This window comes from Macaca fascicularis, chromosome 15, assembly GCF_037993035.2.
Source record: "Macaca fascicularis isolate 582-1 chromosome 15, T2T-MFA8v1.1".
NCBI lineage: Eukaryota > Metazoa > Chordata > Mammalia > Primates > Cercopithecidae > Macaca > Macaca fascicularis.
The window spans coordinates 47028650-47316679 of record NC_088389.1 but is presented as its reverse complement, the minus strand read 5'-3'; the positions used below and the strand labels follow the sequence as shown (position 1 = coordinate 47316679).

Sequence of the window (288030 nt, the reverse complement as noted above, 5' to 3'; positions counted from 1 at the left end):
AAAATCCTCCTGCTGACATCCTCTTCCCTTCAACCCAAGAGCCGACGACTGAACCTCCACCGTTGTCCATCTGTCTATTATCTGGCCTTCCTCTCATTTCAGGCCTGAACAGATTCTACAGGATACAATGACAGTACGGCAGTCCTTAGTCACAGTTCTGGTTCACAAATAGCGAGGTCAGCGTTGAGGACTGAGACTTAGAGAAGTGCTTCAGATAAAAATCATGATTCTAAGTCCAAAATTGATACTGTCATCCAAAGGACTGAATGAAGAATAAAGCTGCAGTGTGCGTCCAAAACAGAAAGTCAGATGCCAAGAAAGCAGAAAAGTTGGAGAGGGCCACCAGCAAGTCTAGAACTTTAGCATAGATATCCATGGCTTATTTTAGATGGTTCATGTATGCTCTGCAAAATTCAAAGACAGCTTCGGGCTTTCTCCACTGATAAAGTTTTGTTGTAAAAGACAGACATAGAAATCAGGCTGACAGGAAATAGAGTAACAGTAATCATAAAAATTGTAATATCAGCTAGCATGTATTGAAATCTTACCATGCGGATTCTGAGGCCTTTAAATATATGAACTTAAACCTCACAACATCCCTGTAATGTTGGTACTATCATTATATACATTTTAGTTTTGCTTTATGTTGTTTTGTTTTGTTTTTGAGACGGAGTCTCGCTTTGTCTCCCAGGCTGGAGTGCAGTGGCGTGACCTCGGCTCACTGCAGGCTCCGCCTCCAACAGTCACAGAGAGATTGTGCAACTGGCCCAAGCACACACAGTAACAGAGCTTACTTTTTGACCAAAAAAGGCCAAATTCTCAACCACCACACTGTGGAGCCTCTGTACATTATAGAAGCAATAACTGAACCTCAGTAACTCTGTGGACGTGCTTTGCAATTTGCATGTAGTTTCAAGCACACATTATACCTTTTATTCTGTTAACTTCCTAAGTCTTTTTAATGAGTAGCAAAAAAGCATACTTTAGCATTATCAAGTTAATCAAAACATCTAATAGGTGACGTGCTTATTTTTTCATGAGTTCTAATTGCATTTTCAAGTTAAGATCACTAACTTATTTGCAAGGGCTCGGTCTAATGTTCTGAATCACAGGAATATAGATGCATTATTCACCAATATTGTTTTCTTTTTTAAATAAGGTATTTTTTCATGGTAGAATCATCATATAAATTCAAAAAGGTAGACAAAAGAGAGACACTCACAGTGTCACTGTTACCAAGCGCCAGGACAGACATCAGTAAGGCACCAGCAGTCATTTTTAGTGGTCAAATGCCAAACATGGTAAGATACCAGAGTATTTTTCACATGACATCCAAAAACATATTCTCTGGTGTTGTGGGGGAGCAGAAAAAGAACACTTTCTTTTCATTTTACAGTATATTACAAACCTGTTCCACGTCATTATTCTTCTAAAAACCCAATTTAATTTTGGAGTAATATTCTATTTTATTCATATGCTGTAATTTAGTTAATCAATCTTGTATTTTTGAACATTTAGGTTTTTTCCCAATTTTCATCATTATAAAAAATGCTGTAATTAACATCCTTATTTGTGCATGTCCACATTTCTTTTTATGAAAATTCAGAGAAAGGAAATGTCTGGACTAAATGGCACGTACAATATTAACACTTTTGTTATGTGGTTTCATATTCTGCAGAAATATGACTCCCACTTCCGCATTGGACAAGAGATCTCATAGCCCTAAACATTTGCTTTCGTAGAGAATTAATTTTCTGTTTTTTAGAAATCTTTTGTCTCTTTGGTTATAGAAAAAGAGAATCTCTTTTTAATTTTATTTTTTAAATTACTAGTCAGGTTGAATTTTTCTTGTTCCTAGGTCATTAACAGTTTTTATTTTGGCAATTGTCTACAGCCCATTTTTCTACTGTGTTCATTTTCTATTGAATTGTGGGATTTATCTCGTAAAAAGCATATTAAGCCTTTTTCATACTTTACACAAGAGATCACATATACTTACTTTACCTTAAAATAACATTTGCTTATTTTCATGTAAAAGCAGTATGTTTGAAAAGAAAAATAATATGTAATAATATACAATATATAATGTATAATCATAGTAAACAATAATAAAAATGAAAAAACACCAACCAGTGGTAATTAACGTTAACATCATAATAAATATTCTTCCAGCCTTTTTCAGATAGATAGGTAGGTAGGTAGGTTGGTAGGTAAATAGATAGATAGATGCTAGATAGATAGATAATTTAAACAAAAACAAGATCATATTGTTACATTACTTCAAGCCTTGCTTTTATCACTTAATATATCTTAAATATCTTCTACATGAACAAGTATGCATATGCAACATTAATTTTGAAGGTTGAATAGTATTATACAGATTTATCATAATTCACATAACTATTATTCTACTGTTAGACATTTGGTTTATTTCTATTTTCCATTATAAAATATAATGTTTTGATCATCCTGTTGCTAAATTTTGAAAGCATTTAAGTGATTTCTTTATCTATAAATCCTAGAAGTGAAATTTCTAAATCAAAGGATAAATGCACTTTCAATACTTTTTAATGTATTAAAAAATTGCCTTCCTGAATTATTTTATTAATATGTACCTCTCCTAGTCAGATCAGAGAGCCCATTTATTTCAACCTCACCAATACTCAGTATAACATTTTAATCATTGCCAATATAATAGCTAATAGCTTTAAGTTATTTCATAGCTTACGCTTACATTTCTTTAAATACTAATGAAATTGAACATTTTGTAATGTTTTGAGGATACTTGATTGGTGATTTCCCTCCTACTATTATTTTCCTATTGGGTATATATTTTTCTTGTTGCTTTGTAAGAGCACTTTACATATTAAGGAGTTAAATTTTGTGATACAATGTTTCAACTACTTTTATCATGTTAAAAATATAGACTTCTATTTATCTTTTATTATAGGTTTTATCAATCAGAAAAGAACATTGACTTTTCTGTCCATTCGGATAATTGTGGCTTTTTTCCCTAATTGATTTGTTAATATGTACAATTGTATGCATTTATTTCCTCATATAGAGATATCCTTGTCTTCTAGGAATAAACTTTTTGGGTGAATCACATCAATCTTTTACTTAACTACCAAATTTATTAACATATATTTGCATCAGTGTTAATAAGTTCATAAAATTAAAAGTTTATCATTTTCTTCTCTGTTAGAGTTTTGTATTGGCATTAGCATTTGTATTAACATTGTATTAGGAAAAACTCAGGAGTTTTTCTCTATAATCTTGGTTAGTTTATTTTTAAATAATTGTTATTTATGAAAGTAATATGTAAAAATGTTGTTTAAAAAAACTCACAAGAGGGTACAAATAAAAAAAATAAATAAAAGTTCCTTTCTTCCTTTTTATCTCTAGTCCCAGCCTAAGTGCTAACCACTTCACCCATTTGCAGTGTTAGTTCTTCTGGTGATTACCAGTGCAATTCTAACAAATAGATTTGCATTTCTCCTTCTGAATTGATCAATTTTTAAAAAATATGCAGCACTCTTACTCAAACTCCCTTTTCTTTTCCTGAGATATGTTAACTTCTAATATTATATTGTTTATCATAACTTTCACAAATATTTCTAAATAGAGGTTACCTACTGATTCTGGATTATGCTAGATAAAATTAGAGCTTCAAATTTCCCTCCGTCACTTCTCCCTGCCCTCTACTCTCACCATCAGTCAACTATACACCTATTTCTATGCTGTCAACTATATGTTCATTTCTATGAATCTGTAATATTTGCATTTTGTTCTGCAACAAATGAAGATTTAGGTGCTTTGACTAGGTTGATTCTAAACATCAAAAAACAAAAATAAAATATCTGCAATTATGTGGTCATGTATGCATTGCCAAATAATGGTATTTCATTATTTTGATAAATTTGATATACATTAATTCTTATTTTCTCTATTTTATGGAGAGAATATTTTAAAAATCACAAAAGTTTTACATTCACTTCTCTTCCTGACATTGTTTTATGGTTCCTGTTTCTGCTGCCTCTCTTCTTTCATGCCTTTTTTTCTGAAAATTATTTTGATGTTTTTTTTATTTACCACACATAATTACAAATGAAGAGTTGCTCTGGTTAGTACTGGTAGCAGGAGTGGGGTCCCTTTGCTGTTTTTTGGTATATTCACCCAGCGTGACCTCTTTTCCATAGGATGGCTATCTCTGGGCTCTGATTATGTGGCTCATGGGGAAGTATAGGCAGCCAGAGTCAGAACCCCCACAGTTCCAAAGTGATGAAAGACTGTGCTCTGAGATACAATATTTTGATGTATTTCACTCCCAGGGAGAGCTACTTGCTATTCTTTCACTGTTTCCCTTACCCGAAAGAGTATGATGTTCTCCCCATTTTCTGTATTGCCTCCCACCCAGGATCCTTCAAACTCACACCAAGGACCTTTCTCAGGCAAATTGATCTATTCAGATAGCAGTTCACAGGAATAGACATGAGGCCTCTTGGTCCACCTGCTCTATACACAATCTTCTGGTCGACCATCCTGATTGACAACCCACAGCCCATCCCTGTCTCAGTATTTGCTGACTCAGAGCATGGAGACTTCATACATGTGAAATCACATCTCCCCTCCCCTGACGCTTGGCTTGTGTGTATTGCAAAAGCTGCAATTTACTTTTTCCTGCACCTTGTCTTATCCATGGATAAGAACACTAAGATACTTTCCACTTTTCGAATATTTGTCAAAGTGATGGCACTTGGATTGGTTTCAGCATGTACATGATGATTCTTATTCATATACATTTACTGTCATATTGGTGAAATCTTGAGGGGAAAAGAAAAGGTTCTGACTACCATGTTCATCAAGAGACCTCTCTGGAATAGTTGAAATAGTTTAGGAGTTACCGGTTCACTCCTTCTTTGTCTTGTTTGTTTCCAGACTTATTTTTTCCCTCTTTCTGTTTCTTAATGTTGGAACAACCCACACCTCGATCCTTGGATGACATCTCCCTTTTCTCTGTATTCATCCCTAGTGATCTCTTCTGGTTGCAAGGCTATAAATGCCACCTGTATGCTGAGATTTTTTTTTATTTTTAGCTCAAACCTCTCTCCTCAACTTTACACTCACATTTCTAACTGTATGTTATGGATGATAACTTTAGATTCTCCTCCCCGGGACTAGGCTTTCTGTTTGATCTAGGAGCAAAGCTGAAAACTGTGGAGGTTGGTGTTGCCTTCATACCAAGGAGGAGTCTCAGAGCCTCTCCAATGCAAATGCACACTTGCAGTGTCCTAGTGCTGCTGACTTACGTACTTATTCTAAAGAGGGTAGATTGTGTCCATTTTAATAGCTTTCAATACCCTCGCCCATTCCCATTACAGCTGTAGAAATTCCCCAGCTGCAAATGGGTTGCATTTATCTGTTACCCATTCCTGATTTGCAGCATGATTGGCTGTTTCCTTTTCTGCATGGTCTATGTGTCACTCCATGAGAATTCGGGAGAGGAAAACTCGATATGGTGCTCATTCCATCATTTTAACCAAAGTGTTCTTTATTATGAAGAGGCCGTATCTCTGTTACAGTGGAGTCAAAGCTTTATAGCAAGCGTATTTCTGGTAACTATTCTTTTACTTGTTTCAGATCTATTTAAGTAGCACAGCCAGCAAGACAGAAAACTTACAAGCCTTTATTTTGGTATAGATCACCAGAGAAACCACTCACCACTCGCACATGGCCTTCGGTACTGGGTCATCACATATTGGAAGGTCAGAAACTACATCAACAGGAAAGACCCATAGGTGTGGGGGCCTGATGTATTTGCCAGTACATTTCTTATCATTATAAACAAAGATTTATGTGTCTAGATGTTTACCTTGCCTTCTAAGAGGTCATATCATCTGAATGAAGCAAAATCAAGGTAAGCCTTTATGTGTAAGCTGTTACATGTCTTCTTTATAGAATCCCTCTTAATTAAAAACTTCTAAGAGATTCAACAGGGTTAGTTTTTCTTACAACCTTCATCATCAGACCTGTAATTATGCAACTGGCCAGCACTGCTCTTTCAAACCACAGTCTCTGGAAAGTACACACCGTATATAGAATTTTGCCCATAAGAAGAGAAACCACCTGTAGTATCTAAGGTTATGTCAGAGAGATGTTAACCACAAAAAAATCCAGACTTAGATACACACTATCATTTTCTGGGTGTGTTCTTTACCCTTTAGAGCTGTGATTAAAATTAGAAGTGTTGGCATGACACTGCTTTCTGACTTTCATTTTTAGCCATGTTAGTGTTGCTCCTTCTTATTTTCAATTGATGTTTTACTCAAGTATGGACGAAACATAATTTAAAGTCACCTCCACTTCTGCTATCTTGATTTTTAAAATTATTGGGATGCATTATATTTAAGAATCTTAAGAAAGTCCATTAGTATTATGTATTTATCTTCTCTTCACTTAAGTCACTTTCTGACTCAGATCACCTTCTCAGGAGACTCTCAGCATCATTATGTCTGACATCACTCAGTTGCCTTGTTTATGGCAACCTAAAAAAGCAGCCGCCCTAATTTCAGCCCATTCCCAGAGTACCCTCACAAGTGACAGGCAATAAGGAATAAACTGATCGAAGATGAGAGAAAGGCTTACAGAGGAGTGACACTGAGAGAGCAAAAAAACCACAAATAAATTTCATTTCTAAGAACAAAGCAAAGATGACCAGGAAATGCCTCAGGAAATACTTTTTTTTCTTTTTTGGAGGAAGAGGGTATGATATTCCTTTTTTTTTTTTTTTCCCAACTTTCATTCTAGATTTAGGGAGTACATGGGCGAGTATGTTATGTGGACATATTGTGTAATGCTGATGTTTGCAGTACAACTAAACCTGTCACCCAGGTTGTGAGCATAGTACCCAATAGATAGCTTTTCAACCCTTGCCTCCCTTCTTCAAAGACCTGCCCCTTCTATTCCCCAGTGTCTTCTGTTCCCATCTATATGTCCATGTGTACTCAATGTTTAACTCTCACTTATACTTGAGGACATTTAGTATTTACTTTTCTGTTTCTGTGTCCATTTTGCTGCAAATGACATGATTTTGTTCTTTTATGACTGCACAGTATTCCATGGTGTATATGTATCACATTTACTTTATCCAATCAACCATTGATAGGCAACTGTGTTGATTCCATGTCATTGCTATTGTGGATAGTGCTGCAATGAACATATGGGTACAATGTGTCTTTTGGTAGAATGATTGATTTTTCCTTTAAGTATACCAAAGGAAATGGGATTGCTGTATCAAATGGTAGATCAACTCTCATTCATTTCTCATCGATTTCTCAAATAATTTCTCAAATCTCGCACTGTTGCCTGGGCTGGAGCACAGTACAGTGATCTCGGCTCACCACAACTCCACCTCCCAGGTTCAAGCAATTAGGAGACACAATTTTTAAGACATTTTAAAATAATAAACCCCAAATATTTTAGGGAAAACATCTTTATCTCTGTTTCTATAACTGTCAAACTGTTTCTAATAAGCTTTACAAAGCTATATGAAACTAGTTTTTAATTTTTGTATACTAGAGACAATTTTGGAAGAAAGTAGGTATCTACTCATCCAATTTCAGAGAACTCTGAGAAAGTTTAGTTATTCTAATGAAAGATCTATTTTCTTATTGCAGTAACTGTGAATTTAGCTGGCACTTGCCCAAACTTAGCGTTAACAGGTAATTCATTATATTTAAAACATAACCAACAAGACGATTCCAGAAAAACACAGCCCTAAAGGAAAAACCATTAATTATTTGAGATAAATATTCTACAATTAGATTCTACACTTCAAAAATCTACACTTAGATTTTTTTTTCTAAGATTGTTGTTTGTTATTTACTAACCTAACAACTTTCCATTAACAATAAATTTAGAACTTTTTTATATTTAAATATCAACATGTGCATTATTTTGGTGATGACATAATAAATCATTAGATGTTGCATACTTGTTATCAAGTGTATATAGATGCTGCATAAGTGTTATCAAGACAGGCAGCAGATGGAGTGTTGAAATATATGGACTCAGGGCTGAATCCATGTATTTCAACACTCCATCTGCTGCCTGTCAAATCCTAGCAATTTACTTAATCCCTTTGTGCTCAATTTTCCTCATTTATGAAATGAGAATAAGAATAGCACAAGCTCATAGGTTATTGGAAAGATTAAATGATTTAATATGTAGAAAAGGCTTAGAAAGGTACCTAATACACAGTAAATACTACCAAGGATTTTGCTAATATAATTGTGTCTAATTTTTTTCAATTATATAGAAAACTGGCATACTATAGCTAAATCACTACACAGATCTTTTTACTATTTCCTACAGATACAGTAATAGAACTAACATAATTAGGTCAGATGCAATAAACCTTTTTAGGAATTTTAATATATGTTACAAAATTACCCTCCAGAAATCTTGCAACAATTTACACAACCAATAGCCGTGTTTGAAAGTGCCTACTTCTGATACTTCAGCTAATTTAGCATATCATCAAATTTAATTCTTAGCCAGTTTGATAACTGAGAAGCTTTAGCTCCCTGCTTACATTTGATTTTTCTTTTAAATTCTTGCAAATATTGTTTGTTTTTCAGAATTTTTACTAGCATTTTTGGGGCATTTTGTGAATTATCAGGTATGTTCTACTGTTTGTCTTCTACTGATTGTCCTCCACATGGAACAGTCTAGTTTTTCTTGGGAATCCTGTTAGAATGTATGTTCTAGATCTGCCCTTCACATTTATTTATCTTTAGTTTCATTGTGTAAATTTTGTATCAATTTCTTCTGAGATAGGTAAATGTCTTAATCTGATTTTGTAATTCATTACATCTCCTATCTGCTTTTTACTGTTTTCATTGCATTATTTTTTATTTAATTATTTTAAATAATAATACATTCACTTGGGTCAGCATTCGAAGACATAAAAATCTACACAGTAGACTTCTACTTATAGGAAGAGGGGGTGGATGTGCTTTTTCCTCTTCCTTCCACTAAATACAACTGAAAACTCAAACATCATATAGAAAACCAATATAAGACTATGAAAGGTGGAGAGAAGTAGACAGTCCATCTAGGAAGAAGACAGAGTCAAGGAATGATACTCTGGTGAGCTCTCTAGGTTTTGTTTGGGCCTCAGTTATCTCAGACTTGAAGCTTAAGAAGCCAGCAACACAGAAACACCAGTGGGCATATACCAGAAACAAAAACAAAAACAAAACAAACAAAAAAATGCCCCAACTAAAGCCTGCTATCTTTAGACAAAACACCAGGAAAAGGGCACCTAGCAAGACAGAAACCTTTTATAAGATAATTGCTCTCTTCTAGCCAAATACTACACACACACACACACACAACAAACAAAAAAAACCAGCCTCACCTTCACCCACGCCAGCAAAGACCGAGTGGGGATCCTAGACTTCTCCCTCACCAGGTGTAATAAGGGGCTCAAACTTCCCACAGGTGTGAGTCAGAAAAGTCCTCTTCCACAACTCAGACTTTCATGCCTGAGCTCTAAATACGTGTAGAGGAAATATTTAAGGCAATGTATTATAAACATAGGAAGCTAAAGCGATATAAAAGGAGGTCCTTTCTACGCTTTGTTTGAACTGGTAAAATGTCGACACTAGTAACTGTGATAAGTTACATACATACTGTATAATGCCATATAATGGAATCCCTAGAGCTACCATAACAAAAAGATAAGATATACTTCAAGATATACAAAAAGATATACTTCAAAACACTATTGGCTGGGCGTGGTGGCTCACACCTGTAATTTCAGCACTTTGGGAGGCCGAGGCAGGTGGATCACCTGAGGTTAGGAGTTCAATACCAACCTGGCCAACATGGCAAAACTCTGTCTCTACTAAAAATACAAAAATCAGCTGGGTGTGGTGGTGCATGCCTCCCAGACACCTGGGAGGCTGAGGCAGGAGAAAAGCTTGAACTCAGGAGGCAGAAGTTGCAATGAGCCAAGATCATACCAGTGCACTCTAGCCTGGGTGACAGAGCAAGACCGCATCTCAAAAACAAACAAACAAAACCCACTATAGAAATATCAAGACTGAATTCTAAGAAATGTTCAAATAACCCACAGGAAGTCAAGAACAAGAAAACAGGAAGAAAAAAAAACACACACACACACACACAGAGCAAATAAAAAGCAACAAATAAAATGGCAGACATAAGCCTCGACATAGTAATAATTACATTAAGTATAATTATCATAGAATTTTCAATGTTTAGGTGGGCTTCCAGTCCAAGATGCAGAGAGCGCATGTGTTTGTCTCACCACCTGGGGTCTCAATGGACTACAGATTTGGATAAATTTCTGCAAGATGGAAAACACATGGTATCATGCTAACAGACAAAACGCACAGTAAACAAAAGAGTGATACAATAGAGAAAGAAACCATCTGTTTGGTTCTACCCTTGAGAGGCTAATTAGAGACTATTTCACTAGCTCTACTAACTAAAATACTATCACCTGGCAGGAAGCAGTGGGGGTTGCGGGGAGGGGCGGTGGTGAACTCCAAATAGATGATTACCTTTCCGGTGTCAGTGCCTGGGCCATACCCCTCACTCCTAACAACAATTCTTTTTCTCAGTTTCCTTCCTTAAAATCCTCCATTAATTTTGTATTCATTCATTTGACCAATATTTAGTGATTAGCTACTAAATGCTAGGCACTGTCACAGATGCTGGGGAAATACTAGTGAACAAGATAGACAAGGCTGATTTGGGGGAGTTTTAATTCTACTAACAAACAAATAATAAATATGAAAACAAAAATATAAACAGATCATTTTAAATAGTAGTGAGTTCTATGAAGGCAGAGACATTACAGGAATTGGTGCATATCCTTCCACCTGCTCATCACAAATAAATTTATTAGTAATTGCACTGCTACAACATTCCAAAGGCTGTTGAAATTCCACCTCTCCAAGGGCTGGAGTTCTCATTGCTATCAGCAAATGATCTTACTCCAGAATCCCAACCTTAGGGTATGCTTCCTAGGACTACTCTTAGAATACAGGGTTAGGTCATGTATTAGTCCATTCTCATGCTGCTAATAAAGACATACCCAAGGCTGGGTAATTTATAAAGGAAAGAGATTTAATTGACTCACCGTTCCGCACTGCTGGGGAGGCTTGAGGAAACTTACAAACATGGCAGAGGGGAAGCAAGCATGTCCTTCTTCACATGGTGGCAACAAGAAGTACTGAGCAAAAGGGGAAAAGACCACACCATCAGATCTCATGAGGACTCATTCACTACCAGGAGAACAGTGTGGAAGTAACTGCCCCCATGATTCAATTACCTCCCACCAGGTCTCTCCTACAACACATGGAGATTATGGGAACTACAATTCAAGATGAGATTTGGATAGCGACAGAGCCAAACCATATCAGATCAGGTTCTCAAAAAGCCAAGCCTAAGGTAAGGATTCCTGTGCAAGTGGTTTATGGAGAGAGTGCTCTCAGAGGAAATGCCTCTGGGAGTGATAGAAGTAGGTTTGTTTAGTGAAGGAGCTGGGCAAAGGTGTGTTATCAGCTGAAGTGTGACCTCAGCTTGCACTCACAGAGAGCTCTGGAGTATGACTTGTACCACAAAGATTGTCCTACCCAGAGGCAAAGGAGATTGAACTGTTATACTTCTGCTTTGGCCTTTGGATATGAGCCACCCCAGGGCAAGGGCCAGAGGTGGGTAACCTCTCAGGCATCTTCACATGAGACAGCTCCTGTCATTCAAAGGCAATCCTCTCAAGAAGGATTTCTTAACTTCCCAACTTTCAATCTGGGCTGAGACAGCTCCTGTCATTCAAAGGCAATCCTCTCAAGAAGGGTTTCTTAACTTCCCAACTTTCAATCTGGGAAGATTTATTATTGTCTAGCTTATTTTTATAGAAACCGTCATTTTATTAAATAATAGTGACACACTAGCCTTCTATGTTGAAGACCTCCCTTAAAACTGCTGACAGATGTGGCATAAATCATTGTAACAAAATCAATTCTTTTTGGTTGGTCCAAGATTCCATTTTCCTTCTTGTTGAAGAAGCAAGTGAACTTTAAAGGAAAGAGCTAACTTTCCAAATTCAACCTGAGCTAGATACAAAATAAATAAAATAGAAGCTGCCCATTCTACCTTTTTTATGCAATAATAACAATAGTCCACTAATTAAGTCTTCCCTTCAAAAAAGATACTACTGATTACCAGTAATAAAATATGTGTGCCAGGTGCAGTGGCTCATGCCTATAATCCCAGCACTTTGGGATACCAAGGCAGAAGGATCACTTGAACCCAGGAGTTCGATACTGGCCTGGGCAACATAGTAGGACCCCATCACTACAAAAACTTTTTTTTCATTAAAAATTAGCTGGGCATGGTGGTGTGCACCTGGAGTCCCAGCTACTCTGGAGGCTGAAGCAGAGAGATACCTTGAGCCCAGGAGGTCAAGTCTGCAGTAAGCCATGATCATGCCACTGCACTCCAGTTTGGGTTACAGTGAGACCCTGTCTCAAAAAAGAAAAAAGATTTTTTCCAGGGTTTTAGAGTTCTCAGAGTGTCACAAATGCTGAGAACAGACAAGGAAAGAGGAAGAAAAAGTACAGAGAAACAATTTTCTATCCCCTTTAGTATTTACAAACTATAGTGTGTCCCTTATTTCTTTCATTGTTATAATCTGGTTTCTTGGCATTTAAGAAGGAACTGAGATTTTTCTGTAACTTTGATGAAGAACATTCCCGGAGGCCAATGTCTCTATGTGCTGGAAACCAGAAAGGGGAAATGTCCCAGCTAGAGTCTGGTAAACCATAATTCTTCCTATTGTCAAAGGATTTCACATCTTTGCTCACACATGGGAAAGTTCTCAAAGTAGATTTGACAATATTTCACAAATGCCACAAAAGGACCATGCTCAGCAAAGACAATTCCAGGCTTGGCACTAAACAATGTAATCTATCAACTGGCACCAGTGAGTCTCACTTGGTCTGAATGATCCACAGCACAGACCAGTACCACTCTTAGACTTGGGCAAGAGGAGACTAACTTGGGCACTGTTATTAAGAGGATTTCACTCTGGTCTTTCTCCAGGCACCATCCTTCTCATGGGGTGAGGGTCCCAGGGGTCAAAAGGCTATGCCTACCTAGAACCTGACTCCCTTCTTTTAAACCATATTTCAGATATGAGGGACCCCAGAATTTCAGCTCTGGCACTGGCCCTTTTCTGAGTCCCTCTACCGTAGAGTGGACAGTGCCTCTGGCAGTCATATCTTTAGGCTGGGGGTTGTCCAAGGAGCAGCCATTGTAAGAATAATGAACACAGATGTGTGTGCAAGACCCTTCATGTACTGGGCAAACTCAGGGGTGGGAAAAGAGAGTAGAAGGGCTGTGATCCAGGGCCTAGCTTTTCCCACACGACCGTACTTCAGCAAGACCTCTGAAAGTCCTAAAACTCTCCATATAAATAGTATTCAGTTTAGGTAATAATTGAGTTATTATGTGGCACGCACAGTCAGGACTGGCAGGCACTATTCTCAGTATCATATATGTATATACAAATATATATATTATATGAATTACAATATATTATATATAAATATATTCACTTAATTTTCACAATAACCTTATGGGAAATATGCTTACAGTGAGATTAAATAACCTGCACCAGGCCACACAGTGAGTGGTGGGCCCAAGATTTGATCCCATGCAGCCTGGTTCCAAAATGTGTACTCCTATTTCACCATTAAAATTCAATTTTGCATCCCTTTGTGAATTTCTAGATTAGATAAATTTGACGTGTATCACAATCTTCCTTGGAATTTGCTTTGTAAAAGCAAACAAACAAACAAAAAAACAACATGATTTTCTTGGAGAAGGCGACTTGCTTAGTTACAACAACAGGGTGGATCCGGTGCTATATAGAGCAGCTTGCTGCAAGAACACGCGGCGAAGGAAACTTAACCCAGACCATGGAGTCAAGGGGTACTTCCAGAGGAAGACAGTTTCTGAAATAAGTCTTAAAAGATAGGTCCAAGGTAGGCAAGCAAATAAGATGAGAGCAGGACAATCTATTCCAGCCTCTAGTAGGAGAACAAAAACAAATAGGAAGGAGGGCTCTTTATTTTATTTTTTCATGGATGGGATTTTATTAAAATTGTACATAGATCTCAAATTTAAAGTTAAAAATGAGCATTTTTTTTTCTACTACCAAAATAGTTATTTTAAAAATAACTTGGAAGCCAGGCGCAGTGGCTCACACCTGTAATCCCAGCACTTTGGGAGGCTGAGGTGGGCTAATCATGAGGTCAGGAGTTTGAGACACTCTGGCCAACATGGTGAAACCCCGTCTCTACTTTAAAAAAGAAACAAAAATTAGTCAGCATAGTGGCGGGTGCCTGTAATCCCAGCTACTCTGGGGGCGGAGGCAGGAGAATCGCTTGAACCTGGGAGGCGGAGTTTGCAGTGAGCCGAGATCACGTCACTGTACTCTAGCCTGGGCAACAGAGCAAGACTCTGTCTCAAAAAACAAAACAAAACAAAACAAAACCTCAGAAAACTTTAATACAACTTGGTTATATATTAAACATTCACCTAAAATCTCAATCATTTCTCTCCCATCTCTCTCTGCTAGAATCTTGGAGGGCCCTTTAATTATAAGTAACTCACTGCAAAACGCTTTCAAGACAAGAGTGAGGGGAAGGTGAAGAGGGCAGAGCTGAAGTGTTTATTATATCTCTAAGTCCATTGCCTTCAACCTAAAAGCTGCCTCTGAAAATTTATCCAGAGGAAATGAAAAAACTGTGTCACTTCTCTGAAAATTCATATTTTTTTAATATTCAGGGAAAAATTTACAGAAACTTAATTGTGTATAACCTTACCTTGTGAGCAAGAAAAATGACTCTCAAAGATGATAAAAATCAGTAGTTGTCGAGAGTATGATCTTTTGATTCAAAGTAGAAATTCACTTTTATTATTAATCTTTATTGGGCCTACTCACTCCTGCCAGAGTGGGTCATGCAAAGACTCTGGGGTCTTAAGCAGAGTACAGTATTTGGTAAGAATGTTCTAGGGTTTGGTTTACACTGACCACCACTGAGATGCCCATTGCAAGTATATGTAGTCATTTGAAGTTTGGGACTTCTGCCATGTCTATGCCACACTTGGACATTCAAATCATTACAGAGTCAGTCTAGGAACTCCTGTGCCTACAGTTTGGTCTCCTTAGGTGCTCTAAGCAACCATTTGCCCTGGGAGTCATGCCATTTCACCAGGACACCTAGAGAGTGGGTTTCCATCACCACTGGAACCCAAAGACCTGTCTCCTCAGCCTTAGAGAAGCTTCTCCATTCTCTTGCTACTTTTTTATCCTGCTTGTTTAAAAAAGGCATTTTTTCTCTCCCTCCTTTCCCTTTTGAGACATTTAACATTTTCTCTCCAATTGCTTTTGGCTTTTCCAAATGCCAAAAAGAAAGCTTGTATTCAAGCAACTCAGGCTTTAGGCACTGAAAAAACATCCATAGCAAAGGAACAAAGGCCTTACAACTGGGAACAGGCCAGGCATGGTGGCTCATGCCTGTAATCCCAGCACTTTGGAAGGCCGAGGGGGGTAGATCATGAGGTCAGGAGATCAAGACCATCCTGGCCAACATGGTGAAACCCCGTCTTTATTAAAAATACAAAAATTAGCTGGGCGTGGTGGTGCACACCTGTAGTAACAGCTACTTGGGAGGCTGAGGCAGGAGATTCGCTTGAACCCAGGAGGCACAGGTTGCAATGGGCAGAGATTGCACCACTGCGCTCCAGCCTGGTGACAGAGCAAGACTCCATTTAGGGGGAAAAATAAAAAATAAAAATAAATAAATAAATAAATAAACAAAGCTGGGAACAAATTCCAGAAGGACAAGCATCTCAAATATCTGTTTTCCAGCAGCAAAAAAATTAATAACAATTCAACAAATGATTATATAGGATATTTGAATTGTTATACATTTTGCATCAATATAAATAACACTATAAAAAATTCTTCTTTGGTATTTGTATTCTTGGGATACATTCAAATAGTAGAAGCACAATATATCATTTGAGGTGCCTGCTTACTTAAGCAAATGTAAGGTGAGGTCATTAATGTCATGACTGAAAGACAAAAGAGAAGCTTTTTGTCAATTGCTGGAGTCCACTTTTCCCATGAACACCTTGTTATACTCTGAAGGTGAGACAGAGTAATTTTCAGGAAGCCATTGGTTTCCTGGAGGAAACTCAACTCCTCATGCCTAAGATTCAAAGTTAGAAGGACTCATCAGAATGGATTGAGATGGTCTCGTGCAAGTTCCTCTAGCAAGAAAGCAAGCAAAGCCCCCCAGAAACACTCACCAGAAGGGAAAGAAAGTTTGGGATGGTACTGGAACTCAACACAAGGTATGAAAATTGGGAAGGGAGGTTGGTTCTGTAGCAGCGTGAAGCTAAAGTAGGAAGCCCCTCTGGACCAGTGACTTACAGAAAGTCTTGCTAGCCTAAGCCCTTGCCAAAGCACGGGCATGAGATTGGATTAGATAAGAGATCACTGCACAGTGGATAAGCATCCAAGCATCCGCCAGTCTGCATAGACCAGGTCTCCAGCAGCAACAGTGTTGTGGGCAGTAACTACAGCAGTAGAGCTGATGGACTGATTCCTCCTTCCAGTTCCTTGTCTCCTCTGGGATGTTGAAGCACAGCTAGTCTTTTTTGCCTAGGGTCCTTGGGTAATTGAGGATATAGAATGAGAGAACACAAGAGGAGGAATTGGTGGGTGTCTGAAGTAGTAATTGAAAAAATTAGACATGTGAACATGCTTGTGTCCCAAGCTGGAAAAACAGGTCAATACATACATATACTATCAGAGTCACAGATTTATTTACAACCAGAGAAAAGACAGAAAATCATAGCTTCTTTGTTGCTTCTTCAAGTAATCTTACCTGCTGTGTAGAAAGGATATCTATCTTTGAGTTTACTACAGTAAATTTGGTCCACCAACTTTATTTAAGCAGCCCTTGTAGAAACTCAGTCATCTCATACAAAATTCTGTGGCTCTCAGATTTTTAGATGGAGTGACCCATCCTCTTTCTTCAGGATGGGATATGGGCAGTGGCAAAATGATTACCTGACCTTATGAAAGCAACAAAGAGGACCCAACATTACATGCAGTGCCTCTGGATCCTTGCTGGTCTTACAGCAGAAATCTTGTCTGTGTGTCTCCTTGACTGACCACTGAGGCATAGGCTACTAGTCACAAACTAGTATGTATGACCAGAGACCATGGTCAAAGCCATTTGGCCCTGTCCCAAAGTCTCTACCTCCTACCTAAAGTGTACACAAAATAAATATAGTTCAGTTGAAAATAGCTGAAATATTGAGGGATATTTAGGGTATAAGAGTACTCACAGCAGTATTGCAATTACAATGTGTATATGAAGGCCTTATTGACTTGATTTACATATTTTTCTTCTTTCAATATGTTCTAGTTAGTTGAAGTTAACAGATTCCCAAACAACCCAAAATATTTTTTTAAAGTACTAGGAATTATAATTATATACCTTTCATGAATGAATGGTCAAACAAAATTCCTGCCAGAGATAAGTTTTCCAGTGTTCTGACAAAAGGGCCTGCTATCAAGTATGTGTTGAGAGCCATTACAATGATATTGTGTATATCAACATTTTTTTTTTCAATTCTCCAAAGTCAGAAAAATGGAGAAGCCTCCCACCAAAACTTCAGGAGAAAGGGATGAAAGAGTTGCTCACCCTCCCTAAACTTTAAATTCAAAGAAGGGGGCAACTAAATTGGGGCTTTGTGTTGTTGGACAACCCCTGGCTGTGGACCAGCAGTGCAGGATGGGCAATTTGCCTAAGCAGTTGTGAGCCTGGAATCTCTTGGGCAGAATCATTGCTTGAGAATAGTTTATCTCCAGGAAATTTCTTTGCTGGGGGCAACTGGGAGGGAGAAGGGTGGGGGGCAGAAAGGTCTACTTTACTTGAGATGTTTCTCAGCAGATAAGTTTCCAAAAAATCGTCATTCATATCTAAATATGTCTTCTAGAGAGATTAAACAAGGTTCTAAGAGCTGTAGAACAGGTTTAGAAGAAAGTGTTCAGTTAAAGTTAGGCTAAACCTGTAATTCCTACAGGCAATTTGCTCCTGGAATAGTCAGCACCAAAATCCCATAGGGGGATTTTATGGATGTGTACCTTTTGAACAGAAATCTTTAAAATTAATTCCTTTTTGTGTTAAAAAGGAAAACATGAATAGTAAGATGCTATGATATAAAATGGATGATGTTAAATATAAATTGATTTACCTATATTCCTTAACTTGAAGATTTAGTGCTTGGTAATCTTAATTTGGGAGGGGTTTATTGTGAGGTTTTACATTTTAGATAAGCTTCCAATTCAAGATGGAAGAGGAAACACATGTGTTTGCCTCAATACCTGTGGCCTCAGTAGACTACAGATTGAAAACATATGTGGAATATGGAAAGCAGATGGGGTCAGGCTGACAGATAACAGAGCATAGGAAACAAGAGAACGAGGCAGTAGAAGCCATTCTTCATGGCTGAACCGTTGAGAGGCTTCTGGCTACGCAGAGGCAGGCGTAGAGAGTAGAAAGGGAAACAGAAAGAGAAGTCACCTTCAGCCACTAGAATGGCTGCTCCGCTCAGCCAGCATCTCTGTTCTAGGCCCCTGACCATATAGAGTAATGGGTGGCACCAACATTTAACCAAAGTAGAAGCTATTCTCTAAAATAGTAAATCATTTATCTGGGTAGGATTATAGTTACCCTTGACGATCCAGGTACTTCAGAGAACTTTGCAGGCTTTAGTTTGGAGAGCAAAAGTGATGAGCAAATAGCCAAATGCCAAAATGAGGATTCAGGGGAGAGGCCTATTGAAGGAAAAATCTATAGAAAAAGCTCACAGCTGTGCCTGAGTTTCACCAACCCATTCCTTCACGAAAGGAAGAGAGACTCAAGCATTAGCAGAAAGCCAAGACAAATCACAACACCAATGAGAGGAACCAAATGAGCACATTATAAAAATAATAATGACCCCTGAGGAAAAAGCAATTTTTCATAGAACTGACAAGATCTAAGGAAAAAATTCTAATTTGTATTCTCAGGGAAGGTTGAGAGGATATTGAGATATTGCATCCAAAACTATAAAAGCAGATTGCTATAGAAAAGGAGAAAAAATTAAGATTTTTTTTAAAGTGTAACTATTTTAGCTAAAAGAGAAAAGTCAATATAAGAATATATGGTTGTCAGCTGGGGTGGCCATGGGAATGCTTGAGTCACCACTTCCCCAACCACAGGCAGTGCAGCTTACAGCTCCCTGTGCTTAAAGAGAGGAGAGAATAGAGTCAAGAAAAGTTTGTCTTGCAACTTGGATATCAACTCAGCCACAGCAGGATAGGGCACTGGTCAGAGTCCTTGAGGCCCCCATTTCAGGCCCTAACTCCTGACAACATTTCTGGACACACCGTGGGCCAGAAGGGAAAACGTTTCCTTGAAGGGAAGCACCCATCCTTGGCAGGATTCATCACCTGCTGACTAAAGAGCCCTTGGTCCCTGAATAATCAGCAGTGGCAGCCCGGCAGTACTTGCTATGAGCCTTGGATGAGTCTCAGAGCCCTGCTGGCTTCAGGTGTGACCAAGCACATTCTCAGCTGAGATGGCTATGGGGAGACCCCTCCTACTTGAGGAAAGAGTAAAGGTGACTTTGTCTTGCAGCTTGGGTACCAGCTGGACCACAGTGGGGTACAGTACCTTGTGGGCTCCTGGGGTCTCTGATTCCAGACCTTGGCTCTTGGATGGCATTTCGGGACCTGCCCTGGGCCAAAGGGGAATCTAATGCCCTGCAAGGAGAGACTCAGGCCTGACAGCAATCATGCAAGCTGACTGACTAGCCTTTGGGCCTTGAGTGAATATTGACAGTAGCCAGGCAGCATTCAGCACAGGCCTCAGGCAGTGGCAGCCACGGGAGAGACTTCTCTGCTTGAGGGAAGGGGAGGGAAGAGTGGAAAAAACTGTCCTGTAGTTTGGGTGCCAGCTAATCTTCAGTATAATAGAGTAGCAGGTAGATTTCTAAGGTTCTCGACTCCAGGCCCTGGCTCCCAGATGGCGTCTCTGGACCACCCAGGGCTAGGGGAACTTGCCAGCCTGAAGGGAAAGACACATGCTCAGCTGAATTTGCTACCTACTGATTGTAGAGCACTTGAGCCTTGAGGGAAAGTAGGCAGTAGCCTGGCAGTGGTCACTAGAGGCCTTGGGCGAGACCCAGTGCTGTGCTGACTTTGGGCCTGACCCCATGCCGTCCTAGTGGTTGTGGCCACAGGGGTGCCTGTATCATCCCTCTCCCAGCTCCAGGCAGCTTGGCACAGAGAAAGAGACTCTGTTTGGAGAAAAGTAAGGAAAGAGAACAGGAGTCTCCTTGTAATCTAGGGAATTCTCTCTGATCTTATCCAAGACCACCAATGTGATACCTCTACAAGTCTGCAAGAGCCACACCATTACTCGGCTTGGGGTGTCCCTTGAAGCAGATATGGTTGCAGTAACCAAAGACTTAGATCACAACACCCAAGTTCCTTTGAATACTTTGAAAGCCTTCCCCAAAACGGACAGGTTCAAACAAGCCCAAACTGTGAAGACTACAACAAATACCTAATTCTTCAATGCCCAGACACTGACAAACATCCACAAGCATCAAGACCATCCAGGAAAATATGACATCACCAAATGAACTAAATAAGGCACTAGGGATCAATCCTGGGGAAACAGAAATACTTGACCTTTCAGACACAGAATTCAAAATAGCTGTTTCGAGGAAGCTAAACAAAATCCAAGATAACATGGAGAAGGAATTCAGAATCCTACTAGATAAATTTAACGAAGAGACTGAAATAATTAAAAACAAGCAGAAATTCTGGAGCTGAAAAATGCAATGCAATTGACATGTTGAAGAATGAATTCATCAGAGAATCTCATCGGCAGAACTGATCAAGCAAGAGAAATAATTAGTGAGCTTAAAGACAGGCTATTTGAAAATACAGTCAGAGGAGATAAATGGAAAAAGAACAAAATACAATGAAGCATACCTACGAATCTAGAAAATAGCTTCAAAATGGGAAATCTAAAAGTTATTGGCCTTAAATAGGAGGTAGAGAAAGAGGCATAAAAAGTTTATTCAAAGAGATAATAACAGACAACTTCCCAAACCTAGAGAAAGATATCAATATTCAAGTACATGAAGGTTATAAGCACCAAGCAAATTTAACACAAGGAAGACTACTTCAAGACATTTAATAATCAAACTCCCAAAGATCAAGGATAAAGAAAGGACCCTAAAAGCAGCAAGATAAAAAATAATAATAATAACATACAAAGGAGCTCCAGTACATTTGGCAGCAAACTTCTCAGTGGAATCCTTACAGGCCTGGAGAGAGTGGCATGACATATTTAAAGTGCTAAAAGAAAAAACTTTTATCCTGGAATAGTATATTCAGTGAAAATATCCTTCAAACATAAAGGGTAAATAGCCTTTTCCAGACAAAAGCTGAGGTATTTCATCAATAGCAGACTTGTTCTACAAGAAATGCTAAAGGGAGTTCTTCAATCTGAAAGAAAAGGATGTTAACGAGCAAAAATAAATCATGTGAAGGTATGACACTCACTGGTAAAGTAAGTACACAGAATGTCATAACACTGTAATTGTGGTATATCTTGAGTAGAAAGACTAAAAGATGAACCTATCAAAAATAATAACTACAACAACTTTTCAAGATGTAAATAGTATAGTAAGATATAAATAGATATGACAAAAAGTTAAAAAGCTGGGAGATAAAGTTTAAGTATAATTTTTATTAGTTTTCTCTTTGCTTCTTTATGTAATCAGTGTTAAATTGGCATCAGTTTAAAATAATAGGTTATAAGATAGTATTTGCAAGCCTCATGGTAACCTCAAATCAAAAAACATACAACAGATACACACACAAAAATACAAGAAATTAAAACATATCACCTGAGAAAGTCACCTTCACTAAAAGAAGAACAGAAAGGAAGGAAAGGAGTAAAAGAAAACAACAAAACACCCAGAAAACATAATACAAATGTTAGTGGCATGGCATATGTAAATATCGGTATATCAAAGAGCTATCAGCACTCCCATGTTTATTGCAGCACTATTCACAATAGCCAAGATGTGGAAGCAATTTATATCCACCAACAGACAAATGGATAAAGAAAATGTGGTACATATACACAACGGAGTATTATTCAGCCATAAAAAGAATAAGATCTTGTCATTTGCAACAACATGGATGGAACAAAAGGACATTATGTTAAGTGAAATAAGCCAGGCACAGAAAGATAAACTTCACATATTCTTGCTTATTTGTGGGAGTTAAAAAATAAAATAAAATGATTGAACTCATGGAGATAGAGAGTAGAATGATGGTTACCAGAGGCTGGGAAGGGTAGTGAAGATGGGGGTGGGGGAAGAGGGGATGATTCATGGGTACAAAAGTATAGTTAGACAGAATGAATAAGAGCTAGTATTTGATAGCACAATGGGGTGACTACATTCAACAATAATTTATTATACATTTTAAATAACTGAAAGAGTATAATTTGATTGTAACACAGAGAAAGGATAAATGCTTGAGGTGATAAATACCCCATTTACCCTAATGTGATTATTGTTCATTGTATGCCTGTATCAAAACATCTTATGTACCCCACAAATATATATACCTACTATGTACTCACAAAACGTAAAAAGAAACAAAAAGAATATATGGTTGATTGACTGTATTAATTATCCCATTTCTTCACCCCTCACTTTATCCAAGTCCTTCATTATTTAACTTCATGGCACCTTCCCTCTTTGCCTCTGAGCTCATCCATGTGAATTCCTTTAACCAATGATGATGCTAGCAAATGTGACACAGGCAGAATCTAGAAAAATGTGTTCCTTCTCTTTTACCTTAGTCATTATTTTCTTGACATATGTAAGAAACACATGGAGTAGAGCTCGAGGGGCAGCCTGTAGACTCTCAAAGATACTCTCTACTGAAAATACAAAAAAATTAGCCGGGTGCGGTGGCGGGTGCCTGTAGTCTCAGCTTCTAGGGAGGCTGAGGCAGGAGAATGGCGTTAACCCAGGAGGCAGCGGAGCTTGCAGTGAGTGGAGATTGTGCCACTGCACTCCAGCCTGGGCAACACAGCGAGACTCCGTCTCAAAAAAAAAAAAAGATACTCTCAAGCCTGACAGAGATCAGAACCACCTGTTTAAGTCTCAGCTGAATGCTCCTCTCCTGGGAGGCTTCCTTGGCCCCTCCACCTAATGAACCCTGCCTTGGGCAATAATCTCGCTAATTTTATACTGCCTTCATAGCACCCATTATATGAGTCCATTTTCACACTGCTGAGAAAGAAATACCTGAGACTGGGCACTTTACAGAAGAAAGAGGTTTAATGGACTTACAGTTCCACATGGTTGGGGAGTCCTCACAATCATGGCAGAAGGTGAGGAGGAGCAAGTCATGTCTTGCATAGATGGCAGCAGGCAAAAAGAGAGAGCTTATGCAGGGGAACTCCTCTTTATAAAACCATAGGATTTCATGAGACTTACTCACTGTCACGAGAACCGTATGGAGGAAACCGCCCCCTGATTCAACTGTCTCCCACCAAGTCCCTCCCACAACACGTGGGAATTATGGGAGTATAATTCAAGATGAGATTTGGGTGGGGACACACGGCAAAACCGTATCACCCATCATTAATGAAATTATCTTGTTTATATCATTGTGCTCATGTTTATTGTTTGTTTCCTCTACTAGAATGAAAGCACCACTGGATCAGGGACCTTGTCCATATTATTCACTAGTGTTTGTTTCTCTAGCATCTACAACAATGCCTAGCCATTAGCAGGTAATTAGGAAGTATTTGTTGAATAAATTAAATTTGAATGAATTAAAAATGAATAAATACGTTGGTGGAAGGAATAACTGGAATGAAGATTGGTATTAGGATAGATGATCAAAGAATTTACTAACTGATATGCCCCAGGCATGGACAGATTAGAAAGACTGACATCCATAGAAGGCCTGGAGGCCCCCTCTTGCCAGATGACATTTTAGTGGACCCAAGGAAGACCCAGAGGATCCCTGAAGTAGTTCAACATTTTAACAATGGGTCTGTCCCCCAGTGCATACCATTTGAACACCACTCTGCTGGCTAGGACAACCATGTAATGTGCTATGGTAACAAAGTTTCATGGACTGGACAAATACATGCAGTGGCTCATTTTTGAGTGCTCAGTAACGTCATCTTAGTGCCTGCAAATCATGTATCTGAGGCTATGTAAAAACAAGATTGATCAGCTCGAATGTCAAGCTCTCAGGCATCTTTCTTTGCTTTGTGGGATTGAAATCATTTAAGGAAAGGAATGAGATCACTTACACTTTTTAAAGACAGAGGGACGCCCTGAGCTTCCCACTTCTCCCACCCACATTTCTCTGAAGTCAGTGAGGCACTACTTCTGCTTGGCAACAAAGAAGCTGCCTTCTCTTATTTCCCAAAGTCCCCCTTTTTTTTTGCCAAGATAATCTTTCCCAGACAGAGGCATTCAGGAGAAATAGAAGTCTCCAGTCCCCAGAAGTGGGAAGGGAGGCAGGAAATCACACAGAAAAGGCCCTGGCAGTACTTAGTCAAATGAGTTCAGCATTTGGATAGGGACCAGCAGCTGACACACATATGAGAAGATTAGGAGAGTATGTGTACTGAATAGTTCACCAAAACCAAAAAAATTAAAATTGTAAGGCTGTGGGAAAAAATACTAGTTATGACAATAAAGCAATTAATTTTCCTTACAAAGTATCTGTTAACCACAACTGGCAAATTAATCACCAAAATCATCACCAAAATAATCCACTATAAAACTTCACTTGGTTGTTTGAGAAAGGAGAAAGCCTGTTAATCAGAGCCAATTTTTAATGGCTGATTTTTCTAAAGCCCTTTTAGTGCTCAAATAAGGGTAACTACTAACAGTCTTTTGGACAACTAGTATCAAGAACGAATGAGAATCATTCTTAAGGACTTTAGGTTGTTATATTCATTAGTTGCTAGCGTACTTACAAGTAGATTATTAGTATTATTGTATTAAGTATCCTGTCTTGTTTCTCAGAAATATTTTCTCCACACATGTTAATATTTTAAAAATCAGTCCATGCAATGATATGATGATTAGAACCATAAATAGTTTGGACACTAATTAATGAAGCTTTTCATTTTTAGGAAAACAGCAGAATTATCTCAGAAAGGCTATAGGTGACAGCTTTTAACTCTACCTCCTGCTGCTAAGGGATGTTAAATATTGGTAAACAGAAAGTGAACACAGAAGAAAGAATTTCTGATTGATGAGGGCAAGTCTTTCAAAAACCATCCAATTTAAAAGATACCCTTTTCCTGGCCGAAAACCAGAGAAGTCTCTAACCCTCTCCAACCACAATTTCAGTAATTTTTTAGATGGCATTTTTCCTCAGAACCATTAACATTATAGAACAGGCAGAATTCTATCATCCCTACAATTGACAGATAGCAAAAAATAACCCTCCAAAAGCCAGAATAATGGAAAACATGGATGAAATCATAAAGTCACAGTAAGAAGTTCCATAAAGAGTAAACTGATTATGTTACAAGTCAGGGAGTTCTGTGAAATTGTGTTGTCTAAAATCGAGAAGTAACTAAGATAGGCTATTCCATGCAACGTGCTGTCGAGGGTAGAACACACTAGTAGTGATCACTCCAGGCTCAAGATTTAACCAATAACCTAGTAATAAGGATGGGTACCTAACAATAGAAACACACCACAGAGGTGGCGGGCGCCTGTAATCCCAGCTACTCCGGAGGCTGAGGCAGAGAATTGCTTGAACCCGGGAGGCGGAGCTTGTAGTGAGCCGAGATTGCGCCACTGCACTGCAGCCTGGGTGACAGAACGAGACTCCGTCCCAGACAAAAAAAAAAAAAAAAAAAAAAAGGAACATACCACAGATATGCACATGAAAAGGGGTAGGGGTAGGTTGTGATGACAAAGGTTACTAAACACAAGTGCTTTACTTTATTCCTTAGTTTGGGTTGACTCATTGGCCCCCACAGGGCATGCGATGGGGGTGTGGCTCGCTTCCTGAGTGCCCTGCTGCTCAAACCTCTAGGGGAGCACACAGGCGGGCAGGCTGTGGGGCTCCGACCCCACCGCAGTGTCTAGGGGTGAATGTTTAGGCTCCCCAGCCCCAAAAGGCGTGTGTTAAAGGGTGCTCTATTAGTTTGCCGTTTATAGGTGGCTTGTGTTAACCAGCTCAATTAGACCCTCTACCCTGTCACAAGGACAGAGGGCTTTCTGTATCCTGGGTTCTTGCCTGGTGCACCCGAAGAATCAGATGACACGTGGGCTTGGAGAATGAGTGCAAAGTTTTAGTGAGTGGAAGTAGCTCTCGGCGGATGGGGGAGCCAGAAGGGAGATGGTTTTCTCCTGGAGTTGGGCAGCTCGGGGGCGGCTGTCCTCCGACTGCCCCACCGAACTCCACCTGGTCCCACCTGTGGATGGCCTGCCGGCTTGCCTGTGCCTGTGCCTGTTCTATATGCTCTTCCGCCGTCATGCTACTCTCGACGTCCTCTCAATGACCAGCCGCTTGCGTCTTCTTCCTCCAATGCGCTCCGCAGGACGTCCTGCCGCTTGTGTCTCTGCCTTGCTAGGGTCTCATGTCTTTATAGTCCCAGGATGGGGGCGTGACTGGCCAGCGTGGTCTTGGAAAATGCAACATTAGGGTAAGAAGGCAGAAGTGCCAGTACTCACCTAGGTCTGTGAGGACGGAGCCCTAACCAGGGACCACCCCCGTCTCTAACCAGCACTTCTGTTCTCCCATTCCTTATCATTTAAAGGGACCACACTCTACCCTTCCCAGCACTCCCGTATCATCATTGTTTTATAAAATCCCAAGCTGAATAATTTGTTATTATAAGCCAAGAAACCTGAAATTAGACCCAGCCGGTTTACATCCTTAGTATCCTAGGGAAGAGACTGGCAACCCCAAACCAGAACGATGCTTGAATAAATCCTATTTCTCTTGCAAGTACTCCACACCAAAACCAGTACAAAAGCTCTGTTCTAACACTTATCCTAATTATAGGGCGGGGGGGGGGGGCAGAGATCAGTAATTTATTCTGAGAATCAATGGAATTGATCAATGGAATTTATTTTGGAATCAATGGCATCAAAGAAAAAAAGGTTTTAAAAGTCACTAATCTCTATATTGAAGCAGTAGTTTTAGACGCTTTAGTGATAAAATGCTAGACACAGCTTATTGCTAAGCAAGCATGAACAAAGCCCAAAACTAAGATCAAACACCTGGGAGAAAACAGACAGAATGGCAAAGTGTAAATGTTGACCAAACTGAGTACAGGCTGAAGCTGAAAATTAAGAGCTCAGAACACCAAATGACTACATAGGGAGCCTGAACACCAGGGTCAAAGAGGAACATAGGTAGTCAAGGACATAGAATTTAGAAGAGTGTATGATGGGTATCCATGGCAAAAACAAATATGAACAGACAAGTACAGATAAACAGATCCACAGGGGACAAAGACATGAAGCTCAAGGACTAAGCTCTTGACACTTACAGTATCCTGGTTCTAATCCTGTTTCAAAGCCCAACTGTAACTCTGCTATTGGATTGTCTATGATACTTCTGCATTCTTGTAGTAAATTCTCCAACCCTTCTTCTTTGTTGTTTCCTGTTACTTGTAACCAAAGAATTTTTATTAACATAGCATATGTACGTTATAAAGATCTGGAAGCATATTGCCAAGTAGTTCTTCAGAGAGTGCATGGGATTCATTTACCCAGTGACAGGTGCCTGCTTCCCTCCATTCTTACTAACTGGATATTTTCATTCTTTCAATTCTTTACAAATTCTTTTTTATATTCTAATGACCAGTTTACTCAGAAATAGCACACTGTCTTTGCCACAGAAATATAGGAGGGATGGATACTGCTAAGAGATTTAGACTCAGAGAACAGGGACTCCTATTGATATAAATTTGGATTCTCTTCCATTGGAAAAAAATGATGAGATCATTTATGGCTAAATATGGAATAGTAAGATCATGCTAAGCAAGGGGATCTTTGAATGAATGGACAGAAGGATGGATAAGTGTGTGCTGCATCACAATGGAAAAGGAACTGAACATGGTGGATACCTTTTAGGTCTGAAGGAAATTGCCCAACCCATAAAGATTTCCTCATGATCCCACTGGTGTCCAAAGCTGATCCATCAAAAGGATACCTACTCTGCCACAATGTATTAATCATAACTTTACATAATAAGATGAGATATAAGAATTATAATGGAGGAAATTATTTTGTAGAACTGACTACACTGCTAGCCAATGAGTAACTGAAGATTATGAAACTTATCAAAGAGTTCAGGTGAGTAGGTAGTTAAATATGTACCAATCAATATATTCTAAATAAAGCTGGTTAAAATATGTATTATGTTACTCTCAAAGACACAAAAAATCTGGGAATGATCCCACTGGTGAGCATGAAAATAAATGTGTAAGAAGTATATAAATAGCAATAGCAACCCCAAAAAGCCCCCTAAATTTTAATTTTAAAAGTAAAAGTGGTTTAAATAGAGATATATGTCTTGAGATGGGATAATTGGTATTATTAGATGTAAGTTATTTCCTGAATATAATTAAAATTCAACAAAGATACATCTAGAATTTGACAAAATATTCATCTGAAAGAAAAACCTATGGGGCTTATAAAATGTTGGATTAATGGGGGCACTTATCCAAACATATTTTAAAGATTACCATAAAGCTACAGTAATCAAAAAAGTGTAGAACCGGCAGTAGAATAAACAAGAAAAAGTCAGTTTTAAAAAACAGATTAATATGATAAATCTGAAAGGAATGAAACATGATAAAGGTTGCATTTCAAATCAGTGAGAACAAGATGGATTAGTGAATTATACTTGGGAAAAAATAAGTTAGAACCATTATGTATCTGTCAAGGTCAACTGCAAAAATCCAGCGTATTTATTAGCTAGTTTAAGCAGAAGGAAATTTATTACATGGTACTAAAGGGCTTACGGAATCATTAAGAGAAATGGCAAACAAACAAACAAACAAACAAACAAACAAAAACCCATAGTCTGTACTTCCAGGAACAGCTCCTAAAGCCACAGGGTAGGTCTGGGCTCGGAAAGTTGGTGCCAATTTGCTAAATTTCTTCTACAGTGGCTAGGTCTGAAGGCATACTGCCTTTGCTAGTTTCTGCACAACTCACTTGCCAAATTAAATCTCACACAAGTACATTTGATCCACAAAAGCTAAGTCACGTCAGCAACACTCGTTACATAGATGTGTGGAAACTGCAGGTTTTAGTTTTCCAGCCTGTGCAATGCAAGGAAGGGCATTAGAAGGAGGAGGACTAGATGGTGAGCTGAGCAATTTACACAAACCAAAATAATCCTCAGATACCTTAAATGTAAAGAACCAAATAATAAAATATAACAAAATATAGATACGTTTAGGCATTTAAACTGATATTTTTTAGTATTTGAAGTATTACGCTATATGTTAGTATGGTGTATAATAACATGCATTGGAAACATCTTGAAGTTATCAGTATGTAATTGCTTGTTAATTATGGTGCCTCACACAGACTGTCAGGCATTCTTTAAAAGAATTAGAGGATATTTAATTACATGGAAAGATTTCACAATAGATCACTGAGTTTTAAAATTAGGTAATACAAGTTATAGGGTACAAACTCATTTTGCGAATTATTCCTGTAAATTGTGTTATATTCAGTACACATTAATAGATATATTACATGTAATGTACATTTTAATTTATAACATGTAACAAAACACATAACACACACATATATTTCTGGGGAGAAAGAGAATGAGAGTGAGAAGGAAAAAGATTATAAAAATGGTAACAATGAGTATTTCAGAACAATGTGGTTGTGGGTTTATTTTATTTCTTTTTTTGCTTATAATTTCTTAAGTAGATATGCAATAATAGAGTATCCCCTCTGTTACAAGAGGAGGTTATTGTAAAAACACACACACACAAAAAAAAAACCAAAAGAACAATGAACCAATATAATTTAGAAAAAAAGATTTTTTAAAGATTTTAGAAATAGAAATAAATGTTACCTAACTTTTTTTTTTTTTTTTTTTTTTTTTTTTTTTGAGACGGAGTCTCGCTCTGTCGCCCAGTCTGGAGTGCAGTGGCGCTATCTCCGCTCACTGGAAGCTCTGCCGCCTCCCAGGTTCACGCCATTCTCCTGCCTCAGCCTCCCTAGAAGCAGGGACTACAGGTGCCCACCACCATGCCCAGCTAATTTTTTTGTATTTTTAGTAGAGACGGGGTTTCACCGTGTTCGCCAGGATGGTCTGGATCTCCTGACCTCGTGATCCGCCCACCTCGGCCTCCCAAAGTGCTGGGATTACAAGCGTTACCTAACATTTTTAATGAAAGTTAACGTTTACTGAGAACTTGCTATTTGACAGCCACTGTTCTTAGTGTTTTAAATGTATTAATATATTTATTCTTCATAACAACCCAAAAGGTAGACACTATTACTATTTTCATTTTACAATGAGGGAACACATAAAAGGTTGTGTAAATTGCCTGACATCATACAACTAGCAAGTGGTTGAGCTTACTATACAACACTGTTATAAAACCCAAGCTCTCAATCACAACATTAAATATTATCAATATTAATATTCTTAGCTAATATTTATTGGACATCAACATAAAATATAATGCAACCATTTTTAATGGTACAATTCAATGGCTTTTAGCATATTCACAGAGTTGTACATTAATCACCACAATCAATTCTGGAATATTTTCATCACCCCAAAAAGAAATCCCACTTCTGTGAGCCCATCACCACCCCATCACCCCAGGCATCACACCAATACTTAACTTCTGTAATCTATTGTATCCTTGCAACAATGCTGGATGGTAGAAGTGAATAGCCCCACTATACAGATGTGAAAACTGAGGTAGCGAGAGGTTGAGAAACTTGCCTAAGTTATACAACTAGTAAACAGTAGAATTGGGACTTAAATTCAGGCAATCTGTCTTCAGAATACATTCTCCTAACTACTCTGCAATGCCCTACCACATTATATTACAAAAATGAAAGCTCATGAATAAGTAGAAATTACTCCAGGAATATAAAGATTGTTCAATTTGAATAAATCTCGCAAAGTGACATATCACACCAATAATAATAGCGAAAAAAATACCAACCCCAAAAGCACTCAGTATCTATCTCTAGCAGAAAAAAATAGATGGATGACCCCCACAAGTAAACAAGAATAGAAGCATGCTTACACGTCTATCTGAAATAACTGTAATTAATACCTAACATTGACACAAGAAAGTCATATGTAAGTAATAAAAAATAAAACATATCTGTTATCATTACCCTAACTTAAATTTATTCTACATGTTTTAACTAATGCAGTCAGTAAAAGGAAAATATGAGGTTTCTCTTGAAAAAGAAAATGTAAAATAATTATGTCTGTATAAATAGAAAAATAAAAGAAAACCAACTTCAAAATCATCTTTAGTAATGCAACATTTCAGTAATCCAAGAAACTGAAAGTCTGTGAAAATAAAAAGATATACGTGTGTGGGAGTGGCAATGGGAGTGGAGGGTTAGAGCTCAAATTCATCTTTCAGGCTGAACAGTCCCCATAAACTGGAAATCATTAAGTCCTGTTTCACCTCCCAAGAATGCATACCAGTTAAAATTCTTTACATTCTTTTTCCTTGCCTATTTTGCCTGGAAAAATGCTTGAAACCACAATGTTGGACAGATAGTTTATTTTTGTGTGTCAGTATTTTAACTGGAAGGAAGAGGAGAAAATTTTTCGTGGATCTTTAGGTTATAATGATTTGACCTTTTACTAGTTATAGGATTTATTGCCCACATGAAAAAAAAAGGAAGAACTTTTGCAAAGGAAGAGTGGAAAAGCTAAGGGCCAATATTGTGTATTCCCGTCTTCCCTGACCTACTATCCAAAACCTCCAGTAATGTAGAGAAAAAAGAAAGGCCCCAGAGTCCTTTGAAGTCTGTGTGACTTCAAGGAAATTACAGAGTAACAATGTCATGGAGCATCTTGCCGGCTGCTGGAGACCCCAGGGCTCTAGGCTGAAGGGAGTCTTCAGCTTTGCAGGTCCAAGAGCCCAAATAAATCTGCTCAACTAAGGTTATTCTGGGATGTCCAAGAGCTTTGACTAAATGAACTTACCAGATTTTTAAAAAATATATAAACCAGTCATTTATGCGTCTTTACCTGCCTCCTTCCCACAGAGGTTTTGGTGGCTAAGATGTCAGTCCATTAATTTATCTTTAGAAATACATCAGTAGCTGGGGTACACCAGATGAAAACTGACTTGGAGTCAGAATCCCTGGTCCAAGTCCCAAATTAGTCATTTAAATACTATGTGTGATCCTGGCTGAGCCACTTAGACCCGTCATTCCACCAGAATTAGCTTTACCAATGTCACCAATAACCTGCTGGTTCCCAAGTACAATACACTCTTTTATTAAACTCTCACTTAACCTCTCCATGGCCTTGTACCCTGCTGATCACCCTTCCTCCTTAAGTTTTCATGACACCACCTTTCTGGTTTTCCACTTACCTGTCAGCTGATCCTTCTCCTTATTCTTTATCTTATCCTTTGCATCTAGGATCTGTCTTTAATACTCAACTATTAGGGTTCAAATTCCTTTCCCTGGGTAGCCTCATCCAGATCCATAGATTCAAGTCCCAGACCTTTATCCTAAGACCCAGAACTATAGATTAGACATTTCCGCCTGAACAAACCTTGGAGACCTAAACTCAACAGACCCCAAACTGAACTAAGTGTCTACCCTTATGCCTTCCCCACACTGTCCAATTCAGAAAATTAACTCCTCAGGTGAAGTTGATGCTGCTAATCTATGAATGACACTTTGAGTAGCAAGTTTGAGAAGCGAGAACTTTTTTCATGGCTCCAACACTGGATTAGCAAGTCTTGCAGACTCTTCCGTGTTTATAGCCCCTCGCTCCTCATCATCCCCACCTCCATTGCCTTAATTCAAGAGTGAATGACACCTCCTTCAACAGCCTCTCTGCTCTCTCTACTGATCTCCCTGACTCCTTGCTGGGCCATGCCAATTTTTCTTACGTAGTCCTCCCATAATCACCTTTATCAAAGGCCTGTTTGAGACTCTTAAATGGCTTTTCCATAGCTCTAGAGTTATTTAAGCTTCTTTGCTTTGTACACAGGCCCTTCATGGTCAGGCTTTATTCTACCTCTAGACTCACATCTACAATCCCACATCCCTTGCATCTCAATCGTTATCTCGATTTTCCCAAACACATCATGCTGTTTAATGTATCACTGCCTTCCTACACTCATTTCTTCTACTGCAATGCCATTCCAAACCTCAAAACTTATTCTTTTCTCATCTTCCTAGGATCAATTCATTTATTCCTTTCAAAAGAGGTCTGCCCTTTCCCCAGTGTGATAGGTTGCATTTGCTCACCACTCTCTGCCTATACATTTTTGCCATGGCTTCATCATGACCAAAGTAGACTTTCCCACCCTTGTGCCTTGCTGTGGCCAATAGCACAGAAGCAGAGGTAATAATGTGCCAGTTCCAAACCCTTTTAAACAAACTTATGACATCCCTATGAGAAGAAGCTGTCTGAGCCTGTCTCAAAATGATCATGAGAAACACATGGAGAACTTCTCCAATCAGCTGACCGTCAGAGGACCAAAAGACATATCAGATAAATCCTTACTGGTATGTGCAGTTTAGAGGTGTGGTTGCTTCTTTTTTGGTATGTTGTAGATTAACAAAAACATTTAGTGTAGTTTATTTGTCCTCTGTCCTCCCATACCCACTCTGCATGTGTTAGTCCAGCTCTTCTCCAAGACAAATGAGAAAGTAAAACTGGCACCTTGACCTGCTGCCATTCAAACTTTAGTCAAAGGGGAAAAAACATCCTCTCTGCTTTCTAATAGTTTTCCAAAAGATAATAACACCCTGCCTTGTACTATTCCTCCAAATAAATGAAGACTTCAGCCCTTTCCCTTAAGTTGTTAATTCTTTAACCAAAATAATTTTATCCTTAACTTTTATAATATATTCTACATATATATGGGAACCTTTATTTACTTATATGACAATCAAGTGAAGAAGTACCTGATTTTCTGCCATGAACAAACCAACTTTCACCTTGTTTAATTCAGGGAGCCCAGCTCTCTTGAAATCTGGAGTAACTTGAAAAACTATGCAAGTAGAAATATTTTTATTTTTCAATGCTTTTGTTTGAGGTTTTTGTTTGTTTGTGTGTTTGTTTGTTTTTGCCAGGAGCAAAAACTTGGGGCATTAGGCACCATCCAGGGCTCAGCATTCTAGAAGCCTATGTCTTGCAAGAGTGATGGTAGCTCAGGAATTTGTCTGTGAGAGAAGAAACCAGAAAGGCACTGTCTTGGGATGACGCTAAAATAAAAAGGCTGGCTCACAATCCAAACTTATCGCCAAATCCAGAGAAACAGGCAGGCAGTGAATCCCACTATGAGTACCAATAAAAGCAATTTGGGTATCCAATTCTAACACTCATGAGAAGGTATTACTGCCGTTGTTTAGAGGACCATTCAGCCTCTGGCATAGGTGAGAGGGAGACAGGCTGACATGGAAAACCTCTATTGCAAAACTTTTCACATGGTGACACAGAAAGTTTGTGTATAATTCTTTTATGTTGTTTATACAAAATAAGCTTTTTCTTTCCAGCTTTTTTTTTATTATTCTTATTATACTTTAAGTACTAGGGTACCTGTGCATAACGTGCAGGTTTGTTACATATGTATACTTGTGCCATGTTGGTGTGCTGCACCCATCAACTTGTCAGCACCCATCAACTCGTCATTTACCTCAGGAATAACTCCCAATGCAATCCCTCCCCCCTCCCCCCTCCCCGTGATAGGCCCCAGGGTGTGAGGTTCCCCTTCCTGAGTCCAAGTGATCTCATTGTTCAGTTCCCACCTATGAGTGAGAACATGTGGTGTTTGGTTTTCTGTTCTTGTGATAATTTGCTGAGAATGATGGTTTCCAGCTGTATCCATGTCCCTACAAAGGACACAAACTCATCCTTTTTATGGCTGCATAGTATTCCATGGTGTATATGTGCCACATTTTCTTAATCCACTCTGTCACTGATGGACATTTGGGTTGATTCCAAGTCTTTGCTATTGTGAATAGTGCTGCAATAAACATACATGTGCATGTGTCTTTATAGCAGCATGATTTATAATCCTTTGGGTATATACCCAGTAATGGGATGGCTGGGTCATATGGTACTTCTAGATCTAGATCCTTGAGGAATCGCCATACTGTTTTCCATAATGGTTGAACTAGTTTACAATCCCACCAATAGTGTAAAAGTGTTCCTATTTCTCCACATACTCTCCAGCACCTGTTATTTCCTGACTTTTTAATGATTGCCATTCTAACTGGTGTGAGATGGTATCTCATTGTGGTTTTGATTGGCATTTCTCTGATGACCAGTGATGACGAGCATTTTATCATGTGCCTGTTGGCTGTATGCATGTCTTCTTTTGAGAAATGTCTGTTCATATCCCTTGCCCACTTTTTGATGGGGTTGTTTGTTTTTTTTTTTTTCTTTTTGTAAATTTGTTTGAGTTCTTTGTAGGTTCTGGATATTAGCCCTTTGTCAGATGAGTAGATTGCAAAAATTTTCTCCCATTCTGTAGGTTGCCTGTTCACTCTGATGGTAGTTTCTTTTGCTGTGCAGAAGCTCTTTAGTTTAATTAGATCCCATTGGTCAATTTTGGCTTTTGTTGCCATTGCTTTTGGTGTTTTAGACATGAAGTCCTTGCCCATGCCTATGTCCTGAATGGTATTACCTAGGTTTTCTTCTAGGGTTTTTATGGTATTAGGTCTAACATTTACGTCTCTAATCCATCTTGAATTAATTTTCATATAAGGAGTAAGGAAACGATCCAGTTTCAGCTTTCTACTTATGGCTAACCAATTTTCCCAGCACCATTTATTAAATAGGGAATCCTTTCTCCCATTTCTTGTTTTTGCCAGGTTTTTCAAAGATCAGATGGCTGTAGATGTGTGGTATTATTTCTGAGGATTCTGTTCTGTTCCATTGGTCTATATCTCTGTTCTGGTACCAGTATCATGCTGTTTTGGTTACTGTAGCCTTGTAGTATAGTTTGAAGTCAGGTAGCATGAGGCCTCCATTTGTTCTTTTGACTTAGGATTGTCTTGGCAATGCGGGCTCTTTTTTGGTTCCATATGAACTTTAAAGCAGTTTTTTCCAATTCTGTGAAGAAACTCATTGGTAGCTTGATGGGGATGGCATTGAATCTATAAATTACCTTGGGCAGTATGGCCATTTTCACAATATTGATTCTTCCTATCCATGAGCATGGTATGTTCTTCAATTTGTTTGTGTCCTCTTTTATTTCACTGAGCAGTGGTTTGTAGTTCTCCTTGAAGAGGTCCTTTACATCTCTAGTAAATTGGATTCCTAGGTATTTTATTCTCTTTGAAGCAATTGTGAATGGGAGTTCATTCATGATTTGGCTCTCTGTTTGTCTGTTACTGGTGTATAAGAATGCTTGTGATTTTTGCTCATTAATTTTGTATCCTGAGACTTTGCTGAAGTTGCTTATCAGCTTAAGGAGATTTTGGGCTGAGACAATGGGGTTTTCTAAATATACAATCATGTCATCTGCAAACAGGGACAATTTGACTTCTTCTTTTCCTAACTGAATACCCTTGATTTCTTTCTCTTGCCTGATTGCCCTAGCCAGAACTTCCAACACTATGTTGAATAGGAGTGGTGAGAGAGGGCATCCCTGTCTTGTGCCAGTTTTCAAAGGGAATTTTTCCAGTTTTTGCCCATTCAGTATGATATTGGCTGTGGGTTTGTCATACATAGCTCTTATTATTTTGAGATACATTCCATCAATACCCAATTTATTGAGCATTTTTAGCATGAAGGGCTGTTGAATTTTGTCAAAGGCCTTTTCTGCATCTATTAAAATAATCATGTGGTTTTTGTCTTTGGTTCTGTTTATATGCTGGATTACGTTTATTGATTTGCGAATGTTGAACCAGCCTTGCATCCCAGGGATGAAGCCCACTTGATCATGGTGGATAAGCTTTTTGATGTGCTGCTGGATCCGGTTTGCCAGTATTTTATTGAGGATTTTTGCATCGATGTTCATCAGGGATATTGGTCTAAAATTCTCTTTTTTTGTTGTGTCTCTGCCAGGCTTTGGTATCAGGATGATGTTGGCCTCATAAAATGAGTTAGGGAGGATTCCCTCTTTTTCTATTGATTGGAATAGTTTCAGAAGGAATGGTACCAGCTCCTCCTTGTACCTCTGGTAGAATTCAGCTATGAATCCATCTGGTCCTGGACTTTTTTTGGTTGGTAGGCTATTAATTATTGCCTCAATTTCAGAGCCTGCTATTGGTCTATTCAGGGAATCAGGTCTTCCTGGTTTAGTCTTGGGAGAGTGTAAGTGTCCAGGAAATTATCCATTTCTTCTAGATTTTCCAGTTTATTTGTGTAGAGGTGTTTATAGTATTCTCCGATGGTAGTTTGTATTTCTGTGGGGTCAGTGGGGTTATCCCCTTTATCACTTTTTATTGCATCTATTTGATTCTTCTCTCTTTTCTTCTTTATTTGTCTTGCTAGCGATCTATCAATTTTGTTGATCTTTTCAAAAAACCAACTCCTGGATTCACCGATTTTTTGGAGGGTTTTTTGTGTCTCTATCTCCTTCAGTTCTGCTCTGATCTTAGTTATTTCTTGCCTTCTGCTAGCTTTTGAATGTGTTTGCTCTTGCTTCTCTAGTTCTTTTAATTGTGATGTTAGGGTGTCAATTTTAGATCTTTCCAGCTTTCTCTTGTGGGCATTTAGTGCTATAAATTTCCCTCTACACACTGCTTTAAATGTGTCACAGAGATTCTGGTATGTTGTATCTTTGTTCACATTGATTTCAAGGAACATCTTTATTTCTGCCTTCATTTCATTATGTACCCAGTAGTCATTCAGGAGCAGGTTATTCAGTTTCCACGTAGTTGAGCGGTTTTGAGTGAGTTTCTTAGTCCTGAGTTCTAGTTTGATTGCACTGTTGTCTGAGAGACAGTTTGTTATAATTTCTGTTCTTGTACATTTGCTGAGGAGTGCTTTACTTCCAATTATGTGGTCAATTTTGGAATAAGTGTGATGTGGTGCTGAGAAGAATGTATATTCTGTTGATTTGGGGTGGAGAGTTCTGTAGATGTCTATTAGGTCTGCTTGCTGCAGAGATAAGTTCAATTCCTGGATATCCTTGTTAACTTTCTGTCTCGTTGATCTGTCTAATGTTGACAGTGCAGTGTTGAAGTCTCCCATTATTATTGTATGGGAGTCTAAGTCTCTTTGTAAGTCTCTAAGGACTTGCTTTATGAATCTGGGTGCTCCTGTATTGGGTGCATATATATTTAGGATAGTTAGCTCTTCCTGTTGAATTGATCCCTTTACCATTATGTAATGGCCTTGACTCTTTTGATCTTTGATGGTTTAAAGTCTGTTTTATCAGAGACTAGTATTGCAACCCCTGTTTTTTTTTTGTTCTCCATTTGCTTGGTAGACCTTCCTCCATCCCTTTATTTTGAGTCTATGTATGTCTCTGCATGTGAGATGCGTCTCCTGAATACAGCAAACTGATGGGTCTTGACTCTTTATCCAGTTTGCCAGTCTGTGTCTTTTAATTGGAGCATTTAGTCCATTTACATTTAAGGTTAATATTGTTATATGTGAACTTGATCCTGCCATTATGATATTAACTGCTTATTTTGCTCGTTAGTTGATGCAGTTTCTTCCTAGCCTCGATGGTCTTTATGTTTTGGCATGTTTTTGCAATGGCTGGTACCAGTTGTTCGTTTCCATGTTTAGTGCTTCCTTCAGGGTCTCTTGTAAGGCAGGCCTGGTGGTGACAAAATCTCTAAGCATTTGCTTATCTGTAAAGGATTTTATTTCTCCTTCACTTATGAAACTTAGTTTGGCTGGATATGAAATTCTGGGTTGAAAATTCTTTTCTTTAAGAATGTTGAATATTGGCCCCACTCTCTTCTGGCTTGTAGAGTTTCTGCCAATAGATCTGCTGTTAGTCTGATGGGCTTCCCTTTGTGGGTAACCCGACCTTTCTCTCTGGCTGCCCTTAAGATTTTTTCCTTCATTTCAACTTTGGTGAATCTGGCAATTTTGTGTCTTGGAGTTGCTCTTCTCGAGGAGTATCTTTGTGGCATTCTCTGTATTTCCTGGATTTGAATGTTGGCCTGCCCTACTAGGTTGGGGAAGTTCTCCTGGATGATATCCTGAAGAGTGTTTTCCAACTTGGTTCCATTTTCCCCCTCACTTTCAGGCACCCCAATCAGATGTAGATTTGGTCTTTTTACATAATCCTATACTTCTTGCAGGCTTTGTTCATTTCTTTTTCTTCTTTTTTCTTTAGATTTCTCTTCTCGCTTCATTTCATTCATTTGATCTTCAATCGCTGATACTCTTTCTTCCAGTTGATCGAGTCAGTTACTGAAGCTTGTGCATTTGTCACGTATTTCTTGTGTCATGGTTTTCATCTCTGTCAGTTCGTTTATGGCCTTCTCTGCATTAATTATTCTAGTTATAAATTCTTCCACTCTTTTTTCAAGATTTTTAGTTTCTTTGCGCTGGGTATGTAATTCCTCCTTTAGCTCTGAGAAGTTTGAAGGACTCAAGCCTTCTCTCATCTCGTCAAAGTCATTCTCCGTCCAGCTTTGATCTGTTGCTGGTTATGAGCTGCATTCCTTTGGAGGGGGAGATGCACTCTTATTTTTTGAATTTCCAGCTTTTCTGCCCTGCTTTTTCCCCATATTTGTGGTTTTATCTGCCTCTGGTCTTTGATGATGGTGATGTACTGATGGGGTTTTGGTGTGGGTGTCCTTCCTGTTTGTTAGTTTTCCTTCTAACAGTCAGGACCCTCAGCTGCAGGTCTGTTGGAGATTGCTTGAGGTCCACTTCAGACCCTGTTTGCCTGGGTATCAGCAGCGGAGGCTGCAGAAGATAGAATATTGCTGAACAGCGAGTGTACCTGTCTGATTCTTGCTTTGGAAGCTTCCTCTCAGGAGTGTACTCCACCGTGTGAGGTGTGGGGTGTCGGTCTGCCACTAGTGGGGGATGTCTCCCAGTTAGGCTACTCAGGGGTCAGGGACCCACTTGAGCAGGGAGTCTGTCCCTTCTCAGATCTCAACCTCCGTGTTGGGAGATCCACTGCTCTCTTCAAATCTGTCAGACAGAGTCGTTTGCATCTGCAGAGGTTTCTGCTGCTTTTGTTGTTGTTGTTGTTGTTGTTTAGCTGTGCCCTGTCCCCAGAGGTGGAGTCTCAGTTGAAAATGCAGAAATCACCTGTCTTCTGTGTCGCTCGTGCTGGGAGCTGGAGACTGGATTGTTCCTGTTTGGCCATCTTGCTCTGCCCCCGCAAAATAAGCTTTTTGATGCTTGTGTGGAGACATTACAAACAATGATTACGAGCCTGACTGGGCTGTATGGGACATGCTAATGATATAATGTTAAGTGAAAAAACAGAAAGCAAAATTGTTTTGTACACTATCATTTAATAACATATTCCTAGAAAACTGACTGATAGAAAATACATGCCTGACCAGGCATGGTGGCTCATACCTGCAATCTTAAACTTTGGGAGCCTGGAGTAAGTGGATAGCTTAAGCCCAGGGGTTTGAGGCTGCAGTGAGCCCACTGCACTCCAGCCTGGGCAGCAGAACAAGACACTGTCTCAGGAAAAAAAAAAAAAGATAAGAAAATACATGTCCAAAGGGATTTAATTGAGTGAAGGTAAGAAAATTTTTAAAATATATCTGTTTTACAAAATACGTAGGAATATAACTTTATGATGAAAAATAATAAATGTATCACATAAAATAATATCTACAAACAAAAGCTGAAAATTTAAAAAGAAAGGTTTTTCAGTGAGCATTGAATGAGATCAAAACAGTGGGGAAACGTTGCCCAAGTATTCCTATGGGGATATTCTACCAAGGGGTCCACTATTCATTCCAGTCCATCACAGTTTCCTCTCCAAACTGAGTTAGAGACACATGACTCACTCTTTGGCTTTAGATTTCTAGACTCCACACAGACTACAGCCCTTCTGATACATGACAATTGAGAAGATTACTGTTTACTTCAATTATATGCCAGTTATATACTCCTGACTGGTTTTCTTGACTGAACATAAACCTTGGTCATTTGCTGAAGAGTTAGAAATATTTTATCAGCAAATACACTTCATTTTATTATTGAGTGCTCGTATGCATAGAAGAGAAGGCTCATTTTTATTTCATTTTCAGAGGTAAATTTTCATACCTCATCTCCAAATTCAAGTTTCTATCCGATTTGGTAGCCTCATGCACCATATACAGCCTGTTCTAACGTTTAACAAATATGAGTGAAAACAGCTTGTCCCTATCTCTTTCCTATCTTGTTCATAATAACCCTTCAGGCACTTGATGTTAAAACTATCCATCAGCTCTAATTATTCAAATTAACCCACCTTCTCTGATTGACTTTGGCTTTACCCCCTATGTTTTCTTTTCCAGGAAAAAGAAAAAAGAGGGGAGATTTTTTCTGGATACCTGTGTATATCTCCTCATTGGTATTTAATTGAAGACATCTAAAAGGAACACTCTGCATTGGTACCAATATCACCAGCATTGCCTGTACTGTAAAGCTGAATGTAAGGTGGGTGGGGAGGGGAGAGGAGGTAAGCAAAGACATCGTCCTGTACCAAAATCAATTTATCTAATAGGAAATCACAAATAGGCATGATGTTTTGCAATACATACAATCTGTGTGCTGATTGGGGGAAAGGCCTAGAGTTAGAAATAATATGTTTATGGAATGACTAGCTTCTAATAACCAAGAAATCAGTATGGGATTTCTATAGGAATAACCAAATGGCAGGAGTGCTATTTAGAACATATTCTGTTTGGGTGCTAATGAAGGGGAATATACAGCTATACAGCTTTATAAAACCATAAGACAGGAACATGCCCCTTGCTCTGCAGGGCTAACAGAATGATTTAAACAGGAACACTGGGAGTAGACTATTGAAAGACAGCATCAGGGACAGGATTGGTCAGGAAGAGTTTGGAGATGGGTTACGATACTAAAATGGGGAGTTAAGGGTCAAGTCCGTTCTATCATAGAAATGAGGAGGTCACAGTCAGAGGTTCATGTGCTGAGGCTTGGAGAGCCCATTCAAAAAGAGGCAGAATTCTGGACTCGGGTTAGGGATCAGCAGCAAGGGGGATGCGGCAGGTAAGGCTGACCGTGTGACTATTAAGAATCACGGGTACAGTGGACCTGGCCCTTGGATGATGTCACATTCGAGGAAGCACTGGCAGAAATGGCCAAAAAAAATTTTTTTCAATCTTCAACATGCAACCTTTAAAAACAACAAAAACAGTAAATGTACATTCAAAACTCTTGCTTGTATTCTCTCTGAGTTACTGTATAGACTAACTTCTTTTTTTAAATTTAATTTAATTTAATTTGAAGTTCCAGAGTATATGTGCAGAATGTGCAGGTTTGTTATGTAGGTAAACATGTGCCATGGTGGTTTGCTGCACCTATCAACCCATTACCTAGGAATTAAGCCTCACATGCATTAGCTATCTATCCTGATGCTCTCTCTCTCCCCCTACCCCCTCAACAAGCTTCATTGTGTATTGTTCCCCTCTATGTGTCCAAATGTTCTCATTGTTCAGTTCCCACTTATAAGTGAGAACATGCAGAATTTGGTTTTCTGCTCCTGAGTTGGTTTGCTGAGGATAATGGTTTCCAATTTCATCCATGTCTCTGCAAAGGACATAATCTTATTTCTTTTTATGACTGCATAGTATTCCATGGTGTATATGTGCCACATTTTTTTTTGTCCAGTCTGGCACTGGTAGGCATTTGGGTTGATTTCATGTCTTTGCTATTGTGAATAGTGCTACAATTAACATGTGTGTCTGTATCCTAATAATGGAATGATTTATATTCCTTTGGGTATATACCCAGTAATGGGAATGCTGGACCAAATGGTATTTCTGGTTCTAGGTCTTTAAGGAATCGCCACACTGTCTTCCACAATGGTTGAACTGATTTACATTCCCACCAACAGTGTAAAAGCATTCCTATCTTTCTGTGGAGACTAACTTCTTATCTCTCTCCCCAGCCACCATGGTCCCTTCCCCATCAGCTATTTCTGTGCCTTTTTCTGCATCCAGGAGCTGGTGGGGCAGAGAGAAATGTTCCTTAGAGAGCAGTGGGTGGAGATTACCCTAGGTAGGAAAACAGCTTTCTCTTGGGGTAACTGGGATGCTTAAGTGACTTATACAGTTTAATTTTTATTTTGTCTCTCTGCCCCTCTGGTCAAAATTACCACGCCCCCAACTTCGCAACATACACATACACACACATATATATACACACACAGAAAAATTCTTATTTTAAGTGGGGATCCCAGAAACTCTTTTTATTTACAGTCTAACTTCCCCACTCTTTTTCTTCTACAGGGGATACCTGTCACGGCCCTTGTGATTGTGCCTCTGGGCATCTTCCAGCTGGAAGATGTGTGTGTGTTGGGGGTGAGGGTTGGGGGTGAAAGATGAATCTAACTCCCTCTGGTAAAGGCAGACTGAGCCTTGAACTACTCAAGGTCAGACTCTCTCTGAATTCCTCTCACAGTAGCTCATTGAAAAACATTTCCTAGATGAAGTCTTTATGACCCAAAGGGAGAGTATTCCAAGACTTTCCAAGAATATTCCAAGAATATCAGACTACTATCACAACTACCAAATTTAAAACATAATGAAGGTAGTAAACAATAGAAGAGAATCTTAAAGTCAAATTAGAATCTCAAGCCATACTTAAAAATGTTGGCATGCTTCCCAAAATTTCCTCAAGCATGATTTTCACTGTTTCTCCCAAGTTTAACTGGACACAGTTTTGGGGGAAACAGGGAGGCACATGGAGAGTTGACATGGATCTCCTGGAATGTAGATGGTCCATAGAGTAAAACTTTTCTCTTGTCTGGGGCCACCTGTGATAGCAAAACAAAGATATAGGGCTTATGGGAGAGTAGCCTATTAATATGGTTTGGCTTTGTGTCCCCACCCAAATCTCATGTTGAGTTGTAATTCCAAATGTTGAAGGTGTGTCCTAGTGGGAAGTGATTGGATCATGTGGGTGGTCTCTAGTGATTTATCACCATCTCCCTAGTGCTGTCTCATGATTGGGTTCTCATGATATCTGGTTGTTTAAAAGTGTGTAGCACCACCGCCTTCACTCTCTCTCCCTCCTCCTCCAGCTGTGTTGAGCATGCCTGCTTCCCCTTCGTCTTCCACCATGATTGTAAGTTTCGTGAGGCCTCCCCCGGCCATGCTTCCAGTACAGCTTGTAGAACAATGAGCCAACTCAACCTCTTTTCTTATAAATTACCCAGTATCGGGTAATTCTTTATAGCAATGTGAGAACGGACTGATATACCTATCCATAGAGAATTTGGGCTGAGATTTTCCTAATGGGTTGTATGAGAGTTTCAGACCTTCTCAGAGTAGCAGTGAAGTTCAGTGAAGCCTAGTTTGAGTCATCTTGCAAGGTCTCTACCTGAGAAATTGGCCAGGGCAAGGGGACCTCAGTGATAAGAGCTCTGTAGTCAACCTGAGAAGCAAAAGCTGACGATAAGAAGATATCAGAGGTGGCAGATGCAGACTGAATTACTAATACTAGGGAGTAGTGCCAGATTAAAAATCCCCAGATAATTTGCAAAGAATACATAAAAGTGACCCATAAAAGAAAAACAGGAATTGAGAATCTGACATGCAGGAGGTTCCAGTGTCAGGTTATGACACAAAAGCCATATAAGCCATTGCCCTTTTCTTTTAATACCTCTTGCACTTCCACGATGCCCCAAAATCATGAAATAGCAGTCAGTGAACAAAAAGAGCACAAAGGGAAAGGCTCTTCAAAACTTTCAGGGACATCAAAAAGAAGCAAAGCCTGAGACACTGTCACAGCAAAGAGAAGGCTAAGGAGATATGATAACGGAATAAAATATGGTATCTTAAATAAAATTCTGAAACAGAAAAAGGAAATTAGGAAAAACTAATGAGATCTGAATAAACTGTGAACTTTAGTTAATAATAATGTATCAATATTGATTCATTCATTATAACAAACATACTTTAGAAATGTAGAGTGTTAATAATAGTGGAAACCCGGTATAGGGGATGTGGGAACTCTATTATCTTCCTAAGTTTTCTGTAAATCTGAAACTGTTTTAAAACATCAATTTTTTTTTCAAAGGTAGATGAGGGATACCAGTTAAGAGGCTGTTAAATTAATTTAGAGGCTGATGATAGGAAGTGGGACCAGAGAGGTAGCAACTGAAATGAAAAGCAGGTATTTGAATTTGAGTTACATTCTAGAAATAAAGCAGACCACACTTGCTAGAGGATTGTGTTGTGAATGAAGAAAAGGAGGTACTGAAGGTGCCTCTGAATATGGGGCTCAAGTGACTGGATGGCTAGTAGGGTGTGTTTGTTGAGATAGGTATTGGGATAGGAAAAGATGATGGTTATTTTGGGGCAGGGGAAGAGAATGGATGTGAAGTGATTTGTTTTAGATATTTTAGGTTTGAAAGGTCTATTAAACAGTAAGACGAAGTTGTCAGGTAGTTTGGGATTCAAGGGAGGGCACAGGGCTAGGCACATATATTTAAAAGACACGTTGGTATATTTAAAGTCCTGTTATAATTGACAGAAATCAGTGTGACGGTATTTAGAAGAAGGCCCAGGACCAAGCCCTGGGGCACTACAATATTTAGAGATTATGAAGAGGAAACAGAACCAGAAAGGCTGACATGGAAGGTGCAGCCATAGAAGTAGGAGGAAAACCATGGAAGCGTTTAATTATGGAAGCCTAGTGAGGGAGATGTTTGTCAAACCCATCAAATGCTGCTGAGTAAGTAAGAGAAGATAAGAGAAATGACCACCAAATTTAGAAAGACAAGAGTGCTTTTAAGAGAGAGGTAGAAATTAAAGCCCAATTAGGGTGGATTAAAAAAAAAATTTTTAATCTCTTTTTAAAAATTTGAAAAGGTGGTGGCTCATGCCTGTAATCCTAGCACTTTGGGAAGCCAAGGCAGGCAGATCACTTGAGGCCAGGAGTTCAAGACGAGCCTCGCCAACATGGTGAAACCCCCTCTCTACTAAAAACACAAAAAAATTAGCCAGGTATGGTGGTATAGATCTGTAATCCCAGCTACTTGGGAGGCTAAGGCATGAGAATCGCTTGAACCCAGGAGGCAGAGGTTGCAGTGAGCTGAGATCGTGCCGCTGCACTCGAGGCTAGGCAACAGAGCAAGACTCTGCCTCAAAGAAAAGAAAAGTAAAGAACAATGAAACGAAAATGTGTTGTAAGGAAGTGGAAATAGTGACTCTCAACAAAATTTGAGAAGTTCTGTAGCAAAGCGGAGAAACAAAATGAGAACCATAAGAGATAAGGTCAAATCTTTTATTTTTTAGTAGGCCAGAAACTCTGAAGGAAGTCAAAGAAAACAGAAGGCATAATACCAGAAAAGAAATAAAAATTCAAATCACTAAAATCTTTAAAACACTCTTAAATACCATTTAAAAAAAAGAAAAGAAAAAACCCACAGAGTTTTGGCATCCATCTACGGACCCATGCAATTTTCTGCTTCCCTCAACATTGGGCTCGATCTAAGCTTTAGTGCTGAGCACCTAAGGGAATCTCCATCCATTTACTATACCCAGAGAAAAGCTTGGTCTCAGACTCCTGCAGTCAGTAGCTAGTCAGGTTGTGCCATCCTGGGGACACTAAAAACCGACATATGTAATTGCTGAAAGGGCTCACATCAGTTCCAGTATAAATCAAGCTTACCCTTCACTGATTAAAAAAGGAAAAAAAAAAAAAGGTAGATTCATCAAAACACCTTGCTATAGAAAGGATCACAAGTTTAATGTCAAAGCCCCTTCTCTCAGAGAAAAAGAGATAATAGAAAAAATAGGAAAAAAACTTTTCTAAAAGATCACAATGCATATTTTCAGTGCAGTTTGACAGGCTTTAGGGATGCATGAAACTAACTTATGTGACTATGGGAAAGTAAGCAATCAGAAAATAGAATGGGTTCTTAAGGGAAAAATGATTTATAAAATTAAAAAATGAATAAAAGAGGCCAGAAATAGCAGAATGAACACTATACTGCTGAAAAACAAGTTAGAACAGCAACCTAGAAATTCACTCACCTATTCAGCAAATATTCTTTAAGTACCTCCTCTGTTCTCTATTCTGGCTCACACGTAAGCCTTGAATATATAATATCAAGAAAATAAACTGCAGTCCCATGGAGCTTTCATCCTTGTAAGAAATCTTACAGAATTTGGTGAAGAAAAATATATTGATATAAATGATAAGAGAAATTGTCAGTAATATGGACAATAGATAAGGGTGACACTGTATTTATATAATTAGGTATTCCAGAAGAACACTAGAGAGCAAATGAAAGAAAGAGTAGAAGAAAATTTCTCTGAGCTGCTTGAGATTTACAGCAAAAAGACTCACTGAGTTCTCTGGAGACATGATAAAGTGCATTCAATTATATTAATATCAAATTTTAAGAGCATATAAATTAAAAAGCATTACTAGATATAGGAAGCATCACCATATAATGATATAAAATTTAATTCACTAGGAAGGTAATTTTAAACATGAATACTCCTCAAAATATATGAGGCAGAAATTCATAGACCCACCCCCAGAGAAAAAATGACAAATGCACCATCAAAGTAGGAGATATCAATATATCTTTCTCAATTGCAGATAGAAAAAGCAGAAAACAACAAAATAGCTAAGATTTTCAAACATAATCAGCATGACTGATCTAATGAAAACATAGAATTTTGCATCCAACCATTGGAGAATATTAGTTTTTCTCAAGCCTGCAAGAGACTTTTAGAATATGGATACCAAGATTAAAAACTCTTGGCTTCTGAATTCCAAAATAAATATTACATCCTAAAAGATTATATACTAGACTGGCATCATTTATCACTGCTGAAACACGTAATGCTAGAAATAATTAAGCAATGTTTTAATATTTCTTAAGAAAAATATTATTACACAAGAACTGTAAACTCAGCCAAAAAATATTCACATAAGAGGAAAAATGAAATATGTTTTCATACATATAAGCAATCACAAAGTATGCTTTCTGGGGGAAAAAAGTCATTATGGAAGCCAAAAGAAAAATGATTCAGCATAAAGAGATAAAGAAAGAGGAAGATGGGGGGAAAAAAAGAAAAAAAAAAAAACCTAACAAGCAACATAACCGGCAGGCTAGAGTTATCTAAGGACTTCTTGGCAGATGTTAGCAAAAATCCTTCAAAGAGAAACATCATTAGGAAAAAAAAGGATCTGAAAATAAATATGGAGTTGTTTTAATAGATGAGGAATTTTAGAGAAAAGAATAGGAAGGACCTACAACTCTGGTAAATTTCTGAATCTGAAAAAGGGAAACACACACACATATAATCTCATGATTAATAGAGCTTAAAATGTTTTTGGAAAATACTTTTTAAACAGACAACTTCAAAGTAACTGGAAAAAATAATTTCAAGATGGCAAATTAGAACAAAGAAAAACAAGGATGTACGAAAGCATAATAAAGAGAAATTTAAAAAACTAAATAACCCTATTATGAAAAGCCTCATGGAATGAATAATAGAGCAAAAACAAGATTTCTGCTGTTTATAAGACGTATGCCTAAAACAAAATAATGTAGAGTTGGAAAATTAATTTAAAAAGAGCAGTCTTGGAGATACTAATATTTAGAGTAATCTAAAACCAAATAAACAAAAAATTTGATTGCATAATAAAATGTTCAACCAATGTCAATCTAAGTCAAAAGCATTTAGACTGGCCAAATCACAATCATAATGACAGATCATATAAAAACTATATTAACTTCATAATTGAAGTAGAAGAGAATAAATTAAGATATATTAAACATACCAGTTCCAAACTTTATGAAAAATAAAATATAGACCCGTATACCCAGCAAAGAACTTACAAACTTTTCAAGTTTTAGGGATTTGACATGTTAATTCTAAATTGTAAATGAAACAAATGTGTAAGAATACGTACAAAAATATTGGCACAGAGGAATAGTATGAGTTTCCATGTCACATATTAAAAAATTTAACATTATGATGACTTAAATATTATATTATTAAAATGAATGTAAAATTATAATATGTAAATTTTTAAACTGAAAGAGTTGAGATCAACAAGCTACTTTTTCTTTCTTATTCTTTTTCTTTCTCCATATGCACATAATCTGTAACACTCATTTACAAATATTTTAAAATTCCATAACTGCTGTTAAAAGATTGGCTTTTTAGGGGAAAAAAGGTACATTTTCTTACAATATACTTAAATAAACTGCACTGAAATTGAATACTTAGTAATTAAAAATAATAGATGCACAAAATAAAAGAAAAGATAGTCAAATAAGTTTAAAAATCAGAGGGAAAAGCATGTCTAATCTTGTCTCAAAATTCAGAAACCATCAATGAAAATTATATAGGATTAAGAAAAAAATGAAAAATTTTTATATAGCCAAAGACATTATATTCAAAGCTGAAAAAATATATAAGAAAGATGAAGCGCTAGTTTGTTAACAAATAAATAGCTTCCAAATTAACAAAAACATCAACTCATAAAAATAAAAGATATGCACAGAAAAGAATAAACTTATGAAAAAATCCTCAATTTCACCAATAAACAAAGAACTGAAAACTAAAATAAAAGTGAGAAATAATCACATACCAGTGTGCCTAAAAATCAAAAGATTGCTCATAACCAGTATTGATGAAGACATGAGAAAATGGTCTCTAATAACTAAAAATCTCGAAGAATATCCCATCAGTAGTAACAAAAATTGAATGTTCATACAGGTAGCAGCAGTTTCACTTTCAGAAATTTATCTTAGGGAAGTAATAATTGCACAAAGATATAGATTCTTATCTCAGCATTTTTTTATAAGAAGAAAAAATTGGCCAGGTGTGGTGGTGTATACCTGTAATCTCAGCACTTTGGGAGGCCGAAGTGGGAGGTTCACTTAAGTTCAGAAGTTCAAGACCAGCATGGGCAATACGGCAAAACCCTGTCTCTACAAAAAATACAAAAATTAGCTGGGCTTGGTGGCACATGTCTGTAGGACCAGCTATCTGGGAGGCTGAAGCAGGAGGATTGCGTGAGCCTGGGAGGTTGAGGCTTCAGTGAGCCATGACCGTGCCTCTGCACTCCAGCCTAGGTGACAGAGCGAGACCCTCTCTCAAAGATAAAATAAAATAAGGTAAGATAAGATAAGATAAAATAAAATAAAATAAAATATTATAAAAACTTAAATTGCCACCAAGGAAGCATTATTTTAATTACAGTACATGAACACAATGGAATTTCACGTAGCAACTGAAAAGCTGAGATGCATATATATGTGTAGGTATGCAGAGTTGCCCAAAATTTGTAGAAAACAAAACCAGAAACAAAACCAAAAGCATATTACAAAGCAATTTGTATGCCAAGATCCAATTTTTGAATGATGTTGATTAAAATTCATAGTTACATCTTTAAGATACAATATTCTAACTTTATTGCTTTAACTAAATTTAGCCTTCTTATAAAACCCTACTTCCATTCAGTGGTAGAAAGAAAAATCAATCTCACTCATGCAGGGTAACTTCAAAAATGATTTTAAAACTTGGTTTCTTGAAGGTTAACTATATACCTCATACCTTCTAAAAATATAAATTCCAAATGATTTCACATTGTTATTGTATTAAAAAAGTCATTAGACTACTAGCAGGAAACATAGGTATCTATTGACATAACCTAAGTATAGGAAGCAAAATTGTAAACAAGCTATGGAAGCTAAGAAGTTCAAGTAAAAGATTGGTATAATAAACCCCATACTGTTTAAAATTATGTAAAGTGAAACAGATTTATAAATGAATAAATAAACAAGAAAGTTTCCTTTATTAAAAGGGAAAATGATAACCTTCATAGCACATATGGAAAAGTGTTAATATATGTACTACATGAAAACTTTCCTAAATATTAGTTAAGAAAAAATAAAAATATCCCTTCCCTAAAACTTAATTTTTCTTCTAATATATATTTCAAAATAACTGCCCCTCCATTTTCTCATCAAAATAATTTTCTGTTCCTCCTTGCCCAATGTGCCAATTCTCTTGCTTCTCCCGAACATTTTTATTGTATTTTCTAGAGTAGAGCTTCTCAAACTTTAATGTACACACACATAGCCTGGAGATCCTGTTAAAATACATATTCTGATTCAGCAGGCCTAGGTCAGCTCTGAGAGTCTGCATTTCTTACAAGCTCCCAGATGAAACAAATGCTGCTGGACTCAACTACATGTTTTAAAGATGAACACATTCGGCCATATCCTTCTTCATTACTTCATTTAACTTCTCACTTTTGTAAAACTTAAGTACATTAGGAATGGGAGTGGGGAGCTAATCATTCTTCCTCATTCCCTAGGGCTGCTTCTAGACATGCAACGCTGCCTCCTTCTACCAAAAACTTCCAATACTTCCTGGTTGCTGTCATCTACTGGCCCCCAGGATGTGTCTCCTGATCCCCCTGATTCATTGAAGACTCTGGCTCCTGATTCACAGGCTTCCATTCCACCTTAAATCCAGCTGGCATCCTAACATGACCTTCCACCTTAAGTCCAGCCAGCATCCTAAGTGAACCATTCATCGTTCACATGGACTTGCCGGTCATCACTCTAGACATTCAGTCTCTCGATATTTTCCTCTCCATGAACCTTGTTTTCCTGTCTACCTGAACCACCAATTCTCCTTACACCTTAGAATCTGAAATGGTTCCACCCTCCAAATCTCTTTATGCAGATATTCTACTCTCTGAGCCAGCCATAAGCTCCTATCATTCTAACTTGGTGGCTGAATTTCCCCCTAAGGGCTGGTTTCACGGACATAAGATCAGTGTAGTCAGTTGCACAGGGTTCCACACTTATGAGAGACTGCATGTGGTTTAGTGCTCTGCTATGGGTGTCCTGATATTCTTAATTTTTGAAGAATAGGCTCCACATTTTTATTTTGCACTGGGTCCCACAAATTATGAAGTTGGTCTTGCTTCTCCTATGATATGAATTCTTAAAAATCTGTATTCATTTTATTATTTATTTATTTATTTTGAGATAGGGCTTTCACTTTTGTTGCCCAGGCTGGAGTGCAGGCGCAATCTCAGCTCACTGCAACCTCTGCCTCCTGAGTTCAAGCGATTCTCCCGCCTCAGCCTCCCGAGTAGCTGGGACTACAGGTGCACCAAGCCAGGCTTTTTTTTTTTTTTTTTTTTTTTTTTTTTTTTTAAGTAGAGACAGGATTTCACCATTTTGGCCAGGCTTGCCTTGAACTCCTGACCTCAGGTGATCCACCTGCCTCAGCCTCCCAAAGTGCTGGGAGGCGTGAGCCACCACACCGGCCTGTCTTCATTTTAAATACAGGAATAATATATACTCATTTTAACAAATTTTAACAATATAGAAATACAACATTTAAAGTCAAACATTCCCCCACCAATTACATTCCATAAAAGTAAGTACCATTAATAATGTTCTGTATCTTTACCTTGTCTGTCAGTCAGGATAGGGTGCATATGTGTGCAGGCGTATATTTTTAGTATACTTCATTATTAAATAATTCATATCAAATATATTTTCTGTAATGGGTATCCTAGACATCTTAACATATCTGTTCCTCTATGTCTACATTATACTTTTTAACTATTAAGTGGTATATTTCATTGCATGACTGCACCATAATTTATTGTAGCACCTGGGATGTGTTAGAGCCAAACAGAGAAGTACATTCAGATAACTTAGGACCTCCATCATGAACTAGGAAAGTAAAACAAGAAAAAAAAAAACAACTCCACTCAGTCACAAAATAGAATATATTTTCATTTCCAGTGAAATGCCTCTATTGTTATGATGAGTGTAGAACCTGCCAAACTGCTCTGTACAGAACTCTTTACAGAGTCCACACCAAGCCCTGTACTTCAGACCTGCACACCTGCAGAAGAAATCCATGTCAGGTAATAATACCAATCTACCTGGACCCTTACTCTTAAATATGAATGAAGAACTCAAGGTCATCAGGTATTAAAGAAAAGCAAATGATGTGGAAAAGGAATAAGATAAACCCACAGAACTGACTGTGGAGAAAACAGAAATAATGTAAAAAACAGACTACTGCTACCTATATTTGCTTTTGTTTTAATTCTTTATCTTATTGACACTTTCATTGTATTGGCCCTTTTAGTTCCTCCTTATTCATTAGCACTTTTCTGCCTTCACTTCAACCCCTGTGAATTTTTCCGGTTGACTATTGCTGTGTAATAAACTATCTCAAAATTGGTGGCATAAAACATCAATCATTGTATTATGTTCATGATTCTATGTGTCAGCATTTTGGAAAAGGCATAGCAGGGGTAGCTTGATTCAGCTCTACTCTCTCTGGGGACCTAGTTGAGTGACTAGAAATGGAGGGCCTATTTAACTGGGCACATGTGTCTGAGGCTTCATCTGATAATGTTCTATATTACACTTCTGACACCAAATATGGGAGAGGACTTCTCATATCAACTAAGTCTCCAACTCTCTCTACACAAACTTGGTGTCCTAGGATTCAGTTCATTTCCGACACTAACTGTGAAGAGTTAGCACAGACTCCACTAGGGCTTAGTCCCACAAGGGCTGTGTCAGTTTAGACGTCAATCATGTGTCTGAGCCACCTATACTTGTGACCAATAGGCTATAAGTCAGGGAGCTCTGTCAACCCCTTCCTAAGGTTTGATAATTTGCTATGATAGCCCATAGAACTCTGGAAAACAGTTCACAAATTACTACTGGGTTATTATAAAGGACACAACTCAGAAACGATAGATGTATGGGGCAAGGTATGGTGGCAGGAGCTTCCATACCCAGTCTGGGCACACCACCCTCCAAGCACTTCATCAATAGACTCACCAACTAGAACTCTCTGAATTCCACCATTTGTGGGCTTTTATGGACATTCTGTTATGTGGGCATGATTGATTAAACCATTCACTATTGGTGATTGAGCTCAATATCCAGCCCCTCTCCTCTCCCTGGAGGTCTGGGGGTGGGGGCTAAAAGTACCAACCCTCTTATCACATGGTTAGTTTCTCTGGCAACCAATCCCTATCCTGAGTCTATCTAGGTGCCCACCAAGAGTCACCACATTAGCATAAACTCAGGTACAGTTTAAACAGGCTTTTTAAGAATAACACACATCACTTCTCTCACTATCTCAAAGGAAATTTCTAGGGCTTTAGAAGCCCTTAGGCTAGGAACTGAGGATGAAAATCAGACAGAAAATTCTTATATCACAGTATCACACCTTGGTTGTGGCTATCAGCTGGGTTGGCTTGGTTTTCTTCCTTATGGTGTCTACTGGAGCTAGAAAGTCTAAGATGACTTCTTCACTTACTTGCCTGACTGTTACTCCTTCACAGGGCTTCTATGTCCTATAGAGTAACCTGAATATCTTCCAGTGTGGCTCAGAGCTAAACCCATAACAGAGAAAGCATCATTTCGACCACAGAATCCAAACTAAGCCTGTCAACAACACTCCTGTCCCTTTCATTAACATATGCTCTTGATTCACATTTCTGTCTTTTTGTGTCACTTGTTGGTATCAATTAAATTATCTGCCTTCTTTGGCCTACTCTGAGATGCTGCATATTTTGAAGGAAAAAGAAACCACAACCAGAAAGCTGGTATATTGTTACTTTGAGAACTAATCATGATAATGAAACTAAACAAAATATTTCAAATCTTTCTGACAATCCTACAAAGTTTTTATAGTCAGATCGCTTACAACTGTCTTCCATTGTCTTTATTGACCTCAAACCTTATTCTCCACAAAACGTTTCACCTACTAATTGACAGGAAGTCATCAGTAGTGAGCTATTTGACTTTACATCACAAACTCTACAAGCCTACTTACAGCATACCTAAATAAGGTCATTTATTCTACCTGTGCTCAAAGCTGTTTTCTCCTCCTAATCAACAATTTTGTATTGTGTAATCCCCAATTGTATCATCAATTGTTTCTTCCTACCAGCATTTAACTATATTCAAATCATAGATAGATAGATAATCCGTCAACCACCTGTTTCTTTCATTGCAACCATTTTCTTTTCTTCCTTTAGATGCCAATCTTTTTAAAGTTGGCTATATTTGCTGTTTTCAATTTTTCACCTTTGATTTACATCACTACTTAATTCAATCTAGATTCTTTCTCCATAATTTCTCTGAAACTTTTCTCGCCAATGACAACTTTGTAGGTAAATCCAGAAGCTATATTTTTTATCTTGTATAATATCTTGGGAACATTTGACATGATGGGATTCCTCTTACTCTCTTCCCCCTTTTTTGCCACTGAGATAACTTTCTTCAGTCTTTTTGATGAATTCCTTTCTAATCATAAATGTTAGCAATTCTCCAGGGTTGCTCTTGGCTTTTTCTTTTCTTCTCATTCTGCATGCTTTCCTTGAGAAATCTCAAACACGCTCATGTTTCCACTGCCATCCATATGCCAGTTATAGATTTTTATCTCAAACTTACTCCTTTCTTCTAAAGCAAGTCCTATATGTGCAATTAGTACAACTCAACTTCCTACACAACCTTCCTTCTTGGATGTTCCAGAGATACCTACTACCATACACATCTGCAACTAAACTTGTATTCTTCCCCCGACCCTCACCCCAAATCTGTTCCTTCTCTAAAATTTCCCATCTTCATAAATGGCAACACTACCCATGCAATTGCTTACGCCAGAAGCAAGAGGGTTTTCCTTATTTTTTCATTTTCCCTTATAAACCTCATCCCATCAATCACTAAATCTTCATTGGTTTTACCTTCTAAATATATCTAAAATACACCCACTTCCATGCACACCACCAGCACCTCGCTCAAGCTAATGTCATTTTTCACTTCAGATATATTAGTAGCATTCAATTGCTCTCCTTCCATCCACTCATGCCCCATCTAAACAGTTATCTAATTAGCAGGTTTTGAAATTGCCTATCTCATCATTTTTCTCCCTACCTTGAAACTTTTGAGTGGCTCATTGCCTTCAAGAATAAAGAAAAAACTCCTGAGCATAATTTTATAGGGTCAGCCTAATATAGTTACTGATAACTATCCCAACTCCAGCCCCCGTTTCACATGCTCCACATATGTAACCATTCAAGTCCTTAAATACATGCTTTAAAAACTTTACACATGACATTCCATTCTCATTCCCATGTGTCCCTTCCACCTAAATAACTTCTACACAGTCCTTAGCTGTAAACTTTAAAATCGTTTTCTCAGGCAAGCCTTATTTGCAACTCCAACCCCATTCTTAGACAAGGTTACCTCACCCTCACTTGTAATAATTACTCACCCGACTGATCTAATTTTGCAGAGGTCAACCCACTCTCTCCTTTCCAAGAGAGTAAAAAATAATAATAATAACATAATTACTCTCCCAATGGATGTCCTTTCTAGACTGTAAGCTCTGTAAGGATAGGTACCATATCTTTCTCATTTTACCACTTTCTCAAACATGCAGCATATGTTTAGTACAGCTAAATAAATGCTTCATTAGGAACCACAGAAACATTTAAAAGAAGTTTGGAAAAGAGAAGGTAAAGTATGATTCTATTTTTGAAAAACACAAGTAGAGATCTATTATAGGCTATGACGAATGTATAAACAGAAATGCACTCAGCTGTGATCAACGGAAATGTGAAAAACACATTAGTGATTTCACTTTTCTTATATCATGAAGAACATTAATGTAGGGAGTCCAGAGCCTGCACAGCTGTCACAAGATAATTTGATCCATCACATCTACATTCCAGAAAGAAGGGGAAGGGCAAAGAGCAAAACAGTATACATCATCTAAGTTAGCCCCCTTTAAAGAACTTTCTTAAAAACTCTACCTAGCACATTCTCCTTACATCTCAAAGATCTGAACTATGACACATGACCAACCTTATCTGTGAGGGAGGATGAGGAATTTCTTAGCAAAGGAGATAAATAAATGGATACTGGGTGGACCACTAGCGGTCTCTACCTCAACTATAGTGGTAGAGATTATACGATTATATCTCAAATGTAGCCCAAAATTTTATATAAAGAGTAGTTCTACCATAGCTGGAAAACCACGAGTGATTTTTATGTTTTGTTTTATTTTGAAAACATTTTATTATTTTGCTTTCTTCCCACTTTTACATTTTCCTATATTGAACAACTGTTATACTTGTAACAGATGAAATGTTATATATGAGTAGCCAGAACTATTATACTAGAGATATAAACTAATTAGGAGGGATTAGTCCTACCAGATATCAAATAATGTTTTAGGCCAGGTGCAGTGGCTCATGCCTATAATCCCAGCACTCTGGGAGGCTGAGGCAGGTGGATCACTTGAGGTCAGGAGTTTGAGACCAGCCTGGCTAACATGGGAAAACCCCATCTCTACTAAAAATACAAAAATTAGTGGAGCATGGTGGTGTACACTTGTAGTCCCAGCTACTCAGGAGGCTGAGGCAGGAGAATTGCTCTAACTCAGAAGGTGGAGGTTGCGGTGAGCCAAGATTGTGCCGCTGCACTCCAGCCTGGGTGACAGAGCAAGACTCCATTTCAAAATAATAATAATAATAATAATAATAATAATAATAATGATGTTTTAAAGTTATCATAAACAAAATGAACAATAGTAGAAAATTGATCATTAGTACCAATAAAAGTTCCCCAAAACAAATATATATGTATGTGTATACATACATGTTTGTATACACACACACACACACATAAATATACTATAAAGCAAAATTTTAAGAATAGGTTATTCAAGATTGATAAGTATCTAAAGTATAACAATCAGAGTCACAAAATTTTAGAAAAATGAAAGATTTGTTAAATTATCATGTAGGTGAAAAGACTTCTTTAAACAAGACAAAAAAAAAACCCAAAAAACAAAAAACACCAAAACGACAGAAGCCATAAAGAAAAGATTGATAAGTGTATCTAAACAAAAACTAAAAACACAATTAAAAGATGTGAAATTTGAGAAAATATTTGCAATATTTTAATAGACAGAGTTATTTCCCCTTATATAAAAATAGCTTCTATATAAAAATGAGGAAAATTTTGAAAATACAATAGGAAACATAAACTTGGAGCCCAAGAGACTACACAGGATTAGAGATAAAAATTTAAGAGTTGTCAGTGTACAGGTGTTTTTAAAATCATGGAACTAGATAGAAGCACATAGTAAAAATGATAGAAAAAGAAGAGTATAGGCACGGGAATGAACTTTGGAGGACTCCAGCAGAGGAAACTATTCAAGATATTAGACTGATATGGTTTGGTTGTGTCTCCACCCAAATCTCATCTTGAATTGTAGTTCCCTTAAAGAACTCCCACTGAGATGGACCCAGTGTGAGGTACTTTAATCATGGGGGCAGTTACCTCTATGAGTTCTCGTGGTAGTGTGTACGTTTTCATAAGATCTGATGGTTTTATAAGGGGCTTTCCCCTTCAGTTGGTCCTCATTCTTCTCTTTCCTGCCATCATGTGAAGAAGAACATATTTACTTTCCCTTCTTCCATGATTGTAAATTTCCTGAGGCCTCCCAGTCCAGCATAACTGTGAGTCAAATAAACCTCTTTCCTTTATAAATTACCCAGTCTCAAGCAGTTTTTTATAGTAGCGTGAGAACAGACTAATATAGTAAATTGGTACAAGGTAGTGGGGTGCTACTGTAATGATACAAAAATTCAGAAGTGACTTTGGAACTGGGTAACAGGCAGAAGTTTGGAGGGCTCAGAAGAAGACAGGAAGATGTGGGAAAGTTTGGAATTTCCTAGAGATTTGTTGAATAGCTTTGACCAAAATGCTCAGTCCAGGCTGAGGTGGTCTCAGCTGTAGATGAGGAACTTGTTGGAAACTAGAGTAAAGGTCACTCTTACTATGCAAAGAGACTGGCAGCATTTTGCCCCTGCCCTAGAGATCTGTGGAACTTTGAACTTCAAAAGAAATGATTTAGGGTATCTGGCAGAAGAAACTTCTTTTTTTTTTGAGATGGGGTCTTGCTCTGTCGCCAGGCTAGAGTGCAGTGTTGTGATCTTGGCTCACTGCAACCTCCACCTCCAGGGTTCGACCAAGTCTCCTGCCTCAGCCTCCAGAGTAGCTTGGATTAGAGGCATGTACCACCACACCCAGCTAATTTTTGTATTTTTAGTAGAGACAGGGTTTCACCATATTGGCCAGGATGGTCTTGATCTCCTGACGTCATGATCTGCCCACCTTGGTCTCCCAAAGTGCTGGGATTACAGGCATGAGCCACCCTGCCCGAATTCTGGCAGAAGAAATTTCTAAGCAGCAAAGTGTTCAAGAGGACGCAGAGCATAAAAGATTGAAAAATTTGCAGCTTGACAATGTAATAGAAAAGAAAACCCCATTTTCTGGGGAGAAATTCTAGCCTACTGCAGCAACTTGCAAAAGTAAGAGGAGTCAAATGTTAATCACCAAAACAATGGTGAAAATATCTCCAGGGCATGTCAAGGACCTTCCCAGAAGGTCCCAGAGGCCTAGGAGCGAAAAAATGGTTCTGTGGGCCGGGCCCAGGGCCTCCCAGCTGTGTGAAGCCTAGGGACTTGGTGCCCTGCATCCCAGCTGCTCCAGCAGTGGCTAAAAGGGGCCAAGGTACAGCTTGGGCCATTGCTTTAGAGGGTGCAAGCCCCAAGCCTTGGCAGCTTCCACATAGTATTAGTCCTGTGAATGCACAGAAGTCAAGAATTGAGATTTGGGAACCTCTGTCTATGTTTCAGAGGATGCATGGAAATGCCTGGATGTCCAGGCAGAAGTTGGCTGCAGGGGTGGAGCCCTCATGGAAAAGCTCTGCTAGGGCAGTAAGAAAGGAAAATGTGGTGTTGAAGCCCTCACACAGAGTCCCCACTGGGGCACTGCCCAGTGGAGCTGTAAGAAGAGGGCCACCATTCTCCAGATAACAAAATGGTAGATCCACTGACAGCTTGCATCGTGCACCTGGAAAAGCCACGGACATTCAACATCAGCCTGTGAAAGAAGCCAGGAGGGGAGCTGTACCCTGCAAAACCACAGGGTAGAACTGCCCAAGGCCATGGGAGCCCACTTCTTGCATCAGTGTGACATGGAGTCAAAGGGTATCATTTTGGAACTTTAAGGTTTAATGACTGCCCTAGTAGATTTTTAACTTGCATGCAGTCTGTAGCCTCTTTGTTTTGGTCAATTTCTCCCATTTGGAATGGGTGTATTTACCCCACACCTGTACCCTCCTTGTATCTAGGAGGTAACTAACTTGCTTCTGATTTTACAGACTCATAGGTAGAAGGGATTTGCCTTGTCTCAGATGAGACTTTGGACTTGGACTTTTGAGTTAATGCTAGAACAAGTTAAGACTTTGGTGGACTGTTGGAAGGGCATGATTTTGTTTTGAAATGTGAAGATATGAGATTTGGGAGGGCTCAGGGATGGAATGTCATGGTTTGGCTGTGTTTCCACACAAATCTCATTTTGAAGTTCCTATAATCCCCAGGTGTTGTGGGAGGGATCCAATGGGAGGTAGTTTAATCACAGGGGTGGTCACCCTTGTGTTATTCTCATGATAGTAAGTTCTCATGAAATCTGATGGTTTTATAAGGGGCTTCCCCCTTTGCTTGGTTCTCATTCTTCTCCTTCCTGCCATCATGTGAAGAGGACCTGTTTGCTTACCCTTCTACCATTATTGTAAGTTTCCTGAGGCCTCCCTAGCACCTGTGGAACTGTGAGTCAATTAAACCTCTTTCCTTTATAAATTACCCAGCCTTGGGCAGTTCTTTATAACAGTGAGAGAATGGACTAACACAAACACCAAAGAAGTGATCATGTGAAATTTCTAAGCCAGAGTTGTAAATGATGGACTTCAAGGCCACTACTGGTGAAGAATTAAGGAAATGCAAGAAAAATGATACTGGAAACTAGAAGGAAGGGAAATCCTTCTCAGGTTGGGGCAGAAAGTTTAGCAGTGCTGACACCTACAGTAACATGGAAAGTAAAAGAGGTACCTATAAACTCAGTGCTTTTGCTAAGGAAATTTCCAAATGGGGTATTGGAGGTTTTTTCTACCTCCTTTTTGCCATTTATAGTAAAATGCAAGAGAAGATAGAAGAGCTAAAGAAAGTGCTGTTAAATATAAAAGATCCAGGAATTGTTTGGTTTGAAAACTGTCCACTTCCAACAATGGAAAATGATGCTAAGTAAAAAATAGCTTCAGGCAAAGAACAAATTGAGGGCGATTTCAAGAAAACATGATCTAAAAATGAAGCTAAGTTAGTGACTAAAACATTTTGTTCAGATTTGGAAAAGGTCTAAGTTGATGCCTCCAAGAATAATTCAAACAATAGGGCTTCTAAGAAACTAAAAGATTCTGTTTCTTAGCAGCTTCAGCAAAAGCCAAAGATAAAAATGTCTTATTTCAAAGGGATCTGTTATTTAGTGGTTGATACTTTTGTCTAATGGAGTAAACCTCAATAAAACTCATAGAAAACCCACAATGTTTTAAGGTAAATATATTATCAGAATCATTGTCAGGTTGAACTGAAGTAGACACAGCACAAATGCAAAGAAACGTTTGAATGCCCAGACTTCTACAGTCTGAAAGCAGGCTAAGAAAACAACTTAGTGGCAAACACAAGCTAACTTTCATAGAGAAGATAGGAAAACTCAAATGACAAACCAAGAACTCAGAATGTGGCACTAATAACCATGGAAAATCATTCTCAAGTTTTAAGTTATAATCAAGGAACTGCCAACAGCTCTCTTGTTGGATAGCATAATGTATTCCCTACATGTGTCTTCCATGTCTCTCCTTTATTGAATGTCTATAGTGGTTATTTTTATGCCTGTCCCATCAGTTATTTGATTTGTTGGGGATGGGGTTGGGGATGTGGGCACAGATAACTATTTCTCCTTAGTTCACAGGTCTTCATATTGAAAGAAACCCTATTGAGGGGTTGTCCTTAAGGAACCACAGTCAAAGAGCCTCATCCACGTGTAGAAACACAAATGGTTAGATCTTGTACTTTGATGATGCTGTAAAAGGAGAGACTATTGGGCACTCTGGGAAGGGGGAATAAATATGTTTTGCATGTGGAGAAACAATAAATAATTGGAGAGTGGAGTGAAAACTGTTGTAACCAGACTTCTAGATGGCACCCAGTGATCTTTGCCTCCTGGTATTTCTGCCTTAGGGTGATTCCCTGCACACTGAATTAGAGCTGACCATGTGACCAATAGACTATTATGGAAGTGATAGAGTGTGATTTCCCAACTAACTTGTTAAATACACAGCCACTTCAGCCTTGGTTTCTTGGATTACTAGCCTTGGAAGATGTGACAAAGGCTCTTTCCTTGACTAAGCTCTGCTCTAGTCAGGCTCCTCTGAACCTCTTCTTAATTAGGCCTCACCCTATAGACACGACAGACTCTTAACACAAATGATTTCATCCACCATCACCATCATCCCTACAAACACTAAGAGACCTGGAGAACAATGTAACCTTTTCAGTTTGGCTTCTTTTATTTAGTAATCTACATTTAAATTTTCCCATATTTTTATATGGCTTGATAGCTCATTTATTTTGAGTGCTAAATAACATTCCATGGTCTGGATGTGCCATAGTTTATCCATTCACCTACTGAAGGACATGTTGGTTGCTTCCAAGTTTCAGTAACTATGAATAAAGTTGCCTTAAGTATTCCGTGCAGGTTTTTGTGTGGACATAAATTTTCAACACATTCAGATAGATACCAAAGAGTATTATTGCTAGGTCATATGGTAAGAATATGTTTTGTAAGGAACTGCCAACTATCTTCCAAAGTGGCTATACCATTTTGCATTCCCATCAACAATGAATGAGAGTTCCAATTGTTCCACAACTTCACCAGCATTTGTTGTTGCCAGTATTTTGGGCTTTTTAATTCCCTGTTAGTTATAGTTAAGTTAGCTTATTAGTTCTAGGAGTTTGTCATTTTCTTCATATTTCTTAGGCAATCATTAAAGTCAGTTTTATTTTTCCTTTCTGAAACTTGTTATTTCCTTTTCTTAACATATTTTACTAGATAAGACTTCCAGTATGATGTTGAAAAGGAATGGTGAGAGGGGATAGCCTTGCCTTGTTCCTTATCTTAGTGGGAAAGCTTCTAGTTTCTCACCATTAAGTATGATATAAGCTGTAAGTTTTCTGAAGATGTTCTTTATCAAGTTGAGGAAGTTCACTCTCCATCCCTAGTTAGAAAGTTTTTTTTATCATGAATGAATATTAAATTTTTTAAATGGTTTTCTTCATTTATTGATATAGTCACGTGATTTTCCTACTTTAGCCCATAGATGTGATGGATTACATTGAATTTTTTAATGTTAAATCTGCCTTGCATGCCCAAATTAAAATCCTCTTGGTCATAGCGTATTTTTTATACATTGTTGGACTCAGTTTGCTAATATTCTGTTGAGAATTTTTGTATCAATGTTCATGAAAGATATTGTTTTCATCTTAATAATATATTTGATTTTGGTATAGGGTAATGCTAGTTTCATAGAATTGAGTTAGGAAGTATTTTCTCTGTTTTTATCTTTTGGAAAAGATTATAGAGAACTGGTATAATTTCTTCTTTAAATGTTTGGCAGAATTCCTAGTTAATAAACCCACATGGGTCCAGTGCTTTCTGTTTTAAAATGTTATTAATTACTGATTTAATGTATTTAATAGGTATAGGTTGACTCGGATTGTCTTTCTTCTTTTGTGAGTTTTGGAAGATGTCTTTCAAAGATTTGGTCCATTTAATCTAGGTTATCAAATTTGTGGACATAGAATTGTTGTTCATAGTATTTCTTTATTATCCTTATAATATTCATGGGATCTGTAGTAATGTCCACTCTTCCTTTTCTGATCTTAGTAATTTGGAGACTTTCTCTTTTTTTCTTGGTTTGGCTAGAGGTTTATTAATTTTCTGTCTTTTCAAAGAACCAGTTTTTGCTCCCATTGATTTCTCTCTATTGACTTCCTATTTTTAATTTCATTGATTTCTGTCTAATTTTTATTATTTTTCTTTGGCTTACTTTGGATTTAATTTACTCTTTTAAAAAAGTTCCCTAAGGAGGAATGTTATTGATTTTAGATCTTTCTTCCTCTCTAGTATATGAATACACCGCTAAAAATTTCCCTCGAAGCGCTGCATTCACTGCATCCCACAAATTTTGATTTTTTTTAATTTAGTTCAAATTTTAAATTTATTGAGATTTCTTCTTCGACCCATGTGTTATTTAGAAGTGTGTTGTTTAACATGTAAGTCTTTTGGGGTCTTTTGACCAAACTCTTTTTTAATTAAAGAAACTTAAAAGACTGATAGTATCCAATATTGACAAAGAGATGGGTTAAAAGATAATCTCATACACTATGGTACTATAAACTGGTACAATATTTTTGGAGTACACTTTGGTATGCTTTACAAAAAAATGAAAATTTAAATGTCCATTTCCTATAATCAGGAAAAGGCAAAAGTCAATCTTAATGCTCATCAAGACTGAATACTATTTATCAGTTGGGATAACCTATGTTGCAGTAACAAATGAATGCCAAAATCTCACTGAAAACAGAGCACGTGCTTATTTCTTGTATAAATCAGAAATTATCGGAGACAATGCTCAATCAATTTAGAAGTTTATTTTGTCGACATTATGGACATCCCCTGAAGAAAGGAACACGGAAATCACAGAAACAGTCTGTCCTGTGTGCCTTTCTCCAAAGGGAAAAAGGCTTCAGTATTTAAATGGGAAGCACAGTTTGGAGGCGAAAGAGAGAAGGTATGGTCATATTACTGAATCCACATGTTGCACGAGAAAAGGAGCAGGTAGGGGAAAAGTCAGTTACATATTTGTCTGGTGCTCAGTAAATCAGCACTTTATATATGATAAGGTGAACATAGATAGATGTGAAGATATCTGGCCTTTTATCTGCAACCATGTGCTTAGGGAAAAAAGGAAAAGCAGTTTCTTGCATGACTTAGATTTCAGCTGAATTTTTCCCTTTTGGCATAGTGATTTTCATAGTGAGATTTTATTTTCCTTTCAGACTTGATAAAGCTGTCCATTCAATATGAGACATCAGGGAGTTTGCTCTACATAGTCACTCAAGCTGATGGGGGTTTCACTCTCTTATTCTGCCGCCTCTATTTTTGGCTTTTGGAAGGTGGAGGGGGAAAAAAAAGATCTGAAAAGTAGCATGGGGTATTTTAGTTCATCAAGTCTAGAAATGACAGATGTCACATCCACTCACAGGCCATTGGCCATAACAAGTGGCACAGACCTGCCTAACAGAGTTGTAGCTTTCCAAGATTCCAGGAAGCAGGGGTAAACAAAACATTGATGACCTGTAATAATCTCTACTTCAACTGCAGAGTAAGGCAGACACATACTTAAAACTTGGATAGATAACTATAGTGTATTATCAAGTTAAAAATCAAGTACATTGTAAATAGATAAACTTATTTTGTTGAAAAGAAACAGTTTCACATGTTTCTGGATAATATATTCAGATAGTAAGTTCTGCTTTTTTATTTCTCCTTGTTTTAGCTCATTCCCTTCTTCTTATTCAAGCAGATCAGAGGCTATGTGCTTCTCATCTTGGGGAAGAATATAGCAAGATGGCAGCTGAAAAAAATCAGACTCCAAAATCTAAGTCTTCAGTCCAGGGATATATCCTGAGCTTCAAGTTTCACACAGCCACTTTCCTACCACAAAATTCTCATTTGAAGGCTCTACTCATTATATTTTCTCTGTAAAATTGCTCTTATGTTCCTTATCTCAACATATCACATTCCCATTCATCCAGTGTTCGAGGTCACAACTCAGGAAAACATCCGTATCCAAACAATCACCGTGTCCCAAACACCCCTGGAATCCATTCATCTCTGCACCACCATTGTCACCTTCACCTTTTGTCTCAGTTAATGTGACAGCCTCTGATCCTATCTTTTGCCTTCAGTCTTTCTTCTCCAATTTATTCTGAAGTATAAACCAGATTGTGGGTTTTTTTTTAACTTAAATCCTTTAGCTTATTTCCTACAATTCTCAAGGATAAAATCACTTCCAAAATCACTCAAGTCATCATGCCAGCCTGCCTTTCAAGCCTCATCCTCACAGTCTATACCTGCCCTTCTTTCCCAAATGGCATGCTTTCTCTCACTAAGCATTTACACATCTTGTCTGAAATTCCTATCCGCGTATGATAGATGCATGCCAATTTTTCTAAAGGGTTGTTTTGATGTAAACTGATTACCAGAGTGAGTGCAAGTTCAAGAGCTGAACAGGGGTACACCTCTGTACAACTCAGGTTCAAGGTGAATGGCTTTGACAGGACCGTTCTCATTCTAAGACAGAGTATTCTAAATTATCCTTTCAAAGATAGTTCCTCTCCCTACCTTCCACCATCCATTTCATTTTCCTTTAATTTCTGTGTCATGCCATCGTGTCCTTCATAACTCTTAACACAATTTGTACTTTTATTTTTAACTTATTTTCTTCTCCTTCACTGCAACTAAATTTTAAGTTCTATTAAAGATCTTGCTTATCACATTCCCAGCAATAACGTAAGAGTCCGGTACACAGAAGACTCTGAAAAAATATTTGTAGATGAGTAAGTCAAAGAATGAGTGGCAGATAGTGATAACAACTACCACATCTAATTATGGTCATAAAATTTTCACTTAAGAACTGTTGAGTGACACCACATTTCTAGTTTTGTTCTAGTCATTGGTATAATACAAAGGTCATGGAAAGCACAAGATTATCTTACTCTCAAATATTAATACTTGTTTTCTAGCTTAGAATACAAGCACGCCTGCAATAATATGAACACCGCACAGCACAGTTCATGCACCTGTTAATGACATTATGTTTTCTTCTCTTACTTTTACAGTGTTAAATTCTTTGAGGGATTAAAAAATATATAAACAGGTACTCATAATTTGTTTGGGGGAGCCACAATAGATAAATATATATAAGGAATTATGGATTACAATATAAAGAATATGTAATTAGGCATCAAATAATGCTATAAACAACAAATATTAGAACTCCAATTTTTTCCTTGAGACCGTTTCTTCATGTGTCAGAGTTATCACAAAGATCAAAATACAAATTATATGAATGTTTTCTGTGAGCAATAAATCCATTACCCATGCAACACAGTAGTGCTATTAAAAATTTTCCCAAAGCATAGCAAAGTAAGTTCACTACTCAGAAAACACAAACACATTGGTAGGTCATATCATTCAAAGGATTTAAGTTTTTTCTTTTTTGTTTTTTAACATTATTCTGACTTAATTTTAACTGTAATATTCTTAAACATGAAGGAAACTCTTTATCAGGATTATGGAATTAAAGAGCATTTCTTGATTAAGCATGCCTTTACTTGTAGTTCACACATTTCATTTACATAAACAAGTGTTAAGTACTACTTAGCACTATATGTTCTTCATAATAGAAAATACAAAGATTCCTTTCATGAAAGATGAAAGCTAAATGATGCAAATTATAAACAATGCCACACATGAAACAAAATGAAGTCTGGCTTTCCTGATGCCAAAGAGATGTTGAGAGTTCCACAAACCAAACAAAAATATAAAAATCACGGCTGGGCGTGGTTGCTTGTGCCTGTAATCCCAGCACTTTGGGAGGCCGAGGTGGGTGGATCATGAGGTCAGGAGATCGAGACCATCCTGGCTAACATGGTGAAACCTCGTCTCTATTAAAAATACAAAAAAATTAGCCAGGTGTGGTGGTGGGCGCCTGTAGTCCCAGCTACTCGGGAAGCTGAGGCAGGAGAATGGCGTGAACCTGGGAGGTGGAGCTTGCATTGAGCAGAGATCGCATCATTGCACTCCAGTCTGGGCAACAGAGCAAGATTCCATCTCAAAACAAAAAAAAAGTAAAATCACTTTGTGAATGTCTGTGTTGATCAGGTAATGTGTGCAACAGATTATCTGTCGTCTGACTTCCAAACTGTAGGGGAGACTTCCACTTTCTACTTTACTCATTTCTGTATTCTTTGAAATATTTGTTTGCATGACTTCTCTCTGGACTATATATAGTCTATAGTTCATGTATACAGGGACTCTCTCTCCCTTTCTATTAACTCTAGGGAAGTATCAGCACCATACCCATTGTTACAGAGAAGTCTTATGAGTTTTAGCATGAGAAAATTATTAAATGTAATTGAAGAAATGAGGACTAGATTAGTGAATGCTAGGAGTCAGAATGGGGGTAAGGGAGTTGGATGAAGCTATAAATTGCAACATGAGGAATCTCTGTGGTGATGGAACTGTTCTGTACCTTGATTATATCAATGTCAACATCCTGGTTGTAATGTTATGCTATGGTTTTGTGAGATACTGGCCACTGGGAGAAACCAGGTAAAAGATATACGGAATCAGTCTATACTATTTCTTAGAACTGCATGTGAATCTACAATTATCTCAAAAGGAAAGATTTAACTGGAAAGCGACAGTAACAGTATAAGCAATTAAACAAAACAGGAACCCATGAGTTCATACTGGTATAAATGAGTGAATAAATGAGAAAAAAAGTTTCCCACAGAAGAATGCCAGTATGTTTTGAAAAGAGAATTAGAAATTCATCATTTGGCAACTATCAGAATAATAATTAATTCATCCAAGAAATATCAATGGATGCTAAAACTAGACATTAAAATTTGATGAGGAACAGGATACTCACATAGTCCCAATTTCCTCTCTACAGGGTGCTTATTACAAAGGAAAAAATGATTGAGGGTGTGTGTGCAACAGGTATCTGTTTTCTTCATAGTGGACAAACCTAGTAGACACCACCTTAACTGCATAATCAAAGTATCTAATAGGACAAATCAACATGACGTGCTGTTGGATGGGATGTGGTCAGAAGAACCACAGCAGCATTTCTGTCTTGTTTTGTCAAAGATAAATGACCTAAATACAATTTAAAATGTCAGACAAGCCAAGTTGAGAGACACTCTAAAAAATGACCTGTGATCTTTAAGTGACAAGGTCATGAAAGTCAAGAAAAAACTTAGAGACCGTTGAAGATTTAAGAAGACTCAAAGAGAGATAATACAGCCAGCCAGCTTGGACTAGGTTATTTTGCTATAATGGACATTATTGGACAAATTGATGAAGATTGAGTGGGATCTGTGAATGAAATGGTTGTTTCTGTATCAATGTTAATTTCACTTTAATAATTGCATTGAGGTTACGAAAGAGAATGTCCTTATCTGTAGGAATTACATAAGAAAGTATTCAGGGGTGATGGGGCATCATGTTGGCAATTTATTCACAAATATCTGTAAATTTGGTTAGCTTCTCCGTAAGTTCCAAAATACAAGTTATCTTTAGCATAAAAAATTGGGTTGAGAATTCTCTCTGCAGGCTAGATTAAGGAATCTTGTGCCCAATTTCTCCTTCTTCCTCTTCTAATGAACATCCATAGTCAAATGAGGATAGCATGATTGAAAATGGAATCTCCTAAATCAAGGATTGGCAAACTTTTTCAATAAAGGGCCAGAGAGTGAATATCTTAGACTTTGAGGGCCATTATAGTCTCTGTTGCAACTACTCCACTCTGTGCTAGTATTTAATGGTACAAAAGCAGTCATAGGGAATTAATAAACTAATAAGGATGGCCGTATTCCAATAAAACTTTATTTATGGACATTGACATTTGAATTTCTTAAAATTTTCATGTGTCACAAAATATTTTCCCAACTATTTAAAAATTTAAAACCTGTTCTCAGCTCATAGGTCATACAAAAATAAGTAGATTCGACTGATGTGCCTTAGTTTGCAACTCCAGCATATTTTCAAATGATCATTACATGTCACATCATTGAAGTTCATATTCAGAGTTATAAAGCTCATATTCATAGACTATTTGCTAATAATTTATGATTTAAGTTTATAATTTAATAATATGCTAATAGTCTGTGAATATGAGCTTTATAAGATTAAGGGAAGAATTAGAGAATTTGCTGTCAGACTATACAAGATGCAGGTGAATGCTAGAACATGAACAGACCCTGTTTAGGAAGATTAACAATACATCCTGGCTCCTAGTTACATACACCTCTTTTATCATGTAGTGTCCAACCTCGTTCACAAACCACCCATTCTAAACCCACAAATAATCCCTAATTCTTATGGGGTTTGGAATGAGGTGAAGCTCAGTTGGTATGAAACAATTAGCACTTTGTTTCAAAAGCTCTTTTCATTAAAATGTTCTATTTACTTTGCTATAGTGAAGGCATGTGATAAAAGAGGTGTTTCTACAGTTTTTAACCTAGCATGAGTGCATACTCTCGGTTTTAAGGGAAGGAGCTAGAAGCAGTATATAATTTTTCAGAAGCTGAGAGAATTCCGGAGTAAATTAGAAGGAAGATGAACAGTGGAACCTAAAACAATAGCTAACTGGGAAGGAGAAAAGGAAGGCTGATAAGATTCATTAATTGTATGTTAGCTGTGGTTTTAGGTCTTGAAAATTATGGTTTCACTAATTTCAAAAGAGGAATATGTGAGAGGTGGCTAATTTGTAAAGAACAATTCAAAGACATTTGATTTCTAACAATCTTATATCCACCTAAAATTAAAGGTTCAGAATTCTCTTCCAAATCCTGAGACATTCACTTGAATAAATATTTTATCTTTTTCCAACACCTTAGTGATATACTGAAAATGTTATAATGGTTATATCATTGGAAGATATATGTAACTTTCATCTTATTGGTTATTAAATCTATAAATAGAAATACTACTGTGATTTTATAAACTAGTGAGAGTGTTTCATGAAAGCTGTCAACATTTTTTGTAAAATCAGAGTTTTTCAAAAAGAAACTCACTCTAACAGTTATCCTGTTGAGGTAAAGTACCATCTTAATAAATTGTCTCCTCTCATGGAACATAAACTACTATCTTACAGACACTGGCAAGATTTATTACTCAGATTGAAAAAAAACAGTTGGGGGTTGGGGGAGCACATGGTTGCTCCACCTCAGGGTTAAGCAGCCCTTGTAACAGAGAAATAAAGGAGGTCACAGCAGGAAAAACACCCATGCAAGGCAAGCTGGAAGACTCTCGAACAAGAGAAATAGCACTGACCAGAACCACACATTACCAAGCGCTGATTGAAAATGATTTATTAAAGTCCAATTAGTATGCTTTTCATTTCAAATAATCCATACAGCCTCCAGAAAAATATGCACATGCGTAAAAGTCCAAGTTCATTTCTTTCACTTCCAATATAAAGTATTCTGTATTTTGTAAAAAGTATGTGCAAACACCTTTCTGCTAATTGAGTCCCCACATTCTTTTCACTACGGGTACTTTACAAGTCTGCCCTCTGCTCAAACAGTAACCGTGCACTGATGTCCTCCTTCCTAGACAGTCATTCATCTCCCAGACTTCTTTCTCTCAGACATCCTCCTGACCTCCCCTGACCTGCTTCACCACTGTGTTACTTCACTGGTCACTTGTTACAGCAAACTGATGCAACTACTACTCTACCTGGACAATGTATTAAACAGGTATCACCTAATAGGGCAGCAGCCTATTGGGGTGATTCCTGGAGAATACACAGTAACCAATCACCTACTGACACACTCAACCCATTTGCTACAGATAGACCCAAACTAATTGATATGACAATCCTTTATTCACTCAGCACATTTGGTTTCTTTGAATTTTCTTCAATTTTACATTGCAGGTGTGGCTACCAAGAGCTGGATAATGAGTCACTCAAACAAAGTTTGGAATTGCGAGATATATTGGGATACCTTGACTCTTGAGACAGTTGAATGCTTCTAGTTGATCTTGTTATATTAAAAAGTCACTCTCAACTAAACTGACCACTGCATTTCTTTTGTAAAAAGGTCATTTGACTGGCTTTTCCTCACAACTGCCACCCATGCAGTGCAAACGCAGGAAATCCCTTTTTATGAAAGGTATAAGTAAAAGATGACATTTCACATTTTTTGAAAAAAAGAATCCTTCATGGGAATATGTCCTAATAATCAATTATATGGACAAAGTTTATGCACACAAAATTTCTGCAAAATGAAAATTAGAAATAACCTAAACAGCTAACAACATGGGAATGGTTAAATAAACTGAGTTGCATCCATTCAATGGAATATAATATAGCCATTAAAATTGTTTTTGTAAAATTTTTAATACCATAAGAAAATGTGGCAATTTTGCAATGAAAAAGATCTACTTATAAAACTGTTTACAGTATGATTCCAATTATGTAAAAAAGGTATACAATACATACATAGGCATATATGGGGGTTGCTTTTGAAAGGTGGTTCCTTCTGGGTTGTGATATTATCAGTAACAATTTTTGCTTTTTTATACATTTCTGCATTTTTCAAGTTTTCTATGATGAGTATATTATTTTACAAAGACTACGAAAACTTTCCTCTGATACACTGGTAATTAGAATGTACTTGGGTATTTTAAATATGTGGGAACAATATTACAGTGCTTCATCTTCTATGACTTTTTTGGAATACATATCACTTTGGCAAAAATTTACATTCCCTGTTTTAAACTTGTTACAACATTTTAATTAAACAGTTAATATTGTCATTAGAGCATTGTTTGCTTCATAACCTAAACAAATACTGGCTTTGAAGTCTAGGTTCTATTTCCTAGAAGATTTAAAATTAGTATCCTTTTAATCTTTTTAAGTAAGGCATACTGCATACATACATTACATGCATGCTTTCTAAACAAAAGATAATTCCAGCTTACAGTTTTCCTATGTAAGGGAAAAAATGGAATTATGGTAGTTTAAAAACAGTCCATAGTCTCATCCATCACAAACATGCTGATAGGCATAAACATGTTTATTAAGTGAAACGTATCCTTTAAAAATAAAAAAGGGAAGGCTGTATATAAATGAAGCTGTGGATTCAACTAGTCAGAATTTATCCTGACTTGCACCAAACCACACAAAATCTTTTTAAAGTCTAGTTAGTGTAGTCTAAATGGACACTCCAGAGTCTGTTCTTGAATTCCATTGCAAGAGCTCCACTTCCTACTTTCAGAAGGGATGGGGATCAAGGTGAGGGTTGTCACATAAGCTAATTTTCAATATATATCAAGTCTTGTGGGGCCTAGGAACAAATACTGTCATTGGTTAGTGTTTAAGTACATGAGTTGACATTTCTCCTCTCTCACACCCCACCTTGCCCTGGCAATTGGGTAGGGGGAGACTGTTTATCCTCCAAGAGAGGACGGCTGGTTCCTCATCTCAGTTTCCGTTCTAAACCACAGAGTGGTCATTGCTGTGAACTCCAGCCAAGATGGTGTGGTTGAGGGAGGAAGCCGAGCGGTCTGAGCCTTCTGTGGGGCCGCTGGGGTTCTCACTGCGTTGGCAGCAGAGGATCTGCCTAAAGGTGGCGCTCATTTCTTTGTCGCGGTAGGAGTAAATGATGGGGTTCATGGCAGAGTTGAATTCAGCAAGGAGAAGGAAGAATTTCTCATAGGCCAGCACGTCGCACTGCGGACAACACACGTCTAGAAGTAACAAAACCAATCCAGGAGTCCAGCAGATGATAAAGGCCCCTACAAGGACAAGGATAGGGATCAGGAGGATTTTTAAAAAGAGAATGAAAAAACATTATAAAACATGCAACCATAAAGTGAAATGATTTCAGTTCAATATAAAAATACTGAAGTTGGAAGCCACAAATCATTGTTGCAAATGAAATACTCATTTCCTGAGATAATCAGAAAAAATTTAACGATAGTCAACTTAAAATTTTATTTCGGACGTTACTAAAATCAAGTAATTATGAGACATTGATGATTATTATTTTGAGCAAAACACAAAGAGTTTGATAAGCAATTGAGATATGAAAAACTGCATAAGCACTAATGCAAAAGATAAGCACTAATGATTAAATGTCCTTTAATGTTTAATTAAGGCATAGTTTCTGGATTCAGGTTGTCTGGGCCCAAATCCTTGGTGGACATGTAATGAACAGGGTGAACTTAGGCAAACTACTTTCTTTCCTTAATCTTCCCATCTGAAAAATGCAGATGATTATATTTACACCTCATGAGGTTTGTTGTATGGATTAAAAGAGTGTTAAGGAAATAATCACTCAACCTGTACCTACAATAACAATAATATTACCTGCTGAGTAGCATGGACCTGTTTGGAAATTGTGATTTTCAATGATAAGATCTATGTTTTATTTTTATTCAACAACTACCTACATAGTGCTGTCCTATATGCTGTACCAGTAATAACTCATTGAATGTTCACAGTAGCCATATGACATAGAAACTAATATCCCCATTGTACAGGTGAAGGAACTGAGACCCAGAAAGTTTACATAACTGGCTCAAGGCCACAGTACTGGAAAGTAGAAAAATCCCAGAGTTTCTGCTCTTAGAGGCTGCCTCCAGAGTTCAAGCTCTAGAAAATATTACATTTCTACTTCTTGAAAATGATAACATTAAATATTTTAAACCACATTTAATGTTTTAGATATTTTATTAATTTAGATCAATTTTGTTCTCTTTCTTCCCCCAATTATTCTGAATCATTACAATTTTACTATAAGAGGAATTAAAATATAGATGATATGCTTAATTCTATTTCATTTACTTTCTGAAATCACTCATCATTTGGATCCCAGGAAAATGGAGGCATAAAATAGCATTAAAACCTACCACTGTGTTACTCCAGACTCTGTTGGGGATCTTCTACTGAAAGAACATGAGCCAATAGCGGTGGGCACCACTGTGTCCCATTACACCTCACCTAATGGGCCCCATATGTGTAATCAGGCAGGCTACATATGTGTAATCAGGCAGAGCGGAAGTAGGGGCAATCCCAGAAGGGCATTTGCATCTTCAGATTTAAATGGCACTGGCTTTGGTGGATGCAGGCTTGGACTGGGGTCATGGATTTGGTCCAGCCTCAAGGAATTAGTTTCACAAAATGTAAACAAATGAGATTTAGTCTCCAAACAGCCCACTTTTGAATCTGAGCTTTCTTTTGTGAAACTTTTCAGCAGGGAAATGAAAATAAAGGAGAAAAGTACCCCCATAAAGCTCTTTGTTCTACAACACAAATGTGTATTGGTTTTAAACTGCTGTTCACTTTGAAGATTGGCCAAGGTACTTCATTTTCTAATAAATACAATACCTTAGACTTTCCTTGGAGAGAAAAAAAATATTTCAAATATCAGGAGATAATAGCCAAGGAGCGATTTGAACTTCAATAAAAATGTTAATAAAGCATTCATTCCAAGTCCTTGAATTTCCTTGCTTGAAAATCACTCAGAAAGCTAAACATAAAGGAAAATCAAAGGAATGCCTCTTGGGTTTCAAAAATAATGCATTATTCATTGAGAAGCCAGGAAGGGAATTATTCTCAGGATGGAAAATGCTTGGATGGAAAATACATGGTCCCATTATGCCATTTACTTGGAAACTAAAAACACACAGGCCCTTCATGAATGGAACAGCATTCTTTCAAGTTTCCTTTCCCCTTTCTTTTATCAAAGCTCTAATTGAGTTCAAATTCAGAACTTGATTAGACACAAGGAACATGCATGTCAATAGCTAGATTTTAAATAAAATGATCTTTTTCTCCTGGGCAGCAGAAGGGAATATCTTTATTCTGACATACTTAAGCTGCTTAACTTTGTTCAAAAGTGAGATAATTCAAATACTGTCATTTGTTTATAATTTCTCCCAATGTTAAAATTTAAATGGTGTAAGATCTTTCCAGAAAGAGCCCATGAGCCTTACTTTTAGACCAAGAAATGCAAGGAACCCTGCTAGACTGAAGGCAGGAAGTGGGAAATGCCACAGCCTGACACAGGAGCTACTATGTATGGATGCTTCATTGAGGAACCTACAGTCCTATCCCTTTTTCTCTTCACTGAAAGGAACTGGTTTTTGTACTAGGATTAGGCCCCACCACACAGTCCCAACACTCTGTGTTTGGATCTTCAAGACTCAATCCAATCATTTCAGTGACTCACAGTACAGGCCTCAGAAATCAACATCTAAAACCAATCATATGGAAATTCCATGTCCCCCTCCCCCTCCTTTCTATTTCACAGAGGCCTCAAGGATCAAACTGACCAAAAGATGAGGATGCAATACAGAAGAGGAAAATGGGGGCTGGAAAATTTCAAGGGATGAGGCTCCTAACCCATAATGAATGGATATTCTGAAATAAAGTTTGCTCAAATTAGGGATTTCCCCTTGAGCTTCTGAAAACAATAATAAACCACACCTAAAGTCCTTTAATAATAGGGAGCTAACCATAATTCAGTCAGGTTACAGTACTTGAGATGTGCATTGTGGACCCTTCAACATGTAATCTATAGAGTCCAGTGTACACCTGAAAGACAGGTTGATACGAGTTAAAACACCTCCATCTCAGCACCTGTAAAGTGGAGAAATAATAGCTCCCTGCCTACTCCATATGGCACAGTGAGGATCAAACTTAGATATAACTTGTAAAAGTCCTCTATAAACTGCATATCTACCTGACCACCATGACTTATGTGAGTGGCACAGACTTGTGGCAGCTGCTGTTACAGAGCCCTAGGACAGATTCTCCAAGGGCAGAATGTGAAAATGTGTTTTGGACAAGGAAGAGCTGGCATGTCAAAAGGCTCTAAGACAATACTATCCTGATTATAAAGAAATTCCTAGGACTTGCAGTTGGGTATGAAGAAGATAACAAGAGGGAATAGAGAGAGAACACAGGGAAGCATGTAAGCCTCAAATCTTTCTGGAGGTTCTCATGGGTCAATGCCAACACTTACCAAGATGGGGAATGAAATACAGTACTCAGTAGTCATAGTGTTTTATTAGTTTGTATATTTCCAGCACATTTCTGATAGAAGAATCCCACAAACCCAGGCACAACACTGATGAACAGTATGCAACAGTATGAAAGAGGAAGGGCCCGGTGTGGGAGCTCACGCCTGTAATCCCAGCACTTTGGGAGGCCGAGGCAGGTGGATCACCTGAGGTCAGGAGTTCGAGACCAGCCTGGCCAACAATGGTGAAACCCCATCTCTACTAAAAATACAAAAATTAGCCAGGCATGGTAGCGCACACCTGTGGTCCCAGCTGCTTGGGAAGCTGACGCAGGAGAATCACTTTAACCCACTAGGCAGAGGTTTCAGTGAGCCGAGCTCACGCCACTATACTCCAGCCTGGGTGACACAGCAAGACTCCATATCAAAAAAAAAAAAAGTTAGAGGAAGTACAAGTAGTTATGGTTATTTATTGTAAAGTCAGAAACAGAAGAAAAATCAGAAGATGCGATGCCCAAGGTCACAAACGTCTTGTATATCTGGCTGAGATATTTGAAATTTGTCCAGTCCAGCATACATTCTCAACCATAGCCACATATTACAATAGCCTGCAGAGCTTCTTTAAAAAATAAAGACCTTCATCCACCCCTCCCACTGTGGGATTGTAATCTCATTGGCCTTACTGGTCAGATTTTCATTTAAGACACAACATTGGTGACAGAGTGGAAGAAGAAAATAAAGTAAAGGCAAAACTATTTCCAAATTCCAAAAGAGAAATAATGAAAGCCAGAATCAGGGCAGCAGCACTGGGAAGAGATATAGAAGACTGGAGAAGTATTTAGGAGAAGGACTCCATGAGATGGATGAGACAGAGAAGTCTAGAATGACTTCTAAATTTTTCCTTTGGTTGAAGGAGGAAACACAGGAGAAAATCTTGATTGGTGTTTTGTTAGGGGAGGTAAGGAGAAGAGAGCTAATGAGCTGGGTTCAGTATGTGTTTAGTTTGAGGTACCTGCAGGACATCAAATGGAAATGCCTTAATTACATCTAAATAGGCTCATGGCAATTTGTGTCATGGGAAACTGTCTCTCAGAGTGCTGAACAAAAGTGGTTATATTCCCCCGGATTTGCCAATATTACAAGTAACATGGGGCAGAGGATATTCAAAACAGATTTGTGGGTTGTCCTTCCTTGAACAAGCTTTATTCCTCCCTGATGCATCTGTCAAAGCAATCCGTGAGAACTCCAATGCCCACAAAGATGGAGGGAGAGGTGCTGGAATGCAGACGCAAAAGGCAGGAAGGAATGAGGCTGTTTTGGAACAACAGGTCACAGCTGCAGATCGAGATCATATTACCACACCTTCCCTCAAATCTACACAACCTCATCAGCTGAATAATGCTTACCATCTGGTCTCACAATTACAATCTTTTTTTCTAGAATGACTTTTTCCTAACTAGTTGAACTTTGCTTACATATGGAATGCAAGAACCAAAGTTAAAGAGGAAAACAGTCCTTGCCAGAGAAGACCTCTAGAGAGAGTGTCCAAGATTTTTGATGAAAAACACAGAAAGCATTTCCAGTCTGGCTGGCAAAGTTGTGTTTTTACAAAAGAACCAGACATCCCACAGATCCAAAACAAGTCAAGGTAAATCAATTCTACATCAGCACTGTGCCCAAGGTGGCCTCACTCTTCTTGATTTTCAAATGAGGATCCCAGAAACAGTCCTATCTCAGAGACCTGGGGTGGGAATCAAGGGAGAAAATAGGTGAGTGCCTAAGTTTCTTTTTCTGTTTTCCCTAAATTGTTTATTCCCTCAGGTCAGTCAGCTTGTATCCCAGAATCTAATCAAATTTTAGTTCATCTCTGTAGTTACATTGTGATTTCTGCTATTAAGATACACACATAATATATAGTTAGCTAGGAAATCCTTCGATGCTATGTATCTTAACAGAGCCTATGTCAGAAAAATAGGCCACAGATACAAAGCTTATTCTTCCTCAATCTCGCAGCTAAGGGTTCATTATAATGGGGGTATAGGTGGATGGCTTTTTGAGATTAACGCTTTTTCTAAAAGAGTAACTCAGATTAATTATAAAATCTTTTTTCCTGACTATTGAAACTTTGTAATTTAACTGAGATATCTCCAAAGTATTATTGTTCTATGTTATTTCCACCCTGATACCAATTTTACTCCATATAGTTTGGTGTTCAACACTGCCATTCCTTCCTGGTCACAGCACATGTTGCATATGTTTAAAGTTTCACAATTTCATTTACTGTGTGATGTGCTCTAGTATTTTCATTACTCTTGAGAGCAACATTTATCTTTTAGAGAAGGATAATAACACCATACAGAGCTCTAAAGCAAGCAGAATACTCATTATGTTCTCTTTTTAACATTCCTGGGTGACAGTTTTAGCTTCATTAGACTCTATCACCACATGCTACCTTTCCTGTACCCAAGAGAATGCCAAAGCTGCCTTTCCTCTGGCATACTCTCAAGTAGTGTGTATCGCACACGTACAAGCTCCATACCCTCCAACAGACTCTAACTCTCATCCTGCAACTGTACATTGGAAAGTCCACATTGAAATAACTTGTATGCTAGTGCCATTCTTACAGACCATTCAGGTGCTGAAAAGCCAGGAGAAACCACTTCTCCACTGCTACCTCCCCTAGACAAGTGAGCAATACCTTTTATCTGCCAATTGCAACAGGCTCTTGACCAATTCCTCTTCCTCCACACTGCTTCCCTAAAGTCCAGCTTGTACACAACAAGTATAAATCAATTTGCATTAAGTCACTCTCCTGCTTAAAACCCTCCAAAATCTTCCTACTTGAAATCCTTACTGCTATCCATAATGCCCTACACATGACTGGCCCCTGCCACTTTCTTGGATCTCATCTCTTTCCACTCACTCCCCATTTACGAGGTTCCAGTCACACAGACCAAGCCCATTTCTGTCTCAGGATCTTTGCATTTATAGATCCATCTGCTCGGATTACTCTCTCTGCAGCTCTTTATGTCCATTTACTTATTAAATGTCACTTTCTTAAAAAGGCTATCCTTGGTTATCCTAGCCAAAGCAGCAGCCCACCACCATCACCATATTCTCCCATTTTATTATCACCACATCATGATATACCCAAATGACATATCCTTTATTTATACCCAAAATTATCGTATTTATTGGTTTACATGTTTATTGTTTTATCTTCCCTCAACAAGAATATTAACTTCATGAAGGAAAGAATGCTACCTCTTTCATATCTGTATCTCTGGAATCTAGAATATCACTTGGCGACAGTAGACACTCAGTGTCTTCCATTGGATGAATTAGCAAGTCATAGCTAAGCGCCTAGTACATATATCCCAAACAAGAAAAATTAATGAGTAGAAATGTCATTAAATTATGGGTGGAAAATAAACATTAACATCTACCGTGTGTAAGGTCTTTAAATGGATGCTATAGGACATTCAAAGGAGCATAAGGAAGACCCTAGAAGACCAAATTCTAGAATGGTGGAACAATTCCTACACACTTTTGAAGGTTCAGAATTTGTATCCTATAATTTTAGCCTGTATTACCTGGCCGAATTCTTTTTAAGTGTGAGGGTTTTTTAAATAAGTGCACAGATAGATAATAAAAGTGCAAGCACATGAATGAGAACAAGAAGCAGCAATTTCCGGACAACTTCTGAGACAACGGGCAGGAGGAAGGAGTGGGGGACGGTGCTTTGGTTATATCTACAATTCTTTTCAGAGACCTGAAGCAAATTACACAAAATGTTAGCATGTTTGATTTTAATGTTTGGCAATTAGATGATTGTCACATTACTTTTTGTGTTTTTTATATATTTGACTCTCTCATTCAGATATTTATAAATTTAGAAATGTTAACGAGAAGAAACTAGGAGTCTTGATTTTTCTTTTCTTATGTAAGAGGTAAGAAGAGCAGGTAGAACAGTAGAAAGTTTGCTGATAGTTTTGTCTTGTTTGGGGGCTACTGTAGATACTGAACTATATCTTGATTTTATTTTATTTTATTTTATTTTTTATTTTGAGACTGAGTATCACTCTGTCGTCCAGGCTGGAGTGCAGTGGCTTGATCTTGGCTCACTGCAACCTCTGCCTCCCAGATTCAAGCAATTCTCTTGCCTCAGTCTCCTGAGTAGCTGGGATTACAGGTGCATACCACCATGCCTAATTTTTGTACTTTTAGTAGAGATGGGGTTTCACCATGTTGGCCAGGCTGGTCTTGAACTACTGACCTCAGGTGTTCTGTCCGCCTTGGCCTCCCAAAGTGCTAGGAATATAGGCATGAGCCACCATGCCTGGCCTGTATCTTGAATTTTTTAAAGTATGTTTTTAAAATTTAAAGTTAGCCACTACTAAAAATAGATATTGGATGTACCACTCAAACCACAAAAGAAAGAAATATTTTTTAAAAATGAAGGAAGAACAAAACAGTTTGAAAAGAAAACTCAATTTATCAAAAGGTAGGAAAAGAAAAGATAGAAGCAAAAGCAAGGAAATGCACACACATAAATAGAATGTCAAGAATAAGCCCAAACATGGGACTAGACATCAAAATGTGATGCCCTTAATTCTCTTATTAAAAACAGATTCAACACCATGACTTTTGAACAAATTTTTGTTTTCCCTTGAACTTCTAACTGCTTTCTCTTTTTATTCTCTCTTTTGTTACAGATAAGAAACACGTGGTTTATTACAGCAGAAGCATACCACAGATGTATTTCCAACTTTTTAATTATACAATTTATCCCCAAAGACATTTCCTGCAGCCCTATGACTTACTAACCCAATCGAACCCATTGATTTCTAGGCCTGCTTTTCAACTTCCATTGGGGGTTGCTTATTTTACATACCCAGGTGGTACATTGCTTCTTCAAACGTACATCTTTTTTTTTGGAACCTCTTTTCTTCTCCCTCCTCCACCCCCATTTTCTAGAGTGTACCATGAGCATTCTTTCTAGAAAGTTTGCATAAGCTTAAAATCATTTTCTCTCAGAACACTGTCTTCTAGTATTTAGTCTTGCAGATGAGAAGTCTGATGTATGATTCCCATTCTTTTCGTGTAAAACACCTGCATAGTACAGGTCCTTACTTACTCACCAAGCTTTGTCTTGCACTGCATGTCTGCTTTCTGGACTTACTAGTTTTTCCATTCCTTTCAATCTATCGCAATCCCCCTAACCATGGGCCTTTGTGCATGTTACTCTTTCTTCCTGGGATGTTACCTGCTCTCCTCACAATCTAATTCCTACTCACACGTTACTTACCGCTACTTCTGGGATGCCTTCCCTGATTAAGTCAAAAATCCCTTTGTAACATGCTCTTGGCACAATAAAACCCTCCATGGTAGAAGTTATCACAGGTGTAATTTATTTTTATTTATAGTGTGATTATTGATTACTTCTGTCCCTCATCCGACTATTTTTACTCCACTGTGTCTATATTACCTAACAAAATTTTTGGCATATAGTAAGTGCTCTATAAACATTTGTTGAATGAATAAAAAAAGTAAGTGAAAGAAAGAACAAGGATCTAGTAAGCTAGCTACCTAGGCCATTAACCAAACATTTTTCTCATCCTCTCCTACCTGAAACTGTCACAATGTCTTTCATTAACTTTGGGAGATCACAAATATCACTAGAATATGATGTCTCGGCTTTGCTCATAATTCTTGCTTTGCCCTTGATCGGCAATTTTATCTACAGTCTCACATTTGTCTTTAGATTAAGGAAATATCCTATTACTTTGACTACTTTTCTCTCCATTTTTTCTGTTCATTTGAGACTTCTTTTACAATGAATGTTGGATATTTGGGAATCTACATTTAAAAACTGATTGACCCTTGACATCTCTTAATTTTCCATTTATATTTTTAACACTTTACTTTTGATTTGGTATCCCGGGTGATATCCTGGATTTATTTTCAAGGTCAAATATTTGATTTTTAGCTATATCCATGTCACTACCTGGTAGTGACTTTCAGTTTGTCTGTTTGTTAGTAATGGGTAAAGGAGGGCAAGTGATCAGATTTTTTTATTTTCAGGAACACTGTTCTCTGAATGATCATTTTACATAGTAATGTGTACTAATTTAGTCAACACGGTATCTTCTTGAATCTGTGAAGCTATTAATTAGAGTTTATTTGATGTTATTTTGTGCTTCCTATACTATCACTGTTTTCATGTAAAATGTTGCTCTACATTCAAATGCAGTGGGTGGGGGTCATCATGCTTCAAGGAATGTCTATTCATTATGCAGGAAACATTCCTGAATAGAGGACCCTCTTAATTTGAGAAGACAGCATAAAGAGTTGCCACCAAGTCAGCTTTTCCCTATACCTAAAACATTCAGCCATGCCATCTGAGTAGGCAAAATGCTATATGAGATAATTACATGGGCAGAGAGTGTTTCTCTGAATGTTCTTATCTACAAATAGAACAAATAAAGTCAGAATAATGTTCCAAAAATATGGAAGCAGCACAGGCCACCTAATTAGATCCAGGATGCATGCACACATACCTCACTGCCAATGGTAGCTACTATTCTCAGGAATAGAATGCAACCCCTGAGGTCTATAAGCATACAAAAAAGGAAAGGCTTTAATTTACCTGCAATAAAACCAATACAGTCTAACCCTTGTTAAGATGGATCACTGCCTCTTCCTTTTTTCCTAATTCTTGTCTTCTGATTTCTACCCAGCTCTGTCTTAGGGTGAAGTAATTGAGGTTAAGACCGACTTGCCAGGCCAGGCATGGTGGCTCATGCCTATAATACCAACACTTTGGGAGGTCAAGGCGGGTGGATCACCTGAGGTGAGGAGTTCAAGACCAGCCTGACCAATATGATGAAACCCCGTCTCTACTAAAAAAATACAAAATTAGACTGAGCATGGTGGCTCATGCCTGTAATCCCAACACTTTGAGCAGATGAGGCGGGTGGACTGCCTGAGGTCAGGAGTTCAAGGCCAACCTGACCAACATGTTGTTACCCTGTCTCTACTAAAACTACAAAAATTAGTTGCGTGTGATGGCAGGCGCCTGTAATCCCAGCCACTCCGGAGTCTGAGGTAAGAGAATTGCTTGGACTTGGGAAGCGTGAGCCAAGATCACGTCATTGCACTCCAGCCTGGGCAACAAGAGCAAAACTCCATCTCAAAAGAAAAAAAAAAAAAAATTAGCTGGGCGGTGACACATGTCTGTAACCCCAGCCACTCAGGAGGCTGAGGCAGGAGAATCACTTGAACCTGGGAGACAGAGGATGCAGTGAGCAAAGGCTGCACCATTGCACTCCAGCCTGGGCAACAAGAGCGAAATTCCATCTCAAAAAAAAAAAAAAAGAAAAAAAAGAAAAAGACTGACTTACCAGAGCACGGTTACCCATCAATAACCAAAAAAAAAAAAAAAAGCTACTCCAAGGCCTACAAAGAGATTACCTGGTAAGCCCTTACTATTTTCAAGTCACTGATATTATTTTAAATTTGTAGAAAAAATAGATATACACACACATATGTATGCATACACATATAACACATACATAACATATATGCACCATGCACACTCAGGACAGTCTTCACTTTACTGTATCATAAAAAAGACAATAAGATTTGTTTTCTTTTACATAATGTGCACTATGAGACTCAATCAAAAACGATGGTGCCACATATATTCTTCACATAGAAAATAATTCACAATTCTCAAAATGATTAAATCTATTTTGCCTTGTAAACCTAGTGATAGACTGCAAATGTTTTAAAAAGCAAAATTTCCCCCTTATTTAAAAAATACTAAATAATAAACTTCACAGAAAATCAGTGTTGTCAACTCCAGACCAACACCATCTAACTGAGAAAGTGATACTAAACTAATTGCATGACTGTGGTCCAACTGTTACTAAGGTGATTTAAATAATATTTATCCCTTTAAAAGGATAAAGGAAATTCCCCTCAGAATCTTTCCCTAGCAAAAGTTCAACATTAACAGGAAGTTTATAATTGGTTTTGCAACATATTTAATTTTTTAACTACAAATTAAGATTCTCCCAAAATAATGTAAATCTAAACAAGTACAGAAATCTGGCTGAAAATGCTCATAGAATGTAGCTGATGACAAAATCCTGTGGATTTTTTTCTTTGCATTTCATGAATCACAAGATATGTATTACCCAAGAGACAAACTTCAAAGATAGAGAAACGTAATGGAAATTTTATTTACAATTCGTTTCCTTACTATCAAAATGGGGAAAATACTAAAAATTTAATCTAAAAGCCAATTCAGAAAACTTTGTGAATTATTTACATAACCTAAAAATGTTTATATTTGTATAATTTTTAATAGCCAAAAGACATGAAAAGAAGAACAGTATAAACTGTAAATGTGGTCATTGTCATTCTTTTTGAGATTAGTTACATCTCCTATAGCTGCCAAACGTCCTGGATTGATCTTTAGGAAGCACAGATTCTAGGCAGAGCAGAAAGGAGGTATGGTCTGTTCTAAGATGATAGCTGTGTATCTAAGATATCTCTCATTATCAAAAACTTTTTATAAATTAAAAAATTTCCTTAAAGTAAGGTTATAAAAACAATGATTCAATTGGGAAGTGGGTGTTTAGGCTATAGAATTCCAGATTCACAATCATAAACATAGTTTTTCTACATAAATTTCAATTATTTACCTACAAGCGTAGAGTACAAAAGCTGGCTGATACAATTGACAACACCAAGTCTAAATATCACAAAGCAAATTCTGACTAGCCCATAAATCCTAAGCAAAAGTCAATCAGTTCTAAAGCTGTCAAAATAAACTGCAACAATATCACTGATAGAAACTTATCCTATAGATATATTTACACACAATACAATTATGCATGTGCAAAGATTTGCAGCATTCTTTGTTTTAAAAACTGTAAATAACTTAGATAACCATCAATAGAGAAGTAAAATAAGGTACACTTGCACCCATAAAGTAAAATCCTATTCAACTTCTACCAGTTTATTCTGCCTTTACTGATACCAAATCATCAGATGCCCTACAGTAAGCCTTAACTGAGGATAATAGTCAATGCATCTAATAGTGTTTAGAACAACAAATCATAAAAATGATACTTTAAACATCTTATTTAAAAAAATAAATTTGTATTCATTTACCAATCTTTTGACAGAGTCAAGGCTTTTTATTTGAACACAGGTCCATTGACTGGAGTTCTGTGTCATATTCCAAGCAAAAGCCACCCCAATTAAGCATCCCATACTACTTCCAATTTGGCTCCTCCAGAATAGTCAGAACTTAAAATTCTTGCAAAGCGATTTCAGTGAAAAACCTTGTGGAGTGTTTTTATGGTTTCTTCAAACCTCAACAGTTGTTTTCATCAGTTCTTTTTTTTTCCCCCAATTTACCTTAATTGAATGTTAACAAAGCATTCACCTAATTTTCATAGAAACAATGCCTTCTTTTTGCACTTGTTTTATTAGACAGTATAATTATTTAATTAGTTATGTAACTAGGGATACAGCAATGAACCCAGCAGAAAAAAAAATTCTCTGCTTTCATTAAGTTTAGGTTCTAAAAGGAATGAGAAAGACAATCAACAAAATACAAAATAAGTAAGATACATTTTAGAGGGGAATAATATTTGGAGACTATGGAAGAGCAAGTGTGGATAAAGAAGAGCAGGTAGAAGCTCACACAATAAATCAGACAAGAGATAATGGTGGCTTTGAATACGGGAAAGTGGAGATCATAGACACATTTTGACCACACAGCTGATATGTATGGCTAACAGACTGGACATTAGAGAGAAGGAGAAAAGTCAAAAATACCTGAAAACTGAAAAAATGAATTTAGTGGCAAGGAGGTCACTGATGACAGTTCAGTGGAGTCATGAGAACAGAAGCCTGATTGGAATAAGATCAAGAGAGAACAGGAAAGAAACTGAATACTGCAAGGATATACAAGTCTTTGAAGCAGTTTTACTGGAAGAGAATAGAAAAGTGGCTATGGGCATGAATTAGTATGTTTCACAAAACTATTGTTAACACATTAAGTTGGTGAAAAGTCATGTAAGAATAGGTGCATATACTCAGTGTGTATATGCAGATACACAAGTGCCCTCCTACACTCGCTTATGCTTATATATGTAGATAATTTTTTAAAATTCTACATCAGAAATTAGTATTGCCATGGCTAAAGATTGGGGTGAGAAAGTAGACTCATTGTGTATTTTTAACTACTAGAATTTTTATCACAAATCATTACTTTAAAATTAATTGTAAAATTGTAATTGAGTTTACAACTGTCAATAACAACAGGATACCAACTGAGCTGCTGGAAATTCAAAGCGGCTTTAGGTTTGTTTGCTGTGCAAATAGCATAATCACTATCGGTTCTAGTAATACAAATCACATACCCTAATTAAGTGATTGCATTATATCCAAATGGAATGACTGTAACAGACTAGAAATCCATTAACGGCACAGTTTTGCATTCAGAGGCCAAAATATTTTTACAAATGAATACAAATAATGAGAAAGAAATGAACCATGCATTAAACTCAAGAAGTTGAGCAAAAATATATAACGTCCCTAAAAGGAAAAAAGAAATTAAAACACGTGACTGAAATAGAAAATAAAAAATAATAAACTTGATTAAGACAACAAACCTGGTATTTAAAGAAACAACCTAAGAGACAAGTGTCTTATATATGACCAACAAAATAAAACAGATTAGAAAGAAGAGATAACCATAGATGATGAAGTTCACACACTAGAAGAAGTTACATGAAATTATTTGCCAATAAGTTTGAAAGTATGGCTAAAATTGATGTTTTTCTAAGGAAACAAACTATAACAATTGATGCAATAGTTTGAAAATCTGAATATACCCAAAACAAAAAACATAGAGTATATAATTACTAAAAAAGTTCCTTCACCCCCTCAAAAGGCAACAGATTCTGATTGATTTGTAGATGAAATTTATCAAACCTAAGGGACGTATTACTTCCTATGGAATTTATATTGTTCCCCAAGCACTAAAATGTTTTAACAAATTCCAACTCATTCTAAGAGACCAAAATAAACTATAAAAAACTGACAAAACAAATCTCTCCACCACAAAACTGTAGATGAGTTTTTCTCAATGGGATCGGAGTTGGCTTTGGGGATGAAAAACTTATTTGTTGCAGGTAACTGTTCCATGAATTATAGGGTCCTTAGCACCCTGCCCATTGTGGCCAGCAAAAACTACTCCCTCACATTCCCAAATGTCCCTGGAGAATACTCAGCAGGAAGTACCACCTTTCCTTGAGAATAACTGTATAGACTGTCAACTTCATGAGTATAATTGAATCCGTCAGCAGAATGCTATGATACAACTAAAAAGGGTTAACACTAGGAAATCGCTTAATGCAATTCACCACACTATTAAGAAAAAATATTAGCACCAATGACTAGCATGGTAAAATCTAACATTTGCTTTTTTAAAAGGAAGATAAAACACCACCAACAAAAAATCAAAATATAATTACAAGTACAACACTTAGTAATCTGGGAATAGGGGGAAATTACAGAAAACTTATTAGAAACCAACAGAAATCTTATTTAACAATGATATACTAGAAGTATTCCATTAATATAAGGGATACGAAAAGGATATCTGTTTGTACTGACATTCTAGTCAATGAATTAAGCTGGAAAAGAAAAAAACTGATAAACAATTGAAAATAAGTTGTCTTCAGATTGCCTACTTGTTAATAGAGAAACTAAAATACCCGATAACTATTCAATCAACTATTGGAAAAAAATTTGTACCTCAGAAAAGTGGGCATATATAAATTAAAGTGCAAAACTAAATGGATTTCTTACAATAAATATGTAGGTGTCATTTGCAAGATAATCATCATTTAGCAAAATTATGTTATTCTTCAATAAAGAACATTATATAACTTTTAAGAAAAAATACCTACATAAATGGAGCTAGTACCATATTCTTGAAGGGGAAGATTCAATACTTTTAAAATAGGAATTCTTTCAAAATTAGTTAGTGTATTAAACGCATTTGCAGGGGCAAGTTAATGAAGGGCTTATCTCATTAAAACATGATATAAAGCCACAGGTTTAAGCTAGTTTGGTACTAGCAGGAGGATTAGTGGCACACATTAGAATCCAAAAATGAATCTCTGCATAACAAAATCTAATACATATTTTAAAACATGAAGAAAAGATCAAATGCTCAATAAATAGTCTTGGAATAATTTGACATTAGGTTGAGGGAGGGATATCAAAGTTAGATTCCCATTATATATCAATACAATAATAAAATGAATAATCCAATTAAAATGCAAAATATTTTAATAGATGCTTCTCAAAAGAAAACGTATAAATGGCCCATTAAGCATATGAAAAGGTGATCAGCTTCACTAGTTATCAGGGAAATGCAAATTAAATCCACAATGAGATATGACTGCACACCCACTGAATGTCCAAATTTTAAAAGAGTGACCCTAGCAAATGCTGACTTGGATATAGTGGAACTGAAACTTTCATCACGGCTGGTGAAAATGTAATATGGTATTAATTATTTGGAAAACAGTTTGGCAGCTTCTTCAAAAGTTAAACATTCACATATCATATGACTCAGCCATTCTACTCCTTAATATTTATCCAAGAGAAAGGAAAGAATATGTCCACACAAAGATGTGTATGAAATGCTCAGAGCAAAATATTTGTAATAGTCAATAACTAGAAACAACGTAAAAGTCCATCCACAGATCAACAGATGAATATACAGTAGTATTTGTGATCAATGGAATACTAGTCAGTAATAAATAGAAAGAAACAAACTATCAATATATGCAACAACATGTTATATGTCAATTATAGTTGAATAAAGTAGGAAAGAGAGAATGACAGAGAGAGAGAGTGAGGAAGAGATTGACCAACACTAGAAAGGCCAGCACCAACCATCTTTAGTTTCTTCTTCTTGTTACCTGTATAAAGTAGCTCATAGCTCAGCCCGGCGCAGTGGCTCACGCCTGTAATCCCAGCATTCTGGGAGGCTGAGGCAGGTGAATCATGAGGTCAGGAGTTCGAGACCAGCCTGACCAACATGGTGAAACCCCATCTCTACTAAAAATACAAAAATTAGCCAGGTGAGATGGCATGTGCCTGTAATCCCAGCTACTTGGGAGGCTGAGGCAGGAGAATCGCCTGAACCTGGGAGGCAGAGGTTACAGTCGGCTGAGATCATGCCACTGCGCTCCAGCCTGGGTGACAGAGTGAGACTCCAAGAGAAGTCTCACTCTGTGAGGGAAGGAAGGGAGAAAGGGAGGAAGGCAGGCAGGCAGGCTGGCTGGCTCAAAAACACTCAATAAGCTTAGTGGTGCAGGCTGTGCCCTTCCTGGGGAAACCCATGATTGTCCAGCAATATCTGTGGCTGGGTGGTTGAGTCTGTTGATCCAGGGACGAAATGTTAGCAAGTGCTTTGGCTTCAGAACTAAAGCTCATCAGTATTAAATATGTTATTCTGATCTTAAAAAGAATAGCTAGCAGAGTGGGAAAGATTTAAAATGCTCCTACTAATGACATAATGGTAATAAATAAATGGGCACACTCATACACTGTTGATAGATGAGTCATTTGACCATCTTTTTGAAGGGCAATTTGGCAATATCTATCTAAATGTATAATGTCCTTTTTTACTCAACAATTCCATTTTAGAAGTGTATCATCCAGATATACTTGAAGAAGCATATAAAAATACGACCACAAAATGTTCAATGAAATATTCATAATGGTAGAAAATTAGAAACTATCTCAATATCCACTGATAGGATACATAAGTGGAGTAGTAAGCAGCCATTAAGCAGATTGGCACTGCTCTACCATAGTTACCCACATGGGAAGATATGCACATTACATTAAGTCTGTAAAGTTACATCATTTACAATAGGTCGCTTATTATAAAATTGCTATAGGTCTTATATGCATGTGTACCCTATGTGCATTTCAAAAAATGTCTAGAAGGATACACACCAAATCACTGGCAGCAGTTACCTTTAGGAACCAGAGGCAGTTGCATGGACTTTAAATTTTAATGTAAACATTGTTTTTGTAAATTTTTTGGTAAGAAATACGTTTTTCTAAGCCTGCCCAGGACAGGGTGGAAATTGACGGGAAAAAAAGTCCTGGAACCCACTGGGACACAAACTTGGTCTCAATTCCTGCTCTCATCCAGGGTAAGTGTTTGTAACTAAAAGTGGTATGGGACTGTCTGTTTCATGGACATCATTTTCCCACCTGCTTACACGTGGCCTCAGGGTGCTGGCCCGCATGAAGTACATCTACTATGCTCCCTGGTCTAAGCAGGAGGAGAAAAGAGGAAAGACAGACAGTGGACTTTGATAATGATATTGATGTAGATAACTAAGCCTAAATTATTACTTTTTTTAATTCTGTGGAAATGCTTCATTAGAATAAATTAGAAATGCTTCAATGGAAAGAACTTCATTAAAAATGTTTTTAAAATAATGATAAAACCTTTATTAAACACTATTTACCATTAAAAAAAGAAACATGTTTTTCTTTAATAATTAAGGAAATGAACGACAATATTCACATGGGAACTCAAGAAGCTAGTTAGTGGGGAGGAAGAAAACTAGAGATATCTTGGAAATAAAATTTCTTTTAATCTCCAAGGCTGCATAATTTGGAGGACTTTAAAAGGTATGTATTCATCTTTTACAGGAGGAAAGAGACAGACCTGAGGTCAAATACTGTTTCTTTTCCTTACTGCTTATGGGACATTGGACAAGTTATTCACTTTTGTCCAGCCTCAATTTCCTTATGCGTCAAATGGGGATATGATCTACTTTCAGCACTATTGTGAGGACTGAATGAGACACTGCAAGTGGAATATGAAGCACAGAGCCACCTAATGGGTTCCCTTCATTTATTTCCTTTTCCTCTTCAGTGAATACCCAAAGGTTAGGCCTCCAAGAAATGTGGATATTTTGGGTGAACTGTTATTGGTTCTCCCAACCTAGAGATAGCAAAGTGGGAAGCTGTACTCCCTACAATGCCATTACCCTAGTCACAGAGTGACATCAGGCTGTCCTTTCATCTGAAACGATGCTGAAGTCACCCATCAGCATTTCTTGATGACTTCTTGAACTTCAGAGCCAGTCCCCTTTTTGCTTAAAATTAAAAATAAGGGACAGGTGCAGTGGCTCACACCTATAATCCCAGCCTTTTGGGAGACTGAGGTGGGAGGATCGCTTGAGCCTTGGAGTTCAAGACCAGCCTGGGCAGCAAGGTGAAACCCTCTCTCTAGAAAAAGTAAAAAAAAAAACCAGCCAGGTGCAGTGGAGCACATCTGTGGTCCCAACGACATGGGAGGCCGAGGTGTGGGGACCGCTTGAGCCCAGGAGGTCGAGGTTGCAGTGAGTTATGATTGCGCCACTGCACTCCAGCCTGGGGGACAGAACAAGACCTAGTCTTAAAAAATAAAAAAAAATCTAAAATGAGTATTTGCTTTTAATGTCTTAATTTTAGACCCTATCTCATTTGAAAAAGAATTTGAAGTAAGTTTAAAAGTTTAAATGGTCCTTTATTTTACCATCCTTCAAGTAAAGGGGAATAATTTCTAAGAGGAATGGGCTATCTCAGCCTGCTAAAGTACCACATTCTGGAAAAGGATGAAATCCTTCTGGCTTTAGAGAGCCTGGGAAGACAGGGTGTAGTAGATGCCCCTACATAGCCAGAACAGCTGCCCACAGCCAGGTGTAGCCAGCAAAGCTTCTGGGTGGCTTGCTCCAACCTCTCCTCTCGGGCAGACACTAGGGCCTGGTCACTTGGCTGTGTAGGCTGCACAATTAGTTATTGCTGCACGGGGACCCCCAGTCAGGGCCTAAGGCAGAGGCCAGATCTTCTTAGCTGGGAAACTAGGGGAAACCCACTTGTTTTTCAATGACAGGGCCTGACCTAGTTGAGATGTTTGAGGAAAACAGACAAGCCAGGGAGGGAACTCTTTAGGGAGCGAACATGCAGGCCTTGTATTTCTGTTTTTCACAGGTTACAGCTTGGGAGGGTCTGGTGGAGACTTATCAGACCACATAGCACTGACCGGGGGTGTTTGGAGCTGGATGCACTCTGGCCACCTCAGTAAGATTGGACCCCACCCTACAGAAACAGCTGGACTGCTGGGCAAAGGCCAGCACTGAGAGAATTTCATTGCAGAACAGTTCTGGCTAAAAAACAATAAAAAGAATTTTCCTAAGAAATAAAGTAGCAACAAAAGAGAACCAGATGCAGCCCAGAGGGGCTTCATGTTGGCCCCGTGTGAAGAATAGAAAGACAGCCTTTGGGACACCTGGGCACTTCTCTTGCTTGTCATGCCATTCACCCATCCATTTCGTATACATTTCTTTGTCAAAGATCTTAATCAGATCAGGTTTACAGAGTGAAAAATTTCATTAGGGAAGATGTAAGCTGGGTCAATTCCTTTGTCTTCCTTTAACTGTAAACCAGTAAAGTGCTCGCTTCCAGTTTAGATTAGAGAGAGAAATGTACTTTCTCCATTTAATCCACGTATATGATGCTAATGAAGAACTTCAAGTCCTGCTCATAATTATTCTTGTTACCACGAAAGATTTTTAACTGTGCTGGATACTTTCTAGGGCCCTCTTATTTTCAAAAACATTGCTGACAATTTTCTTTTTGACAGTTAGTTTTCAGACTCCTGCTATTTATTCAGGTCATTTGTGGCCTTTTGATTTTTAACTATGTAAAGTTTTGAGGTGCAATTACATCTTTTAAATGCATTTATATATCTTTATAATGCCTAATTAAATTTATCAGGGGCAACCCACATTTGAAACATTTAAAAGGCATCTCAGAATGCTTTTTATTTGCTTAGTCTGATTATAACTCAATTACAACTGATTTTGTGTTTTGCACTTAAGTATTTGATTTTTACAACATTCCCCATTGTACTCCATGGTATGATCTAGAAAGTAACCCTACACTTAAGTAGGCAAGAAAAACAAAGGAAAGGATCTGGTAGAATACTACACTAAGGATGACCCAGAGTGAGGTTACTAGATTGGTGACTTTGGGATTTAAGCACTGTATGAACTTGAAGTAAACACAGAATACATTGAAGCATGACTTAAAATTTGGGAGGGGGTGAGTTAAATGACTTGTATTTGAATATGTAACTTTTTAGTGAACTCTTTAGTCAGACAGAGACATTTATTTTCCTGAATCCTGCCTTCCTACCTGACATGGTTTGGCTCTGTATTCCCAGCCAAATCTTATCTTGTAGCTCCCATAATTCCCACGTGTTATGGAAGGGACTGGTGGGAGATGACTGAATCATGGGGAGGGTCTTGCCTGTGCTGTTCTCGTGATAGCAAATGGGTCTCATGAGATCTGATTTAAAAACAGGAGTTTCTCTGCATTAGCTCTCTCTTTGCCTGCCGCCATCCATGTAAGATGTGACTTGCTCTTCCTTGCCTTCCCCCGTGATTGTGTAGCCTCCCAGTCATGTGGAACCATAAGTCCAATAAACCTCTTTCTTTTGTAAATTGCCTAGTCGCCGGTATGTCTTTATCAGCAGTGTGAAAACAGACTAATACAGTATGCTTCAACCCCCTTAGCATGCTGGCAAAGTTCTTACGCATCAGAATTACAAACAGATCTTATAGGGAGAAACTTTTGCATCCGTGTCATCTGTTTATCTGAGAGTGGAACAGCATTTGGCTTCCTCTTCCATAAGTTAGAGGCATCTATGTTCTTCAAATCATAGCATCCTTACTAAGCTCCATCACACTGTCTTTGAAGATAAGACAACTTAAGGTAGAAGGAAAAAGATAACTGGAGAACTAATTCTAGAAAGACAGGGAGAAACATTTAAAAGTAGAAAAAATAACTATAGATTAAAATAAGGCCTTTGATTTTCTTTTTCCTTTTCTTTTTTTTTTAATGAGCAGATATCCACACTACTGTAGTCAAGGATCATTGTCTCTGCGTTGCTGTTATTGTTGAATTTGCATTACTTGGGGATTATTTCACAAGGGATACATAAAATCCTCAAACGCAGAATTTCTGGAGGAAAGAAGAAAATATTTAATAGCAAAAACAGTGAGCTCAAGAAACCCTAGTAATTAGAATCATAGTCTTGACAAGTCAGATTTTCACTGGTCTTCAGATACGTATTTCAAGAGTTGAAAAAACTAGTGACTCATTTCTGTGACACTGGTGCCTCTGGGAGTCCAGTGAAAGCTAAGGCTCTATCCTGAAGGGTAAAAAGGACCCTAAAACAGCACAACGCTTACAATTCCAAGCAATACAAACCAATATTTCTAGACCAAGTTATTTTTTCCAGTGCTAGTTTTGCTTTTAGAAATTTAAAAAATATGTGTCTGTTTGACTTTGCCCAGTAGCTTTGGAATTACAAAATTATTTTATCAGAGAATTAACATAACTTGGCACTTTTATTCATTTACATATGAAGTAAAAACATTTTTATGTAGATTACCATGTGCAAAGAAACATGAATTTAAATCTAACTTTTGTACTAGTATTGTAGTGACAGCTTCCATCCATTTACCCATCCTTTTCTCCAGACAGAAATAGTCTACAGTGAGGCAGTATGAAACTCTAAGAATACTATATTTAGAGTGGGAGAACCGGATTTAAAATGTTTTAAAAGTTGCAAGTGTCCTCAAGGGTCATCTGGTTTACAGCACAAATTTACGAGATGAAGACAGCTATGTTTAAAAGCAAGCCTCCAATATTGTCCTTTCCACAAAACATGCAATGGTTTGATCCTTTGACTAGCACCAACTTCTCTAGGCCTCAAATTCTTCATCTGCAAAATGAAGGAGATCACTTAACAGCCTGAGAAATCTCTGGCTAATTAAACTAGAATTTTTAACTTGCTCCTTTTCTGCAGCACTGAATTCTTATTTTTATTGTAAGATGCAGTATTCATAAAATCAGGCCTTTCACATAATGTGTGTCACCTTAACTCCAAAACATCCTATGAGTGTTTTCACTGCATTCGTGCAAAGAAAAAAAATGAGATAATTCCTTGTAGTTGTAACCATCATATAAAGTAACAGATTTTGATAAATACCAAAAACCTGATAATCCCCTTAGGTTCCTTGGACAAATATCAGATAATTGTTTTTTTAAAAATATAATACAAATTATTCCATCACCCAAATGATTGTTCTGGAGAATTAATGTTAAGAATGGAAATACTGGCTACATTTTATTACACATAAAGAATCAGAATATAGGATACTTAGGATGAGTTTCCTTCTTCACAATGTGAAATCATTAGGAAGCTTCAATTTACTATGAAATTTCTAGACATTTGAAATGACTATCTTTTTTCACAGTTGAAACTCTAGGAAATGTCTGAATTAAAGTACAAAGTAAAAATGATGGCATCCATCCATTCAGTTAAAACGAAAATTATCTACATCAAGAATTTTCAGAAGTTCATTTGATCCATAAATAGTGTCAAGCAGCTATCTTGTGCAATGCAATGTGGTCAGTGTCTTTGGGAGAATATAGAGATGAAATAAAACACAGACCCGGCTTGAGGAGACCAGAAACTGAAGCTGAGAAGAAAGGCATTTATGTAGGTAAACGGGAAACATAAGTGCAGGGAATAGCAGAGGGAGGAGAAAGGAAATGACAGGGAGAGAAAGAAAGCAAGAGAAAGTCACCTAGACCAGTGCTTCACCAACTTGAATGTGTACATGAATCACTGACAGATCTATTAAAACACAAATTCCGATTCGGTAGGTCTGGAGTGGGACATGAGAGTCAGCATTTCTAACAGCTGTCAGGTAATGCTAATGTTACTCATCCATGTACAGCACTTTGGGTAGCAAGAGTCTAGAAGATCAGCACTCAATAGAACTTTTTGCAATGATAGAAATGTTCTGTATCAGAGCTGTTGAATGTGGTAGCCGCTAGGCACATATGGCTATCAAGCACTTGAAAAATGATGAGTGCAACTGAGAAATTGAATTTTTCAATTTGTTTAACTGTAATGAATTTAAATTTGAACAGACATGTGTGTCTAAGAGCTACCCTATTGGACAGTGCAGCTCTAGACTATGCAGTTAGTTTAGAGCAAACTGAATAGGGAAGCCTCAATTTCCTACATGCTTTGAGTATATAAATTAACCTAGCTCAGAATTTCTCTACTTTGGCTAGATGATTCTTTCTTGTGGGACTGTTCATTCCATTGTAAGATATTTAGCAGCACAGCTGGCTTTTGCCCACTCGATGCCCGTAATACACCACCACCCCCCACAGCCCCAATTGCGAAAATAAAAAATGTCTCCAAACATTGCCAAATGTTTTCCCAGGGCAAAGTCAGTGGTATAGATAATGCTTTTACATAAAAAGTTATATGAGACAAATAGCAACACTCTTTAAAATAACTCACTTATTTGTATTCATTTTCTATTTCTGCTGTAACAAACTATCACAAAATTTTGTGACTCAGAATAACCCAAATTTATTATCTTATAATTCTAGAAGTCAGAAATCTGATGTGAGTCCTTGCTAGGCTAAAATCAAAGTGTTAGCAGGGCTGTGATTCTTTCTTTAGGATCCAGGGAAGAATCGGTTTCCTTGACTTTTCCAGCTTCCAGAAGCTTCCACTGCTCATGGACCCTTCCTCTATCTCCAAAGCCAGTGATCCAGCATAAAACCTCCCTGTCTCAAGGCCTTTAACTTAATCACATCTGCAAAGTCTCTTTTGCCATGTGGAGTGGCATATTCACAGGTTCCAGGGAAAAGGATGTGAGCATCTTTAGTGATCCATATTTCTCACTTCCACCATGTTAAAATTAAAATTACAATTGTAAATGATTTCATACCTAGAATAACTTATGATAAAGTTTTCCCCCAAAATTCAAGAGAACAGGAATTTTCTTCTGTGCCACAAGTACTTTCCTACCTGAGAACATTTCATAGCATTTATAGTCACACATAAATTCATCTAAAGAAGAACCAATGTTACAGTTTCTGGCACCATTCCCAGGCTTTCTTGACCCTGTTGCTATCACTAGTATAAAATTACATTTTTAATGCCCAACAAATGAGGAAATATGATTCATTTCTGAATCTCTGGGTGTTTCCTGAAATTTAAGAATTCCATTTGTATTTTATAGATTTATATTTACTACTTTAAATTTTTCTTTTAGATATATCTTAAAAGTGAAGGTAGTATTTGGTTATTTGAACCCTCATCCAAAACCTTCATCAGCACCTTCCCTGTGTTTTTTAGATTTTTGCTCATATGTGCCAAGGGCTAGGACATCTTAAGTTACAGAACACTTAGTGACAAATTTAATTGAATCTAATTATAGTGCTGAAATGTTTAAAACAAACCTTTTCTTCAATCTGTTCCTATAAACTGCTCTTTAGAGTGAAAGCCTGCATCTGCTCAAAATGTTTCTGAGATGGGCGAGGATGAGTAAATAAAGCCAGATGGCATTTACACTTAGGGTTTCTTTCCCTTTTTGAGTTTGACATATAAGATTTGACTGTCTTTAAAAGCTCATTTTTCCCAGCCGGTGAATTTGACAAGAGGTGATTAGGAGGAAGTGGTGAGAAGGAGAAGTGGTGGCCTAAAGATAGAGTATTTGTTGACTCACATTCCCACTACGACAAGAGTGGCAAAACTGAAAATGAGGCTTTAACTCTTCCTCCACACTCCTAAAGATGTAAGAATTTCAGCTCATTGAAGCCCATAGAGGCAGCATATATCAGTCTGTTCTCATGCTGCTAATAAAGACATACCTGAGACTGGGTAATTTATAAAGGAAAGAGGTTTAATGGACTCACAGTTCCACATAACTAGGAAGGCCTCACAATCATGGTGAGAGAGCAAGGTATGTCTTACATGCAGCAGGCAAGAGAGAGTGTGTGCAGGGGAACTGCCCTTTATAAAACCATCAGATCTCATGAGACTTATTCACCATCATGAGAACAGCATGGGAAAGACCCACCTCCATGATTCAATTACCTCCCACCAGGTACCTCCCATGACATGTGGGAATTGTGGCGGCTACAATTCAAGATGAGATTTGGGTGGGGACACAGCCAAACCATATCACAGCGTGATTATGAAGTAGGGGGAAGAAAGAAGGCAGGTAGACTGCATTTCAGTTTTGTTTACAGGGAACTATGAAAGGTAGAAACATAAAGAAATAGAGAACTTTCTACTGAAACAAAGCCACTAACCAAATTCATTTTTTCTATTATGAGTAGTCTTACGGGTCTTCTCCCACCCCACCTCTACCCAAAAATAATCCCTGCACAAGAATTCTGGTCTGGACAAGATTGTATGGATACTTTTTCCCTGTTCCTCCCAGCTAAGTATAAATATAAACCCTAGAAAAAACACAAAAAGAAGCCAGAGAACTCCAAAAGATGAACTGGTTAGATACCTCACAACTAGAGGAATGTCATAGTGACAGTGTCTTACAACCCACAACCTCACAGAAGGTCACCCAAGCCCAGTGTTTCTAGAGCCTCATCCTAGTGGCCAGCCCAAATAGGCTCATTCCCACTCAGACCAAAGGGGAGTCCCAATAACACTACCAGGCTGGCCAGCGGTACTAGCCAGGGAAAATGGAGCAGGAGCCATGATGATATGGTTTGGCTGTGTCCCCACCCAAATCTCATCTTGAATTGTAGTTCCCATAATCCCGTGTTGTGGGGGACCTGGTGGGAGGTCACTGAATCATGGGGGTGGATACCCTCACGCTGTTCTTGTGATACTAAGTTATCACGACATCTGATGAGTTCATAAGGGGTGTTTCCCACTTTGCTCAACACTTCTCTCTCCTGCGGCCTTGTGAAGAAGGATGTGTTTGCTTCCCCTTCCACCATGATTATAAGTTTCCTGAGGCCTTCCCAGCCATGTGGAACTGGGAGTCAATTAAACCTCTTTCCTTTATAAATTACCCAGTCTCAGGTATGTCTTTATTAGCAGCGTGAGACCAATATACCTGCTGACTATGAGACAGGAAAGCACTCTCCTTACTCACCAAGCCTAAGACTTCCTTCCTCCAATAAGAAACAGCAGGTGCCTTGCATCACTAGCAAAGGGGATCCTGCCACAAAAAAGGCTCCACCTGGGAAGTGTTTTCCTTGGAGAGAGGGGCAGTCCTCAGCACTAGTGCCTGTCTCCAGGATATCTGTTTGTATTCCCTCTACCCCCATCAGAGGCATCATGAGGCTTTACCCAGGAGCTCCACTCCTTCAGGCAGCACCAGCAGGTACCAGGAGGAACCCCAGCAGCCCCAGATAAACCAAGCAGACCAAAATAGCACCACAAAGTCTCTGAAAATGTAATTGTTATTGGATGCACAGCCCACAAAATTAGGCCAGGATTTTCTTGCTAAACCTAAATGGGATGACTGCTTACTAAAACAAAAGATTTAAATCAGACTCGGAGTCTCCTAACACCATAGCCAAATTCCAGGATAGAATGAAAAATTACCCATCAAACCAAAAATCAGGAAAATCACAACTTGACTCTGAAATGACAATGGACACTAACCCTGAGATGAATCAGATGAAGAACTTATTGACAAATATTTTAAAGCACCCATCCTCAAAATGGTGCAATGAATAATTGCAAATTATTTAGAAACAAATGAAAAAACAGAAAATCTCAGCCAAGAACTAGAAGTTACAAAAAAAGAACCACAGCGCTCACAGTTCAGCAGCAAATACGCTAACATTTGAACAGCATAGATAAGATTATTAGCATGGTCCCCCGCACAAAGGTGACATGCAAAGTCGTGACGTGTTCCATATTTTTTAAGAAATTAAAAAAACAACAAATGGAAATTGTAAAACTAAAAAGTACAACAAATATAAACTTAGTGGGTTCAATAGTAAAATGAAGGCAACAAAGGACAGAATCAGTGAACCTGAGAACAAATCAACAGAATTACCAAATTTATTCACTATGAACAAGAATAGACTAAAACCCGACAAATAGCAGACCCTCCAGGACTTGTAACACAATGACAAAATGTTCAACATTCATATTACAGAGGTCCAGCACAGAGGGAAAAAAAGAGAGTGGGTCTGAAAAAGTATATTTAAAAAAATGACTTAAAATTTTCTAAATTTGGCAAAAAAATACAAATCTACAGATTCATAAGCTGTATAAATCTCAAACAGGATAAACCCAAAGAAATCCAGATCAGGACATTTCATAATTAAAATTTTGAGAAGTGAATTGAAAAAAAGAAGTCTTGAAAGCATTCAGACATTCCGAGAGCAACAATATATTACCCATTAGGGAACATCAACTCAAATAACAGCAAATTTCTTACCTGAAACCATACAGGCCAGAAGGACAAGGTGCATTTTCCAAGTGCTGAAAACAAAGAACTGTCATCTTCAAATTCTATATCCAGGAAAATGATACTTCAAGAATGAAGAGAATATAGAAACATTCTCAGATGCAAGAAACAAAAAGATTGTGTTGCTAGCAGACCTTTTAAAAATTGCTAAAATAAGTTTTTTGAACAGAAAGAAAATGATGGAAGATGGAATCTTGGAGCATGAGGAAAGAAAATAACAAAAAAACAAGCTGAAATATGGCTACATATGATAGATGATTCTCCTAATGAGTTTCATAAGACATATTAGATGACTGAAACAAACATTATAACACCATCTGATACTCAAGATAATAATATTTAAAAGAGGGAAAGGTAAAAGCGTTTCAATGAAAATAAGGCTCCCATGTGTCACTCCAAGTGGTAAAACGTTGATATCAGTAGACTGTGATAAGTCATATGTGTATTGTAATGAGAGAGCAACCAAAAGGAAAATTATTCAGAGGTATATCCAAAGACATAATAAATTGAAGTATAATCCCAAAAGTCCTCAATATCTTTGAGATTCTGCATATTAAATGACTCAATATAAATAAAAGCATAAAGTTCACAGCAAAGCCCTAGGCTATGAGCTACCTCATTCGGAGACAGAACTACACTGGAGCATGTTTCTGACTCTTAACTAGGAATGTGGATCACCAGAAATTCCTGGACCTTAACTGCCACATCTTTGAAATAGGAGTGGCTGGAGAAGCAGGTCTGAAAGACAACCTGGACCACGCCCAGTGATAATTCTATACATTATTACAGGTTTTAATTCTTCTCATCCATCCTGTGTTATCCCTTATGATTCAGATGTCTTTCAAAGTGCTCTGAAAACTATAAGCAAGTTCACAATCCAAAGAGGATATTGTATGACACACTCCAATCTCTCACAAACCCCAAAGTAGAGAGGAGAGGAAGTGACAGAAGGAAGACACTTCAAGTGTAGCATAAACCCTCTGGAGCATGGACCATTTCCACTTAGAGGAATTATTCATTTCTTTCCCACCTCTGGTACGGAACACAAATAAGAAAAGCAGAGTTAACTATTTACTGTTGTTCATTCAGCATCCTCTTAGATCAGCTATAACAAATCCCTGGAACTAAAGGAACTATATGAAAATTGGCTGATGCCGATCATGGTCCACCAACTTAACATGCTCTCACTTCCTCCTCAGTTCACCACGCTATCCTATTCCAAGTCTGCATAAGTGGCAAGATAATTTGCCTTTGAGAAGTGCTAGGTCATATATGGATGGCTGGGTACACTGTACAATAACATGCATTTAAAACAAAATATGCCTTTGCTATTTTTTTTTTCAGATGGAGTGTCACTCTGTTACCCAGGCTGGATTGCAGTGGCATGCTCTTGGCTCACTGCAATCTCTGTCACCCAGGTTGAAGCGATTCTCCTGCCTCACCTTCCCCCAGTAGCTGGGATTACAGGTGTGTGACACTACACCCAGATAATTTTTGTTTATTATTATTTTTAGTACAGACAGGGTTTCACCATGTTGTCCAGGCTGGTCTCAAACTCCAGACCTCAAATGATCCGCTTGCCTCGGCCTCCCAAAGGGCTGGGATTATAGGCGTTAGCCACCGCGCCCAGCCTGCTATGTTTTATAAATAAGTATAAACACCTTAATTGCACCATTTACCGTAAAAGTTAAAAGGTTTCCATTTTCTTATCAGTCATATGTAAAGATTTAAAAGGCTCTAAACATTTCCTCAGTGTCTTATGTTCTACGGAATTATTTTTCCTAGACAGATAGTGGTGAACCTACCTGGGCTAGAACATGCCAGTGTGTGCACTTGCTGGCTGAGTGTCCTGGCTCAATACCCTGAGGTTCAGTTTCTTTGTTTATGAAAAGGATATGGTAATACCTAATTTATAGCAGTGCTATAAGAACCAAATGAATTTCTGTATCTCAAACACTTGACATGTAATAAGCTTTCTACAGTAGCTATTATAATCCAGGAGCATGCTCTTTGTCAGAAACTTCACCATAGGTAGCAATGGATTTGGAAACAAAGTAAAACATTTCAAGAAATCAGATTAGTAAAGGTTATAGCACAAAAATACATCAAGTTCTATGGACAAGATAGATGTTACCTCTAAAGCCAAAATTCTCCCTGCTTATGTTAGGGACTTCTAAGATCCTTGGAACTCTAGAATCAACCATCTGACTACATTGCTGGTCCACTCTCTGTCTTCTATTACATGTAGGATGATGTTAACCCTTCCTACCTTGGTGTAATGTGTTTCATTAAAAAAAGGAAAAAATCCGGCCAGGCGCCCTGGCTCACGCCTGTAATCCCAGCACTTTGGGAGGCCGAGGCGGGCGGATCACGAGGCCAGGAGATCAAGACCATCCTGACTAACACTGTGAAACCCCATCTCTACCAAAAATACAAAAAATTAGCCAGGCGTGGTGGTGGGCGCCTGTAGTCCCAGCTACTCGAGAGGCTGAGGCAGGAGAATGGCGTGAACCTGGAATGCGGGAGAATGGCGTGAACCTGGAAGGCGGAGCTTGCAGTGAGCGGAGATCGCGCCACTGCACTCCAGCCTGGGCGACAGAGCAAGACTCCGTCTCAAAAAAAAAAAAAAGGAAAAAATCCTACTTCTTAATTTGTATAATATAATATTCACACTGGTGATGTTTTTAAAAAACTTATTTCAAGCCGTGTGTTCTTTTCTTTGGGTGAAAACTTCTGATTACTTCTGATTAAAGACACATAATCATGAAGAGTATCATCTACATAATTTTAGCCTGTGCTAGGAATGCACGTTTATCTTTTCATTTTTAGTACCAACCAAACATATGCCAAAATGGTCACCTCCAAATATTATCTAATAAAAGTACATATTCTGATCATTGTGTGGTAGAACATTTTTTCATATTAAAATATTTTTCTTGGGTTTGACTCTGAAACTTAGGAAAATAAAATGCTTCACAACAACAATACTATTATGGCTCACAATCAGTTACCAAAATACTTTTAAAACAGCTTATTTTCTTCTAGAATGAAACTTTTTAAATTAAAATGCTTTTCCACATAAAATGCATAAGTATATTCGGCAAATACAAAACGTAACAAATACAAAACATAACGAATACATCACATAAAGTAAATGAACTATATATTTACTTGCAAAACCAAAGTATCTATGGAGTGACACTGGATATATATGCTTTGAAGGCCAACTTAAGGATAAAGGAAGTTTCTAAAAATTATGATATAAAAATCCTTTATTGATGCAAAATGGATTCACATTAACATTTTAATTATGTAACTTAAAAAACTAGAATTAAGAACAAAACAACTTCTATGAACGTACATTTTCTGGTATTACATGCAGCTATCTGATTTCAAAAGTTGATATATATTTGAAAAATGTTAAAAATTACATTGATCATATCACTTTAACAAAAGGGAGAAAAGGATAATACTACCTCTGAGAAAGGACTAAATCTTATTTAAGAATTTGATGGCCCCGATGTCATAAACAATAAATATTCCTGATAATATTCTGTCCGGCGAAAAATCAAGAGAGGAAGAGAGAAGCTAAGATGAACAGAGATATATGGTGAACAACCTAGAATGACTCACTGGAGACTTGATGGGCCCTGAGCCACTGATGGTTCTAATACCCTTAGCTCTGTAAAAAGGTAAGGGGTAATCATTCTTGGTCTTTAATGGAACAGACTCTGGTGAAAGAAAGGGAATAAACTATAGGGATAAAGAACACACAACCACCTCAGCCAAAATAAACAGGTTACCTGTAAAGGGAGAATAATCAGACTGATCCCAGACTTTTCTATAACAATGTTAAAAATCAGGTTCCAGTAAAGCAACATCTATATGAGTTCACAGAAACTGTTTTGATTCATTAATTCTATATTCTCTCTTGACATTCACATGTCTGGACAACAGGAAAATCTCAGATAAAGGATATGTGTTTTCTTTACATGGTGGGACTACAGGTTACTATTTTCTCTCTTTGATTCTTAATATTTCCCTATATATCTGTACTGGTCATATGTTATCTTTACTGAAGAAAATAATTTTTATTAATAATAATGCAGAGATTAAAACAGAAAGAGCAGAAACTACAGAGAGCATAAGGATGGCTTACTATGCAAAGAACAGTAATTTGACTTACATCAGTTTAATTGTTCTAAAACTTTCACATAAAAAAAGAAAGACTTAACCTTTGACAAAACACACACACACACACACACACACACACACACAGCTATTCTGATTTCAGGGAAAAGCTAAAATAGATTCATAAGAAAATTACACTACAGAAGATGGAGGCTAAGGCTTATATCCAACCCAAATAATTCTGCTTCTCATCAGTTGCTTCTTGTTTACTTGTTCTTCGGAAATAAATAGTGTGTTCTTCTTTTCTTTTTTTTTCCCTTATGCATATTTTAGGAACATTTTTCTATTTAAACTAGGAACTAAATTATTATTAATTTTAAATATCTAAATGTTTATAAATAGTAAGCTATTTTAAAATATTTTACTTAAATTATTTTAAAATAACATTTGTTTAAATATTTTTATAATTCATTAATGCTTAATAAACTATTAATAAATTTATATGGATTATAATTAACTATATATTAGTAAATTGATACTAATAAGTTATTGTCTAGATGCTATTTTATTAAAATTTAAATGTACTGAATTATAATTATTTTCATCATAAAGTATTAAAACAGGAAATTACTACTGAAATTAGTCTCTTGTCATATATTATATTCAAGAGAAATCCAAAGGGAAATATAAAGCGGAATAACCTTAAAGGAAAAAATACATTTTGAGGTTGAATGGAACATTCTGGTATTTCAGAGAGATTCATTAGTTAGTGAAGTTACCTAAGCACTATGAGGAAGTACCTTTTCTTCTGTGGACCAGGAATTCCCTGACACGAATACGACTTCCTAAGAGGCCATGAAAATGCGAAGGGCCAGCTCTTGGAGTTGCCCTTCCTGGAAAGAACTATATTGAAGGGAAAGGGCAGGTGTGACCAGCATCCTTTCAGAAGAACTGGTGTGGTCACATAGAGAAAAATGTTCAAGGAGTCTTATAGTTTCCATTTCAGAAGGGACAAGAGAACTACCAATCAGATGCCAGGGTAGTATTGAAACCAACCCCATTGTTCCACAGACTGTTCTTTTTGATAAACATAGAAATTGACCTTTTTTGTTTTAAAGCTTACTTGAAACTTATATTTATTTTATCTGAGTTCCTTTCTTAGGAAAGGACCTTCAGGCCTCTCAAAACAGTATCAAAGAAGTGAAACTCACCAGATCACTGCACCAAATGCCACATCCCTCACTCGTCATGATTGCATCATTGCCCCTCTCTAGTTCCTGTTTCTTACACATTGTGACTTTTTTTTCCCTTCTGTATAAACCCCTGGTTTTAGTCAGTCAGGGAGATGGGTTTGAGTCTGGCTCCCATCTCCTCAGCTGCAGCACCCAAGTAAAGCCTTCTTCCTTGGCAATGCTTGGCATCTCAGTGATTGGCTTTCTGTGCAGCAGGCAGCAGGACCTAGACCAAACCCCTGGTGTTTCAGTAACAGTATAAGTTACATGATCCTAGCACCTACTTGTACAGGCACAGCTCATTTCACTATGCTCATTACATTTTTTACAGACTGAAGGTTTGTGGCAGCCCCATATCACATAAGGATAGTGGCACCTCTTCTCCAGCAGCATGTGCTCACTTTGTGTCTGTGTCACATCTTGGTAATCCTCACAATATTTCAAACTTTTCGTTATTATATCTGTTCTGGTGATCTGTGACAAGTGATCTTTTTGTTTTGCTTCATTTATTAAATAAAGTGTTTTATTTATGTATTTATTTATTTAGAGACAGGGCCTGGCTCTGTTGCCATGACTAGAGTGCAGTGGTGTGATCTCGGCTCACTGCGACCTCTGTTTCCTGGGCTCAAAAGTGATCCTCCCACCTCAGCCTCCCGAGTAGCTGGGACTAGCTGGGAATATAGGTGCCTGCCACCATGCTCGGCTAATTTTTTGCAATTTTTGGAGAGACAGGGTTTCATCGTGTTGCCCAGGCTGGTCTCAAACTCCTGAGCTCAAGCTATCCACCTGCCTCAGCCTCCCAAAGTGCTGGAATTATAGGCATGAGCCACCACGCCCAACCCAAATGTTATTTTTAGAGCAGGTTAGTTTCACAACATAACTGACCAATAAGTACAGAAAGGAAATTCCACCTAGGATTTTCATAGGTGGAGAGGAAAAGTCAATGTCTGGCTTCTAAGCTTCAAAGGGTAGGCTGACTCTCTTGTTAGGGGATAATGCAGCTGGTGTGTCTTTAAGCAGAAGCCAGTGCTCATTTACCATTCCAAAAATCCTACAGCCCTTAAAAATTATACTAAAGCTACTCTGCCTGTAGTCTATAAATGGAACAACAAAGCTTGGATAACACATCTGTTTATATCATGGCTTACTGAATATTTTAAGTCCATTGTTGAGACCTGCTAAGAAACAAGGATTCCTTTCAAAATATTACTGCTCGCTGACAATGTATCTAGTCACCTAAGAGCTCTGATGGACATGTACAGGGATATTAATGTTGTATTCATGACTGCTAACCCAATATCCATTCTGCAGCCCATGGATCAAGGAGTAATTCTGACTTTCAAATCTTATTTAGTAAGCACATTTTGTAAAGCTAGAGATGCCATAGATAGTGATTTCTCTGATGGATCTTAGCAAAGTTAGTTGAAAACTTCCTAGAAAGAATTCACCATTCTAGATGCCATTAAGAACATCCATGATTCATAAGAGGAGGCCAAAATATCAACATTAATAGGAGTTTATAAGAAGTTGATTCCAACCCTCATTGATGACTTTGAGGAGTTCAAGACTTCAGTGGAGGAAGTTAGTACAGATTTGGGAGAAAGAGCAAGAGGAACTAGAGTTAGAAGTGGCACCTGAAGATGTGGCTAAATTGCTACAATCTCATGATAAAACTTTAATGGATGAAGAGTTGCTTCTTATGGAGGAGCAAAGAAAGTGGTCTCTGGAGATAGAATATATCCTGGTTGTCACTGTTGAAATGACAACAAAGGATTGAAAATATTCCATTAACTTAGTTGATAAAGCAGCACTAGGGTTTGAGAGGATTGACTCCGATTTTAACAGAAGTTTTACTGTGGGTAAAATGCTGTCAAAAAGTATCACATGCTACTGAGAAATCTTTTATGAAAGGAAGACTCAATCAATGTGGCAAACTTCATTACTGTCTCATTTTAAGAAATTGCCACAGTCACCCCAACCTTCAGCAACCACTACTCTCATCAGTCAACAACCATCAACATCAAGGCCAGACCTTCCACCAGCAAAAAGATCATGACCTGTGCAGGGCATGGTGGCATACGCCTATAATCCCAGCACTTTGAGAGGCCAAAGCAGGTGGATTGCTTGAGCCCAGGAGTTTGAGACAAGTCTGGGTAACATAGCAAGATGTCATTTCTACCCAAAATACAAAAGTTAGCCAGGCGTGGTGGTGCACACCTGTGGCCCAGTTACTACTTGGGAGGCTGAGGTGGGAGGATTGCTTCAGCCTGGGAAGCAGAGGCTGCAATGCACCAAGATTGTGCCACTGCACTCCAGCCTGGGTAACAGAGAAGATCCTATCCAAAAAAAAAAAAAAAAAAAGTGGAGGATTTGAAAAACTAAGAAACAACTTAAGATACTTTTTTTAAATTTAAGTAAAAGAAAAAATATTTTCAAAAGATTATGACTTATGACTCACATGATAGTTAGCATTTTTAAAGAAATAAGCTTTTTAAATTAAGGTATGTACTTTTTTTTAGACATACTATTATTGCACACTTAACAGACTATAGTATATTACAAACATAACTATCATATGAACCAGGAAACCAAAAAATGTGTGTGACTCACTTTATTGCAGTATTTGCTCTATTACAGTGGTCTGGAACCAAATCTGCAATATCTCCAAGGTATGCCTGTATCTTTCCCACTTGCCTATTTCCCAATTGAGATCAGAATTAACACTTGTAATACAGAAAAGGGCTGGGTGATTGTTTTAAGGGCCAGCTGGAAAGCAGAAAGTCTAGGGAGACAGTATCTCAGTCTGAAGAAAACCTAAAAGGCAGAAACCCTTGGGTGATAGGAAGTGAAGGCAGGTAGATAGAAGAATAAACATCTGGGTTACTGAGGGCTGTGGGAGGGAGAAAGGAAAGCACAGTATCAATGCAGAAACCATGTGACTACATCACAGCTTTTAAATACTTAATAATAGAAAATGGAAAGAAAAACTACTTCTTTCTAAACACACCCTACTTCTGACCACCCATGAAGCCAGAACTCTTTGCTGTGACCCTCTCCATCATCAAAGTGACTAGAACTTCACATTACAGAATTCTGCAGCTTGTGAGCTTGAACATTGCCAGGAATCTCCACCCCTCAGAGACAATTCCGATTTCTTTACAAATGCAAATATTTGATCTCTGACCCAGGGATAGAATACAAAACTGTAAAACTCTTATCTTTTCATGACAGTTTTTAAAAAAAGAATTATTAGGGGGCAAAGATCTTTTGGCTGACTACAGAGTTTCCTCGGTTTTTTTTCTTCTAAAAGCAAAAAGAGAAGAGGAAACACCAAATGAGCTTCTCCTTTCACAATAAAACCCGTTTTCAGACATTCCTCGTTCTGGGAACATTGAGGTTTTATTAATGGAAATAGTATTTGGATATTCAGGCTTTCATCAACCATGGAAGCTGGCATAGTCTAAATTTGAACCAACTATTGAAATACAGCCATCAGTTTCTTGCTGGAGACAGTGTCTCCATATCACAGTTTTTTCATTACTCAAACAGGAGAAGGGCTAGAGATTCTATTCTAAATGTCACCAGGACACTCTGTTCTTCCTTCTTCACCCACCAGATGAGAAGGGTTCCTTTCAGTTCAAAGGATGCTAATCTTGCCTCTCTTGGGACTGTCCCAAATAATAAATGGGCTGACCTTAGCTAAACAGAGCAACTGGTCAAACCTGGGAAGATCAGATTTTCTGCCTCAGAAAGTACTGTCACAGGAACAAGGTTAGGAGGTTAATAGGCATTAAGCCAGTTACTCTTTAGCACATCCTAAGAAGTGGTGTCATGTGTGCTATTTGTGCTGTTTCCCAGAGCGGAACTTAAACTTGAAAGTAATTGACTTGTCAAGCTCCATTCAAACTGAAGTCTGTATTCAAATCCAGATCTTTCATTATATTCCCTGACCTAGAAAACCATCTGGAATATAATAGGTGCCATCTATCTAGGAATCTAGCTATGTATCTATGTAGATAATTCTTGTTTATATATATCAGATAGGTGTTGAACTGTCTGACTCCAAAAGCATTTTTCTGCCAGACCACGCTGCATAGAAAGTACAGACTTTTAGAGCACCTGTTAGATTAAGTACAGGTTTCCAATAGGTAGTATTTACCACTACTACAAGTCAGCCAAATCAGAAAGGTTCATTATCCTAAAAGAAATTAAAATCAGTGCCAACTTGTCATAATATACATACACACAATTTGTTTCTAAAAGTCTCTAAATGAAAGTTTTGCAAAAGTATTGATGAAAGGTATTTATACATATATATATGTATATGTACACACACATATCAAGTTCATTTCAATAAGTATATATATCCATTTTTAGCTTCAGATATTACAAAACTATGTAATAATCAGAGTAGATCAGCAGATAAGCCTAATCAAGTATGTCCAGAAACAAAAAGCACATTCTGAATGGAACAAAGCAAGTGAAGTGGAGTTATGGAAAAAAAGACTAAAGGACAGGCTGCAATGTGATTTTGGAAGGATGAGAACATTAGGGTAAGAGATTTCTGCTTTCCTTCTTAGGCAGTGGGGATCCATTTAAATTGTTGAGTAGGAAGATCAAAGTGACTATTTTGTAGAATGTAGATGAAAGGTTACATGCTCAAAGAGGAGAGAACGTCTAAGAAGCTCAATTGGGTACCTGCTATATTTTTCCACAAGAAGGCTGGTTATTACCAGACTGTATGAACAAGACACGTCCAAGCTTGACAAGCATCACTGACTTATTTTTGGCAGGCGATTTGGGACAAAAAGAAGTTCCCTCATTGCTTTTTTCCTTTGGTTCCTGTCCACAAAGGATGCCAGCATCTCAAAAGACAACTCTTCCCAGGAACAAGCAAGCTCCACACCTAAGACCTTACAAACTCCTTTGCCTGATTCTAATCCTGTTTCCCTTCGTCTTATGTCACTGTCTCCCTAACTTTTAAACCATTTTATCATTGTGTACACAAATGCCTTTGTGTTAGTCTGTTTTCATACCACTGATAAAGACATAACTGAGACTGGATAATTTATAAAGAAAAAGAGGTTTAATGAACTCACAGTTCCACATGGCTGGGGAGGCCTCACAATCATGGTGGAAGGCAAAAGGTACATCTCACATGGCGGCAAGCAAGAGGGAGAATGAGAGCCAAGAGAAAGGGGTTTCCCCTTGTAAAACCATCAGGTCTCATGAGACTTATTCACTACCACCAGAACAGCACGGGAAAGACCCATCCCCATGATTCAATTATCTCCCACCAGGTCCCTCCCACAACACATGGGAATTATAGGAGCTACAATTCAAGAAGAGATTTGGGTGGAGACCCAGGCAAACTATATCAGTCTTTAATAAATGTGTTTCTACAAAATTTCTAGAACAATTCTGGTTGTGAGAATAATTCTTGGTTTCCTTCTTTCCCAGGCTGACAGTCTTATCGAGAGAGGCAGAATGCTGATACTGACATGTAAGATGCCTAGTACAGTATGCAGAGACAGGCTTCTTTTTATCTCTTTTCACTTCCTTCCTCCATTAAAGACTCAAGGGAAAAAAAAAAAAAAGCTTGTTTTATTTTGCTTGCTGAGATGATACTTCTGTTTTACTTTTCGTCCTTCAAAATTAATGTTTTAGCTCTCGAGCTAAGTCAAATGCTAATCTCATCCTCAAAAATGAAACCTATCCTTAGTTCTAGCCACTTAGCTTGAAAGAAACTTGAATAAAACAGATTTCACAAATTAAAAAAAAAGAATTTAATGATCAGAATGATAGTGAGAGCCCCTTTGTGCAAGCTGAATGCAAACACAGTCAAGGAGGTCTCTCATTTAAGATGCAGACATTGTCCTTAAGGATAATTTCTATGGTTTTTAAACTTCCCATATAATTGTATCCTCTAAAGTGTGCTTATGATTCATAGTTTTTCTTTATCTTCTTTTGTTTTAAAAAACAGTAATATTTATTGCTATTTTATGATCACGAGAATAAAAAGTATGCATTATAGACTATTTGAAAATGAATATACAACAGGCTGGGTGTGGTAGCTCACGCCTGTAATCCCAGCACTTTGGGAAGCTGGGGCAGGCAGATCATTGGAGGTCAAGAGTTGGAGACCAGCCTGACCAACATATTGAAACCTCATCTCTACTAAAAATACAAAACTTAGCCAGTGGTGGTGGTATGTGCCTGTAATCCCAGCTACTTGGGAGGCTGAGGCAGCAGCAGCAGAAGAATCGCTTGAACACAGGAGGTGGAGGCTGTAGTGAGCCGAGATCATGCCACTGCACTCCAGCCTGGGAGACAGAGTGAGACTCTGTCTCTCCAAAAAAAAAAAAAAAAAGAATATACAACAAAAAAGTATCTATAATTCCATCTCCAGGATCCAAAATCCAATCTGTGAACATATGATACAAAACATGTACATGTGTCTATACACACATACATATGTCCACATGTGTATGTACACATATAACCACAATAATATATTTGTACATACTCATTTTTCTTAGAATAAATTTCTGGAATTATTAAGATGTAAATGGATATGAATGGTTTAAATTCCTTAGATGTAGATTTTAGCTATTTTTCCATATGTTATCATCAAAAACGAAACACTGACTACCCTAAGAAAGAAGAAAAATTGAACAAGTGTGCCTTATTTTTCTCTCTTGCTTACTTCTGAGTGTCTTACTTCTTACTTCTGTCTGTCAATATAATAATAAGTTATCAAATTATCAATTTGAAAATCATGGTAATAACATGAATGACTAAAATCAAACAAACAGGTAAGTATAGAGTGATATAACCTTATGGTAAAATGTTAGACAGATGTTAAATTTAAAGGATAAAGGAATCTTGAGTATAATATCAATTATATAACACTACTATATACATTTAAATGCATGTATACACACATATAAGCATGCAATAGCCATTATCTACTGAGGCCTGTCATATAATTGGCACTGTGCTAATAAGCTTACTGAATATACTTTCTCAGGTAGTTCTCGGCAATAACCTTATGAGATAGGACTGTTTGTATTTTACAAATGAAGAAATTGAGGTTCAAACAGGTCATGAAACTTCTCTGGGCAATACAGCTAGGAATGACGGGGCTGGGATCTTACTCTGGATCTGGATACCTCCAGAGGCCTTTGCTCCTAGCCACTATGCTATATTGGCACAAGAAAAGACACACTGGATGGAAGTATGTCAAAATGGTAGTCAAGTTCAGACTCAATTTTGTATCCTTATTTAAATGATTCTGTATACTATAAAACACTGATATAGGATATGATTTACTTTTATAATCAGAAATAAATTAATGAATAATAAATATTGCATGCAGGCTTTGTGACTCAGACCCAGGTGGCCTGGATCACTCAGACCCTCCGTAGGAAGGCCATTATTTATTATTATTATTATTATTATTATTATTCTTTAAGTTCTAGGGTATATGTGCATAATGTGCAGGTTTGTTACGTATGTATACTTGTGCCATGTTGGTGTGCTGCACCCATCAACTCGTCAGCACCCATCAACTCGTCATTTACATCAGGTATAACTCCCAATGCAATCCCTCCCCCCTTCCCCCCTCCCCATGATAGGCCCTGGTGTGTGATGTTCCCCTTCCCGAGTCCAAGTGATCTCATTGTTCAGTTCCCACCTATGAGTGAGAACACGCGGTGTTTGGTTTTCTGTTCTTTCGATAGTTTGCTGAGAATGATGGTTTCCAGCTGCATCCATGTCCCTACAAAGGACACAAACTCATCCTTTTTTATGGCTGCATAGTATTCCATGGTGTATATGTGCCACATTTTCCTAATCTAGTCTGTCACTGATGGACATTTGGGTTGATTCCAAGTCTTTGCTATTGTGAATAGTGCCGCAATGAACATACGTGTGCATGTGTCTTTATAGCAGCATGATTTATAGTCCTTTGGGTATATACCCAGTAATGGGATGGCTGGGTCATATGGTACTTCTAGTTCTAGATCCTTGAGGAATCGACCCTTGGGTTGGCCATGACTTTTTTTTTTTCCTCTTCTTTTCTTGTAGGTAACGTGGAACAGTCTCCTAATGAGGCAGACGTCTTTTTAAATTCCTACAGTTTTCTCTAGAGAATGCTAATTACTCCCAAACCACTCCCTAAAAAGAACTCCACTGACTTTAACTGGAAATTATTAAAAAGGTATATCCAGATGTTAGCAATAAAGATAATATTTTTTAAACTTGGAAAAAATAACTGTAACAATATGCATGGAGAACTATATAATTCATTCTTTTGGATAGGCCAAAACAATGTCTTTTCTTTTTCTTTTTCTTTCTTTTTTTTTTTTTAACACTGTTGAGGGCAGATACAGTAGAATAACTAGTGTTGAATGTGTACATTGTCAATATTGTAACAACTTTGTAGTTGGAAGATAAAATAACTTCTTTTCAAATATAAGCTAAGATACGAAAAACAAAACTTCAAAATGTTCTTGGCCAGATGCAGCGACTCACGCCTGTAATCCCAGCACTTTGGGAAGCCGAGGCAGGTGGATCACCTGAGGTCAGGAGTTCGAGACCAGTCTGGCTAACAAAGTGCAACCCCGTCTCTACTAAAAATACCAAATACAAAAAAAAATTAGCCACGCATGGTGGTGCATGCCTGTAATCCCAGCTACTTGGGAGGCTGAGGCAGGAGAATTGCTTGAACCTGGGAGTTGGAGGCTGCAGTAAGCTGAGATTGTGCCATTGCACTCTAGCCTGGGCAACAAGAGTGAAATTCCATCTCAAAAATAACAATAATAATAATAAAGTTCTTAAGCTTTTTGGGGGCAGGGCAATAAGTTTTTAATAAGACTAAGAAACACTGTGCTAAACCTGATTCTTGAGGGAGCCAACCAAATATATTAGAAAGCCACATGACTGGGTTGTATCTTTTAAGCCCCAAAGATTGCTTTCATTGAACTGCACTTTGGTTATAGACCACCAACCTTCACTGAGAAATGATATGACATGACTTTATAGGCCATGGCACTGAATGCGCTATAAAGAATGTAGAGCTCTCCAGAACATCACATCATAGCTGATGCATCCATCACAGAGCAACACCCACATGAGAAATGTCTCTTTGGACTCAGTAGTTAGAAGGATTATTTCTCCTGATTTTACTTTATGGCCACCAAATCACGAATCTTATTGTGTTTTACATCTTCATTAACTGCTGGAAAGTATGTCTTTACCTGACTCCACGTCAGTTTCTTAGATTTCTTTTTCCCTTTCCCTCCTTTTTCTTATTTTAAACTCAGCTTTGTCCTCTGAACTGAATGCATCTTTTTAAGCTGTCTTAGGTACTTTTCTTTTGAGACAGGGTCTCGCTCTGCCACCCAGGCTGTAGTACAGTGGTACGATCATGGCTCACTGTAGCCTCCACCTACAGGGCTCATGCTATCCTTCCAACTCAGCCTTCCAAGTAGCTGGGACAAGACACCACGCCTGACTAACTTTTGTATTTTTTTTTTTTTTTTTTTGGTAGAGATGGGGTTTTTCCATGTCATCAGGCTGGTCTCGAACTCCTGAGCTCAAGCAATCCATATCCACTTTGGCCTCCCAAAGTGCTGGAATTATGGGTGTGAGCCGCTGCACCCAGTCAAATTCTTTTTTTAATAAAAGATTAAGTATAAATAAACAGACACATACTCTGTCCACTTTTGTAAGACTGTTTATGCAATACTGCTATTGTACATAAACACCACTCAACATGAATGAAACCAGCATATTTCCTACACTAAAAAGAAAATAAATTTTCATTTATATTTTAACAGTGAGATTGAAACAATCTAAGGTCTCTCACCCACAGGTCATTCAGCAGACACTCAGGTTACAACCTGAACCCAACAGAGCAGCTGGCTTATCTATGGGGTCATGATTACATCGTGATTATGTGTTTCCATGCCACTATGTTCAGGAAGTAACTGGTCTGGGTATAAGATTTCTAGCCATCCTTGAGGAGAGTGGACAGAAGGGACCATCAGGTTAGAGATGCAGCATTTCATAAACAAACAGAAGGGATGAAGGAAGTGGAAGTGAAGGAACAGGTAAAGAGATATGAGACTCAGAAAAGAGTAATGTCTCTGTAGCCAAAATTAGAGAAAAATTCAAAAAGGAAGTACTAGATGATACATTCTTTAACAGATGACTAATATTCCTGGCACAAACTTTTTAAAAACTAAGCATACATTTAAATACATAACATTCCATCCTTTAGTCTTCAACCTAACAACATCAATTCCTTTAAAACAGCATTTTTGAAAAGCTGATTTTTTTTTTTCCATCTGTACTCAAAAGGGTACATCTATGGTGGACACACCCTAAGATATTCCAAAATGAGTCACACTCTCGTGTAGTTCCCCCTCCTCTGGTATGTGAGCAGAACCTGTAACTTGCTTCTAACCACAGAATATGACAACGGTTATAGGATGCCACTCCCTTGATTAGGTTCTGTTAAATAGCAAAAGTGAAGGGGTTTTGCAGATGTAATTAAATTGACAATAAATTGCTCAAAAGGGAGATTATCCTGGGTCAGTTGGACTTACTTAAGTGAGCTCTTACAGAGGCCAGAGACTGGAAGAAGTACAGATTTCTCTCTCTCTCTCTCTCCCTCCCTCTCTCCCTCTGCCCACCCCCTGCCCCCACCCATTGCTGGCCTTGAAGACACAAGTTGCCATGAATTCTACAGCCACAAGGAAATGAATTCTACTAGCAACCTAAGGAACTTGGAAGCAGATCCTTCCCTAGTTGAGCCTCCACATGAGAATGCAACCCAACTGGCATGCAGACTTCAGCTTGTGAGACCCTGAGCACAGAACCCAGCTAAGCATGCCTGGACTTCTATCCTACAGAGACTGAGAGATAATTCATGGGTGTGTTTTAAACCACTAAGTTTGTGACAATTTGTGATATAGCATAGAAAATGAATACAACATCTAAAGACAGAGACAATTTGCTTGGAAATTGCCTTTTAATCAACTAAACAGAAAAAAAATGTAATGGAAACTTCAGACTCCTCTCTTAACTTCTCACATCACTTAGCCAAGTTCTCCCACACTAGATGTTCCAGATACTTAAACTAAAGCAGCTGTCACCATATCCAAAATGCTTCGCTGGAGAACCATCACATGATACCATTGTGGGGGTTTCAATGCTTGCTTGCCCAAGGAAATCTGCCTCCAATAAACCAGGAAATGTTTAACCCAGACAGCCTGTAACTTCCACAATTTTCTAATCAGCCACCAGAGAGTCCTCTTTAGAGTGTCATAATGACTCAGCACACACACACCCATGCCTTCAACCCCAAAGCTGCATATCTATGTATATAGTTGTTCTCCCTTCACCTACTTGGGCATGAAAATCACCAAATTAGCACAGAATCAGCAAAGGCTGTATAGGCCTCAAAGGAGGAGGCAACGTTTCATTTCCATTTTAGCACTGAGATCAAAACACAGCCAAAGGCCAGGCTATTCAGCTGAGACTTGATTCCATAATAGCATGTTCTCTCTACTCTGCACAAAATTATACCCTGATTATGTATTTCCATGCCACTGTGCCCAGAAGGTGGTTAGGCAGCAACAGCTCTAGCATGGGTGGAAAGGTTAGGCATCTGAATATTTAGAAAAGTAGAGAATTGGGGGAAGGGAAAGTTTGTCTCTTTTTCTGAAGCATTTTTCTGTCAACTGGAAATCAAACTTACCAATGCTTACATTATACTTTTCTGAGTGAGGAACATAATGCTTTGGATGCATAGTTTAAGTAAGGTCTACAAGCAATTTACCTTTTGAAATTATTTCTAATGAGAAAGAATTGGCAATTTTTTTCAAGTGTTGTGTGATTTTTATGCACTAAGTAAAACCATTATAATACTTATATATACTAGACAAAGCAGAAATAGCAAATTTTCATTGTTTAAAAACAAATCAGAGAATAACAATCTTCTTTTCCTTTTTTTTCTTTCCTTCCTCTTTTGTTTTTAACTTTTGAAATACTAAAGGCAGCAAAATAACAAGTAATAAGCACCAGCATTGAAACTACAAGTCCTAGGTTAGGGTATGAGGTCCAGCAAATACTGAATTCCTTCAGCAATTCACATCATCTCTCTGAATCTGTTTTATCATCTTTAAAATGGGTAAAACACTATCTGCACTATCATACCTATAATTTCATAAAAATCATCACAGATCATATGTCTACCAAGATATTGTAGAATAAACCAAATGTGGCCAGGCACAGTGACCCATGCCTGTATTCTCAGCACTCTGGGAGACTGAGGTGGGAGGAATGCTTGAGGCCAGGAGTCCCAGTCCAGCCTGGGAAACATAATGAGAACCCATCTCAACAACAATAAAACTTTTTTTTAGTTAGGTAGATGTGGTGGCACTTGCCTATAGTCCTAGCTGCACAGGAGACTAAAGTGGGAGAATCCCTTGAGCCCAGGAGTTTGAGGCTGCAGTGAGCTGTGATCGCTACTGCACTCCAGCCTGTGTGACAGAGCAAAACCCTGTTTCAAAAAACAAAAATAAAAACAAAACAAAAACAGACAGGCTGAGGTGTGAGGATGGCTTGAGACCCGAAGGCTGAGGCTACAGTGAGCTTTGATCTAGTCACTGTACTTCAGTATGGGTGACAGACCAAGACCTTATCTCAATTTAATTTAAAAAAATTATATGAATGTATTTTTCATTTCAATATTTATGTTTCCTTTCATGAACTGACAAACTAAACTTTAAAAGCCAGTAGTTTATTACTCTGTTCCTAAAAAAATTAAAATAGTTAAAAGTAAATTACAAAGTTACTGTCAGAAAAATACATATAGTAACAGTTAACATTTAATAAATGTCAGACATTGACTAAGGGGCATCACATAACTTCTCATTTGATTCTCACATGAAGGAAACCAATTATCTCTATTTTACAGATAGGGAATCTGAAGTTTCAGGAAGTTAAAGAGTAAGTGGTACACCTGTAATAAAAAAAGTTAAGCAGATTAATCCAGAGTCCACAATTAACCACTCAACTGTTTCAAACACATTTTCTGGGTTGATACTCTAAGAAAAGGAGCGATGAGATGTGGTCTCGGCATACAGGTGGTCTTTGTTGTTGTAAAGCAGAAAGTGTTACTAGTGAGCTAGGAGACCTGATGTGGAGGACAAGCCCACCCACACTGCAGGAAGACCGCCACAGACAGAATCTAATGGCCAGCCACATGAAAGGCATGCCATTAGGGCAGGTTATGATGGACATAATGCTCCCTGGAGTTGTGAACTGAAGAAGTCCTGTAGAATTTAGAACACATTGATTGACCTACAGCCAGCTGCCAAACCACATCAGAGCCTACCGGTCTGCATCTAGGTCTGCAAAGGTCCGGAGGCTACAGAGACTGCTGCTGCTTGATGGTGACTATGCAGAGAGCAGATGAGCAATGAAGAAAGTAACCAAAGAGCTGGAACCAAGACATAAAAGTAGGAACTGAGGAAGAAGAAGAGTCAATGAGACAAAAAAAACTGAAGTAAAGCCAGAAACCAGAAATACAGTAGGGCTCTGGTTCCCAAACTGTGCCCCAAGGCACCTTGGGGTGCCACAGTGAATTCAGAGCAATACTACTAGATATTTTTAATTTGAGGGCAACTAACATTCGACATCTATCAGACACCCTCTGAACTACTAGCATGTAGTAGTTCAGCGCTTCAACATTAGATGGCATTACATTCCTTTCAATGACATCATGTCCTTGCAATATGATATCTGCTACAATAAAAATGAAGTGTAAACATAAAACTCAGTGTGGAACAGAAAATGAAGATGGTGTTTTCCAATCTGAATTCAAGTTTTGAGAAGTTGTGCAGTGCCCAACAGGTGCATACATACCTTGGTAAATATGAAGAATTAGATAGAAATAATTTTTTCTTTCAATTTTTATGGTTTTGTTTTACAAAATGGCTACTAATTTATTAGGACCTATATACATATTAAGTTGAATTAACTAATTAAGTTGAATATACTTATTAAGTTGATTTAATAAACGAAACTGTTAGGTATTTCTTTTAGCTTTGGAGCACTGTAAAAAACTGAGATAGTGTGAGCACTGAACTGACAAGTCGTGGGAACATTACTTAGGGATTAAAGTTGTCTAGGGAAGATAGAAAAGTAAAGGATCTCAGCAGTGAGTTGCATATCTCTTTTCAAGGCCTTTCTATTATTATTATCATGCTTTAAGTTCTGGGGTACATGTGCAGAACGTGCAGGTTTGTTACATAGGTATACACGTGCCATGGTGGTTTGCTGTACCCATCAATCCATCATCCACATTAGGTATTTCTCCTAATGCTATCCCTCCCCCAGCCCCAACCGCTGACAGGCCCCGGTATGTGGTATTCTCCTCCCTGTGTCCATGCTTTGACATGGCAACACCACTCAATACCAAGGAGACTTGCCCCACTGAGTCCCAGAAGCATCATGGGTCCGGACCCTTGTAGTCTGGTCCTGCTCAAGGCATAATAAAGATCTGCCACAATGACAGGATTAATTCAGGGACTTTAGATTTCAGCAAGGCAATATGATAATCTGATGAAAACAAGTTATGTATCATGTATTTTATAATAGTACCTGCTAAGTACTTATATACTTGGCATCTTATACAGACGGTCCCTGACTTACAATAGTTTGATTTAGGATTTTTTGACTTTACGACAGTGTGAAAGTGATACAAGCATTCCTTAGAAACTGTACTTTGGGTACCCATGCAACCATTCTATTTTTCACTTTCATTTCAGTATTCAATAAATCGATGAGCTATTTAATGCTTTATTGTACAACAGGCTTTGTGTTAGATTATTTAGCCCAACTGTAGACTAATGTAAGTGTTCTGAGCATGTTTAACGTAGGCTAGGCTAAGCTATGAGGTTCCAAGGTTATGTGTATTCAATGCATTTTTGACTTACAATATTTTCAATTTATGATGGGTTTATGGAGATGTAACCCCACTCACTGTTAAGTCTGGAAACATTTGTGTAATAATCTTACTTAACCTTTTGAGGTTTTACTGTTTCTGCTGTGTCTCTCATTTAACAGACAAGGAAACTGGAGCTTGCAGCAATTGGATACATTGCTCAAGTGGATTCTGCTGGTATGCAGTAGTGTCAGGATTAGAATCCAGGAAGCTGGGACTTCAAAAGTCACACTGTTAATCACCATGCTGTACTGTTCAGCTGTTAGGCCTTTCGGTTTCTAAAGAAGTAAATATACACTAGACTTTCACATGGAACAAAGTACTTCAAAGGAGTACGTATATTTAAATGTGGCCAAATGCATTCCTATTTTTGTTTATTCTTAGTTTCTAAATCCTTAAAAAGTTTCCATCTCTTTTTTAGGTTTGCTAATGTTTATCATCACGAATAAAGATAACATAAATGGTCGTAACATAGCGCCATTAAAAAAAATCCAATATTGGCATGAATGTGACAAAAGACTCCCAATCCCCTTGTGATAAGAGTATAAATTGGCACAAACTTTCTGAAGAACATTTAACAATAAGTCATTATGATTCATTACTCTCTGAGGAAGGAATCATAAGAGATATTTATCTTAATGCTATAATAGCAAAAAAAAGAAAACTTAGATGTCCAGTGATTATATATTTATTTCATCATATGAATGTACCAAACTTTGGGTAGAAAAATCGCACTTTCAAAGATTACTTAATGGCATAATAAATGCTCAAGACAATCTTTTAAAGAATCTATAAAATTGTATGTGTTATATGAATTGAATTGTAAACAATTAGCAGAGGACTAGAAAGAAACAGTATATTCAATTTAATATTTTTTTAACTATAAAAGGTAACATTCTAAATGATTTTTTTTTCCTTAATGAATATGCATTAGTTTGCTAATCAAAAAAAGAGTAAGCTGGGTGTGGTGGCATGCACTTGCAGTTCTAGCTACTCAGGAGGTTGAGGCAGGAGGATCACTTAAGCCCATGAGTTCAATTCCAGCCTGAGCAACATAGCAATACACTATCTTTAAAATAAAAAAAAAATTAAAAAGAGGAAATGTGATGTGATTAAAATAAGATTCAGTACTTAACAAGGTAAATGCAGTCTAATACTTCATTCCGTAAACATCACCTATACATCAACACCCAAGTCATAAAATTCATTTATATAAAGCTTTCCTGATTTTGCTTCCAACAAGATAGTCTCTCTCCTCTAAATTCTCATACAGCTTTATTTGTACTTCTTTTATGGTACTTTTGTCACCTTTTGCCTTTCTCAATAACTGTCTATGTATATGTGCCATCCTTCCTACGAGACTATAGGCATTGGCATGTCAGGGCCATATTTGCTTCATAATTACATCTGCCATGAGTCTGACTCCCATTCTCCCTGTATTTTAGTCATATTTGTAAGTGAATAGGGATTATACATTTTGGTTTTTGTTTTCCCATCACACAATAGGCAATATGCCACCCAAGTTGAATTGGTTTGTATATAGTTGCAGTGCTCTTTATGGCACCCAAGGAGACAAATACACTTAGTGGATGGTACCCCAAAGTACAATTTTTTTCTGAGATTTTGGATAGATATAGATATATGACAAAATATATATTTAATTTTATATATCTTATATATATAAAATAGTCCATATATCTAAAGACTGTCTGGCCTCTAGGGGGCCAGTATCCCTGTATCCAAGATGTTTGAGCAGATGCTGAAAAACCATTTATCATTGCTACCATACAGACAATTCAAGCCTGGCTTTGGAAGACTGTATGAACATCATAGTCCTGATAGTCTCATAATCCTGATAGATGACAGTTTATAGAATCCTGCTGGGATTCTACATTCATTGATTGAATGAATGATTAGAGAATGAATTTATGGACAAATATACAAATTAATGGGTGGAATCCCCATATAGAACCTTCAGATCACCTTGTACAGGCAGAGAATGGGAAAATGCCACTCATCATTATACAAGCCTATAAAAGAAGCTAGATAACTTCAAGGAATGACGATCCTGGGAAGGTAGCTCCAACCACTAACCACAGCAGGCCACAGGTGGCCCTTTCATGTATGTGAGCCATAGGGAAAGTATAAGAACATTACATTCATCGCAGCATGTGCCAGGCAGCATGCTAAGCACTTGAACAAATCTAATTTTCTCAACAACCTCCCCATTTGGGGGAAGAGTACTCTACCCAGTTATAGATGGGAATAGAAACTCAGAAAGGTAAATATACTGCTCTAGATCACACAGTTAATATGTCAGCAGAACTGGGCTTTTGCACACAAGGACATGTAAGTCCAACTCCCAAGCTCTTCAGATTATACCATGCTGACTCAGGAAGAAATTAAAGCCTATGAACAAGCAAATGATTGATTTACCCTTTTTCTACAAAAGTTTCCATGCAGACACATACAATTGTATTAGGTTAATGCAAAAATAAACATTGTTGGTCCATCCCCATTCTTGCGGGAAACAAATGGTTTCTCCTCAGAATAATATAAAATCATATGCCTACTTGAAACGTTCTTAGATACCCCATGATTTCTCAAGATACCTTTTAGTAGATTGGGTGATTTTCAGACATTAATTTACAGGTGACAAATTTTCCTAGGGTGATAAAACTAATTAGTGTGGATGTTTCAAATATTTTGAGAGGAAAGTCTATTTAGTGTGAAACAATCTATTTTCTTTGATAGCTCTTCAAGAGCCAAGAATTTTGTCCTAGTGGTTTTGTGGGGGTTTTTTTTCCCTAACTCTCCTTTCCTTTCCTTTTCCCTTCTGATCTTCTCCCCTGTAAAGCAAGTGTGCAAACTCACATGCCTGGGGCAGTCACGGATACTCACGGTACCAAAAATGTATCCATTCCAGTGGAAAAGGTGAAAAGGGTTTTAAAATTGAGCAAGGACAGGTTGAATGCCATGTAATTTAAACCAAAGCCAGCAACTCCTCACATGGTCATTGTTGAGGTTTGTGTGATGTAAGTACTGATGTCTGAATCCCAACACAAAGATTCTGCTTCAATAGTCTGGGCTCAGGCCCAAAAATCAGCCTGTTAAATAAGCATCCCAGGTGACTCAGATGCAAGGTGGCCCTTGGACCACACCTGGAGAAACACTGAGGTAGCGAAGTCCTTTGTGGTACAGATAAAGAGGTTGTGTAAAGGTTAAGTGGATTGCCCAAAGTCAATCCAACTAGTAAGCGGCAAATCTGGAATTAGAATACAGCTAATGCCTTTGCAACTACGCTACATCACATTTTTTACTTAGCATTCCGCACTTTTTTTTTTTTTTTTAATTTGGGTCACTGCTCTATAAGCAGCAGCTGCAAAAACATTCATAGCTTACATTTGTGTGGCACTTCCTATAAAAAGAGCTCTCACATTCATTATCCAATATGATCCTCACAAAAATATATTTTCTGTATTTGGCAGATGAAGGGGCTGAAATTCAGAGAGATTAAGATTCTTGCTCAAAATTATACTCAATTTGGGACAAAGTAGGACTTAATGAGTCCTGATAACTAGTAAGCACTCAAATGTTAAACATTATTATATTTTCTTTTTAGAAACTCTCAAAACTAAAAATATTGACCTAGGAAAAGTTAAGAAAAGTAGGAAAATTGAAAACAAAACTGAAAACAGCCAAACCGCACGCAACAAAGTTTAATACATATTAGAACTTCAAAAATGAATCAAATCTTTTTATAAAATTTAGCTGTAAAATGGGGCCAAGGAAAAGTAAATGTGAGAGGAAAAATAACTCACAATAATAGATAGATGCAGTAACTAAAGTTACTGCAATTTGATATGTTAAAAAACTAGAAAAGTAAATGTGAGAGGAAAAATAACTCACAATAATAGATAGATATGTTAAAAAACTAATCAATAAGCCTTCATTGTGTAACTTACACACAAAGATTTTATTGTTATGAAAATTTTAGCTGTATCTGAAAATTGTGGCAAACTAGAAATATTTTAACTGTGCTATATGTTGAAGGGATTAAAGTGAATAAATAATATGCACTCTAGAAATGTCTTCTCAATAAAAATCAATGTTACTGTAATTCTGATTTAAATATCCATATTTATAAAGATACTACAAAAATGTCCTTGAAGTCTAATCAAAACAATGGGTCAAAATGTCCCATGATCTCAATAAGCTTCCTAGTAATAAAGTTATATCTGTTACTATTAAAGTTATAAATCGGTAACTGTAGAAGGAAAATACATTGAACATGTAATATTTTATAATTTAATGGTAGTAAATCAGTTATGTAATATAGATACAGCAATACATAGAAATGAATACTTTTTGTTTCTGCTTCTAATTTTAATGCTTTTTAAATTTACAAATGCTTTCAGACAGATTTCTTGCCTTAAAAGTATTAATACTAATTTAGATTGAACTAAAGCATTATGAAATTCCACTAAGGAATTCTATTAATGTTACTATCTCACTATGCTATATAATAACATAAACTACTGTTAGAATTACTCAAATTTTGTTTCTATAGCATGCTCTTCCACTCTAAATAAGTAGTTCTCATGTACTGGTAATCTAGAGTATATGTATGATGCCTTAGAAATAGTGTTTTTAATTAAAACATCTTCACTTTTCTTCTAGAACATTAGAATTTGCCAAAATAAACAAAGCCAGTGCTCTAATCTCTACCATCTGATCGTTTTATACACACACACACACACACACACACACACATATATATACACACACACTTTTTAAAGAATGTCTAAATACAGCCTCTTTTGCTTTAGTTCAGAAACTGACTGATTCCAGCTCCTCAATTTATAGCTTGGCCTTTCCTCTCAGACTGGACCAATATACAAAGGAGTACCACGTGCTTGGCAAGGTTAGCAAACCCAGTCTCTTCAGCATAAAATGGTGAATCACTTGCTGGCTACAGCAAAAGCTTCTTGACTGTTCAATTCATCCATCTTTTCTGCATGTTCTTTAAGGCTAGGCTCCTAAGTGACTACCTTCTCTCTCTCCCAAGAGAAAGGAAAATAACTTGAGTGAATGAGTTCATGCCTGCAATATAAATATGGGAAGCTTTTTGAAGCACAGAAATACCTGTTTAGAATGAACTCATGGAAAACCCAACTTAAAATGCAGTGTTCTTTGTGTCAACAAAAGTCTACTTGGGCAGAATAAATAAGTGAAGCCATGAATTTCCAGTCTCCCAATGCCAGATTAAATCCCATTTCTTCAAAAAGACCCTGTTATTGCTGTGTCACCCTATTAGAACTTCATATTTGCTTTGGATCATTATAATAACTCCTCTATGGGTGCAGGAGCCCTGCCAGGGTTTAAGTAAAGCCATGACCACATTCAGTCTAGACACTATCATCTTCACTAAAATACATGAATAGAAAGTAACTTCTCAGAGGCATAGGCTCTAGTTAGGCCTCAAAGAAAAAAATATCAAAGGTACCAACAGAAGAAAAAAATTGTTTATATGAAAAAACAAATTTCATTAAAATGCTTTTTTCAAAGAGCATGACAAAGACTATGTAACAGAAGGGAAAAATTCAATTTTGACATAGAAGTATACAACATTACCTGTTCATAAGCAAACAAAATTTCTGAGAAACAAATACATGATTCTATAACCTGAATACAATCCTTTATTTCAAGGCAACTCAAAATAAAATGCAGAAATAGTAAATAAGTGAAACTTCTTGTGTAGTTAAATTGAACTCCAGGATAATATGGAAGCCTATAAGACAAAGGAGAAAATCCATGTAACATAGAATTAATTGCTATCCAAAATGCTGTATTTCCCAGTCAGTAGTGTGTGTGTGTGTGTGTGTGTGTGTGTGTGTGTGTGTGTTATAGTTGCCAGATAAAACACAAGATACCCAGTTAAATTTTAATTTCAAATAAAGAAGTATTGTGTTTCTTTTGTTTTTAGTATAAGTATAGCCCATGCAATTATTTTTATTGGCTGAATTCGGCAATTCATGTGTGTGCCTCCTATGTTCATTCTCATTTTTTCAATCTGTATCAGGAAATCAGAAATGATGCTTAGGTCAGGAGATCGAGACCATCCTGGCTAACACGGTGAAACCCCGTCTCTACTAAAAAAAAATACAAAAAACTAGCCGGGCGAGGTGGCGGGCGCCTGTAGTCCCAGCTACTCAGGAGGCTGAGACAGGAGAATGGCCCGAACCCGGGAGGCGGAGCTTGCAGTGAGCTGAGATCCGGCCACTGCACTCCAGCCTGGGCGACAGAGCGAGACTCCGTCTCAAAAAAAAAAAAAAAAAAAAAAAAAAAAAAAAGAAATGATGCTTCGAGTTGCAAAGAATGTAAACCCCTGAAAATAGAACTATACATTTCTAGATGAAACAGCTGCTTGTGAATTCTACTGCTGTAACAATAACAAAAAACACCTGAAGACTTTCTGAAACCTCAACCAGGCCATTACAGACTGTAAAATACCATAGAAAATTATATTCCCATTATGCTTCAGGTATAGGTGTCAACTTCTCCTGGCAATGATCTTTCAGATCCTGAAACACATACATGTCACTGTCAATCCCTTCTTCTCCACAGGATGTTATTCTGACATATAGAAATGAATCCCTTTCCGCCGGACGCGGTGGCTCACACCTGTAATCCCAGCACTGTGGGAGGTCAAGGCGGGCGGATCACCTGAGGTTGGGAGTTTGAGACTACCATGACCAAAATGGAGAAACCCCATCTCTACTAAAAATACAAAAAATTAGCTGGGTGTAGTAGCCTGTAATCCCACCTGCTTGGGAGACTGAGGCAGGAAAATCGCTTGAACCCAGGAGGTGGAGGTTGCGGTGAGCCGGAGATCACGCCATTGTACTACAGCCTGGGTAACAAGAGCAAAACTCTGTCTCAAAAAAAAAAAAAAAAGAAAAAGAAAAAAGAAAAAAAAAGAAATGAATCCCTTTCCTTATAAGTCAGTAACCATTCAAAACCCATTTACTTCATAACCAGTTTGATGATGTCAAACTGCTATCTCTAGTCAATTTAAAAAGTGAATATTGGACTGGGCTCGGTGGCTTACACCTGTAATCCCAGTACTTTGGGAGGTCAAGGTGGGCACATCACCTGAGGTTGGGAGTTTGAGACCAGCCTGACCAACATAGAGAAACCCCGTCTCTACTAAAAATACAAAATCAGCTTGGTGTGATGGCACATGCCTATAGTCCCAGCTACTCGGGAGGCTGAGGCAGGAGAATTGCTTGAACCCGGGAGGTGGAGGTTGCGGTGAGCCAAGATCGCATCACTGCACTCCAGCCTGGGCAACAAGAGCGAAATTCCATCTCAAAAAAAAAAAAAAAAAAAAAGTAAATATTATGCCAGTGCAAAATGCAGCCAAAAAGTTATAAGTAAATATTGCCTGACAATTCTGGAAGCTTCCCTTTCCACTCTAAGGATTTATACAAGATGTACATGCCTAACAAGGGTTATTGTCATAGCTAAGTGACATACTAATTACAATATAAGAAAGGTAATTAAATATTTCATTCAATTCAGGGTATAAAGAATATCTAATAGAAATAATTCCTTTGCCTAGGCTTACTTGGAAAACTTCTATACACCATCTAAGATGAAATTCCAACATCAATTTCATCTCGAAGTCTTTTCCAGACACTGCCAGGTGAAATACAGCATTCATATAGCACTTTGCCTATTTTATCTTATCATATTGTATTTATTTACCATATTATATTGCACTTATTTAAATTATATGTCATCTACTATGATGAGAGCTTCTTGAAAGCAGGATACATATTTTTGTTGATCTTTGCAGTCATCCTCATTAACAGAGGGTCTAGAAGACTTCAATGCATGTTTGCTGACAAAGTAAACTATTATCAACAAGTTTGCACTGGAACTTGGCCTTAAAAAAAGTCCTGAGAGGCAGGAGTTATAGCTGCTTCATTTCAATGACCTTATGGCAAATATCCCTTTGAATGGGACCCATTATTAAACCTCATTGAATTTTCAGATACCTGGATATATTATTATTGTAACTAGGCAACCTGTAAAACTCCCAATCCAAAACAAGAGGTATATTTCACGTAGTCATTCAACAAATAACTAGAATGCCAGGCCCTATTCTAGGTGCTGGGAAGTAGGATTAAAGCCCCAGCATCATAGAACAGCCATGATGATTCTTCACAGAGATTCATGAAGTAGCAGTGAGAGATTAGGAGTTATTAATAAATATCATTTTCTTCCTAAGTAAATGATGATGAATTCCAGACTAAAGGATTCATAGGTGGTCACACTGTGAAGTTAGGACTGGCTAGAGAACAGCAATCAAGTCTCATGACCCCAACCATTTGCCATTTCTTCTATACATGCCAGACATGGCCCTTCACTGCTGATCAAAAGGAAACAGAATAACAGAATGGTACCCTAGATCAGGGGTTCGAAACCCCCAGGTCAAGGACCAGTACCGGTCCATGGCCTGTTAGGAATCGGGCCGCACAGCAGGAGGTAAGCAGCAGATGAGCAAGTATTACTGCTTGAGCTCTGCCTCCTGTCAGATCAGTGGTGGCATTCGATTCTCATAGGAGTGTGAACCCTATTGTGATTTGCAGATGTGAGGGATCTAGACTGCGTGCTTCTTATGAGAATCTAACTAATGCCTGACAATCCGAGGTGGAACATTTTCATCCCAAAACCATCCCCCCTCCTCCAACCCATCTGTGGAAAAACTGTCTTCCATGAAACTGATCCCTGGGGCCAAAAAGGTTGGGGATCACTGCCCTAGATGATACCTGGGCTTTCAGCTGTGCCTTAAGTACTGCAGATCCATCTGAAGGAGCTCATGACTTTCTTATATTGACAAAGTGGCCTGTTCCATTCCAAAGTTCTTTTTAATAGTCAATGCCATTTAACCATCTCTGAAGAGTTAGCAGGTCAAAACTATTAGCATTTCCTGTGATGCTAACAGGATTTTTCATACACAAGGCTGAGGCTCAACGAGTAGGGTGTAGGCAAAGCTGCAGTAAAAGCAAAGGCCATTCATTCGGGATAAAAATTTGCAGAGTATAATTCGAGCCAACAGCTGCCAGAACACAATAGTAATTTCATACTACGTCATAGAAATGAAGCACCCTCTCAAACATCAAATTATATGTGGACTTGGTGTGTAGGTAGATGTGAATGGATGTGGTTGTGTCAAAAAAAAAAAAGAGAAAGAAAAAGAAGGGGAATGCTCATGAGGACACAACCTAAGAGTAATAATACTTGCTACCATTAAGTGTTTTCTGTAAGCCACATGTATGTGCTTTACATAAATCAGTTCATCTAATGCTCACAACCACTTAAGGAAGGTCCTACGATTCTTACTTTATTAATTCTGAAACCAAGACTCAGAGAGGTTAAGTCGGTTATTTGGGATTATGGAACTCGTAAGCGAGGAGCCAGGATTTGAACTTCAAACTCTGGCCTATCTTACTGCAAATTTAAACTCTCAACCCCTAGGCAATAGTGATTCTCAGTGGTCACCACACTTCATTTAAGAAATCTTTGCATCATTTATTACCTTTAACGACAAGGAAAAGTAAATGACTTTCCAACATTCATATTTGGATGAACAAGAGTCTCGGCCAGACAAGGCCTGAATCACTCAACAGACCTAAAATAAGAGCTTCATGTTCTGGTTCCTCTGTCCACACTTCAAAAGGAACTCTGTTAGGTTCACGCGGTATTTTTGGTTTCTGTTTCTGTTTAAACGTTTCTTCTGAGAAAAAATATTTGAATGGAGATGGGCAACAAAAGGGTATAAAGAACTGGTGTTTGAAAGTTGTTTTCTGTTTTGACCCAAGCCCAGGGTGTGGGGTCTGGGAAGCACTGTGGGACTGTTGCAAGGACTGTCTCCTGGCCACCACCCATGCCTAGTGGCTGGCCAAACAATGGAGGCTCTCATGGATATTCTCTCAGGTTCTTCCTCAAAGAGGCCTTTACAGGGATGCCACTGGGACCTGAGGAGACTTGGGGTAGCTTTAGTTCCTCTTCAGAGTAACAGAATGTGTAGCTGGTCACCTGTGGCCAGGGAATAAGAGACTCTGTGTCCACTCCCTGCCCCCAGCAACAGGACCAATTGGGAAGTCTTCCCTTCCTGCCACATGGCAATCCACAGGAAAGTAAAGCCCCCAGATTCATCTCTTTGAGAGGATCCTTTATACACTCACCACTCCCTTTAATGGGGGATAGTGCATCTAAACGCTTAATATTAGAGAAGGTAATGGCTGGTCCGAGTGCAGGGAGGTGTACAACTAATTGATCATAACCAATTACAGATTTCTTTGTTCTTTCTCCACTCCCACTATTCTACTTGACTAGCCTTAAAAAATTAAAAAGAAGGTGGGATGCACCGTTTATACAAAGAAGAATCATAGTCTCTTATGTTTGTCCTAATCCCCTTTCAAGTTTTCCTCTAGAAAGCTCTACGTGGTTGATCCACAGTAGTTACTGTCCTTATAATTTTATTTATAGAATAGAGTCCTAAGAAATCTTGGAAATCAAATTGGTCAACTTCATCCTACAGAAAAAATTAACACACAGGGAAAGTAACTTGCCCAGAATCATCCAGAGAGTTCTTGTCAAAGAGTAGATTCCAGAGGTGCCCTGACTTACTGAATATAAGTGAACACACACACAAACACACACACACACACACACACACACACACACACACACACACAGAGAGAGAGAGAGAGAGAGAGAGAGACAGAGAGAGAGGAGAGAGATAGCACAAACTTAATATAAAAACCAAGTGGAATGAAAAATAGTAATGCTGTTGTCAAGAAAGCTAACAGGATGTTAATATATGTGAAAAGCTAATAATGTACAAGCAATTCTGTTTCAATGACTTTTTTCAAGGTTTCATTAGGGAGGGAGATTACCAATTGGTTATAAGAAGACCTATTCAAGGAAACTCTTTCTGTGAGAACCAGTTACCTTCACAGCCACAATGTTTACACCTAATCCTGGCTAGCCACATAAACACATGGCTGAAGTTCCCAAAAAAGATGAAGATGGAAAGTGTGGATGGGAGTGAACAAGGCAGGGGCAGTAAAAACAGCACCTTAGTGGAAGTCAGGAAACCTGGATCCTGCCTTGGATCATGAGCTAACTAAGACCTGAAGTTCTCAATTAACCTGGGGGTCTCAGTCTCCTCATCTGTAAGATGTAGGAGTTGAATGATGTAATTTTTAGGGATCCTTTCAAGTTCTAAGAATTCTAAATCTGGACCGACTCCAGCCAAAAAAAGAAAAAAAAAAAAGCTTTACCAATTATACACAGTAATACAAGTCCAGTGTTGAAAGCTGCATTTGAAAAGCTGAAAGAGAACCTAGAAAAAATATTGGCTGGGCATGGTGGCTCACACCTGTAATCTCAACACTTTGGGAGGCTGAGGTGGGCAGATCACTTGAGCTCACGAGTTCAAGACCAGCCTGGGTAACAGGGTGAAACCCCGTCTCTAAAACAAAAAAAGAACAAACAGAGCAGAGCCTCAGAGGAGGTTGAACATACATCCTAGGTTGCCCTAAACAGTCTTGATTTACTCCTGTTATCCCAGATTCCCAACAGTTAGTGCCTGTTTTTGCTCCCAAAAGCGTGTTTGGATGATACATTATGTGAGGATGCTGCCTATAAGGAATTGGTGTTCATTTGATCTTGGGGGACCCTTCACCATCTCCCATCTCCCACAGACAGAAGCTCAAATTTCTTAGTATGTTACAAAGGTTTTGACCCTCTTGTCAAAACTCCATCCGGCATATCCACTAGATGCTAATCACACCTGACTACTTTCAGTTCCTCAAAGGTGATCATCATTGCTCATGAACTGGTCACCTTCTCCTCCACCCAGTGCTACAGTAAGGCAAGCTCCTCTACATCCAGCAAGACCCAGCTCAAGATTGCCTCCTCTGGGAGCCCTTCCCATCCCTCTACTCGTCATCACTCGCTGCCCATACCTCTACTAGCACATGAACCCGAGTGCTTTGCAACTCTTTTTAGTCTCCTCTACTACATCATAAGCTCTGTAAAGAATTTTTTCTTTTATCCCTTAGCACACAATTAGCACTCAACAACATGTTTATTGAAGTAAACTGAAAAGAGAAGCACATATAGATTTGCTAACAGGATACTAGCCAAATTAAATCTTTCATCAGAGTGAACAAGAAAACAATGGTCTTAAACTTATCTGACTCCCGCCACTTTCGTCACCACTGGTGACAGTCACCATGGTATGTGAAGAGTCAGTGTCCTGTGGTCAAAAGGCATGGTCTACAAGAATCTGAAAGCTGATTTCCAGTTCTGCCACTTACCAAAATAATGATCTTAAACAAGTTATTTATCCTATCCTAATTCAGTTCCCTCAACGTAAAATGAAGAAAATGTAACTCCTTGATGTAAGATTATAAACAACACAGGAAGAGTAGGGCTGCGTACTGACCCTAGCACAGAGTATGTAAGACATAAGGAGTAATTTGATTTCCATGGTGATAGTTTCCAACCAGAACAGATCAAACTAGAAAAACAGTGTCTCCCTCTTCTTCTCCAAAGAAGTAAGTCACACCTGGATTCATTTTACTTTATGTCTCTCCCCAGGACTCAGATGTAAAAACCTCCACATCTTAACCATGATTTTCTCTCTTCAAATTCTGGATTTCCTCCTTTCTAAGTTTCTCAGACAGAAGTGTCATCACAAAGAATACAGCCAGAAAGGAAAGGACTTATAATTCAAGGCACGCTGTGGTCAAATAAGGAAGAACATCTTGACTGCCACTCTGACTCAATAGTGGAACCGACTCAGAAGGAATTCTTGGTAAAATGTCAAGTAGGGAGACTTCAAGCCTAGGGGTATAACATGACTTCATGCTAGGGCAATGAACCTTAAAGTTAACTATACCTTGAACAAAATCCTCCCTCAATCAGAAGCCATCAGTTAGTGCTAATGCAATACCAAACAGTGGAAAAGAGTGGATGAAATGAGAGTCATCAGAGGCAAAAGGAAGAAAAGATTTCTCCCTTAAAAGCTTTCTCTGCCCAGGCAGCAAAGCTAGGCAGTTTCAACAGAAACAAATGAGATCACAGTGTTTCAATTTAATAGCACATTGCTGGCCGTTCAAATGTTATAACTAAATACAGCATGTGCTGCTAGTTGTTTTGATTAAAGGGAAGTAGAATAACATGGAGGGGAAAAACACTTGGGCTCTGAAACCCAAGTGCCCAACCTTGAATCCCAGCTCCTGACCTTGAATCCCTGTTCCTATACTTACTAGCTGTGTGGCTGTGGGAGAGTTACCTAACCTCTCCTTACCTCAGTTTTTATCATCTGGAAAATAAGGATAACAAACCAGTAACAGTACCTATACTCCATAGGGTTGTAATTTACAAATACAAATTTCTAAGGTAGCACCTGATTTATGCCAGATAAGTATTTCACAACCAAAAATAATTATTAAGATCCAGTACTCACTCAAAAGCAGCTTAATACAAGATCATGCTTAAAAATCAGCCATTGGTATTGTCCACCATTAATCTCAAAGATGCCTTTATTTTAATATAAGTTGACTCACAGGAAGTCAGTTGCTGACCAACAAATTCTTCTCTTGATCATGAAGACTGAATAGGTCTAAAACCCAGGGATCATTTTGATGAAGTTAAAATGGAAACTGAGTAATCATTCCCAGAATAAATGGAAGTAAAACAAACATATTATTTACTGAGCACCCATTGTAGCCAGGCATCTTCCAGGCTGTTGTATTTTAGAAGGCATGGAACATAAAGGTGTCACTAGGTTTGGCTCCCACATAGTTGAATAAAGTGGTATTTACTGTAATGAATTCACTATGGCTCTGGTCTTCAGTTTTGAAGGCACAGAAACTTGGTTTTGTCATCACATGCATTTCCTCGGCATTCATTGACTACTAGATAGCCATGGCAGGCAATGTGGCAATGTGGAGAAAACAGACAACAAATCATTACAATCTTGCCTGCTCTCACACACCTGGAAATCTGGCAGTGAAGAAAAATATTAAAAACCAAATGTGCACAAACTAAGGTAAAATAACCAGAATTATCAATGGACTAATTTACAAAGAGAAGAACTTCGAGTAGACCAGAATTCTTGTTCCTACTGAAGTGGGAGATCAGCAGGACTTGTTTTCACAACCCTGCTGATCAAAACAGGATGTAGCAAAGAAACCAACCCAAACCAGCAAGGACCAGGAATCATAATACATATGCATTAGACATTCCTACCAGCACCATGACGGTTTACAAATGCAATGGAAGTTAACCTTACATGGTTTCAAGAACTCCCCATCCCTTTTCTAGGAAGTTCATGAATAACCTGTTTAATTATATTTGTCATTAAGAGTGGGCGCCCAGGCATGGTGGCTTATGCCTGCAATCCCAGGATTTTGGGAGACCAAGGCAGGAAGATCACTTGAACCCAGGAGCTCAAGACCAGCCTGGGCAACATGACAAAACCTCATCTCTAAAAAAAAAAAGAAAAAAATCTGGGTAGCTGGGTATGGTGGTATGCACCTGTAGTCTCAGCTAATTGAGAAGCTGGGTGGGAGGACTGCTTGAGCCTAGGAGGTCCAGGCTACAATGAGCCAAGATCATGCCACTGCACTCCAGCCTGGGTGATACAGCAAGACCCTGTCTCAAAGAAAAAGAAAAAAGAATGGGTACAAATATAACTAGTCAGCAATCTATTAGTGCTGCTCTATGCTACCCTGCCTATGAGATAGCCCTGCTCTGCCTATGGAGCAGTCATTTTGCTGTACACTGTTACCCTAACAAACTTGCTTTCTTTCACTGTTGGCTCACTCTTGAATTCTTTCCTGGGCAGAGTCAAGAACTCTCCCAGGCTAAGCCCCAATTTTGGGGTTTGCCTACACTACGACAAGACCAACCCATGTCTCCCATGTTACCATGCCTATCTAAGGATGGACACTTACAATTCAAATAGGAGAGCACATTGTAGGAATGGCATTAGGCACCACGCCTTGAAAAACATCTGTAAAGATTGCGACTTCCCTATTCTAAGCTTTCCAACCACTCCCTGCCCACATCCTGCCCATTCTCTGATTCTCACCACTTTTCTCAAAAAGGCTACAGTCCATTTAATTTCTGCTTCCCCTATCACAATCATATTCCCATCTTTCTTTACCAAATACCTTCACCTATCACTGTGATGGGGTTTTCCATGTTCTAAAACTTCTTCCATCCCACAGCTTTAGAAATCATGCTCTTTATTCCAGAGATGTCAACTGCATTCTATCTTTGTGAAGTATACTAGTTTAAATATTATTTCTGTTATTTTAAAGTTAGTGGTTGTATAGTGGTAGTAGTTGGGCATGAGAAAGAGGCATTTAGGGCAGATGTACACTGAAACACTAGCTCCTATAGCCTCAAAATTATTATTTCAACGTGAAAAACAACCCAATGAGGCACAAAAGTATGTCAATCATTCAGTACTTTGCACACTGGAATACACAAGATATTATAGAAAGGTCAAAATTAAAACAAGAACTTGGCAAGTTAACAGTCCAAGTTCAGTAGTCATTTGCTGCTGGCAATTCTGTGAACTATGAGTAGCCCTTTTCGTAATAGAAAAAGTTCACGCATATAAAAAATGTCAACCAACATTTAGATCATCAGCAAATAAACATTTGAGTCAATACAGATAAAAAGTCTCATGTTATTTAATGTCTCATGTTTTATTTCATACAAAAATAGCATCCATGGTAAACGAAGATGTGTTTCATCCACATTATGGAAAATACGGCCTTGTGGCACAGGTGTGCTTAAGGTCCTGTTAATAAACATACAGAGAAACCATTTTTGTAGTTCTACTACTAATTTTCATTGGATGAAATAAGACAATCTCATATCTGAGGTGACGGGGTCCTCTGTGTTTCAGTTAGTGAGGCAGGCTTTTAGGTGTGTCAGTGATCCCAAGGCTTAGTTGCTATTCTCACAGGTCTACAAGACAGTCAACAATGAGTATAGCTGAAAATGATGTCTATGATGCATTCACCCTAACCAAAACAGACAAGACCTATGCATCAATCCGAATGCTACTTTATATAATGATCATTAGGACCCTGTCTCATTTCAGTGGCTAAAATTAAGGTCACTCCCAAAGTTTCAGAGGAGCCACATAATCCCATGTTACATTCACTCAAAAATGCTATACAAATTGGAGCACAGAGAATTATAGGAACTTCCCATTGAATTTCTGCGGGGAAAGAGGAGGTGATAAAATGGTTTTTTTTGTTTTTTTGTTTTTTTTTTTTCAATTTCCATAGGGAAAGATGAAATGATAAAAGGTTTTCAAAAAAGATTTTTTAATGTGATCAAATGTTAACCTGAATACAGTCTATGGAGAATGTGTAATTCCATTGGGTAATTATTTTTAAAAATTCTCATTCTAAGCTCCAAAGGAAATGTCTGCATCTGTCCTTTTCATGGGTATACCTCCAGGAGCCAGAACATAGTAGGTGCTCTTTAACTACCTTCTACATACATAACTGAATAAATATGTTCCTCTTGATCACTACTATGAATTTTTCATCCAAGAAAAACAATGCTTATTTAAAAGCAGAAGGTATTTGACTCTACAAATCTTGCTCTTCACCTTGAAATATGGATTAACCTCCATTACTACAAATAGAAAATTAATAGAAAAGAAGGAAGTTTTCATGAAGATGACGGTCAGAGAATATCATTAATTCCAATCTGTTTTGTTCAGTAAATCTATACAAAACTTTGATATACTTACCTATAATGTAGTGGCAATTACAGAATAGACTAATAAAAATAACTATACATGGAAGCATATTCATATTCTATGAAAGCACTTTCTGTCTGAAAATACGTAATACAGAAACCACAATGCAAAAGTTTCACAATTTAGGCTGTAAGAAAAACAAAACGAGTTTGATTGGTATTTCTGGTATTTTCAATATTAGATAGCCAAACTCTTCAATGACATTTTTTACATCATCATCATTTATACTACACCACTGAGACCCATGTTTCCCTAACACTAATTCTATAATTTTAGAAAGACTCATAAGCTGACATTTAATATAAAGGTGCCTCATCCCCTTGTAATTCCTGCATATATACCTGGTGAATATTCATACTGTTGGTTACCTCTGTCACACAAAAAAATGTGGTTTATGTTAAGTCATTGAGAATCTATAAGGTAAGTTACAGTCAAGACAAAACTTACCAAGCACAATGACCACAGTCTTCAGAAGACTCATCATGGTATCCCGATTCCGCCGGGGTCCAGAACTATGCCGAGACATTCTCATAGTCCTCTGGCGAACATAGCCAAAGATGTGAGCATAGAGAACCACCATTACCACAAAGGTCACCAAGTTGAAAATGGCCCAGAAGACTAAGTAAGAGTCGCTGTACAGGGGTGCCATGTTGGAACAATTTTCAATATCACAGATACAGTTCCAGCCCACACTGGGTATAGCACCCATAACGATGGCCATAGTCCAGATGACCACAATGACCACCACTACCCGCCGGTTGCTCATCCGTGTGTGGAGCTGCATGCGGAAAACCGTAATGTGCCTCTCGATTGCAATAGCCAGTAAGTTGGCCACAGATGCTGTCAGGCTGGTGTCAATGAGGCCCTGACGAAGGAGCCATGTGCTAACAGTCAGCCTCCGAGTATTGGGCCCTGTGTTGAACATGAGATAGAAGTAGGCCAACCCAGCAAAGAAGTCTGCAGCAGCCAGATTAGCCATTAGGTAATAAATAGGAAAATGGAAGCGGCGGTTGACATAGATTGCCACCATGACCAGTAGGTTGGCCAACATGATGAAGATACAAACAGTGATTCCAAGTCCCATCACCAGCTTGCTGACTGTGTTCCATTCTGTGGCAAGATGCTTTCCACTTCGGTTATAAAAGAAGGCAATGGATTCGTTGTAGAAGCACTGTGGTTCATTCATGGCTGTGAACTAAAAGAAAAGGAGAAAAGATGATGAAAAAGAAGCCACAGGTCCAAATTTAAAGCTTATATAGACAACACAAGACTTCTATAGTACATGCAACAGAAAAACAAAAGCAAATAATTTGAACATTTGATCCTGCATACCATCTTGTGATTATGTTGAAACCCCAAGGTTTCTCACAATATTACTGTCCTCAAGATTAAAGGCAGTTGGAGTTAAATAAATGACAAGGTCTCTGTTTAGTGGTTTCACGTCATTGAAGTCTACTAGAAAAGCCACATGGCCAAGAAATCTTGCTCAAAATATATGAGACAGACAAAAATTTTGCAGAACATTGCAATTGGATATTTACCATAGTAAAATCTATTTGATCTGTTATTTAGGGAATCTGTAAACACAGTTGGTTTCTAGATAGGGTATCATTGCCCTATTATTCTCCATTTCTATTCTCACATAGTATGTTCCATGTGGGACAGACATTTTGTAATGCAGGTTCCCACAAGGACCATCATTCCGAATATTTCAAAGAAGTCACTGTGCATCAAAGGTTTTTTGCCCAAAGCCAGCATTTGCTGCTCAACATTCCTGTGGTCAGCACTGCCTACCCCCATAACTCCTTAACCTCAGAATAGGACTCGTCAACCAATCTATGACATTTCAGAATTTTTTTTCTTTTTGGAGGACCCAACGTAACCTCCAAAGAGTAGGTGGCCCTTTGACAATTCTCTACAAGTAAAATATACTTAGATTAGATGCAGCGTATTTTTTAAAGTATGGAGTGACAATGCTTTATAACATGTTTACTTATTCTTCAACATCATTGATAAGAATATATTTCCTTATTATTTATAATCTCACTTAAATCTAAAAAGGATTGAGACAGTGTAAAACAGAATAATATATATTTACTTACATATATCATAATATATAATAAATTGTAATTATATATAATAATATATTTAAACAAAATTAGAAAATAAGTAACAAAAGAGAAATTAGAAAATTGTACATCACATAGAGTAAGTCATTTTTCTTGAAGCTGTAAGCTTACCTGGGACCCTTAAAATTAAAAAATGTATCTTGAAGACAGTTCACATTCTACCATTTCATTTTTATTTTGCTTTGCATCTAATAAATTACCCAAAACATATGACACTTTTAACCACTATTTTTGATCAAATATTCTACTGAATATCCGTAGGTTGTACATAAATGTTTACCAAACACTGAAACTTCCAAGAACAATGTGAAACACTTAAGTGGTTAGTCTTCTGACTTACCCAGGCATCTAAAGTCTTTTTCCTTATCTAGACTTCAATAGCTTTTAGACTATGCTTCAAACATTATACTTAATACACTGTATAATTATTTATCTGTTTACTTGTCTGCTTCTTAAAGAGATCACAGTCCCAGGCACGGTAGCTTACACCTGTAATCCCAGCACTTTGGGAGGCCAAAGTGGGTGGATCACTTGAGGTCAGGAGTTCAAGACCAGCGTGGCCAACATGGTGAAACCCCCTCTCTACTAACATGGTGGTGGGCACCTGTAATCCCAGCTACTTGGGAGGCTGAAGCAGGAGAATCACTTGAACCCGGGAGGTGGAGGTTGCAGTGAGCCAAGATCATGCCACTGCACTCCAGCCTAAGTAACAAAGCAAGACCCTGACTCCATCGCAAAAAAACAAGACTAAGTTGATCAAGCTGTTTCCCCACTGGACATGTTTTAATGGCTTATGAGTACACGTTAGATAAAAGTCTAAACTCTTCAATCATCTTATCAGACCTTACTTACCTGCCTCTCCAGCCTCAACTCAAGATATTAATGACTCCAAACTCTCAGGTTCAGCTCTATTTAATGTGTTGTGCTCTCTCTCTCAACTCTGGTTCTCAACAGTGAAAACACTGGTTTCCTGTGTCAGAATTACCTGAGAGTTTGTAAAACACTGATTGCTGACATACCCCGCAAGAACTGATTCAGTAGATCTGAGGTAGGGTCCCAAGTAATCCCAAGGCTGCTGGTGCAAGGAATCACTGTATCATAATTGCTTAATTATTTGTTGATCCCCTCTACACTAGGCTATGAAACCCTATAAACGCACAGATTCTAGCTTGCTTATATTCATTGTTGTATAGTATTCAACTGTTCTATGGACTACATGCTAAATACATATTGATTTCCTTAATAAATTAAAGATATTTCCAAAAATGTTTAAACTTTACAACTTTCCTTTCTGCAAAGGATATTTAAAACTTTGTCAAGACAAATATAAAAGTCTGTTCTTTTCATTAGTCTCTATAACCATTTACCTTCTCTGAATCAAGAAAGGTTTAAACCAAATATCAAGCATATATTATTTCACAGCATTCCAACTTCTGAACACCAAGTAGCAACAAAGTTAAGGAGAGATACAAGAAGCTTCTTAGCCCTTTCCACAGGGAAAAACTATAAAGTTAAGGATGGCAAAATTAAAAAGTATAAATTATCTCTTTAAGCCACAATGTACAAAGATGAGTAAAACTGACAGATTTTCTCTAATGGTAGAGAAAAGTGCCCTGTCTTGTGCCATTTCTTTTCTCTCAACAATTAACTGTAATGCCATAAAAACCATACATATTTAATGGCATAACTTAAATGATTTTTGAAACTCAGTTTTATCATTTGTGAAATGAGGAAATTGGACTAACTTATACATAAGTTCTATTTCAGATTTAAAATCCTATACTAAGAGGATTCTGGATAAGAACTCTGTATTTCATGAAAATTAGCAGCTAAATATTGAAAGAGTAGAAAATACACCAGGAATTAAAAATTGGGAGTGTATAATATGCTTCAGAAGAAGTGAGAGGAATTTCAGTTGGTTTTATGACAATAGAGGAATTAAAAGAGAGGAATTAAACCCCCTCTCTTATCGTCTGCAGAAAGCAACAGGTCGAAAGAATAAGCAGTGGAGACCCTGAAAGTACCTCCAATGGCAGTCAGAAGGGCAGTGTGAATGGGCTTTCCTACTTCTTCAGGAGCTGACAGACTTAGAAAACCCACATGGTTCAGAGAGAATCCAATCTAACTGCGATTGGACTATAAGCCAGTAAGATAGTCAGTGCTATAATGACAGAAAAACAATTATGGAACATAACGGGGAAAAATATAATCAAAGGAGGTGGCCACTCATCTCCCACCAAAGAAGAAATCACCTCCCACTGAAGCAGATGTATGGGAGGGGAAAAAAAAAAAAAGAAGAGAGAGAAAGAGAAAAAGATTAAATGATGGGACATCTCTGATTTGTGTCCTCAATGTGTTTCGTTAATATAGTAACACTGAAAATAGAACAAGCCATTAGGAAGACAAAAGAAATCAGTAAAAACTTCACAAAAATAGTTTTTTATTGCTACTTTAACAAATTGCTATAAATTTAGTGGCATAAATATACAAATTTATTATCTTACAGTCCTAGAGGTCAGAAGTCCAAAATAGGTCTCATGGGACTAAAATCACAGAGAGGGCAGGGCTGCGTTTCTTTCCAGAAGTTCTAGGGGAGAATCCATTTCCTTGTCTTTTCCAGCTTCTAGAGGCTGCCCACATGTCTTGGCTCATGGTCACCTGTCATCTTCAAAAGCTGGTAATGACTAGTCAGGTCTTCCTCACATGACTGACACTCAATCTTCTCTCTCACTCTTCCACATTCAATGACCCTTGTGATTACACTGAGCCCACCCAAAAATCTAGGAGAACCTCCCCATCTCAACATCTTTAACTGAAACATATCTGAAAAGTCCCTTTCTCTATGCAAGGTAGTAGTCACAGGTTCTGAGGATTAAGTAATGGATATCTTTGGAAGCCATCATTGTGCCTATCAGAACAAACTGAAAAACAATTTCTGAATTAAAAATGGCAATGCAGACAATGAAATGAAGTATAAAAATTACAGAAAACTGAAATGGCAGGTAGAAGACTTAAGAAATTCACCCAACACTCAGAAAAGAGTCAGAGATGGCAGGAACAAAAGAAAAGAAGGCACATATAGGAATAAAATTCAAGATGCACCAGGAATCCAAGGAAGATCAGAAGGAACCTGAAGAAACACAGCTCCAAACAGAAGACAAGTTATTGCCTGAAAAGAAAGGTCTCAGATTACTGATTTAAACTTATATAGATTACAAAACAAAGTTAATTAAAAGCAACTAAAACGTAGGCATATCTTGATGAGATTTTGGGATCTCAATGGTAAAGAAAAATTGTAAGAGTTTAGAGAAAAAATAAATAACAAGTCAAATATCTAAAGAGAGAGAAAATCAGAATTTCAAAAACCAGATCCATTATGCAGAGAAATTTCTTGAGATACACAGCCAACTACACTGATGTTTTCATATGAGGACAACAAAGAACAGTCACAGAAATGTAAGTATTCAGAAAGAATGGCATCTACATTTCCTTCGTAGAGAAAGTATATATACTATTTAGCTCATGAGAAAAGAAAAAAACAAATACACACATACAGTAAATACAAGACCCTGGCAGCAAGCATTAAAACCCACAGAACATGATTCTTAATAATTGTTCTTCATAGGGTTATAAAACTTAAAGCAAATACCAAAAATAATTATTGAAAGAAGCTATACCTATTAATAAAATAGCAATTTAATAATAATCTGGGATTAAAATTACTTACTGTGTAGATAAAAACTTGAAATGGGGAAGCAGAATGTAAACATATTAATTTTATCTTATTACTCAGGTAAAAATGAGACGATTTAAATTGTGACAAGTTTTCAAAAATAAATTTAAATATGCTGATTCAAAAACCACTGAATTGAATAATTATTACACTAAAGCAGAATGACAACTTTTTGTATTATTGGAGAAAAACAGAGTGCAAAATAGGAGGAATGCATAAGCAATATACAGAATGACAATTTTGCAAAATTTACATAGGTGAGATTATAGATGATTTTTTCATCTTTAGAAAGTAGCTCATATTTATTGCAAGAAATTTTGGGAAGAACAAAAATACATCATACAAAGTTCAATAAGTACTTTTCTAAAAAGTTCATTATGAAATCCAAATCACTATAATTAGAAACTTCTCTGTAATAAGAAGTTATAGAATTTTACCCTGCCCAAGCAACAAAAACATTAAATAAGATAGCATTATTCCCAAATTAAGTTGTCCTCAAAACTGAAAAGAGAAGTTCATATTCATGGCCTTTTCTCATCCACCAATTATTTTATCTTAAGATGAGAGGGTTCAAAGGAAGTGATCTCGCTGGCTGCTCTGTACAATAGATGTTCCAAATCTCAGAAATTTACCTCACCTTATTGTGTGATCTCAAAATAAGTTATAACAAATCTGCCAAGCCTAAACTCTAAAGCGTCACATATGGTGTTCACCTTCACCATACACTTCATTCATCCATGTACACATTCATGAACTTTAATAGGATACCAAGTTGGGCATGGCACTGCATTATGCCTTCTAGGGGTATGACTAATGCACCCAAGTGCCTGCCATGGAGCCACTCATAGTACATCTGATGTGTTCTTTCATCTCTTGAAAGACAATTACATACGCATTAGCCAAGAGGAAAAAGGAACAGTTGGCATAAACTCACATACTAGTAATTACATCAATGTGGTTTAGTATTTAGATATGAATGTAAATATGTACTCTACTGAGATACTCTAAGGGAGACTGTAATCTCTGCTGATAAAGAACTAGTAATAAGATATAAATCAAAAAAACTTACTTCCTCCACTTCCATTAAAATACAGTAGAGTGAGGCAAGGCGGGTGCCTGATTTGCAGCTTTGGTTAAGCATTCTCATGTTCAACCAGCTAATTTGTTTTTCAGTACGTTCCACAACTGTTCTGAATCTCAGTTGTCTCATTTGTAAATTAAGGTAAGGATGACCTCTAAGACTTTTTAAATTCTTATTCTTAAATTCAAAATAATCAGGCCTATTTTCTTTCTCCAAAAAAGATTAGAAAAGAGACAGCATAGAATTTAATTAAATTCCATTAAGTCTCTATTAACAAGAAAAAAGTCCTCGCCCTTCTTAGAGCTTCAAATTGGACATTTTCAAAAGTGAGGTGTTTTGTCACAAGAACTAGAAAATGGGCCACAAAACAATACTGAGATCCACTAAAAATGATTTTAAACTAGAATACTTAAAATTGCTGAAGAATATGCAACTAGTAAATTTTAGGAGGTTTATCTGAAAAAGTACATAAAATGCTACTTCTTATAAAATAATAATGTATATCAATGTGATATACACATAGGCAAAAAGAAACTGTGGAACACATAAATTGTAAGTTAATAAAAGCACTTTTTATCTATTATAGCCCATTTTCTACCATGCTGAGAAAAGGAACACATCATCGTACTTGCCAGATTTCCGAAGAGAATTCTGTGTCAGTCCTAAGAGGAAGGAATGGAAAAATTCACTAAAAACACTAAGATGTACTGGATAAAGCATAATAAATAGTCCTTAGATGCACTGCTAAGCTAAGAGGGAACTTAAACCAAGGTGAAAGGCTGTCCAGGCAGCAGACTGTCAGAGATCATGGGGACAGGGCTTTAATACTACTGGGAAACAAGATAAGCCCTTGGGCTTGACTGAGGCAGTCAGTTGGAATTAAGACCCACCCATCAAGCTAGCAGCCTCAAAGATCTTCATATCAGTAAGTGTGTATATCAGAAAAAAAAAAGATATCCCTACTTGCATTGGGAAGAACAAGGAAGTTTTGTCGAGCTCAGGCTCCAGGTTGGAAAATAAATAAATAAAGAGCCCCTTAAGAAATCATGACTCTAGTCCCATAAATCATACAAGGCTGGGATTTGAAGTTAGACTACGTCAAGTCTGAGAACCCCCAGGAGAAAAAATTAACACAAACCAAGGTCCCGAGTTTGGGATATCCCCATGCTCCTCCCACTCACCGCCTAATACTAGCGAACACCAAACTTCTCTGGAGGAGGAGACCTCAACACAGTCACATGGGATTCTCTCAAACCAGCTCCACTGAATATAAACTCATCTTCCAAAAGTGAAAAAACACAGGAGGATGCCACATGTGAGAATCCCCAGAACAGTCCACAGCAGGATTAGACCCAAGAATGTCAGATAATAAATGATTAAAGACAAAACTGAACTAACTGCATTCTCCCTTTTCCACTTCTATTGGTTCAACAGTTATACACTGTTTCTATTCCTTAATGCTTAGTCTTAATATTCTAACATGCACACTTGACAAGAAGTCTGAAGGTAATCCTCTTCCCTTGATACGTTTTCTCTCCATTGCCTCCACTCCCATCTTACATGTTACTGTGGCTCAACATTCGACTTCCATTTGTTCTGAAGCCTACCTAAAATTACTTGCTATTATTTATTTTCAAAGTTTATTTGGTTACCCCATAAGAAGCCAGTAGAATTATGTTACAAGAACAAACAAGGAGAGTAAGAACAAGATAAATGATGAGTTAATCTAATTTAAGACCATAAATGAGAGTTTCTAAATAAAATGCAAGTAAATAAAACATGCATCTTCAAGATACACACACACACACACACACACACACACGATAGGGTGCGTGTATGTATAACTAAATGGGTTGTGTGTATGTATATATACTTCTTATGACCAAATAGGGTTTATTCCAGAATGCAAAGATGATTTAACATTTAAAAATTTGGTTACATAATTAACCACTTTAACAAATTCAAAGAGAGAAAACAAGCCAATGATCATCTCAAAAGACATGGAAAATGTGCTTGGTAATTTTTAATACACTTTCATGATATTTTGACAATCTACAATTAGAAGACAATTAATTTCCCTAACTTATTGAAAGGTAGCTATCAAATATGTACACCAATTGTCATATTTAAGCATTCGCTTTCAAAACATTCATATCATATTTAAATACGACATTCATGTCATATTTAAGCATTCACTTTCAAACAGAAACAAGGACAGGTTCAACATTAGACAGATCAACGAGACAGAAAGTTAACAAGGATATCCAGGAATTGAACTCATCTCTGCAGCAAGCAGACCTAATAGACATCTATAGAACTCTCCACCCCAAATCAACAGAATATATATTCTTCTCAGCACCACATCGCACTTATTCCAAAATTGACCACATAGTTGGAAGTAAAGCACTCCTCAGCAAATGTACAAGAACAGAAATTATAACAAACTGTCTCTCAGACCACAGTGCAATCAAACTAGAACTCAGGACTAAGAAACTCAATCAAAACCGCTCAACTACATGGAAACTGAACAACCTGCTCCTGAATGACTACTGGGTACATAACGAAATGAAGGCAGAAATGAAGATGTTCTTTGAAACCAATGAGAACAAAGAAACAACATACCAGAATCTCTGGGGCACATTTAAAGCAGTGTGTAGAGGGAAATTTATAGCACTAAATGCCCACAAGAGAAAGCAGGAAAGATCTAAAATTGACACTCTAACATCACAATTAAAAGAACTAGAGAAGCAAGAGCAAACACATTTGAAAGCTAGCAGGAGGCAAGAAATAACTAAGATCAGAGCAGAACTGAAGGAGATAGAGACACAAAGAACCCTCCAAAAAATCAATGAATCCAGGAGTTGGTTTTTTGAAAAGATCAACAAAATTGACAGACCGCTAGAAGACTAATAAAGAAGAAAAGAGAGAAGAATCAAATAGACGCAATAAAAAATGATAAAGGGGATATCACCACCGACACCACAGGAATACAAACTATCATCAGAGAATACTATAAACACCTCTACGCAAATAAACTAGAAAATCTAGAAGAAATGGATAATTTCCTGGACACTTACACTCTTCCAAGACTAAACCAGGAAGAAGCTGAATCCCTGAATAGACCAATAGCAGGCTCTGAAATTGAGGCAATAATTAATACCCTACCAACCAAAAAAAGTCCAGGACCAGATGGATTCACAGCTGAATTCTACCAGAGGTACAAGGAGGAGCTGGTACCATTTCTTCTGAAACTATTCCAATCAATAGAAAAAGAGGGAATCCTCCCTAACTCATTTTATGAGGCCAACATCATCCTGATACCAAAGCCTGGCAGAGACACAACAAAAAAAGAGAATTTTAGACCAATATCCCTGATGAACATCGATGCAAAAATCCTCAATAAAATACTGGCAAATCGGATTCAGCAGCACATCAAAAAGCTTATCCACCATGATCAAGTGGGCTTCATCCCTGGGATGCAAGGCTGGTTCAACATTCGCAAATCAATAAACATAATCCAGCATATAAACAGAACCAAAGACAAGAACCACATGATTATCTCAATAGATGCACAAAAGGCTTTTGACAAAATTCAACAGCCCTTCATGCTAAAAACGCTCAATAAATTCGGTATTGATGGAACGTACCTCAAAATAATAAGAGCTATGTACGACAAACCCACAGCCAATATCATACTGAATGGGCAAAAACTGGAAAAATTCCCTTTGAAAACTGGCACAAGACAGGGATGCCCTCTCTCACCACTCCTATTCAACACAGTGTTGGAAGTTCTGGCCAGGGCAATCAGGCAAGAGAAAGAAATCAAGGGTATTCAGTTAGGAAAAGAAGAAGTCAAATTGTCCCTCTTTGCAGATGACATGATTGTATATTTAGAAAACCCCATTGTCTCAGCCCAAAATCTCCTTAAGCTGATAAGCAACTTCAGCAAAGTCTCAGGATACAAAATTAATGTGCAAAAATCACAAGCATTCTTATACACCAGTAACAGACAAACAGAGAGCCAAATCAGGAATGAACTTCCATTCACAATTGCTTCAAAGAGAATAAAATACCTAGGAATCCAACTTACAAGGGATGTAAAGGACCTCTTCAAGGAGAACTACAAACCACTGCTCAGTGAAATGAAAGAGGACACAAACAAATGGAAGAACATACCATGCTCATGGATAGGAAGAAGCAATATCGTGAAAATGGCCATACTGCCCAAGGTAATTTATAGATTCAATGCCATCCCCATCAAGCTACCAATGACTTTCTTCACAGAATTTGAAAAAACTGCTTTAAAGTTCATATGGAACCAAAAAAGAGCCCGCATCTCCAAGACAATCCTAAGTCAAAAGAACAAAGCTGGAGGCATCACGCTACCTGACTTCAAACTATACTACAAGGCTACAGTAACCAAAACAGCATGGTACTGGTACCAAAACAGAGATACAGACCAATGGAACAGAACAGAGCCCTCAGAAATAATACCACACATCTACAGCCATTTGATCTTTGACAAACCTGAGAGAAACAAGAAATGGGGAAAGGATTCCCTATTTAATAAATGGTGCTAGGATAATTGGCTAGCCATAAGTAGAAAGCTGAAACTGGATCCTTTCCTTACTCCTTATATGGAAATTAATTCAAGATGATTTAGAGACTTAAATGTTAGACCTAATACCATAAAAACCCTAGAAGAAAACCTAGGTAGTACCATTCAGGACATAGGCATGGGCAAAGACTTCATGTCTAAAACACCAAAAGCAACGGCAGCAAAAGCCAAAATTGACAAGTGGGATCTCATTAAACTAAAGAGCTTCTGCACAGCAAAAGAAACTACCATCAGAGTGAACAGGCAACCTACAGAATGGGAGAAAATTTTTGCAATCTACTCATCTGACAAAGGGCTAATATCCAGAACCTACAAATAACTCAAACAAATTTACAAGAAAAAAACAAACAACCCCATCAAAAAGTGGGCAAAGGATATGAACAGACATTTCTCAAAAGAAGACATGCATACAGCCAACAGACACATGAAAAAATGCTCATCATCACTGGCCATCAGAGAAATGCAAATCAAAACCACAATGAGATACCATCTCACACCAGTTAGAATGGCGATCATTAAAAAGTCAGGAAACAACAGGTGCTGGAGAGGCTGTGGAGAAATAGGAACACTTCTACACTGTTGATGGGATTGTAAACTAGTTCAACCATTATGGAAAACAGTATGGCGATTCCTCAAGGATCTAGAACTAGATGTACCATATGACCCAGCCATCCCATTACTGGGGATATACCCAAAGGATTATAAATCATGCTGCTATAAAGACACATGCACACGTATGTTTATTGCGGCACTATTCACAATAGCAAAGACTTAGAATCAACCCAAATGTCCATCAGTGACAGAGTGGATTAAGAAAATGTGGCACATATACACCATGGAATACTATGCAGCCATAAAAAAGGATGAGTTTGTGTCCTTTGTAGGGACATGGATGCAGCTGGAAACCATCATTCTCAGCAAACTATCACAAGAACAGAAAACCAAACACCGCATGTTCTCACTCATAGGTGGGAACTGAACAATGAGATCACTTGGACTCGGGAAGGGGAACATCACACACCGGGGCCTATCATGGGGAGGGGGGAGCGGGGAGGGATTGCATTGGGAGTTATACCTGATGTAAATCACGAGTGGATGGGTGCTGACGAGTTGATGGGTGCAGCACAGCAACATGGCACAAGTATACATATGTAACAAACCTGCACGTTATGCACATGTACCCTAGAACTTAAAGTATAATAATAATAATAAATAAATAAATAAATAAAATAATAATAATAATAAATCTTAAAATAATATGAAAAAAAAAAAAAAAGAAACAAGGACAGGCGCAGTGGTTCATGCCCATAATCCCAGCACTTTGAGGGGCTGAGGCAGGCGGCTCACTTGAGGCCAGGAATTTGAGACCAGCCTGGACAACATGACGAAATCCCATCTCTAATAAAAATACAAAATTTAGCTGGGCATAGTGGTACATGCCTGTAATCCCAGCTATTTGGGAGCCTGAGGCATGAGAATTGCTTGAACCTGGGAGACGGAGGTTGCAGTGAGCAGAGATAGCACCACTGCATTCCAGCCTGGGTGACAGAGTGAGACTCTGTCTCAAAAAAAAAAAAAAAAAAAAAAAAAAAAAAGAACATGAAATTTTTTTAAAAACCTTATTTTTATCCACACATAATATAATCAGCTACACAGAAAATGCAAGACACCTATAAACAAACTGTATTAAGAGAGTTTAACAAATTTTCTGAATTAATCATCAAGCCGTATGAATCAACTGCTACTATAAAAATACCAGAAAAAGGCCGGGCGCGGTGGCTCACGCCTGTAATCCCAGCACTTTGGGTAGCCAAGGCAGGCGGATCACAACATCAGGAGATCAAGACCATCCTGGCTAACGTGGTGAAACCCGGTCTCTACTAAAAATACAAAAAATTAGCGGGACGTGGTGCCAGGTACCTGTAGTCCCAGCTACTCGGGAGGCTGAGGCAGGAGAATGGTGTGAACCCAGGAGGCGGAGCTTGCAGTGAGCCAAGATCGTGCCACTGTACTCTAGTCTGGGCGACAGAGCGAGACTCCGTCTCAAAAAAAAAAACAGAAAAAAAATTCTAGTTATTATTTCCAGACAGAACACATATACAGTAATGAAAGCTCTAATGTATCCAGGAATAAGTTTAACTTTACAAAAGCATACAAGCAAACCTAATTAAATGAAGAAATAAAATATTTTGTGAATAAAGATGTAAAGACGTCAGTTTTCCCAGTATCAATATATAAATTTAACATGATAAAATTAAAATCCCAAAAGAGTTTCTCATGGAACTTGACAGACTCCCTGAACATTGATATGAAAGCACAAAAGAACAACACCCAAGACAACTGGAAAACTAATAACTAGATGCCTTATTGAATACTACATTTTAAAGTGACGATAGTCAGGACATTGTGATATTGGCATAGGAATACATGAATAACCCAATGGAACAGAATAGAGAGCCTGAAACACACATATTATAACTTGATATGAGAGATATGATTTTGCCCATCAATTAAGAAAATGACATATCTGTTCATTCATGTAAAAATACTTAAAAACTTAATATTTATTTTAAACACAGAAATCCATTTCAGGCAATATGAAGATATACATATAATAAAATACAATTTTAAGAAGAAAATGAAAAAATATATGTATAAGCTCTGAAGAGGGGACTATTTCTAAATATGACCAAAAAGCATCAATAAAACTAAACCAATCAAAATTTTAAGACTTCTGTGCCGCAAAATCTAATGAGTGAAAAGAAAAACTAAATTAGTAGAAACTTTAGAAACACACATAAGAAAGACTTTCTCTACAGTGAAATGTAAAGACTTCTTGCCAATCAAAAAAAGTCCAATAGAAAAAGGGGCACCGATGTGGATAGGCAATTCACAGAAAAGAAAACCTTAAGAGCCAATAATCACATGAAAAGAATATTACATTTACAGGGAATCAGAGAATTAATTACAAACTGCAGTGAGATCCAATTTATTTTCATCAGGTTGGCAAAAATTACCAAGTCGGAAAATGTCAAGAGTCAGTGAGGTCAGTCCTACAGTGCTGGTGAAAGTAAAATTTAGTACAATAGCTTTGACAACCAGTTTGGCAAAAACTATTAACTATGAACATGTTCATACACTAGATCAAAAGATTCTAACCCTAGTTAAAAAAATCACACATGTGCCTAAGGAGAGACACAAGAATTCCAGTTGCCACTTTTTATAATATCAAAATATCAAAAGCAACACAAATATTGATCAACTGGTAAATGAATAAACCACAATATTACCAGAAAGATATATTATAAAGCAGTTAAAATAAACAAAGTATAGCTTTAAATATGCTAATGATGGAAGCAATTTGCACAAGGATGCATGCAGTACATTATTCTCGTGAATATTAAAAACTTGCAGAAGCCAAGACGGCTGACTGGAGGCATGTGGTACTCACCTCCTCCACAAAGAATGGAAATAGCAAGTAGATAATCACACCTCAAAAAGACCACCTAAGAAAGAGTACTAGAATTCAACAGAGAAGTGACAGGAAACACCTAAGGCAAGGAAGAAGAGGGAAGCAAGGCAGCCTGCTTTTCTGGGACTGGTGAGAAGCCTGGAATGGCTCTTTGATGCAGCGAAAGCGGAAGGGACCCCCAGTGGTCCACAATCCCACCACAGATTCCAATCCTAGACACAGGAGAGGCCCTCAACCCACAAGAGCCCTGAGACTCATGTAGGGAGCTGCCTGGAGACCATACAACAGCATTACTCCAGAGATGGAGCTCATGCCAATTCCCACCTTCCCCCTTACCCTCTAGTCCTAAGCAGCTACAGCAAAGCACCACTTTCAGAGCCCAGCCCCCACCACATTGCATTCTACCCAAGGGGCCCAAGACCCCCCCTCGCTCCACATATCTGAAGTTACACTGACACCCCCTGCCTGCATCTACCACCACAGCTGACTGCCACTGGCAGCAACTCTGCTGCCCGCAACAGCAGAGCTACAACACATTTAAAAGTGCCCTGAGGAAAGGCTACTCTGCTTATAGCTGCCACCTGGGGCTGAAGCATGAGCTCTCCAGCCACCCATCTATGGTTGCTGCCACTGAAAGCAACCCCGCCCTCTCCAGCAGTAGGACCACAGCACAGTCACTGCCACCCCCACCAAGCATTCCACTGGAGAACTGAGGATCACCCCGCCCCTGCCTACCACAGCTAGCACCAGCACACAGCACTTGGGAGCCTGAGGACACGACCACCTGGCCCAGCTCCGCCGTCTACCCCCAGTGCTCAAGCATGCCATCCAGGGGCCTCAGGATCTCCCTGCCCCAACCACCACCACTGGCATCTGAGCACGCTTCCTGGGGGCCTCAGGATGGGCTCACCCAAACTGCCACTATCACCTCAGTTGGCACACAGACATATGTGCCACCTGCAGGACTAGCGACTGGCGCTCCCAGTCTGTTGCAGCCACTGTCAACACAGTATGGACCACTTGGATCCCACAGGGTTGTCCCATCACTAATACTGCTATCTCCCACACCACACCTGACACTCAAAGGGACCTAAGGACCTACCCACATGCCTGGCCCACTGCTGCCACTCAGGCAAGCCTGGAAGCCCAAGAATCAGCCTGCCTGGACCTCTTACACTGGTACCAGCATACACCAAGAACAGGCATGCTCAGCCTGCAACTGCCACTACTGAGGCTCAGGACTGACCCATCTGACATCCCCGGCCCCAGCAAATCTTTCCCACAGCCTCCACAACCAACCATACCCTAAGCCACTTAAAAAATTACAGACACGTAGGCCGGGTGTGGTGTTTCATGCCTGTAATCCCAGCACTTTGGGAGGCCGAGGTGGACAGATCACCTGAGGTCAGGAGTTCAAGACCACCCTGATCAACATGGAGAAACCCCAACACTACTAAAAATACAAAATTGGCTGGGCATGGTAGCACATGCCTGTAATTGCAACTATGTAGGAGGCTGAGGCAGAAGAATCGCTTGAACCCAGGAGGCAGAGGTTGTGGTGAGCTGAGATCGCACCATTGCACTCAGCCTGGGCAACAACAGTAAAACTTGGTCTCAAAAAAAAAAAAAATTACAGACACTACTGATGCATTTACAGCCAAAGAAATTATATGGAGACTACACTACTTCACATACTCAGAATCAAAGCCAAAGTGACCTACACAACCAACACCACAGATACATCTTCAGGAAAACATCCTCCCCTATGAAAGTAAATTCCCAAAACAGGAATAAGAAACTTTTATATCGGATGTGTAAATTATCAACATGCAAACAAAAGAAACACAAAAAAGCAAGGAAACATGACACCTTCAAAAGAGCACAATAATTCTTTAGCAATAGACTTTAATGAAAAAGAAACTTATGAAATCCAGGATAAAGAATTCAAAATAATAATATTTTAAAAAACAGTGAATTATAAGAGAATTCAGATTAAACAATAAAAAGAAATCAGAAAAACAATTAATGATATAAATGAGAAATTTAGCAGAGACAGATATCATTAAAAAGAACCAAACAGAAATATTGGTATTAAAGAATTCACTGAAAGAAATACAAAATATTTTCAAAAAGCTTCAACAACAGACAAGATCAAGTAGAACAATTTCAGAATTTGAAGACAGGTCTTTTGACATAACCCAGGCAGACCAAAAGAGAAACAAAAGGATAAAAAAAGAATGAACAAAGCCTATGTGACATATTGGACACAATATACTGATCAAATATTTGAATTTTACATGTTCCAGAAGGCAAAGAGAAAAATGAAATGGATAGAGGACCTATTTAACAAAATAATCGCTGAAAATTTCCCAAGTCTAGCAAGAGAATTAGACATCCAGATATCGGAGGCTCAGGGATCCCCAAACAGATACAACCCAAAAAGGTCTTCTCCATGGCATATTATAATCAGACTGTCAAAAGTCAAGGACAGAGAATTATAAAAACCACAAGAAAAAAAAAAAGCATCAAGTCACTTATAAGGGAACCCTCATCAGACTAACAGATTTGTCAGGAGAAATTGTATAGCCAGGAGAGAATGGGATGGGATGACACATTCATTTGAAGTGCTGAAGGAGGGAAAAAGAAAGAAAAAAAAAAATCCTGCCAGTAAAGATACTATACCCAGCAAAGTTATCCTTCATAAATGAAGAATAAATGATGTATTTCCCAAACAAGCAAAAGCTGAGGGAATTACCACTAGACCATACCTACAAGAAATGCTTCAGGGAGTCCTAGACTTGGAAGTGACAGGATAATTTCTACCATCATGAAAACACACAAAAGTGTAAAACCCACTGGTAGAGCAAACACATAAATGAGGAAGAGAAAGAACTCATATGTTACCACTAAAGAAAACCACAAAACCACAATGATAAACAAAAAGAAAGGAAAAAGGATACATGAAACAACCAAAAATCAATTAACAAAACGACAGGAATAATCCCTCATATATCAATAACAACCAAGAATGTAAACTGATTAAATTGCCCTCTTAAACGATATAGACTGGCTGAATGGATTTAAAAACGTGATCCAACTATATTGTTACCCACAAGAAACTCATCTCATCTGTGAAGACACATGTAGACTGAAAGTAAAAAGATAGAAAAAGATATTCCATGCAAATGAAAACCAAGAATGAACACAAGTACCTATACACATGTCAGATAAAATGGACTTTAAATTAAAACAGTAAAAAGAGAAAAAGAGGATCATTATATAATGATAAAAGAATCAATCCAGGAAGATATAACAATTCTAAACATATGCACAAAATACACAAACATCTAGATGTTTAATATTATTACATCTAAAGGAAGAGACATTTTCCAACACAATAATGGTTGGGGACTTCAACACCCCACTTTCAGCATTAGGAAAAAAATTAACAAAGAAACACTGGATTTAAACTATACTTTACACAAAAATGGACCTAACAGACATTTAGAGAACATTTCATCCAACTGCTATAGAATATACATTCTTTGTATCAGCACGTGGAACAGTTCCCAGAATAGACCACACAAAAAAGTCTCAACAAATTTAAATAAAAATCATACCAATTATCTCCTCAGACCACAACAGAAAAAAACAAAACAAAACAAAACAAAAACACAAATCAATTACAAGAGTAACTTTGGAAACTATACAAATACATGGAATTTAAAAAAAATACTACTGAATGACCACTGGGTCAAGGAAGAAATTGAGAAGAAAATCAAAAAATTTCTTGAAACAAATAAAAATTGAAACACAATGTACCAAAACCAATAGGATACAACCAAAGCAGTGTGAAGAAGGAAATTCATAGCAATAAATTCCTACATCAAAAAACTAGACAGATTTCCAATAAACAACCTAAAAATGTATCTCAAAAAAACTAGAAAAGAACAAAATCAAGCCCCAAATAAATAGAAGAAAAAAATATATAAAGATTAGGACATAAAAAAGGATGAGTTCATGTCCTTTGCAGGGACATGGATGAAGCTGGAAACCATCATTATCAGCAAACTATCACAAGAACAGAAAACCAAACACTGCATGTTCTCACTCATAAGTGGTAGTTGAACAAGGAGAACACATGGACATGGGGAGGGTAACACCACAAACGGGGGCCTGTCTGGGGGTTGGGGGGCTAGCGGAGGGATAGCATTAGGAGAAATACCTAATGTAGGTGACGGGTTGATGGGTGCAGCAAACCACCATAGCACATGTATACCTATGTAACAAAACTGCACATTCTACACATGTACCTCAGAACTTAAAGTATAATAATAATAAAAATACTATGTGTAGTAGAGAATAAAAGTTATTATTTTAAAAATAAAGAAAGAAAGATTAGGGCAAAACTAAATAAAATAGACTTTAAAAAACAATACAAAGGATCAAACAAGAAGTTACTGTTTTGAAAAGATAAACAAAATTGAACTGCTAACTAGAATAACCAAGAAAAAAGATGACCCAAATATAGTAAGAAATGAAAAAAAAAAAGCAGTGCAACTGATACCATAGAAATACAAAAGATCATCAGACTATTATAAACAACTGTACGCTAGCAAACTGGAAAACCTGGAGGAAATGGATAAATTCCTAGAAACATACAACATACCAAGATTGAATCAAAAAGTAGAAAACCTAAACAGACCAATAATGAATAATGAGACTGAATCAGTAATAAAAAGTCTCCCAACAAAATAAATTCCAGGACTAAATGACTTCACTGCCAAATTCTACCAAACTTACAAAGAACTAACACAATGCTCCTAAAAGGATTCCAAAATATCAAAGGGGGGTAATTTTTCCTAATTCATTCTACAAGGCCAACATTACACTGATATCAAAACCAGAAAAGGATGCAACACAAAAAGAAAACTGCAGGGCAATATCCCGGATGAACACGGATGAAAAAAGTCCTCTACAAAATATCAGCAAACTGAATCTAACAGCACATCAAAAAGATAATATACCACGTTGGGTTCAGTGGCTCATGCCCGTAATCCCCGAATTTTGGGAGGCCAAAGTGAGAGGATCACTTGAGCCCAGGAGTTCAAGACCAGCCTGGGCAACAAAGCAAGATGCCATCTCTACAAAAAAAAAAAAAAAGTTTTAATTAGCCAGGCATAGTAGTGTGCACCTATAGTCCCAGCTACATGGGAGGCTGAGGCAAGAGGAACCCTTGAGAACAGGAGTTATGATTATGCCATTGCACTCCAACCTAGGTGATAAGAGCAATACTCTGTCTCAAAATAATAATAATAATAATCATCATCATCATCATCATGCACATGCACCATGATCAAGTAGGATTTATCTCATGGATGCAATGATGGTTCAACACACGCAAATCAATAAACACAATACATCATATGAACAGAATGAAGAATAAATACCATATGACCATCTCAATAGATGCAAAAAAAATTGATAAAATTCAACATTCTTTCATGACAAAAACTCTCAGCAAACTAGGCATAAAAGGAACATACCTCAACCTAATAAAGCCTATATATGACAAATCCACAGCTAACATCATACTGAATAGCGAAAAGCTGAAAGCCTTTCTTCTAAGAACTGGAACAACACAGGATGCCCACTTTCACCACTCCTAGTCAACATAAAACTAGAAGTTGCAGCCAAAGCAATCAGGCAAGAGAAAGAAATAAAGGCATCCAAATTGGAAAAGAGGAAGGCAAATTGCCCCCCTTTGCAGATGACATCATCTTATATCTAGAAAAATCTAAAGACTCCACCAAAAATCTCCTACACTGGATAAATTCAGTAAAGTTGCAGGATACAAAATCAACACACAAAAATCAATAGTGTTTTTACACACCAATAATGAACTATCTGAAAAAGAAAGAAATAAGGCAATCCCCTTTCCAAAGCTATAAAAATAAAATAAAATAAAATAAAATACCTAGGACCAAATTTAACCAAGGAGGGAAAAGACCTCTTCAAGGAAAACTACAAAACACTGATGAAAGAAATAGAAGAGGACACAAACAAATGGAAAGACATCCCATGCTCATAGATGGAATGAATTAACATTGTTAAAATGATCTTACTACCCAAAGCAATCTACAGATTCAGTGCAATCCCTATCGAAATACCAATGTCATTTTTTAAAGAAATAGAAAAAACAATCCTAAAATTCATACAGAACCAAAAACAAGCCTAAATAGCAAAGCAATCCTGAGCAAAAAGAACAAAGCTAGAAACATCACACTATCTGACTTCAAAATATATCACAAGGCTATGGTAACCAAAACAGCAAGGTATTGGTATAAAAACAGACACACAGACCAATGGAACATAATAGAAAACGTTGAAATAAATCCTTGTATTTACAGTCAACCTATTTTTTGACAAAAGCATCAAGAACCTACATTGAGGAAAGAAACCCTCTTCAATAAGTGGTGCTGGGAAAACTGGATATCCTTATGCAGAAGAATAGAACTGGACCCCTAGGTCTCACCATATATAAAAATCAACTCAAGATAAAGACTTTATTAAGACTGCAAACTATAAAATTACTAAAATAAAACATTGGGAAACACTTCAGGGCATTGATCTAGGCAAAAATTTTACGGCTAAGAACTCAAAAGCACAAATAAAAACAAAAACAGGCAAAAGGGACTATTTTAAACTAAATGCTTTAAAACAATCACTAGAATGAAGAGGCAACTGGTTGAATGAGGAGAAAATATTCTCTAACTGTTCATCTGACAAGGTACTAATATCCAGAGTATACATGGAAGGAACTCAAACAAGTCAAGAGTTAAAAAAAATAATAATAAAAGCAAATAATCTCATTAAAAAGTGGGCAAAGGGTATGAATACACTTTCTCATAAGAAGACATACCAATGGCCAGTAGGTATATGAAAAAAAAAAAAAAGCTTAACTTTCCTAATCATCAGGGAAATGCAAATCAAAACCACAATGAGATATCATCTTATGCCAGCCAGAATGGCTATTATCAAAAAGATAAAAAAAACAACAAATGCTGGCAAGGATGCAGAGAAAAGGGAACTCTCATACACTGTTGGTGGGAATGTAAATTAGTACAGCCACTATTAAAACAAACAAAAACAAAAAACACGAAAACCAGAAATTCCATATGATCTAGGTATCCCCCTCCTGGCTATTTATCAGAAAAGAGAAAAAAGAAAAAAAGAGAAGGTAAGAAGGAAGGAAGGAAAGGAGGAAGGGAGGGAGGGCATCATCCCAGCACTTTAGGGGGCCGAGGCAGCCAAATTGCTTGAGCTTAGGAGTTCAAGACCAGTCTGGGCAACATGGTGAAACCCCATCTCTACCAAAAATACAAAAAAATTAGCCAGGTGTGGTGGTACACACTGGTGGTCCTAGCTACTTGGGAGGCTGAGGTGGGAGGATCACTTGAGCCTGGATGATGGAGGTTGCAGTGAGCTGAGATCACAACAATGCACTCCAGCCTGGGTGACAGAGTGAGACCCTATCTCAAAAAAAAAAAAAAAAAAAAAGAGGAAAAAGATACCATTATATCAAAGGGACACCTGCATTCATGTGTTACCACAGCACTATTTAAAACAGCAGAGACACAGATTCAACCTAAGTGCCTATCAATTAATGAATGGATAAAGAAAATGTGGTATATATACACAGTGGGATACTATCTGGTCATAAAAAAGAATGAAATCATGTCAGTTGCAGCAACATGAATGGAGTGCGGCCGGGGGGGCGGTGAGGGGGCAGTCATTATATTAAGTGAAATAAGCCAGACACAGAACAACAAATATCCCAGGCATGGGGTCTATGAACATAGGACTAAAAAAAATTGATCTCATGGATAGTGAATAGAATGGTGGTTACCAGAGGCTGGGAAGGGTAATGGGGAGGTAAGGATAAAGAGGGGTTAGTTCATGGGTACAAAAAATATACAGTTAGATAGAAGGAGTAAGTTCTAACATTCGATAGCACAGTAGGGTGACTATAGTTAATGAAAATGTATGGTACATTTCTAAATAGCTAGAAGAGAGAACTTAAAATGTTCCCTACACATTGATATGGACGGGAACACATGGATGTGTTACCAACACATCTCAACAGAAATAATGAGTACACGAGGTGATGAATAGCCTGACTTGATCATTACACATTCTATGTGTGTAATAAAATATCACATGTACCCTGTAAACATGTACAAACATTATGTATCTATAAATAAACCTGCAGAAGCCTGCTATATGTTTTTTATGTTTTTCTCACATACATATACATTCACAAACACATGCAGAGAGATGATAAGTATCAATTAATGGCCTGGGCAAAGAGGAGGCTAATGGAATTAGGAAGCAGTAAAAGGGCTCCAACTTTATCTGTAACTACTGAATTGTTTTATGTATTAAGTCCCAAAAGAGCTTGAAGAAATTACATCAAAATGTTCACATTTTACAAAGCATGGTAATGGCTATGCTATTGCATTATAACTCCCTGTATGCATTTCATTTTGCTTAATTTTTTTTTTTAAAAAAAGGAAAGAAAGAAATTGAATTCAGTCTGAGCCATTAAGAGGGAGAGGAAGAAACGGGAGGGGATGTTAGTTTACTCATCCATAAAACAAAGAGGAAAAGATCACCTTTTTTTATATGTTGAGCATTGAGAACTCTATCTCTGTGAACTCTATTCTCCTGAAACTTTTAATCAGTCAACCCAGAAGACTTGAACCTTCATAAACCAAATGCCAGCTCTAAAATGCAGCCTTACTTGAACTGACAGGTCAAAACAATATAATAATTCATCCTAACAAAAATGAAAAATTATTTTCCATTAGCTCATTTTGCTGAAAGGCTAATAACAATATATTTCCTTATAAATTTATTCCATTTCAATTTTAAAAATGGAATTTTTTATCTATTTTAGTTTTTATTATCTTCTACTACCTTCCATTATTGTCCTTTTTTTTAATTATGAAACAGCTTATCTCTATAAACTATCTTTTTTCTGTGACGAGTTAAGAGACAGCAATAAACTTATACAATTTTTTTAAAGCAGCATTTAATATTTTAGATACTGAGATCAATTCATTTATAACCATTTTAATGGGGGAAAAAAAAAAGCCAAATGTGCTCCTAAGACTCCTATGAGTAAATGTATTAGTCCATTTTCATACTGCTATAAAGAAATACCCAACACTGGGTAACCTATAGAGAAAAAGAGGTTTAGGGCCAGGTGTGGTGGCTCACACCTATAATCTCAGCACTTTGGGAGGCCGAGGCGGATGGATCACCTGAGGTCAGAAGTTCAAGACCAGCCTGACCAACATGGTGAAACCACGTCTCTACTAAAAATACAAAAAGTTGCCAGGTGTAGTGGCACACACTTGTAGTCCCAGCTACTTGGGAGGCTGAGGCAGGAGAATCACTTGAACCTGGGAGGCAGAAGTTGCAGTGAGCTGTGATCGTGCCACTGCACTCCAGCCTGGGTGACAGAGTGAGACTCCATCTCAAAAAAAAAAAAAAGAAAGAAAGAAGAAGAGGTTTAATAGACTCACAGTTCCACATGTCTGAGAAGGCCTCACAATCATGGCAGAAGGTGAAGGAGGAGCAAAGGCACATCTTACATGACTGCAGGCAAGAGAGTGTGTGCTGGGGAACTGCCATTTATAAAACCATCAGATCTTATGAGACTTATTTACTATCATGAGAACAGCATGGGAAAAACCCACCCCATGATTCAATTACCTCCCACCAGGTCCCTCCCATGACATAAGGATTATGGGAGCTACGATTCAGGATAAGATTTGGGTGGGAACACAGTCAAACCATATCATGTATATTCGTGATACATCATTTGAAAGAGTAAAATACCATGGTGTAACTGATTACTATAATCCTCACAATCATTTGCCACCTTGTTTCTTCTGCCTTTTCTTTCTCTACTGCCATAGCATTGAATTCCCCTCTGCAACTTCAATGTTGCCCTAGTTTTCCAGCTAGTTTTGAATGAGACAGTGGAATGATCTATGGCTGAGTCTTTCCATCTTGACCTATCTTACATAGTGGGATCTACATCTGACCATGACAGCTCATTCCTAAGTTCCCATCAGTCATCTCTACACAATCCAGCATGTCAGAGGTGAGCCCTGCACTATGACCTATGCCATTGAGCTGGGATGCTTCCAGGGTCTTCTCCTCCATTGTCTTTACTAGGTTACTTCAGTAACCTGATCAACCACAATTAAGGTAATACTAAACAGAGTTCTAAGTACGCAAAGCTCTGAGAATTGGGGCCTACACCTGATCCACTCCAAAACCTTCCTATGCTTGGTGGTGGAAAACCATCTAAGTGCAAATGTTTTGATATTACCTGCTGGACATTCTGACTTTGAAATCAGCCACCTAGTTCACCAACACACACACCCTACTCTTCTTCCTGCAAGATTGGAATTCCTGCTATTAAAGGCTGTCTGAATCATTGAAAGTTGTTTTATTTCCAAGCTATGCTTTCAGAAACTAATATGTTCCATGGCCCTCTAATAAACATATTCTCTGATGCTGAGAAGCAAGTATCAACCCACTTTTACTTTTCTCCTGGTCTGAGCCTGCCTAACACAATCATGTATGAAATGGGATAAGTTTAACTTAAGGGCAGCTCTTAAGTGATGTTATACTACTGAATGGCGTATTAATATTATCACACAGCAGGGAAAGGTTGATTTTTTTTTAGTGACAGTCTTATTAAGGCAAGGTACAGATATTAAAAGATAGAAATTCCCTGGGCTCTATAATTATGATTTCCTCAGATGGAAAAAAACAGCAGGCCATTGTCCCACCTTAGTGTGTAGTCACAGCAAAACTGCAACAAAAGTTCAAAGAAAGATGACTGGAGAATCCAGGGATATGAAAAGGAGATCGAGCAGTTTCCTAATGGGCAAGAAGTGGGAATAAGCCAGACCCACTTTGAAGGATAAAGGAGTAGCTTCATTAACCATTAAAGACTAAACCAATTAAAAAGGATGTATTAGAAAGAAAAATAAACAAACATGAAAGGTGTCATACGTGGTTTACCCTAGGTGCCCCTGTACAATTTCATCTTATGAATAGAAAATTCAAAATGGGCTTTCAGATTCCAAAATAATATCTCTTCTCAAACCTTATCTGAGTTTATAAACACAAAAGGAGGTACAAGATGAATTTAAATTGCAATATGGAAACAAATTTAACTTCTAATAGAAACATGGTTCAAGATGAAGTCAGAAGTCTCAATGTTTATCTCCAGATGCATTTATTCCTGGCAATACATTGGAGTTTTCCATAGAGTGTTTATCCAACGTGGCCTTCCTTTGATGGGTCTTCTGGCATACCACATACACAGACCATATGTAGTGGTTCCCCGTTTCTCCCTGTAAAGAACTTATAGAATAATCAAGGGGAAAAGGGAAAGAACTAACATATGTCAGGTATCTATTAAAAGGCTGATACTCTACAAAGCACTTAGCAGTTATTTTTGCCACTTAAACTTGTGACCACAGTGTATGTTATTTGAATTCTAGAGATTTTAAAAAATAAAGCTGAAAAAGACCTATGTATTGAAGATCCCCTAGCTATGGTGTAGAACAGTCTAGATTTGAACCAAAATCCACCTGGGTCTACGCCCATGCATTACCTTTTCCCAGTTCCATGTTAGATGAAATTATTGTGTGGCACTGGAAACATACTTCATACTGCAATTAATTGTTCACATTTTAGTTTGAAAGAAAACACTATCAAGATAATCTATAATCCCTTACTTCAGAAACTCATAATTTAATAATTGCAAACATTGTATTAATTCCCTTACTCTGGAGCCTTCTGTGTGTCTCATTTTTGTATTTTTCAGTTGTGAAATATTCTGGTTATAATTTCAATCTATTTTCCCACTTAGAAAATAAGGAGAGGAAGTGGAATTGCCTTTTTAAACCGCAAGAGTCATTGAATCATTTTATGCAGAAGAGTAAACTGATCTTATCAACGTTTTTAAAAAATAAAAATAAATAACCCACCAACTACAAAAACACATTTTAGAAAAGCAACTGAAGAAACCTGAATACCAATTGAGTATCAAGTGATATTAGGGAGTTATTTATACTTTTGCTAAGTGTGATGATGGCAGTGTGGTTATTTAAGCAAATTATTTTTTAGATATGCATATTAACATAAGCGGACTTTTTAAAAGATGACAATGGTAGGGATTCTGAAATACTTCATCCCCAAAAAAAGGAGCAAGTGAAGCAAGTATGTCAAAATGTTATTACTGAATCTAGGTGTTGGCTATATTGAGATTCATTGTCATGTTTTATTTTTGTGAATGTCTGAAAACTGCCATAGTACAAAGTTCTATTCAAAAAAACAAATCTTTCAGCCTCAAAAAAAAGCAACCCACTTAATGTGAAATTCAGTTGCTTTGATTAAAAAAAAATCCACTTTCTAATATCAGAAATAAAACCTTCCAAAACACAGATTTTGAAAATAAATGTTTTGTTGAGAGAACCTATTGGTAAGGATGTCCAAAAAAAAAAAGTGTCTTCCAAAAGACAACAAGCAGACACCAGTCACGTTTTTTTGTTTTTTGCTTTTTATTTTTTTTGAGACGTCTCACTGTTTCACCCAGGCTGCAGTACAGTGGCACAATCTCAGCTAACTGCAACCTTTGCCTCCTGGGTTCAAGCAATTCTCCTGTCTCAGCCTCCTGAGTAGCTGAGATTACAGGTGCACACCACCACACCCGGCTGATTTTTGTATTTGCTGTAGAGATGGGGTTTCACATTGGCCAGGCTGGTCTCAAACTTCTGATCTCAGGTGATCCACCGGTCTCGACCTCCCAAAGTGCTGGGGTTATAGGCGTGAGCCACCACGTCCAGCCTCAATCACCTTTTATCAGAACACTGAATGAGAACTGGAGGAACAATCTCTCAACTAAGACATTGAAAATCTACCCAAATTCACAACTTCAGTGAAAGCTACAGGAAATCACTTGGAGGGATCAAAATACCTTTATGCTCTTGGCTTAAAACCAAAATGGTTGCGAACAGGCAACCTACAGAATGGGAGAAAAAATTTGCAATCTATCCATCTGACAAAGGTCTAATATCCAGAATCTACAAGGAACTTAAACAAATTTAAGGGAAAAGAAATCCCATCAAAATGTGGGTGAAGGATACGAACAGATACTTCTCAAAAGAAGACATTTATGTGGCCAACAATCTATCCATCTGACCAAGGTCTAATATCCAGAATCTACAAGGAACTTAAACAAATTTAAGAGAAAAAAAAAATCAAAATGTGGTTGAAAGATATGAACGGATACTTCTCAAAAGAAGACATTTATGTGGCCAACAAACATATGAAAAAAAGCTCATTATTCCCGGTCATTAGAGAAATGCAAATCAAAACCACAATGATATACCATCTCACACCAGTTAGAATGGTGATTATTAAAAAGTCAGGAAACAACAGATGCTGGAGAGGATGTGGAGAAATGGGAACACCTTTACACTGTTGATGGGAGTGTAAATTAGTTCAACCATTGTGGAAGACAATGTGGTGATTCCTCAAGGATCTAGAACCAGAAATACCATTTGACCCAGCAATCCCATTACTGGGTATATACCCAAAGGATTATAAATCATTTCTACTATGAAGACACATGCACACACATGTTTATTGTAGCACTATTTACAACAGCAAAGACTTGGAACTAACCCAGATGCCCATCAATAATAGACTGCACAAAGAAGACACGGCACATATACACCATGGAATACTATGCAGCCATAAAAAAGAATGAGTTCACATCTTTTGTAGGGACATGGATGAAGCTGGAAACCATCATTCTCAGCATACTAACACAGGAACAGAATACCAAATACCACATATTCTCACTCATAAGTGGGAGTTGAACAATGAGAACACATGGACACAGGGAGGGGAACATCACACACCAGGACCTGTCTGGGGGTGGGGGAAGAGGGGAGGGAGAGCATTAGGATAAATACCTATTGTATGCAGGCATAAAACCTAGACGATAAGCTGGGCATGGTGGCTCACACCTGTAATCTCAGCACTTTGGGGGGCCAAGGAGGGCAGATCATGAGGTCAGGAGGTCAAGACCAGCCTGGCCAACATAGTGAAACCCCATCTCTACTAAAAATACAAAAATTAGCAAGGCATAGTGGCACACGCTTGTAGTCCCAGCTACTCCGGAGGCTGAGGCAGGAGAATCACTTGAACCCGGGAGGCAGAGGTTGTTGTGAGCCAAGATCACGCCATTGCACTCCAGCCTGGGCAACAGAGTGAGATTCCATCTCAAAAAAAAAAAACAATCTAGATGATGGGTTGACCAGTACAGCAAACTACCATGGCACATGTATACCTATGTAACAAAACTGCACATTCTGCACATGTACCCCGGTACTTAAAGTAAAATATTTTAAAATAAAATAATTTAAATTCAAATAAATATAAAAATTAAAATTAAAAAATAACAAAATGATCACATAACAAATGAGAGACAGCATGATACACCTTGAAAAATACTGATATAGAAGAATCTTTCCTTACTGGAATCACAGGTGTGAGACCCGAATACCTTTGAGGTTCTCAGATACCTATTCTCGTCTCTAATATAATCCTAGGTTTGTGAGAAGCCAAACTGCTCACTCTGGTACTGAACTATTGACTCTTTCATGAAAAACGAAAATGAAACTTTTAATCCAAATTCTATCCACAGTAACCTGATCAAGCACAGGGTAACGTGCCTAACACAGTGCTAGAAACAGAAAATGGCTCTGGAGAGCTGCAAGTTTGTTTGGTTTACTACCCCATCCCCATGCCCCCAATATCCACAGGACATGAACACATTAACTCAGCCTAATGATGAACAGGTTCCTGTCTGCAAATACATCCCAGGAGTTTCCTTTGGATAAGAAAACTCTTTTTCTGTGTCTGGACCAGCAGAATTACAAATCGGCTACAAACACAGCATCTTCTTGCTGCTGCTAGTCCAGTTTTGTCTTAGTATTCATCACCTAGCTTTGTAAGAGCTAGGTGCTCTCTCAGCATGAGAAAATAAAAATCTGTCTCAGAGTCAAGGCAGGGGTAAAGCAGAGAATACGAACTTGCTCCACTTCAAAGCACAAGGCATATCTTTCAACTAACTAAACAGCAATCCCAGCAGGCATGACAATGCAAGCTTTCTTCCCTATTATTGTTTGAAACAATCACAAGCTATTGGTTCATATTAATTAGTTTATATGTAGTATTAGGCAGCCTTGATTAGAAAAATGCTCTTTGTTACTAAATGAATAGAGTAACAAACAAAATCAAAAGCTTTTTTAAAAAATTGTTGTTTTGGCCTTAGAAAAGGGTTTTTAGGCCTTTCACACTTGAATGTGGATTTATCTTTACAAAGTCCCTGAATTCACTGGAAAAGAATGCAAGTTGATGTGCCAAACAATACCAGGCTAAGGTGACTGAGTGAGCTGCTTATTATGCTTTGCCTAAGAAGATGCTATATCTAAATTATTTTTACCTTCTTTGAACATGGGCAAAACTGATAATAAGGGAGAAGACATTAGTAGAAGTTTCAGGGCAAGGGCAAGTGAGCCTTGAACTAAATTTGACTGTACAAATTACATGCGAGGAACTGACATATAATTAGGAGGTCCATCACTGGCCAAAGGATCCTGGGAACCAAGTGACCCAATGGTCTGCATCTCTCCAGAAGAAGCTATCTATCTCTATGACCTAATGCCCGAGTGTATAGCTGGCTCCTTCCCCGTGGGCTTAGTTCCCCAACCATCAGAGGCTGCCACTATTCCCAAAATACAGCGAGGATAATGGAACTATCCTGGTTAAAGTTAATTAACAGACTTGCTCAATAAAACAATTATCGAAAGTCAGGACTTGAACCCAAGTCTATTTCAAAGGCTGGGACCATTAAGCTAACACAGACTTCTTTAAGATCAATGTTAAATTTGTTAATATGGTTTGAAAGGCCTTATAAAATCTCCAATTTTGTAACCTAACCTATTTATGCTAATTCCAGCATTTGCCAATTTCTGCAGTGTAACTATTTCATATGGCTGATTTCAAGAAGCTAGCATGAAGTCAACTGGCTCACAAAATTCCTGAAAATTTAACAATCCGCCTCTGTGAGTTGGTATAGGTGGCTCTAGGAACATTACTGTTTACAATCTCACACCCCACTGTAGTGCAACCAACCAAAACAGAATTCTAAATGCTTTGCTCTCTCTCTCTCACACACACACACACACACCACCCTGGGACACTTGACATTCACCCATGCTTTTTCTTCTCTTTTACCAAGATAACCCATATTCATTTGTTCTCAGCCTAGTGGTCTTCCTTCAGGAAGTCTTCCCTGATCCTCTAAATCTTTTCCGGGTTCTCCACTTTCCTCCCAGAGCACCCATACTTCCTGTATTTGTGCATTCCTGCATTGGTGACAAAACCTTGTAACTTTTTGTTTTATCTGTATATCTCCCACTTATCTCTAAACTCTGGCAGAGCAAAACTTATTTCTCTTACTTATTCTTGTATCCCCCAGGCCTGCCACAAGGCTTGCTGAACAATAATAACAATGCTTGCTAACACACACTGGGCAATATGTGCCCAGAATATGTGCCAGGCACTATTCTGAGTTTTATAGAAATTATTTCATTTCCTCCTTAAAATAACCCTATCAGGTTAGCTTCATTATTACCATGCTCATTCTGTGGGTAAGGAAATAGGGGCACTAAGAGGGTGGATACCTTCCCCTCAGGCTCAGGTAATTAGTAAATCAAAGCAGGGTGACTGGTGAGCCTATGTTTCTCCCTCAAGAAACCAGTGTTTCTTGGCCACATTTTTTTCTCATTAGTGATCCTTAAGGAGAAAAATTAATTATATTTAAATTTTCTATAACGAGAAAAAACTAAATACTAAGGAATAAGATTTTGTTGGATAAAAGTATAAGCTTTGGAGGAATTTTTTTCATCTCCCCAAACCCACTTTTTGTCCTCTTGGGGCAATATCACTATGTTAAGAATGTATGTTCTAGGACTTTCACATTACCCATTTCCATTAATGTACCATATATTTGTCCCTAAAAATACACAGTCTTGTTTTAGAATTTTAATGGTAGCTTCCCATAAGTACTATTTTGCATCTTGCTTCCTTTTTCTTCCATACGATATCTTGAAGTAATATATGGCTGTGTAGATATCCTCATTTTAAAACCACTGAATAGTGGTCAGGCGCGGTGGCTCACGGCTATAGTCCCAGAACTTTGGGAGGCCGAGATGGGCAGATCGCCTGAGGTCAGGAGTTGAGACCAGCCTGGACAACACAGTGAAACCCCGTCCCAGCTAAAAATACAAAAATTAATCAGGCATGGAGGCACGTGCCTGTATTCCCAGCTATTCAGGAGGCTGAGGCAGGAGAATCGCTGGAATATAGAAGGCGGAGGTTGTAGTGAGCCAAGATTGCACCACTACACTCTAGCCTGGGAAACAGAGCAAGACTCTGTCTCGAAAAAAAAAAAGAAATAAAGAAAAAGGAAAAAGGAAAAAGAAATAAAATGACTGAATAGTATTTCAATCATGTCCACATTCCTGAATTCATTAAGTCTTTCTACTATTGGATATTCACAAAATTTTGTATTTCTTGGTTTGCAACCAATGCTTCAATGAATATCTTTATACACTCCTTGGGCTCACGTGTGAGTGTTTTTCTAATGTAGATTCCAAGACAGCAGCAGGGCATGTGCAGTAATGTATAATTTGAATAGATACTGTTGAATTACCCTCCAGAGTAACTGTACCAATTTACTTTCCCACAGAGAATTTACAAGAGTACACATTTCCCCCAGTAATTGTATGAAATAGAACCTCTTTCTCCTTTGAGCAGTGTTAAACATTTTAATTAAATGAGTCATTTAGAAGTATTTCTATTCCTCACCAGCCGATAGGAGCTTGTGTAACAGAGAAGATGTATAGATAAGAAGAAGCTGTTGGAAATGCTGACAGATGACAGCAGCAACACCGGGATGTGGAAATGCCTTGTCTAGAAAACCTGCACTAGCCTAACTCACTTCACAAAAGGACTAAGAAGAGTCATTACATGGGAACAGCTTCTGTGGACTTTGAAATGGTGACCTCAGGTAACAGGCACTAAATCTCTTTGCCCATTCTCCAAGTCTCTCGGATACCAAAAAAGTCTACTGAAGATAAGGGAAACCAAACACCCAAAGTAAATGAAGTGTTGAAAGGACAATGGTCCACTTACCAGAAAGAGAAATGCATATGACGATGGTAACACTAAACATTCTGGAAAATAATACTGAAGGCCTTGGTACTTTATTCTGTATTCATATGATATGAATAAAGGGCTTTATTCATAAGATAAAATCCCAAGGTGGATAACAATAATGACATCCCAAATGGTGCTGAGGAGAAAACACTATACTATATGAAGGAAAAATGCCCCTTGTTCTCCTTTTTCCCTCTCCTTCTTCTCTCCCTCTCTCACAAACACACAAACCCCTATTAAAATACATACAAAATTGAAGAGCCTGCAAAATCATACTGAAAAAAACAGTGTGGAATAACGTTCTGTATCAAGTTCAAATTTCAATCAATATGGCTCTTTCTTGAAAGTATGCTTTTTTCTTCAAAGCTACCCGAGGCTGGGCACAGTGGCTCAGGCCTGTAATCACAGCACTTTGGGAGGCCAAGGAGGTGGATCATTTTGAAGTCAAGGGTTCAAGACCAGCCTGACCAACATGGTGAAACCCCATCTCTACTAAAATACAAAAATTAGCTGGGCTTGGTGGCAAGCGCCTGTAATCTCAGCTACTCGAGAAGCTGAGACAGGAGAATCACTTGAACCCAGGAGGCAGAAGATGCAGTGAGCCAAGATGACACCACTGCACTGCAGCCTGGGTACCAGAGCAAGGCTCCCTCTCAAAAAAATAAATAAATAAATAAAAATAAAGTTGGCCAAAATTTGATTGTCACGAATGAGAGAGGAGGTCACACTGTAGAAAGAAGATAAATGAAGAGTAAATGGGAAACTACACTTCCTGCGCACCTCTGTATGCCTCATGTATATAAACCATCATTTAATCCATGTAACCATCATGTGAGGAACGATTACATGAGAGAGATCTGAAGCTGAGAGAGGTTGGCATGACTAAGGCTTTTAATCCCGCAATCAGAGGAGCAGGGATGTGAACTGTGGCCTTATGACTCCAAAGTCTGTTTCCACATTGTACCCTGCTGCCTGCTGAATCTGAAAGAGTCCAGTGAATGCTTGATTAAATCAGGCTGCAAAATCATCCGAACAAAGACCATGTCCCTGCCGTATTACTGCTCTTCACTGGACAGAAAAAGATAACTCATACGATTGCTGTTCAGAAGTTCCTGGAATCGCATTTTGTTTTCAAAGTTCCTAGAACAGGTCAAGGCAAAAGAGTAAGTATAGGAGGAGGACGACAAGACAGCCCTCAAAAAACTTGTTAAAGTTAGATCCATTCTGATATATTTCATTAAACCCCACCCCAACCCCCAGCCCACAAAAAAAGCCAAGAGAGGAAAAGCAGCAGGGTTTACTACTGACTTATTTTGATTTAGAGTGTGATGCCTATAGTGACAGTCGGGCATCCTAAGCACTGAAAACCAAGGCCTCCTATGAACAGAGGCCAGTTCACTAAAATCACTTGTTCATTGTTCCAGCTGCTTCCTGAACTAAATGGCACCTCACTCACAAAAGCACCATTATTCAAATACTCACCAAATGATAGCGAGAGAGATATACATGATCCCTAGAGTCAAACACACTTCCTGAAACCCAGTTTAAATATTTGACAAACTTATGATTACGTCAGACCTCTGCTAGTCTGAAGCCCTTACCTGGGGCTGTGAAATTACAGGGATGGAAGTAGAGATGGCAGCCATGACAGCTCTGTGGTTGTAGATGGTGAATAGGCCCCAGAACTACGGGAGACAAATGTTCTTGTTTGCTGATCAGATCAAGGTCATGCTAGGAGAAGCTGTGTATCTGGAAAACAACAGGAAAACCCACATTTAGCATAAAAGGACTAGCATATGGGTGTGAAGTACTGTTGGCCAAAGGAGGTAAGAATCCCTAGAGTCAAGTTTCAAATACTAGCTTAATGCAAACAGAAAGCCTGTAGGGAAAAGCTAAGGTCTAAAAGCCATGACTTCTGTGCTATCTGTCCAAATACTCTTAAGTTGAGGAATTTTCATAGGTTTGAATCCAACATGCCAGGTAGATGTTTTGGGAAGACAGTTTCAAGTTGCAGAGCTGGGGAGGGTGAGTCGGTGGGAAAAGCCATCCTGCCATTAAATAATAAAGGAATTGAATAATCCATAGTGGAGAGCTGATGGCTTACATAGAGGGCAAAGGGAATGCAGTAACCACCCCCACTTATCTGAGGAGTGGATTCTAAGCCCCCCAGTGGATACTTGAAACGGTGGATAGTGGGTTAGGCGTGGTGGCTCAAGCCTATAATCTCAGCTCTTTGGAATGCCGAGAGGGAAGGATTACCTGAGGTCAGGAGTTTGAGACCAGCCTGGCCAACATGGCAAAACCCCATCTCTACTAAAAATACAAAAATTAGCCGGGCATGGTGGCACGTGCCTGTAATCCTAGCTACTCAGGAGGCTGAGGCAGGAGAATTGCTTGAATCTGGGAGGTGGAGGTCGCAGTAAGCCAAGATGGCAGCACTGCACTCCAGCCTGGGCGACGGAGCGAGACTCCATCTTTAAAAAATAGAAAAAGAAAAAGAAACTGTGAATAGTACCCAACCTTGTAAATAACAGAGACAGTTACTAAGTGACTAATGTGCAGGTAGCATATGTGGAGATGCAGGACAAAGGGATGAATCACATGGACAGTATGAGATTTCACCCACACTATCCAGAATGGAGTGCAATTTACAACTTGTGAATTGTTTATTTCTGAAATTTTTCATTTAATATTTTTGGACCAAGTTTGACTGCAGGTAACTGAAACCGTGGAAAGTGAAACTTCGGATAAGGATGGACTACCATAATACCGTCAAGTAATTAGATATCACCCAGTCCAACCCCACCTATTTGCAGAAGAAAAAATTGAGGCTTAGAGAGCAAAAGGGACTAGAGTCACACATTTAATGGTGGGACCAGTACTACAGCAGCAACTCCAATTCCCAGGCCTATATGAAACATAACAAAGTGAATGTGTTCCCTGCCTATATTTACTCAAGGAACTTAGTCACCGCTTTTAAGACTAAAGAAAGGCAAGATACCTGATGCTGTAGGAGTCAGTCCTGAGAAGTCAGGTACTCAGACAGGTGGATGGGGAGCTTCATAAATCAGATGTCCACCTGTGTGAGAAAGAGAACATTTCTAAAATCCTTTTGACATCCTCAAAGAGAGGATGCTAAATAAGCACAAAGTATAACCAAATCTTCTCTTATTCACATGTTCATTAAGAAAACTCAGAGAGATGCTAACTTCCGCACACTAAATCACGGCCCTAGTTCTGTCCAAAGGCTGATGTGACTCTTTCCACATTGCAATTTAGTCTAGAAGAAAAAAATTTTTCATTTTAAGAAAAGAATTTTTAAAAATTCTTTCATTTTTAAGAAACATTTTCATTTTCTGGTGATTTTCATACCCCCTAACAATATCCTTTCTTTTATTCAAAGACGTTATTGGCCGGGCACAGCAGCTCACGCCTGTAATCTCAAAACTTTGGGAGGTCAATGGGGGCAGATCATTAGAGGTCAGGAGTTTGAGACCAGCCTGACCAACATGGTGAAACTCCATCTCTACTAAAAATATAAAAATTAGCTGGGTGTGGTGGCACATGCCTGTAATCTCACCTACTCGGGAGGCTGAGGCAGGAGAACCACTGAAACCCAGAAGGCAGAGGTTGCAGTGAGCCGAGATCATGCCACTGCACTCCCGCCTGGGCAACAGAGTGAGACTCCGTCTAAAAAAAAAAAAAAAGAGTTATTGAGCATCAATAGGGAACTGGGCGCACAAGAAGTAAGGCTAAGCCAACCTTGCCTTTAAGGAGCTTTTGTCAGTAAATACGCTTTCTAGTTTCACCAGCATGCAAGATGATACCTGAACACCTTTTTTCTCTTTTTTTTTTTTTTTTTTTTTTTTTTTGAGACAGAGTTTTTGTTGCCCAGGCTGGAGTACAATGGCCCGATCTCAGCTCACAGCAACCTCTGCCTCCCAGGTTCAAGCAGTTCTCCTGCCTCAGCCTCCCGAGTAGCTGGAATTGCAGGCATGCAGCACCATGCCCGGCTAATTTTGGTGTTTTTTTTTTAGTAGAGATGGGATTTCTCCATGTTGAGGCTGGTCTCGAACTCCTGACCTCAGGTGATCCGCCCGCCTCGGCCTCCCAAAGCACAGGCGTGAGCCACCGCACCTGGCTACCTGAACACTTTTTAAACTATTGGGAAATGATAATTTTCATAATAGTAAAAGTAATGAACCAGAGGTCACAAGATCCAAATCTTGTATGCTAGGAACTGTGCAGTTAGACATTTAATCCAAGTCCTTTGTCCCCCAAATCCCATGGTGCTACCCTATATTAGCTCAGGAATACCGGGCAAATGAGAGGCTCAGAAGTGCTGCTTTTCTAAGAAATAATCTAGGTTTGACAGCAACTTTTATAAGCTTAAATTTAATTGCTACATTTTTGTGCAGTATCCTTCATACTACAGTTTCAATCACTTTAGGTTCTAGCTGCTTAGAACTATAGAGCCTTCCTATTTTCTTCTCCCATTCGAGCAATTATTTTCATTGACAAATAAGTAGTAAAGTTATCAAGCTATCTTGTCATGACATTCAACAGCAAATTCCACAGCTGCCCTGTGACAATACTGATGTTCTCCTTAGTCCCAGTTATAGGAACAAATAAGACTTGTTTATCACACTGTGAAAGTAAATAAACAACCCAGGAGAAAAGTATATGTATACAGGAACTTTCTTTTTTCAAGATGACTGCTAGAGTGCCGAACTTACCCAAGAAAATTACAGGAACCCCAAGGTGCACTGTTTTATATTGAACTTATTCCTAGCATTATTTTTTGCCCACTCCTACTTTCATTTTTCCTTTCTCCCTCTTATGTATTTATAATTCACATTATCTTGTTCTATGTGACATAAATGAATATATCAATAATATAACTATAAAGCAAAAAATCAAGCACACAACATTCCATTCTTAAGGATGCATACTATATGCTCAGGTCTAACATCATTTCACCAAGCTATGTCATTAAGCAATAGAACCTTAAAATATATTCAATATTCAGAATATAGAGAGTTGCCTGAAAGGTAAATAGAGGCAGCTAGCTTATAGTAAGGAAAGCGATATAGAAATGGATGAGATCCACCAAACAAATATGTCATATGGCGTTATTACTAACAACAGCAGAGGGAAAGATGGGAGACTGGGATTTAATGAAAGGCCACTGGATGCTGAGCTTTGGAGCAGTAATTTACCCTAGAGTTTGAAGCAGATACTATTCAATTATTTTACAAGGGAGACATCTGAGGCTTTGAAAGGTATTGTGAGATTATGCAACATACCCCCAGTCACACAGTCAGGAACTGAAAGAGCTGAGGTATGAACCAGGGCCTACGCTAAGATTCATACTCTTTCCACAGGCCAATACTCCAAGTGATCAAAGATTAAAAAGAGATGGAAAGCATGTGGAATCTTTAAGCAAAAATGTCAGATAAAAAATGGAGAAAGTAGGATGAAAGTCAGATGACTTGCAGAGTGACCCTGAGACAGAGAACCTTGTGCTCCTCTCATCTATATAAAATTTTAATCATGTGACTCTCATTTGGATGTTTCATTTCCTTGAGATGCCTAATAAACATGACAGATGGTTAGTTTCACATTTTCAAGAAGAAAATAAGACAGAAAATTAACTGCCTTCTCCTAAAACATGAGACATGTCTAATTTTGTTGAACCTATTCACACATTACGAGAATGCTTTATAAAATAGCGTATGGTTACTTTGCCAAATACAAGGGCTGAACGACATTTAACTTCAAAGGTACAAATCAGTTTTCTTTTGGGAGCAAAGTCTTAAAATTATATTATGAAATCTATTTGCTTCTCAACTTATTTACGAAACTGCACAAATCATGGGGGAACTAAAGACAAAAAAGACATCACCCTAAGTAATCATGCCATGCAGTATCTAGCTGAGCAAGCTGGTTCACTTTGACAGACAAACTCCCTGCCTTACCAGAGCCCCAGACTGTCAACTAGAGAGTTGCACAATAATTTTTAAGGAAATACACCCCGGGCAGGGCGTGGTGGCTCACATCTGTAATCCTAGCACTTTGAGAGGCCGAGGCGGGTGGATTATGAGGTCAGGAGTTCAAGACCAGCCTGGCCAAGATAGTGAAACCCCATCTCTACTGAAAATACAAAAAAGAAAAACAAAAAGAAAAAGAAAATTAGCTAGGCATGGTGGCAGGCACCTGTAATCCCAGCTGCTCAGGAGGCTGAGGCAGAGAACTGCTTGAATCCAGGAGGCAGAAGTTGCAGTGAGCCAAGATCACACCACTGCACTCCAGCCTGGGCAACAGAATGAGACTAAGAAATATACCCCTCTGAACTCTTCCAAGTACTTCGACACCTGTGCTGCAACTCTTCTAGCCTGCCATCAACCTAACTCTCCATTTCCTTTGCTTGAGCTTCAAAACTATGTTCTAGCCATAGAAAACCATGAAGCAATGTGGGTTTGCCCGGCTGACATCAGGCTCTCCAACTGCCCTTGGAGCATTACTGTTGCCCCTTCTCTTCTTTCCTAGTTGTCTCCATTTTCTATTCTCCTAGGCATCTCTTCTCATCTATATTTCTCTTCTCAAAACCGTAAAATTACCTCTAATGCCTCTCACTTGCAAAAGATGAGCTTTGTCATCTATTTATTTATTGGATCATTCATCCATTCCTTTATAATCACTGGGTCTAAATTACCTCAGTATCCCCCTACAATTCAAATCTCATGTATAAAATACAATTTCCAAATAGGAAAGCTATAAGCGTATTTTTTTGTGCCAGATTACCAAAGAAATGACCAGCTGATTATAAGACAGGAAATATCCTGAATCAGCCCTGGAAACTAGAGATAGATCTTAAACATTCAGAAATATATACTTGAAAGAATCAACATGGGAGGTTGACAAAAGGACTAAAACACGATATCCTCTTCATGTGAAACTGCAACTGCACGACCAGAAAATAAGCAAATGAGAATCCACCAAACCCATAATGATACCCCTAGTTCAGTGGGATGGGGGCGCTGAAGCCCAGGGAGACTCGGGGTACATTTAAAATACACTAACTCCTTTAAAAGGGTTCCTGGCTTCAGAGGCCAGCCAAGCAAGTAACCTCTGGCTGCATTTACTTCTGGTTGACAGGTGGCTATGATGACTACCACGGAAAACACGTGAGAAAAAGACACTCCCAGCTGGCTCCTGGCAACGGCAGCCACGCCAAGTGACAATGACCTTGCTAATTACTGAGTGCCACACCAAATACCTAAAAGAAAGTCTCTGGTTTGAGGCAAACTTCCCTGTGATTACTTCTGGAACTGATGCTGGCACTTTTCCCAGGCCTCACAGGAATATGAATTCATAATTGGTAAATTAATCTACTACAAATGTAACCTTTTTCCTTTGTCTGGACTTGAGTCAAATAGTGACTCATCCAAGTTTCTTGAAAGAACACAGGGTTGCTAACGCATGCGGGGCTTAAAACCTAGATGAGTTGATAGGTGCAGCAAATCACCATGGCACATGTATACCTATGTAACAAACCTGCATGTTCTGCACATGTATCCCGGAACTCAAAGTAAATTTTTAAAACAAAAAGAGAAGGAAGGAAAGAAGGGAGGGAGGGAGGGAGGGAGGGAGGAACACAGGGCAATACCCGATACTGAATATGCGTTGACTTCCCTAAGGATAAGCAAAGGAGAAAAATCTAAATCCACCAAGCAAATAGAACACATTATGGTTCAAAAAAGGGGAAGATTCTAGAATCAGAGAAAATATTTACTTAAGAAATAGGTATACTACATAAAAGAGAAAACTCTATTAACAGAAAATTTCTAGCTCATGTTCTTAAAATTCCAGGGGACATTTGCACATAGAGCAGGTAGTCATAGAAAGAAACGTGAGACCAGAAAAGAGTGTGTGTTAACCAGAAAAGGAAATCTGAATTATGAACTTGAATAAAAGCAACCAATGAAGCAGAAAGTAGAATATTTTTAAAAAGCAAAAAATAAAATTAGTGATGCAAAAGATAAAACAGACTTTTCAGAGGTGGTTGGGGGAAGCTACATGGGTAAAGATTTTTGCCTTCATCCCCAAAACAGAATAGATGAACAAAAAGCAATAAAGGAGGAAAGAAGAAACCATCATTGCTGAAACCAGGAAAGGACAAATTTATTCTCAAAACTTTAGAAAACTATTATAGATGAACAACAATTTAGATAAAATGGGGAAATTTTTCAGACTGTGTATCATTCTTCAGAGAGCCCTATGGTCTGATAGAAACAAAATAGAAAAAATTCCTGAACCCCAAACCTGGAGGAACAAGATGAGATACAGGCAGGCTAGAGCTGAAGCTTGTATTGTTTCTTATTATCTCTTCCCTGTATTGGAGCTAAATAGCATCTGAAGCCAGTCTTACACCATCTAAGGCCTGAGGCCGAAGGATTTTTCTCTCTGGAATCTGAGCAGATGAATAGGTTTAACAATAGTAACATCAAGAATAATATATTGCACTTATTCAAACAAAAACAGGATGCTTAAAAAGTGGTAATTCAAAATTCTAAAAAAGTTGTTCTCACAGAAGTATAGAGCAAAGTGGTAGTTACCAAAGGCTGGGGTGGTTGTGGGGAGAGGAAGTTGGGAAGTTGTTGATCAAAGGATACATATTTACAGTTAGACAGGAGGCATAAGGTCAGATCTACTGCAGTTAGGAGGAATAAGGTCAGATCTATCATGTAGGATGGTGACTATAGATAATGATGATACATGGTATTCTTGGAAAATGCCAAGGCAGTGGATGTTAACTCTTCTTACCACAAAAAAAATGAAGACTATGTGAAGTAATGCATTTGTTAATTAGCTAGACTTAACCATTCTGCTATGTACCTATGTGTGTGTGTGTATATATATATTTCAAAATATCATGTTGTGTATGATAAATACATATAATTTTATACGTCAATTTTTAAGAATTTCAAAAAAAATTCAGTAGACAGACTGGAATATAACTTTAAGGAATGTGCCCAAAATGTAGAGTTTAAAAAAAAAAAAGTAAAGGAGACTAGAACAGTAAAAGTGAGAAGGCTACAAAATGAGTCCAGAAGGTCTAATAGTCAAATAGAATTCCAGAATAAAAGAGTAAAGGAAATGGGGGTGGGAGTGAAGTCAAATGACTAACTCAAAATATTTCCTAAAATGTAAGGTCATAATTGTGCAGACTGTAAGGGCTCACTGAGTGCCTACCTGCCCATTTCATTTGATTTCAATATGCCCACATTAAACACAGTATCGGTCATCAAGAGTTGTATTTTTTTAACTGTAAGGATATTAAAAAGGTCCTATAAAATATCATAAAGCAGGTAGGGAAGCTCATAAGCAAAGGATTAGGAATCAGAAAGTCTTTGGACTTTTCAACAGCAACCCTGAAAGCTAGAATACAATGAAGCAATGAGGAAGGCAGTTTACAAGCTAGAACTCTATTGGCGGATGTTCTTCTGCAAAGCAGAGAGGAAACTAGGAAAAAGACAGCCATGTGATACAGGAAACAGGAGTCCAATACAGGAGTGGGAAAAAAGGGAACTCCTGACATAATTGTGAAGGGAAATCCTTGGGTGATACACAAGAAGACTCAAGAAGTAGTATATCAAGAGGAGATTTGGATAACCAAGAGCGTTTAGGACTGAATGAGTAAAAAGCCCATAGAAAACTAAGCAAACATCAAAAGAACAATTAGTTTAAATAAAACAAAAAAATTGCAGAAGAGGAAAAGGATTCATAGAATTCTACATGGCTCAGATATGAAAGGCATTAACAAAGTCATCATCCTATTAACACTGAATAATGGCCTAGTCAAAATTTTGACCTAACTATACTAAGACAAGGAGGTTCAGGATGGGAGTATGTGAACGGTACACTTTGCACATGGTACATCTCTAAATGTTCAAAACTAGGAAGACAAAAAGAAATAAAAATCTTAGAATTCCACAAAGTACATATTTCAAAATATATTCACAATTTTAAAAATTTTCAAAAAGAAGTAAAAAAAAAATCTTACAGATTCAATGCAAATATCAAATGAGGCTGCTAAAACAACTGACAGTGGTCTCTGGGGAAGATAAAATTGTAGGAAGGGAGCAAGGACTCCTCTTTCCTGGCAAGCCTCAGAGCTACTTGACACTTTAAATTACATACATCCTGTCATTTGCAGCAACAGGGATGAGCCTTGAGGACTGTATGTTAAGCGAAGTCAGGCACAGAAAGATAAATACTGCAATGTTCTCACTCCTATGAGGGAGCTAAAAAAGTTTATCTCACAAAAGTAGAGAGTAGGATAGTGCTTACTAGATACTAGGAAGCCTAGGGAACAGGGAGGGATAGCGAGAGTTTGGTTAACGGATATACAAAGTTACACCTAGATAGCAAGAATAACTTCTAGTGTTCTATAGATCTGAAGAGTGACTTATAGCAAACAACAATTTATTATATTTTTTCAAATAGCTAGAAGAAAGGACTTTGACTGTTACCCATATAAAGAAATGATGAAGGTTTGAGGTGATAGATATGTTAATTACCTTAATTTGATCATTACACATTGTATGCATGTATCAAAATATCACACTATATCCCATAAATATGTATAACTGTACATCAATTAAAATGAATATATTAAAAGATAATATAGAGGAACAAATCCCAAGCATCATTTAATTTCTTCTGTAAATAACTCAGCATAAAATATACGTTGTAAATAACTTTATGTTAACTAATTTAGTTGTTTTGTCCTTAAAAGAACTCTTGTATAAGGAAACTACCTTACCATCATCACACTTAAAAAATTAACCAGAGGTACTTGATATCATCAAATATTCAGTAATTTCACAATCCCCTAATTTTCTTATAACTTTTAACACTTTGGTTGGTTGAATCAGAATTCAAATAAAGCATATACATTTCTTTTCTTTCTTTTTTTTTTTTTTTTTTTAAGAAAAGGAGGAAGAGAGACAGGCAGTGCTGCATAGTAGTTACAAGTACAGTACGCTAGGGAATCCAACTGCCTAGGTTCAAATCCTTGTCTTGCCAGTGTGACCTTGGGCAGGTTATGTCATGTCTCCTTGTCTCAGTTTCTCCTCTGTAAAATGGATATGATAATAGTAAGGTTGCCACATATAACTGTAAGAACTGAATTGATTAATATACCTAAGACACCTGCAGTAATACTTATGATACTGTGAACAATATAGTGAACATGGTAAAAGTGATCGCTAGAATTGTTTGCCAAATAAAGTATCTACCTATATATTTTTAAATTATAAAAATTTACAAGTTTGATTTTTAAATTTTTTAGGAAAATTTTAAAAATTAATAATAACATTGCAGAAACTAAAAATTTAAAACTACAAAAGACAGAAGTGCCACTGCAGAAAACTGAGTTGGTGCCATGGAAGTCTGGCTTGGGAAAAAGTACATGTACTTATAATAATGGAATTTACTAGATTGATTAGAAATTATGGACATACAGAATCTACAAAGAACTTAAACAAATTTACAAGAAGAAAACAACCTCATCAAAAAGTGGGCGAAGGATATGAACAGACACTTCTCAAAAGAAGACATTTATGTAGCCAACAAACTTATGAAAAAATGTTCATCTTCGCTGGTCATTAGATAAATGCAAATCAAAACCACAATGAGATACCATCTTACGCCAGTTAGAATGGTGAGCATTAAAAAGTCGGGAAAAAACAGATGCTGGAGAGGATGTGGGGAAATAGGAATGCTTTTATGCTGTTGGTAGGAGTGTAAATTAGCTCAACCATTGTGGAAGACAGTGTGGCAACTCCTCAAGGATCTAGAACTAGAAATACCATTTGACCCAGCAATCCCATTACTGGGTATATACCTAAAAGATTATAAATCATTCTACTATAAAGACACATGCACACATATGTTTATTGCAGCACTGTTCACAATAGCAAAGCCTTGAAACCAACCCAAATGCCCATCAATGATAGACTGGATAAAGAAAATGTGGTACATACACACCATGGAATACTATGCAGCCATAAAAAAGGATGAGTTCATGCCCTTTGCAGGCACAGGGAGGAAACTGGAAACCATCACTCTCAGCAAAGTAATACAAGAAGAGAAAAACCAAACACCACATATTCTCACCCATAAGTGGTAGCTGAACAATGAGAACACATATGTACACAGGGAGGGGAACATCACACACTAGGGCCTATCACAGGGTGGTGGACTGGGGGAGGTATAGCATTAGGAGAAATACCTAATGTAAATGACAAGTTGATGTGTGCAGCAAACCAACATGGCACATGTATACCTATGTAACAAACCTGCATGTTGTGCACATGTACTCCAGAACTTAAAGTAAAATAATAAAATATAAAAATAACAAAAATGTAAAAAGAAATTATGGATATAAATTACAGAACACAAAGATTCAACATAATCGGCACACTTGAGAAAAATAAGTGGAACAGAAGTTACTTAGTGATAAAAGTAAACTTTCCTAACTCCTACAACTCAAAATCAAAAACAAGCAACTTAAAAATTGGGCAAAATACTTGAGTAGACACTTCTACAAAAATGTACACACACACACACACACACGGCCAAACATGAAGAGATGTTCAACATCACTAATCATCAGTAAAATGCAAATGCAAATCAAAATAGTAAGATAATATCTGACACCATTAAGATAGCCATTATCAAAATAAGAAAAGAAGTATTAGCAAGGATGCGGACAAACTGGAACCCTTTGGCACGGCCGGTGGGACCAAAAATGGTACAATCAGTGTGGAAAACAGTATAGAGGTTCCTCAAAAAATTAAAAATAGAATTACCATATGATTTAGCAATCCCACCTCTGGGTATATATCCAAAATAATTGAAAATGATCTTTCAAAGAGATATTTGTATACCCATGTTCAAAGTAGCATTATCTACGAGAGCCAAGAGGTAGACGCAACCCAAGTTTTCAACAACAGATGAACAGACATAAACTAAATTGGTATATACATACAATGGATTATCATCCAGCCTTCAAAAGGATATTCTGGCATATGCTGTGACATAGATGAACCCTGAAGACATTATGCTAGTGAAATAAGCCAGTCAAAAAAGGACAAATACTCCACATATATCAGATAGCTAATAGAGTAGTCAAATTAATAGAGACAAAGTACAGTAGTACTTGCCAGGGACTGGGGGAGAAGGATGAATGAGAAATTGCTGTATAATGGGTATGGAGTTTCAGTTTTACAAGATGAAAAGAGTTCTGGAGATTGGTTGCACAACAGTCTGAATACACTTAACACTACTGAACTACACACTTAAATGGTTAAGAGGGTAAATTTTATGTTATATGTATTTTACCACGATTAAAAATTCCAGGAAAACTATGAAGTAAATGATAACTGAAAAACAAGTTTAAGTTAATAAGCTTTAAAAATTAAAAGAAATCCCATTAAAAAAATCAAATGGGGAAAATAAATCAAATCATAATGGGAAAAAAAAAATGGGCTGGACACAGCCATTAACCTCACCCCAACAAAAAAGATGAAGGAATAAATTTCAAGATTTTGTCAGAAATACGGAATGATTCAAAAATTCTACAGCCAATCAAGCCTTTGTTTACCTGCAATAACAAAAACAAGCCACTTTTAATATTTTTAATTTTTGTGGGTACATAGTAGGTGTATATATTCATGGGGTATATAGGCTATTTTGATGCAGGCATGCGATATGTAATAGTCACATCAGGGTAAATGGGGTATGCATCACCTCAAGCACTTATCCTTGCTTTGTGTTACAAACAATCCAATAATCCAATTATACTTTTAATTATTATTAAATGTGCAATAAATTCACCCTGTTGTGCTACCAAACACTAGATCTTATTCATTCTATTTAACTATATTTTTGTACCCATTAACCAACCCACCTTCCTAACCTCTCATAACTATCCTTCTATTTTTAATCACCATACGTTCAATTGTTTTAATTTTTTTAGTTCCTACAAATAAGAATATGCAAAGTTTGTCTGTGACTAGCTTATTTCACTTAACACACATAGTTGAAATACGTGTAACTAATAAGCTAAGATGAAAACTACAGAAAATCACAAGAAAAAGGAGACCATTCTTCACCTTTTGAGAAAGGAGCCAATCAGTACTATTTCATTTCTAAAGTTGATAAAATCAGAATTTCTGGTTTAAAGAATCGGAAAAAGGAAAGGGGAAAACAGGATGACAGAGATACGGCCATGCTAAACTTTTTATCTGGATTACTTATCCCTACTACCGACTCTATCCCCTTCACTGACAGTGAAGCAAATGGTTTAGCTGGGATGAAGGAGGCTATGGGTCCATTTGCTTCACATGCAGATTCAGGACAAAGAAATCAGAAATGCATTTGAGAAACCAAATGACTACCTTATGTTTTGTTTTAAAATACCATCGCCACCTGTGGCTACAGGCTACTTTCCTCTCTGTGGCTTTCCTCTTTTCCTCAAAGCATCAGGCCTTCAGTGTACTCACAGGATACAATATATTTCATGTTCATAAATCCTTTTTCACAAATAAGATCAGTCTTTTCATTTGCTTCTCCAGCTTTTCAATTAGACCTTTTATTCTCAAATTGGTCTAAAAGTCTATCATTTTTTCTACAGGGCACAGAGCTGATGCATTCCAAGGAAGAAATACAACTAGCCCATCCTGCGCACACTGAATGCAGAGAGAGAAACACAATTAACACAATTGCGCCATTTTACATGTATTTTATCAGGTCAGGGTACAGTATTCTAGAAGCTGGAGAAACTGACCAAAACTTATATAAGTAAACTCACTGTCTTAATTTCAAAGACTGTATTGCCAGCTATATAGTTTTCATTTTAGAAGTGGTCCTGATGGATAGGAACGCTATCCTTACACTTACCAAAATAACCAAGAATTGTAAAATTCAAATTATGGAGATTACTATCTTAGAATAAGTGTCACCATGAAGGCAAAGGATATATTGGCCAAACTGTTTAGCCTCAAGGTCAAGCTAGTTTGTGTTACAATGCTTAGAAGATGGGAGAAAATCTCTACTTAGAAGTAGTAAATCAGGAACGGCCCTGGAACTACAGATTTCTGAGTTGGAGAAAATTGAACTCAAGGGAGTGTGATCAGTCATGAAGGCAGAGAGCAAGAAGAGAAGGAATGAGATCTACATTTTAAGGGAAAATGAAGAAGATTCAACAAAGAAGACTGAAAAAAAAAATCCTCTTGAAAAGTAGAATTCTACTCTGAGTAAGAGACAGACTTCATTCTGCCCTGTTTCTTTCCGGAGTCGTCTAAACTCTTGATCTTCTTAGTGTGTACATGCCATGACCCTCAGCCATTTGCATAGGGACCTAGACCAATTCAAATATAAATTAGAATTAGGATTTTCACCTACAGGAGAAGCACCCTACAGGGTGGATACATTTCTACTGAGGGCGCCACTGTGCCAAGCTGGGGTGTTTTCAGTCCATGGTTTTCAGAACAAGGAGAATTACAACCTCTATAACCAAGCTTCAGCCAGCCTAGACTCTTCCAACCACTGATGAGTCTTGAAAAATATTTTATTCTAAGAGTAAGTGCATGTTTCTAACATCAGAAGTAATTCTCAGTCAAGTGTGGTGGCTCGTGCCTGTAACTCCAGCACTTTGAGAGGCCAAGGCCGGAGGACTGCTTGAGTCCAGGAGCTGGAGACCAGCCAGGGCAATATAGTGAAACTCTGTCTCTACAAAAATTAAAATAAAACAAAAATTTAAAAAGTAAACTATTCTTTAAAAAAAAGAAAAACAGTAATTCCCAAATGGCCTAAAATAGAAGGAATGTGAATATATGAAGTGAAGGAAAGAAAAACGGAAGGAAAGAGACCAATGGGGGTGGAAACGAAGTGTCGAAATAGCTAGTCAGAATACAGAAGTCTGTGGCTGTGGTAAGTGAAGTGATTCAGCACTGAATAACAGTGTTCAAAGCAGAGGGTTCTCTTAACAGAGACGTCTTTCATTATTTAAGGTTTCAAGTAGCTTAAAATTCAAGCACCTTTGGGAGAAGGAATCAAAATACTGAGTGCTTGAAGGATTGTGATTTGAAACTGCCTCAACATAAGAAAGTTATCCTTTAAAGATGGTTTTCTGATGTGTTTATATACAAAGTATAAGAAAATAGGCACTCAAATAAATTTCTGGTATAGGTGAAACTGTCGTAACCTTTCTGGAATGCTAATATTAGGGATACGTGTGTATATGTATGGTTAGCATCAAGATCCTAAAAAGTATGCTGAATCAGAAGGCATGTGATTCCACCACTAGGAATTTATACTGTGGGAACAATATAAAGGACAAAGAGTTTGGTACAAGGATGCTTAATGCAATATCATGTATGATAGGAAAATTTTAGGAACAGTCTAAGCATCGAGTAATACAGTACTTGGCAACCTTGTTATTAAAACTACATTTACGGCCGGGCGCGGTGGCTCAAGCCTGTAATCCCAGCACTTTGGGAGGCCGAGACGGGCGGATCACGAGGTCAGGAGATCGAGACCATCCTGGCGAACACGGTGAAACCCCGTCTCTACTAAAAAAATACAAAAAACTAGCCGGGTGAGGTGGCGGGCGCCTGTAGTCCCAGCTACACAGGAGGCTGAGGCAGGAGAATGGCGTAAACCCGGGAGGCGGAGCTTGCAGTGAGCTGAGATCCGGCCACTGCGCTCCAGCCCCGGCGACAGAGCGAGACTCCGTCTCAAAAAAAAAAAAAATAAAAAAAATAAATAAAATAAATAAAACTACATTTACATTCAATTCAACTATCATATAATATCTATTCAATTATGTTTATTCTATATAATATATTGCATATATAATAGGTATTATTTTCAGTTATATAATACATATGTTTATATAATATATATGTTTATATAATATTTCAACCACCAATAATTTCATCTCTAGCACTATCAATAACACTCCCTACTCCCTGGCTCCCTACTCACCAAATTATTCTTTAAAAACCTCAGTCTCCAAATTTGGGGGGAGACTGATTTGAGTAATAAAACTCCAGTCACCCATTCAGCTGGCTCTATAAGAATTAAACTCTTTCACTATTGCAATTCTCCTGTCTTGATAAATCAGTTCTATCTGGAGAGTAGGTAAGGAGAACTCATTGGGCAGTTACACCATAGAAAACCCTGTGTAACCTGCACATATATATAAAAAGTTGGTCCTCCATATCTGTGGGTTTCACATACCATGAATACTGTATTTTTGATCTGCATTTGGTCAGAAAAAAATATGCATATAAATGGATCTGCACAGTAGAAACCCATGTTGTTCATGGGTCAACTGTACATGTATTTGGAGTCCCCAAAGGAAAGAAGGAGAGTGAAAAAACAAGGATAAAAATTAAAACTGTAAACCCACAGACTCAACAAGCTCAACGAAGCATAAGCACAAGAAACAAAAAATAATTAATGCACAATCAAATTTACAAAACCATAGCAATGAAATCTTTGAAGTCACTGGATTAAAAAAAAAAAAAAAAAAGACGTAGCATAGAGAGGAACAAGGATAAGAATGACAGCAGATTTCTCATCAGAAACAATCCAAGCAAAAAGACGGGGGATCAACATCTTTAACATAATGGGAAGTGGGGGGAACAATCAATCTAGAATTTTATACACATAAAAAAATGTTCAGAGGTGAAAGTAAAACAAAAACATTTTCAAACATACAAAAGGTGAAAGAATTCATAAGCAGACATTGGACTATAAGAAATGTTAAAAAGAAGTTCATCAGACAGAAGGAAAATTATACCACATGAAAACATGGATCCTCATAAAGAAATGAAGGATACCAAAAATATTAATAGTAATAACATGGATAAATATAAAAACCATTTTATTATATAAGTATCTTAAAAATATAATTGACAACAACTCATAGAAAGAAAAAATATTTGCAAATCATAAGGGACTTGTATCCAGAATAAAGAACTCCTGCAATTCAATAATAAAAAGACAAGCTAATTTTAAAATGATCAAATATCTGAATAGATATTTTTCTAAGAAAACAGACAAATGGCTAACAAGAATATGAAAAGACCTGGATATCCTTTAGCCATTAGGGAAACAAAAGTCAAATCCACACTTCATAACTACTAAGATGGCTATAATTTAAAAGACATAATAACAAATGTTGGTAAGAATGTGAGGAAATTGGAAACCTTATACATTGCTGATGGGAATATAAAAGGTGCAGCCACTGTGAAAATCTGGTAGTTCCTCAAAATATTAAATAGCATTTTCATATGACCTAGCAATTCCACTCCTAAGTATATGCCCAAAAGAACTGAAAATATATATCCACACAAAAACTTCTCCAAGAATATTCACAGAAGCATTACAGAATCATCAAAAAGTAGAAATAATCCAAATGTCTATCAACTGTTGAAAGGATAAAGTTAAATATGGTATTTTCAAACAATGGAATATTATTGGGCAACAACAACAAAGGAAAGAAAGATACATACTACAACATGCAGTATTGTGTATTTTTTTCTAAGTGAAAAGCCAATCAAAAAAGGCCACAAATATATGAGCCTGTTTACATGAAACGTCCAAGATAAGTAAATCTATGAGAGAGAAAGTAGATTCGTGTTTTTCAGGAGTTTGGAAGAGGATAAATAGGGAGTGATTGAAAACAAAATATGAGGTTTCTCTTGGAATGATAAACATTTTCTGAGCTTGATTGGGGTGATAGTTGCACATTATCTATCTATCTATGTATCTATCTATGTATCTATCTATGTATCTATCTATGTATCTATCTATCTATCTATCTATGTATCTATCTGTCTATCTATCTGGAGGCAAGGATTGGCTATGTTGCCCAGGCTGGCCTTAAACCCCTGCACTCAAGTGATCCTGTCTCAGCGTCATGAATAGCTGGGACTACAGGCACATGCCACTGCTGCAGAACTCTTAATATATCAAAAACTACTGAATTTTAAATGGTTGGCTTTTATGGTATTAAATTATATCTCAATAAAGTTGTTCTAAAAAAAGATAATGAAAATAATAACAATAGAGTTTTTACAAAAGTTTTAAAAAGCAAGGGAGTAAAGTAAGTATACTGTACTATTGTAAAGTTCTTGTACTATACATAAAGGGATACAATGTCACTTAAAAGTTGACTACAATAAATTAAAGCCTACTGCACACACTGAATCAACCACTAAAAACAAAATAAATAATTGTGGCTAATAATCCAATAAGAAGATAAAATAAAATCATAAAGTACACCAAATCCAAAAAACAAAAAAGAACAAATGTGACAAATAGACAAAAGCAAGACGATAGATTTAAACATAACCATATGGAAACACATATATATATACACTCATTAAATGTAAGTGGTCTAAACAACTCAATTAAAAGGCATAGATTATGAGACTGGATAAAAGAGCAAGACACAACTATATGCTCCCTACATGAACCATACCTTAAATATGAAGACACAAATAGATTAAAAGTAAAAGGATAAAAAAAAGAAATACCCAGCTAACACTAAACAAAACCAAGCTGAAGTGCCAATATTAAAAGCCAACAGAGTAGATTTTAGAGCAAAACATATTACCAGGGATTTAAAAAAAAAGTTATTTCATAATGATAGTCTCTTTATCAAGATGACATAACAATCCTACAAGCATATGTATCTAATTACAGATTTTTGAAATATATGGAGTAAAAACCCGTAACTGGAGAAATAAACAAATCTACAAATATAGCCAGAGATAAATACTCCTCAGTCATTAATTAACAGAACAGAAAAAATCAGTAAGGATATGAGACTTGAACAATACAGTCGACTTGATCTAATTTGACATTTTGAAAAGACTCAACCCAACACCAGACTACACATTCCTTTCAAGAACAAAAGAAATCTGTAGGAATATAGACCATATTCTGGGCCATAAAACAAGTCTCAACAAATTTAAAAGAATTTGAGTCATAAAAAGTCTGTTCTCTGACCACACTTAAATTATCAATAACAGAATGATCTCTGGAAAATCATCAAAGGCTGGAAAATAAGTAATATATCTCTATATACCTTATAAATCAAAGAAGTCAAAGGAGGTAATTAAAAAATACTTTGAATTGAATATTTTGAATTAAATGAAGATGAAAACAAAACATGTCAAAATTTGTGGGATGCCACTAAACCAGTGCCAAAGAGGAAAATCATAGCATTAAACACCTATACAACAGAAAAGAAGAAAAGTCTCAAATAAATGACCTCATCTTTTACCATCAGAAACTAGAAAAGGATAATCTAATTAAAATCAAAGTAAGCAGGAAAAAATAAAATAGTAGATAATTATATAGAAACTAGAAAACAAATCCAAAAGACGTTTCTTTAAGAATATCAATACAATTGCTAACCCTCTAACCAGATTAGTCAAGAAAAAAGGTGAGAAGATATAAATGACTAATAATAAAACTGAAAGAGGGGTCATTACTATTGTCCCTGTCAGAGACATTAAAAGTATAATAAATGATTAAGACAGTGTAGTATGGCCTTTTTTCCACTTTTAAAAATGAAGTCACAATTTTAAAATCATAATGGAACTATTAGATATCCGTAAGCAAAACTATAAACTGAAAAAACAAACTTTGATTCATACCTCATACCATATACAAATTTTAACTGAAAAGGGTCATAAACCTAAATGTAAAACTTAGAACCATAAAACTTCTAGAGGAAAACATGAGAGAAAATCATTGTGTACTTTGGGTAGGCAAAGTTTCCTTAGATAAGATACCTGTGAGACACAGCAACAAATGTAAAAAGACATATTTGCTCATTTCTGCTTGTCAGCATACCCTCCCAAAGCCCCTGACTCTGTGACAATGTGCAGCTCTCCAGAAAGTTTCATCGAAGACAAAACAGAATAAAGAACAGGGCCTCCCACCCTCCAGCTCTTGCCTGAATCACTGTATTCCTTAAAAGATAAACGGCTCCTTAAAAAAAAAAGATAAACGGCTCTAGTCCTTGCCTTGCTTTTTCCTACACATAAGAGAACACCTGACAGGGTTAGTGATTATGCTTCTGTAATCTATAACTAGATAGACTCTTGCACCCAAACTGATGTGATTTTATATGTACTGAACCTGTATATAACCTGTGAGTTGAAACACTATTTTGGAGCAGTGTGATAGAACCTTTCTGGGTTTTTGTTTGTTTGTTTTTGTTTTTGGATGGAGTTTCACTCTTGTTGTCCAGGCTGGAGTTCAATGGCACAATCTCGGCTCACCACAACCTCTGCCTCCCGGGTTCAAGCAATTCTCCTGCCTCAGCCTCCCAAGTAGCTGGAATTACAGGCATGTGCCATTTGTATTTTTAGTAGAGACGGGGGTTTCTCCATGTTGGTCAGGCTGGTCTCGAACTCCCGACCTCAGGTGATCGGCCCACCTTGGCCTCCCAAAGTGCTGGGATTACAGGTGTGAGCCACCGTTCCTGGGCAATAGAACCTTTCTGAAGGACTCCCCCTAGGCTGTAGTCCTCAGGCTATAGCTCTCAGTAAGACTTCTGAATAAAACTAACTTACAATTCTTTAAAAGCTTGTTTTTTTTCTTTAGTCAAAATATCAAAAGCATGATCTATAAAGAACAAATTGAAAAACTGAACTTCATTTAAATTTACTTTTTAAAAGACATTGTGAAGTAAATTAAATGGCAAGCCACAAACTGGGAGAAAATACTTTCAAAGTATACGTTCATAAGGAACTTGTATCCAAAGCACATAAGAAATTTCAAAATTCAAAAAGGGGCAAAAGATTGGGACAGTTTACCAAAGATAATATACAGATGGCAGATAAGCATAGAAGAGCAATTAGGAAAAATGCAAATTAAAACCACAATGAAACACCACTACATGTCTATTAGAATGGATAAAACTGAAAAAACCAACCATACCAAGTGTCAGTGAGGATTTAAAGAAGCTGCAACTCTTACACACTGATGTGGGAATGTAAGATAGAATCAGTGTGGAAAATAATCTGACAGTTTCTTTAAAAGTTAATTATCCACTTCAGCCATTTTACTTCTAGGTATTTACCCAAGAGAAAAGAAAGTATTTGTCTATACAAAGACTTGAGCACAAATGCTTCTAGTAGTTTTATCTGTAAATAGCCAAAAAACTGGAAACAGTTCAAATGTCAATTCATAAATGAATGGACAAATTGTTACATATCCATAAAACAGAAGACTACTCAGCAATAAAAACAAATGAACTACTGGTATACATAATACTATCTATCACTCTCAAAATAAGCCAAGTGAAAGAAGCCAGACAAAACACAGCACTTACTGTATGATTCCATTATATAAAACTGTAGACAATGCAAACTAATTTATAGTGACCAAAAGCAGTTCAGTGGTTGCCTGGGAGTACAAGAGCAGAATGACATGAGGGAAGGATTTCAATAGCAGAAAAGTTGAGGAGTGTTGGATATGTCCACCATTTTCATTGCAGTGATAATTTTGAGAGTATATACATATGTCAAAACAAATCAAATTGTATAAATATATGCAGTCTATGTTATCAATGAAAACATTAAAAGAAAGCATAAGTCTTAAAGAAAAATGCTATTTTACAACTTTTTAAAATGTAATATTTAAAGAACATTCTCCTTAAATGGCAAACTCTGGCATACAAGAAAATATGACCACTAACCACAAACTAATTTTTTTAATATACTTTAAGTTCTAGGGTACATGTGCACAACGTGCAGGTTTGTTACATAGGTATACATGGGCCATGTTGGTTTGCTGCATCCATCAACTCATCATTTACATTAGGTATTTCTCCTAACTATTCCTCCCCCAGCCCCCACACACTGACAGGCCCCAGTGTGTGATGTTCCCCTGCCTGATACCACAAACTAATTTTTAAAAACTATACGTTTGTAACAATGCAAGGGCAACCCAATGCAGCATGTCAGAGTCTAAGTGAAGTGAAGAGGATGTCCCCATGGGAAGGCAGCCCAGAGTTTGTGTCAAAGCCTGAAAGATGAGGGGTCAACCAGGAGAGAAAGACTGGGGTAATCCAGGAGAGAAGTAGAGAGGTTTTCAATAGAAATAGAAATAAAAACAGTTATCAATGTGTGTGTTGCACAGTGAGAAGCTTGGGAGTAGTGATATCCCAATAACAATGAGCACACCTAACACTTATATCTTGGTCTCTTAATACCATTCTCTACAGAAAGGAGCCAGGCTCCTTGGAGATATGTCTGCTCTTCAGATTAGGGAAATACATGATGTCTTGGACATCTTGAGCAGACAGTTAAGACAGCACTTAAAGAATTATGTAGACATGTAAAAAGGACAAGGAAACTAGTTTCAAAGGTACTCACTGGTCTAATTATTTCTAACTTTGAAAACAAAAAAAGAATCCATAAGTTCATTTTAATATAAATAAAAGTTTGACCAAAAAAATGATATTTACAGAGACTCAAACACTTCCCTACAAAATACTTACTATAAAATGCAAAATAATAACTTCATAGTAAGTAAGTCTGGAAGACATCACCTTAATCAAGTGATTAAAATAATATCACCAATAATGGAGCAAATCAACAGTGTGTGCCACCTGATGAAATGCAATGAGAATATCACTTCTGTCATATTCCTGCCAAAAGTTCGAAATCTGAATTGAATCAACAGGAAACATGAAACAAACCCACTGAGGAACATTCTATACAATAAACAGCCTATAATCAAGAGATCAAGGGTTATAAAAGCCAAGAAAAAACTGAGAAACTATTCCATAATAAAGTAGACTTAGAAAAGACCTAGTAATAAATACAATGCAAGATGGTTAGCTGGATACTTCACTATCGAGGATATTGTTGGGACAATATGAGAAAATTTCAATGGGATCTGATAATTAGATGATAGTAAGATAACAGGGTTAATTTACTGATTTCAGTGGTTGCTTTGTGAGTATGTTGAAGAATGTGCTTGTTTGTGAGAAAAACAGAGTATTTGAGGATGTTAGAGCATCCATGTAAACAATTCACTCTTAATTGACTTAGGGAAATAAAAGGTTCTTCACACTTTTTTTTTTTACTGTACTTGCAACTTTTCTATAAGTTTGAGGGAAGCAGAGTAGAGGAGCAGAGGAAGGAGCAGGGCTAGGAGAGGCAGTCATCTTACATAAAATAATTGTAAGTGGAAGAGAGGGTTCATGTGTCACTACTAACCACAAGAATAGACATCCCCAAGATCTGGCTAGAAGTGATTATTACAAAGTACATGACTACCCCAGACACACATGTGCCTGATTTTAGAGAAGACAGGAAAAGATGTCTCAAACAAATCACAAACTCTAAGAGGCATGTTGCCAAAAGTCAAATAGGTCTTCTGAAAAAGGAGAAGTCTAGACCACAGTCAACAGTGCAGGCAGCATCATACCACCAGGTTTAGCTGTGTTTTCAAAAAAGCTAAAGAAATATCACAGTATTAGAAAGATACATTTATGTTCAACACAAAACAAAGATAAAAGCAGATGCTCCAGCAATGTGGCCGTAAGTACTTCTGTTTCCAGGATACATGTCACATGAGAAATGTGACGAGGTACCATGTTCTTTGAAGATGGTACATTATGAAATTTCTTCTGCCTACCAGTGAGACTAATCTCTTCCAGATGTTGTTTGGCCCAAATGTGCTATTCAAATATATGAAAGTTTTGTTTATTTTCAAAGTTTGAGAGCCAAATAAGAAAGCCAGTTTCCTTCACCAGCCTCTAATTAAACTGGAGATAAAAGCTTAAAAAAAAATCACTATATAACCTAAGTCTAGACTTATACATCCTGCCCAAAGTTTTGAGCGGGGGACGGGGAAGAAAATAAGACCTGTGGAATACAATCCTAGTATCTACTTCAGCATGGGAAAAATAATGAGACGCTTGAATTTCATTTCCTTTCCTGCTCCCAGCATATTACCATTCTTCCTCATTGAAAACCCTCTTGGCAATACCTCTCTAAAACAGTAAGAATAGAGGGGAATCTAAAGAAAACTAGTATTGTGCTAGAGGATGAATTATTCCCAGCTGGGTAGAGGATATGTAAATACTCCGGCTTCCTGAGAAGTCATATACGTGATTTTACCAACTTGAGGGGGCACCAAGAAAGAGCTGGCCTCGTTCTTTGATATACAATTCTATGAATAACATCTCAAATGTTACCACTCTGTTGAAGAAATCAGGAAGTGAAGCAAAGGGAATTAAGTGACTTTTCTCTGTTCACAATGATTTAGTAACTATGAAAATCACCAAAAAAGGGGGGAGGGGTCCCCTCTCTAACTTATGTGAGTGGTTAACTCCTGTTTTCCTGTTATGAAAGAGTTTAAAAGATAATAGCGGACACTTTTAAAAATAATGGCTGAAGTATTTTATCAGGAAAGCAGCAGAAAATGGAAGGGAAAAGAAGCCTCTTTTTTAATAAACTATGAGAAGATAGTAAAACCACAAAGTAGCCACAAAGTCCCTATGTCTGAACATGACCTAAAAACCAACTGGAGACCTAAAAACAGCTGTGAGGCCCCACTTGAAAGACTTCTATCTGCTAATTGGCCTGAAAGATGCTGTCCTACATGTCCAAAAAACACAGGGGGATAGTCCAAATATGTAGAGAATAGAGAATGTCACAAAGAAAACTTCTAACTAGTGTGAAAAGGGATTTGATGACCACTCCAAAAAAGAGATAAGGCATTATGACATTAGGAAGGGAATTCTGGGCTGGGTGTGGTGGCTCACACCTGTAATTCCAACACTCTCCGAGGCCAAGGCAGGAAGATCACTTGAGACCAGGAGTTCAAGACCAGCCTGGCCAACATGGCAAGATGTCATCTCTACTTAAAAAATAATAATAAATATAAAAATATTTTTAAAGGAAGGGAATTCTGAAACAAAAGGATTCCACTTACAAAAAATTAAGTTTTACTAAACCGATATTCCCTAACAAATCTGGGAGAAGAAGAAACAACCAGACTCAGTGGCTGTGGGTTTGACCTGACCAAGAATTTCCTGGGGCTTGAGAAGGAAGCATGTGCCAAATGGCTGAGGTTAGAGTGACTGTTGTTTTAAGCCAAGTCATAGCGATAAAATGAGCAGGTGGCAAGTCTCTAAATCTTTTGTATTCCCAGATTTCCCCATTTTACAGTAATATAGTGCTGGGGGCAAGGGATAAAATGTGATGTGTTCAACCCATTGCAGAGAAGTGGCTCCAAGGGTATAATTTTAGATTTCTAAAAGGCCAGTTCTCCAAAGAACTACCCCAGTTTCTTTCGGTGGTGACTATGGAGGTAACTGAAGTGACATACAAGGACCCTTCTCCTTCTGGGGTCTGATGGTCTCGTTATGGAGACTGATCTCTAATCCAAGTTACATGAACTCCTCCTCTCAGCTGGAATTCATAGCACCACACTGATTTCCTTTGGCCCCAAGCCCAAATTGCAGCTGTTCGTACTTATTCGTGGTATGGTGTATTTTGAAATGAAATGAACCAGATTTTTCCTACTGCCTATGTCAGTGCCTGGTATTGGGAAACATTAACTCTTTCACAGTCAGGCTACCAACAACTGTATTGTGTCTATGAAAAGAAGGACACTATAAAGAAGACACTGATCCCAAGCTGGGAAAGAGTCCATCAAGAAGCCCATTTCAAAGCAAAGGACAGATATTTCATCATTTACTTAGTTTTGGAGCCTCATCTACTTCCAAATAAGTTTCAGATATGTTACAGAAGATTATAAAGAACACGAGTCATGGACTAAAGTAAGCAAGGGAAATAGGTATTTCAAAACTGAGTGCAAAATTTTACTCTGAGCTCTCTGGTAACCAAAGCAAAAGGGAAAATGAAGAGTTGCATATGAACTATTGAGAGAAAGAGATGTTATTTTCTTCTACTAAATCCTAGTAAGAGTTATCAAATGGTATAAAATATACAAAAATATTAATATGGCTATTTCTTCTTTATCAACTCTCAGTGAAAGCTGAAGATAAAAATAAATGGTTCTTGCATGGTATAGCGCCCATGAAACTTAAAACACAAAACAAAACCAGACTTAAACAAAACAGAGTTTTTGATTTAGTAGAACCTAGACACCTGTATTTTTTTAAGTCTCCTTAATTCTGAAGCATATATCTGATTACATGCCATTATCTTAAATCAGAGTTCTTCACAGATACTTGGACTAGAACAAATGTATTATATTCTACATTTATTGCTAGTAAGTGATCTAATATGATACAAGGTGAGCAGAGCAAGCTTTACTGCAGAATATAGTAACACTGAGTCCTATGTCTTCTCCAAAGCTGGTGAATAAGATGCTGTATGAGAGAGAACCAAGAATCTGTATTTTAACAAGCACCCAAAGTGGGTCTAGGTTGAAAGCTAGGGGTGTTAACTACTGCATTACACCAGTGGTTCTCAAATTGTAATATGTGGCACACAGAATTCACTGGAGGGCTTGTTCGAACACAAATGTATGAGCCCACCCCATTGCATGTCTGATTCAGTAGGTCCGGGGTGGATGCAAGAATTTGCATTTACTAACAAGTCTCCAGGTGATGCTGGTGCTGGTCATGGGGCCACACTTTAAGAACCACTCACTAAACTGTCCATTTAATAAATCAGTGGCTTCACATGGTCTTTAATAGAACTGGAAATAATAATTTGAAATAATATATAATTCAAGACTAAAGTCTCTGATAAGTATCTTAAGTGTTTAGTATTGTTGATTAGAAACAGTTTTAAGTGCTTTTAATACCTGGCATAAAAGACAAATTTGGCATTTTAATTAATTAATAAATAAATAAAGTGGACTTTCATCCAAACTGAAGCCCATTCCACTTGGTCAATTATAAGGACTGCCAGAAATACTGTTTTAGGAGAGAACATTTGAATGATTCAATAAAGACTATAACTGAAACACCGTGAACCAGTGGAAAAAAGAATTGAGGGCAGGTGTTACCATTTATAAATCTTGGACATTAAAAATACACACACATGTTTAATGAAATTCCTAAGAGCATGTTAAGTTTGAGAACTTCATCCCGGCAAGCATGTACAACAATAAGGGAGCTGCAAATGTACCTCCACATTATATGACTTGATCTGTAGCATAAAGGTATTAGGTGTAATCCATCTGAATCTGAATTTTGGAGGGTGCCGCCCAAGGCAACAGATTTAGTTTTGACAAAGTCAATAGCAAGTTCTCCTTAAATAAAAGAATTGGCCAATAGGTCTGAGGATTCTTAAATTCATTTTCTGTTCATGAGCATAAGATCACACTATAGCTCTATCGGAAAGGCAATATCTAATGCATAGATAGATTTCTTAAGTTATTAAATCATAGATTCAAAAGAAGGCATAAGGCTGTGGACACAGGTGGATTTTATACCATTTGGAAATGGAAATTGATCTGTCAAAAGATAACTCCCATATACTACATTATTCTCTGGATGGCTGTATCAATCCTCTTAAGAAACATTAAAGTCTAAAATCTTCATGATCAGTCACCTCAACCCAGAGACATTTTATTAAGATCAAAAGCTCTGGTGAAATTAATATATCCCGCAAATGGTCATAAAGTGACTTCTGAATAAAGACAACATCAGCCCCAATTCCCCAATATGTCCATATCCAATTTCCACTCAAAATATACATGAAGACAAAAACTCAAAATAGCTAAGAAACCAAGAATAACAGCCAGCCATTTATAAGAACCTGGGAGTAATATCTATTAAGTACAGTGCAGATGGAACTGAATTAAAAGCAATTGGTGTCCAATGAATGCTTTGCTTGCTAAAAAAGAACAGCTAGAAATAAATTAGAAGGTTCAGACCTCCCCCACCCTACTTCATTTTCCAGAACACTGGAATCAGCAGGAATGAGCAGCAACAGCATCCCCACACTGTGCAGCCCTGCTTTCTAAAACAACCAAACAGCTATCCACTTGTCTTAGTCAGTTCAGGCTGCTATGACAGCTACCACAGACTGGGTGGCTTAAACAACAAACATTTGTTTCTTACAGACCTGAAGGCTGGAAGTCTAAGACCAGGGTGCCAACAAAGTTGGGCTCTGATGAGGGCCCTCTTCAGGGTTGTGGTCTGTGATCTTCTCATTATAGCCTCACAAGTGGAAACAGGGCTAGAGAGCTCTTCTGGGGTCACATTTAATGAAACTCCTAAGAGCATGTTAGGACAGGGTCTTGCTGCCACCCAGGCTGCAGTGGCGCGATCATACCTCACTATAGCCTTAAACTCCCAGGCTCAAGTGATTCTGCCACCTAAACCTCCCAGGCAGCTGAAACTACAGGCACACACCACCACGCCAGGCTAATTTTTTTAAATTGTTATTAATAGTAGACACAGGGTCTAGCTGTGTTGCCCAGGTTGGTCTCAAACTCCTGAGCGCAAGCAAATCTTCTGCCTCAGCCTCCCAGAGTGCTGGGATTACAGGTGTGAGTCAACACACCGGGTGTAGTGTCTCTTTTATAAGGCCCCTAATCTCATTCATGAGGGCGGAGCCCTTATGACCTAATCACCTTCTAATACCATCACCCTGGGGACTGAGATTTCAACATATGAATTTCAGGGAGACACAATCTTCAGTCCATAACACTGCTATTCTTCCCTTTCTCTTACCCCTTTCAGAAGTTCTGTACAAAGAAGTTTTTTCATAAATCAGTAAGCACAATAAACAATCTACTGGCTGGTTCATGGCCTCCTGAATATGGGAGAACAGTAGTCCAGTTCTAAAGGAGCTGGGTACAAGAATTCTAACATGAAAAATTTCCTTGTCACTAACCAAATCTCTTAGCATTGACTTGTGACTGAGGAAACAACGGGCTCCACTTTGATCGGGTGACTTCTTAGGGGCATGGGGCCAGGGTTTTCTCCTGTTTCAGCAGTCAGGGCCCAGAGCCTCCAGAGGTAGTCACCGGGATCACCCTTGTCAATGGTGCCAGCTCCTCACTTGCACAAAGGCACCAGGCTAAAAGGAGACCCATGGCTGCAATCCAGCAAGGACTGCACTACCGCCCCCAGCCACGTGCCTCAGGGTGAGCTGTGCTCGCCCAAAAGAATAAGCCTTCTGAAACCAGGCAGGAACTAGGCAGCTAGTAAATGGGGCATGGTTAGAACTCCAAAGTCTAAGCCCGCATTGTCCAATATGATGGTTGCTCTTCTACGTGCACAGTGCAGAAATACAACATTTTCCATTATCGCAAAAATCTGTTGGACGGTGCTGGAATCCTGTCCACAAAAATTACGAAGTGGAAGGACACTTCTCCACTTTTCAATTAAAATGGAAATACTCTTATTCTCTCCTACAAAATACAGTCTCCAGAGAGGTCGGTCATTTTGAAGTCAGAATTAAATCTAACTAAATGCCTCTAAAACAATGAAAACATTAAGACAGCTAGTACGCTAAGCTCATAATAACCCCTTTTGTTCACTGTGTGTTTCCTATGTTTTAATATGCTAAAATCAAACACATGGAAATGCTGAGCTGTTTTAAATAATACTCCTCAAAAAGGAATAGGGTTCTCATTAGAAGCATTTTCTTCAATATCAGGAATAACAAGAATCTCACTATTACTCCTATTATTCAACACAGTTCTAGACAGGCTAGTTAATTCAATGAAACAAGACAATAATAAATAACATGCAAGGAGTAAAAGAGTCAAAACTCTCCTTATTTGTAATCAAAATGATTATTTAAATTCAAAGTCCAAGAAAGTCTACAGATGAACCTGCTCCAAAATTTCCAATGAAATGCTAAGGACCAAAACAGTCAATACAAATTAAGAGAACAGAAGTAGAAGACTTGACCTACGAATGAGTAAGATATAAAAAGCCATATAATAAAGGTAAAGTGACAATTGTTCCAGGCTAGACATTCAGAGGTACACAGAGTCTCAAAACAGTCTTACATGGATGATACACATGACATTACAGTGGGGACACAAAGGGACTGGAAAAAAAAATGGTTGTAAGGCAAAAGGAAAAATGTACATAATCAGACACCCTAACTTCACATCATAAACAGAACTAACATCCAGATGGATTAAAGGCCTGAACATAATTTGACTGGCCTCGGGGAACTCCAGCATCATGCTGGTCTCTTACTTCCTTTTAGCTTCATTTCTGAACCCTTCTACTGTTACTCTGTGCTAACAATCTAATGTAGGGAAAGCTGCCTCTATCTCCTGAAATGATACAGAAACAAGAAGTTAAAAGTTGATATCGTGCTTGAAGATCTCTTTTATACCTAAAACTAACCACTGGCTTCCTTCCCCTCCAAAGAGAGTCATGTAATGTTCCTGATCAGCAGACAGATTAAAAGCTCAATTAGAATTCTGTTTTAAAAAATAATATATATAGCTTCTCAAAGAACATATAAGATGCTAATAAATACCCTGGATAAAAACTTCTAAAATGACTAATAAATACCCTGGATAGAAACTTCCATATAAAATTCATATAAATGTAGCCAAAAATGCAGAATAAGATTTAGCTTTTAATATATGCTAACCTTCTTTGGAAATTAAATATTTTACCTGGAAATAACAGTGGTTTTTTAAAGTTGTATCTTGAGACTTTCTCCTCTGTTTATAGCTCTTTTTACTTTATATAACACTTACACGTTTCAGCTGATTAATAACAACTACACAGGAACATTCAATTCCAGAGGCAATTTTAACATAGTCATTGATAAAATACAAGCTATCATAATAAAACTGTTTAATTTACTTACAAAAGGAATATAGTTCTAATCACATATTCATCTATTATACTTCTGTTGTAAATTTCCTTTGGGAAACTAATTTAAAACTTCTAAACCACTTCAATCTGCACACTTCAGTAAATCACAGCAATATGTATATGTATTCTAGCTCTCTTGAGGCAAAACAAGCCTTTAATTTTAACAGACACTACTCATGGGGTGCCAAAGTTAATCACACAAAACCAGAAGTATGGCTCAATGTGGGAACATATTTCTGAATGAACTTATCCTTAAAGAGAGAAAAAGTGTCCCAGAATATAAACTAATAATGGGAGATAGTGAGGATGAACACAGTGCAATATTCATTGCTGTTTGAGAGTTGAATAGGTAGGTATTCTTTATTCCTAATCGAAATAAGGATAAACCAAGGGACCTAAAACTCCAGAGATAGGATTTTTCCTGCTGAGGCTAATGGAAATAAGCAATTACAACTTTCAGTAAAAGATAAATACAAGAACTATGCTCTAGAAAGATGTGTCCATCAAAAGTCGAAAGCACTATAGGTGTAACTTCTCTTTAAAGTATGAAGGGAGCCAAGCATGGTGGCTCACACCTGTAATCCCAGCACTTTGTGAGCCTGAGGCAGGAGAACTGCTTGAGGCCAGGAGTTTGAGACCAGCCTGGTTTACATGGTGAGACCCCATCTGTACAAAAATAAAATAAAATAAAATATGAAGTGTTGGTTACAAGAAACTTAATTTGTATACCCAGATGAGAAATTCTGGGAATCCAGGCAGATCATCAGGATCCCATTTGAAATGGAAATCCCCTGATCCTGTGGAAGCAACTGTAAATTGAATCATTTTATTATGATAGTTTGTATTTTATCAATGACTATGTTAAAATTGCCTCAGAATTGAATTTCCTGCATAGCTGTTATTAATCAGCTGAAATGTGTAAGTTTTATATAACGTATTTAAACCACAGAGATTAAGTCACAAACAGAGAAGGGAGGATTATGGCTGTCCCTATCCCTGGAGTTTAGTAGGCAAGCCAGAACACTCCAAGGTAAGAAAGAGTCAACACATGCACCCTCACATCTCAAGTAAAAGCAGGCAAGAGTGAGACCAGCAGGGTGGCACACAAATCTACTTAGAACCCATTCTCTAGGGACAATGAATGTAATTTGCTTAATACAGTGAACCACAAACCAAAAGACAAAGGGCTATCTTGGGTGCTGAAAGTGTTACAAAGACATAGGCATTCCTGAGGATGCCCTAAAGAGTTTTGTTTTTTGGAAGAAAAATCTCCTCTTTGAGGAAGGGAGGATAAGTATGGTGACCTATTATTTGGGGTTCAGGGACTAAAAAGTGGTGGCTGCAATCACAGAAAGGGCAGTCACCCAGGAGCCAATGCAGTGTGGCCAGGTCAGGAGCTTCCTCCTCCACCATCCCACAGAGCTGGACCATGAAAACCAAACCATGTTTTGTGGGAGTTAAGGGGAGATGCTGCAGCCACATATTCTAGGAATTATTCTCCCAAACCTCCAGCTGTATCTCAGATTTATATGGCTCACAGAAACAAAAATATAATGGTAACAATAATTAGGCTCAGAATTCGTAACTCAGAAATAACTGATTTATATGTGTCTTGGACCACTACTCCAACTAACATGTAATATTCATACTGTTAGTAGTGTCAAAGTCACATTAACTATTTCAATGAAGTTCATCCCAACAACCCAGACTTAAGAAAAACTAATCATTCCATGAGGGCATAATCAAGGCTCCATCCTTCACCCAGTACACAGCTGCCATAGTTCTTTGTGCTCATAAACATTTGTGAAATGCATGTCTTGATCCTCCAATGATAGTCACCGTCAATTTTGGCTAACAATGACTTTGCAAGACATCTCTCCCATTCATCCTAGTCTTCAGTTGGCCACATCTTGTTTTGAACTGCAGTTTACTTAATTCAATTATTCTCTCTTCTGTGGCTTCAGTTTTGTTTTCTTCTCAGTTCCCAGTCCTCAGAATATAAACACGCTAAATTTACTATTCAAGAAAGAAAAAATACTCCCTTGATCCCAACTTCTTTCTCTTCCTTCTCTCCCGTCTCTCTTCTCCATCCTCCCTTTTCAAGGCCCAGGATACTGAAGAAACAGTGCTTATTGCTTTTACATTTTTACATAATGAACCATGGCTTCCTCCACCAACTCAAAACTGTAAGATCACTGTCCTCTAAAAAGGATCTTTCTCTGTCCTTATCTTACTTGACCTTTTGTTGGCATTTTGCAACAGTAATCACTCATTTTAATTTTGCCCTACTCACGACACCATGCTCCCTTGATTATTATCTTTGTGATAGCTTTTTCTTAAGCATCTTCGGAGGACCTTCTTCCCCTGATGACTAGGAAATGTTGGCTTACCCACAAGCTCTGTACTTAGCCCTTTCCTATTCTACTTCTGCTTACTCTCCTTAGGCCATCTTATTCATACCAATAAATTCCACAGACACTTACAGTCTGGTGATGCTTAATTATGCATCCCCATTCCAGAACATAATCCAACATTCGAACTTAATAGATTCAAATCCATTCTTGGCTGGGCATGGTGGCTCATGCCTATAATATCAGCACTTTGGGAGGCTAACGTGGGAGGATCACTTGAGCCCATGAATTTGAGACAAGCCTGGACAATAAAGTGAGACCCCATCTTCAAAAAAAACAGAGGAAAAAAAAAAAAAACAGTTGGGTGTGATGGCATGTGTCTGTGGTCCCAGGTACTCAAAAGGCTGAAACAGGAGGATTGCTTGAGCCCAGGAGGTCGAACCTGCAGTGAGCCGTGATCACAACACTGTACTCCAGCCTGGGTGACAGAGTCTCAAAAAAAAAAAAAAATTCTTTCTCCTCCAGCCCCCACTGTCACTTACTGAGTTCAAGTTACCTCCCCTGGACAATTACAAGGATCTCTATCTCTAATCTCATTTCATTTCTCTGTCTCTCTCCAATTTAACCTCTTGCAATGATCTAACAAAACTGTGGAAATCTTTCAATTGTTAAGAATTGGGAGGGAGGAAGGCCTGGCAAGACAGCTCAAGACTATAATCCCAGCACTGTAGGAGGCCGAGGCAGGTGGATTGCTTGAGCTCAGGAGACCAGCCTGGGCAACATGGTGAAAAAAATTAGCCAGGTGTGGTGGTGTGTGACTGTGGTCCCAGCTACTCGGGAGGCTGAGGTGAGAGAATTACCTGAGCCCAGGAGGCGGGGAGGTTGCAGTGTACTGTGATCGCACCACTGTACTCCAGTCTGAGCAACGAGTAGAGACCGTGTCTCAAAAAAAAAAAAGAATTAGGAGGGAGGAAGCAAACTTCAGATTCCTTTTTACATTCCACAAGACCTCCTCTGATTCAGCCTCTGCCTCGTCCACTAGCAAGTCTTACATCATTTACCAACAAAACTACCTGGAGTTCCTAGAAAACATCATGGTACTTCATGCCTTCCATATTCTGTTTTCACAGTTAAAATGCCTTCTTCCACTGCCTATCCACAAGATGAACTCCCTTTATCTTTCAATCTTCCAATGCCCAGCTGATGTCTCAGGAGTCTCCTTCTTAATCACTGCCACTCACACATCATCAGCAGTGCGTTGGTGTGCCCTGCTATATGCCATCACCTCTGTACCTTGCACATAAGTCATAACATTCATCACACTAAACCCTATTCAGTTATGAGACAACTGCTGGACTTTGAACTTCCTGAGGATACAGCCAGCACTATAATTATTTCTTTATCCTAATGCTCAGTGTGCCTGGCAATATAGACAGTGCTCAATAAAGGGTAATTGAACAAGAAAAGGAGGAATTAATGAAGGCATATAGCCACTAAAAATGAAAAATGAACTGAAGAATTGGTTTGCCCAAAAGTTCAAGTATTCTAACACAACTATTTCTGGTCCAGTGATTTTCTTCATTCATGCATGCATGCATGCAAAAGGCTATACACAAGACACAAAGTGCTGGTAATATAATCTTCCCAGCTTTCTCAAGTCACTGCAAATTCTGGTGATACAAGAGCCTTCCTAGTCAATCCCACACATTCCATTCCCAATGGCCATTAGGAAGAAAAAGAAACATATACAAAATGTTGGGGAAATGCTCCCTAATGGTTAAGCATTATAATTAACCTTCTGTCTTGGCACATCCTTTACCTTATTCCTTCTTCCTTAACACACAACACACTCACCTGCTTGTTCCATCATGAATTTGGAGTTCACCATTACCTGTGCAAATATCTATATTACCAATTCCATGCTATGGTAATTACATATTCAAAAGTTACAGACTCAACACAAAAAAAAATCCCAAATAATTTGGCTTGATCCAAATCACACCTTAAATTGGTACACAGGCAAGCCAACTCAAATAAATTCACAGGGGTATAAGGTATAACTCTTTATAGCACATAAACAAATTTTTATGCATTAGAATTAAGTATGAAAAATAAAGCCTTAAGAGATCCAGAAGAAAATATAGTAGAATGTTTATATAGTCACAGATTGAGAGGAGGCTATTTTAGCATAAGGCCAAAGAAAAGATTGATAAAGGTAAATACCTAAAATAGTTTGGATATTTGTCTCCACCCAAATCTCACACTGAAATACAACCCCCAGTGTTATACGTGGGGCCTGATGGGAGGTGTTTGGACCACGGGGACAGATCCCTATGAATGGTTCTGGAACATCCTCTTGGTGGTAAGTGATCTGAGTTCTCTCAAGATATGGTCATTTAAAAGCATGTGTCACTTCACCCCAACTAACTCACTCCTTCTCTCCCTTTCTCTCTCTCCTTCAGTGGTGCTTGTTTGCTCCTGTTTTCACCACATGACGTGCCTGCTCTCCCTTCACCTTCTGCCATGACTGTAAATTTTGTGAGGCCTCCCCAGAAGCTGAGCAGATGCCAGCACCATGCTTCCTGTAGAGCCCACAGAATTGTGAGCCAAATAATCTTCTTTTCTTTATAAATTACCTAGTCTTAGGTATTTCTTTACAACAGTATAAAAATGGCCTAATACACTACCCTAAACATTTAAAGCTTCATTATATTAAACAAATGCATATATGAAAAAAATGCTTTATATCACATCATAAACTGTTAACATTCTTAAAGTTTTAAAAAAGAAAATTATATGTATTAAATATATAGCTTGAACAAGTAAATTTTTAGATGAGCATCCTAATAGAAAAATGGTTGACAAACATCCACAGGAAATTTATGGGAAATAATACAAACAATCAATAAGCATAAGAAAAAATTGTGCCTAACTTCAAGTGATCTAATTTTAAAAATAAAATGCCCCCAACACATTGATAATTTTTCTAAATTTATAATACTCAGGTTAATGAAGTTGCTGGACCTTTGTGCATTGTGATCAGGGGTTTCAGTATGGAACAACCTCATCCTGTCCCTGAAGGATGATTTTGGCAATATGTATCAAAAGCCAGACAAACACACCCTTTGACCTAGCAATTCTACTTCAAGATGTTTATCATTGGAAAAGAATCAACAATCTGTGCTAACATACCTATTGAGGACAATCATTACAAAACTCTATCTGTGAAACTGAAAGCAACCTTAAGGTTTCAAGAAGTGGTATTAATTTAAGAGACCGAGTGTGGTGGCTCATACCTGTAATCCCAGCACTTTGGGAGGCCAAGACAGGCAGATCACCCAAGCTCAGGAGTTCAAGACCAGCCTGGCCAACATGGTAAAACTCCATCTCTACTAAAAATACAAAAATTAGCTGGGCGTGATCGTGGGCACCTGTAATCCCAGCTACTCGGGAGGCTAAGGCAGGAGAATCACTTGAACCTGTCAGGTGGATGTTGCAGTGAGCCAAGATTGTGCCACTGTACTCCAACCTGGTCAACAGAACAAGACTCTGTCTCAAAAACAACAACAACAAAAAAGGTTATTAAGTAAATAACAATATATTTGAAGGACAAAATGTGTCCTACTATTTTAAAAGTCACACTATAGATATCTTTTCCCAGAATACTAAGCGCAAAATACAGTGAAAACTCTCCTAGCACAAAAACGTGTAAAACTGCTGTGTGTGTACGCATACACAAGCACACACCTCCACCTCTGTAAATGCTTACCCAACTTGGCAAAAGTCATGAATCTACCAAGAAACAAATATAAGTCAAGAAGTCAACTGGGAAAAGAGAAAAAAAAAAACAACAACGGAGTCTGTCAGCCGATTATATCCCAATAATCCCAGGTGACTTTGAGTTTTGGCTTTAAAAGCAGAAATCAAGTGAAAAATGGAAGTCAGATCAAAGACCTCTACAAAAAGCTGGGACATCCTACCCTTAACAGCTGAACTAATAATAAAAATACTGACCCATGTCACACAGGGAGAGGGTCAGAAAATGTGACTGTCTCACACATGGATCTAGGTAGGAAACAGTCGCCCCTGAGAATTTATATCCGGACACTTGCCCTTAATAAACTGAGGAAGACGTGAATTTATACTGCTGGTGTAGCCACCCAAAAACCTCAAGCTAATAATTCAATCTGATGTGGACATGGGTTGAGAGTGCCTTTAATGCATCAAACAGAAGAAAACACAAATTCTTTCTGAACTGATTCACCTTAAGCTCTCAAAGAATTCCCAGAGAAAAAGTTCCTAGAAACATGAGCTTACATTGGGAGAGTGGGGAGTGGGATGGGATCGCAAAGCACATACAGAAACAAGTCAACATTTACAGGAGTCATCAAAAAGAACAAATAGCAGAAACAGATTTACAAAGTCTACAGATACTAGGATTATCAAATACAGACTATAAAATAAAAATGTTTAATAGGTTTAAGAGCAAAAGAGGACATATTAAAGGATATTAAAAATGACTAGACAACTTTTAAGAAGATATCAACAGAGTTCCTAAAATAAAAATAGAAACAGGGTTCCTAGAAATATAAAAACACAGTATTTCAAATTAGAAATTCAGTAGGTAATACAGCTGATTAAGTGCAACTGAAGAGATAATCAGTGAACTGGACCATCACTACAAACAAATTACACAGAGGCACAGACGGGAAATCTCAAAGTGAGGTTTAGAGTCAGGAATGAGATTGAAACAAAAAAAATTCATACCAAAACAAATTTTATTGAGCCTTTATTGACATAAAAATGTTTGACACATTCCTAAATATTTTTTAAAAAGCCACAAACCAATATATACTTGTGTCATTTTTATTTTTTGAAAAGTGGGGGGTTTACAGACATAAGTGTACATATTTGGAAGAACTGGTAAAAATGATTGGTTTATGTTTGAGTGGAAATATTTCAGTCCATTTTTAATTTAAATTTTTATAATTTCCAGGGATTCTGAATTATATGTGAATCGCTTTTATAGTAAAAAAAGTTATTTAAAAATTAATAGAAAATAATACTGGGCATATATATATACACACATATATATATTTGAGTATATGAAGGGACATATACCAAAACTGTTAACAGCTGCTACTTCTAGTTTGTGAGAATTTGCATGATTTGGATGATTTTTACCTATAATTTCTAATCAATAATTGAATAAATTATATGTCTAAATATGGAGGGGAAAAGACTTGGTACTTAAAAACATTAATAGAGATTTTATTATGGATGCTAAGTTACTATGATTTTTATATTTTACAAATTCTCGTTTGTTTTTGTTGTTTATATAGTTTACACTTTACATATTTTCACTTATCATTTCATAATTAGGAAAAGATATATAGAGATAGATAGATAGATAGATAGATAGATAGATAGATAGATAGGTCAGTTGGCCTTAGAATTGTGTACAAAACTTTGTGCAATAAAATCCCATTTTAAAATTGAAAACAAATATGCAATATATCTATATATTTACATACAATGTTTTCAGAGACAATGTTATGGGAAAGCACTGCCTTTAAATGTTAAAATTTTAAAACACAGAACAAAAATACATGCAGCTCTCATAAAGGTCTTGCAGAGGAATAACAGGCAGAAATTACAGGAGAATGTTAACAGTAGCTGTTCCTGGTGTCCTAGTTCCCTTCTTGCATTAATATCTGGGGAGGGAGAGAACAAGAGAGCCAGTCAGAGTTTCTTGATGTTAACACACATCTGGCCTCAATTTTGATTCTTGGGAACCAGAGCAGTGGAAGCAAGAGGACCAGGAAAATAAGACAGGGGCTAAAACCACCTATCTTAAAACATGTTAAAATGTACAATCATTGAGGTGAATTAGAGGCAAAAAGTCAACATTTACTACCGCCCTTCAAGATAAGGGAAAAGGACCAATCAACCAAGAAAAAGGGAAAAGCCAATAATGCTTAACTGTTGCCACTTTTCTTAATGACATAAAAACCCACATCAGACAAATTTTTTTGGTATACTACCCTTGAACTGGAAACCACAGATTTTAATCTCGAATTTATTTAGGAATAAAAATTCAGATCACAGGCAACAGACTTCCATGTGACTTTAAATGTATATTATTAGCTAATGATAGGAAAACTTCACATTGTCCAGTTGAGTTCACATAAAATGTCATGGCTTCCCTTCTCCTTCCAGAAACAGATCTCTGAAAGCAGATCCCTAAAGAAGAATACCAAATATTAGCCAAAACTTAATTTATTCTATCCCACGTTCCTCTGATCTTTGAAAAAGTGATTCTGCAGTGCTTTCCAAATTCACAGCAGACACAATGTATAAACATCAAATCATCAAAGACAGTTCAAGAGAATGCCTCACTTTTAGAAATACTACAAACTAAAACTTAAGAGCTTCTACACCTGCAAATAATAAACTTCAAAGGCAATCCAAACTATCCTGGCATTTATCATTTGTGGGCATAAGTGTGTGTAGTGGGTGTAAATCTGTGCTTGGTTTTAATAATCAATTGACTGACTGTAGTTTAACTAGTCCTATTTCAGCCTTGAATTTGTGTAGAGTGTCCTAAAGCTATTTTAAGTGTGTTGTTCATAAAATTTATAGCATCTCATGATTGGAAGAAAACTTCTGAGGTCATCTAGTTCTACATCTTATCCAATCCTGTAGTCACTGCAGAATCTATTCTGTATGATGTGTGCTGGAACACTTCCAATAACGGGAAGCTCACTACCTTCCAAGGCCAGTCATGAGGTCCTTGGACAGAGAGTTTGCTAGAAATTCTCTCTCAAATGTAGTTCACATTATCTCAACTGAAAAACCCATCCCTGGGACCCAGCTACTCTTTTGTAACCAAACTGAATCCCATTCGTTAAACACTTCAAAGCTTATCTGGCCGATGAAGATAGAGATCAGATTGTCTGTTTCTTTCTTTCCTCTGTCTTATAATTCTATTTTGCAGATCCTTTACAACTTCTTTCCACTTTTCACTGAGAACACGACAGTTGATTTATTCTATCCTTCAAGGATGACACCTAAAACACAATATGGTACCCTTGCTGGCTAGTTCTGACCAGTCCAGAATATGATGAAACCCACTTGCTCTTAATGTTTGGATATGAGGTGTTTAGAGAGCACATGATAATGAAAAAACAAACAAACAAAAAAACTGCCTACAGTTTGATAAAACAGCCATTTCAAATTGGCCCAACTTTGAAAAATGCTGTACCGTGAGATGGAAAATAATAATAACTGAAGTCCCCAAATCCACTGTTTCTCAAAGAACATGTGGCCCACCAGTTGTCTATCAAAAATGCAGAGTCTCAGCTAAGCACAGTGGCTCATGTCTGTTATTCCAACACTTTGGGAGGCCAAGGCAGAAAGATCACTTGAGCCCAGGTGTTCAAAGCCAGGCTGGATAACATAGCAAGACCCCGTCTCTACAAAAAAATTTAAAAATTAGCCAGGCATGGTGGTGCACATCTGTGGTCCCAGCTACTCAGGTAGCTGAGGTAAGAGAATTGCTTGAGCCTAGGAGTTCAAGGCTGCAATGAGCAGTTATCATGCCACTGCACTCCAGCCTGGACAACAGAGCAAAACTCTGTCTCACAAAAACAAACAAACAAACAAACAAACAAAAAATGCAGAGTCCTGGATCCTTCCCAAATTGTCTGAATCGTGAACACTGTGAGCAGGCTGAAAACTCTGCATTTAAATACACACCTCTGGCATTTCTGATGACAGTAAACAGTGAGAACCAATGCCTTACTCTATGCTTGCCAAATTGTTATTGTTTTAACAAACACAAATATGCACATGCATGCACACACGCTTGTACACACACACACACACACACACACACACACAGTCAGTGTCCTGGCAGTCCACAAAAGCGGAAGTGAATCTGGGTTGGTCTCAGTTGATGGTAAAGCTGGGATTAGAACGAGACCGAGGTAATCACATCTTTCAGTTCCAGTCCAAGAAGAAAGAAGAGGACACTATCTGGGATTTGGTAGGAGGATGAGACAGAGTTTTAAATGGGGCTGATGGGGCAAAATAAAGAGCCTAAAATAAAGCAATTACTTCATTCACACTTGATTCTTTGAGGTTGGTGGTAAAAGACTAAGAAACTGTTTAATTGAGAGAAATATGCCAAAAGAGAGGGGGAGAAAAAGGCAAGGAAAGAGAGAGGAGAGGATGAAGGAAGGAAAATTGCAAGTAATAGTAAGGAGGAATTCCTGTGACTGGACAGGGTAGAACAGCTGGATTCAGCCTGTAACTTTGTGAAAGGTCTAGGATTTCACTCTCATAATTTTAATTTTCAAATTTTCTTCTGTTAATATTAAGCTTTATGTGATTTAGAAAATGTTCTTCCCTAAATAAGGAAACTCATCACAAAAGTCGCTGATATCTGCATTTGCTGCAGCAAGAACAAAAAATACATTCAAGTATTTATTTTTAATTCCAGGATGAGGTCAAATTTACGTCCTCAGAGAACAAGAAGATACTCTAACAATGAAGGCCAAAAGTGCTTGTAAAATCCTTTTTGCTGTTGGGGTCACAGTTTTACAAAGTACACTTCATTCCGGTTCTAAATACACATGCAAACTACAGACAAAACATCCTACCACAAAACTAAATCTGAAAATGTCCAGAACCAACCAATCCACAATAAAGAGGTTAAACACCAAACCCGAAATGGTAAATGTAATAACCATGATCCTCACCATGTGGTAAAAGATGAATCCAATTAATGTTACCTTAAAAAGAACTTAAGTAACTCCTTCCTGTCCTAATTGCCCATTATAAGCCTCAGAAGCCAGCTGTGTGGCAGAGACAAATCAGTGACATTCAGCAAAGCATGTTCTGACCAAAGTACCACTTTACCCTGTGTGAACTCTATGAAACATGCATTAATGGATTCCAAAGGCATTTAAAGAGGCTATAACCTGTCAAACATTTACAATTACAATGGGATCAATAAGAACTAGATTTTTAGATGGCATTTTTCAGATTGCTCTATTCTTCTGATTCCAAAAAGAAAAAGAAAAAAAGGGAGATCAAGGAGCTTGGCACAAAACAATGACATTTTGTTAAATCCTGAGGCTGGAAGAAACCTTAAAGGTTATCTAGTAAATTTCCCCAACCTTCATTCCCTCTTGCAAACAACTCAATCATCAAGCAAGTCATTATCAAGGGCAATTTCATCACACCCAGCAGTCTGATCTGTCAAGTTAGTTTCTGAACTGACTATACCACTTAGCCCCTCATCCCTCAGAATTGCCTGTGACACTTCAAAATCCCCCTTTATATCTGAAACTGTGCATCTATGCAGCTGTTTGCGCTCACACACACTATTTCAGCCCTCCAAAATACCCAGCCTCCTGCTCCTTCCATTCTTTCCTGTTCAACAGCCCTATCCAAGGTCAATTCTCACAATGCCCAGCCTAAATACCATGGTCAGCCCTCTGGGCTCCCCTCACACCAGTCTGCTACCTACCATTCATGCTCCTTTCTGTCAATCTGCCCTTTAACACCGCAATCATGATTAAACTCCAAACTGCCTGTTCTGCTCCCATTCACAGCCTCCAGAGGCCTCGTGGGGAAAACTTAAGGACAAGTTAAAGCTGTCACTATTAATCAATGCGTTCTAATCTCAGATGAGCCCACAAAGAGAAGCCATCAATGCTGCCATTTCTCTCAGCACCTCTTCCAAGCCTTAAATCCCCTCAAAGAAACTCCCCAGTTTGCACATCCATCATGGAGAAGTGGATGGACATCAGGCAAGAAACCCCGCAAACCCCCATCCTTCCCATCCTTCTCTCTCTTACCAACCACCACTTAAATGATTCAAGCCATTCTTTCAGATATCTTCTCTACACTTACCCTAGACCCATCCTCTCAACCTTGGATCACATTAGAATGACCATGTGTCTGCCCTGGCCTCTCTTTCAAAGACTGAGTCATGGCCTGAAGTGAGCCCCCTGCACATTGTATGTTTCAAAAGCTCCCCCAGGTGTTCTTAAAATAAGCCAAGGTTGGGTATTACTGGTGAAGACAATTTTATCCACGCCCATGGTTTTAAATACGAAATCTGGAGTTCTTTTCTGGGCTGTGTTCTCACATATCCAAATGCATTATAGTACATACTCCACAGGGTTTGCAAATTCAACATCTACCAAACTCCTTATCCTTCCTGTTCTAGGCTAAACTGTGTCCCCCCGAGAAATTCATATTCTGAAGTCGTAACTCCCAGTACCTCAGAATGTGACCACATTTGGAGCCAGGGTCTATAAACAGGTAATTAAGTTAAAATGAGGTCATTAGAGTAGGCCCTAATCCAATATGACTAGTGTCCTTATAAGAGGAAGAAAGTTGGACACAGGCAAGTACAGAGGAAAAACCACATGAAGACGTAGGGAGGAGATCACACATACAAGGCAAAAAGAGAGGCCTCAGAAGAAAGCAGTCCTCACAATTCTCTACAACTTCCAGCATCCAGAATTATGAGAAAATAAATTTTTGCTGTTTCAGCCACCCAGTCCATGGGACTTTATGGTAGCCCTGGCAATCTAATATAAATACACTTCCCATGTCCTTGTTACTCTCTCCTACTTCGTCTCATTCAACGGCATTGCCATCCATTCACTATCACTCTTCCCTCTCCCTCACCCACCATATCTATTCAATAGCCAAGTTGTATCAATTCTTCCTCCTAAATGTTTTTCGTGTCTACCTTCTTCCCTCCAAACCCACTGTTACTGCCTTAACTCAAGCTCTAATTATCTCTCTTAAGATATCCCAGTACTATACGATCTCAACTTACAGGTAGAATCTTAAAAAGTTGAACCAAGAAGTAGAGGGTAGAATGATGGTCACCAGAGGCTGCGGGCAAGGGATGAAGAACAGCAGGGTGGGAGATAGGGAGTTGTTGATCAAAGGGTACAAAGTTTCAGACAGATAAGAGGAATAACTTCTTTCTGAGACCCACTGCACAGCAGAGTGGCTAGAGTCAATAATAATGTACTCTGTATTTCAAAATAAGACTAAATTTCAAATGTCTCACCATAAAAAATGATATAGGTCAGTGAAGTGATGGATATGTTAACTAGCTTGGTTTAATCATACACTGTATACATAGATCAAAACATCACATTGTACCTATAAATGCATTCAATTCTGATTTGTCAATCAAAAATATTAAATTTCTTATTAAAAAATTATGGTTGTACATATTCATGGGGTACATAGTGATATTTTGATACATACAATGTATATTAATAATCTTTAAAAAACACATGATCATCTCAATAGATGTAAATAAAGGGTGTAAAAAAAATTCATACCCTGCTGTCCTCCTCATAATTTCAGTGGAGTCCACAAGGAAAGCGATAATCAGGGACCCCTCTAACCTTCCACCGCAAGTGGTATCAACCAAGCCCTTCCTCAGTGCCTGATCTTTCATCCCAGTACAGTGAAAGATAACAATAAATTATTGCTTAAAGCTATTTAATTTGGGATTAAAAAAACAGCAATAGTCACCTAGAATGATATGTCATGGATATCTCTCAATAATATAATTATGGGTAATTTTTTCAATTAAATTGTTCTGTGATACTGAATACAAGTATCATTTTTGTAAACAAAAATAATTTCAGAGAACCAACATTCCACCTTTCTCTTCTTTTCCAAACCTTGCTTTTAACTTTATGTGTGTATTTCTTTTTTGACAATAGGAAGTAATTCTTACACGTGGGAAAACTACTTACAGGAAAAATAAAGATGTTTTCATAAATAACTTTTTAAAAAAAAAAAAAAGCTATTCTAGTCCCTTCTACCTGCAACTATTTCTCTCGGGTGTTTGGAGAATAATCTTCCTAAAACAGAAATCTAGTATGGCAATGATCTGTTTTAAACCTTTTCCACGGTTCCGCATTGCCCCAAGCCCAGCCTCCTCATGTACAGCAAACTGAGTCCTTCAGGTACTTCTGGCTTAGGCTATAACTCACCTTGCTTGTTAAGCCCCAGCACTTTGGATCTACTCAGAAATCCCCTGACATATAATGCTAATCCACACAACTGTCTTTGCATATGCACTTGGCTTTTCCTGGAATACCCTCCCTTGTCCAAATTCCATGCCTGGCAAATACCTACTCATCTTTCCAGTCACAGCTTTTCAATGAAGCCTTTTATGGGTCCTACTCCCCACCCAGATTAATCACCGCCACCTCTATGCTGCTTCTGAACTTACACATACATCATTATACTGTGACCATATACCAGCAAATGTCACAAACACAAATACCCACAGGGACCAACCAGGTATCATACATAAATACATGAAGTGCCTAGTGAAAACAGACCTTCAACTTCCATGATACAGAAACTACACTTGCACGAGGAACAATCACAATGTCCACCTGTCTATGTTGACTTTTGAAACTTGACCTGAGCAAATAAATTGTATGTGGGGCCAAATTCATTTAGCACATAGACTTCCAGTCTTGCAAACTCTGGCCAAAGGCGTCAGAGCCTTCATTTCTCTTCCTTCTACTCCCTGAAGCAAAAAGACTCCAGAAAATCCGTGCTCATAGGCTGATCTTTGTTCATGCTATCTTCAGTCAAGCCAGCGCTTAAAGCACAGGAACCTACACTTAACTGACCACAAAGACAGGATGCAGTATTGAGCTTAATAACCTTGAACTCACTGCCACTCAGTTCTTATCAAAAATATCCTTTTGGATGAAGTAATATTCATAGGGAACATCCTGAAAAGTATCTAATTCAGCATTCCACAAAGAATATGGAATGTCTATCCTTGGACAGAGCCAGAAGTGAGCTGCTTGTCTGAACTGTCTTGCTTTGGCTCTTACAGAATGGCTTTTCTGAGATAAGCAACTGGCATTATGCCATTAACCTACATTGAGCAATACAATTTTTTTAACCCCACTGTCACATTCATTGTAAGATTGCATTTGGAGACACGACTCATTACATTAAATTATCTAATGTTTGGAGAACCATGGATAAAATCCCATCTCCTCCCAGCACATGAAGAGCTGTCCCCCCTGGTTAGTCCTTATCTTCATGGTAACACAGTTCATTGAGTCCCCTCTTCATGTCAACTACAAGGAAGAACAGCAAAACGTGTGGCCCTTTTCTAATACATGAATAGCACCCTAAGGTGGGCCTTGGTCTTGGTCTCTGCTTAAATTCACACTCTCACTTCCTCTTACCCCATTTCCTTCCTATGCTTATTAAACTTCACTATATTTAATAGGAAAATAGATATGCAACTAACTTCTAACATTGCATTTATCATATGGTATCTTCATTCAGTTCCCATCCCTCGAGTCTGAGTTTTTTGAAGGTGGGCCTCCATCTTGCTCACCTTTGTATCTCCAGGGTCTAGTAAGTGATCACTAATTAGATGTCAAATTTAATTGGACTACATGTGACTACTTCCAGTAATGGGTGAAATTGCAAATCTATTACCTCCTAAGGAAGCTCACTTTATTTCCCCAAGGCACAAAAGTGGTCCCTGACTGTAATATCAATGGCATCTAGAAGAAAAGTAAGCTTATGGGGGTAAATATGCGAAATACACACTAAACCAGCACAGATATAATTACCAATTAGTTTTTAATTCTTTGCTATCCATTTTTAGAGTACTTGTTCCATTTTCTAATAGTTAACCAGTTATTTCACAGAAGTATACTCATCAGGAATACCCTACCATCAGTTGATGCAGTGAATACAGTTAAAAACAAAATTTGGCCGGGCGCAGTGGCTCACGCCTGTAATCCCAGCACTTTGGGAGGCGGAAGCAGGCAGATCACGAGATCGAGAGATCGAGACCATCTTGGCCAACATGGTGAAACCCATCTCTACTAAAAATACAAAAATTAGCTGGGCATGATGGCACATGCCTATAGTACCAGCTACTAGGAAGGCTGAGGCAGGAGAATTGCTTGAACCCAGGAGGCGGAGGTTGCAGTGAGCAGAGATCACACCACTGCACTCCAGCCTGGCGACAGAGCAAAACTCTGTTTTTAAAAAAACAAAACAAAACAAAAAAAACCTTTTCACAGCATATTAAAGGACATAAAAACTAAGGGAAGCTTGAAACATAATGTTCTCTGTTAGAAGACAAAACTGTGGATGAGTGAAGGATATCACCACAGTGGAGAGAACATCCGCCAATGAGGTCTAGTCAATGTCATCCACGACAGATTATTATTAAAGTTTCCCATTGCTCTAATCATTTTCCAAGTTTTACAAATCCACATTTCACTTATACTAATTTCTATCTTTAAGTTTTTCTCAAACTCTGCCGGTAGGAGTATGAAGCATTATCATTGTTTTGGAAATCAATTTAATCATTTCTATCTCTAGTCATAAAAATCATCCCTGCCTTTTAAGGCAGCACATTATATTACTGGGAATCTACTCTAAAGAAATTACCTGAAATGCAAAAATAGGCTTGCAAAGATGTTCACTGAAGTGAGTTCACTATAGCAGTAGCTGAATGGAATTAACATCACTTCTGTTTACTGCATACTATTAAGAGAAAGGACAAAGTACTGATTATGCCCAGTAGGATTTCAACTAGATAAAATTTACAGAGAAAATATTAGAAGGGAATATCCCATACACTTGACAATGGCTATCTCTAGGTGGGGAGTATGGGTACTTTTTCCTTCTTCTTCTTTATGTTTTTCTTTGTTTTCTAAAATGAACACAAACAGGTGTTACTTTTGAAAGTCAAGTTTTTAAACTACCTTTTAAAATCGACTTGAGGCCGGGTGCAGTGGCTCAAGCCTGTAATCCCAGCACTTTGGGAGGCCGAGACGGGTGGATCACGAGGTCAGGAGATTGAGACCATCCTGGCTAACACGGTGAAACCCCGTCTCTACTAAAAAAAATACAAAAAACTAGCCAGGCGAGGTGGCGGGTGCCTGTAGCTCCAGCTACTCGGGAGGCTGAGGCAGGAGAATGGCGTAAACCCGAGAGGCAGAGCTTGCAGTGAGCTGAGATCCAGCCACTGCACTCCAGCCTGGGCGACAGAGTGAGACTCTGTCTCAAAAAAACAAAAAAAAGAAAAAAAAATCGACTTGGAAACCAAATAATATTAGTTTCAAATCAGTGATCTAACTCTTAATCAGTCTACAGAAATTACATAAAAGTTGTTGAGTACAATGCTTTTTAAAACAGCAAGTACAAAGGAAATAAAACTGTAAAAATAGGGCAATGGTTTAATGAACAGTTTAACAGCTTAATGCATTATTATCAGGCTATTAAAAATATGATTCAGACTATATTGCCTTATATAACAGTGGGTTAAAAACGATCAGTAGAAATAAGAACACACATTTGTTACTTCTAGGTAGAAGCAGACCATAAAATAGAACATAATAGAAATAGGCCATAAAACTAACATGACTAAATAACAAATATATTCATTAGGGAACTGCAAATACAAGTGGGTTTGTTCATGTAAATATTGCCATAATGTGATTTCAAAAATAATTTTTTAAATGTTTATAAGAATACACCAAGGGCCAGGCATGGTGGCTCACACCTCTAATCCCAACACTTTGGGAAGATTGCTTGAGCCCAGGAGTTTGAGACCAGCCTGGGCAACATAGCAAGACCCGTTCTCTGTTAAAAATAACAATAATAGAGATATATTTTAAAAGATAATAAACAGTACTTCATATAAAAACAATTAGTTTTAAATAAGTTCAACGGTTTTAAACACTTTAAGATGTGTTCACTAAAATATTTTTACTCACTGAGTTATTCTGCCATTAAAACAGGATGAAGAAGGAAAAAGGAAAGGCAGGTAAATGATAGTGTGTACTTTCTGCTGAACAGCTACTGGACAGAGTTACTACTCTTATTCCCTACCCAAATTAATGGCATATTGTATTAGCTTAGAATGCCATTAAAAAGTTCCTTGGGAGGCCGAGGTAGGCAGATCACAAGGACAAGAGATCAAGACCATGCTGGCTAACACGATGAAACCCCGTCTCTACGAAAAAAAAAATACAAAATATTAGCTGGGCGTAGTGGCGGTCACCTTTAGTCCCAGCTACTCAGGAGGCTGAGGCAGGAGAATGGCATGAACCTGGGAGGCGGAGCTTGCAGTGAGCTGAGATCACGCCACAGCACTCCAGCCTGGGTGACAGAGCCAGACTCCGTCTCAAAAAAAAAAAAAAGTTCCATAGATTAGGTGGCTTAAATAACAAAAATTTATTTTCTCATAATTCTAGAGGCTAGAAATGTAATACAGAGTGCCAGCATGGTTGGTGGCTGGTGAGGGCACTCCTTTTGGCTTGCAGACAGCTGTCTTTTCACTGTTTCCTCACACAGCCTTTCCTTGGTGAATGTGTATAGAGACAAAGACCTCTCTCTTCCTCTTCCCATAAGGCCACCAATCTTATCAGATTAGGACCCCACACTTATAATCTCATTTAATCCTAATTATCTCCTAAAAGTCCTATCTCCAAATACAGCTACGTGGGGGGTTAGGGCTCCAACATGAATATTAGGGAGAAAATCCAGTCCATAGCAAATGTTAAATATGTTTTATAATAAATCTCTTGTAGAAAGAATACATTTTGTCAAGAGACCTCGGCTAATTCTTGCTTCTAGAGAAATAGTATTCAACAAGGTTCCTAATCCCTGAATCAGATGAGAATTTGTGATTTCAAAGCCAAATTAAATCACAAATTAAGATGGCCAAATGCTTAAAGAGAAGCTGGGACTTTTTCCCAAGGTCATGGTGACTAAACCCCTGCTTGAGTGTTGAAATGCCCTTGAACAATCAGAGATGTTCAACTGATGCTTCCAACTCTGAAAATACATTTCTCCTGGGAGCTTTAGACTTTTGTCTACACCACTTCTCTCTTAGGGCTCTCCAGAATGCCTTTTGTGGGATTCTAGGCCAGGCGTCTACATGCTCTGTGCCTCTTCCTGGCTTTGTCTACCTTGAACCTACCCTAACCCCATGACCCCAACCCCTTCAGACCCAACCTGTTTCTAGTACTAGCGTTGAGCACCTGTGCCTAGTACCTGCTTGGACCTACACATTACCAAACATTGCCTGTGCCTGTGTGACCTGCCCCCACCCTGTCTCAGATCAGGAGCCTAGAGTCCTGGATGGTTTCCATATAATAATTAGCTTAAGAAGATATTCAACAACAAATAAAAAAAAAAAATCAACTGATGAATCAGCACCAAAAACACACTAAGTAAAATCTCCATAGTTACCTAGACTTCCTGAGTAAATATTTTACCATGAATGAGGAATTCAGTAGAGTTCAGACAAACAGAAAAAGCATGTATCTCATCTTTCTTCCCTTGATTTCTAAGCAAAAAATAAGAACAAGTGTAATAACATATTCACATTACAATAAATGAACTTGAAAGACTGAATATACTGAATTACAAAAAATAATGTTGAAATGTATTTGAATCAACTGATTTAATATACTGGTAAGAAAAGCTGAGTTGGTGGGGGAAATGGAAGACTGGTCAAAGGGTACAGACTTCCAGTTATGAGTAAGTTCTGGGGATCTAACGCACAGCATGGTGATGATAGTTAATAGTACTCATTTCACAGTATATATGTATATCATCATCCTAAATAGACCTTAAGCACAGTTTTGCTTGTCATTATGCATCAATAAAGCTAGGAGGAAAAAGAAAAGATAAGCTGAATTGCCAAGTACCTTTCATTCTCTTCCACATAAGCCCATTTCTTATAAAATATTCCTTAAACTTGGTAGTCATTAAAACTGAATTCATCTTCCATATGATTCCTTAGCCCTTTAAATCTTTTTAAAATAACATCACCCTCATCCAATGGGTTTTTATAAAATGTGGATTATACATAACTTAGATGCTGCATATTTCTCCAAAGCAAGCATCCAGCATATAAACATAAGATAATCATATTTTTCCATGTTTGCTGAATCTGAAAGGATTTAAAAAAATAATTTCAAGTGTGGTCAAACTACAAACTAAGATATAAAGTATTAAAGATTTAAGTCAGTCACGGTGGCTCATGCCTGTAATCCCAACACTTTGGGAGGCCCAGGTGGGCGGATCGCCTGAGGTCAGGAGTTCAGGACCAGCCTGGCCAACATGGTGAAGCAAATCTCTACTAAAAATACAAAAATTAGCTGAGTGTGGGGGTAGACACCTGTAATCCCAGCTACTCAAGAGGCTGAGGCAGGAGAATCTCTTGAACCACCCGGGAGGTGGAGGTTGCAGTGAACCGAGATCCCACCACTGCACTCCAGCCTGGGTGACAGAGCGAGACTCCATCACCAAAAGAAAAAAAAAAGTCTCAATAGAATTCTAATCTTTGCCCATTCTTCCATGTTTTAATGAGAAGCATTAGCAGTGTTTCCCAATGTGAAGGAATTAGTGCCACCTGAGCCTGACTCCGCAAAGACACAGAAAAATGCAAATACCTGGAGTTCTCCCAAGTTTGGCCTGAGCTTGTCAGACTAGGTTAGTTAAATGGTGGGGTGCCAAGTCTTTAAAGAGTCAGAGCAAAGTTGAAAAGAGAAAGCATAAAGGCACTTAATATTAATAATAGGACTGGGAGAATGATTCTTGAAAACTGATTTCAAGTCCTCCATTTTAAGACAAGGATCCCAGGGCCTCCAAGGTTGGGTATCAAAGGTCAAGGGTACCATGCACAGCATTGGAAGAACTGGCACTTGAATCATGGTCTCCCATCTCATGTGGTCTCCAACTTACTTTACGGATTTCTGATTTAAAAGCTTTCTTTTAAACTCTTCATGCAGTTTTAAAAGAGGATGGGGGAAACGAACACTAAAATCCTACCAAGTTAAAAAAATAAAAATCCTAGCACAGCAATAATTCCTATCATTATATTCAAAATCAACAAGCAATGAAATACTCACCCAACCATCTGATCTTCACTTACCAAAACTTAACTTCAGTGTTATAATTTCTTACAAATTATGCATAGTTACAAAATTGGTAATTATACTATATAAAAGTATTTTTTAATCCAACCAAATCTACTTCTCCTACAGATCATACACAACTTTGTACAGCTCCTCATACGGAGCAAGCCTTCAAAAAACCCTGCTATTTAGCAATATACGATATTGCTTTAATACAAAACTACTTCAACAAACGCTAATACCCATCTCCCCAAAAAAATCCTTGACATTCCTATTTGACTTTTGTCAAGTAAGAAAAAAAAAAAGCCACAAACAGGAAGACCCACTAAATATCACAAAAAATGCCAACTCATCAAACAAAGAAGATTGCCTTCCACCTGTCTTTCCCTTCCAGTTTTCTGTTTTGCATCTGTTACTATTTCTTCCATGACTCTACAATCCCACACACACACCCCTGCTCAGTCTTTCACAGAGTTAACCCATTCTCATTCTGCAGACCTAACCAAATGTCGCTTCCCCAGGGAAATCCTGAATCACCCCCAAAGTCAGATGAGGTTCCCCTGCTTAATCGCTTTTGCTCTTTTCTCCCACAGAATTGATCATGCACAGTATATATACATTTGGATGATTTTATTTGGTTCATGTGCTCCATCCCACTAGACTCTATGCATCATGCCTCCAGTGATAACGACTGCTTTACTCATCACTCTATTCCCAGCTACTACCAAGATAACCGCTAATGTACCTAACAAATGGATGTTGAAAAATGAATGAACCTGATTTTAGACAGCACAGCAACAGACTAGATGGTGTCTTTCAAACTGCAGTTTATGACCAGATCAGTGTTTTCAAAATGTATGAGTTGTAACCAGTACTTTTAAAAATGAAAATGAACAAATTATCATAGGAAAAAATAGAAAAGAAAATATCAGAGTTTACTATGTGTAGTAAACTATATACAACTAACGTCTCATTCATATACATATATGAACATTTCTAACTATGGGTCATGATTAAAAAGTTCAAAAGTCACTGAACTAAATGGCCCAATAAAACTCATCCCAATTTCCCATTAAAATGCTCAAGAAGGTGCACACAAAGACAAAAATTAGCAATAGCATTAAAAATATACAAGGAAAAAGAAGCCAAAGTCAAGGCATTATTTCCACTAACTACATAGTACAAAAAATGGGTAAGAAGCATGTTCTGGGACCATATGCACGATGTATACCATACCTTTTGAACTTCAACAAGACAGATTCTCTAACAAATGTAGAAAAAAATCCTGAGTTGAACTCAGGAAATGCGGAAGATGCAACTGGCCAGATAAATCTGAAGAGCCAGTAATATTAGACTGAACCGCAGAAAACTGCCATTATGTAGGTCAAGAGCAAATACCAGCAATCTCATATGATTCAACTTACCAATGAAGATAATGAAAATGGCAGCTAATACATTCAGTGTGCTGGGCATCTTTTATATATGCGTGTGTGTGTGTGTGCGTGTGTGTACACACACACTTTAAGTTCTGGAATACATGTACAGAACGTGCAGGTTTGTTACACAGGTATAAATGTGCCATGGTGGTTTGCTGCACCCATAAACTCGTCATCTACATTAGGTATTTCTCCTAATGTTATCCCTCCCCTTGTCCCCCACCCCGACAGGCCCCGGTGTGTGATGTTCCCCTCTCTGTGCCCATATGTTCTCATTGTTCAACTTCCACTTATGAGTAAGAACATGCAGTGTTAGTTTTTCTGTTCTTGTGTTAGTTTGCTGAGAATGATAGTTTCCAGTTTCATCCATGTCCCCACAAAGGGCATGAACTCATCCTTTTTTATGGCTGCATAGTATTCCATGGTGTATATGTGCCACATTTTCTTTATCCAGTCTATCATTCATGGACATGTGAGTTGGTTCCAAGTCTTTGCTATTGTAAATAGTGCCGCAGTAAACATGTGTGTGCATGTGTCTTTATAAATAGAATGATTTATAATCCTTTGGGTATATACCCAGGAATGGGATTGCTGGGTCAAATGGTATTTCTGGCTCTGAATCCTTGAGGAATCACCACACTGTCTTCCACAATGGTTGAACTAATTTACAGTCCCACCAACAGTATAAAAGTGTTCCTATTTCTCCACATCCTCTCCAGCATCTGTTGATTCCTGACTTTTTAATGATCGCCATTCTAACTGGTATGAGATGATATCTCATTGTGGTTTTGATTTGTATTTCTCTAATGACCAGTGATGATGAGCTTTTTTTCATATGTTTATTGGCTGCATAAATGTCTTCTTTTGAAAAGTGTCTGTTCATAACCTTCACCCACGTTTTCATGGAGTTCTTTTTTTCTTGTAAATTTGTTTAAGTTCCTTGTAGATTCTGGACATTAGCCTTTTGTCAGATGAATAGATTGCAAAAATTTTTTCCCACTCTGTAGGTTGCCTGCTCACTCTGATGATAGTTTCTTTTGCTGTGCAGAAGCTCTTTAGCTTAGTTAGATCCCACTTGTCAATTTTGACTTTGGTTGCAATTGCTTTTGGTGGCACACACATGCCTGTGTCCTGAATGGTATTGCCTGGGTTTTCTTTTAGGGTTTTTATGGTTTTAGTTCTACATTTAAATCTGTAATCCATCTTAATCTTTGTATAAGGTGTAAGGAAGGGGTCCAGTTTCACTTTTCTACATATGGCTAGCCAGTTTTCCCAACACCATTTATTAAATAGGAAATCCTTTCCCCATTGCTTGTTTTTGTCCAGTTTGTCAAAGATCAGATGGTTGTAGATGTGTCGTGTTATTTCTGAGGCCTCTGTTCTGTTCCATTGGTCTATATATCTGTTTTCGTACCAGTAATAGCCTTGTAGTATAGTTTGAAGTCAGGTAGCGTGATGCCTCCAGCTTTGTTCTTTTTGCTTAGGACTGTCTTGGCTACACAGGCTCCTTTTTTAGCTCCACATGAAATTTGAAGTAGTTTTTTCTAATTCTGTGAAGAACGTCAATGGTGGCTTGATAGCAATAGCACTGAATCTATAAATTACTTTGGGCAGTACGGCCAATTTCATGATATTGATTCTTCCTATCCATGAGCATGGAATGTTTTTCCATTTGTCTGTGTCCTCTCTTGTTTCCTTGAGCACTGGCTTGTAGTTGTCCTTGAAGAGGTCCTTCACATCCCTTGTAAGTTGTATTCCTAAGTATTTTATTCTCTTGTAGCAATTGTGAATGGGAGTTCATTCATTATTTGGCTCTCTGTTCATCTATATTGGTGTATAGGAATGCTTGTGATTTTTGCACATTGATTTTGTATTCTGAGGCTTTGCTGAAGTAGCTTATCAGCTTAAGGAGATTTGGGGCTGAGACTATGGGGTTTTCTAAAAATACAATCATGTCATCTGCAAACAAACACAATTTGACTTCGTCTCTTCCTGTATGAATACCCTTTTTTTCTCTTGCCTGATTGCCCTGGCCAGAACTTCCAATACTTATGTTGAATAGGAGTGGTGAAAGAGGGCATGCTTGTCTTATGCCAGTTTTCAAAGGGAGTGCTTCCAGCTTTTGCCCATTCGGTATGATATTGGCTGTGGGTTTGTCATAAATAGCTCTTATTATCTTGAGATATGTTCCATCAATACCTAGTTTATTGAGTGTTTTTACCATGAAGGGGTGTTGAATTTTATCGAAGGCCTTTTCTGCATCTATTGAGATAATCATGTGGTTTTTGTCATTGGTTCTGTTTATGCAATGGATTATGTTTACTGATTTGTATATGTTGAACCAGCTTTGCATCCCAGGGATGAAGCCAACTTGATTGTGGTGGATAAGCTTTTTAATGTGCTGCTGGATTCAGTTTGCCTTATTGAGGATTTTCGCATCAATGTTCATCAGGGATATTGGCCTGAAATTTTCTTTTTTTGTTATGTCTCTGCCAGGTTTCAGCATCAGGATGATGCTGGCCTCATAAAATGAGCTAGGGAGGAGTCCCTCTTTTTCTATCATTTGGAATAGTTTCAGAAGGAATGGTCTCAGCTCCTCTTTGTATCTCTAGTGGAATTCAGTTGTGAATCCATCTGGTCCTGGGCTTTTTTTTGGTTGGTAGGCTATTAAATACTGCCTCAATTTCAGAACTCTCCACCCCACATCAACAGGCCAGGTGTGGCATTCATGCCTGCAATCCCAACAGTTTGGGAAGTCAAGGTGAGAGTTAGGGACTAGCCTGAGTAATAAAGCAAGACCCTGTCTCTACCCAAAAAATAAATAAATAAATAACCAAACATGGTGGCATGTGCTTGTAGTCCCAGCTACTCAGGAAGCTGAAGCAGGAGGATGGCTTGAGCCCAGGAGTTTGAGGCCACAGTGAGCTATGATTGAGCAACTGAACTCCAGCCTGGGTGACACAGCAAAACATGGTCTTTAAGAAACAAAACAAGAAAAATATTTTGGGTAAACAGCAGAAAACAAAAACAGAATTTTTTTTTAAGTATTGTCCTCATCTAAGAAGTCAGAAGGAAAGTGCAATGGAGAAGAAAATATCAGGCAAGCTGGGTAGACAGGAAAGGTCACACAATTTTAAGTGCAGTGATAGAAGGCCTCAGTATGGAGTTGACCTTTGAGTTAAGACATGAAAATAATGAAAGCAGGTGTATGGATATGTAGGAAAGAACGTCCTACGCAGAAGGACACAGACCAGGAAACCACAGTCCACTGTGTGGATAAGCTCAAAAACAGAGATCATTTAGAGTAAGGATACAACTCTGGGTACATCAACACGGAAATATGGGCAGAGAAGCACAAGTCCTCAAAAAACAAAACAAAACAAAACAAAAAGAAGCAAGCAGAGATACGGAATGACTAAACATAATTAGGTGTATTTAATTAGTCACACACATTAAATAGTGTGACTAATATGTAGCCATTAGAAGTTAAAAATGAAAGATTTTAATGGCCTGTGTACATACTTATGATACAAAGGAGAATGCTGTTAAATATTCTGTAAAAGTAAATTTTTTTTTTTTTTTTTTTTTTTTTTTTTGAGGCAGAGTCTCACTCTGTCACCCAGGCTGGAGTACAGTGGCACAAACTCAGCTCACTGCAACCTTCGCCTCCTGGGTTCAAGAGAGCACATCCAGCTAATTTTTGTATTTTTAGTAGAGACAGGGTTTTATCACGTTGGCCAGGCTGGTCTTCAACTCCTGACCTCAAGTGATCTGCCCACCTTGGCCTCCCAAAGTGCTGGGATTACTAGCGTGAGCCACCATGCCTAGCAAGAAAGTCAATCTTAAGTGGTGGAATTACACATGAATCCCCTGTACATTCCAAATGTTTTAAAATGAGCATGTACTGTTTTTCCCTATCAAATTGAAATGAGTATAATTTAAAAGAATCATAATGGCTTAGAAAAAGGAAAACTAAGAATAAACTTATCTTTTTTCTATCTTGCATGCAAGAAGGCATGCCAATAAAATTATCTAAAGTGAAAATAAATTCTTAATTAGAAAAAGACTTTTTTTTTTTAACCAAGTAAAGGACAAACTTGCACTGCATCCTACTTTTTAGTAGGCAACTAGAGCTTAAAATTATTTGATCAGCTTTTAAAACCTCTATGACAAACTTTTATGAGTTTCTCAAAGTGTGATCTTTAGGCTACTGAAATTTCCAAAGTTCTTCTGGAAGGTTTATCTTTTATATGACAGCAATGTGACACTCACTGTCACTAGTCCTACAGTATATTAAAACTATAACTGCAAGGCGGGGCGCGGTGGCTCAAGCCTGTAATCCCAGCACTTTGGGAGGCCGAGACGGGTGGATCACGAGGTCAGGAGATCGAGACCATCCTGGCTAACACAGTGAAACCCTGTCTCTACTAAAAAAAATACAAAAAACTAGCCGGGCAAGGTGGCGGGCACCTGTAGTCCCAGCTACTCAGGAGGCTGAGGTAGGAGAATGGCGTAAACCCGGGAGGTAGAGCTTGCAGTGAGCTGAGATCCAGCCACTGCACTCCAGCTTGGGTGACAGAGCCAGACTCCGTCTCAAAAAAAAAAAAAAAAAAAAAAAAAAAAAAAAAAAAAAAAACTATATCTGCAATTTCCCCCAGACCTCAAATCACCACCTAATTATGGTAAGAAGTTTTTTCCAGATAACAATAGCTGGAATGGGCTGTTTCAGGGATTTTTTGTTCACCCCAATGGGATATTGTTGAAATTTGCACCATTTCCTTCCTATATCCCCAGGACCACCTATCAAGAGAAGCCATAGTAAATACTCAACAAATGCTTGATAACCCATAAAACTACTTTAATCTGCTAAAGAAAAATATTGAATTGAAATAAGTCTTGTCCTTGTGAAAATATATCACTCTTTTCACTCTGAAAGTGCTCTCCATCTTATCACACACATTTCACTGGCATTTACTTCTACATTTAGCAATTATTCCTGAATACTGCCAACTGACTCCTCAGCTAAACTTCAAACTCAAATTGCCAGCTACCAGCTGAAAATCTCTGCCTGCGTGGTTTTAGACATGTCTAAAACTAACAAGCCTTACTGCAACAATCAGCATACTCTCATGTCCTGTCTGGTAATGGCATCAACATGCCCTTTTTTGTCCTCAGTAGTCTCCAGTACCCTTCTACCTCCACAACCTTTGAGACTGGTCCCACCACTTCCTGCCACAAACCATCAATTCCAGGCACTCCTCCCCAAGCCTGTCACTCAATGGGTCTTCCTCATTACTCTTCTTCATGGAATGAGCTCCACAGACCATCGAGGCTGGCATCCTGCTGCAAGTCATTTCCTCCCTCTAAGGCTGACTTACCCTCTCCATCCTCACATACGCAGAAAGCTCTTTGTTTGAACCTTGGTTTACCATATTCATCACCACCTACCTGATCTTAATGATTTGAGTCCATGTCACTCCATGTTCATGACCTACTCAAGAGTGGGGACCATACTTTCTTAAATTTTTTGACTTTAGTGTCCTCAGGCCAAGCACGATGGCTTGCGCCTATAAACCCAGCACTTTGAGAGGCCGAGGCAGGTGGTTCACTTGAGGCCAGGAGTCCAAGACCAGCCTGGCCAACATGGCGAAACCCCATCTCTACCAAAAAATACAAAAAAAATTAGCCAAGCATGGTGGCACACGTCTGTGGTCCCAGCTACTTGGAAGGCTGAGGCAAGAGAATTGCTTGAACCCAGGAGGCAGTGAGCCAAGATCATGCCATTGCACCCCAGCCTGGGCGATAAAGTGAGACTCCGCTTCAAAAAAAAAAAAAAAAAAAAAAATTAGTGTCCTCAGCCAAACATAGAGGACACAGAAGTTCTCCAAGATCTCAGTTGCACAAAACTAAATTGACAGCGTCTCAAAGTGACCAGAGAACATATGGTGCTGAATCTGGAAAAGTCAGTCACCTTGCCCTAGCCTTTGAACCTTTACTTCTTTGTGCCTAGTCAGAAAGTAAAGCAAGTAGCTCTCTGTGGAACTACAATAAATAGTGGGCACAGAATGAATGCCTCATTTACTTGACAATAATCCTTCTCCCCAGAATCGTAGTCCAAGAAGGAAAAGCATCCCCTTAACAAAAGGCAACTCTGTTTCATTTGTGTTATTCTCTTAGTAAGAACACACCATCCTTATCATCTGCTGATTACAGACTTCTAAGGCGGGGGTTCTCATTGAATACTCCTGCAATGAAACCTGCCTATAATTAATAATTCTATCTTCTCTGCTCCAGAAGTGGCTGATAGGCCTTTCATCCAGGACTTGTTTTCTACCTAACAAAAGTTTCACAGATGCCAAACGCATGCTCTAAAATGCCCCTCCTCCTGTTGTCTGAGACCCAGATGAAGCAGGGTCCTTGTGGCAATAATATTCTCTGCAATGCTTTTTGTCATCTTGGTTGTTGCACAGCTGGAAATAGTTTTCTTGTTCCCATTTACAATAGCCAGACATTCATTATCACTCTGACAAGAACTCTTGAGTGATGTCATGCTGCACAAGTTCAAGAAGGGCCCATGCAGGCTCTTCCAGCTTCAAACTTCTCACTCTTCATGGCAGCCTCAAGTATAGCCGCTCTAAAGCAAAAGAAAAGGGGGGCAGGCACAGACAGATACACACACAAACATACATATGAGTATGTAAAAACATACCCACACTCATCCCACACACACATAAATATACATAAGTACTAATTTTTGTAGGTTTGTATAAGCAAAAGGACAACTATGGAAGGCTATGGAACAAACTGATATCAGATGTGTAAGGTTAAAGTGGCAGAGAGAGATTTTTTATGTTTACTTTAGACACATCTGTAGTGTTTGAATCATTGCAAAAAAGAAATTTGTAAATGAATGCAGCTATCTTCCTCTGGTTGGGATGCTTTCTATTGTGTTTACATCCCTGAGTGACTTGAAGATCATAAGTGAAATGCATTAGTGAAGCAAAGCACCATGATAGGGTGACTTCAAAATAAGTATTAGCCAGATGCGGTGGCTCACACCTGTCATCTCAACACTTTGGGAGGCCAAGGTGAGAGGATCCCTTGAGCCCAGGAGTTTAAGACTAGCCTGGGTAATGTAGTGAGAGCCCATTTCTTAAAAAAGAAAAAGAAAAAGAAAAAAATACCAGGCATAGTGGCACACACCTGCAGTCCTAGCCACTTGGAAGGCTGTAGTGGGAGAATAGTTTGAGCCCAGGAGGTCAAGGCTGCAGTGAGCCAGGATTATGCCATTGCACTCCAAGACCCTATCTCAAATAAATAAAAAATAAGTCTGACTTTCCACAGGCACTATATTTGAATTATTCTACAAAGCAAACTATACACTGAGCAAAGAACCTCAAACATAAGTTGGGTTAAAAGTAAGAATAGAGAAAATGAGATGGAAGCAAGGCAGGGCTATAGATAAAACACAGCTATGTCTATCTCTAGACTTCAAAACAGATAAATCCTAGCAAAATATTTCAAGCATATAAAATGAAAATCAGATTACCAGGCTCTGTGGTCTCCTTCCCTCAGAGGGAAAGGCCAGCTTACCTCAAGGTATTGAGATTATCTTGCAGAAAATGTTCTTAAAATGGAAGAATAACAAGATACATATGCCTGAGTTTGAAGGCATTTTAAAAGAACTTCTCCTACTAATGTCATATGATAGAAGGAAGTTCCATGACAGAAGGGGTCCATTCACATCTTGTTTCCTGCAGTGCTATCTTCCCAGTACAGGGTGGGTACAAATGTCTACTGAATATGGAAGAAAGAGTAATATAAAGGATTAAGGAACACGTCGTAAATGAAAACTAGAATTACCAACCAGATATCAGTTCTTATTCTTATTTTCCAGATGTAAAAAGACAGGCACTTTGACCTACCCAGGAGTAGCAAAACTGGAGATAGAAAGCCTCTTGATCCCTTTTTTACCTCTTCTAGGCTTGGTTTATCTCCCAGGGTCCTTCCAGATCCTAACCTTCCAGGAGCATTCCCTGACCTCCACCACCTCACCGCTAAGGGTCAAGTGCTTCGCTTGGTGCTCCCGCAAAGTTCTCTCTCTCATAAAACTTGTTACACTGAATTGTAATTATCTGTTAATCGTGTGTAAGCTCCTCCTGGAGGGTGGGATTCCTGCCTTATTCACACTCACCCCTAGTAACTAGCACAAAGTCTGGTATATAGTAGGCAGTCAGTTAAGTGCTCCTGAGATGGGGGCTTAAAAAAACAAAACAAAACAAAACAAAAAAAACATGTTTCCTCTGCCTCTGCCCCTGAACCATTTCTCCCTCCAAAGACCCAGGAATATCCTTCAATTAGGGCAGAATTTCAGAACCAGGGCAGTTAAAGGTTGGTCAAAGAGAACACCTAGACACAGGGGAAGAAAATTTAGTATAGCAGATCGACATAAAGTCTAATCTAGAGCATTGTTTAGACACATAAGGTAATGAATACAGGGAAACTTGCTATAAAGAAATGGTTCACAGTAGCAATCTCAGCATAGCAAATCCTAAACTCTGAGAAACATAGCACACATAATGGCCATAATGAACAAAATTTCCTTCAACCAACAGTTGGAAATCCCACCCATGGCCAGGTATTAGTCAAAGTCTTTTGCTTTTAGAGAAAAAGGCTGGTTTTGAAAACATTTTCCTTTATTTTCATAATACAACAAACACAGCTTGCCCTGCCTCATGCAAGCTTATTGCATGTTTGTTTTAGCACTGGACTAAAATTAAGGGTCTGCCCTGTCATTATATCACTTTTTTTAAACAGTAACACAAAAATAAAATAAATTATAACCTAAATCCATGAATGTAGTAAAATAGTTCTCTTTCATTTCTGGAAAAAAAAATAATTAGAATTTTACATGGACTTCAGTGTTAAAGTTTCTATAGCACTGATTAGATGACAGGGACATGCAAGTATTAAGACAATTTTCTTTGGCGCAGTCCCACAAGTTAATAATACAACAACAACACTGCTTTGAAATCATACTAACCTGCTAAAAAATGCCAAGGAGTTTAAATAAAATCATCACCACCGCCACACCACCCCTCCACTTCCCCCACCAAAAGTGTGTCCTAAAATGAAGTGTACTAACCTTGGGCTTCTCCAACTTAATTAACTTAATTTATTAAACATGCCAAACTCAAGTTCCCTTGCAGAAGATAAAACAAACTTCTGGGAAGATCATTCATTCAAATTGAATCCACAAGGTAATTGAAAGAAATTCGGCCAGCTTCTTTTTCTTTTTCTTTTTTTTTTATTTTTACTTTTTTGAGATGGAGTCTCACTCTGTCTGCCCAGGCTGGAGTGCAATGGCACAATTTTGGCTCACTGCAACCTCCACCTCCCGGGTTCAAGCAATTCTCCTGCCTCAGCCTCCTGAGTAGCTGGTATTACAGATGCCCAGCACCACACCCGGCTAATTTTTTGTATTTTTAGTAGACACAAGGTTTCACCATGTTGGCCAGGCTGGTCTCAAACTATTATCTCAGGTGAGGTCCACCCGCCTCAGCCTCCAAAGTGCTGGGATACAGGCGTTAGTCACTGTGCCCAGCCTCTTCTTTTTCCTGTCTGTCTCCTGGGTACCCTAGCATCTCCAGATTTAAGAGCAATTCAGAGACATCCAAGTCAGTTGCACCTCTGACATGCAACTGAAAACCGATGTATATCCTCCTGTGACACAGAGGTACTGGGGAGCACATGTGAACCTACAGAGCTCCTGAATACCTCTCCCAAATGGATCCCACAGAGTGAAGATAATAAGTTAAATGCTTTAGCTCTAGGGATTTAAAATATATAGAAAGCAAGTTACTTCTACTGGAAGTTAAACTTAAAGAATTCTCATCGTTATGTCATCTCTCACTGCAGTACCCAGGGTGCTACTTGGTTTCCCCCTCTCTCTCCTTCCCTCTACCGCCTTGCCCTATCATTTACAGAGGCATTAATGCCAGTTTCAAACTAATAATAATTCTTTTTCTTCTGTGCTGCAAATACCCAACCACTGTGGTTAAATACCATGTATAACATAAACAGGGTCAAGAATGCCAGTTGCCAGAAGAGTCATGTTTAAATTAGCATTAACCAGCAAGCCCTTCCCTAAACAAAAAAGAGAGAGGGGAAAAAAAAATGTTTTCTTGGACAGCTCTGTGCTTGCAGAATGACTTCAATCCCACATGTTCAAAAGGCTCCACAAGGTCCAGCTGTAACACAATAGCATCATTAATTTTTACTAAATTAAATTTCTCAAAAGTACAAAGCACTATCAATTTGCAGGGAGTGGGGAGGAAGAAACCACTTATTAGTTTATTCTACAACCTTTATATAATTTGAGTAAACTGGCAATAGTGTCTTAAAACCTAGCAGCCATAAGTTACACGAATTGTAGTGGAATAAAAGCCCAGTCCTCCGTCCATCACTGCACCCCTCACTCTGCCCCAATATGTGTTATTCAGTGTCTTTCCACATCTTGAGGTTACGTAATACTTCCTCCTCACCTCCCTATCCCCATGTAGCACAACTCCTCCACAATTTGTCCCTTTGTAACTTTCCAGCCTTCATCACCCCACACTCTCACTTCGTCTTCATTACCCCACCATTTGTCTTTTAAAAGATATGTTATTCTTCAAGCCACATTTATAAAGTCATCCCCTGAATCAAAACGTAATTCTCCATTCCCTGGCATGACAAAGTTCTTGGACTCTACAGCTACCACCCAGCTACACAACACTGCACATACTATTCAATATAACCCGTGAGGCTCGCTGCGTCTTTCCCCCCTGCGTTGCAGTTCTTTCTGGAGCTTCCTTTTCACCATCCTTGCATCTACCACATGGAAGGAATTCAGTAACTGTTTGCTGAAATAAAATTGCCTCCTTTTCTCTCAACTTTCTAAGACATCCATAATAGTTTTCCCTAAGTTTTTTTTTTTTTTTTTTTTTAAGAGACAGTCTCTCTCTGTCACCCAGGCTGTAGTGCAATGGCACAATCACAGCTCACTGCAGCCTTGAATCCTGGGCTGAAGCCATCCTCCCTCCTCCGCCTCCCAAGTAGCTGAGACTACACGCACATGCCACCATACCCAGCTAATGTATTTATTTTTTTGTAGAGACAGTGTCTCACTATGTTGCCCAGGCTGGTCTCAAACTCCTGGCTTCAAGCGATCCTCCTGCCTCAGCCTCCCAAACGTTGGGATTACAGGCATGAGCCACCACACCTGGCCAAGGATATTTAAATAAGAGGGTAACATGACATGTAAAAATAAGAAACCAAACAGTAGTATGATGCTGACTTAAGGCCAGAGAAGACTATTGGACTTTAAACCAAGAGCTTATGTTTAAGTTTTTATTACATCACAGTTCAGCTTTTAAAATAAATAACGTTCCTCAAGGGTGTAGGCATACTGATACCAAAACATAAAAGAAAAGGAAGACAGGCCACACATCAAGCACAGACATTAAAATCTTGACTTCAAACTAAATTCTAAAAGTTCTGTTATCTGCTGAATACTTGGAGCTTCCCAGTGAAAATGATACAGTGTATTCTGCCCAGATTGCAACTTTCCATACTAAGCATTTGAAATTATTCTTGGCCCTAAATATCACTTACTTCAGACTGAATGTCACTGTGTATCAAAAACACTGAGCAAGTGAAATTTTTATTCTTTGAATGTTCCAGTAGGTCACTAATGGAATAGATTCAGTAAAACCTTGCAGAGTCTATACGGTATAATTTGAAACAACAACAACAAAAAAATCAAATTACTTTCTGGAAAGTATTAGCTTTGAACAAAAATAGAAGTTTCGAAAGGGCTGCCACTTACATTCTTACCTCTGTTATTTCTTTCCCATCACTCACAGGGAGAGTGCTGTGTGCCCACAGACCTGAGTAGGAGCTGTTCCCCTGAGAGACAATGATGCAAATGGGTCAAGTGATGCCTAGTAGAAGTCAGACCGCAAGAATCACCTTGACCTCACCTTAGTGCATTAGCTAAGCAAACTCACAAGCTTTAAATAATAAAGGTAACAAGAGACTGATCTGAGGGGGGAAGTATTATTGATTCCCTTGAGGAAAAGAAAAAAAAAAAAAAACAGAGGAAATGAGCTCCCAGCTCAAGGATTTTTCTCCTCCAGGCATCCTCTGTTGCTGGTTTTCTTCCATCTTCCTGGCTCTCTGGACCTCTCACTTCCCCCCTACCTTTTCCTACTGCTCTAACATAAAATAACCTCCCACCGGTTTCTAGCTATTCGGGAAGCTGGAAGGAACAGCAAGGATCACCAACCCCTTCCATTTTCCGGATGGGGAGACGGAGACCAGGAGCTGAGCTGACCCGACCGGCTGAGGTCGCGCCGCTAGGGGACGTGTTGTGCCTTGCGGGCTCGGATGATGACAACCCCGCCTTCCCTCCTCGCTCCTCGCCCGTGCCTTCCTGCCTCAAGCTACCTCCTTCTCTTGCCACTTGGTGTTTTTATCCTCAAATTAGACAAGTATCAAGAAAAAAATGCAACCTTAATATACTTACAATGCTGATTATTATTCATAATTTTGCATTGGGGCAATTATACTCGCTCCCACTGGGATATGGAAATCAAGGGCAGGAACAACTAGGTGACATTCTACCTCCCTGTGTATTTTAATGCTATTTAGTTTGGTTCAATAACCATACCTTTAACATTCCCTTTTTCCTTGGACTCACTCTTCTATCTGGCAAGGGAATAACTTCTTTAAAAACTTCGCATTTTCCAAGTGCACAGTCTCCCCTTAACCAGAACTGCAGACTCTGAATCACAGACCTCTGGCTTACCAGTTATGCTTAGCTGAGCAAACACACTTATGCAAATACGTGAAAAACAAACTGTTAGAGCCTGAAGGAATAGAGGATTTCGCTGTGATCATTATTTACGTTTTCAATATTGATGTTTACCAATATCTATCTAACCCCATAGGAAACGACGCGTCCATAGTGAAACAAGTCAGCACCCACATTTATGAAAAAATCCACGGATTTCAACAAAAATGAAGAGGGGGGAGCAGAAGCGGAGAGCCACAACCTCAGGCCCCAGACAGCAGGCAGCAGCAAGTCCCGAATGCCTTCACTCGTAACATTTCAAAGGCCAAATGGCAGCAAAGAAAAACAAGAATAAACTTTAAATCCATTCACCACAAAGCAGTCCTACGCAAGCCAAAGGAGCCGTCGATTTCAAAACCATCAACTCAAAGCCAGGTCCCTCCCTTGCCTTACAACCTCCAGTTACTTGCTAAGCACGTTTGTTAGGCGGCTGGACAGAAACTTAGTTAAAAGTCCTCAGCCCGGTGTGAGGGGACAACCGACTCGTCAGTGGGAAACGAGAGGTGTGGGAGCCCCAGTGGCGCAGGGACCCCTCGGAGGTGCACGTCCAGCAGGACGAGGTTTTGGGAGAATTTCGAGGGCCCCTCGTAAGCCCTCCCGCGCACCCACCACGACCCAGGTAACCGGAGGCCACCTACGTGTCACTTGGGCGGGCCCCGGGGCGCACTGACCTGGAGCGAGACAGGAGGGCCGGCGGCCCGGGCGGTTGCGGCAACTTCCCTCCCGAGGATCGGTCAGCCGCTGGGTGCGGGAGGTCCGGGGAGCCTCGCCTCCTGCAGGCCGGCTAGTAAGAACGCACGGCCACCCACCCGCGCCGCGGCCCAGCGCGCGCACTCACACTCTCTCTGGCACCCGCACGCGCGCCCCCAACCACAAAGCCCGTCCACCGCGGGACAGTGTGAGCCCAGCGCGCCGTGTGGCTAACGAGCCGTCGCCGCGGCCTCTGGCTTCGCGCCCAGGGGGCGCCGTCCCCACACGCCGCGCCTGCCCCTTTACCTGCGCTTGCAGCCGCCGCGCGTCCCGCTCCCGCCGCCCCCGGGTTGGCTTCAGGCCGCGCGCCCAGTCCCGGCGGCCCCCGCCCCGCCGCCAGCCGAGCCCGTCCCTCCGCCCGCCCCTCGGCCGTCGCCCAGAGCGAGGCCGCCCCCTGCGCCCACCCCGCCGGGATCCCGTGCTCGGCCGGGCGGCGGGGAGGGCTCCGCGGCTCTGGGCCCTGGCCGCCCCAGATCCCGCCCGCGCTCAGCAGCGGAGCTGCAGACGGAGTAGCCACTCGGGGAGCGTCAGCCGCCGGTCGGCCCCTACGGCCCGGCTTTGGCGCGCTGGCAGGAGGAGGGGGCGCAGAGGGAGGGCCGGAGGAGCAGCGCCGACGCCAGCGTCCTCTCTTCCTCCGCCTTCCTTCTTTTCTGCTTGCTCCACGTAGCACAAGTCAGCAACTCCCGGGACCCCAGAGTCCGCCCTCCCCGCTCCCAAGCTGGACCCCTTACCTGGCGTGGCGCCCCCAGCGCCCCTGACTTCTGCGCCCCTTCCTCCATTCATTGGCTCGACAGCCCTCGCTGGCTGCAGGGCCGGGGCTAGGGGGTGGCCTTAGCCTCCCATTCATTATCTCAGCAGCCTCCCCCGCCCCGCCCCCGAGCCGACAGACCCGCAGCGGGAGACCCGTGGCCGCCAGCTCGGGTCCCACCCCCGCCCCTCCTGAGCTCACCCCAGCGCGGGACAGCTGGCAGAACTCCGGTGGACGCCCCGGCACGGCACGGGGCATTTTCACGTTGTCGCTCTCCTCTTGCCACTCGAAAAGCTCTGGAAAACATCGCGGGGCCCACAAACCCCCGAAATGTGGCCTCTCTTTCGTGGTTCATTTTCTAAACTTTCCAGAAGGCGCAAAGTTTCTCCCAGCGCCGCCCTACACTGGAGGCTGAAAAGAACGCAGAGGCGGCTTTGCTGCTAGGAAGGTGCATACGTTTCTAGTTCTGATTTTTCACTTCACTGGATCTGTAAACCAAAGCAAGTGTGTCTGCTCCCCTAGTTCTCCATATCCATGATTATAAATTTCTCTTCCGCTTTCCCAGTGTAGCTTTGCAAGTGTAAACTATCAATTTTAGTGAGAGTAATTAAGGGCGGGGACTGCACACCTGGAGGTGTAGGTGGGCGCGGCGCGGAATTAAGGCCCAGGGATCATTCTCAGGAGAGTGGCAGCCACAGGGATTCGCCCAGGTCTTATAACAACACCCACTAGATGGGGTCTCCCTAGCCACGCCACCTCACCACACCCATCTCCCACTTCTGGCTTCCCAGGATTTCCGGAGTAATCAGAATTATCAACCTCTCGCTGCACAGCTAAGGCCACCGCATATCAAAAATAGCAGCGTGCGAGTAAAAGTTTCATAAGCCCTCGCCTTGAAATGGCACAGAGGACACAGCACGACAGCAGTAAGGCATGGGGACTCAGCAGGACTGATCCCATTGAGAGAAACGCAGAACAGCGAGGCAGGGCTATGTTGGTGGTGGCCACCCGGTAACCGTGGGCTTTGCAGAAGAGAAAGGTCACTGCAAACCGCAGTTGGACGGAAGCTTTTCAAGCCTCAAGTGAGTTATGCTGTGACGGGACCATGACCATCTCCCACCGGTGACTGCTTAGAACCTTGACCAAGCTCGTGTGGTTTTCGCAGGATGCTCAGGGCTGAGCCCTGGCTGTAAATAATTTACTATCTAAAGCTGTTTCCTTTTTAAAACAATGGTTCTACTCTTTAAAAAAAAAAAAAAAAAAAAAAAATCGAATCTTTTTTAAAAATCCACTTTAAATAACTTTGCTTTCTATACCTTTCCTACCAATATATGATTTGTTTTATAACAATTTACTATGTGAAAAAATTGAAATTTTAGTACATGCACAGTGCTAATATGTTCATGCACAATGCTACCATGTTTGTGTACAGCATGCAGAAATGTGTATAAATACGTATACCCATGAATACAGACCACTCCTTTATCTCACAGATAATGATAGGGGTTGATACTAAACTATAAGAAATATTATATTGGGATGAATAGGCAAATGTTCACTATAAAATCTAAGTATCATATATATTGGTAAGAAAAAAATATACTCGAAAGAGGTTTCCGTATGTTTTTAACCATAGCTCTACTCAATTCAGAAAAATCACTTGTTAGCTAATTTTCCTGTCTCTTTCTTCCTATACACTCTACTTACTGTCAGATTTCTTAACACCAATACTTCTATATCTAATATAAAGAACATTTTAAAATTAATTATTTCCATGTTTAGCCTTTCCCCATAAATCAAAGGTTGGGTAAAAGGAGTTTCTTACCACTCAACTTGAATATTTTTAATATGTTGATTTTTTTCTCTTACCTTCTTAAGGAACACAGTTGCTTCTGTTTTGACTACATATTAACTATCTTAACTACTCTGTGGCCCCTTCTAACATCAAATTGGGAGGCCTGTCCATACAAGACATGTGTATTCAAAAGTAAGCTATTTGCTATAAAACACTTCATTTCCTCTTTATTTGGCCTGCTGTGGCCTGAAATGAAATATAGAACAAATTAAAAGGTCTGCCTGGACAGACCTGTCTTCCTGACAAGCGTGGACCTGTCTGAATGAGACAGCTTCTGCAGCCAGCTTTAGATCGATAACTTTAAAATTAAATGTAGGTATGTACATCCAGTGGAAAAGGACAGAGAAAATGAAATACAATACAGAATTCAGTTCATCTTCTAGATTAATCCATAAAACCTAGCTCATTATGTTCCAAATGAGCTACTTTTCTCATCTGTAAAATGGAATGATAGTACCAGTGCAGTCTTTTATATGGTTCCAAGTTGTCTTCTATCAAAGTAAAATAATATATTTGAGTGGGCTTCTAAAGACACTAACATTGATGATGAGGTTTCAACAGGAACAAAGAATACTTTGATAAATTTTCTTGAATGTTTTCTCCTGTCTGTAGTCCTCTTAACATTCAGACATTCCCTTTCTTGAAGAGTCATCCTGATGCTTTCTGTCCTAACCTTTCTCTCCTATCCTCTGCCAAGCAGGATTTCTTTAGATTTGTTTCTTCGAATGACTTCAGCAGAGGCAAAGAACCAAAAGACACCTGGAGCTGTCAAACATGACAAAAAATATACTTAGCCACAGTGGCTCATGCTTGTAATCCCAGCACTTTGGGAGGCTGAGGCAAGAGGAGCACTTGAGCCCAGGAGTCCGAAGCTGCAGTGAGCTGTGATTGTGCCACTGCACTCTAGCCTGGGCAACAGAGCCAGACCCTGTCTCTTTAAAAAGTTTTTACATTTTTAAATATATATATATGTTCAGCAAAATGAAGCCAGGCATAGTGGCTCCTGCCTGTAATCCCAGCATCTTGGGGGAGGCCGAGGTGGGCAGATCACTGGAGGCCAAGAGTTTGAGACCAGCCTGGCCAACATGTCTGTCTCTACTAAAAATACAAAAATTAGCTGGTATAGTGGCACATGCCTGTAGTCCCAGCTATCGGGAGGCTGAGGCATGAGAATCTCTTGAACTTGGGAGGCAGAGATTGCAGTGAGCCAAGATTGAACCACTGCACTCCAGCCTGGGCAACAGAACAAGACTCTGTCTCAAAAAAAGAAAAAGTTTAGCAAAATGAAACACTGTGATGGATATTTCAAGTTTGGTTTTTACATTAGTATCTGGAAGGACACCATAGACCTTGTCAGACTATTGATATAAGCTAGTGATCCAAGGACTATAATTTAAGAAGCATTTAGGGTGGAAAAATTGGCTGTCACTGCCTTTGGCACTATTATTTGCTCAAAAGCTTCCCCAGTCATGGCACACTCATGGAAGAGTTCTCTCTTCCTCCCTCTGTTTACTTCCCTCTGGCAAAAAGCTTTTGAAATTTTCTATTAGAGAGTAATCAAAACTATCAGCAAAACGATCTGTTGGAAACTTTCCCTCCAGTCTATTAAGGTAGAGACTGATTCAAAGACTGTGTTTTGGTGAAACAATACCCTGAGAGAACTCAGCCTTTTCGGGAAAGTTTTGCAGATGCCTGCAGGCATTGTTTTCTTCCTCCTTGAACTAGGGTATTTGTGCCTCTCCAGTATTTTTCCCCTTGGCTAGGGGGGAAAAAAAAGCATTCTCCTTAGGACACCTTTCTATTTTAAAAGGCCAGTGGCAAAAGTGGGTGGGGCAGCCCAATTTAGTAAAAAAAAAATAATAATAACACTCTTTAGAGTACAGGTGGCATAAGGAGACTCCAAAAACGGAGAGAATTTGGGTTTGCGTGCAGCAGCCTCCTGCAAGGACTAGGCTGCAATGAAAGCCCCAAACAGAGTAACTCTGTGTACACGTTTTTCTTATCACATACATCTGCATGAATAATCTGGGTAATATCAGAAGTAGGTCAAGGCTAGCAAATCCTTTCTCTGTAGGCTCCCTCATCCAAAGCAAAAAAGGCTTAGATCTAAAACAGAGTGAAGACAGAAAAGGAACAGGAAAAAAATATATGGGTGTTATATATACAACTCTAAAGCTGAAAATGGATCTGGATACAAAGAAATCATAGAAAGGGTCAACAAAACAAAAACCTAGTTCTATAGAACAATAGTAAAATAGATAAATTTCTGGTAAAATTGACAATGAAAAAGAAAAGAAACAAGGCTATGAATATGGAGATTATGATTACAGTTTTAGTAGAACTTTTTAAATCTAAGAAAACTATGAACATTAAAAAACTTGGCTGAAACACTTTCTTCAATAAATTGATTCTTAATTCAATAAAAGATGAAAATTAATATATGATTTTACATTTTCCTTTGTTAACAAATATTTTTTTAAATAATGATATTTGCAATATAGATATAAACTCATGCAAACTCTCTGTAGTGTAATTTAGCAAGACAGTATAGTTACATTTTGTATGATTTTAATTGAAGTACATTTATTTATTTATTTATTTAAGATGGAGTTTCATTCTCGTTGCCCAGGCTGCAATGGCACAATCTCGGCTTACCACAAACTCTGCCTCCTGTGTTCAAGTGATTCTCCTGCCTCAGCCTCCTGAATAGCTGGCATTACAGGTGTGTGCCACCATGCCCAGCTAATTTTGTATTTTTAGTAGAGACGGGGTTTCTCCATGTTAGTCAGGCTGGTCTCGAACTCCTGAACTCAGGTGATCTGCCTGCCTCAGCCTCCCAAAATGCTGGGATTATAGGCATGAGCCATCATGCCTGGCCAGAACATTTAAATGTATGATAAACATATCAAGAAAATTTTACTTTATGTGCAAAATTTTAAAGTAATATAAAGCTCAATATTTTTAAAACTTGAAAAACAGCAAAATTACAGAGCTGAAATACTTTTAATAAATTATAAAATTGTATTAATTCAAAAATAATATGAATGTATTTAAAACCTTTAAATAATTTAAATTCTTACTTCTAAATAAATATGCAAAAAAGTTCAAAGTTTTGGTTGATAAGACTTACCAAATCTTCATAGACAAAGCAAAGCATAGAAAAAGAAAAAAAACACCCCCGTCCATTATGAGCTAATAAAATTTTGATACCAAAACCTGACAAACCCATAGAAAAGAAAATACTAGACCAATCCAATAAGGAATAAAAAATGATAAATTCTACATATAGTGTTATTAAACCATGTTCAATGTGTTTTGTTTTTTGTGGTTTTTTGAGTTTTTTCTTTCTTTTTTTTTTTTTTTTTTTTTTTTTTTTTGAGACAGAGTCTCGCTCTGTGGCCCAGGCTGGAGTGCAGTGGCGTGATCTCGGCTCAATGCAAGCTCATCCTCCCGGTTTTGTGCTATTCTCCTGCTTCAGCCTCCCGAGTAGCTGGGACTACAGGCGCCCGCCACCACGCCTGGCTAATTTTTTTGTATTTTTAGTAGAGATGGGGTTTCACTGTGTTAGTCAGGATGGTCTCGATCTCCTGACCTCATGATCCACCCGCCTCAGCCTTCCAAAGTGCTGGGATTACAGGCATGAGCCACTGCGCCCGGCCAATGTGTTTTCACAATATGCATAACAAACATGTTGGATTGAGACCATAAATGTAAAGATGGCTTAATATTAGAAAATGTGGCTGGATGCAGTGGCTAACGCCTGTAATCCCAGCACTTTGGGAGGCTGACGCGGGCAGATCACGAGGTCAGGAGTTCAAGAGCAGCCTGACCAACATAGTGAAACCCCATCTCTACTAAAAATATAAAAATTAGCCAGGCGTAGTGGCGCACGCCTGTAGTCCCAGCTATTAAGGAGGCTGAGGCAAGAGAATCATTTGAACCTGGGAGGTGGAGGTTGCAATGAGCCAAGATCGCACCCCTGCACTCCAGCCTGGGTGACAGAGTGAGACTATGGGGGAAAACAATAAATAAATAAATAAGATATATATATATGTATATATATATATTTATGAAAATGTGAAAATGTAAAGTAATTCACAACTCATCTTTTTTATCTTAGCAAAGTAGGAATAGGGAGGAATTTCCTGAACATGATAAAGAGTTGCTACCAATAACCCAACTCTAGAAGCATTATTTTTAATGTTAATTCATTCAACATTTTTCTTTCAAAATTGGCAACAAAGATAGCTTTTACCATCTCCATTCAACATCATACTGAAGCCACCTGTCAATATAATAAGACAAGAAAAACAAATTAGAAGGTATAAAAGTTAGAAAACAAGAAAAGTATGATTTATAGGTTATATAGTTGTCGGCTTAAGAAATTCAAGTAAATCCAATAAAGTATCTAATAAAGAGAGCTTAGCAACATTGTTGAATATGAGATCAATATGCAAAAAAGCCACACCCCCTTAGAAAAAATAATTTTTTAAAGACCTCTCACACATATTGATACAGAACTGCTGAGCTCCTGGCTAAACCCCACCCTCCACCCTGGAACCCCTGACCTAAGTAAAAACAGCTGATCCTGAAGGGCTGGGCTTCTGGCTAAACCCCACCCTCAAGCCTGGAACCTCGGCCCTAAGGGAAAACAGCTGACCCCATTTTTCCGCTGAAATAATTGCCTTTTGGCCCACCCTGTCCCCTATCCTGTGCCCATAAAAACCAGACCAGCTGGCAGGAAAAAAAAGGAAAAGAGAAGCACAAGCAGCTGACTGGAGGGGATACAAACAGCCAAGCAGCAAGCAGAGAAGCAACTAAGCCTCAGAGGCTATGGATAAATGTGGCTAACTTCAGAAGGTGCAGTTTCAGAAGGGAGCCCAGCCAGAGACAGCTGGGCTTCAGGGAAAGATCACCTTTTTCCTGCACCATCCCCTTTCCAGCTCCCCTTTCACTAAGAGCCACTTCCACTGCTCAATAAAGCCTTCTGCATTCATGTTTTAAACAGTTCATGTGACCTGATTCTCCCTGGACACCAAACAAGAACTGAGTGTCAAAAAAGGCAGGTGCAAGAGGCTGTCACCCTGACTCTTCACTGAGCTGTTAACACTTAGCCATCCACAGACTGCTGGCTGAGTGAAATCAGCCACTCTATTCCTGTCCACGAAAGGGGTCAAGGTCAAGGTAACAAATACCATCTCAATATTAGCAAAAAGTCTTTTATTTTTTTATTTTTATTTATTTATTTTTTTATGATCACGGAAATTTTATTTTTCATGGAATAAGCCTCTTTATCACAACAAGTTGGAAGGGGTTACATCAGATTGCTGTTTTCAGCTGGATTTTAGGAGAGTGTTTTCTTTTTTTTTTTTTTTTTTTTTAATTTATTTATTATTATTATACTTTAAGTTGCAGGGTACATGTGCATAACGTGCAGGTTTGTTACATATGTATACTTGTGCCATGTTGGTGTGCTGCACCCATCAACTCATCATTTACATCAGGTATAACTCCCATTGCAATCCCTCCCCCCTCCCCCCTCCCCATGATAGGCCCCTGTGTGTGATGTTCCCCTTCCTGAGTCCAAGTGATCTTATTGTTCAGTTCCCACCTATGAGTGAGAACATGCGGTGTTTGGTTTTCTGTTCTTGTGATAGTTTGCTAAGAATGATGGTTTCCAGCTGCATCCATGTCCCTACAAAGGACGCAAACTCATCCTTTTTGATGGCTGCATAGTATTCCATGGTGTATATGTGCCACATTTTCTTAATCCAATCTGTCACTGATGGACATTTGGGTTGATTCCAAGTCTTTGCTATTGTGAAAAGTGCTGCAATAAACATACGTGTGCATGTGTCTTTATAGCAGCATAATTTATAATCCTTTGGGTATATCCCCAGTAATGGGATGGCTGGGTCATATGGTACATCTAGTTCTAGATCCTTGAGGAATCGCCATACTGTTTTCCATAATGGTTGAACTAGTTTACAATCCCACCAACAGTGTAAAAGTGTTCCTATTTCTCCACATCCTCTCCAGCACCTGTTGTTTCCTGACTTTTTAATGATCGCCATTCTAACTGGTGTGAGATGGTATCTCATTGTGGTTTTGATTTGCATTTCTCTGATGGCCAGTGATGATGAGCATTTTTTCATGTGTCTGTTGGCTGTATGAATGTCTTCTTTTGAGAAATGTCTGTTCATATCCTTTGCCCACTTTTTGATGGGGTTGTTTGTTTTTTTCTTGTAAATTTGTTTGAGTTCTTTGTAGGTTCTGGATATTAGCCCTTTGTCAGATGAGTAGATTGCAAAAATTTTCTCCCATTCTGTAGGTTGCCTGTTCACTCTGATGGTAGTTTCTTTTGCTGTGCAGAAGCTCTTTAATTTAATGAGATCCCACTTGTCAATTTTGGCTTTTGCTGCCGTTGCTTTTGGTGTTTTAGACATGAAGTCTTTGCCCCTGCCTATGTCCTGAATGGTACTACCTAGGTTTTCCTCTAGGATTTTTATGGTATTAGGTCTAACATTTAAGTCTCTAATCCATCTTGAATTAATTTTCGTATAAGGAGTAAGGAAAGGATCCAGTTTCAGCTTTCTCCTTATGGCTAGCCAATTTTCCCAGCACCATTTATTAAATAGGGAATCCTTTCCCCATTTCTTGTTTGTCTCAGGTTTGTCAAAGATCAGATGGCTGTAGATGTGTGGTATTATTTCTGAGGACTCTGTTCTGTTCCATTGGTCTATATCTCTGTTTTGGTACCAGTACCATGCTGTTTTGGTTACTGTAGCCTTGTAGTATAGTTTGAAGTCAGGTAGCGTGATGCCTCCAGCTTTGTTCTTTTGACTTAGGATTGTCTTGGAGATGCGGGCTCTTTTTTGGTTCCATATGAACTTTAAAGCAGTTTTTTCCAATTCTGTGAAGAAACTCATTGGTAGCTTGATGGGGATGGCATTGAATCTATAAATTACCTTGGGCAGTATGGCCATTTTCATGATATTGATTCTTCCTATCCATGAGCATGGTATGTTCTTCCATTTGTTTGTGTCCTCTTTTATTGCAAAAAGTCTTTTAAAAAAAAAAATTTTTTTTTTTTCTTGAGATGGAGTTTAGCTCTGTTGCCCAGGCTGGAGTGCAGTGGCACTATCTCGGCTCACTGCAACTTCTGCCTTCTGGGTTCAAGCCATTCTCCTGCCTCAGCCTCCTGAGTAGCTGGCATTACAGTCATGCACCACCATGCCCAGCTAATTTTGTATGTTTAGTAGAGATGGGGTTTCACCATTTTGGCCAGGCTGGTTTTGAACTCCTGGGCTCCAGTGATCTGCCCACCTTGGCCTCACAGAGTGCTGGGATTACAGGCATGAGCCACTGTGTCTGGCCCATATTAGCAACAAGTCTTTATTATAACTTTAATCAAAACTAATAGAAAAGTACAGTGCCTGTATGGAAAATTATAAAACTTTATTAAAATACATAAAAAGGCCTGAATATGCACCATGTTTGTGGATGCAAAACCTCCAGTATACATAATGCAATCACTCAAAATTGCAATAGGGTTTTTCACAGACCCTGACAACTTGATTCTAAAATTCAGGGGTGAGCCTAAGAAGCCAAGAATAATCAAGAGAATTCTGGAGAAGCTTAATGAGGGAAAATTTTCCATCCAGCTATCAAGATAGTCTAAGGCTTCTTTCTCAAATTTAAAAAAAAAAAAAAAATGTGGTATTGGTGCAGTGGCTGATAAATAACGTAATGAAAGAGAATTCAGAAACAACTACATGTGAATGTCCAAGTCCATGCAAATTCATACATCAAGGATGATTTGCTTAAAAGAACAAAGCTGAAGACATCACGCTATCCAACTTCCAACTATACCACAGTGCTATGGTAACCAAAACAGCATGATACTGGTACAAAAACTGACACATAGACCAATGGAACAGAATAAAGAACCAAGAAATAAGACTGCACACCTACAACTATATGATCTTTGACTAACCTGACAAAAACAAGCAATGGGTAAAGGATTCCCTTTTCAATAAATGTTGCTGGGATAACTGGCTAGCCATATGCAGAAGATTGAAACTGGACCCTTTCCTTACACTATATACAAAAATTAACTCAATATGGATTAAAGACTTAAATGTAAAACCCCAAACTATAAAAACCTCTTGAAGACAGCCTAGGCAATATCATTCAGGACAAAGGCACAGGTAAAGATTTCATAATGAAGACACCAAGTGCAAAAATTGACAAATGGGATCTAATTAAACTAAAGAGCTTCTGCAGAGCAAAAGAAACTATCAACACAGTAAACAACCTACCAAATGAGAGAACATTTTTGCAAACTTTGCATCTGACAAAGGTCTAATATCCAGCCTCTGTAAGGAACTTAAACAAATTTACAAGAAAAAACAAGCAACCCCATTAAAAAGTGGGCAAAGGACACAAACAGACATTTTTCAAAAGAAAACATACATGCAGCCAACAATCATATGAAAAAAAAACTCAACATCACTGATCATTGGAAAAATGCAAATCAAAACAACAATGAGATACCATACCATCTCACACCAGTCAGAATGGTTATTATTAAAAACTCAAAGAATAACAGATGCTAGTGAGGTTGTGGAGAAAAAAAAAAAAAAAAGCTTATACACTGTTGGTGGGAGTGGGAGTAAATTAGTTCAACCATTCTGGAAGACAGGGTGGCAAGTCCTCAAAGACCTAAAGACAGAAATGCCATTCAACCCAGCAATCCCATCACTGGATATATACCCAAAGGAATATAGAAATCATTCTATTATAAGGACACAGGCACACATATGTTCACTGAAGCACTATTCACAATAGCAAAGACATGCAATCAACCTAAATGCCCATCAGTGACAGATGGGCTGAAGAAATTGTGGATAAAGAAAATGTGGTACATATATGCCATGGAATACTATGCAGCAATAACGAGGAATAAGATCATGTCCCTTGCAGGAACATGGATGGAGCTGGAGGCCATTTTAAAAGGTTCTTAACCTTTTAAAAAATAGTGTGATGTACAGAACTGATATTTTTTTCCTCTATAAGAATCTTTAAAAAATAGTGTGACATAGGGATCTGATATTTTTTCCTCTATAAGAACCTTTTAAAAAGTAGTGTGACGTAGGGATCTGATATCTTTTCCTCTATATAAAGTGCCAATTATCTTAGTATCATGGCACATGTATACCTATGTAACAAATCTGCACGTTCTGTACATGTATCCCAGAACTTAAAGTATAATTTTTAAAAATTAATTAATTAATTAAAAAGTTACTTTGTTGTATATAAAATGAGTATTAAATAAGTATTTTTTTAAAAAAACTTCTTAATGAATTAAAAACCTAAATTTGCAAAGTGGAACTTCCAGATTTTTGGAATATCTTCATCACTTCAAGGTGGAAAAGAATCTCTTACAAAAGACACAAAAATACAAACCACAGAGAATTGCTCCTTTCTTTCAAATAAAATATGGCTTGTTCTGATATGCTGGATTTTTGCGAGATCTAGTAGCTCACAGGATATTGGCTCAAGTTCTGCAATGAGTATTCCAGGGAATATGAACAGTATTATGTCACCCTGTGCAACAGCAGGAAAGAGGTTTTCCTACATTATGTGTATTTTATGTCATTTCTGTGTTTTGCCTTGATGGCATAGTATACCTTCTAGGGCAAGGTGGAAGCAGCAGTGCCCATGTGCCCTTACAGCAGGCTCTGAAATATTTCTGGGTATAGACCTGTCCCTTTGAGAACCTAATCAAAGCTATAGATAAATGTAGAATATACATATTGTAGGAGAGGCCCCTAGTGACAATATCCATTGTTGCCATCTTGGACATCAGCTTCTTTTGGAGATAGTTGAGGACATGTAACAGTTCTCTCCAGTAGAATGTGAGCATAAGTGACTTCTGCCAGTTCTGAGACTACCTATGAAATCCTCCCATGGGTGCTTCTCTGTGCTGTGTGTCCCTTCTGGCTAAGATGGTGTTGCTCACACCAACTTTGGAAGCCATGAGTTGAAGATAATAAGCAGTCATAGTCCTGACACCTAAGCATCCATATGGAGTAGCACCTCTCTGCTAACATAAATAGCCAGTATGGATTCTTGTGTGAAAAAGAAATTTCCTTGATCCATTAAACTGTGAGAATCTTAGCTTAACTAATGCATATATTCACACACCTTTTGAACATAATCTCGGGGTTCAATGACACCCTGTAGCCTAGATCGTGGATGGATCAGAGAAAAGGAGAGACTCGAATGTACTGCCCCTAGAGTGAGCACTCACTATAAGTGGACAAGTTAGAGATGTGACACCTTTGCAGAAACTCTGCTTGATTGGGCACTGATTATATTGAACTGAATGACTCTGCCAAACCCCTGCATTTCTCAGAGGCCAATATATACTCTGCCAGATACAGAGACAGAGTACATTCCAGTGATTTTTTTTTTAAAGGACATAAATGGAAGACTGGTTAGCAATATCAGGAACAAACTACTGATATACACAACATGGGTGAATCTCAAAACATGATGAGCAAAAAATGACGCAAAACAGTACATACTACATGATTTCATGTTTATAAAGCTCTAGAATAGAAAAAACTAATCTATGAGCATTGATTGCCTTTGGGGTGGGGATTGACTGAAAAGGCACACAAGGAAACTGCAGTTAGGGGAATGTCCTGTATATCTTGCTTTGTGAGGTGGTTACATGGGTATATGTAAATATGTAAATAATATTTACATGAGTATATGTAACCACCACACAAAGCAAGATGCAGGACATTGCACTGAACATTTAAGATCGGTAGAATTTATCATTTATAAATTACACCTCAATAATATATTTTTTAATGCAAATGAGGCAGGTTGTGGTGACTCATGCCTGTAATCCCAGCACTTTGGGAGGCCAAAGCGGCAGATCACTTTAGGCCAGAAGTTCCAGACCAGCCTGGCCAACATAGCAAAATGCTGTCTCTACTAGAAATACTAAAAATTAGCTGGGTGTGGTGGCATGCACCTGTAGTCCCAGCTACTCAGGAGGCTGAGGCAGCATCGCTGGAGCCTAGGAGGTAGAGGTTGCAGTGGGCCAAGATCACGCCATTGCACTCCAGCCTGGGTGACAGAGCGAGACTCTGTCTCAAAAAATAAAAAAAAATTAAAAAAGCAAATGAAATTATTGGGGTCTATCCATACAATAATATTTCTAAAACTATTATGGAATAATGTTCAGCCATTATATCTTTTGGGAGCTACTGTTGTGATTAACCACATATTATCACTATAACACCTAACAGCAGAAAGTGATTGTACTCCTAGGTAAAACCAAGACACACGATAAACATGTCCTAAGACAAATTATAAGAAACAAGTTAATAGTTTGTTCCTATGCATAAAGCTTGTGGTTTCTTAGAGATAGCATCCTAATTCCATGTAACCATAAAATATACTTTGATAATCAGTGTGTATGGTTTTCCTGTCTGTAGTGGGATAGAAGAATTAATTGACAGGACTCTATTTTGAGATTCTTATTCTGTATTGTCTTCTCCCTGTATTTCCACTTTTCCCTCTCTCATTGTTGCATAGTAATATACTCTGTGCTTATTGCTCAAGAAAGTATATGACAGGACAGGAAACAGAAGAGCCAAAAATCTTTACAGAAAGATTAGGAGAAAGGGATTTAAAAAGTGGTGTGAATAGACCTTAGTTCCATAGACTAAAAACAGATACTCTATAAGTGAAAGAGTGATAAACAGAGGTCTGTGTATCCTGAGAGCAGAGAGGTCATCTGCCCTGCTTCCCAGCAGTGAGGCTGGGGAGACAGCAAGACCCTGGAGAATAAAAGACTTCAAGGGATGGGAATTCTTAGGTAGATGGGCCCTAGAATAGCTTAGTCACAGATGCCCATGTCCCGTCAATGGCATAGTGGCAATGGACTTGGGCAAATGAAGTAGCAAAGTTAACCTCTAATGACCAAAACTAGCTGGACCTTCTCCAACATGTTGCAACTACAGAAAACCCTGGAATGTTGACTGACTTGGGTAGCTATGTGTAATTCCCTAAGAATGAAAGAAAACTCCAAAAAGCTGAGCTCCTGTTTTCCCACTAACTCTGAAGAATAAGGGTACCAGAGCAGGAATTTAATCCGAAATAAAGAAAAATACTCTTGCATATCTAAATTTATTGATGGGATGATTCAAATCTACTGTACTGGCCAGGTTCAGTGGCTCACACCTATAATCCTGGCACTTTGGGAGGCCGAGGCAAGAGGATTGCTTGAGCCCAGGAGTTCAAGACCAGCTTGGGCAACATGGAAAGATCCTGTCTCTTTTTTAAAAATAATTTAAATAAAGAAAAGAAAAGGAATAAGCCCATGTATTAGTTTGATAAGGCTAGTATAACGAAATATTGCAGACTGGCTGGCTTAAGCAACAGAAATTTATTTGCTCAAAGTTCTAGAGTCTGGCAGTCCAAGGTCCCGGTGTTGGCAGGGTTGTTTCTTCTCAGGCCATTCTCCTTGGCTTGTCTTCTCATATCTTCTCTTCATCTTCCCTAGGTCTGTGTGTATCTATGTCCTAATCTCCTCTTCTTATAGGGATATGAGTCGTATTGAATTAGGACCCATCCATATGACCTCATTTACTTTATTACTGTTTTTAAGGACCTATCTCCAAACAGACACATTCTAAGGTACTGGGGTTTATAACTTCAAGTTAGGAATTTAGAAGGGGAAACGTTTCAGCCTATAATACCCACTAACTGTGGAGTCCTCATCCATGATTACCAGAAATCCTTGGGCATCTCATGTCTTTACCATGGAAAGATTACAAATCCCAGAGTAAGAACCACTTTGGTATAAGACATAGTCACAACCTGGAGAGGATTACTATGCAGACAAGAGGTGACCTTGCAGAAATCACTGCTAATTTGCAGAATACAAATTGACTGTAAGGAGTTTGAAACAGTAGCAGAGGACACTTTAAACCCCTTGGGAAGACGCAGTGTGATCAGAAGAAAGAAAGTGATAGCACTTGCGCATTACTAGGATTTGCTGATGAGGATACTTCATTTCCAATCTCTAAGAAAACATCTAGAAAGGAACGAGTATGAAAAGTTATCTTTGAAAACTTTTTCTGAGACTTTAGGTTTCTGAAAGATTAACAGTAGAAATTACTGGACTTCTTCCCAGAGAGAGATCTGCCCTGACTTGTAGAAATTTAGATTGAGAGAGCATGAATCTGACCATTAGGGACAAGTTTTGGCAAGTGTATTAAACTGAGTGCCATAATCAGTTCCAAGATGAACTTGAATGAACACAATCCTCCCCTTCTATAATTTCTTTCTTTTTTTTTTTTTTTAGGACAGATTCTCGCTTTGTTGGCTAGGATAGAGTGCAGTGGCACAATCTAGGTTCACTACAACCTCCACCTTCCAGGTTCAAGTGATTCCCCTGCCTCAGCCTCCCAAGTAGCTGGGACTACAGGTGTGTGCCACCATGTGTGGCTAATTTTTGTGTTTTTAGTAGAGACAGGTTTTCACCATGTTGGCCAGGCTAGCCTCGAACTCCTGGCCTCAAGTGATCCACCTGCCTCAGTCTCCTACAGTGCTGGGATTACAGGCAGGAGCCACCGTGCCTGGCCCCCCCTTCCATAATTCTTCCAACAGGCAAAGGAGAGGGAAGAGGTAGAATTACTGCTTATCTTGTCAAGCAGGAACACTGAGTCAGCCTTTGTTAGCAGCGCTACCAGTGCTAACACAATGAACAAATGAATGAAGTGGCCACCATGGCAAAGAGGGAGGCTGCATGGGCCCAAGAGCATGGGTTTCCACTTACCAAAGCTGATCTAGCTAGAGCTACTTCTGAACCTTCAAACTGCCAACAACAGAGACCAGCTCAGCCCCTAGATTCTTTGATGAGACCAACTAGTAACTTGGTAGCAAGATTGCTAGGTTGGGCCTCTTCTTTCTGGATGAATTAGTAGTTCATTTCCTTAGGAATAGACACCTAGTCTGGATATGTCATTTCCTTTCCTGCCCTTGGGGCCTCAGCCAGTATCGCTATCCAGGGCTTCTGGAATGCCTGACCTACAGGCATGGAATACCATGCAACATTCAACCCGGGCATTTAGTTTACAATGAAGAAGGTGTATATGGGCTTATCACATACTGCATCATCCAGAAGTTTCCTACTAACGGATGGAATGTTGCAATGAAGATGCAGCTAAGGCACCAACTTGGGACAGTATCTGGGAAGAATACAGAACTATTTTTCAGGATGCAGTATATGCATTGGATCAGGGATGTTTATGCAGTGCTTTGCCACTAACAGGAAAAATACGTGGGTCCATGGACCAAGAAGATGGAAGCAGAAGTGACCCCACTTAACATCACTGTCAGTGACTCCCTGCAGCATCTCATGCTTCCCTTCACACAACTTTGGGCTCTTCAGGGTTAGAGGTTCTGCGCTCTTGCAAAGTTCCCATTGAACTACAAGCCATGGTTGTTGCCTGGGCAAATTGGGGTCCTTATGCCTAGAAATCAGCAGACAAGTGCAATCACCATCCTTTCAAGAATAATCCACCCTGATAATTAACAGGAGGAGATAGGGCTGCTGTAATTAAATGGGGGCAGGAAGGAAGATGTATGAAACTCACAGGGCCCACTTGGGTGCCTCTTGGTACTCCCTTGTCCAACTATGGCTATGAATGGACAAATATCACAACTAAAGAAGAGTACGGTTACGAAAACACAGACCTGTGAGGAATGAGGGTTTGGGTCACACCATGAGGTACATTAGCAAGACCGGCAGAGGTGTTCACTGAGGGTTTAGAGAATTAGCATATATAATAAGGGAAGAAGAGGGTGAGTACTATTTTTGATCCTGAGACCAACTATTGTGATGAAGCCTGACATCCATCCTGCTAGTCTTCCTCTTCTAAGTTTTCCCTCAGGAAAAGAGGCCCATCAGACACTTGGAGGTGCTGCTACCTCAACAAGTTTGGAGAAATAGCTCCACACGGAGCAAGGGGTGGACTATAGAAGATATGGAAATGTGCCATTCAGATCCCTTTCAAGAAAGCACACTGACCAGCTGCAAATAATGTAGTTAGCTAATAGCCCATGGTATTTAGCGCCTTCAGGGTCCTGTGTAGCTTCGGAAGTGGGTTCATATTCCTCTTGGGGCATCCTTTCAGTCAATAAATGAGCAAAGAGGTGATAGCCGAGGTTATGTTCTTCTCATGGTGTACCATGCCCAATGACTGAGCAAGGGCCCAGTGAGAAGTTTCTCTGATGGACCATCTTTGCCCCCAAGATCCACGTTGGGATAGCAAAGACTTTGTAAGGTCTGTATCACGATCTGATGGCATCCCCTGCCCTATCCTGCTTCTCTACCTTTTCCATTCACAGATGTTACTCACCAGTGAACCCTCTGCACTCCTAAATCTCCCCCATCTACTTCCTGAGAACTCACCCTATAACAAGTCTTTTCCATAGCTACTATCCTATTGATCTTATATTTATCTTAAAATAATTTTCATGTAATAATCTTTTTGTTGAGATTTCAAATTGCCTGAACTGAAATTGTTATGGTATTTGCTTACTGTACTTTACCCCTTTGTTTACCCTAGTACTGTAGATACTTTAAAAAAAAATTTGCAAAATCAGATCCAGGATGTATTTATCAATGCAGTTCATTTTACTCTTGTGTATCTCATTAATTATTTTGCTTAGAGTCAAATCTTTGGGTTTAACTACTGACTTCCTTGGGTTTATGTTGTTATCCTCTTTCTTTTCTGGTGCTGAACACTCAGTTAATTTTTTTTCTTCCTTTTTAATAATTTTTTATTATTTATTTATTGGGATAGAGTCTCACTCTGTTACCCAAGCTGGAGTGCAGTGGCACAATCATAGCTTACTGTAACCTCAAACTAGACTCAAGCAATCCTTCCATCTCAGCCTCATGAGTGGCTAGGACTACAGACACATGTCACCACACCTAGCTAAATTTACTTTTTAATTTTTTATAGAGATGGGGTCTCACTACATTGCTGGTCTTAAACTCCAGCCTTGAAGCGATTCTTCCTCCTGGGCCTCAAAAAGCACTGGAATTACAGGCATGAGCTGCTGCACCCAGCCCTTAATAATACTTTTTAAATGCTCTCAACTTGGTATACAACTCAGTTGCTTGGGCTAGTCTTTACATTTTTCAACAAGGCCTCCTGGGTGTTGCTATGGTCTGAACATTTGTGTTGCCCACAAATTTATATGTTGAATTCTAATCACCAGGGTGATAATATCAGAAGGTAGAGCATTTGAGAGATGATTAAGTCATGAGGTCTCTGTGCTTATGAATGGGATTAGTGCCTTTGGAAAAGAGGCCTCAGAGAGGTGCCCTGACCCCTTTCACATGTGAAGACACAGCAAGAAGGTACCATCTGTGAACCAGGAAATGGGCCCTCATCAGACACCAAATCTGCTGTTGCCTTCATCTTGAACTTCCCAACCTCCAGAACTGTTTTAAATAAATGTCTTTTGTTTAAAAGCTACCCATTTTAGTGTATTTTATTATAGCAGCCCAAATGCACTCCAGCAATGATCTATATTTTAGTCTCGGCACATCTTTAAATGTTTTTTTCCCTTAAAAAACTATGTTGGAACTAAGAAACCCCTTCAAATCTACACAAATAGGTCTTTGTGTAATAGGATTATAAATAAATATATAAACCTTCATAAAATAGGTTCAGGAAAGTTTTCTTCTACCATACACTTAATTGTTGCTTTTGCTCATTTCAGTCTTCTTCGAGAATAGCCTTATCCACATATTGGCTCTGAGATCTCTGTTCCCCATTCAGTCACTCACTTGTCATTTTTATCTCTTTGCCTTTCCCCATTGCATCCTAGGAGAGCTTATAAACTGTAAAATTCACATTACTAACTATTATCCAGAACATTTTTATATTTAATTACTCCAATATAGATTATTTAGAATGCATTTTAATTTTTCTCAGATGTCTCCCTTTTGTCTTCCATTTTCTTTTTCACCTTATCTCGTTATCTTTTTAAAAAAATCTCTCATGCTGTTAACATTTTGTATCAACCTGCCCTTTTCACAACCTGCCTGTCCAATTTATTTAAAACCACTTTTTTGCACTCCGTTAAATATACCTACCTCAATATCTAGCACTTTCTAGTTACACAGTAAATACTTGTTGAATTAATTAATTTTAAATGAACAATTGAACCTTAGACTGTAGGTCAAGTTCCATAGTAAATGGAAAAGATGCTATGCTAACAAAATTGGCAGTGCATCCAAAGGAAAATGAAATGTCTTTACTTTTTGTGTTCCAAGTTTTATTCAAAGTCTGTTTTTAACGTGTAGTTTAAAAAAAGTATCCCAAATTTAAACCTGTTTAGTAGTAATAACTGAGTATCATTAATCCTGGATCCAGCTTATGTAATAAAGCACTTCTTTTTTAAAAAAATTGTCTTGAAGAAAAAATTTCTCTCTGAAACATTGAAATCTCCTGCTCACTTTCTTGCACTCTATGAATATATTTGAAGCTACTTCTTTTTGTGTTTTGCTGGGAAAAGGTCTGAATTTGAAACATTAACAATAGCACAGTTAAAAAAAAAAGAAAAGAAAAGAAAACTCTTCTGGTCATTTTAACCAGCCACAAGTGGCCAGGGTAAACTTCCTTCATGAAAGCTTCTTGCCTAGAGGTGGAACTGGGTCATTATATCTGTACAATAACCACCCCTACAAACAACATATGAATGCCAGATGGTTGGAACTGTTCCATTAAGAAACTGATGTCTTCATTGTTTGGAATTTGATTTTGTAGCTTTCTCCATATAGTGATTTGATTGCAGCATTTGGAAGCTTTGAAAGCTTTCCCATAAATTATTCCACCTCTTGAATGTGAAACTAGGGTAGGCTCATTAGCCTGTTTTTCCATTAGTATGCTACTTCCACCTTCTTACTCAGAAGCGGATAATTTAGGCAGAATTCATAAAAAGAAAATGTGGGTTTTGTGCTTTGGTTGTTTCTTCAAGGAACTTGCTACTGCATATTTCTCTCAATTTAAACTTTTTATTTATTTTATTTTGTTGTTGTTGTTTTGTAGAGATAGATTCTCTCTACGTTGTCTAGGGTAGTCTCAAACTCTTGGCCTCAAACTCCTGGCCTCAAACTCCTGGCCTCAAGCAAGCCTCCTGCCTCAGCCTCCCAAAGTGTTGAGATTACAGGCATGAGGTTGAGATTACACTTCACCCAACCACTTCTTTCACTTTGTTCATTGAATATTTATGTAGGAATTTTCATGAAAAATAATATAATAATCACTAACAAAGTTCTTACTATGTCCTTACCTGGCTCTTATATTACTTTCAAGTTCTTACACTACTCTAAACATTTTATACACATTAACTCCTATAAGCATCACAACTCTGCGAAGTGAGTACTGTTATTATTTCCATTTTATTGAAGAATAAGGAATACTGAAGTCAAGTAACTTACCTAAGATCAAGTAGGCAGTAAGTGGCAGAACTAGGATTTTGATACAGTCTGTGTTCTTAGCCACCCCACCACACACCACATTGTCGAAGTCCCAACTAATCTATCTTGTTCAAAAGAACAATGGTAAAACAAAATTCTCTGCTCCCCTCTTAGTCCTCATCAATATGAACAGAGCCTTGGTATTATTGTAACAAATGGCTTGTCTATTCCAAGCCTTAGAGAAAACCCTATGGTATACAGCCACATATCGATAGGTCCAGTCTTTAAAGAATCTTGGAGAGCCGGTCAGGCACGGTGGCTCACGCCTGTAATCCCAACACTTTGAGAGACCAAGGTGGGCAGATCACGAGGTCAGGAGATCGAGACCATCCTGGCTAACACGGTGAAACCCCGTCTCTACTAAAAACGCAAAAAATTAGCCGAGCGTGGTGTCAGGCACCTGTGGTCCCAGCTACTCGGAAGGCTGAGGCAGGAGAATAGCGTGAACCTGGGAGGTGGAGCTTGCAGTGAGTCGAGATGGCACCACTGCACCCCAGCCTGGGTGACAGAGCGAGACTCTGTCTCAAAAAAAGAAAAAAAAATCTTGGAGAGATCCATTATTCTGTTTATTAAATGAAGGGTTTTTTTATCCCTAAAATTCTTTACAACCTATTTTGCTATGACTCTTGGTGTTCCCCATTTTCTTAAAGTGAAACATGAAATTTTAAAAAATATCCATCTGCAGAAGAAATAAAGTGTGGCATGAAGTTACAGAAAATGGAAGTGACCTATAAAATCAACACTACAAGGAGTTTTGCAACATGGTCATTATTGTGATATTATTCAGGGATCAGTAGGTCCTAGTGGGAAGACATATGCCTGCCCCGAAAGTGAAAGAACATGAAAGTGAAGACATGATAACCACAAACACTTGGAATAAGACACTGCAAGAGGAAGACTCAGAGAAACTCAGTAGTTTAAAGGGATTTCGAGAACATCCTTACTCAAAGGCAAGTATTTAAGAGTCATCCTAAGATTAGCCAGATGTGTCAACTCCATAGGAAAATGGATGAGTGGTGGACATTTGTTGTTATTTTGTTGCCTGCAATCCAAGCTCCCTTCTGCTAACAGTATCTTGATCTTCCTTTCTACTACTTTGTGTGGTCTTAACCTTTTGCTTTTTATGGGTGCCTATAATGTGGATGATGTGGTACTGACCATTCAGAACATTCATGTGATCATGGAATTGAAAAGTTCTAACATGTACCAGTGATCCAGTCAGAGTCATTGATCTATGCTAATGATCTTGGGTACTTTCACTTGAGCTGATGAGAAAGTGGTATATGCTCTTTTCTTGCTAGAATTAGGGCTGTTGAGGTCAGGTGCAGTGGCTCATGCCTGTAATCCCAGCACTTTGGGAGGCTGAGGCAAAAAAAAAAAATAGACAGGTGTGGTGGCATGTGCCTGTAGTCCCAGCTACTTAGGAGGCTGAAGTGGGAAGATCACTCAAGCCCAGGAGGTTGAAGCTGCAGTGAGCCATGATCATGCCACTGTTCTAGCCTGGGCAACAGAGTGAGACCCTGTCTCAAAAACTAATGATAAAATAAAATAGAATTGGAGCTGTGAAACCAAAAACTTCAAATGTTGGAGACTGCCATGACTGAGAACTTGCCAAAGGGGTAAGCCAACACTCAGAAAAGTAGCTTTAGAAGACATATCCCGATAACCTATTTTGAACCCCTGGATCAAGCTGTACCTCTTGTCTGTTCCTTGAACTTTTACATTGCATAGCGAATACATTCCCATTTTTATTTCAGAGTTTTAAATTTTCCCTTGCTGTCTAAGGAGTTCCAACAGAAGGAAGAGAACCAAGAGTCCCTGGCCCCTTTGGGGAGAATTTCTCCATTTTCCTTTGTTAAGGGAAACAATGGAGCACTTGAAGAAGGCTCTGGAGAGAACAAGAGTTGGGATTTGAGGATATCCCTGAATAGACTTTCTTCATTCAGGGTATTTAAATAAATAGCCTGGATTGCTACCTTTTAGAACATGAGAAAAAGTATTCTGCACTTTCGCACAGAATCTTTGGGGATGAAGGGGAAAAAAAATTATTTCAACAATTTAAAAACCAGTTTTATGGTGGTAAAAAAGAGGTTCCATTTGTGCTCCTGCACCAGACTTCAGAGACTCACCTTTTGGCTTGTGAGCCACACAGATGACTTTGGGCTCTTAGAGAAACATTATTGACCAGGCTTTACATACTTTTAAAGAGATCTGTTTCCTATCAACTGCTAGTGGTCACCAGAAATCTTTCCTTCTCCTCTTGCCTAGTAGTGGAATTTTAGCTAGGCACATAGATATTCAGCTCTAGCCTCCATTTCCCAACCTACTTTGCAACCAGTTATGGTCATGTGATTAGTTCTCATCAATGGAAATGGAACAGGTGTGTGAAAGAATGTGAGTAGAAGAGATGTCTGCAGCAGCTTCTATATCATTTGCATGAAAGGAAATTGCTTGCCCTTCATCACTGTACTTTCTCCTTCTAGCTTGATCTAATTTCACCCAGTTAAGATAACACCATAGGGATTGAAGAAGCAACAAGATGGAAGAAACAGTGTCCTTAAATGACTAATCGAAGGTAGGAGAGCTGCCCCACCAACCTGGACTACTCACCACTAGACTGATACTTGACAGAGAAATAAATTGGTATACTATTTAAGTGCCGGTATTTTGAGGTACTTTTTTTTTTTTATAGCAGCTTGACATCTATTCTAATACTCCCATTTTCTGAATCTTTCACCACAGCCTTCTCTCCTTTCTCATAAAAAGGGGAGGAAAGAAGGGAAGAGTCCCACAAAAGAGTATTAAACATAATCCAACAAGACTGTTAAGGAAGCCCATGAAGGGAAGGGAAGAGAAGGGAAGAAAGGAGGGGAGAGGAAGGAAGGGAAGGGCAGGAAGGAAAGGAGGGAAGAGCCCCACCAAAGAATATTAAACACAATCCAACCAGATTGTTAAGGAAGCCCATGAAGGGAAGGCAAGAGAAGAGAAAAAAGGAGGAGAGAAGAGGGGAGGGAAGGGAAGGAAAGAAAGGAGGGAAGGGCCCCACCAGAAAATATTAAACACAATCCAACCAGATTGTTAGGGAAGCCCATGAAGGGAAGGCAAGAGGAGGGAAGAAAGGAGGGGAGAAGAAGGGAGGGAAGGAAGAAAGGGAAGGAGGGATAGGTCCCCACCAAAGAATATTAAACACAATCCAACCAGATTGTTAGGGAAGCCCACTGGTGCTGATCATTCTAATCCTCATTCATAAGTAAAAGTTCAGTGAAAAATCACCAGATGAAGGAAAAGAATAAGCCACAAGAAGAGAAAAGGAATTTTTTTTAAAATCAGAAAAAATGGCCTCAGTGGGAACAATGGTAATGAAGAAAACTAAATAAGGCCTTTAAAAATTTTAAAGTGGCATTTCCAATAAGATCTTTTGGATAATGCATAAATACAATAAAAAACATGTTTCCATTAGAATGTATTAGAAAGTAGTAATTGGAAAAGAAGAATGAATTCTAATAGATTTAAAAACATGACTGCCAACAAAGAAAAGCAAAACCAATTAAGCAGCAGAAGTCTGGAAATCAAATTAATGAGTTAGAGTCACTGGCATACATTGTTCTTCTAGAACAGAGTATAACCATGGCAGCATTGTGATGGCATCATGAACATTTAGTTAGAAGACTTGAGTTCAAACCAAGCTCCACTCCTTTTTAGCTATTTAGCCTCATACTGCTTTAGTTAACCTTTCTAGGTGTCAATTTTCTCACCTATTATATTGAGCTAGTAGTACCTCTGTTATTGAATTGCCATGAGGATTAAATAAGGTAATCTATGCAAAATTCTAGATGTCTGACATAAAATACTTAATAAATGTTAGCTATTGTTATTAATATAAAGCAAAGATATGGGAGATCAACTGCTTTATGGCAACTGATATGATGCTGAGTATAAGTTTTCAAATTTTACAAAAGTGAGTAATTAAGGTTGACAGCTGAAAATAAAGAGCTTCCAAGTATGCACTTTCTAAAGAGAGATGCTAAAAAGTGGGGGCAGACTTACAAGCTGTAATAAGAGATGGCGTAATATGTCCTAGCTATTAACAACACTTTTTCCCCCAACCCCAGTTTATAATAAGAGAAAGCAGAAAGGTAAGAGTTTTCAGAAAGTTCATGTAAATGACTACATGTGCTTCTCATTGATTGTACATATTACCTCATGAAACCACTACTAAGCCATGGACATAGCAGACATATCAGGGAAAGATAATGTTTGTAACTACTGTTCCACCTGACTCTGGTCCAAGATGTTGATGAGACCTGGAAAATATAAAATAAAAGTGAGGCTACCAGTGAAATGCACCATTCATTGTAAAGTCCAAGGGTCTCTCTTGACAACTCGCTCTGGGACAGTTTTAGGTGAGGAATTTGACTGAAGAGTGGAGTAAGAAAAAAAAAATCAGAGATAGAGGTGGATCTTTAGAATAAATAGAATTTAAGGGACATATTGGCCAATTTCAATGCTTAGATATTAGTTGGATTCTCATACAAATAAATTATATTTTGAAAAATGAACCAGACATGATGGCTCACATTGGTAATCTTAGCACATTAGGAGACCGCGGCTGGTGGATCACTTGAGCTTAGGAATTTCAGACTACCCTGGGAAACATGGTGAAACCCCATCTCTGTGAAAAATATAAAAATCAGCTGGGCATGGTGGCATGCACCTGTAGTCCCAGCTACTCGGGAGCCTGAGGTGGGAGGTTGGCTTGAGCTCAGGAGGCACAGGTTGCAGTGAACTGAGATTGTGCCATTGCACTGCAGCCTGGGCAACAGAGCGAGGCCCTATCTCAAAAAAAGAAAAAGAAAAAAGAGAGACAATTGGAATATTTGAATTGTAATTGAGTACTTCGTGATATTAAGAAACTATTATGAATTTTTAGGTGTGATAACACTATTATGTTTTAAAAGAATTCTCTTTGAGATATTCACTGAAATATTTAAATGTAAAATGATATGATGTCTGAGATTTCTTTCTAAATAATTGAAGGACACATGGATGGTAGCAATAAAAACAAGTTTGAACATTTTTTTAAAGGTTGAGTGAATTTAAAAAGTCTGCTGTTTTTAAGAAGCATGCCTAGAATGAAAAGAAAACAGAAGTTTGAGAATAAACAGGATGGGAAAGTACTAAGCCAAATGCTAATTTAAAACTCATGGGTGGCATTATTAAGATCAGATTAAGTAATATTCAAGGAAAAAATTAAATGAGGTAAACATGGACAGTTCATAGGAATACACAACATAATTTATCAAAAAGCTACAGTAGTGAACCTTTGAGCTTCAAGCAATATTGCCTTAAACTATCTAAAGCAAAAATTATTAGAAATACAAGGAGATTTTAATACAGTAAAACAAAGTACAAACCAATCTGACATAAGTATAGATTAAAATGTTTGAAAGGCAACATTATATAGATTCCATTATTATGAAATTTAAAAATAAGTACATACAATTAATTTTAGGTGTTTAAAAGTGACTTGTAATTTTATTCATCAATCGTACCAAAATGTGGTCAAAATGTTTAAAAAAAAAAAGACATCTTAATAAAGATAGTAGAGTCCCATTTTGGACCTTGGGGATACGATAATATACAAAACACAGCTCTCCCTCAAGCTTCTGTTTTAATGGGAGGAGACAGAAAATTGACTAATAAGTGATATGTCAGGTAGCAATAAGTGTTGTGAGTGCTTATTTTAGATAAAGTGATCGGGAATGAGGTTTTATAAAGATGGCCTTTGAAGAGAGACCTGAGGAAAGCAGATAAGGAGGTGAGGAAGGGACAGGAGTACACATTCCAGGTAGAAAGGAAGGCAAGTGCAATAGTACTGAGATGGTAGTTTGCTTCCCTTATTCAATGAACAGCAATGAGGTCAAGGTCATAGCTGGAGAGAAAGGAGTAAGGGAAAGAAGGCTGGGAGAGAAAGTCAGAGAAAGTTGGGTGTGGTGGGAGTTGGTGTGTATATTGTGGTAGAGACCACAGAGGGCCTTGCAGCCTATGGGAAGGACTTTGGATTTTCCTCTGAATGAGATGGCAATCTGGTAGGTTTTAGGCAGAAAAATAACAAGTATTAGAAGAACAATCTGCCTGCCATGTTAAGAGGCTACCGGGAACAGGGGAAAGGAGACCATTTAGGAGGCTACTGCAATTGACCAGACAAGAGATGGTTGGATTCTGAATATATTTCAAAGGAAAAGCTAAGAGGGTTTGCTGAGGGATTTAATATGTTAACATAAGAGGAAGACAGAGTAAACATGATGCCAAAGTTTTGCCCTGAACAACGGGAAGAAAGGAAGTATTATTTACTAAGGGGGTACTGCAGTGGTTGTTCATGAAATAAATACCTACAATACATACAAAGGCATTAGAAAAATATATGATTGATTTTTTAAAAAATATTTTGACTTGGGAATGGCTTGGCATGACACCACTGGAAGAAAGCATAAAGAAAAAGACTGATAGGTTTAAATTAAATAATAATTTAAAATGCCTATAAATAAAAACAAGGGATTTTTTAAAAAATGATAAACTGGGGGAAATATTTATGCAATATGAAAATTATTTTTGAAGTATTTTAATGTGATTTTCCTTTTTCGATTATCCATCTAGTTTGGGTGATAGTCAGGGATGATTAGGACTGTTAACAGCAGGAGCGCAAGAGAAAGAAAGCAGTCAATGTTCAGCTTCTGACTGTCAAATGGCTTTGACCGACAGGAAGGGGATTTCCTCAATTATCTGAGTTCTCACTTACACAATTACTAGCTTGATCATAGAGTTTCATTACAAGTATAAAGTAGACAGCACTCAACAAAGCCCCTGCCACATAGGAAAGAGTGAAAGTCCATCCTTTCTTTTTCTAGCAGAGTTTTGAGAGAAAGGAGAGGATGAAATCAGAAACCAGTGTCCTCACTTTCCTCCTCTTAGAGGAAAACACCCAGAAAAGGTGTCAGGGAAACTGAGAACACTGGAGCTCATGGAGTGCTTTCTTGGGACTAGGAGAACCCCTAACTACACTTGCGCAATGTGATGTCCAACAATGTATGAGAGCTATAATGCAGCACTGGCCGAGAGAGTGACTGGATAGATGGCTTCCCACATTTGTGTGAGCCATACAGGGGCACCTGACATTAGCACATGCCTTCCTGGGAGGACATAGGACACCAAAGAGATTGGTAGACCAGTGCACGTGAATGTTGTTGAGACAACGAGACTGCAGTGATGACATGTGTATAGGTTATTCCGAGGTCTTGATAGTCTAAGTAGAGTTCCCTCCAGAATGCAGACGATAGTTTGTCTTTTTGAAGACTCATGTTTTCATTTTTTTTCTGTGGTTTTATGGACATTTTAGTGAGACATGTAAATCTGCTTCAGGAAATAGTATCCTTGTTGGCACACCAAAAAAGAGACTAGGATAGCTTTACCCAGCCCTACTCCAATACCAGTAATCTCTGTCACCCCTTATTCCTTGAAAGGAACAGCTGACTTTCTCAAACTTAGGTAAAGTATTGTGTGAATCCAACTTTAGGCTTCCTTCCAACCCTATTGCTGCCTCCAAGTTTTTTATACATATAAATTTTGTAATCATCAGTGGCTAACCAGGTACCATTTTCAACTCTAAACCCTTAAAACAGGCACTTGAACTTTGAAGTTTTCTTTTTTGAGACAGAGAATAACAGGCTTCCATCCTTCTGTTGGTGAATTTTTCGATCCTGTCTCTTCTGCAACAGGTTTGCTTCAGCTACTTTGAAATACCATCTTCCTCTCTGGGAATAAGGGCAATTATTTCAGTCAGTCATTTACTTCTGATGGTACTTTCTTATGATTTCTCTGTTGTGCAGTAAGTATCTCAAAGAGAAACGTTGGGATATGTGACTACGGGATCAAGAAATTTAGCCGTAAGTTCTAATTTAATGAATGTCTTAACAGCAACATGGTCGTCTATTTCATTTTGGTAGGCAAATCTAGATGTTATAATCTAAAATGGATCTCTGTAGCTACTCACTTCCTCTTTCAACCCCCCTTCTCCCACATCTCATTATTGTTACTTTTGTTTTACTCATTAGACACTTCTCTCCCCATGTCCTCCAGTTCCATCTGAAATGTTCATTCTTTCTGTGTATGTGACTTCATCCAGTGCATGTAGCCCATCTTCAAGCAACCTCTCCAAGGCCCCAATACCTGGATGAACTGCTTTTCAACACTAGTATTACTATTAAGTATTTCCTTGTTCAGATGAGGATTCCTGGACCCCAGCCCCATCCCAACAAATCAGAAACTCTGGGCAGGTCCTAGGAGTCTGTATTTTGTAAGCTTTCCAGATGATGATGATGCATACTAACACTCAAGAACTACTGACCTACAAGCCTGGGCATCATGGTGAAACCCTGTCTCCACAAGAAATTTTTAAAAATGTATATTAGCCAGACATGGTGGTGCATATCTGCATTCTCAGCTACTAGAGAAGCTAAGGTGGGAGGATCCCTTGAGCCTGGGAGGTTGAGGCTGCAGTGAGCCGAGATCACTCCTCTGCACTCCAGCCTGAGCAACAGAGCAAGACTGTTTCAAAAAAACTTTTTTAAAAAAGAACTACTGACCTAGAAAAGAGGTTAAAAAAAAATACATAAGGTCCTTTAATCCTCTCAATTCTTGGTTGTTTGGTTCCTTCCTTCTTTGTTCCCTTTTTTCTATCCTTGGCACCTAATGGAACTACTGGGCTCACTTTCTGGGAGTCTTTCTTCCTCTTTTCCCCTCTTTCTTCATCTCTCTTTTCTCAGCCTCTCCCCGTCTCCTCCTTTCCCGGTCTCCCCCAAATCCCTGCACCACCACCCCTGCCCTGCCTTGGCCTGGCATTTAAGTGCATCATGGCAGCATGCTAAGCATTACAAGTATCTGAAATTCTTTATTTTAAAAAAGAAAAGAAAACTAACTTGTGCAAGAGCTGCTGGATCAAAATCTCCCTTGAGCTTTGGACATGTAGACTACAGAATACGGAATGGTAACGAGCCAGGAAACCCGAAAGTAAGCACAGCTGGGATCCATAAAGTCCCCTCCCCTCTTTGATTCAGAGAGAAACATTAAAACAGCTGACCTCTTGCTCCAGCATTTCTTTTCTATCATCTGGAATGTATGATAAATAGATATTTAAAAGCTGACATTGTCCTGGCACCTTTATCCTTCACCATAATTTTACTAGCTCATTATCTTTCAAGAAAGCTTCCATCCTATAGACCTTATGAAAAAAGGCTTAAATATTCCAGTAGAGTTCTGTGTTAGAAGAGTATGAAAAAAAAATCTTTTCAAAAACTGTTGCCTGCAGAAGTGTAATACAGGCAAAGACTGTGGTTGTTTTATTAAAAACAGTTAAAACGCAACTAATTAGAAGGTTGTGGTCCTTTATTGCAATCTGTTACTGAAAAGTTACATGTTGATGAAATTAGGGTTAGTAAAAGTATCCTTAAATAGTATTGCCAGCGTCTGTAATTTAAAGGAATTGTGTAGTAATTTTTTGGTCAAGTAATTAATTCTTTTTGACATGAAAATATTCATCCTATTGTGTCTTATTTTGTAAATTAAGGTTGATCAAAAAATTATTTTTCTTAAAATAGAGGCATGTCTTTCACTGAGTGTTTTGTTTTAAAGGTTGAGATAAACACAAATGCTGCAAGTATGTTTACCTTGTATCAGAAACATGTTAATTATATGTAAGTTAACTTATGAGTGTCACAGCTTATAAAAAATATTATGGGGAAAGTGGATTGAAACATGTTAGTTTGCTTTAGAGTTGTCTCAGGTCATGAGGCTTCATGATTCAGAAACTAGATACTTCTTTCACGTGGGAAAAAAAAAACTGTTTAATCATCCTCAGTTTGTTTTTAAAATAACGAATTCCATTTTTATTTGCAAAAGTTCACAAAGAAACCCATTTGATTTACTGAATTTAAATAATTTATAGACAGATAGCTTTCCTAGAGATAGGAGGGAAAAAAATGTAACAACAGCACCCACTGAGAATTATCTTCCAAATACCGCCTCTAAGTCTGGACTTCAGATCAAGATCTGGCAAACACACAGTACTGAAATTGTCAGTTCTCTGAAATAATCACAGCTCACTGTCAGTCAGAGGTTTTGCAATTGAATTAATGCACATTTCTCTCTTACGTAGCAATTCCCCTTTAATTCTTAGTCTTCTCACTTGCTTTTAAAAGAACTTCATTTCTACCTATACTTCTCTCAGCTATACAAATCCACAACAGGAAATATAGTTAAGGCATTGAGACTGGTAAGGGGAAAAAAAAGTGTATATGAAAAAAAGAAGAGCCAGGGAAAGAAAGCATCAACTTCTGAATAGCTTCAATATGCTCATCCCAAATCTGATAAACATCCCTTTCATATTAAATATTGGCTGGAAGTACTTTTACATAAAGGAAAAGAGAAGATCTTTTTATGGTTTTGAAAGGTGAACACAAGATCAAAGCGGCCAGGATCGAAGTTCCTTGACTGGAATTCCACCAACACAGATGGAAAACCGGTTGTTGTGTCGCTTTTTTGGTTTTGTTTCTTGTTTTTTGTTTTTTGTTTTTGAGATGGAGTCTCACTCTGTCACCCAGGCCTGAGTGCAGTGGCGCAATTTTGGCTCTCTGCAACCTCCGCCTCCCGGGTTCAAGCGATTCTCCTGCCTCAGCCTCGTGAGTAGCTGGGATTACAGTCGTGTGCCACCTCGCACGACTAATTTTTGTATTTTTAGTAGAGACAGGGTTTCACCATGTTGGTCAGGCTGGTCTCAAACTTCTGACCTCATGATCTGCCTGCCTCGGCCTCCCAAAGTGCTAGGATTTCAGGCATGACCCACCGTGCCCAGCCAGACAACCCGTTTTTTTAAAAACTCAAATATATTCACAAATAAAAATAAGCCACTGGATTTTAAAAGCCCTGGCCTGTGTTATATGGAACATCAGGAACCAATTAAATTGCTCTCCCTTTCTTGTTTATCCTAAATAATACGGTCTTTTCCCTCCTCTGATTATACCAGCTTTGTGTCCCTGTGGCAGGGATCTGTTCTTCCACTCTCTACTAAAACCCTTTCTCCATAGCACATAAGAGTTGGAAAAGATCGAAAGCCTGCATTTTATTATGCTAAGGAAAACTAGCTAAATATCCATCTTGTATCTTGTAATATTTTCTTCTGCCCCCAAAAGACTATTGGCAGTTGGTTAATGAGTTGGTGCATTTGTATGTGAATCACAATATCCAACCGTTGACAATGATTCTGTTTTTCATTTGCTTAAACTTTTCACCTCCCTCCTGAGCTTATAATGGAACATATTCTTCATGTTCTGCTTTTAGTTTTCCTTTTTTAGGCTTGTGCGCATGATTCAGTTCTGAAGGGAGAGAGAGCTAGACTTCGTGCCTTATTGTGAAATATGGACTATCAAGTGACATCAATCCTTCCATTTACTGTCTGAGAGCACACCACTCAGCATGTCTGTTTCTTGTCTGACCACTGGGACCACAGCCCCAGTAAAGGGTATGATGTCTCATGTCTGCCATCAACAAATCTACATATCTGCCCCTAGGGTATGTTCCTAGGAGCGGGGTGGCTACTACCCATTGGAAAGAGCTACCAGTTAAGTTCATAAAACCACAAGTCACATGGCTTTTGACTTGTACAATACACAGGCATGATCATCCTTGTATATTTTGCTATAAAAAACAAATGGAGAAAGAGAAGGAGTTTAAGCCAGTGCCCTTTTGCATCTGTCCAGCGTAAATAATACCACACGAGTCTCAGAGTGCTTAGATAAGCTTGACCTCTCCCAAGAAAAGAGACTTGTTGAAGCTTCTATTCTGTGTGAATCTGAATCAGTGAGCTCAATGTTTAATGTCTTGTTAATGTCCAATTATTCCAGAAAATGACAGATGAAATATTATCTCAAAGTTGGAAAAAAAATAGCTTTCATATTATAGCCACAGGATCCCAAAAGCTTAGCTCCACCATCCCAGTGGCCCATCAATAAACACTTTTTCATTAATAAATACTTTCACTGTTCCACTCAGATCATCTAAGTGCCTGTCCTTTCCTACTATACAATATCTTGCAGTTCTTTTCCATCTAATTCAACCACTGGATTAAATTATGTAACTTCAGGGACAGTTGATTGGTCATCTACCTTGCTGTCTCCATGTTAGGGCTACTTTTTACGCATTTCTAGGAAACAGAAAGGAATAGTTGCCTTTTTAGAAACTGCCTAGTGATGTGGCATCACCAGATGTGTTCACGTTACCTAGTAGACATCATTCAAACTTGAGTGGTGACAAAGTATAATTGAGGTGGGGGGAGGTGGGTATCAAACCAGAAAAAAACAAAACAAAACAAAAAAACCTAAATTTGGCCAAATCTCTTCATCGAAGATGACACCAAACCTGTAAGCCTCAGTGTTCTAAACTATTAAAGGGATAGCAGAAAATTAACATCCACTGAGTAGCTACAATGTTCCATACACTTCAGAGAACCACTTCAGTTTTATTCACACAAAATTCTTGCAAGGAAGAAGACTTTCTGGGTCGAGCGCGGTGGCTCCCATCTGTAATCCCAGCACTTTGGGAGGCCAAGGTGGGTGGATCACGAGGTCAGGAGATCGAGACCATTCTGGCTAACACAATGAAACTCAATCTCTACTGAAAATACAAAAAATTAGCCAGGTGTGGTGGCAGGTGCCTGTAGTCCCAGCTACTTAGGAGGCTGAGGCAGGAAAATGGCCTGAACCCAGGAGGCGGAGCTTGCAGTGAGCGGAGGTCACATGGCTGCACTCCAGCCTGGGTGACAGAGAAAGACTCCGTCTCCAAAAAAAAAAAAAAAAAAAAAAAAAAAAAAACCCAAGAAGAAGAAGAGAAGGAGAAGAAGGAGATAAGAAAGAAGAGAGGAAAAAAAGAAACTCCAACAAAGTAAACCCAGTGTGTTCCATTAAGTTCTAAGCAAAGAAAAAGGGAAAGGAGAAAGGAAGGAAGGAACCAAATAACTAAATAGGTTAATTAATTTCTCCAGGGCCACAAAAGGTGGCAGGGCCAAGATTTGCATCTAGATTAACTGACTTCAAAGGTATTGCCTCCCTGAAAATACCTGTACGAAAATGTTATGCTTGGTGCATAGTTAGTGCTTGGTAAATGTGCTTTTTCCTTCCGAAGTCCTGTCGAGCTTTGAAATACAGATTCTATTATAAATTCTAAGTTTCAGACCTATTCATTAATGCAGATCACAAAGTTCACTGTGCACATATAGCTTGGCACTATCTGCTGAATTCCACTTTAATTCTCACCATGCTACTCCCTCTTTCAACATCATCACTTCTCTCAGGCTAAATTTCTTGCTACCCTCATATTCCATTGTTCCCACATTTCCATTTTTAGCTTTAGTAAGGTTATGCTCTACCCTTTAGTACCATTTGCAAGATTCTGACCCATTTTTTGTATGCTAAGAGCTCTTGAAATTTCAGCTTCTGTTAGAGGTATTTTCAGAAAAAGTTAAAATAAGGATAGTAATTCCTTGATGCCTTACCACCTAGTTAACAATTTATTTTCATTAAGCAAATTCTATTCAGGTTGGGAGTGGTGGCTCATGCCTGTAATCCCAGCACTTTGGGAGGCTGAGGCAGGTGGATCACTTGAGGCCAGGAGTTCAAGACCAGCCTTGCCATCATGGTGAAACCCCATCTCTACTGAAAATACAAAAATTAGCCGGGCATGGTAATGCACGCCTGTAATCTCAGCTACCTGGGAGGCTGAGGCCCAAAAATCACTTGAACTCGGGAGGCAGAGGTTGCAGTGAACTGAGATGGCACCAACGCACTCCAGCCTGGGCAACACAGTGAGACTCTGTCTCCAAAAAAAAAAAAAAGAAAATATATTCAAATGAAATCATGTGATATGCTATATATACTATAATGTATGGAGTATATACAATATATATGTAGTGTAATATATACCATTAATATTATAAGATAGACATATATACCGTCATAGTATATTATTCCATATAGAATATGGGATATTCTATTTTATTTAAATATAATTTATATAAGATGTATACACTATATAATTTGATTTATATATATTATATATATACTTTGTGAGCTACTTGGTTTGGACTTCTGTGTTTGCATGTGTCTATGATAATGCTGTTCTCTCAGGCTGATGGTTCATGAATGTTTATGAATCTAAACAGTTACTGTTAAAACTGAAATAGTACCCCAATTTGGACATATGTTGTCATAATATAGCACTATATTCTTCTACATGTCATAGAATAAAAATTATTATTTTAATAAGAGAGATAGTTTGATTATAATCATTTAATGTCAAACAATGTTTGGGGAAACTCCTTAGGTGGCCAAGAGACTTTTTAGAAGAGAGATATTAATAATCAAACTTAAGTTGTTTGTATTGCTGTAAGATAAGTATCTTTCTTTGCCTCAGAACTTCAGGAGAGTCTGCTATGCATATATTAAGGGGAGAAAGCAAGGTTGTCATGGAAGAGAGAGAAGAGATCAGCCATAGAAAAAGTGACGCAGTCAATTTTAGAACAAGAAGTAATCTTGAGAATATAAGTGAAACCATGCGCTAAAATCTGCATTTCCCAAGTCCTTGGGATATGGGCCATGAGTTGAGATTCTTGAATTGTATGTAACTTTTCAAGGACAAGGGGACAGGGGTAATTCCTTTTTAATTTTAAGTTCCGGGATACATGCACAGTATGTGCAGGTTTGTTACATAGGTAAACATGTGCCATGGTGGTTTGCTGCACGGATCAACACATCACCTAGGTGTTAAGCCCCACATGCATTAGTTATTTATCCTGATGCCCTCCCTACCCCCACCCCCACCAGCAGCCCCCAGTGTGTGTTGTTCCTCTCCTTGCATCCATGTGTTCTCATTGTTCAGCTTCCACTTATGAGTAAGAACATGCGGTGTTTGGTTTTCTGTTCCTGCATTAGTTTGCTGAGGATAATGGCTTCCAGCTCCATCCATGTCCCTACAAAGGACATGATCTCATTCCTTTTCATAGCTGCATAGTATTCCATGGTGTATATGTGCCACGTTTTCTTTATATAGTGTATCATTGATGGGCATTTAGGTTGATTCCATGTATTTGCTATTGTGAATAGTGTTGCAATAAACATACGCATGCATGTGTCCTTATAATAGAATGATTTATATTCCTTTGTGTATATAACCAGTGATGGGATTGCTGGGTCAAATGGTATTTCTGGTTCTAGATCCTTGAGGAATCACCACACTGTCTTCCACAATGGTTGGACTAATTTACATTCCCACCAACAGTGTAAAAGTGTTCCTATTTCTCCACAGCCTCACCAGCATCTGTTGTTTCTTGACTTTTTAATAACCACCATTCTGAATGGCATCTCATTGTGGTTTTGATATGCATTTCTCTAATTATCAGTGACATTGAACTTTTTTTCATATGTTTAAGTTCCAACATGGGTAATTTCTGCTGTTATTTAGGTTTTATTTATTTCAAAGCATTCTGGGTGTGAAACAACAACATCTTGAGGGTAGTATAAAAGATAGAAGGTACTACTGCAGCATTGCTAAAATGCTTCTCTTTCTTTAAAAAATCCTCTTGTCCTTCTCTCTAGTCTAAATCAAGGGTTGACAAGCCATGGCTGGTAGGCCAATTCCGGTCTGTGGATTGTTTTTGTAAACAGTTTTACTAAAACACAGCCACTCCCACTTATTTATATATTGTCTGTGGCCATTTTTGCACCACAATGGCAGAGTTGAGTAGCTGCAACATACACTATAAGGCCAGCAAAGCCTAAAATATTTACTGTCTGGTCTTTACAAAAAGTTTGCTAACCCCTGCTCTAAATCAATTATTCATAAACCTGATTGTTCATTAAAATCCCTTGAGAAGCTTTGGAATAATTTTAGCATCTAGATCCCAACCACAGAGATACTGATTTAATTTGTTCTAGGATAGTATGTAGACATCAGCATTTTTATAATTGTCCAAGTGATTCCAATATGTAGGCAGGGAGAATCATTCTAATAAAAAATATTCTAAATATTTTTTAGCTCACTAATAAAGAAAAGTTGAAGAATCATCTTCTAATTGCATATATTCCAGATTTTAACTAACCAATAAAATGTATCTTCAGGGACTTTATTTGATCAATATGAAAACCTGGAAAGGGACTTTTTGACTAACAATTATTTTCTCAATGGCCACACACCAATAAAATGCTCCATTTTCATTTAAAACACACATGCACAGTGAGTATAGGTGGCAAGAATTTCCTCTTCTGCTGGGAAACATTCTCAGGTTCTGCCTGCTACCCAGACTCAAATATAAAGCAGTTTCCCAATATAGGTTGAGAGTTCAAACTGGGCAACCAAAAATTACAAACATCTGCTATGATATTGTAAAACAAATTATTACAAAAGGAAGGGAAAGAAAAAACAAGTTCAGAGTTACTGCTCTATCTAATAAAAGAAGAAGCATTTCTAGAATTCAGATTGTTTTTGAGTAAAGTTCAAGCGTGTAACATTATAATGTGAATTCATTTAATATTTTCCAATTTCAATATCTAAAAAGTAGCTCATGTAACCTACATTTTCTAGATATTGTTAACATGTAAAAATCATATCTCCTGATATGATCAAGTTAAAACTGTCTAAATTCTTTTCCTGCTTGACAGCAGAAAGTTTCCTCAATAGAAACTTCTCTTCTATACCAAAGGCATCTGTATTATGTCATTCTTGCATTGATATAAAGAGATACCTGAGACTGGGTAATTTATAAGAAGTTTAATTGACTCATGGTTCTGCAGGCTGTATAGGAAGCACAGTGCCAGTTTTAGCTTCGGGAAGCTTCTAATCATGGCAGAAGTTGAAGAGGGAACAGCCATCTCACATGGCAGGAGCAGAACCAAAAGAGAGAGTGAGAGGAAGGTGCTGCACACTTTACAACAACTAGATCCCACAAGCACTCACTCACTACTGCAAGGCCAGCACCAAAGGGATGGTGCTAAATCACTCATGAGAAATCCACCCTCATGCTCCAGTCACCTGCAACACTGGGGACTGCATTTCAACTTGAGAGTCAGAGGAAATACATATTTAAGGCCTTTAAGCTTCAGAATAAAATAGTCGGACTTGAAGATATTTCCAAAAATCCAGGTTATTCTGACTGAATTAGCACCATGAGTTTCTAAGTATGATCTTTGGGAGACTTTGATCATTATCAGTGTTTTTGGTCTTTCCTAGCCTTATACCCAACTCCCAGTGGCCTGTGGATAACTGTGAAAGCACACATACACATATTTCATATGAATAATAAATAATTTTAAGTAACAGTACAGGCTAAATCACATTTGGAAAAGTAACATTTTCTTAAAGGTTACAAAATCTACAAAGATTCAACTCTATCCTCAATGAAGTCAAAAGGAATAGCAGAGTACTGGCCAGGCACAGTGTCTCACACCTGTAATCCAAACACTTTGGGAAGCCAAGGCAGGTGGATCACTTGAGGCCAGGAGTTCCAGACCATTCTGGCCAACATGACAAAACCCTGTCTCTACTAAAAATGACAAAAATTACCTTGCCATGGTTGTGCACACCTGTAATTCCAGCTACTTGGGAGACTGAGGCACGAGAATCACTTGAACCCAGGAGGTGGAGGTTGCAGTGAGCCAATAGAGCACCACTGCACTCCAGCCTGGGCGACAGAACGAGACTCTGTCTCAAAAAAAAAAAAAAAAAAAAAAAAAAAAAAAGGAATAGCAGAGTATTTTAGTTCCTTGAAACTACGTGGTCTCCCTCCTCTCCAATCCAGAATAGGGTATTTGTGGTGGTCTTCCCATAACATGTTTGCCTCCCTTCCACCATACACACACACACAACCAAAGAACTGCTGGAATTTTTGAACTGACAATGTTTTAGTCAGGAATCAAGCCCTGTAACTATGGGATTCCCCTTCCCTCAGCAGCCTTTCAGCAAGAAATAACTTTTAGCCATATTCTTGGCCTGGAAAAGAGAACAAAAGCCAGGTATGAAGACAGCAGATAATTTTTTTTCTCCTTAGGTAGCAAATCTCACAGGTTGTCGTTTCTTCCCCCTTGTTAAATATATTCTCATACCAAGATATTTATTTCCCCACAGGTCTATATCCCTATTTCCTCCCATAGCCATAGAATGTGTAAGAAAAGTAACTTTCTCAAATTTGACCTGTGCTGCTATGCTATTTTTGTTTTTGTACTTCCACTATTTTACTTAGCAGTTATTATAATTTGTTAGTGGGGAAGACAGTAAAAGTATGCTTCTGGTAGGATAGAAAGGAAATCCTACAACTCTCTCTGGACTGTCCATGAACTGAAATTCTCCAAAAGATGTCTACTTTTGGTTATTTTTACTTATTTTTAAGGATTCTATCTCTGTTGCCCTAAGGGAATTACATTTATATTGACTTTCTGAAAATTGTTATTTACCTCCCACCCTAAACTGAAGAAAGGAAAAGAAAGAAAACGAAATCTGGAACCTGTCAGTATTTTTCTTTCTCCATCAACTTTTTCTCTTACTCACTTCCTCTTCTTCCTTACTGGGGATTACAGTCCAAGCCCTGCCCACGGGGACTGGTCATTGACTACAAGAGACAGCCCTGCACTATGCACATTCATCATCACAACACTAAAGAATCATTAGATTTGGCAGGGCACAGTGGCTCACGGCAGTGGCTCACACCTGTAATCCCAGCACTTTGGGAGCCCAAGGTGGGTAGGTCAGGAGTTTGAGACCAGCTTGGCCAACATGGCAAAACCCCGTCTCTACTAAAAAAGTGTAAAAATTAGCTGGGCGTGGTGGTGGGCAACAGTAATCCCAGCTACTCAGGAGGCTGAGGCAGGAGAATTGCTTGAACCCGGGAGGCGGAGGTTTCAGTGAGTTGAGATCGCACCACTACACTCCAGCCTGGGCAACAAGAGTGACTCCATCTCAAAAAAAAAAAAAGAATCATTAGAGTGAGTTCCTCTTCTTAGTGTAAAGGCATCTCTCTATTTCCTGAAAACAAAAAATGCTAAATCATACCTGAGAGTGAACCCAGTCCTACATACTTCCCCAGGCCGGGTGCAGTGGTGGTTCATTCTTGTAATCCCAGCACTGTTGGGGGCTGGAGCAGGAGGATCACTTAAGTCCAAGAATTTGAGAGCAGCCTGGGCAACGTAGTGAGACCCTGTCTCAAACAAACAAACAAACAAATAATCCTCAACTTGCTTCTACAAAGCTCTTTTGCTGCAGAGAGTAAGAACCCAACTTTCTCATCCACAATCCTATTCTCTCAAAGACAGATCATGGGGAAATATTAAAGACAGTCTTCCTTTGCTCTAGGGTAGAAGATCAGAACACATCAAAATCCCACTACTAGGAGACTTTGGTGGGGCAGCGAATTCTCTGAATACTTTCAGTTTCAGATGCCAGATATAGTAGGGAGTACTCTTTTGTTGTGGGAAGAGGGTAAATTTTATATTAAAACTATTCTAATGCACATAGTCCTCATTTAACACTCAAATAATTTTAGATTATTTCTAAGTTGGCATTTACAGTGCATGTAATTCCTAGCTTATCAATAATTGTCCTCACTGTGACAAATTTATTTTCCACTTACTGCTGTTTCTCTTAATGACCGGTTTTTAGCAATAATGTATCTACTTGATTTTTGTTTATACAAAATTGTTGTCATCTCTAATAGATTTCACAAGCTAGGTAGGGGATTGGGGAGGGTGAGATAAAGACAGATTGATTATTGGGTACAAAAATACAGTTAGATAGAAGAAATAAGCCTACTGTTTGATGAATCAGTAGAGTGACTACAGTAAACAATAATTAATTTTGTGTATTTCAAAAGAGCCAGTAGAAAATAATTAAAATGTTCTCAACATTAGGAAAAGAGAAATGTTTCAGGTGAAGGATATCACAATTACCCTGATTTGATTGTTATATATTATATGAATGTATTAAAATATTACATACACCCTGAAAATACGTACATTATGTATCAATCGAAATAAAATAAAATGAATTATTTCACAGGTTTTTCAGAAGGCAAGTAACTATGTCAAAGTGAATGAAATAACATGGCTAATTCTAACATTGACTAGTTATGTGATCTTGAAAAATTATTATTCAAAATGCACTTCCATTCATTCAAAATGGATGTGATAAGAGTACCTACCCCACAGTGTTGCTGTGAGGATTACATGAGGTGACATTAACTAGCATATAACAGCTGCTCAATAAATATAGTTTCCTACTCAGCACTTTGGGAGGCCGAGGCAGGTGAATCACCTGAGGTCAGGAATTTGAGACCAGCCTGACCAACATGGTGATACCCCATCTCTACTAAAAATACAAAAATTAGCCAGGCATGGTGGTGGACACCTGTAATCCCAGCTACTCGGTAGGCTGAGGTGGGAGAATTGCTTGAACCTGGGAGGTTGAGGTTGCAGTGAGCTGCTATCACATCACTGCACTCCAGCCTGGGCAACAAAGCGAGACACCATCTCAAAATAATAACAATAACAATAATAATAATAAATAAAGTTTCTTTTCAAGATCTTTGGGTGGTGAAACCACATCCCACTGGGCTGCCACTAGTTGAATTTATTATCTGACTTCCTTAAATCTCTTTACTCATTTATTCATTCTCAGACCTAGAAATGTATTTTTACTCTGCCCCTCAAGCCCATAGTTACCCTCCCAATGTCTTCAAACTTTTGCTCTCACTACTGCATTAACATCATTTCCACAAGTTCCTTGTGGCCACTATTCCATGCCCCTCAACATCCTCTGCTTGCCACATTTTCTAACTCAGTAACATTTCTCATCCTCTTTTGGGGAATTACTGGCTTTAGCCAGAGTCAATCTGCCCTACGTAGCATTTCCTATTGCATGTACCTATTACAACTTCTGCAGTTCAATTTCCAGAGAGGAGGTGGGGGAAATGTGGTTCTTAGGGAAACAAAAAACAAAGAAAAAAATGATGTAGGCGTTTAGACAAAACCAACAAGTAGCTCAATCTAGTCGGGAAACCCTGTATATTGGGAGTTAAGTGCAGTGTTCATGGAGAACCAGGAAATCATCTTCATTCTCCACTCCAAGTTCTTCTATAATTTCAGCAATATATGGCAGGACTTTTCGAGTTCTTACTATGTGTGAGCCACTGAGTATTTTACACAGATTATCTCATTTCCTTTTTAACTAATTCTGGAAATAGATACATTTATTATCACATCCTTGTTTTACAGATGGTGAAATTGAAGCTCAGAAAGATGCTCAAGGTCACACAGCCAGGGAGTGACAATCTGGCTCTAGCACCTGTTACCTACCCTCTACTCTACTCTCAAAAGTCAGGGTTAACTACAGCTTCCAGGCTAAGAGAAGGTAAGGTAACCATCTTACCTAACCAGCTTTTCTAAGACTTGAGGACCCTGAGGTTCTTCCTGGTGCATGTTAAGGAGGCTGGGAGAAAGGACCTGGCAGAGATAAGAGTTAGCGCCCTAGCTCCAAAGCACCAGAATTCTTCACAGTATTAAGAAAATAATTATTATCACTATTGAGCATCAACTACTTAATGATGCTACACCAGGAATTTTATTTCATTTCATTTTTACGATAACCCTGCCAAGAGCTTATTCTTGTCTTCAGTTTACAATGGAGAAAACTAAGGCTTAAAACAGTTAAGTTACTAAGTAGCTGGGCTGAGGTTTAATTGAGAGCTCTCAGACTCCAAAACCCTTCTTCTTTCTAAGATACCATCTTGTAATTTTTTATTTTTAACTTTTAGGGGAAAAAAAAAACATGTATTGCAACTCTTCTTGTCTGTAGTTCATGACTTATGACCATCCTTAATTCTGCATGAAAAGATTAAAATGATAGAGATTAAAACGATTCAAGTAATCAATTTCTGATTATCTCAAATTCCCAAGAGAAGCTAACTTATCCCATCAACCGAGACATTTCCCCAAGAAAAGGGATAAAACAAACACATTATTTTATCTTTCATTATGTGGTTTGCAACTCCCAGTGAAAGGAACTCAGTTACAAAATTTAAAAACAACCAAAAAAATGGATTACAAGGAAGTTCTGGAATCTATTCTTTTGAACAGGTAAGAGAAAGCGCAAAAGACCAAAAATTGGGCTAAATAACTAAAGGAATGTTGGAATGATCGTATTCAATGGAAAGAAAACTAGGGTTTGGGTTCTAGTCCCAGTTCTACACGAGCCATGTATTCTTGAATCAGTCTCTTTACTTCTCTACAGCAGAGTTTCGTCAACTATAAAATAGAGCCAATGTCTGGCTTAAGCCACTGAATTCATGAAAACATTAAAATAAGAGAAGGTTCCATAAAGTATTTTACAATTTGCAAAGTTCCATTCAAATATTGTTCCATCATCCTCATCGTCTTTGGAGTCAAATGGGTGAGAGTTTAAGCCCTAATTCAGTCATTATCAACTCTGAGATATTGAGCAGCTCACTTAACCTCTCTGTCCTTCTGGTTTCATTTATAAAATTAGTGTAGTGAATATTTGTTACCTATTTCAAAATACAATCCCTCCTTCTTTCAACTAAACATTATTCATAATTTAAGTTCAGGTATTCACTCTTTCATTATGGAGTTCGAATACTTCAGGTCACCTGACTCCACCTCCAGTTTCAAGAGCGGGCCTTGATTGGATTAAACAAATTAGGGAATATAGTTTGCCTTGCCAGAGTGATTGATTTACAATTAATAGTCTGAACACCAAAGAGATTGGTTCGGATATAAGCATATTAATTACCCCACTCTGACCAATGAAAGGAGGTTTTCAGATGAATGGGAGCTTTAGAAAAGAAGCTTTCTAGCTCTTGTGATTTGGTACCTAAAAATAAACTTTATATTTTCATCCTTGGCCATGGTGGGGTATCTGGTACCAGACTAGCCCTCCACTATAAACAACTAGAAAACTGGACGAAATATATAAAACGACTCAACTATTTTTACATATTATATGATAGGTAGCACAAGACTATGATGCCTGAAAGAAGAGAAACAAATGAGGAGTCCAGTGATTACCCCAGCTTTCTACAGGATGAATCAAGGAAGAGGAATCTAAGCACAACACAGAAGTCTTTTTTATTTAATTTTATTTTTTATTTCATTTTATTTTATTTTTGTAGAAATGGGGTTTCATCATGTTGGCCAGGCTGGTCTCAAACTTCTGGCCGCAAGTGATCCACCCACCTTGGCCTCCCAAAGTGCTGAGATTACAGGAATGAGCTACCGCACCCGACCAGAAGTCTTAGTAACTTGAGGACACAGAGATCAGAGTTCAGGGAGGCCAAAATGGCTTAAATTTGTATGGAGTACCAGAAAAAAATAAGTTTCTAAGAGAAATTGCTCCATAAACCTTAGACTGTTTAACCAAATAATAAGCTGTATATATAAGCTGTATATTTATAGGATGAGACTAAACAAGAGCAGCTACTAGAGAAAGAAAACTAATGTGTAACTGTAAGTTGAACAACTACCAGAACTTTCAGTATCAGCCAGTAATAGGGCTTCAAAATACATAAAGAATAAATAGACAGTTTCATAATATGGATTTTAATTGCTAGAGATATTGTTAGATATTTTAATTGCTGAAATACCTGTCTCAGCGACTGATAGAACTAGACATGATATCAGCAAAGACATAGATTATTTGATCAACATTATCAACTGATATTTCTAAAACAATACAATCAATACCAGTAGGATATACATTCTTTTTAGTGTGCATAATTATTAGAATAGACTATACTTGGAGCCATGAAAATAATTTTGATACATTTAACAATATTAAAAGCACAAAGAGGATGTTCTCTGACCACAATGGCATTAAATTAGGAATAAAAAAGAATTAGATATCTAAGACATCCAACTAGATGAAAATTTTAAAATAAACGATAAGTAATAAATGAGCTGGCCATGCATGGTGGCTCATGCCTGTAATCCCAACTCTTTGAGAGGCCAAGATAGGAGGATCACTTGAGCTCAGGAGTTCAAGACCAGTATGGGCAACATAGCAAGAACACATCAGTGGTGGTTAATACCGAGTGTCAACTTGATTGAAGGATGTGAAGTATTGATCATTCTCCTTCAAAAGAAAGTGCCCAATTTCTTTATTAATCACAACACCCTCTGTGAGGGTGTTGCCAAAGGAGAATAACATTAGAGTCAGTGGGTGGGGGAAAGCAACCCACCCTTAATCTGGTGGGCACTATCTAATCCGCTGCTAGCAAACATAAACAGGCAGAAAAACATGAAAAGGTGAGACTGGCCTAGCCTCCCAGCCTACATCTTTCTCCCATGCTGAATTCTTCCTGCCCTCGGACATCAGACTCCAAGTTCTTCAGTTTTGAGACTTGGGCTGGTTCTCCTTGCTCCTCAAGCTTGCTGACAGCCTATTTTGGGAACTTGTGATTGTGTAGGTTAATACTTAATAAAGTCATATATATATATTTGTATATATATATAAAATATTCTCTCTATATATGTATATATATGTGTATATATGTATAGGTGCATATATATATTATACATATATATCTCCTATTAGTTCTTTTGTTCTAGAGAACCTTGACTAATACAGATTTTGTTACCAGGAATGGTTTTAGAGGAACAGAATATTAAGGATGGAGTTCTTTTGTTGGTTTTGGGGTTTCTGGAGTTGGCTGCTTAATATAACTAGACCCAAAAATACTAAGGACTCTACTTCCAATAGTATGGAAAACACTGATAGTCCTTGGCATGAACTGTTTAGAGTTATGCAAAATAAATGCATTTGACACTCCTGGTTCACCACTCATGAGAGACAAGGAGTTTAGTGACTCTATATGTAATACCTTTGACCATATGTGGAGAGCCAAGATACGTAATGAAGCTGGTTGGCTGCTCCTAAGTTCAGTGGACAAAATGATAAAAGAAAACAATGAACTCAGGGATTGCGTCTCCTGGCTTCAGAAACAGATGCTGAGCCTCAAATCTGCTAAAATTGCCCTGAGTGAGAATCTTATCTCCTGTAGAGAAAGAGCTGAAATTGGAAAAACAGACACAGCTCCTATCCTGCAAGTGGCTGACCTGCAATGAAAGGTGCATCCGCAGCCTCGCCAGGTATCTACAGTTAAAGTGAGGGCAATGATTAGAAAAGAATGGGAACCTGCAACTTGGAATGGGGATGTGTGGGAGGACCCTGATGAAGCTGGAGATGCTGAGTTTGTAAATTCTGATGAACCTTTTTTGCCAGAAGAAACAGCTTCCCCATCTCCAGTAGTGGCAACATCCGCACCCTGACTCGGGCTGCCACCAGCCTTTCCACCTTTGTCTGAGGAGATGAACCCTGCACTGCCAGAGGCAACAGTGATGGACTCCCCTGAGGCAGTTGCCAGGCAAAATAATACTGATTATCTTCAGGAGCCACCCCCAACTTCTCACTTCTGGTACCAATTTACTATATTAGTCCATTTTCATGCTGCTGATAAAGACATACTCGAGACTGGGAAGAAAAAGAGGTTTAATTGGACTTACAGTTCCACATGGCTGGGGAGGCCTCAGAATCATGGCAGGAAGTGAAAAGCACTTCTTATATGGTAGCAGCAAGAGAAAAATGAGGAAGAAGCAAAAGTGGAAACCCCTGATAAACCCATCAGATCTCATGAGACTTATTCACTATCATGAGACTAGCATGGGAAAGACTGGCCCCCATGATTCAACTACCTCCCCCTAGGTCCCTCCCACAACACGTGGGAATTCTGGGAGATAGAATTCAAGTTAAGATTTGGGTAAGGACACAGTCAAACCATATCATCATCTACAGAAAAGAAAAAAAAATTATTTAATTAGCTGGGCATGGTGGAGCATCCCTATAGTCCTAGCCACCCAGGAGGCTAATGCAGGAGGATTCCTTGAACCC

General features: G+C 38.3%; 1 protein-coding gene, 1 long non-coding RNA gene and 1 pseudogene across 12 annotated transcripts; 1 reads left to right on the top strand and 2 right to left on the bottom strand.

Annotated features, from left to right (window-relative positions):
* Nucleotides 1-71683: 71683 nt before the first annotated feature.
* LPAR1 (lysophosphatidic acid receptor 1) lies at nucleotides 71684-242111 on the bottom strand. 11 transcript variants are annotated; one of them, XM_074016825.1, is made up of 6 exons: nucleotides 241745-241949; nucleotides 175488-175565; nucleotides 174088-174235; nucleotides 152548-152669; nucleotides 139514-140261; nucleotides 71684-74129 (listed from the first exon to the last, which is right to left on the bottom strand). In XM_074016825.1, the coding sequence occupies exons 5-6, from the start codon at nucleotides 140250-140252 to the stop codon at nucleotides 73828-73830; spliced, it is 1041 nt and encodes a 346-aa protein (XP_073872926.1). In that variant the 5' UTR covers nucleotides 140253-140261; nucleotides 152548-152669; nucleotides 174088-174235; nucleotides 175488-175565; nucleotides 241745-241949; the 3' UTR covers nucleotides 71684-73827. The 11 variants fall into 11 exon arrangements, with proteins under 11 accessions (XP_073872926.1, XP_073872927.1, XP_045229553.1 ...); XM_074016826.1 differs by lacking the exon at nucleotides 241745-241949 and adding an exon at nucleotides 241527-241615; XM_045373618.3 differs by lacking the exons at nucleotides 152548-152669; nucleotides 241745-241949 and adding exons at nucleotides 239028-239099; nucleotides 240717-240803.
* On the top strand, nucleotides 101140-101252 carry LOC123569245 (U6 spliceosomal RNA; annotated as a pseudogene).
* A 5465-nt stretch (nucleotides 242112-247576) lies between the features above and the next one.
* On the bottom strand, nucleotides 247577-287785 carry LOC135967550 (uncharacterized). The gene is made up of 3 exons (XR_010581724.2): nucleotides 287646-287785; nucleotides 281128-281272; nucleotides 247577-247683 (listed from the first exon to the last, which is right to left on the bottom strand). It is a non-coding gene; the product is annotated as an uncharacterized lncRNA (long non-coding RNA).
* Between the last annotated feature and the right edge of the window lie 245 nt (nucleotides 287786-288030).

Bases quoted from the DNA above. Each gene is read 5' to 3' on its own strand.
- LPAR1 (XM_065530228.2), bottom strand. From the start codon at position 241,801: ATGCCCCGTGCCGTGCCGGGGCGTCCACCGGAGTTCTGCCAGCTGTCC. The intron at 140,262-241,744 runs GTGAGCTCAGGA...CTTTTCTTTTAG, and splicing joins GCCAGCTGTCCCGCGCTGGG to TTCACAGCCATGAATGAACC. The intron at 74,130-139,513 runs GTAAGTTTTGTC...TTGTCCTTGTAG, and splicing joins GACTGTGGTCATTGTGCTTG to GGGCCTTTATCATCTGCTGG.